This window comes from Cydia fagiglandana, chromosome 1 (assembly GCF_963556715.1).
Source record: "Cydia fagiglandana chromosome 1, ilCydFagi1.1, whole genome shotgun sequence".
Classification (NCBI taxonomy): Eukaryota; Metazoa; Arthropoda; class Insecta; order Lepidoptera; family Tortricidae; genus Cydia; species Cydia fagiglandana.
In genome coordinates this window covers 20654383-20879902 of record NC_085932.1, presented here as the reverse complement: position 1 = coordinate 20879902, position 225520 = coordinate 20654383, and the positions used below count along the sequence as shown (strand labels likewise).

Genomic DNA, 225520 nt, shown 5'->3' with positions numbered 1-225520 from the left:
TCTTAGTTAAGTATAACAAACTAATTAATTTGTTAATTTGATTTGATTGTTCTTTTATATAGGTAGTGAAAGATAAAATGTAATTATGGCAAGTTTAATAGGACTGTGAGTTTCCTGTAGTCAAGTTATCTAGGTATATCTAATCTTATAATTAAGTAGGTAGGTAGTTAAGCCTTGCATGGGTATAAAGGATATTTAAGGAAGATCATGAGATACAAAACAATCTTAATAATAAGGGGTCAGATTAAGGAAGCAGTTTGTTCACAAGATTTGTATCTAAGAAACCAGAAAACTACAGTAATAAACTAGCAATATTAGTTCTTATAGTAGGTAGATATGTAGTATAATTTCAGGCAGTTAGAAACCTATATTAAAATGGAAATGGATCACGTAAAGCTTCCTAAGTGGAGAAAATTGTTGAAAAGGACGACAGCTTAGACCAGCTTATGAGAGAGTGAGACATGGTGATGGCAGCATATGTTATTACATACCTGCCTACCTAATAATCATGGATATTATATCCATACATGTTGGTTGCTGCTACAAATGTCAGTAGATACCTAGAAGGCATGGAAATGCACCGTGATCTACCTACACCACGATATGACAGCCTATGACACGGAAAACCATTTCGGCAAACTGAATACCAGGATACAAAATAATGAATAAGCAATTTTGTTCAATCAAATGTGCCATGCCATCCAACCATGGCCTTTACCCGCCATTGTGCTTTGTTCCCACGGCTCATGCTTTGATCTGCTGATTCGTCACCGTCGGTTTCATCCGATACAGGCTGAATAACATGACGTTACCATGTCCGGTATAGGTTTTGCGGACGGTATTGAAAACTATTGAACGGTGAAGTTATATAACGTGTACCTACTTAAGTAAGTATATGTATCTATCCGTATATCAATCAACTATTTGCCAAGATCACCAACAATGCTGGTGCATTTACTGGACCTAAATGGCAACGGGCAGGGCGCATTGCTCATAATAAGGTTGTTGGGGTCGGGGTGAGTATAGTTTACCTACTTTTCTAGATTTAAACAAAATATAAATGTGATAGGTACCTAAATGTGATTTGCCGATCCATAGGTTAGACAGGTGGATAAAGTTTAAAATACCTGTAAAGAGATAATCTTTCTATTTCCCAAACTACTGAATTGATTTATAGGCAACCTGACAATAATGGGTATTCTAGTAAACTGCATAATTATAACCCGGTGCGCCGAGGCATACCTTACGGCCACTTAACCTATCAACCGCTGATCTCGTGCTTAGCCACGTGATTTCTGGGAAAAAGAAAAACCTAACGAATACTGTCGGTTTGTCGTACCTAAATGAGGGTTAACCAGAACGTTTGAATCTGGTCTTCATAAAAGAGAGGACATCTCAGAAACACAATGAAAGGTAGAAAATTTACAACAATTGCTTATAGGTACTGACGTGCTGTAGAGTTAGACCAAGAAAAGTCTGCAGCGATTTTGATAGCCCAGGCAGTGCACGTGTTATTTTAAACGTCAAACTTTATGAAATTATGACGTAGCTAGTACGTCCGCGTGGAATCTTATCTTCAACATTTTACATCTTTAGTACCTATAATTTTCATATCCAAGCAATGTTGAAATTAAGTACTTTTCTTTTTTAGCAAGTTATATGAAGTTTTAAGTCAAGTGGATTTTGATGTTGGTTGCTGAAATTACTTTTCTTGTAATCTCATAATAGGTACCTATGCCCTTATACAAAGATTCAAGTTCCGCATTCCGCACTCACAAAATATCTGATCTCCATACAAACTTTCTAGTGCCATGCCTAGCAATGCACGCACGAGAACTTTCCAAAGTTGCGAAACTTTCCACATGAGAAATTCTCGGTAACTTCTGAGAATGTTCTCGAGAACGAGAATTTATTTATTTATCGTAGTTTATACCATGAATATTCACGATAGTTTAGGTGTAGTCCTTACCCCCAGAAAATTCCGACTATTGGTCGTCCGCTTCCGGTCAGAAAAATGTATGACGGCCCGGCCAAACGGTCAGACTTAGGTGGGGGGTGCTCGACCAAATGTCATAGACGGACCCTGGCAGTTTTTGACGCCACCATTTTTTTTTCAATATGGCCGACTTTTTTTTTACTTTTTTAATTTTGTCCTAGCGCGCTGAAATTTTGGTCACGGAATCTCGGGGTCCCCTAGATACGTATGAAAAAATTTTTTTTGGAAAAATGTTACAATTGCGGGAAAACTGGCCACTTTTATTTTGTATGGCAACTTTTAAACGGTGCGTGATAGGTGGGGGGTGCTCGACCAAATGTCATAGAGGGCCCCGAGACAAAATAAACTGCATTAAAAAAAAACAAAATGGCCGTTTTCTTTTTTTTTCAAGTTGTTCCGAGCGCGCTGAGATTTGGCATGGCGGGAGACAGAGGCCTCTAGATTCTAAAGAAACAAAAAAAAATTTTGGAAAAAATTGTCGAAAGTCGAAATGTTCTCTGAAATACAGTGAGAATTTAAGCAACTTATTGGTAAACTTATCACATCAACAAAATAGCTAACTGTAATAGACAATAATATATGCATAATAACATTTAGTTTTAAGTTATGCCTATTTAAACTTTATTTCAAGTATATTCTCTTGTTTAAACAATAATTTCCATGTTGCAGGAATGTTCTGAGAACATTCTCGAGAACGTTTCCGCTTTTTGGGAATGTTCTGCAATTTGTACATTGCTAGCCATGCCTTATGGGAAACGGTCGCAGAGATAGTTCAGAGCCGGAAACCGCTACCAACTTTTAGTATGTTGTTAGGCATGGCATTGGGTCTCCAAAACTGCCGGGAGACGGCGGCGCCGGCCACCTACTTCAGCGGAATGACGTCATCAAAATGACTCCCGCTTCGTTGCGAATATTGGATACTGCACCCAAATTATGCATAGCACATACACGTGTGGGGTATTAAATGAAAGACAATTAAATAAACTATATTTTATTCATACAAAGTGTATCAAAATATGCAACAGTTTAAGAGAAATTTACAAAATAATAAAAATCACGTAAAAAAATATTCGATTATTTGGGTTTTACAACCAAACCAAAAGTCGGACGATAAAGCAATGTACTACAACATTAAAGATGACTTCTTAAGCCATACACTGATATCAATAAAATCAAAATTGGACCAAATATGTGGAAATTATGCATCAAAATTTAGATATTCGCCCATACAAATGCATAAAAGTTAAAAAAATCAAAATTGGTCATTTTCAGGATAATCCGCATAAGCTTCTAGTATGTTATTAGCAATATGACCTGGAGTCTAAAACTGCCGGGAGACCATCGCTGTTGTTCCTCAGTTACAAATAATGACGTCATATAAATAATCACTGCCGAATTTCGTAAAATGTAAATTATAGCTATACCACGAGTCTCCCATACACGTGAGTTACATGTAACGAAAGGTTATTAAATGTATTATGATTCACCTAAACATTGTTTGTAAAAAAAATGTACGGTTTCAGAGCTAGAAACAACGAAATACCACTTTTTATGGAAAAAGTAGATATGTATCAATTTTATAGCTAAACTAAAACCGTCATAAAAATTTTGCGTATAACATTTGAAAAACTTGTTATTCAACTATATATCACAATTTAAATTTTACATTTCCGACAAAAACTGTGGAAGTTGTGGAAAAAAAACTAAAGCACCCCAACAATTCTACCTTAATGCGCTCATATTATGCAAAGAATAGTTCTATTTATCGAGTATTAAATGAATGAACATTACATAAAATACATGAAAAACGACATTTTCGAATGGAACCATAGTTAAAAAAATAATAATTTACTTGATAAGTAAGCAAAATATTGTTTCTTTAAGTACCTAATCTCCTCCTTTCAAAGTCGGTTAAAATGTAGCTTTTGTGAGCTGGGCTACAAAGACAAATAAATTGACACCTCATTTATCAAAATCAGTTCAGTAGTTTCATGCAAACGGTACCTACACATGCACGCATAGATAGCAAATTCTGCCGTAGTCGGACAAAAAATAAAAATTCAATAATTAGACCTTTACTATTATGGCCTGGCGTGGCTTGGCGTCTAACGTTGAAACTCTCAGGCCGTAGATGTTAGCAGGCCTAGCGGGCGTCGCCTCGATGAGTTAGCAAGATGCCTTATGGAGGCTTCGAATGATCAGAGGGAGGATCAGAGGGAAAATTCTGCAAGCCTTCTCAGCTCAGCCTTGAAACCCTTGCACCACTCAAGATTCCACTTTTATAAGAATACCCAACTGGCGCGAAGTGGCGCAGAATAGGGCAGAGTGACGCTCTTTTGTGCCAGAGGCCAAGATCCTCTTTGCTTTGGGTCACTGAGCCAGTGATGTATGTATGTACAAGGCTAATCGAGGCTTAAATATATAATTATGTATCGCATTAAGTGAACTGATAGGGCATTTACCTCGATAAGGCATTTTGTATTAGGCATGTACCTACTTACTGGCATGTAACTTTACATTTCTCTAATAATGTAGCGTTAGGCCATGACAATAAGTAAGAGTCTATTTCATATTAATATTTACCGCAACTACAGCAGGAACTGCTATCTACGTATGTAATTATGTATTTTTTACATGAAACAACTGAACTGATTTTGATAAATGAGGTGTCAATTTATTTGTCTTTGTAGCCCAGGTCACAAAAGCCACATTTTAACCGACTTTGAAAGGAGGAGATTAGGTACTTAAAGAAACAGTATTTTGCTTACTTATCAACTAAATTATTATTTTTTTAATTAAGGTTCCATTTTAAAATGTCGTTTTCATGTATTTTATGTAATGTTCATTCATTTAATACTCGATAAATAGAACTATTCTTTGCATAATATGAGCGCATTAAGGTAGAATTGTTGGGGCGCTTTAGTTTTTTTTCCACAACTTCCACAGTTTTTGTCGAAAATGTAAAATTTAAATTGTGATATATAGTTGAATAACAAGTTTTTCAAATGTTATACGCAAAATTTTTTTGACGGTTTTAGTTTAGCTATAAAATTGATACGTATCTACTTTTTCCATAAAAAGTGGTATTTCGTTGTTTCTAGCTCTGAAACCGTACATTTTTTTTACAAACAATGTTTAGGTGAATCATAATACATTTAATAACCTTTCGTTACATGTAACTCACGTGTATGTGAGACTCGTGGTATAGCTATAATTTACATTTTACGAAATTCGGCAGTGATTATTTATATGACGTCATTATTTGTAACTGAGGAACAACAGCGATGGTCTCCCGGCAGTTTTAGACTTCAGGTCATATTGCTAATAACATACTAGAAGCTTATGCGGATTATCCTGAAAATGACCAATTTTGATTTTTTTAACTTTTATGCCTTTGTATGGGCGAATATCTACATTTTGATGCATAATTTCCACATATTTGGTCCAATTTTGATTTTATTGATATCAGTGTATGGCTTGAGACGTCATCTTTAATGTTGTAGTACATTGCTTTATCGTCCGACTTTTTGTTTGGTTGTAAAACCCAAATAATCGAATATTTTTTTACGTGATTTTTATTATTTTGTAAATTTCTCTTAAACTGTTGCATATTTTGATACACTTTGTATGAATAAAATATAGTTTATTTAATTGGCTTTCATTTAATACCCCACACGTGTATGTGCTATGCATAATTTGGGTGCAGTATGCAATATTCGCAACGAAGCGGGAGTCTATTTGATGACGTCATTCCGCTGAAGTAGATGGCCGGCGCCGCCGTCTCCCGGCAGTTTTGGAGACCCAATGCCATGCCCAACAACATACTAAAAGTTGGTAGCAGTTTCCGGCTCTGAACTATATTCTCTTAAAACAAATTTTAAATGACAGTAATATTAATTCTAAGACAACACTGCTTATTCTTATGGGGAATAGGGGTAATGTGAACAAAAATAATTTAATTAAATACTTTGAACAGTTAAACTCGCTTGCAGTGCATGAAATTATTTTTTTCACATTCCCCTATTGTGAGCAAATGTCAGAGGCAGAAAATACCACTAGACATAAGTTAAATATATCTCTATATAATCTTTGTACATATAGTAGTAAGTTTAGCATAATTGACACTAACAATTTTGTTAGTAAATACCATATGCCTATGGTGTTTTTGACTAAAGGCAAGTGTTGCCTTTCAAATTATTATAAAAGACAAATAGCTTTATCGCTATCCTATTTACTTGACATTTCTGCCAAGAATTTGGCAGACAATTCTGCTCCTATTGAGCAGCCCAGTATGAACTTGGAATTGGTTCCAGTCATAACCAATGATTTAATAGATTTAAACTAGCTGTTAAGACAAAAGATTCTGTCTCTGGCAATTTAGTTTTAAATAAATATAATGAAAAATACTGCAAACATGGAAAGTATATCCACCTGGTGCATCAAAATATTCAATGTATTAGAGGAAAAAATTTGCAGATTGAACTTTTTTTGAATGATTTTAATATTGATATTTTATGTCTTACTGAACATTGGTTACATAATAATGAATTAATGCCCCAATTTAATAATCACCAGGCGGGAAGTTCGTTCACCAGACTTAGTTCCATACATGGTGGGTCATTAATTATATTAAATAGTCAGTTAAAATTTAAGGAACGTAAGGACATTGTATCCATGTCTGTTGAACGGACTATAGAACTAAGTGCAGTTGAATTAGAGCAATTTATTGTTGTCTGTGTGTATAGGCCGCCATTAAGTAATTTTGAATTATTTGAAAACATAATGGAATCTGCCCTACGTAAAATATCATCTTCTAGTAAGAAATTGCTTATATGCGGCGACTTTAATGTAAATATTATGGAAAATTCAACAATGTCTTGTAGATTATTGAATCTTTTTAAATCTTGTAATCTCAACCACATGTTTATGGAGCCCACTAGAGTGACTGCTACTAGTGCAACCTGTATAGATAATATTTTCACAGATATTTTTCCTATTGCTAAAAAAGTTATCAGCAATTTAGAATCTGACCACTTAGGTCAATTAATGGTATTTGAGGCATTTAGGAAAAATACCATGAGAAAACAAATAACTTTTGTACCAGTAACCTCGGACCGCGTGGAAAGAATGAAGCTAAGTTTAGTTCAGGCGCTACCCTTTTTGTCTTCCGATATGAGTCCTAATAGTATGTATAATTCATTCTTTCACACTTTTATGAATCATTATAATGCGATATTCACCTCAAAATCGGTCGTAGTTAGTGGTGCATCAGTTTTTAGTGAGTGGGCTACTGCGGACTTACATCAAAGAAGACGTGAACTGTATGCCTTATATGAGGAACGGCGGTTTAATCAGAGTGATGAATTTAAAGAACAGGTGAAGGCGTATTCGAAGAAGTTTAAAGTAGATTGTCATACAGCTAAGCGAAATTATCTAAGTCAGAAAATAAAAAGTAGTTCAGACATTATTAAAACAACCTGGAAAGTAATAAATGTGGAGACTGGTCGTTCGAAACACACAATTAAAGAACTTTTTAAACTAAACATTGATAACAAAATTATAGATTCTAATTTAGAAGTAGCTACAGAATTTGAAAAATTTTTCACCGAGGTACCAGTATCTACAACTAAGGATTTAAATTCATCACCCTCATCTGCTGTTACATTATTAAAAGATAACGCTCCAGAGTGTTGTGGAGACCTTCATTTTGAACATGTTTGTACCTCAGATGTAATAAAGGCGTTTAAATCAATTAATGTCAAAAAAACTAGTGACCTCTGGGGAGTCTCTGTCCATGCTGTCAAATCCTTAGTAGAAATTGTAGCGCCTGACTTGGTAGTTATATTTAACAACAGTGTTGATTGCGGCGAGTTTCCTGATCTAATGAAACATAGTAAAGTAATTCCTTTATTTAAATCCGGTAGCAGCTCTGACCCCACTAACTTTAGACCGATATCTGTGCTACCAACATTTAGCAAGATTTTTGAAAAATTAGTTCTTTCTCAATTAGTACGACATTTTAACGTTAATAATTTGATGCATAATAAGCAGTTTGGTTTTACACGGGGTCGCTCAACAACCGATGCTGGTGTTGAGCTAATTAAGCATATTTTCGATGCCTGGGAGGAGTCACGAGATGCTTTAGGTGTCTTCTGTGATTTATCTAAGGCCTTCGACTGTGTTTGTCATGAAACATTAATCAGGAAACTTCATTATTACGGCGTTAGAGGATCGGCACTGAATTTACTTAAGTCCTACTTAAATGATAGAATACAAAGGGTCGATGTGAATGGACAGCGATCACCTGGGTCATTGGTCTCTATGGGTGTACCACAGGGGTCAATATTGGGGCCTTTCCTGTTCCTTATCTACATAAATGACTTGCCATTCCTTGTTAAGACCCACCATGATATAGTATTGTTTGCAGACGACACCTCACTTATTTTCAAAGTCAAACGACAGCAACAAGCTTACAATGATGTAAACAATGCTATTTCAAAAGTAGTAAATTGGTTCAATGTTAATAATTTAATGTTAAATGAGAAAAAAACTAAATGTATTAAGTTTGTCACTAGTAGTAACGTAAGGCATGTGCAAGCAAGTGTCATTGTGAAGGATGAGGAATTGGAATTAGTTGATAGTACAGTTTTTCTTGGTATAACTTTAGATTCTAAACTCCAGTGGGGCCCCATATTGCTACTCTTTCGAATAGACTGAGCTCTGCAGCTTTTGCAGTGAGCAAAATCCGTCAGTTAACTGATGTGAAAACAGCTCGATTAGTGTATTTTAGTTACTTCCATAGCATTATGGCATATGGTATTTTACTGTGGGGCGGTGCTTCAGAGATAAATACCATTTTTGTTCTGCAGAAGAGGGCTATTCGAGCAATATACAAAATGAATCATAGAGACTCACTTAGAGATAAATTTAAGGAAATTGACATAATGACAGTGCACTGTCAATACATTTATGAGAATATTCTGTATGTACATAAAAATATTGTAAATTTTAGGAGAAATTGTGAAATCCATAATATTAATACTAGAAATAAACATAAGTTCGCAGTGCCCTTCACTCGGCTCCATAAAATTAAAAAATCATTCATGGGTAATTGTGTAAGATTTTATAATAAACTTCCAAACCATATTACTGAATTATCTATTAATAAATTTAAGAATTATGTAAAGCGTAAACTTATTTCCAAAGCTTATTATACCACACAGGACTACATGAATGATAATACAACGTGGGATTAATTGTTATTCGAAATGATTATTTATTTATTAGGTATATTTGATTATTGATGAGGAAATTGATATTCCGATGTAATACTATCTACTTGTTTGTTACTTATGCTTTTTTTGACATTTAGATTTTATTCTAGAAATTCTAGACTAGTATTTTTTTATACAATTTTTTTTTTAATGTTTGACGATCCTTTTGTGAAATTCTTAGTGTTAAATTTTACATGTATAATAATCCAATTTTGTTATGGAATAATATTAACATCAATAAATTGCTCTGATAATTAGATTAAGATTAATTACGATTCATAAGAGCTTGTTGCTAGGCCTACATGAATAAAGTATATTTTGATTGATTGATTGATTGATCCCATAAGGCATATGACTATTCAACCCCTTTCTCACCACCTTAGGGGATGATTTTCAAAAATGCTTGAATTAGTTTTCATGTTTTTTAATTTATTACCTTTTTTCCAAAAAGTTAAAGTTCCTAGCTTAAAATTAAATTTACACCCCAAGACGAATTTTCATCTCTTTTTTAGCCCCCTTAGGGATTGAATTTCTAAAAACGTTGCAATTACTTTTTTTGTAATCGGCTATAATGACTATCTAAGAAGTTTCAAAGCATTTGTAATGGATTCAAACTTTGAACCCCATTTTAACCCTGTTAGGGGATGAATTTTACAAATCACTGAAATCACTTTTATTGTCTTCTAATAATATCCCCAAATACAAAGATTCAAATCCCGCGCTCGAAAAAATGCATGATATCCATACAAACTTTTAACCCCGTTTTCACCACCATAGGGATGAATTTTCAAAAACGCTGAAATTAGTTTTATTGTATTTTAATATAATACCTTTTTACAAAGTTTCAAGTTCCTAGCTCAAGTAAAATTTGCACCTGAAGACGAACTTTCATCCCTTTTTTAACCCCCTTAGGGGTTGAATTTCCAAGAACGTTGCAATTACTTTTTTTCTGTAATCGGCTATTATGCCTTTCTAAGAATCTTCAAAGCATTTGTAATGGATTTAAACTTTGAAACCCATTTTAACCCTGTTAGGGGATGAATTTTACAAAACGCTGAAATTACTTTTATTGTTTTCTAATAGTATCTCCAAATACAAAGATTCAAGTCCCGCGCTCGAATAAATGTTTGATATCCATACAAACTTTCAACCCCTTTTTCACCACCTTAGGGGATGAATTTTCAAAAACGCTGAAATGAGTTTTCTTGTATTTTAATTTAAAACGTTTTTACAAAGTTTCAAGTTCCTTGCTTAAAATAAAATTTGCACCCGCAGACGAACTTCCATCCCCTTTTTAACCCCTTAGGGGTTGAAATTCCAAAAACGTTGCAATCACTTTTTTTTGTAATCGGCTATTATGCCTTTCTAAGAAGTTTCAAAACCATTTGTAATGGATTCAAACTTTCAACCCCTTTTTAACCCTGTTAGGGGATGCATTTTACAAAACGCTGAAATTACTTTTCCTGTCTTCTAATAATATCCCTAAATACAAAGATTCAAGTCCACCACTCGAAAAAATGTTTGATATCCATACAAACTTTCAACCCCTTTTTCACCACTTTAGGGGTTGAATTTTCAAAAACACTGAAATGAGTTTTCTTGTATTTTAATAATATATCCTTTAACGAAGTTTCAAATTCGTAGCTCAAAAGAAAACTTTAACCCCATACAAACTTTCATCCTCTTTTTAACCCTGTTAGGGGATGGATTTTACAAAACGCTAAACTTACTTTTATTGCCTTCTAATAATATTCCCAAATACAAAGATTCAAGTCCCGCGCTCGAAATTTTTTTTGATATCCATACAAACTTTCAACCCCTTTTTCACCACCTTGGGGGATGAATTTTCTAAAAAGCTGAAATTAGTTTTCTTGTATTTGAATTTGATACTTTTTTACAAAAATTCAAGTTCCTAGCTTAAAATAAAATTTGCACCCGAAGACGAACCTTCATCCCCTTTTTAACCCCCTTAGGGGTTGAATTTCCAAAAACATGGCAATCACTTTTTTTTTGTAATCGGCTATTATGCCTTTCTACGAAGTTTCAAAGCATTTGTAAAGGATTAAAATTTTCAACCCCTTTTTAACCCTGTTAGGGGATGAATTTTACAAAACGCTGAAATTACTTTTCCTGTCTTCTAATAATATCCCTAAATACAAAGATTCAAGTCCACGACTTGAAATTTTTTTTGATATCCATACAAACTTTCAACCCCTTTTTCACCACCTTAGGGGATGAATTTTCAAAAACGCTGAAATTAGTTTTCTTGTATTTTAATAATATATCTTTTTACGAAGTTTCAAATTCCTAGCTTAAAAGAAAACTTTAACCCCATACAAACTTTCATCCCCTTTTTAACCCCCTTAAGGGTTGAATTTCTCAAAATCGCTTCTTATCTCTTGTACACTTTATAAATGCAATCTGGTGTGCAAATTTCAACTTTCTGGCTTTTGTAGTTTCGGCTCGGCGTTGATGAATCAGTCAGTCAGTCAGTCAGTCAGTCAGTCAGTCAGTCAGTCAGTCAGTCAGTCAGTCAGTCAGGACACTTGCATTTATATATATAGATAGATAAATAACGCTATTCTGGCAACGGTGTGCACTTTTTAAATTATCTTTCTTATTTTGATTTGGTAGGTCTGGCCGGTTTATTGTGAACCGATGTGTAAAAGTTAAAATTTTGAAGCTTTATTGGTCTTATTTATGGCAGCGGTTCTCAAAGTCCACTAGACCCATAGGTTCGGAAACGCTGCCCTATGGTAATCCGTAAATATTACACTGCTTTCAAGTTCAGAATCAAGTCTATTAGTATGATTTGCGGAACAAAAGCAGTAGCGCACAGCTAGTCCGTTACAGGAAGCAATAGGTATAAAGGAAATTGCTGATTAGCTGTAAGGATACCTCTATATCAGAGAGTTAAATCAAGCTTACCGTTTATTTCTGTTGTATTCCGTTATAGTTCGCAACATAAATAATGGGAATAAGTAGGTTGCAGGTATACCGTACATAAAATATTCAAACATAAAGTGCAGTCAATGTCAAGAATATGTCAACCCTTTCGCAGCTTCTTGTATTAAGCCGTAAAATGTAAACATGTTTTGAACGTCGACTGTGCAGAGCACCTGACTTGTCCATCAACGACATTTTTTGCCTCCCTAGATTAGTTGATCATGATAAACATGATGCCTTATGAATTCTAATCTTCTTGTAATGTAGGTTAGAGGTTTAGTATCATAAAATTCATAAGCCGGATCTCATTGGTAAAAAATTTGGCCTTTGTTATCGCATCCAATTAACTAGAATGTCATTGTAGTAATTGTCTTACTTTTATTATTCCATTAAAATCTAGTAGTTAGCTAGTCCTTTCCCAAAACAACTTCTCTGAATATCAGGTTTGTGTTCAGTGTATACTTCGTTTTTTTTAGCATTAGAAATTAGGTAAACAATCTTGATGTGTCTTTTAATTGAAAAATACATTTTAAAAATAAGTTACGGCAAATATGTAACAATTATGAATCTAATACGATCATTTATATTCTTCTGCTTTCATAAGTAATAGTTATTGATTTTTAAAAAGCGTTTTTCAATTAAAAGACATGCCAAGATCGCTTCTTTCAAGTTCTTCCTAATGCTAAAAAAAAAAAACTAGAGGTACCTATCCTTTGCAGAGGTACAGTCAGCATCAATAATTAATAGTACTACCGTACAGAAAGGAAACTTCCTAGAAAACCGAAGTTTGACAGCGGTTCAGGGTCGAATCATGCTGTTCTAATATATGGCACTATCCCTTTCGGCTGTTTAGGGTTGTCAAAAATCAAGTGATTATCTTATCTGTGGTCCTGCACGCAAAAGGAAGTCAAGTGGTGCCAACCCTAATAATTGCTCGGAGCAATGCTAAGCCGAGCGGAGCCGAGTTTGACCGAAGCCAGGAGTTTCGGACCCCTGAAAACACGCCAAAATTAACTGCCACCCTTAAATACATTTCCAAATAGAGATATGTATATCTCGCCAGTTCGCGTCCAAAAGTAATTACTACCTTTTTGTTAAGCTACCAGAGAATTGTTGATATTATACTTTTGACGCGTACATAGTCTGATGCGCTACTTCTGATGCTGACTGTAACCACAGAATAAATAATAGTACTACCGTACAGAAAGGAAGCTTCCTACAAAACCGAAGTTTGACAGCGGTTCAGGGTCGAATCATGCTATCCCTTTCTAATACATGGCACTATCCCTTTCGGCCAATTAGGGTTGTCAAAATTCAAGTGATTATCTTATCTGTGGTCGTGCACGCAAAAGGAAGTCAAGTGGCGCCAACCCTAATAATTGCTCGGAGCAATGCTGAGCCGAGCGGAGCCGAGTTTGGCCGAAGTCAGGAGCTTCGCACCCCTGCTGTAACTAAGTAATTGCACTTAGGATTTTCCTTTAATTTTGAGGTGTGTCGCCATTGCTAATATGTACTTACCGTGAACAAAAGACACAATGACACAAAAGGCTAATTTTATTGTTACTACTTATTTACATATTATAAAATAATTAAAGAGGTATTTAGTAAAATAAAACCACCTATTAAACCAGAAATATTTATTATTACATAGTTTGGAGTTGGAGCTTCTCACCATCATATACTTATTAAAAATATACGCATTAGAGTGGAAAAGTCTAATAACCTGAACAATATTCGAAGAGTAGGTATAGTTCAAAACAAAATCAAAATTAGACGTGAAGACTTGGAGAAGTACAAAATAATCATTATAGATTTTACTATACAAAATATTAAATCATACACATATTTGGATTAAATGTCTCTTTTACACTAAAATACTACCTATTAAAGCTAACCTGTAACATATTCTACGACATAAATTAAATCTATTTACAAAATATTACAATTTACTTTGTTGTTCTTTTTAACAATAATGCATTGTGTAAAAAGGCATATCTACATCTAGGCCTCCTTCGCAGGACAATAGTGCCATTTAAAATGAAATAACTCGATATATTATGTGCAACCCTACTCATGATCAGTGTTTATTAATAACGTAAAAGTGTTACTTTCTTGCTATAATCAAAAGAAAAATATAAAAAAAACTTGACATGGCACAAAAAGTCGGAAACGAAAAAAGTGCAAAATTACAAAGCTGCCAAGATGATCGTTTATTGCTGTGGGTATGCTATTTGCCTCTTTTTGAAGAGTGCTTTATTTCTTGCAATAATGCGAATCACCTACCTCAGGCTGTTTTCTCTCAGCATGCTTACTGTCTACGACATGACCACATGACGGAACACCTTTAACCTTTGAAATCTAAAATTATAATCCTACAATACTTTGCAGATAAAAATGAATTAGTGATTGACATCATATATGAAGACTAAACTCACGAATTCAACAATCACAAAATACATTTCTCTAAATCATATTTGCATTAAGATTTATTACAAGATCATAACAAACCAAACCTAATAGAATTGCATTGTGTAATAAAATACGGTTAAAATACAAAAGCGTGCATAGCGGACTCAGAAGCTAGCTGAGTCGCCGAGACGTTTTGGAGATGAGTACGAACAGAAAAACCGACAAACAGCGACAGGCTGCCGAAGCCGTTGTCGCTGTGCCATATGTTCCTGCTACTTACATTCCATATAAAAATAGTTACACAATTCAAGGTTGCCGCTCATGTATAGTAGCCGCAAATCAAACTGAGGACCGTATATTTCTATACAGTATAGTTGCAAACTTGAATGGTGCAGCTTTACAATAAACTTTTTCATGGCTATATTATTTCAAGCCCTTGAACTTAAATCGTACCTAAATCGTCATAATCTTTTTAATCTTCGTCAGTTTCTTTCATCCTTAGTTAGTACAGCTCTTACAAAAAACTGCAAGTTGAAGGCAATAACAACGAAGATTTTAATATGACTACAATAAGCTCAGGTACATTTTTATTTTGAAGGCGAACGTTAATTTACATATTTGGATATTTACTGTCTGTTTTTAGGCACTTAGATAATTAAAACAAACAAAATCACGTGATTCGGTCACACGACGAATATACATTTACATATTGTATCATCGGGCGAATTATCGCGCCATGGGGATTTGTCTGTTCATACCTTAAGCACTTTAAAGAGCAGTCTGTAGATGAACCAATAAATTGAGAAAGTGCAGTCAAGGTCAAAATTCAAACAAATTTGTAGAATTATTATAGTCCTCTGCACACATCGATCGCGTACACTGTAAGCTACTGTAAAGTGTCACTCTATGGAAGTTGCTATGTAAACAAACCGCCATATTGAAACTGACACTGAATGATGATTTCAACATGGCGGTTTGTTTACATAGTAAGTTTCATAGAATGACACTTTAGTGGAGCGCTACTAGACCGCGCTGTACTTGCGGCCGTCGTCGCCGCTGTAGCAGTGGTGGCAGTGCAGGCGGCGCGCGCGCACGCGCACGTCGGCGCCGGCGCGGCCGTCGCCCAGCGCCGCGCCGCACACCGCGCAAGTGAAGCACCACACGTGGTAGCACAGCGACAGCGACTCTATTATCATGGCGGCCCCGCGACCTGCACATACACCAGACCAATACAATTAAACATTTGTAACTCTGATGCAACTTGTGAAGAAATCATTTTACTTTATAAACTGAAATGGATACCTATCATATTTTAAAGGAAAAGTAACCGCTGACCAAGACAGACCTAGCGCTGGAGACCTAGGTCACTCAAAGTATTCAATTGACCTGATTCTGCACATCATGCGAGCTTCATACATGAAGTTTGGTTATAACAAAGTGAGACTTGCCTAATTCCTCTCCACAATGCGAGCACTTTCTCCTCCCGCTCACGCTCAGGAGCTTATCTTCTCTCGGGTCACTCTTCGCTTCTCTCTTCTCCAAGCTTTCTATCCTAGGCGAGATCTTGGTGTTAGGCGAGGTCTGCGTTCGGGATTGTTCTCTGATGTCTGGTCTGAGTTCCCGCAACTCCCTCGGGGAGGAGGTGGTTCTGAGCGGAGGTTCGGGCCGGATGGGAGGGGGCACGGTCGGGCGGTCCGTATCGGCGCGTATTAGACGCTTGTATTCTTGCGGCAAATGTTGTTGGCTGAAAAGTAACACAATCATAATTAAGAAATTGCAATTAGTTGAAAGTGCAAGTTTTATGCTTTTCCTAGTAAACTGAATTTGTTCTGTTAATAAAAACTTTTTACAAAAAAAAGAAAACCGACTTCAAAAAGGATGAAATAAAATATTATCCTTTTTAAGTCTATGCGTTACCAACTGATATGTTTGAAGTCGGTGCCAAGCCAGCTTTTGAAGCATACCATGATTTTGGTGCAATTCGATAAGGATGTACATTGGATTGCCTTACAATGAACGTACTTTCTGTAGGTACAGTCGACGTTAAACATATGTTTACACTTTTCGTCTTATTACAAAGGAGAAAGGTGCAAAAGTGTATAATACATATCTTTGACGTCGACTGTACCTAAGAACACACGATCAAAACTTCTTGGCACAGTCCGTACCATGTTTGTCGGCACGCAAGCGTGGGATTAGGACTGAAGTTATTTCCCGTCCCTTATTCAGAGGACTACATCTCAAAATATAAAACAATTCAAGGAATTTACGTTCTTGCCAAATTTCACCTAAAGCGGTTCAGTTGTTTAGCCACGAAAAGGCGACAAAGAGGCAGACAGAATTACTTACACATTTATAATAGTTCTAATGGTACAGTTCTAATGGGATTTATAGTCATAAAGCTGATTATTTTTGACGGGTATTCTTTACTACTTGGCTTGGCACCGACTTCAAACATATCAGTTGGTAACGCATAGACTTAAAAAGGATAATATTTTATTTCATCCTTTTTGAAGTCGGTTTTCTTTTTTTGTAAAAAGTTTTTATTTTTCCATTTTTAGTTTTAATGCATTGTTAATAGCGCGACGCGTGAATGAAAAACAACATCATGATTAACACTAAATTCGTGTATCTACTTTAATAAATATGTAATCTGGAATTTTCTCGAGTCCGTCTGGGAAATTATAATTCCTGTCACTACACTAAATCCATCCTCCGCCCCGCCACTGACCCAATCCCTCAACCCCCCCGATCACTCAACCTCATAGCGTATCAACCCCTGATCCATGTACCCCTCGGCCCTCAACCAGCACCCCTTCAACCACCATTACCCGACCCCTTAATCCCCGACCCCTTAACTCCTAACCCTAACCCCCGATCAGTAGCCTTACCAGCTTACCAAGAGTTTGACATTGATTTATTCGCTAGCGTGTGTGTAACTTACTTTCTTTGCATCTCGCTCGTACTGGCATATTAGTGCGAGCGAGATGCAAAATAAAAAGTAAGTTACAAAGACGTTAGCGTCGCTAACTTGTCTTGTAACGAATATGTCAATGTCAAACTCGTGGTAAGGCTACACTTGCACTACATCAAATTGGAGGTGTTCGGAAGCAAATGCTCGAGTTACTTTAGAAAACACCGAAATCACTTTACACGTGCCTTTAAAACAGAGGAGTTCCCTCAATTCCTCATGGATTCCATCATCAGACCAGAACCAAAAATAATACGAAAACACCTTGGAGGCAACTCCTTCCAAACAAAAAAAGAATTACTCAAATCGGATCACAGGTGCCCGAGTAATCGCTGAACATACTACATTTAATAAATCATCATCATTATCATCAAAACAATCATCATCATCAGGTCTACTTCATCAAAGTGGTGGTTTTCGGGAGAAAATGCTCGAGTTGCTTAAGAAAACACCCAAATCACCATGCATGTGCCTTTAAAAATTGTGGAGTTCCCTCAATTCCTCATGGATCCCATCATCAGAACAGAACCAAATTAAAATGGGACCAACTCGGAGGTAGCTCCTTTCAAACAAAAAAAGAATTACTCAAATCGGACTACGGATGTCGGAGTAATCGGTGAACGTACATAGAAAAAAAAATAGCCACAACCGAATACAGAACCTCCTCCTTCTATGAAATGGAAGTTGGTTAAAAATGCATAAGCAGCCCGTAAAAATGTAGGCTATACTCCCAATGTTACAATACGCCCCAATTTCACCATGGCCACAATTTTCAGTGACATATGTCAAGCGACATATAACAATTTTATAAAATATTTTCTATAGAAATACTTACAAACATGACAGGCATTTTGCTACAATTGTATGTATTACAATTATGTTGTGAAACAATAATTATTTTTTCTAGTCGACATATTTATAGAATTGTTGGTGAATCTTGACAGGAAATGAGTTATATGTCGGAATTTCGTGACGATTGTCGTGTTTCTTGTGACAATTGTCATAAACATAGCAAGAGAAATATCTGTTTCTTTTCCGATATAATAAAGTTTTTTTTTTAAATAATACAATGATAGTGGCAAACAGGAATACGGCCCGCCCGATGGCAAGCGGTAACTGTAGCCCATGGATGCCTGTGACGCCAGCAACAGTGATGTTTTACAATTGTCGCACCTGTCACCGTGGTGAAGTTGGGGCCGCACGTCTACGTTGACTTTATTCTTCAGTACAATATCATTGACACTGAAGTGACATCACACAATCTCGGCACAGTAGACTGCCAATTATATGAATTATAATAACGACATAAGGTGCTGAAAGTACCTTGTGCTAATGTGATGCATGTTGAGCAGCGCCGAGGCTGGCATGTCCTGATGGTAGGAATGCCTCTGCGCGGCGCGCAGCTTGCTTCGTTGCTCGTCTATACGCCTCTGTTCTGCCTCCTGAAAATAAGACTTACGTTTGAGGTGTGCATATACTATACGTGTATGTAACTAGATGTAGAGAGAACATGTAAGTTAGTTTAGTCAGTCTGATTATAACCATCGAGCTAGACTCACGTCTTTTATTCCAACTGTCCACCATACCTCATGGCGACCGTTGACCGTGACCTCGACGTACCTCGGCGAACGATGGTATCGGATATCATATAAACAACGACCGACCGCGGAGCGAGCGCGTACCGACCGAGCGATGAACTTTTAAATCAGTGAATTTTCGGACAGTTTATAAATTAAGTGAAAGTGAAAATGGGGCACCAGTACAGTAAACAGGAAGAAAGGGAGTTCATCATCACACAGAATGCAATTGGGAGCAACTATGCAACGAGCTCAAATGAACACACCAGAATCAATAATATACTAGTGAGCATCCTATTTGTCATAATAGCGCTGATTTTCTGCTGTGGACTATGCGTGTTGGCGAGAAAAGCACAAGCGAATTGTGTCAGAAAAGAGGTGCGACGCGAATTCTGGAGCAGGATGCAGACCAGGCTGTCTGGAAGGCGGGCAGCCCCGGCGAAAGTCACCGAAGAAGATGTCTAGGCACCAAGGATCGGAGGCGAAGGAAGTAGCAAGGAGCTTTACGTGATACGCGTGTGTGAAGTGAAAAGCGTTAAGAGTTCAGTGCGTCAAAGTGTGTTGTTAAAGGTATGGATTTAAAATTAAATAGTATATATGAAAAGTTAGAAAAACTTAGAGTTGATCTGCGGAAATTAGGCGAGTGTAGAAGGCAACAAGAAGTAGGATTAATAAAATTTTCTGAAGCGCAATTAATATATGAGGACTATAAGCAGTTAGTTGTTTCTGTTAATGTAAATGACCTGTCAAAGGAATGTTTGTTTTCGGAATTATTGTGTGAGAAAATAGAAGAAGTTTACGATAGAATTTTAAAGTATAAAATAATAGAAAGCGTGTCCGAAAAACCAGCTAAAATGGCGAAACAATTTGAAATTAGGGAAGCTAATAGCTTAATTCCAATTTTAGATGATAAGGAGGAAACTGTGGAAAGGATGATAGCGGGAATTGAAATGTTAGATGGCATGTTAACAGATAGTAGCGAAAAGAAGTTGCTGATTTCTTTTGTTTTAAAAACCCGACTTAATAAAATCGCGCAATTGAAGCTAAAATCGACATATGACACCGCTACCCAGCTAGTAGCCGATATAAAAAAATATTTGCTACCTAAGAAATCCGCAAATTCCTTGCTAATGCAATTAAACAACATTTCACAAAGAGAAATGTCAATTAGCCAATACGGCGATAAACTAGAGGAATTGTTTATCGGCCTAACAATAGCACAAGCTGACGGGAAATCGGAAGCTTGCGATGTCCTTAGACCGATAAATGAGTCCTTGGCTATCAAAAAGTTTACAGACGGTTTGCGAAACCGCCGATTAAGTACAATTCTAGCTGCCCGGGAGTACACAGAATTGAAGGAAGCCGTCAGAGCTGCTCAAGACGAGGAGCTGGCGCGACCGCAGCCCGAGCCTGTGGTCATGAACATGACCGGAAGAGGTTTCCAGCAACCCCAGCGTTATGGTTGGCGCGGACATGCCTACCAGCCTCGAGCCAGAGCCTACCGCAATCATTGGGTACCGAGCTACCCGATGAGCAGAGGTACTGTACCCACTAATAATTTTTATAGGGGACGCGGACAGCGTGCAAATTTTAGAGGACGTGGTACACAAAGGAACCGCGGCCGTCGAGGAAATGTGTATACATATACACACGAGCCGCAGACCTCACGCAACACGGTGAGTGAAGAACCTTCACAGATGCAGTTTTTTCGAGCATAAAGTTTTGACTATATGTGACGGACTAGACTATGTTAGAGTTTCAGTAGGTGGACAAAATATTATCCTTATGATTGACAATGGTGCAAGTATATCTATTTTACAACGTAGCAAGGTTCCCATAGAATCTCCGACATACGAAAAAGGTACTATAATTTCAGGCGTAGGTGGAAAAATTACAAGTAAACATGTGACAGACGTGACTTTAGAATACAGTAATACGATATCGCTTACGCATAGGTTTCATATATTACAGGATGAGGATATGCCTTGTCACGCGGATGGCATTCTCGGACTCGACTTCATGCGAAGATATAACGCAATTATAGACTTAATGACGGACGAACTCACGTTACACGATGGGAACGAGAGATACGTGTTACGAATTCAGAGAAGTAGCAATAACGGAACTTGTTTATCACTACCAGCGAGAAGTGAATCATTACATTTAATTAAAGTAAAATCTCTTGACTTGGGAAAGTATTACGTTATAAATTCTGAAAAATTAGCCGAAAATATATTTTTAGCCGGAAGTATAGTTAAAGTTAAACAAAATAGAATACCGGTACGAATTTTAAATACAAGTGACCATGACGTCCAATTACCCATGTTTCTACCTAAATTAGAAAATTTAAATAATTATAACATTTGCAACTTTCACAAAACCGACAACGGAGTAGATCGAGTTAAAAAATTATTACCGTCTTTAAAATTAGACCATTTAAACGATACAGACCGTAAACTTATCGAGTCAATATGTGCCAAATACGCCGATGTCTTTTACTTAGAAGGGGATAAATTAGGAACGTCCAATATATTGAGCCAAAGTATTACCGTGAAACCAAATACTAAACCTATATATACAAAGCCTTATAGATTACCAGCAGCAATGAAATCGGAAGTAAATAAACAAGTTGAACAAATGATTAAAGACGACATAATTGAGGAATCAAATAGCGATTGGAACACTCCCATACTTTTAGTACCGAAAAAATCAGAGGATAACACAAAAAAATGGAGATTAGTTATCGATTACCGTAAAGTAAATAACGTTATTCAAGACGATAAATTCCCTCTTCCGAATATTGTCGAAATTCTAGATTCTTTGTCAGGCGCAATATACTTTAGTCACCTTGATTTACAACAATCATATTACCAAACATCTCTGGATGAAGATAGTAGAAATATCACTTCGTTTTCAACAAGTCAAGGTCAATTTCGAATGAAAAGGCTCCCCATGGGTTTGAAAATTAGTGGTAGTGCATTTTCCCGTGTAATGTCAATAGCAATGTCAGGTCTCTCGTACGAGAAATGTTTTGTTTACATGGACGATTTAGTTATTTTTGGAAGAAATATGAATCAACATAATAAAAACTTAATTGATGTCTTAGAGAGGTTGCGTAAAGTTAACTTGAAAATAAATCCTCAAAAATGTGATTTTCTAAAAAAAGAATTACTTTATTTGGGTCATGTTGTATCGGCGGAAGGTGTGTTACCAGATCCACAAAAAACAAAAGTATTACAAAATTACCCAACACCAACAAATAGTGACGAAGTTAGGCGTTTCGTAGCTTTTTGCAATTACTATAGGAAATTTATCCCTAATTTCGCGGAGATAACTTTACCATTAAACAAATTATGTAGAAAAAACGTAATATTTCAGTGGACCGACGAGTGCGATACGGCGTTTAACATACTAAAACAAAAACTAATAACGCCACCAATCTTACAATATCCCGATTTTTCCATAGAAAACGAATTTATCTTACAAACAGATGCGTCAGCAAAGTCGATCGGTTCCGTGCTATGTAATAAAGACAAAAGGCCTATAGCGTATGCCAGTAGACCCCTAAATAAATCAGAGTTAAATTATCCCATTATTCAGAAAGAACTTTTGGCAATCACATGGAGTGTACGCTATTTCAGACCATATTTGTTTGGACGACGCTTTACAATATTAACAGACCACAGACCACTTCTCTATCTTTTCAGTATGAAAGACCCGTCCAGCAGATTAGTAAAATTTAGATTGCAGTTAGAGGAATATGACTATAAAATAATATACATAAAAGGAAAAACTAACGTAGTAGCAGACGCTTTAAGTAGGATAACAATAACATCAGACGAATTAAAAAATATGAGTGAACAGATTATGGTTATGACAAGGGCCCAGAGTAAAAAATTAATGCAAGATAACGGATCGAGTGACAGTAATATTATGGATCTTAGTATATCCGAAAATTTAAGGTCTGATCAGCCGAGAATTGCGGAAATATTAAGAAAGCCTAATAACTCTGTAGAAATGTTATTTGGGTCAGAAGATGAGTTAAGAATATTGAGAAAAAATAAGTTAATAACCAGAGAAAAAGATTGTTTTGCGTACGTAAAAGATAAATTACGTCTTTACATTAACCTTAATTATACGTCATATTTCACGCGAGCCGTATTTGTGAGTATGTTAGGTGATTTCTGTAAAGAGATACAAGTAGATGAGTTATGTATAATAAAAAATGATAAAAACGCGTTATTTATAAAATCTCTGGTAAATGAAATAAAGTTAAATAAAAGTTGGTCCGGACCGAAAGTAAATGTCCTAGGAAAAATAAACAGAATTACTGACAAAGATGAGAGACGAGTTATAATGAACGACTATCATTTGTTACCAACAAGCGGACATGCCGGCGTTCGCAGAATGATAAGTAATATTAAGTCAAAATACTACTGGCCAGGTTTAGAAAATGACGTTAGGGAATATGTGAAAAAGTGTAGTAAATGTCAAGTATCTAAGTACTCTAAGAACTTAAGACAGCCAATGACTATCACAACGACAGCGACATCCGCCTTCGAGAAAATATATCTCGACCTACTCGGACCACTCGATGCCGACGCGGAAGATAACAAATACGTTCTCACATTGCAGTGCGAACTGACCAAGTACATTGAGGCGTATCCCCTACAGCGTAAGGATACAATTAGCGTAGCAAGATCTCTAGTAAGTAATTTTATATTAAGGTATGGCATCCCAGGAGCGATATCAACAGATCGCGGTACGGAGTTTATGTCAGCTACTATGGACGAAGTATGTAAGTTATTAAAAATAAGTAAATTTAATTCAACCGCATATCACCATCAATCAATAGGCGCATTGGAGAATATGCACAAACATTTAGCCGCATTTATGAGAATACAGTGCGACGGACACCCTGACACGTGGAGTCAGTGGTTACCGTTCTGGTGTTTCGCGTATAATACAACAGTACATACAGCCACAAAGTATTCACCATTCGAGTTGGTTTTCGGAAAGAAATGTAATATCCCTAGTAATTTAACTAACACTGTAGAACCTATGTATAACTCAGAAGATTATGCTTTAGAATTAAAATACAGACTACAATTAGCACATAAAGATGCTAGAGAAAATTTGTTAAAAACAAAAGAATTACGAAAAATATATTATGATAAGTTATCGAACTCAATGACTTATAAAAAGGATGATCTTGTTTTAATTAAGTCAGAAACTGGGAAAAAATTTGATAACCTTTTTAAAGGACCTTTTAAAGTCATAGAGGACGATGGAGTAAATGTTAAGTTAGATATAGATGGTAAGATCGATCTTGTCCATAAAAATAGAACTAAACCTTTTTATAATTAGTATTATATTATGTTTTAATGTTTAGTGTGTAACAATTAATTTTAATGTTTTAAAATGTTGTAGTTAACTTTGCCATTATAATTGTCATTGTAACCTTTACTCTTAAGATTAAAATTTACATATAAAATAAAAAACACATTGTATATTTTTATTCATTTATTTTAATACAAAAAAAAATGTAATTTAACAATTAATTTTTTTTCAAAAGCACCCCCCAGGTGAGGTGTGCATATACTATACGTGTATGTAACTAGATGTAGAGAGAACATGTAAGTTAGTTTAGTCAGTCTGATTATAACCATCGAGCTAGACTCACGTCTTTTATTCCAACTGTCCACCATACCTCACGTTAACCACCCATCAACCATACCATACCCATAGCCATACCATAAGAATCACCGCGATTCTGCCTCTTAATTATCTAGAAATTTTCAGACGTCCGGTTGGAGTTTTGGCTTTTAAAAAAAACGACCAAATTATCAATGAAGAAAACGGTTTATATAATATGTGAATCATGAATATGACGTCTTTTCAGAGAGTACGTACACGTACGTCTAAACTTCCACAGGATTATTGGTTAGGTAAATCAACCCACTTTCTTCTTGTTTGATCTGGCCAATCTCGTCAGATCTATCGCGATCTCTCTCGCATTTTCCATTTCCCTTGCATAGCTATCAAAAGACGGAACAAGTTAATTCTGCACGGACTTAACAAGGGCAGAACAAAGTGTGGGTGTCATCATCACAAACGACAATTTTTGTGAAGATGTGACGTTTATAACGACACTCCACACTTTGCTCTGTCGAAGTCATAATGAGTTAGCTAAGACGTACTATCTCCTTGATTCTAGCTCGTAAACTGACCTGTATGAGCCAATGCTGGTTGTAGTTGTATCCCGCGGGTTTGCGCGCACGCTGCGCCAGCCATTCATTTCCGGAGATCAGCTTCGGCGTTGGAGCTGCGCTTAGTGCCTGAAATATACATGTTGAGGATAACTATAGCTCCAAATTGGCACCGTAATTATTAATAATTGTGTAATTTCGAGACGCGAGTATATGGGTTTCCCTTCCTTTACAGTTTTTTAAAGTTTTACTGTTATAACAATATGGAAATGAAAATTAACAATCAAACACTTGCTTGGTATTCGCCATTTTGACAACGTCCAATGTTTGATGCAATAATTCGAAAAACGGTTGTGTGTAACTTCTCATGTAGTTTTCTGGAGTCAAAGTCTAAGTTTAATTGTACGATGATATATGGCCTTTAAAGCACGATTTTGTTAAAACCTAGTCTAAAATGCTGTCGAAGTTATTCTTACCTGTAAGGTATGTCGAGTCATAGGATGGTAGTTGCCATTAGGCATCACCGGAGCAGGCGCCGGCGCAGGTTTACACCGTAGCTGCACATGCGCCGTGCGCTCCACGTTGGCATATTCCACCGCTGACGGCACTCTGCTACTCCTGCAATTATTACATTACAAATACAGTTAACTAACTTAGTAATTGATACTTCAAAGCTTGTTCGACCAAATAATTGATTGAAGGGTTTCGCTAGAATTGTACTTTTGTAAACATTTTTAGATTTACCTCATAGTAATCTCTCTTTCAATGGACTCCCGACTCCTTGGTTTCGGCGGTAGGACAGGCTGCGGCGGCCGTCTTCTTACATCTTCCTTGCTGTCTTCATACAACACCTTCCGACTCTCTTCCACACCAAAATGCCTCTGTATATGCTCTTCCGACACAAATGGCTTCCGTTTTATACTCTCATCGTATTTCACTTCTGCCTGAGGCTCCACAGGAATATAGGGCTCATTTACTAGTAAGTTGGGCATTGAGTGTCGATGATTTTCACTAGCAGCCTTCCTTAGAGGTGGTTTCTCGGATACATCCTGAACCGACTTCTGGATGATCCTTGTCTGATCCCTCATTAAATTATCTCGCTGTCTTCTTAACTCTTCTTGTTCCAATTGCAAAAGTTCTCGCTCAAAACGCAGAACCTCCTAGTTAGGAATTTGGCATTAGTTTTGTAGTCTGTTTTGTTAGTATTTTAGTGCAAGGCTTATACTAGCGTGCATTGTGTTAAAGTTTTCGAACATTTCGGTTAACATACACCTTGGTTACCACTAGCTTACGATTGACAAATGGTTTTATACCTTATCGTAATAAATGTAATAATCATAAAGTCTTCAAGAATCATCCTAACGTGCGTGCTTCAAATATCGACCTTATTCTATTAAGGCTAAGATAGACAATCACTCGTATGAAAACTGTGTGTCAATCACAAACTAAAAATAACCACCTGCATAGTTTCGGCTATAAAAAAACTTCTACCGTCTTATTTATGAATTTTTTTTTATAACGAATTTCTGTCTTTTTTTAGGGTACCTACCATAATTTTATTACATACTTTCTTAATTGTGCCTTGTAAAATCTATTCGAAACCAGTTCGAAGCATTGTTAAAACGTAATAGATCATTCCATTAGAAATTTTACAAACATAAAGAGGGATATCAGGCGATTTCCGAGCAGTTCCGTAGCTCATAAGAGACAAGCTTTAATAATGAATTATATAGTGAAGAATGAATGGATGAAACAATAACATATATGTATGTGAACCGAATGTGTGAGTGTGAGTTTTTAGTGTAAAACATGTCAGTCACCTTTGTGTGAGCATCGTCGTGCCCGTCAGGCCAATCCTCGTTAGTGCGTCCCTGCAAGGGCGGCCATCTTGTTAATGTTATTTACACAAAAAGTCAGACACTCGTTTATGGAATCATAAATGTTAGATACAATTATTATTCAGTTAACACAAAATATTAATTGATTATGATTCCATTGTAAAATGTTTCGGTAATGATTATGTAATGGGTTTGAAATGAAGTAAAACATGTCGTATAGCAGGAAAAATAGCGCAAGTAAGAAATATTACCATGCATTGTATACTACATATTCTACAAAGGTGCGTAATATTTATAAATAAAAGGCAGTAATATAGTAATATAAATATTTTTTATTTAATTGCTAAAATAACATACTTCGACTAATCAAAACTACTTTCCTACAATAAATAACGAGCAAAATCATTCTCGATACATAAATAATTGTGTTTTAAATACAATAAAAGCATTAGAAAAGCAGGTTTTGTTAGTTTGGCAGCTTTACATAGAATGTACCAATTACCATGAAATAATATAAAATAATAGTGCACATGGACACAATTTTTGCTAAGGACTTTGAGTCATAAACATTATAAAGTCGTGATCAACTTATTCTCAGGTGGCATAGTTAGGCCTGCCAACTCTACCTGCTCATCTTCGATCATACTCAAAGCACTTAGCAGAAACTTAGGTTTAAAGAAAAACACTACAGTGCTTAAAATTTACAGTGCTCATTAAGAACTATATTTTCTAGGTACTGAAAATTATATGAGAATTCAATACAATATTTACCCCAAAATAAAATCTAAACCACTACGAGATCTACTCTTGACTAACAATCCAATAATATATATTAAGAGGAAACATGTTCCAAATAGCATTATTACATTTATTACTACGAAAAATATAGAAGAAGATCTAATAAACTACATACAGAAATATTTTGTACTTCGAAATTATGGTTAGGTAGTTGGACCCAAGATAGCACCTTGTGGTATCCTACTCTAGAAAGAACATGGAGCACTTATTACAATCTTAGATGTCTGCCAATACAACAAACCACTTCTGCATAGCCTCTTTGATTCTGAAGTATCACAATGATAATGTTTATATGGCAATGTTGCACAGATTAATAATTCAAAAGTTTTCAGTCAATATCTTTACTGGAAAATTACTCTTTTTCATACAACAAAGGCAATCTTCCAAAATAGTTACATTGCGAAATTATTTAACCGCATGAAGTCACGGATTTTAAATCATCTTAATCATTTCTACTGTGGATTGTGATCAAAAAGGTTCTATAGTATTTATTTTCGATTCTAGCAAATAAATACTATGGCTATGATATTTTTTGCCATTTCTAACAATCACTGTATACTATTTACCTAAATTACCTTTACTTCCACTAGCTAGGCTTCCTATTGGTTTACCTGTTGTTCCTGTAGCTTCTTGTCGAGACTGTCGATGTCAGGTTGCGCCAGGTCCGTCAGTTTGGAGGTCAAGTTTGAAGCGAAATTGTCAGATTTCTTTGAAGTTTCTTCTTCGTCTGATGTTACCGTCACGTGAGTGTATGGCTGGAATATAGACAAATATAAAATTAGACTCATAACGTTTCATTGAGGCATGTAACATTTAACGAGACAACTCTACAACTGTAACTAAAAAAATCTGATCAAAACTAAAGGCTGAATTTAAAAACATTTAGGTACGTAGTTTAAAACTTTAGCAAGCACATTATTATATCTCGTAAGTGAAACCAAAGTTTATAGTTATCTGCTTACTAGGCATAGGTAGGTATTTTCCAATAAAAAATGTACTTACCCACTTAGCGGTAAATGTGTTAGTTATCTTGTGGTTGTACTCTCAAATAGACAATTTATGTAACTTGGTTCTCAGACTTTTGATAAAAATACATACCTCACTGTTCTGTCTGCTATGAGGATTCGACGTCTCCGGCGATGACTGCTTGTACCACGCTTCAGCCGACGGTCCTCGATCCACATCCACTCCGGAATCTCTACTGTCTCTTAACTTGGCATTGTCATGAGACAGTGTTCGCTTGTACAGAAGTTTCTCGATCTTCGTCTCCTCTTGAAGGAAGGAGGTGATGTCGGGCCGAGGTGCGGAGAGGTCAGCGTCGAGGTAGTCGTCGACTTGGCCTTCGATACCAAGGAAGCTGGTGCGTTTGTTGCGGATTTCCTTCTTTATTCTACGCGCAGAACTTGTGTGTTTGAAGTTACCCTGTAATTTGGTCATAAAAATTTGATTACTCTAACAATCTAAAGTAGAATACCTAAGTATGCCGATGGGCTTCTCGATGACATAAAACGAAAACAATTCATTGAGGCCATAGAGTCAAACTCAAATGGGCGACAACGGCTTTTCTGGATTTAAAATAATCACAAAATAGAAGTAATTTTGTAAAATCTCTACACAACAATTTTACACCAAGGTTATCATAATTAAACACGTTCTGTTTTGCCTATCTCCCTGTTTACAGAGCCATGAAAAAAAGTCTGGGCTTAACTAGTTACTAGGTCAATGTATTTTGACTTACATTGCCAAGAAGTTCGTCATCTTCTGTAGGAGGCGGAGGTGGCTTTTCTTTTGGAGGTTCCATAACATTGGTAGGCAAATCTAGTGGGAAAGCTGCTACGTCATCTACCGAGTTTTGGAAGAACATATCCATGTTCTCATACAGAGGCGTAACTGTCTTCTCCGTAAAGTCAATGACATCATCTGTCTTAGCTTCTGTATGTTTTGGTTCTTTTACTGAGTCATCCATGGTGCTGTTGTTGACACAACTGTCTTCAGAGTCCAGCTCTTGGAAGGCCAGTTCCAATGCATCGATTACCTAAAAAGTTATAAAATTACATAAACAAATGAAAACGTAGTGTCCTCAAAACTTTTCTAACATTTAAACAAAAAAATCCCAAAAAGCTGAAACTAAACCACTATGCATTCTTGTTTATTAAGAATACTATTAAAAAACGTACATTACAAATTATTTTACAAATAACAACAATATGCTCATTTGCTCAATTATTAAACGTACGCAATGACACATTAAGAAAAGTCCCATGCAAGAAGAATGAAAACAGTAGCATTACATGCAGCGCAAATGATGTTAATGAAGCGAAACTACGTACGATATAGGCTTACCTTCCCATCACCCAAGCTGATGCAATTAAAAGCTAAGTAACCTATGAGCTCTCTCCGGCCGCTCTTATCAGACTAAACGTGTACAAGTCATGATCACAAGATAACGACCTTGTTTGCCAATGATATCATTAATGATAATGCTCTAGTGCCTTGTCCTGATTTTCTTTCTAATAAATCTGAATTTTCCATTAATGAGGATAGAATACAAATAAAACCCATACATAACAGTGTAACATATATTTTTGATAATGAATTTACAAATATCACGTTTAAGAATAAATAAACTAAATTGAAACTAATGGGTCTACGCTAAAATGGTGTATTTGTATGTAAATAGGAATATATTATACATGATGATAAAATGGGTACTATAAAATATAACCCTGTATGCAGAGTAAGTCTAATCTACATTTCATTAATATGAAGTGGTCTGCTGATGCTGGTAGAAATTAATGAGATTTGAATTAAGACATGAAATGGTTATTACTTATTAGGTTACGTTACGGTGTTTTTGGACACTTTTACTTAATGGTGATAATTACGGTTCTATAGTTAAATTTGTGAAGTGGTAGCAATATATTATGATTACAACATTAATTACTGTTAATAGAATGTGGATATTTAGGTTGTGTGCGAGATCAAGAGATCATTTTGACTCAAAATTAGTCCATTTCGTAGGTCTCTCATCTGTCTTGCGTCAACAGCAATTTATGAGAAAATGAATGGACTACCATAACCTAGGCCTCGTTTAGGCGTTGTTTTTGGCACTACAATCGCATGAATTTAGTACAGTTTTCGTAACTACTTTATTATTAATGAACAAAATAGTTTTTCGTCTGTTGGGTTCGATGTTGCGTTTAGTCCGTTTCTGCCAGAAAGGGTTAAAATCTTGCGAACTACTTACCGTGGCGTCTATGTTAGCTGTAACATCACGAGTGGTTTTCATGTTATTATCATTAAATGTTTGACTACGTGAGTTATTACATGGATCATGATTGACAGAGTCTTTAACTGAGCATTCGGATGTACACGTTACATCGGTGAAATTGTTAGTAAGCGTATGATTATCAGTTAATGTTTTTAGCGTTTTAATGGAATTCTTTGGTGAAATGTTAGTAGTAGTAGTGATATTAGAGACAGTTACCATTGGCATGCTCTTGCGGTTAGTAGGTTCATTAGTAGTGCTAGTTTCCTTAAGGTTAGTATTGTATCCAACACCAGTGTTTTTGTTGTTACATAATTCGTTTAAGTTGAGGTGAATAGTCATCTTGCCCTCGAACACCACCGTATCACCCTCCGAGCCCGTGGAGGCCGGCTCATTCAAACTTACACTAGTATCCTGATTATCCAAACTCTTAAGCGTATCTTCATCTTCCTTATCCATCTGAATTTCCGTCACTTCTTCAGTAACGCTAAGTTCCTCTGGTTGTGATACCGCTTGAAGATAGTTACTTGCGCTATCAGAATCCGCTTTGCTGATATCCTGAGCTTCCTCTTGTGCAATTTCTTCAATAACAATGTCTTCTGGTATCGATTGTATGGGTGGAGACACTATTTCCATAGGTTCTTCAATTTTGATTGGCTCCAATGCTATCGCGCCATCTTCATTAGAGGACTCATATTCGGATATTTCAACCATCGGCTCTCCTATTGGAGAAGCTACTTGTGTTAAGTCTGCGATATCATCTGCCGGAGCAGAGTCTCGTGCGGTGTGAATTCCACTATCTTCAGTTTCAATATCACTCTGGGCAGTGTTGTTCTGCATGTCAGCGCAATCAAAATCTTCGAAACTTTGAACTCTTTCAAAAGAGCTGGGTGATGTTTGACCATTAATGTCTAAACTGTCAAGAGAACGACAGAAACTCTGCATTTGATTTTCTATTCCTGTCAAACTGGCTTTTAATGAGTTCTCCATGAGATTATCGTTAAAATCCTCTTCTTTGGCTACTGGTTTTTCCGTAACCATCATCTGTTCTTCTACCAATATCTTAGGTATTTCCTTGTTTTTCGCTGCATCTAAACATGAAAGGCGCTCTTTAAGACTCATAGAGACTTCTTTTACCTCAGTTTTGTTAATCTTTTCCTCTTCTGATGTTTGTGATTTGAAACTTGAGAGACGCTCTTTCAAAGACTTTGCATTACCGAGGTCTCCATTTGAAAGTCTTTTAGCCTTATCAGGTTCTGTAGATGCAGACTTGACCTTTTCGAGGTTAAAAAGCCTCTCTTTTAGTGGTTTCACTTCTGTAGGTAACTTGTTCAGGTCGCTCGTAGATTTTTGAATATGTGTTTCTTCCGTGAACCTCTCTAAACTGGAAAGTCTTTCCTTAATTGACTTTTTATTTGCAATATCAGGTAATTTTGGTTTATTTTGTGACTCTTGTGAATTTTCTCTTTCGAACTGTTCTCTTCGTTTGTGTATATCTACCTTAGGTAGGTCTTTCTTCTGGTTATTATTTCGTTCGTCAGCTCTGTCCCTTTGGAACGCGGAAACTTTTTCCTCTATTTTGTTACTGACTGACGTTCTGATTCTGTTTAGGTCACCGTTGATTTTATCTGGGGACTTTTCTTTGGAATTATTAACGACAGTTTTGACAATAGTGCTGTTGGTTTGGGAGATTATTCGTGACTTGTAGCCCTCGATAGCTCCTTCATAAGTGTACTCCTCAGGTTCAGGGGAGCTGATAGTCAAGGTCGTGCAGGTGTCGTATTCGTTGGCGCTGGAGCCCAGCTTGCGGTTATCGCAGTTCGACAAGTTGTCGACGTCTGAATGGTTCTTGTCTAAGTCCATTCCATCGCTCTGGAATTCATAAAAGATTAAATTACTTTTTATATTCTTAGAAACGATGGTTACAAAAATATGATTACTAGTGGCAATAAACTAGTATAATGGGATTTTCAAATAGAGTCTTGTCTAGACCGGGAAATTAGCACCAGTCGTAAAATTTTCGGTAAAGATGAAGATGTTACCTATTGAAGGCCGCATGTCGTACTTACGGCTAAGCTGTTGTGTCGCTGAGTTCGTGCCCGTCAGCTCCCGCGTATTGCGAGAGGGTTAACTTTGTAGTCTGTTTCTGGTTGGCTGTGTGTACAGCCAAGATGCGTGTGTCGCAGTCTTCGCTGAGGCTGCTCTTGGTGCTCGAGGTGCCGATGCCAAGGTTGATGAGATCGTGCCCATCGTACTCCGCATAGATGCAAGAGGGTCCATCGTCTGTCCGCTGTGTTTACCGTACTGTACTTACAGCTAAGCTGTGTGTGTCGCAGTCTTCGCTGAGGCTGCTCTTGGTGCTTGAGGTGCCGATGCCGAGGTCGCTGAGATCGTGCCCATCGTCCTCTGCGTACAGCGGGAGGGGCACCCGTCGTCTCCCCGCTCTGGTGACAACGAGAAACTACTATTAGCTACGCATGTTTTTTTTATTTGATGTCGTTAAAGCAACTTTTGTTAAGATGACAGTTTTCTAAGATAAATTGTACGTAAATGAACCAGTCATTCGCATTCGTTCGGTGTAAGTAGCTTAAAGATGATAAAAACTAGTACCTACCCTAATAGCTAGTTTTTGACCACGACGAAAAAATGGGTACTTTAATTTTTATTAGGATAATATTGTGACGTAATGTAACGTAAAGCACGTGTATAGCGAACTGTCACTTTTTCTGCTTAGCAATATGTCACAAAAAACTGAATGACTCGTTCTAGTGTCTAAGAAGTCAAGTTTAAATAAATATTAAAAGGTCATTTTTAATAATAGACTAGTCACGTCTGTTTGCTGTTAGTCAGCCGGAACAGGGGATACCAAGACGTTGCGTCAATTTGTACAAATAGACGAACCCAAGATTTGCGTTAATGTCATATTAAACATAATCTCATATAATTACAAACCTTATTTTGCTTAAAACTACACACGAAATTTATTAACATTTTGTCAAAGACATAAATGTGGACTAGAGTTATGTTAAATCGATATGAATGCTTATATGTAGTTCTAGTAATTTTTTGTACAAATAACAGCAAGACATGTCCTATGTTGTGTGGTACCATTGGCCACACTGTTAATTGTACATCGGTGGATCTTATGCCTTTTGTAATAAGACGTACCGATGTAGGTACAGTTAGGAGTGTTGCTGGTTGTACTGCAGAAAAGCTAAACCCACCCACCCACCTGGAGCAGGGTTTATTAAACCCTACTAATTGAGGTAAATCAAACATAACAGACATCGACATTGACTGTCAACCTTTCAAGGTGAATGTCAAATTAGAATATAACACCTGCCAGATAAACCGGCGGATCACGAAAGTGAAAACTTGACACGTCGTGCTCACTTTCGCTGTCACACTTTTGGAAATTTGCATAGAAACTGAGGAGTTTTTAACACGAGATGCCATGGGCGTAATTGAATTATGTAATGGTATGTAATGGTAAATAAACAGATAGATAGTATGTTAGCACTTGCTGATTTAATTATTATTAAATAATCGGTAAAAATGGGTGGAATGATGGTCGCTTCGTGCATTAATTATATTCGTCATTCATTTAAGATTCTTTAAATATAGAATGTACCAGGTACCGTAAAACGGGGTGAATAGGTTTCGCGGGGAGAGTTGGGTTATGAATGGGGAGAGAAGGTTTGAGAGGGGGGTGAGAAGGGATTTTAAAACTACTGCTACAAAAATTATGTATTCCAATTTAAAATGGGGCTATAGTAATACTTATAATAAAAAAAATAGATCCAACAATCTTCCAAAATCACCTTTGTATGAAATACCCTCTCACCCCAAATACGAGGCACTAAGGGGTGAGGTGGGTTTTCCTCTTTATCGTCAAAGTTATGAAATGGAACTACCCAAAATAAAATACAATCTAAAATACAAACGTCCGAACCACTTATTATATACACCATTCAGTTTTCACATGTAAAAATAAAATTTTATCGAGGTTTGAAAGTCAAATTTCACCCAACTCACCCCATTTTACGGTAGCTATTTATGAGACCAATATTTGTTATTCAACATTGCGATCATCAAGAAAGTCTTGAAGGACTAATAACAACTAGACCAAAATTAAATATTGGTGTCTGCTCAAGTATATCAATAGCATTCGTTCGTTCCCAAATCGAAATCAACCGCAAGTCGTTCGCTAACACAAAGACCAATTCCGTCATATTTGAAAGTCACGGGTTGATTGGTTTGCGTATAGGCCTCCCAAACGTTACTTTTACGGCAGGTATTCAATTTAGCTACGCCTAGTGTCAAGACGTCATAGGTCAGTCTATTACCCGACCTCTGACGCGTGCGTACCACGACAAGCGACATGCGATTTCTTTTTTGAGTTATTTGCATTGTAGGAACTTCTAATAATCTATTTTATCGTAGACATATTTTTATAAGGCGCGTATTTTTTACATGTTCAGACTCAGACAAGAGCGTCAGTTGGTGACGCTCTTACCTGCACCGCGATACAACCGGCTGATGATTTCTTTTATTTTAAATAGTATCTATGTAAACTATCATTTGATCTGCTCTGAGGTGATGACTGAAAAAAAAAATTTTTTTTACATGTTCACGTCATCAACTGACGATCATTCCACGGCGATATAACCGGCTGACTATATTTTTAATTCATGATAACACCTAAACTATCATCCAACAAAGTATCAGCCGGGAGGCGATGACTGACGATATATGCTGGCCCGCGGTCTATTCTGTTTACTGTTGCAGAAAATGTCAATATGCGTGTAAATGGAATATTACCGCAAAATGCGATTTTATAACGAGTTGTCCTAAAGAAATTCTTTCACGAAGGTTATTGTACCTTCGTGTATTGAACATCGTGTATGAAGAACATAATACTCTCGCTTAAAAACTTTAATAAATTAATACACGCAAGAAATCAGAAAGTAACTGGCTAGTTTTTAGGGTTCCGTACCCAAAGGGTAAAACGGGACCCTATTACTAAGACTTCGCTGTCCGTCCGTCCGTCCGTCCGTCCATCCGTCCGTCCGTCCGTCCGTCCGTCCGTCCGTCCGTCTGTCACCAGGCTGTATCTCACGAACCGTGATAGCTAGACAGTTGAAATTTTCACAGATGATGTATTTCTGTTGCCGCTATAACAACAAATACTAAAAACAAAATAAAATAAAGATTTAAATGGGGCTCCCATACAACAAACGTGATTTTTGACCAAAGTTAAGCAACGTCGGGAGTGGTCAGTACTTGGATGGGTGACCGTTTTTTTTTTTGCTTTTTTTTTGTTTTTTTTTTCATTATGGTACGGAACCCTTCGTGCGCGAGTCCGACTCGCACTTGCCCGGTTTTTTACCCAACTGACAAATAGGCGCGGCCAATATCGTTCATAAGTATAGCTTAAACAACTTGAGTACCTCTACCATCAGTTGGCAGAGTATTTTTCACTTACTTTCAGTGAATAAACGTGCCGTATGTCACGTTTTACGTTTCTTTTTTTTTTTTTTATAAATATTGGGGACATCTTACACAGATCAACCTAGCCCCAAACTAAGCAAAGCTTGTACTATGGGTGCTAGGCGACGATATATATACTTATATAGATAAATACATACTTATATACATAGAAAACACCCATGACTCAGGAACAAATATTAGTGTTCATCACACAAATAAATGCCCTTACTGGGATTCGAACCCAGGACCATCGGCTTAGCAGGCAGGGTCACTACCTACTAGGCCAGACCGGTCGTCAAAACGTCTTTACGGTCTTATGTGCCTGACTTCACTTCACTCCAAACGATACTGTCCCTTTCTAACTACTTATACTAAAAAAAAGAGCAAGAATTATTATTTAATTAGTACGAGTAAACGGTAAATTAAATTACCTATCCAGATTCATCTTACAGTTAATATGCCCAGTGAATATTATGAAATTTAGTTTTTACTTTACTTATTTACCCGAATGTATCTCTACTGCTACCTAAGTATCACGATTCACGAAGATCCACTTAGGCCAGCTCGTGCGCACACGCATCCGTTGCCTCGCCGGAGTAATAGTCCAATTTCTACCGGATCCTGGCGCTTATTCTGTAAGCGAGATTGTGAATGCGGTGCTCCTTGACAGCTCGAAATATTGTTATCACGCTATACTACGTGAACCCTCGTTTCATCCTATTTAGATGTCACAAGATTATAGATATACATAGGTTTTTGTAACTTATATCAATGGTTGACTGATCAAGTAGAGTGAAAACCTGAGTTGTCTTTGCTTGCTGATCATTCGCAGATAGTCAGCTTACCTTAGGGAAGGGAGTATGTATCAGATTATTTTGTTGCGCTCCGACGTTTTAGTTTATCATAATCCTTGAGAGCAATGTCAACGATGTTAATATCACCTTATTAGTTGAAGATAAACTTTCTTGTTATACACGGTGTAACATGAGAAAACCGAATAATCTTAACCACGCATTTCTGAGGTCAAAAGAAGGAAAAAGTTTAATATGAGATTAGGTCAATTGGTAATCTGATGAGTAGGTACGCCTAGTATTTTATAAAAATAAATAATAATAATGAACATATTTCACCATGTTAAATGGACGATAATAGTTCGTATTCACAAGATAAACGATAGCAAAACCGATGGAGTTAGGTCATATAGCCAACTCGCATTGAACTTCGTGCGTTCGACATCACCAATAATTTCCTTTTCATTTAATTCGGAATTGCATAAATCGCTCTCGGGTAGCTGGAAGCTGCTCTCTCGGAATTGCATGAAAGCGAAAACTATTTAATAAAGCCCAACAACCAATGTCAAAATTTAGTGTTTGATAAGAATTAACGACATAGACCGCGTATAAAAATCTAAAAAAATCACTGCAAGTTACAAAGCTATTAGGCAAAGAAACAAGTTCCTAGAAAAGAACTACTGGGAAAAGAAAATTTTTACACGTTGTTGTAACCGCAGTGCAAGCACGAATGTAATAGTAACATCGAAAAAACGTACGTGGCCGGGCAAGCACGAGCCGAAGGTAAATCGTGGATTTTTGCACGAATGCCCAATCGTGCGCATTCTTTACGTTTATTACATGGTAGTGTGAGTTACAAGCTAGAGCGAAAGACAACACAGAGGTCACTATTGTAACATGACCTACTGTGGTTGTCATAAAAGATAAGAAGACAGGTAGATAGACAGAACAGACAGAAATTGGTTATGCAGGCTTTTCTAGCTTCAATCTCAAAAGCGAACCCATCGCACTTTTTCTATTTCTTACCAAGGTAAGGTCTTGTTGTGCCAAGAAACATAAAGCTGTGGGCCTATTTTACTTGTCTCGGTGACAAGTGTACTTACTTGTGATACTGTACATAGATTGACACTAAAGCAAGCCATGTGAATGTAACACTAACATCTGACACGGACTGGCTGAATAGGCTTCCTGAAATCGGATCGTTTGACGATGGTGAGAGTGTGCCCATTTACCCTAAGCATGAAATCGCTACCGCTAATGAATTAATAGTTCCTAAACTAGTGGGAAACATGGATCGTATTGTCTCTAGCCACACCACAGTCACATAATGTCGTGATTATGTCGCAATTTGTACCACGTGGGAACGAAATGTATGAAACGTATGCAGGTAATGCTTAGGCGCAATTAGGTAGGGCAGGTAATGGACTCATAAAAGATAATATCATTTGATGTTACGTTTCCCTGGCTAAATATATTCGCAGTGTTGTTTGTTATATATAGTGAACTATGCAACACAGACATAACATTGATGCCTATAAAGCAATGATCTAACATCTAGCTGGTTAGAATCATAAGAAAACAATCCAGTAATACAATGCAAACAATCAACTAGAAATGTTCGCAAAACGAACAATTGACATACCTAACTAGCATTGATTGCTCCAAAGTCAAAGCTGCGTAGCCACTTTTTGCCACCAACAGTCTGTCAAGCGCATTCCAACTTGACAATTTATGGTGTTGATTTCTATAAAAGATAACTATTAACTATGAATCTCATTTACGACCACCTAATCAAGCAAGCAATAGGGGTTATTTTAGTATGTGCTGTTGGACAATGGTTAGGTAAAAAGTGATTGCTTTCGTGCTGCGATGATACAATGAAGAACAAAACACGGAGTATGTAATGATATCGAGATTGACTGATAAGCTAGAAACCCTAGTAATAGTTAATGCTAGTATCATCATACCTCTATCTATTTATGTGCAAATATTTAACATAACACTCTTTATAAAAATCATTATTATTGTAGGTTCCTCCAATATTATTTCTTGTGTTTTGCATTAGTTGCCCTTCAGTCGGATTACTGTGGTCTTAAATTCCCAGTGGCAGCCATTAGAGTGCCATTATTCATTTGATTGTAGAGTATTTGAGTCCGTAAACATTTTAATCAGGCCCATAAAAGAGAGATGGGCGCAGCAGCTGGCGCAGGACAATAACCTGCGCAAGCGCCGATCTGCCCTATCTAGGTATATTTGTTCACATTTCAACAAAATGATCTAGCATATGCTAGATCATATTGTTTGTAATAGTTACACATCGGTAACTCGTGGCATTTAGGTAGCAATTAAAAGATTTATTCTTAACTATTATTTGGGTTACTTAGTTAATAATATTAAACTAAGTTAAAAATTAATAAACAGCACTAATTCCTATACGAGTCGAGAAAAAGAAACCACTAAAAGAAGGAATTAATTAAACTAATCTTTTAAGTGCTACCTAAATGCCACGAGTTACCGATGTGTAGTAATAGTACAAACAATATAATTGACACATACATTCAGTTTAACCAATTTGTGAAATAAGAACTTTTTGTAAAAGTTATTTTGTTTAACACGCAAAAACAAAAATATAAAGTAAATAAATAGGTAAGAAGAACATAGTCTAAATGGGAGTAAGTACATAAAATACCAAATTTTCTTATTTTAATTTTATTATGAAACATAGTTTTATTATGATTTCCAAAACTCTTGAATATTTTAAGTAACCTAATCTAGGTAGTTTTTGAATTTATAATACTTAAGTCATTCCTGCACAAATATTAACCATATTTTCATAAAAAATCTGACTCTAGAAAACTCGTTGAACCCACTCTTCAGTCTCAATATTTTCGTACCGGTCAGCATTCACGCTTAGCGAACTCTACGAGACTGTCGTCGTTTAAAATCGTATAGTTCTTGAATGTAGGCACACAGCAACGTAGGTACGAAAAAACCCTTTAAACATGAAAGTACTGTTTGCATAGAAATGCTCCAGAAAAACTCATTGAACCCACTCGTCAGTCCTAAGATGCAACCAGTCAGCCGAGTCGGCTTTCTCGCTACCTCTAATTGGCGATGGCGAGGGACCGGCCAGGCAGGAAGCGCTGGGAAGACACCCGGGTTTTTTGCTACGCATATGAAGAGCCGAGGACAGGCGACGTGCAGCTATACGTCGTTTAATACAAATGATTTAGATTAGATTGGGTTGACCCTTGTTTGCACATGAATTGTGCCGTCCGTGCATGAGAAGTCCAGAAGAAATACGAAGACAGTCCATTTCCATCTATTGACTTTCTGGATTCAAAGGGCGTATGTACCTACTTACATTAACTTTTAATTGTTTTGAGAAACGAGTAAACGAGTGTTTACGACACACAGCTCACAGGAGAGAAGAAAGAATGACCAGTGAAAATCCTGATGGTATTAAAAATAATCCTTTTCCCCATAAAATCATGATTTAAAAAATCTGTATGCTCAGTATTACTATATTAATCTATTATCTAAATAAGTATATTCTCTTGTGTCGGTTTCATAACGAATTAGTTTTTCCGTGGTTGGTTAAAAGAGAAGATGGCAGTTGGACGATCCGAAAGAATGCCGAGATAGAACATCTGATAGCCGAGCCGAACATAATAGGTGAGACCAAAGCGCATCGTCTCCGCTGGCTTGGCCATCTCGAAAGGATGGGTGAAGATCGGGCAGCCAAAAAGGCCTACTTGGGTCGACCAAATGGACGCCGTCCTGTTGGTCGTCCTAAATACCGTTGGGCAGATAGAGTGGAGGCAGATCTCCGTGAGCTCGGAGTCGGCGAAAGCTGGCGGGATACCGCTCCTGACCGATCAAAGTGGCGTGCTCTTGTGTTGGAGGCCAAGACTCATTTTGGGTCATCGCGCCAACCAAGTAAGTAAGTAGTAAGTAAGTATCTAAATAAGTAAAAGAAGGTTATATTAAAAATACTTGCTTTCTTTCTAGATATACTTACCTATCTCATTCGAATATAATCTGAATACACCTACTTATACAAGTGTATAACGGTAAAGCTAACTACAGGTGGAAATAATTATGCCTATATTCTCTATGAATATATCCAGAGCGCATATTTATGTCTGTAAGCGTGAAATTCTTTTTATGCACGTTACTTCACCGTAATTATTACTTCATCCAGATAAGGAATACACTACGTATGGGTAAATTAGGAATATGGTATGGTCGTAAGTGATTAGTAATTAAATTAAAAACAAAACTGAAATAGGAAGTAGTAGATCATGAATCTAAATATGGATGGAACTATCTTGGCTAGTTATAATAAGTTCTCTATCAAGAATTAAGTATCTTTCGGTTATTAGTAAGTACAGTGCTCTGAAACTTTTTGGTTGTTACCATGCAATCTTCCTCAATATCTATCCCCTTTTCTAGTCTAGTTTCCTACAAGGGAATACCCATCAGTATTTTTAACCATATCTAGGAAATTTGATAACCTCAAAAGTAGCTACTGTCATTGTTATGCGAATTTTAAAATATGACAGCATACTAGCGAACCTGTCGAGAAACTTCCTCGTTCGAACTGAGGTTTACAGCTTTTATCTCTAAAACTAGTCAAAGACTTAGTCTGGCGAATGTTGTCTGATAAAAATGTAAAACGAGGTAATAGAAAGTAGAAATCTTAATTAACTTGCAGATAGTTGTATCGCAAATGTCCACAACGGACTTATCAACGATGGCGACAGGACGAAATGGCGTCTTACTTAGTCGGGGTTCTAACCCACCATCCACCTTGTTTTGTTGCCATTAAATGACTGAATTATTATAAAGATTAAATGAAATTAGAACAAAAATAATGCGTAAATTTTAAGTATTAATTCATCATTTTCGATTCGAAGATATTAATGACCCCATCGACCTTAATCATAAATGGCTATTGTGTTATGATCTGGTAACCCTGAGATATCGAAATAATGAATATGGAATTCGACGCAGCGAGTGCAGTCTTAAAGCTAAAACAGATGGTTTCGCTCTAATACGTTGTTTAGAACTGACATATGCTGTATATGTTACTAGGGCTGCGCAACATAAGAATTAAGCATTCATATTATGGTCAGAAATGTAGTGAAACCAATTATTGCCTTAAATTATAGTAATAAGAACTTATCTTACACCTAACTTTACTTGGCACCGTTCTGTGCAGCAAGAATTGGGTGTTTTGGGAATGGGGTGCCCAAACTGCCCAAAACCGGATTCAGTGGATGTCTATGATTCAAGTCCGACACAACAATAGAGGGTGGAGAGGAAAAGACGAAGAAGCAAACCTATTTTATTGCAATAACTGCGTCCATTCATGAAAAGAAAAAATACCCCTATTATATTAAGTATCAGTGATTTGATCTCTCGCTGTAGCTGCGGAAATGTGATACATCAATCAATACGGCTGCTATCTAATCTCAATACACTTAACTTTAATGTATTTAATGAATTGAATCGGCAGCCCTACCAATTAGTCTCAAGCAAGACAGGTTGTAACGCGACACTGCGCATACGGCTCCCGTTTCTGCGCAGGAGCTTGACAGCCTTTTACCTAAGACTGGAGGCGTATTTTGATTGTAATAACAGGTTATGAATTTGATCTGTATCTATATATGTTATAGATATGATTTGTCAGTATTAAGAGTGACATTTCTTCAACCACTAACGTCACTTGAAGTACTCAAAAAGGTAGAGCAACATTATGGTATGATTTGTAATAAATATTTACTCTTGATTTTCACATGCATGCCTAGTCGCTTTATTATAATATAATAACTAGAGGTAGGATTGGCGTGACTAATAACTAATAACCCATCTTAGCTTTGATCAAATTAGGTCATTTCCTAATTTCACCAATTAGGAACACAAATTGTACCATCCGGCCTATTGAATATTGACTGCTTGCGTTTATAGAGACTAAACAGTATTAAACTGAAATAAATGTCATATACTAAGAAAAAATGACCAAGGCCTCCAGTGCTCCAGGCTGGAATCGAACCAGCGTCCTCTGCTATCGCGGCAGGTGCCTGAACCACTCGGCCACCGGGCCACAGAGACATTAGTCAAATTTTCCAAGTATATGCTCTTTTTACTGAAGGCTTGTGGCGCCCCCTAGCCATCTCTAAGGTAGAACAGTATGGTTCGAACCTTTCTAGCTGGATCATTCCCATGATGATACCGAGCTAGCGAGAGAGATGGAATCTAAACAGTATTTATGTAAAAACTGACAAAACTGTTTAATCTTTCCAACATTACACCATCGGCGTAAAAGTTAAAAGTATCCCAAAGAGTTTAATGGCAAGATAAAATTTACAACCCACACGGTCATGTAAAGGCAAACAAATAAACCTAATAAGTACACTCGAAGACATAAAAACGTGACATCAATTGCCCAATAACAAGTCGTGATTTTTCATAAAACAAAAGTCAAGCGTGAGCCGTTCTTATGAAAGAGCACCCACACAGTACATGTTCACGTTAAGGTACATACAAAGAAGATCATTCGTCAGAGCCCACGCGATGAGCATATAGGATGAAAAGCTATCTTTTTTATTGAGCGGGCGATAAGAATTGTCATTAACCGGGTAAATGCCGGCTGCACCTCTGTCAAAGCAGAAAGTATAAGATGCCACGAAGTTCCTTCCTTAGTAACAAACTTTTATTTTAAAAGATAATCACTTTTGATGACATAACTCCTGCTAGACTGCTAGATTACTTCTACAGTTGGACTATTTATTTCCGGTGTTTAGCTTATCATAACACTGAAATTATATTCATTGCGTTCAATTTATTATAACACCTAAATTTAGATGTAGGTACAGAGAGCTATAAAAGTGCATACCTACTTTATGAATGGATTTCATTTATAAAGTGGGTGGGTTGGGGCACTTTTGCTTACCTCGCTATGCCGTGCGGTCGGTGTGAACTCGAATGCTCGTTTATACAAACGGTACGTTTTATGGGATTCACAACAAAATTACCTATGTGGTGAGTGGGAATATCCATATTTTGTATGTGGCAGCAATTTGTTAAACCATTCTAGAGTCAGTTGTTGGTAATCATTAACATAAATTTTAGGTATATCCTTTCTTAATTTTTCGGTTCTTACTAGGATTTTGTGTTTTGATGCCAGTCTGTATGGTAGGTAGATTAACTAACACTCGATAGGATTTAGATGTATTTTGTAATAAATTACTTACTACCAATACCTAAGGAGTACATCTTACTTGCAATGCCCAATTTATGTAGACAACCTGAGAACTTTCATGAACAATATGAACAAGCGTTGATGTTTATTACGAGCACAGGTAACTGTTTACACTGGAGCCGTAAAACAAAGTGTTATACTGACGCAAGCCGTCAGTCCATCAATCAATCAATAACGCCTACGTAATCATGTTTACGGGATGCATACTGAAGGTCGAAAAGTGCAGCTAAACTAGCTAAAGTACCTATTATATTTTGAACATAACATTATGCGAGACTTGTACATATCTACTTGTGCCTAAAACCTCTTTTGGACTCTCACAGACTAATTGCAAGTAACCGAAATAATTTAGACATACTAGCGTTCCGTTTTAAATTTAAGTTACAAATCATCATCATCATCATCTCAGCCTATATACGTCCCACTGCTGGGCACAGGCCTCCTCTCGAGCGCGAGAGGGCTTGGGCTATAGTCCCCACGCTAGCCCAATGCGGATTGGGGACTTCACATACACCTTTGAATTTCTTCGCAGATGTATGCAGGTTTCCTCACGATGTTTTCCTTCACCGAAAAGCGACTGGTAAATATCAAATGACATTTCGTACATAAGTTCCGAAAAACTCATTGGTACGAGCCGGGGTTTGAACCCGCGACCTCCGGATTGCAAGTCGCACGCTCTTACCGCTAGGCCACCAGCGCTTACAGCTAAGTTACAAATAATAAAATCGTATTGTATAACGTTGTGTATCAGGGAGATTTAATAGACCATAATTTTATCATAGCGAATTGTGCAAAGAACATAACTTCCTCTAATTGGACAAAGACACAAAGTTCTCCCAAAGGACATGATTCTTCATGCATTTAGATCCAGAAATACACAGAGATTACAAGATCTAGACGGAAAGTAACCGTCCTAAGAAAACATCTACGTGTTTACAGCAATTGTAGAAATTGCATGAAAAAGGATGCTTTACCTCAACAGAATCTCGCAATTACGTTATTAGTTTTAATGAATACAATTTAATCGGGATGGTTTTTTTAAATGTTTAGACTAAGTGAAGTGTGGCTCTACGTTTAGTCTAACTTGCAGCCTCGATTTAACTGTGATTAAGTCTGAAATCTGAAATCTCGATATGATTAAATCACATCGTTAGATGCGGTATTTGACGTTAGCATTCGTCATGATAACATATTATATAATACATACATATAATGTTTAGTTAGTAACTTGTGTGTGTTTAGTTTGTAAGTATGACTAACTGTATGTATGTTTTGATATAAATAAAAATACATACTTATATTACACGAAGAAGAAAATTTCAAACACAAGAATGCGCGTAATTATTAGGTATGTCATAACGTGCGTGCAACTCTCTATACTATCGAATACAGGAACAAATAGTAATAAAATAGAATTCCAAGCTTCATAATAACTAAATCATAAGCCAGTTAAGTTCAGCAAAACTAGAATTGTATCATATCAGCAGAACAGGATAGTTCCTCACGCCATATGGCCCGCTCTATGATTGTACCACCATGTATGGCTCTTGGGATAAATTGCACTGTGGTTCAAGAACTGAACGAATGGCGATTGTGTAGGCGTTACGTTAATAGATCGACTGTTAGATATCTGTAGATTTATTAATCTTTTACCAGAATTGTACAGAACGACAATGATAACTACATTAATAAAAACTATAGGTAAGTATATGTACCTACCTACTTTTGATACATTTGCATTATTTCTAGGGGTAATGCTTAAAAAAAGGTTGGGTACAGATCGTACGCTATTTTGAATAAAAAAAAACCTAAGATAGCTAAGAATTATACCTTCCATTATCACATATCTAATCACACTTGAATGGGTTAAGTAATATAGATAGTGGGTGTCGTTAATTTTATAAACAAAAGAAATAACGAAGTGTTTGAATGGCCAATTTTATATCGGCCATTAAAAATTAACATACAACTGCATATAGCAGATGCGCTATTAAAATGTTTGTTCTAATGAACGTGGGTGGTTTTTAGTGCTATGCATTGTTGCAAATGAACTCGAGAACCTTGATTTAAGAGGTTTGATACAAGCTGTCGTTCATTAATCAAGTGTACACCACCTTGAAATCCGTGTAGGTAGTTCATCGCAAAAGTTATTTAAGTATTGTAAACCTACTTACTTCTTGTACATTCGCCTCACATTGACATAGAGGTATGTTATCAAAAGTCCCATTTTCTAGTACTAAATAAATTTGGACAAGATTTTTACGTATATTTCTGAAACTACCATAAAAGTTTAAAGTTTAGACAAGATTTTGACTGTATATTCTCGTAAGCCAGCTTTGTCAGTAAAAAATTGAATAAGTAATGTAACTAATGTAAGCGCAAAGGATCGATTACACGTACAAATTTGGAATTTCGCATCTTTTCTACTGAAAAAGTTAGCATGCGTCATACCCAGTTTGAAATTACCAAACCATGTCTTTGACCATTCTTCCTCTTCCTGGACCACAGTGCGACAACGAATAAGGTCGGGGCTCCGAGCTTGGTCCTTAAACGGAGCATTAAGCCCGCAATAGATCAGTGCAGCTACGTAACCTGGTGAACGGTGATTTATTGTCTACAACTTTTTAATGCCGTTTGGAAATTCATAAGTTTCGCCATTCCTATTTGAAATTAATCATAAGTATTCCTAGTATGGCTTGATCAATTTCCCTTGCATCAACCTCCATAATATGTGTACGAGTAGGTATATACACGTTTTTGGTCTGCTCCAACACATACAATTTTAAATATAAGATTAGGTACTTATGACGTGATTAGGCAAGTTGTTTGTGATGTCAGGGAATTAGGTGGGCGTTCAACCTAATTTAAGACATTATCAGTTTTCTATCTGAGTAATGTTCTTTAGTTCAACAGGTTAAGACTAAAATATCTTAATCTCGCGGATGATATATGATTTTACAGCGCCGTCAAATCACACTTATTTTGGGCTTTCGTAAAAGTACAAATACTTTCAAAAAAGTGTTCTTTAGAGGACGTAATCGATCTATTATGCTATATGAAAAATATCAATTATCAGCAAAAATATTCATTTTTACAGGAACTCCCAGTACAGCACATAATTACGTCGCGCAGTGAAAGTGTTGTCCTATGTTATCAGGGATCGGCGCTCGCGCAGCCCGCAGCGCCTAATCATAGTATTTGCCGAGAAAGTGATCTATCTGTGCTGTGTGTTTGACTGTATGTCTGTGGGTGTAGTGTTAGCTCGAATCACCCTGCAGCTGAGAGCAGATAATTTGATAATTCGCGATGCAATTGTATTCAATTGTTTACAATCAATCACAGTGTAACTCAATTTAAGGTGCAACTATTCGATTCGATTATTAGGTAATAAAATATACTTAAATGGAAATGTCTCAGCCACACAGTCAGATATAGGATATAGATCATCATTCTCATTGTAGGATTGGGAACTTCATATCATATGCAAACGACTTAATAATTTCGATAGTAAATACATAACATATAGTGACATAGTAAATATTGACTCGCTTTTGATTTAACTACCTATGTTTAGTCAGACCGTGAGATACAAACAAAGAAATGTGTTTCTTATTTACTTACGATTCTAGGTAGACAAGGGCAATTAGGGGCAAAGGGAAAGGATGCCTTTAATTTTCCAGGGAGGTTTAGGCTACGACTGACACACGGACAGGCAGATGGCGAGCATTAGCCCGTCAGAGGTAATTGTGGACAATTGCAACGCTTTCTAGAATCTGATAAAGTTCGGAGAAAGTACTGAACGGGAACCTGTTTTTAAAGGTTGGTTTTATATGAAACTAGCATTTCGTAATGTGAATAGACGACGTTAGAATTAATATATAATAGTCTAAAATTAAATGAATAATTAAAATTAAAGGTTATGATCCTGCGACAGCAATTAATTAAAAGTGTTGACTATAATTAAAGACTCTGGTGTCTTTTCTCAAATACCAAACGCCTCTCCATAATCAAGCTCTCTTACAATTCACAAGCTAACATGATAGTTTACATTATAGCCAACAAATTGTAGTTTTACATGATAAATACCACGAATTAAATAGTTGTTATAAAGTAAGTACAATTTCAGCGTAGTTGACTCATTCAGCGCAACTCAATTTAATGGTTTAATGTAGCAGGTAGCTATATCTAAAAGTACGGTTAACGCAGTAATAAGGAAGAGGTTTGTAAACAAAATAGTTAGCAATAAAAAAATATAGTGTGTTACTGACGTGCTAATGATATTTTTTTTTAATTTGGGTATTTGGGCATAATGTTTAAAACTTTATACGTTTCTATGAATTTCTATCAAGAGACAAAGTCCAAGTAGTCACTAGCATGAGTATAATAATATATATTTCGTAAGCCTGCTTCCTATGTCGACTGTCGTACCGTAGCTACTAAATGAGTTTCTCGTGTAATTTGTATGTTAGTCGGAGTATTACGCTAAATTGCAACGTTTTAGTTGCACAATGTAATCGTAATGACATGCAACATAACCCTAATAAGATTAGTGGGGCTAATCCTTATTACATGCATTTACGGCTGAGTTTATATTGTAATTTAATCCTGCTTCTAAGATGTGTATCTATGGTGTCCAATTGGTTTAAATCGGGGCCGCGATTTCTTCTGACTTATCCACCTATAACGTAATCCTAGATAAGAAAATAAAACTTGAGCGAAATTACGGATAAGTAACTCTCACTAAAAACGGCAAACCATAAGTGTACCTACTATTCGAACACGACGTGCTTCATAATTTGTACATTGATAATCATCGTAATTAAAATGCGCATTATGTAATTAGGAAAGAAAAAGAGCATAACTGACAGAAAAAAACACCATTTCATTTCTCAAGTACATCGTTAGCGCGAGACTATCGCTATAAGTAGGTATATATTTACGGTAATTGCATCGTATGTTAAAAGTAATTATGCATTCATTCATCACTCCAAATTCACGCATAGTAGCTTCAACCTCAGTACCGTAAGGCGAGTACGGAGTTACGTAATAAACGAAATAAAACGATATCTCGACCCAGTTGTGGTAGGTAGGGTGGCCAGCCAAGCGGCGCGGACAGTCTCTAAGGGAGGGCTAAGTACGTTTTACGTCTTCTGACAGGGCGTGTGAAAACAAAGTGTATACCGAAAAGCGTGTTAAACAAGCTAATATTTACACGATTACGAGTATTGCTTCTATTCAAACTGATCTAGTATTTCTATAATAAGACTACTTAATGAGAAAGTAAGTTTTGATCTCTGTAATTGTTGCCCTTATCTACAAGTTTACAAATCCATGATATCAAAGCGCGTAGGCGGTCTCCAACTTTTTTTTGGTTCTATCGCCTTCGTCACGCACGGCACATTTGTCCACAAACAATAGATGTTATCAGAGACAGTGTGACGGGATATAGTTCCGTGGTTGCGGTCAGATGTGTTCAAATTTGTTCGAGCGGCAGAAAACAAAGTCTGTTTGTCATTGACACTTTGTCGTGCTATGAAAGAAAGGTTGACGAACCCGTGAGAGTCACAAGTTTCTTGTCTTTATATTTCATAGAAAACTAGATTGTCACTTTCAAACTGTAGCAGTGTGGTCACCCTATCGCTCTAAGAGGCTTGCTATAATTGTAATGTCTGCAATAAGATACGTATTTGGCTGAGCCTGATGCAACGGAGTTAATTCTAAGCCAGACTTCTTAAACTGACGTGGGTTTGGTAAATTGGTACTACATAGTTTCTAAGCCTACTGTCGAGTACTTGAATACTCAAAACACTCATGTGGATTAGCCTCTCTCATGGCTCCTCTACACGATGGGCCAACGCCGGCCACTCCAAGGGACGCATTTATGCGTTAGGGGGAGCAAGTGATATTGCTATATTTGCTATCTCATTCTACCGCATGGCTGCGTCCCTTGGGAGTAGCCGGAGTTGGCCCATCGTGTAGAGGATCCATAACATAAATACCGATGTGGCTATAGCAGCAGCATGAGTATTTCCAGATAAAGGAGGATTCACGCTAGACCGGACCGGGGCCGGGCCAGAGCTTCGTTCTTCGTATTCTATGGAAAGCACCAGGTGATCACCAATCATAGAAATAAACATGTCGGATGTTTCGGCCCGGGCACGACCCGGTCTAGCGTGTCATCCCTAAGACATACCTATGAAACAGTGATATATGTATAATCAATATGAAAATACACTGTTACACTGTGTTCCTAGTTTTAAAAAGCCGCTTAGCACTTTTTAACATCGGACGTATGATTGCGAAAGCATTTTTTTTTTTTTTTTTTCGATGTGGCGCGCGCACAGCTCTTGTGAGCAAGGACCCCGCTAAGGATACGGGCGAGCCTTGCTCATATGCATATCTGTCGCCAGTTTTCCCTTAGTCGCCTTATACGACACCCACGGGACGAGATGGGGTGGTGCTATTCTTTTCTGATGCCGGCACCACACTTGCGAAAGCATTATCTCATCAAATGAAAATGATACGCCATCATTTCTCGTGTGAAATGATACCTCCATTGTCGCGTATTGTTCTAAGAATCGGGTTAATTCATTGTTGGCTCAAACTAAGCATTATGGTAATAATAAGATCATTTAACTTGCTGCAACAAATAAGTAAAGGTTTCGAATATAGCAAGTAAAACTCGATATTATTTTCTGAATACCATCTTTATAGTTATTTCCATGGGTGCAAAAGGGACTTTGCAGGTCCATATTACTCAGAGGAAGGTACCTACTTTTCATTGTGTGTATATTTATTATAGGTATATTTTTATTTAATAAAAAAATGTGATGAAAGAAATACATGAATGATATCTTCATTTATCTCTTTACCTTTTATATATTTTTTTATGGAGAACCAGGGGAGAGGCCTTTGCCCAGCCGTGGGACACTCATATAGGCTAAGAAAAAAATACCGGGTGTGGCCATACGAGCAAAAAATTAAAACTGTAGGCTGTACTCCTCATACCGACCAACATTTGTTCAGGAACTTTTAAAAATAACTTGTGGTTTGATTTTTAATACACCTCAAAGTTTATTCTAAGACGCAATGTATTGCGAATTTTGTTATCTTTAAGGCGTGACAAGCAACGTCAATCACAATCATATGGCGTGGCGGTGGCGTCCTTTGAAGATAATATTTATTTTGTATGAAAAATAGGAAGTCTAAATACTTCATAATTTATTAAAATTGTTGAACAAACGTGTCACCGTTTGAGGAGTACAATCTATGTTTTAATTATTTGCTCATGTTACAGGCCACACCCGGTATATTTAAGAGCACAATCTTACAGTGTCATATACATATTTACGAATGAACTCGATTTCCCGCTTGCTTAAATTTCTAGTAGGTAGTTAGGGCATACTGAAAATTCCAGGACTGGCCACTTAGAAAAAATAAGTTTTCTCATATATCAGAATCCAAAAACTTTCAGTATGGTCCACGTATTGCTGTTATTTAGGAAACAAATACAGGATGTTTGAGAATACCTCTCCAAAACGCATTGCATTGTAATCGACGTTTGTATACCTCCGTATGTGTGTACGAGTATGTGTGTGTGTTTAACGAAATGAGAATTAACGGATGTGATGTAATGTGTATGGAGATGTGGCTTTTGAAATCTTTGTATGACCCGTTCACTATGACATCATGTTATTTTTAGGTACTAATTCAAGCAGACCAACCGTACGTATTGTTAGAACCCTAAGTGCCACTTGCACCATCTCTCTAACCCGGGGTTAACCGGTTAAACCGTTAACCCAGTGTCAAAGTGTACTGGTAACCATGGTAACTCCAGGTTTAACCGGTTAACCCCGGGTTAGTAAATGGTGAAAGTCGCCCTAATTGACTGTTAAATTAAAATCAGCATTTACATTTTGAAGCTACACCACTGGCAACAACAAATGCCAAAATTGAGATCAAAACGGAGGATTCTGCTATCACTTCTGCACATCTGCCACATTAACTAGAACAACAAGGTAATACACTTTTTTGGGGACAGGTTAAGCAATATCTTATTAAAATGTCAACGAATGACAGTTTATCAGATGGTGTGAGATCAGACTGTCAGATTAAATATCGGTAAGTATCGGTTGTGTCACAACGAGTATTATCGACGAACACTTGTAGTTGTTGCGGCAACGGCGCGGCGGCGGTCGGAATCGTGTCGTATTTGTATCAAAAATCTAGGCTATGGGGATATTAAGTTTGCACTTTTATCATTTATCGAATTAGCGTCACTCTCGCATTTCTATTATGTATATTTTTTAGAAAGTGACGGCTACAATGCCAGACTTTAAAAGCGCGAATATTTAAAAGCCCACTGAAATCATTTACTGATATATCTGTGTTGTTTTATTTGTTAAACCATCTCCAGTTTACTATTTAGGGGTCATCCATTAATTACATCAGTGTTGGCCGTAATGGTTAATTCTAATTAACAATTAATCAATTGCATTAACCATTAATTCCGCAATTAATCAATTGCATTACGCATCAATTTAATTAAAGTTAGTTAGAATTGAATCTTGAGACGTTTAATTACATTGACTGTCAATCTAATTGCCTATTTAATGGCATTAAAGTTTCAAAAAATTAATTAGAATTACTCTCAATTGCATTAACGTTTAATGGAATTAAATATTTTTTTCATAAACTAATAATTAATGTTAATTTTGCTTGAAACTATTAAACGGGAATACACTCATTATTGGAGTATTTTTATTTGTCCCTGTCATATGTGAGTTGGAGACAAATGGGAAACGGGGACAAATGGAATTTATTCATTTATATGAAGCGCTTATTCCATCTGTTCCTTCCTTCCTATATGTTCCCCGTGGGGACAAATGGGAATACACCCATTATTGTTAGTTATAATGGGTGCTCATAAAATAAATAAAACAAATAAAACAAATAAAATAAATAAAACAAATAAAACAAATAAAACAAATAAAACAAATAAAACAAATAAAACAAATAAAACAAATAAAACAAATAAAACAAATAAAACAAATAAAACAAATAAAATAAATAAAATAAATGGTGACGCGGGCCGTACTTTGTTAATATTTATGACTTTATGAGACATTGTCGTTTGTCACTATTACATACAAAATAGCCAAGGCGGCACTCGGGCCGCAAGGGATAGGTTCACGAGCCGCATGCGGCCCGCGGGCCGCAGGTTGCCGACCGCTGCACTAGACCTTTGATCCCTTGGACGTCTTTATAAAATTACGATATTTATTCTTGTTAATTGTTAATTATCAATCACATGTTTAATTTTCATTAAAAATTGTTTTAGTTTTTAATGGTTTGTAAAGCAATAACCATTAATTCTTTTTAATTGTTAGTGGTTCGTAATAAATTAACATTAATGCAAATTGATGTTCAATGCAATTGATAATTAATTTTCCTTCAATGGTTAATGGCTAATGGCAATTAACCTTTTCAATGGTTAATTTTTAATGGTCAATTGCATTAACGTTCGGCCAACACTGAATTACATCACACGTTTAGGGGGAGGGAGGGGGTCAAGAAAATGTGACATATTGTGACATGGGGGAGGGGGGAGACACAAACTTTGTGACGACACTTTAACTTCAACACTAACCGAAAATTTATTATATTATTTTATTCGCTGTACATTTAAATAACAAGTTTTTAAAACGATAATCGTTTTTATTCATTTAATTTTCTTTCCTTAGCAGTTTTGGGTTATAAAATTACTAATATTTATATCGTCAAAAATATTTTGATAAAATATTAATAATACTTAGGTACTTACTTAATTCGATTTGGCGATTTCGTAGAAAAATGTGACGTCACACTAGGGGGGAGGGGTTTGCCAAATGTCACCAAGTGTGACAAGAAGGGGGGAGGGGTCAAAAAACCTAGAAATTCGTGTGACGTAATTAATGGATGACCCCTTATAATCGAATATGACCCTTGTTTCAAAAGCTGATTTACAATGTTTGATTATTTATACGATATGAAATTTCTCAATTCAAAGCAGACTTAAAGTACATAGCTTTACTTTTTTTTGAAAATGTTGATATCAAGGCAAGTTAAATGACAAGTCAGATAAAACTTGATAGAGAATACCAACTCAGTACTGATGACATTTAATTTTTATATCATTGTTTGGATTAAAATGATTAATCGTAAAGCAGCACTGACAGATATCGACTAACTTCGCAACTACCGATGCCTACAGTTATAATCGGTATACCGATTAAGCAATAGAGGTAACACACAAGCAGTAAAAGTAATAAAAGTAACAAAGCTGCAATGTTCCGTAAGTATCGCAATATTTAGCTATATTTACTTTAAGATACAGTTGCAGATAAGGCGATAAGATATAAGATTAACTAAAGCCATAATAGATAAATCGTATCTTCGTTTTGTTTTTAGAACTTGTTAAGAGGCTAGTTAATTTTTTTGCTCATTTTGTTCTGTTTAACGGATATCAGGAAATGATATAACAATAATTCATTAGGTGTTATGTCGTTTCGAAAGTTAAATACGATTGTTTTAACTAAATGTATAGATTGTACAAGATTTGTTACGCGAGAAATTAGTGTAATTTTGTAATGTAGTTTCCACTGTTTTGACATACCTAGTTATGAAACTTAATATGAATCGTAACGTACTGAATTTATTTTAATATAGGATTATTGTTTAACATTTATTTAATGGTTATGACCAGATATCGTAAAAGCATATTTATTGCAGCGTATTTGATTTAAGGATTAACTAAATAATTTCTCAGTAAGATGGTCAATTATGTAGGTTTTGTAAATTAAGGTAAAATGTAAATAGTATTAAAATTAACTACACCTAGGGCCCATTTCTCGAACTAATATATTAGACTAATATTACTTATTAGTATGTTGTAATGGCAACCGATACGATTTGACAGTTCGTGGACTAATAATATTAGTCTAATATCGTTCGAGAAATGGGCCCCGGTCACTTTTCTAAGTCATAAGAGTTCGAAATTTGAATACGAATATCGTACATACAATACTATAATGCCAAATTTTTTAAATTTTACCAATAGATCGCAGTGAAACTGCTTAGGAAATCTAATGCACTATTTGGGTTTCCGAATGTATGAAGGGCCGAACCGAATACTCCAGTTATGATTATACACTGCGCGTGCACATGTAACTCGATGCACGGCGACCATGCGCAACGTGTAACTGTGTAACTCATACCGCAGCGCCCCCTAGAGGAAAGTCGGTTTCCTTTTGAAACTGACACTTTTGAGGCTGAATGAACCGCGTTGACAGCATTTTAGGCATGGTCAGCTGGTTTGGATCTAACATTACCTACATAGTATAGGTACGCACAGTCAGTAAATGTATGGTATTATGACGTAAATATAAATAAGTGGAGAATTTTAATTAAAATGCTGACAAATATTATAAAGCCCATTAAAACCGGAAAATTTGGCGTGAAAATTATAGTTTACCGTTACCAATTTAGTGGACTTATTGGCAACTTTGTAATGCGAGTAAATTAGAATAACGGCTTGGTCAACCATTTTCACTTCTTTTTCTCTAAAGTTTTCCTCTTTTTGTGTAAAGATACGGAAATATTACAAAATAAAGATAGGCAGAATGGACCACCAAGAGCAATTTTAGTTTGAGTTAAATACGAGATAGGTTACCGTTCTGTATGTTGGTTCAATTTGTCGTACACTAAATCGCAATATAGCTATGCAATAAGTACTATTACAAACCGCCTAATTTCGTATCATAAGCAAATGTCAAAACTGATTTAAGGTTTCCACCGTCACGTTTCTCAATGACGCAAAAGCCAAATCTAATTATATTAGACATTAGGTAAGTCAATTATAACCAATATGTGAGAGAAGCCTCACAGACTGGTGGCGTGGCAAATCGATTTCTTCGAAGGCTGCAAAACATTTGGATTGCGACAATTGTTACAGATTTGTTTGCGAAGACACAATACTTAAAGAACAATGATAATGTTTTTGATTATACTTATGTAAAGTGACGACATACCCGTATTTTTCAGACTTATTTCAAAACAATAGATAGTTAAATAACACTTCAGAGCGATGAGAACGGGTCACTTCGTATGACAATTTTTCATTGCTCTTGAATGTGTCAGCCTGACTCATAGAACAAATGTAAACAGAACATTGTAACACATCATTGGGTAATTAGGTCTAAGTGTATTTCGCGAAAATCCGTTTTTATTAACGCACAGCGTTGCGTTCGTTTTGCCGTTCAACTAGTTAGTTAGAATAACTCACACTAATATTTGTTATTAGAAATAAATAAATTAAGCAACAGTCAATAATCAATGGCAACCTTTCGAGGGCTGACATGACGTGATAGTTGCCATTTGTCTTACACCTCACTTCCGTACATGTTATGTATTCATTGGCACTTAACCTTAAGGTATTTGTCAATAACGTTCCACTTTAGCCACGCAAGCGTTTTTTATAAACACATATATCATATACCTACCTACACAAGCATAATTGCAGTGTCGATTTCCACAACCGATTCATCGGAATGTCAATTCGTTCCGTCATAATAAGTACGTCTAAATTGACTGATTAAATCTAACATATTTGCTATGTTTTGAAATGTAAACTTCATTTTGTTTACGATAAGGTTGCATTTGCAATTGTAAAATCGATAATATACGAGGTTGTGAGAGTAAGATACAATAAAAACCGGTGGCATAATCGAATAAATTACCAGTTTCATAAATCAAAAATGATACATTCGATTACCCAATTAGTCTAATAGGGATCCCTTCGGTCGTCTATCATCTTTACATTGCGCAATGTGATATAGCAGAATGTAGCTAGCACTTAATTGTTACGTAGCTTTATTACTTTTAATTATAAATAATAGAGTAGTGTAGTCATAAACGTTCTTGAAAATATGGATATACCATCAACCTGCTGTGGTGGGATTAGTACGAATCAAAGTAGAACATAGCTAAATGGATTAACGAATAATCTACTTACTTACTAAGTCTGCTAGTGCTAAGACTTGCACAGTGGTCTGTGCTGGCCGGTATAATAAATAAGTATAAACCGAAATGGTCCAATTTTACTACAATATAAAACCACCAAAACGAACTCTGTTCTTAGTCGAATTAAAAAAAAGAGTCGTCAGTAGTTTGTTGGACTCACATTTTTATTTTTTTTAATGTTCATGTTCCTCTACTACTCGAGGATTACGACTTGTCCGTTAATTTTTTATATTTGTATACTTCCCCAGTGCCATAATCAGCACTCAGCAATCCTGGTGAAATCGATGAAAATCTTCAGGCACACTTATAGTGATTAACTATAATATTTTTATTGTAACTCGTCTCATACATTTTCTTTTAGGAATAACTATTTGTTGAAGTGGATCTACTGGAGATAACTAGAGCGGAACTCCTTAACGACACACGTATTAAAGTGCACGTTTAGTTAAGTACTTATAAGTTATATTTCTTAAGGTTTTTAAGCAACTTACGCCCATAAGTGTTTGTGGTAAAGCGGAACTGATCATTAACATCACAAAATAATGGAACCGTGTAATGGAACTGTATTATATTCGTATTTCGGCTAATGCAATTGTCATGAGCCGCATACTCTTATGGCTTCTGATAATTTGCATTATCTGTGTGGTCAGGCAGGTTTATTTATATTTATATTAAAGATAATAATTGTCGATTATACTCATACTATTGTGTGAATAATTAATAGGTAATAGCACAATAGCAACAAGGTTTCAAATACCACAAACTGTAGGTAGATGCGCCCACGAGCGGCCTTCTCAACATTTTGATGCCGATTATTATAATCTAAACTGCATGTTTTGAGTGTTGTGAACGCATTCAGACAGCTAAATGTCGTGTAAAGGTGTGTCATGGCATTCCTGCATGTCCGCGTTGATCCGTCATCGCGAACACTCGACGGCAAGTACCTACAGTTTTCCATAATGGACTTTAATATGAAGGCAATAAGAGTGCTGATCTGTATCTATAAGAAGTGGAGTTATACTTCCTTTATCAGACAAGGGTATATGCAAGTGAGAAGTGTGCTTTAGTTAGTACCTTTTGTCCACGAAGGAAATATAGCTGAGATCATAACTTCACATTGTCAAGGTTGTCAACAATCACGGAATTCGTATGAGTTACTGAGATTATACAAGTAGGTATTAATTAATATGGCAAACGGTATATTTGTTATGGATTGAAAACTAGTTTGGATTTATTTTGACCTTTAAGCTTGATCCTTTGCTTATTTGGTAGTGTCTACTTTTATTTATACCTACATGTTATTTATATATTTAAAGCCGAGCGAGCTTTTGATGCGTAAAACCTAAGACAATTTCGTGCTTCGAATTTGACAGATAAACGAGATGGCGCTGTACAGCTCCATACATTTTGCGGTAACTCTGATTGTCAAAAGTTGACGTTTGACAATTCAGTGATAACAAATCATATGGCGCAGTACAACGCCATCTGTTTTTGATTGCAAAATAAGGGACACGTTTTAGACTTTACCTCTCTATTATACAATTCTCTTTGCTCTCGATCTATGTAACATCAATATAAAACTTACCGTTCTTCCAGCATTTCGTTGAATGTTTTGGACTTGGCCCGCGGCTGGCTGGGCTCGTTCTCCATCCGTCTCACTTCCACGCACCGCTCTATGATATGTTCCACTCGCTTCCGCCGCGAAGATTTCCAGTTGTCCAGATTCTGCGGGTAAAGTAAAGAAAACATATAAAGTTATAATATAAGATTTGTATTTATTAAACCACTGTATTAGCCTTTGTAGTAATTTTGAGAAGACATCTTGGATCTGGGATTAGGCTAGACGTCACCGATACTGTTGAAAGTAGTTTGATAGCACAGAACATTTGAAGGCTCGAGTACTTTCAAATTACGGTTAAAGTACTCAATAAAGGACTCGACTCGGAAGTTCTTTAAGCGTAGAGTCACAGAATAAATAATAGTATAGGTACAGAAGACTCACTCTCTAACATAACGCGTCTGTTACGATCAGGACAGATATAGCCGCCAGGTGGAGACAGCGCCACGCGCGGCTTATGGCTAGCCACCAAAATTGGTGTGGAACGGATGTACTTTTAGCTACCTGTAGCAAAGCGACGAAATCGCTGAGTGAGCCACGCCTAGAGTTGCGTAAAAACGAGTAGTGTTCTTTAATTTTAGACTCAAAAGACTAGAGTGCTACCAATACTACTTTGTAGTCGTTTTCCACCATCACGTATGCAATATGGGGCTGTCCATAAATTACGTCATCGATTTTTGAGGATTTTTGACCCCCCCCCCCCTATAATCATCCAAAAATCATGCTTCAAATGACCCCATTTCCTCCTACTTCATGCTACCGTCATCCGATGTTCAGACCCCCCCCCCTAATTTGAAATGACGTAATTTATGAATAGCCCCTACGTCGCCCGTAGCTGTGGTGTGGTGAGCGTGAGGGTAGGAAAGGAATGTGGCATTTAGGACTGATTGGCTTCCAGCTGCGCAAGGACGTTTCTGCACGCGTTGCATTCGGCTCACGGTGGCCAAAGCATGGGAGGTAGCGATTTCCTGGTTTACAATCCCATACAACTCTGCAAGTACCTACAGTGGCTACAGTCAGCACCAAATGGATAGTGACAGCCAAAGTGACCAAATAAATATATCGCAACACACGTTTGTTATCATAGGATTGGTTCAAATCTTGAAAGTATACTTATGATCCACTTTCGGCGCGTAATCAAACTACACAGATACTTAATATAGTGACTGTTTTGTACAAAGTGAAACTAGTTGAAGTGTGTAATAGAAAAATGTTATTTTAAGTTTATAAACTTTAGAATCTAAAGTTTGATATTTAGAATGAACTTTAGAATCTATAGTTATTTGATACCTAAAGTATATAAAAAAATCGCTGTGTGTTGCACTTGCAGCAAACGTCATTCCGTGCACTTTTAAGATGCAGTTCTAGCAGGATAGTGCCGTCGTGATACAGTTTGCTGCACAATTTATCTGCAGAATCGATCGCAATCGCATTTCTACGAGTACACGAGTAAATGATACAACGGTATCGCCGTGTTTAGAAAAACGCATCGCTGTTGCTTCTAGCCAGGGACCCAATAAATAAAATAAAATCATTTTATTTCAAGCTTTCGCACATATCACACTTACATAATATGTATTTACATTATAAAATTCGGACTAAAGACACACATAAGTTAACAATAACATATTAACATTATAATCTATCTATATATATAAATGCAAGTGTCCTGACTGACTGACTGACTGACTGACTGATTCATCAACGCAGAGCCGAAACTACAAAAGCCAGAAAGTTGAAATATGCACACCAGATTGCATTTATAAAGTGTACAAGAGATAAGAAGCGATTTTGAGAAATTCAACCCCTAAGGGGGTTAAAAAGGGGATGAAAGTTTGTATGGGGTTAAAGTTTTCTTCTAAGCTAGGAATTTGAAACTTCGTAAAAAGATATATTATTAAAATACAAGAAAACTAATTTCAGCGTTTTTGAAAATTCATCCCCTAAGGTGGTGAAAAAGGGGTTGAAAGTTTGTATGGATATCAAAAAAATTTTGAAGTGGTGGACTTGAATCTTTGTATTTAGGGATATTATTAGAAGACAGGAAAAGTAATTTCAGCGTTTTGTAAAATTCATCCCCTAACAGGGTTAAAAAGGGGTTGAAAATTTTAATCCATTACAAATGCTTTGAAACTTCGTAGAAAGGCATAATAGCCGATTACAAAAAAAGTGATTGCAACGTTTTTGGAAATTCAACCCCTAAGGGGGTTAAAAAGGGGATGAAAGTTCGTCTTCGGGTGCAAATTTTATTTTAAGCTAGGAACTTGAAACTTTGTAAAAAAGTATCAAATTTAAATACAAGAAAACTAATTTCAGCGTTTTAGAAAATTCAACCCCTAAGGTGGTGAAAAAGGGGTTGAAAGTTTGTATGGATATCAAACATTTTTTCGAGTGTGGGACTTGAATCTTTGTATTTAGGGATATTATCAGAAGACAGGAAAAGCAATTTCAGCGTTTTGTAAAATTCATCCCCTAACAGGGTTAAAAAGGGGTTGAAAGTTTGAATCCATTACAAATGGTTTTGAAACTACGTAGAAAGGCATAATAACCGATTACAAAAAAAAAGTAATTGCAACGTTCTTGGAAATTCAACCCCTAAGGGGGTTAAAAAGGGGATGAAAGTTCGTCTGCAGATGCAAATTTTATTTGAAGCTAGGAACTTGAAACATTGTAAAAAGGTATTATATTTAAATACAAGAAAACTAATTTCAGCGTTTTTGAAAATTCATCCCTATGGTGGTGAAAACGGGGTTGAAAGTTTGTATGGATATCATGCATTTTTTCGAGCTCGGGATTTGAATCTTTGTATTTGGGGATATTATTAGAAAACAATAAAAGTGATTTCAGCGATTTGTAAAATTCATCCCCTAACAGGGTTAAAATGGGGTTCAAAGTTTGAATCCATTACAAATGCTTTGAAACTTCTTAGAAAGACATAATAGCCGATTACAAAAAAAAGTAATTGCAACGTTTATGGAAATTCAGTCCCTAAGGGGGCTAAAAAGGGGATGAAAATTCGTCTTGGGGTGTAAATTTAATTTTAAGCTAGGAACTTTAACTTTTTGCAAAAAAAGGTAATAAATTAAAAAACATGAAAACTAATTCAAGCATTTTTGAAAATCATCCCCCAAGGTGGTGAGAAAGGGGTTGAAAGTTTGTATGGAGATCAGATATTTTGTGAGTGCGGAATGCGGAACTTGAATCTTTGTATAAGGGCATAGGTAGGTACCTATTATGAGAATACAAGAAAAGTAATTTTAGCAACCAACATCAAAATCCACTTGACTTAAAACTTCATACAACTTGCTAAAAAAGAAAAGTACTTAATTTCCTTAATTTTAACATTGCTTGGATATGAAAATTATAGGTAGGTACTACAGATGTAAAATGTTGAAAATTCCACGCGGACGAAGTCGCGGGAAACAGCTAAGTAGTAAAATAGAAACTAATAAATTAATAAACTGAGTGATATAATGGAATTAATACCGGTATATTTTTCATGCAAATTTACCGGTATTCAATTTCGGTATCGCGGTTGTTTATGTATATTTATGCACTTAATTTAGCTAATGTGATCAATCATTATGCTTACCTAAATACTATTCTATATCAAAGAAATATTGTGAAAGGTATGAGATATTTTGATTTTTAGTTATACCGGTAACGGTCCCTGCTTCTAGCCATGAAACAATTTTAGAAATTCTTGTCAACAATGTAGGATTAGGGTAGGGGAGGGGTAAAAAAGTTAGAAATAGTAGTGTCTTGAGATTTGTGTGAAAAGAATTTCCGACTATCGACGAATTTAAATTTCCATCAGTGTATATTATTCCGGCAGATAAGGATAATTAAAACGGATTAGACTTTGGAGGCGCATCATATTTATCTACTAAGTATATAGAACATAATTGAGCTTAACGGTTAGCGATATGATTGTTTGACCCCTGCAGCCCCATGTAGCTACTACTTCAAATTTATTCAAATTCAAGGACCGACTTAGATGGTGCATGTATTTTAAAGCAAAATGGAATCGACATTTTCATACATACATTCTTCCCAAACGACTGACTAGTGAAGTAGTGTTACTATTAGAAGCATTGGACGGGGCGCCATAAGCCTTCAGTAAGAAGTGCATATACTTGGAAAAATTCGACCTATGCCGCTGTGGCCCGGTGGCCGAATGGCACAGGCACCTGCCGCGATAGCAGAGGACGCTGATTCGACTCCAGCCTGGGGCACTGGAGGCCTTGGTCACTTTTTTTTCTTAGTATGACATTTATTTCAGTTTATGACTAGTCTGTTATAGGAAATATGCCAATGGCCTTGTTTTCGTCATGTCAAAGAAAACCATAGTAGTGCTGACTGTACGAGAAGTGAGCGTGCCAGGAATCGCGTGCGACGGTCTATTTTTTATTTCAACCTGTTATTTTCTGGTCAAACTGCAATCTTAGACCGACTGCTTGAAGAGATAAACGTAAGCAGTTTTAATAAGTAGCCATAAGATAAGTATCTTAGACGGTTAAAAACGGAATGCGTTTCTGGAAAAATGTAGGTACATAGGTATTTGTAAAAGTACAAGAAACGATTTCTGCGATTACAATTATCATAAATGTAATAGTACTTACATTCGTAAATTATAAATCAGTTCGCTTTCATTGCCAATTCAATATATTGAACCGATATGAGATAGTAGTATTTAATCTATTCAACTGTAGTAGGTATCTACAAAAAAGGATTTTTTTAAAGTACTTCAAACTAAATGCAATATTTAATAAATTGAATGCTTGTAATATTTTTAAGTAATTTAACATACAGCATTCTTTACTCGGACCAAACGAGTCGGCAAAACGACTAGTGCAAATAAATACCTAGGGTTAATTTACACAATGTCTTGTTAAGCTAGATTATGTAACTTAAAGTCAACCTTATTTCGTCACACACATGTTTGAAAATTGAATCAACTAAGTCAACCTATTAAATCTGCTCATAGTAATCTTCAGTACATTTTTAAAGCCAATTGCAGGCTGTACGGCGGCTAACACATGGCATAAGTCTCTTGAATTAGGGCCATTTTTTGTTGATTGCTGTTCTGCTGTTTAACGATAGTAATCTTAGTAATGATTGCCAATCGCTGATAACATTTAACGACAGGTTGAAAAACGTTGTAATTTCAATCTGGCAATTTTTTGTGCGTACTAACAGCATTCTGGGAGAATAATGACCAATGCGAATGAAATAATAAAATACTTAAAACATTGTTTGTTCTAATGAGGTCATTAGATAAATAATACCGGGTGGAGCCTGTAACACGAGCAAATAATTAAAACATAGATTGTATTCTTCAAACGGTGACACTTTTGTTCAGCAACTTTTAAAAATTATGAAGTATTTAGTCTCTATTTTTCATACAAAATAAATATTATCTTCAATGGACGCCACCGCCACGCCATATCATTGTGATTGACGTTGCTTGTCACGCCTTAAACATAACAAAATTCGCAATACATTGCGTCTTAGAATAAACTTTAAAGTGTATTAAAAATCAAAGCACAAGTTATTTTTAAAAGTCGCTGAACAAATGTTGGTCAGTATGCGGAGTACAGCCTACAGTTTAATTTTTTGCTCATATTACAGGCCACACCCGGTATAATTAGAAAATTATTTAGACTACATTATGTAGTCTTATTACTTTTGATTACTTCATGCTGTCTTCCTTCACCGAGCATAATAAAATACCTATATAACATTTTATTCTAATACACAGATTACGTTTCATTACTTACGACAGTTACCACGTATCCAGTTTCTCTAGCCAGTCGATAATACTTAATTGCGATACTTAAATGTGTTCTCGTGCTTTCGCGACGAGGCATGTTAATGTGCAATGTGCATGCTCAGATTAAGATACCAAATATAATTTAAAACGAGATAACCTTCACGCATTTCATTTAGTGGCCGGTCGTTCGATTTTGATTTATTTTAAACGGTCAATGTTGACTTCGAGTTTGATATTATCGATTTTAATTATCGAATTACATTTATCTATTAAGGTGGTGGTAATAATAATAATCTTGCTTATGTGTTGTAAAGTTTTCGGTGAAATACTCGGGCGCATCGATTTAGGCAATTTGTGGTTAATAAGTTAATATCAGGCCAAGAATAGTCTGCAGCGGATTTGATAGCCCACACAATGCAACTGGGCTATCAAATTCGCTGCAGACTTTTTTTCCTGTCCGACTCTAGCACATATGACATACCGACAATAATAATTTATTGTAAGACCCTGATATACGTGCCTACAGGTCAAGAAAAAAATTATTCAAATAAGTAGGCAATAAACTCATAGCGCCATTGTTATAAATAGCAGGTAACACGACTAAATTACATTGTTATTTTCCTTTTTAAAATCTTAAACGCCGAAGGAACACATGAACGCCAACATTAAAGCGAGAACGCGAATCCCTACCGGAAGTGTTCGGGCGCCATTGTATCGGCCGAAGCCTTGGGAATGCACCGGCTTCCGGAGCTTACTCCAAAGATTTCAACTCGGTAATTGGGAAACAAACTAAAGGTGAAATGTTGTTTCCGTTTTTGAATATTGGAGATTAAAATTTTGCACAAGGTAAATTCTAAGCGGTGTTTATTTGACTACAGTAATTTTGGTTTTTATTCGATTGCAAAAAAAAAAAAGATGTTACCGGCATAAAAGAACTCTTATGTACGTACTGTAACGGTTCGGGGAGCCCTATAGTGGTATAAAATAAAAGTAATAAAGAAATTTGTATTAACAAGTATATTTACCATTCCGACAAGACATTTAAGGTAATATTATAATAATATAGCTAGCTCAGTCGTAATTTAAATAAATAGGTATTAATTTTAGAGCACAGGGGGTGAGTCTGTGTTTCAATAGGCTGGAAGACCTTGGTAACTAGGGGTAAAAATATTTAAATATTGGGCGCCTTTATAAAATAATAAAAACCGTCTGACCTCCAGTTAGATAAGGAATGAGAAACGAGCCTTGCAGATTCGTGGTGGTGAGCTCAACCACCCCGGTGCCGCAGCCGCCGCCTCCGAACGTCCATGCTAGTTAAGCCGCCAAGGAAGCACCAGCTCAGCGCGGTCTGGAGCACATCCTCGCCCATGCCGACGCCCTTGACTAACTAGGGGACTGAAGGGGTAAACGAAAACCTCTCTTAAATAAACTCTTTCTGAAATACCCTTTCTTGAAAGCCCTGCCTGAAGGCCTGCCTGAAGGCCCTGGAAATAATTTAAAAAACAATAAGTATGTGGCTTTGCCGATTCTCGACGAGAGTTAAAATTCACCAGAACGGTTGAGCAACTTACCCAATGCAGAAAAGAAGCCGGTTTGTAAGTCCGTGCTTTCATGTCGATGCATGGGGCCTTCAGAGGTTATGGTACGGGGAACATAATATTCTCCCTGAAAATAAGTAATAAAACAATAAACACTGAACACGTCTCGAACAATTTGATACGTAGATCAAGAAAAATACTTACGATTAAGCGGTTTAAGCCGCGATTTAAACAATATGGCTCACTGGCCTTTGAAGAAAACGGATCGACATCCTACTCCATCACATCCGAAATAAAAATGACAGCTGACAGATCAAACCACAGAGGCTTCCACTGCTGCGTTTCGTTGAGCGCACGATGTAGATGCAGCTTCCAAACTCATTTCAACCAAAAAAACAAGGTAATAATAATTTCCAAAAAGGAAAGAAGAAAGTTGTAAAATATTTTATAAGATTTTAATTTCTGTAAATTAATAAGAGTAAACATTTTATTGAAGAAAAATCCGATAGCGAGCTACTCACGCCCTCTGTTGATCAATGCAAGTATTAAAACCAGTATTACCAACGCTCACCGCTAGATGGCCTTTATATTAGAAACGAAATATATTAATGCCTATGAGGCTTTAAAAAAATGTTGTTACAGTACATCCCTCCCCGAATAAAATTTTGACGTAGGCAAAATTTTGAGCTGGTCTCCAGCTCCAAACATCCATCCGCAGAATGTAAACAACAGTTACCCACCACAAAATAATAAATTTAATAAAAAAAAAACAACCACCCAAATCGAACCCACGCACTAAACTATACTTACTTTATAAGGACTTGACATTCGCAAGTAAATCTCTAAGCTACATTACTACGAAACGTCGCATCGCATATATTTCTTGGTGACATAACGAACGGCCCAGGCCGCGGGTTGTGCGTCCAAGTGATATAGCGGAAAACGCATATAGCCAAGTGAAATTAAACTAACTAATATCGGTGACTGTACTACAACTAATTTAAATATATACAACGCGCATATCAGGCCGTGACTGTCAGACGTCACAGGTCTGAACTCGGTAATCAGACAATAACACAACAACAACAACGATACATTGACCAGCTGTGTCTGAACGACAGGCAGACGGTAACGTTCGAAACAACACGAGACACAATGAACTCGACTGTACAGGCTCCATTTCAGGCAATGCAAGTCTGTCAGTCTGACACACAAAAATCCGATGTTTGCGGACAACGCTTTAAGGCGTGTACCACAGAACAACCCCCTAACAACAACATTAACGTTCACGCATATGATTTAAGTCATACCGCAAAGCGTTAACAAAGAAGATGGCACTGCTATTAAGAGCTTGACGGTTTAAAATCCGCCAAAACCCGACCAGCCAGTGCCGTTTGGAATGCTGGTTTAAAGCGCCAGCACCCCGGTAAAACACGCGAAGAGACTTTAAATCGTCCTCTTCGCCCACCAAAAACAACCAAACCACGTGCCTGAGTTACGTTTGCTCAGACACGATCGAAAGGTAATAAGTACGCGTGTTCGAAAGGTAACTTTCCCTTCCGGACACTATGTAGATAAACACCTGCACGAAACACATAAAAAAAACTCCTACCGAAACAACAACAAAAAAAACACGCAATCACCGATAAGCAACTATTAACTAAGTCTTTACTCCATAAACGTAACGGTAATAAGGAAAAAACTCGATTTAAGTCGAGATAATAGATAAGGAATAGTAGGTAAATAAAATAACTCCCGGACAAAACCCTACAATAAGATTCAACAATAAAGACAAACCTCAAAGAAATGAACCCGGATATTGTTAAATGCGCACTTTGGACTAAGTTAAACGATTAAAGAACTAAGAGGTCAACCAGTTATTCAAAACTTAAATGGATGTTAAAATTTTTTTTTAGAATCACCCTGTATGCTCTTCACATGTTTAACTTACTGTGTTAAGGTTCCAAAAGTACTACATATTTAATAAGAATATCTTGTGCTACCATTTACAAAACCGCAATTCACTATCATTAAGCTAGTAATAATATATTTAAGGTAAAAACAGCACCAAATATGTAACTGACTGTACTTAATTATTCTCCTACACATCTATAGTAAGTACATAATATCATTTAATTTTAAATTAACCACCTTCCGGAACAAACAGTAATAAATTTAGAACATATAAAAACAGCTGACTGTACATCATTCACGTCAAAAAGAGAAATTCATCTTCAACTATTAAGAATAAAAAGTAGGTATAAATAAGTTTGCGGTACTATTTGAAAGAAAATTTAGGTATAACTTGATTACACTTCACTTCGGTAAAGGAATAAAATAGGTAGGTATGGTCAGCATTTTAATAAATAAACTGAATAATTATATTTGGTAATAAACTCACTAAACAAGGGTAAACAATTCCAACTGACTGTAGTTTTAATACACAAGAAACCTCCTACAACAAAACTTTCTAAATTAATTAATTATTTTTAAACTAATATTTTATCAATTATTTTGCCAACCATACCAATGAGGATAAATGTACACTAAAATAGGTACAGAAATACTTATAACACCTGTTCATAACATTCTACTTGAAATTATTTAACTTACTACCTTCATAACTACAAGATAACACTCTCAAAAGTACAAATAAAATATTTAGCTTTAATTACACAGTACCGCAACACTCTAAAATAAATTGATAAGTAATTGTAAGAATACAAGGATGGCTATTACTTTATAACCTCCATTATACACAACACATGGTACTTAACCACGTTAACTAACAAAGGAAATAATAAAAAGAATAATGGTCTTCCAGCTTGAACACACTAGAGCCACACGTAGGGCTGCCACTGTAACGGTTCGGGGAGCCCTATAGTGGTATAAAATAAAAGTAATAAAGAAATTTGTATTAACAAGTATATTTACCATTCCGACAAGACATTTAAGGTAATATTATAATAATATAGCTAGCTCAGTCGTAATTTAAATAAATAGGTATTAATTTTAGAGCACAGGGGGTGAGTCTGTGTTTCAATAGGCTGGAAGACCTTGGTAACTAGGGGTAAAAATATTTAAATATTGGGCGCCTTTATAAAATAATTATCTTGTCTTCGCCTCCGAGATTTATCATTTACAAGGTATTGTCTAGCTATGCAGCAACCAAACGCACAAGTATTCAGAGTAGAAAGAGAAAACAAAATTGTTTTCTCTTTCTCCCCTCGAATGCTCTCTCCAGGTGCCACACCCGGAAGCAGGTCCATTCTTGTCTGTGCGTGCGCACCGACTGCACAAGTGAAATATAACCTATATTTCTTTTGATAGTGTTTTTTCTTCTTTGTGGAATAAATAAAAATGTCTCGACGTCGTCGTCATGAAGAAACTGGTGAAGAACAATGGGCCCGGCTAATGGAGGATTACGAACGGATGTTTCAAGAGGGTCGAAGACCGAAGCGTCGGCGTATTTTATACTCCAGTTCCAGTAGTGAAGATGAAAATGTGCCACCCGAAGGTTAATATTATGGCCCGTCAGTTCGTCGTTTATTGCTTTTACCGTTGAATTCTTCGGTAAAAGAATAGTACATTTCGATGCTAGTGCGGAAGGTATGTCATTACTTCACGAGTACCGAGATATCTTGCCACGAGCCGCAGGCGAGTGGCAAGACTCGGGACGAGTGAAGAATGACATTTCCGCACGTGTATCGAACGACGTTTTTTAATACAGTTGCGAAAAAATAAGAAAAACATTGTTAATCGTACACTCAACAAAAGTGGTAACAGTGACAGCTCGGTTAGACGTCGTCTTTAAGTATATTATATCTATGGGCGTTTGACAGCTATTCCGTTCCATTCAGTCAACTTATTAAGAACGGAATTTTCAATATTGAATATTAAAAAATAAACGTGTTATAATAATGAAGAGGTAAGTAATTAAATATGAAATATGTAATATTTTCGTATTCTTACATTAACGGTAGGTTTTTATGCTGATTACGACGTTTAAAGGAAACTAATATTAACACTCATCAATAAGTAGTCGTGAATTGGAACAAGTATAAATTTAAAAAAATTGGAAAAGTAAAAAGCACTAGTTCGAGATAACCAACTTTCCGCACGCTAAACAGCTACGTAAAGTAGCACTTTTTGAGCAACTGTATTAAAAATGATATTTTTTCATATTTACAAATCCCGTTGTATTCTTCGGGGTAAAAATTGCCTATACTATAGGTACACACCTATGCGAATGATTATTCAGTTGCGTTTTACGGGCCACTATTTGGAATATTCGACTTATTACCGTTGAATTCTTCGGTATATAGAAAAGTGTTGGCACTATACATATTTTAACCCCGTTGTATTCTTCGGGTTATGACTTTCGAAAGATATTGGAACAGGCTTTATGCCTTTATTTTGTAGTATGCTCTTAGTGTGTTTTGCGTTATTACGCTTGGTATTTGCCGAGAGCCATAAAGGTACAGTTTTATAATTGTATCAATTTTTTACGTTCGTAAATTGTTACAGAACATCTAAGCCCTACAAAAGTGGATCCTGAGGTTTTAGAAGAAACTAATCCTGTAGTTCTTCCCGACACTGAAGAAGTCACGGATAATTATGACCCAGATTTATTGAAAGCTCTCGGCGAAACGGAAACCGAGCAAGGTGAATTTGGAGTGGACCTGCAACCCGACATTGCCAGTCGTTTCCAACAGATTTTGGCAAACGGCTTAAAAAAGGAAGCGCGAGAGGAGTTAGTGAAAAAATATTTGTTTCCGAGCAATGTTCCTCTGGCCAAAGCTCCTACACTGAACCCGGAGGTAGCAGCTATGCTTGTGGAGATTTGCCGCCTTCGTGACAAGCGATTATATGGTAAACAGGATCAGCTTGGGAGAGCTCTTTCGGCTGTCGGGAAGGCACTCACATGTTTATTAAAGAAGAACCCCGACATTGCTGAGGTGATATCTACTTTGAATGATGCCGGCAAATTAATTGCTGATTCTCATTATGCGGAAACCGACACCCGTAGATCAGTGATTATCCCTCTTGTTGATAAATCTCTTATTGAATCCTTCAAGGACAGGAAAAGAGATAGTTTCTTGTTCGGTGACAAATTGGGCGACTTAGTAAACACTTCAAAGGGCATAAAGAAGACAAGTCAATTTATACAAGCATCAACATCTGCAAACGCAGGGTTAAACTCGACAGGCCCACCGCCGTATCGACCGCGGCAACAGCGAGCCAAGCAATACTACCCGCGTCGTGTCGGTGGGCCGCCGACAACCTACCTTCCGCACCAGCTCGCGAATCGCCGGCGCGAACCACCCATGCGAGCGCCCGGTCGACGTTATCCCCCGCCGCCTCCGCCACCTCCGCCACCGCGCACTCGACGTCACCCGCCGCAGACGCATCGTTCAACCTATCGGGATCATCGGGAGTATCGGGACCGCAATTATTAGACTTACAGTCTCAGGTACACGCAGGTCGTTTGCGACATTATTTACCGGAATGGCGTTTGCTTACAAATGATAATTTTATTTTACGCGCTGTTTCGGGATATAAGATCCCATTTATCACCGAACCAAAACAAGCTTTAAAGGATTATCCAAAAAGAGTTTTTTCCAAAAATGAGTTAATTGCAATTAAACAGGAGTTGACACATTTGATTGAAATTGGGGCAATTAAAAAATGCCTTCCTTCTACTGGACAGTTTATTTCGGATGTCTTCCTGGTACCGAAAAGTGATGGCAGTATGCGCTTTATACTAAATCTCAAAAAGTTAAACAAATTTGTAAATACAGATCACTTTAAGATGGAAGACATTCGAACTGCAACAAGATTAATTTCAAAGGGATGTTTTATGGCTACAATTGATCTTAAGGAAGCTTATTTATTAGTACCAATTCATGAGTCTCACCAAAAATATCTACGTTTTTTTGTCGAGGGTTCACTATTTGAGTTTAATGCTTTACCTTTCGGTTTGTCTGCGGCTCCATATATTTTTACCAAAATATTGCAGCCAGTAATGGGTCACTTAAGGGCTCTAGGTTATAAGTCTGTACGATACCTAGACGATCTGTGTTTATTTGGAGATACTGAAGAGATGTGTATAAAAAACGTCAATCATACAATTGAGTACTTAACTCGTCTTGGATTTGTAATTAATTATAAAAAAAGTAAGCTTATACCTTCCACTTCATGTAGGTTTCTTGGTTTTGTCCTTAATTCAAAAACAATGACCTTGGAATTACCTGATTGTAAACGTCAGAGTCTGTTGAAACGCATAAATAATATGCTGCTTACAAAAAGTATACGAATTCGGGATTTTGCGCGTTTTCTTGGTTCGCTTACTGCCGCGTGTCCCGCTATTGCTTACGGCTGGTTATACACCAAGTCTCTTGAACGGGTTAAGTATTTGGCACTATTAAAGAGTAATGACAATTACGATTCATTTATGCCTGTCCCAGATACTTTGATAGATGATTTAAATTGGTGGAAGAGAAATATATTATCGTCGGTAAATCCTATAAAGCACTACAAGTACAGATTGGAAATTTTCACGGACGCCTCAACCACTGGCTGGGGTTCTGCATGTAATGGTGAAAAGACAGGAGGTCTTTGGACCCCGTCAGAGAGTTATAAGCACATTAATTACTTAGAACTCTTAGCAGTATATTTTGGATTAAAATCTTTTGCTGGAGACTTAAGTTATTGCGAAATTCTTTTACGCGTGGATAACACCACCGCTATATCGTATGTCAATCGCATGGGGGGTATCCAATATCCTCATTTAAATTCGGTAGCTAGCATGATTTGGAAATGGTGTGAAAAAAGAAATATACATATATTCGCATCATATATAAAGTCATCATTAAATGTGGAGGCTGATAGTGAATCCCGAAAAATTAACGTCGATACGGAGTGGGAATTAGGAGCGTATGCTTTTGCAAAGGTTGTAGAAACCTTTGGTCAGCCGGAGATTGATCTTTTTGCGTCAAGGATAAATGCGAAGTGTCATTTATATGTGTCTTGGAAAAGAGATCCTTTTGCTTACAATATTGATGCTTTTACGATAGAGTGGAGTTCATATTTCTTTTATGCCTTTCCGCCATTTTCCTTAATATTGAAGGTTCTAAATAAAATTGTAACTGATCAAGCGACGGGCATCGTGATTGTACCGCAATGGCCGTCCCAACCTTGGTATCCCTTATTTAAGGCCTTATCTGTAGGTGATATATTGATATTGACTCCTAATAAAAGTCTTCTTTCTTCATCTTTCAGACAAACACACCCGCTTCATCGCCAGCTTTCCCTGGCTGTGAGTGTGTTATCCGGGAAGCCTTCACCAGGCAGGGAATATCATTAGAATCTGCAAATATTATGCTCGCTTCCTTGGCGCAAAATACAAAGTCTCAGTATTCTTCTAGTTTACGGCAATGGTGGTCGTACTGCGAAACTCATAATCATCTTCCCTATGATATAAATGTGTCCTTTCTATTAAATTTTTTAACAGAATGTTTTAAGTCTGGAGCCTCTTATGGAACGCTCAATAATCATAGGTCAGCTATTTCTTTGATTTCTCCTCATAGTGTTGGTCAAGATGAAAAGGTTAAGAGGTTCTTTAAAGGAATATTTAAATTGAAACCTGTGTTCCCGCGTTATAATGTTACTTGGAACCCATGTGTGGTGTTAGATTACTTACAAACCATTGATAATGATACTAACGATTTAGAACAATTAACTAAAAAGTTAGTTATGTTACTAGCTCTAGCGTCTGGACAAAGGACCCAAACACTTTCATTAATTCGAATAACAAATATTAAATCGTACAATGATCGAATAATAATCACAGTTTCAGATTTGATTAAAACTTCTGGTATTGGCCGTGCTCAACCTGTTTTTAATCTGCCTTTTTTCAATCAAAATTTAAACATCTGTCCACCGACGGTGTTAAAGAAATACTTGTTATTTACGTCGTCTCTTAGACTTGATAATGAAGATCGTTTATTCTTAACTCATAAAAAACCACACAGAGCTGCTTCATCCGAGACTATAGGTCGATGGATCAAGCAGACTCTTCATGCTAGTGGCGTCGACACTTCCATATTCGGAGCTCATAGCACGCGGCATGCTTCAACTTCTGCCGCTGCGCGTAATGGTGTAAGTGTCGACGTCATAAGAAGATCTGCTGGTTGGTCTGGCCAATCAGCCGTGTTTGCAAATTTTTATGACAGACCAATTGTTGATTCAAACACAAATTTGTTACCAGAATAATCATTATGTGATATTTAGTTTAAATAAAACATGATTACATTATTGTTTATACGTTATATTACTGATGAATGTGTCCTATTTTATTGATTATACCTATAGTACTCCTCACAACATTGAAAATCTGAACATCTACCTTGTAAATGATAAATCTCGGAGGCGAAGACAAGATAATTAGATGATCAAACGAACTTACCTGAAGTGAAGTTCGATCTTAATTATCTTGTCTTCGCCGAGGAGATTTAAGGGCCCTCCCGCCGCTTATTTACATTTGGTTTGAATGTTTATTTTTTCCCCCTGAAGTTCAATGTTGCTGGTCCTAAATAGTTTCGTCTCTGAAAACAATGAACCTGCTTCCGGGTGTGGCACCTGGAGAGAGCATTCGAGGGGAGAAAGAGAAAACAATTTTGTTTTCTCTTTCTACTCTGAATACTTGTGCGTTTGGTTGCTGCATAGCTAGACAACTACCTTGTAAATGATAAATCTCCTCGGCGAAGACAAGATAATTAAGATCGAACTTCACTTCAGGTAAGTTCGTTTGATCATCTAATAAAAACCGTCTGACCTCCAGTTAGATAAGGAATGAGAAACGAGCCTTGCAGATTCGTGGTGGTGAGCTCAACCACCCCGGTGCCGCAGCCGCCGCCTCCGAACGTCCATGCTAGTTAAGCCGCCAAGGAAGCACCAGCTCAGCGCGGTCTGGAGCACATCCTCGCCCATGCCGACGCCCTTGACTAACTAGGGGACTGAAGGGGTAAACGAAAACCTCTCTTAAATAAACTCTTTCTGAAATACCCTTTCTTGAAAGCCCTGCCTGAAGGCCTGCCTGAAGGCCCTGGAAATAATTTAAAAAACAATAAGTATGTGGCTTTGCCGATTCTCGACGAGAGTTAAAATTCACCAGAACGGTTGAGCAACTTACCCAATGCAGAAAAGAAGCCGGTTTGTAAGTCCGTGCTTTCATGTCGATGCATGGGGCCTTCAGAGGTTATGGTACGGGGAACATAATATTCTCCCTGAAAATAAGTAATAAAACAATAAACACTGAACACGTCTCGAACAATTTGATACGTAGATCAAGAAAAATACTTACGATTAAGCGGTTTAAGCCGCGATTTAAACAATATGGCTCACTGGCCTTTGAAGAAAACGGATCGACATCCTACTCCATCACATCCGAAATAAAAATGACAGCTGACAGATCAAACCACAGAGGCTTCCACTGCTGCGTTTCGTTGAGCGCACGATGTAGATGCAGCTTCCAAACTCATTTCAACCAAAAAAACAAGGTAATAATAATTTCCAAAAAGGAAAGAAGAAAGTTGTAAAATATTTTATAAGATTTTAATTTCTGTAAATTAATAAGAGTAAACATTTTATTGAAGAAAAATCCGATAGCGAGCTACTCACGCCCTCTGTTGATCAATGCAAGTATTAAAACCAGTATTACCAACGCTCACCGCTAGATGGCCTTTATATTAGAAACGAAATATATTAATGCCTATGAGGCTTTAAAAAAATGTTGTTACAGTACATATAAATACTTCAAGCTACTATGTGGTAAGAAAGCTTTCTTAACTGGTCTCGATTCGCCAAAATCTAACGTAAACTACTATCCCACAAGTTTTTCCATAACCGTCTCGTTTATGAACAACACAAAATATCTCTTATCTTCAATTAGCCTCGTTCTGCACTTTCTTTCACAGAACGTTCAATTAAGGTCAGTGAAAAAATTAACCGGAAGTTAGAAGGGCTAATGATGCGCGGTTGGCATTACTGGAGATATATTGGAGTTACACAGGTTAGACATGGTCGGAAAGGGTAATGACCATTACTGTCTTAGAGATTAATTGATACGACTAAATGTCATAAAGGTCGCAGGTACGATATCTTGATGTCTCTTGCCAGTTAGTTGCCTTTTGATGGGGAATAGTTTTAAAGAAATAAACAATAGTGGAACTGATTACTACAAACAATAGCAAGAGAAGAGAGTTAGGTAGCAGTCCCACATTGTCCTTCCTTAATTGGGACATTCAAAACGTTAGGTAGTGGAGGAACACCTTACGATTGCCCAAAAGAAGGATTCCTTAAGGCAACACAAAGGTCATCTTTGATACACGCCAATAAACATCTTCAGGACATTTATATTTATTTGTTTAATCTTTATAGCACAAAATAAAAACTTATCGTATCAAAGGCGGCGGGCGCGACCCGCACGAACTGCAGCGGGTTCGTGGCAGGCTTCTACACTTGTATCGTACTTACTGACTGCCACTCCTCCTGGCGCTCCACCCGCGCGGGCTGTGTCCACTTGGCGAGCTCGGCCCGCCGCAGCTGCTCGCAAGCGCGGCTGCCCAGGTCGGCAGGCGCGACCCGCACGAACTGCAGCGGGTTCGTGGCAGGCTTCTACACTTGTATCGTACTTACTGACTGCCACTCCTCCTGGCGCTCCACCCGCGCGGACTCTGTCCGCTTGGCTAGCTCGGCCCGCCGCAGCTGCTCGCGGGCGCGGCTGCCCAGGTCAGCGGGCGCGACCCGCACGAACTGCAGCGGGTTCGTGGCAGGTTTCTACACTTGTATCGTACTTACTGACTGCCACTCCTCCTGGCGCTCCACCCGCGCGGGCTCTGTCCGCTTGGCTAGCTCGGCCCGCCGCAGCTGCTCGCGGGCGCGGCTGCCCAGGTCGGCGGGCGCGACCCGCACGAACTGCAGCGGGTTCGTCGCCGGCTTCCCCGGCAACACCGCTGCTGTGTGCGGCCGTGTTGTGAGGAAGTCAGCGCTGTCTGTTGTCTGGAACAATACAACACATATCAGTTAGTTTTAGGTTTTAAACGTCACTACATACTTAAAATAGATACGTCGTAAATGAGACTAGGTGACGAGTTTCCTTTCATAAATTGAAATAGATGTCATAGACGAAAGAAAATGTGACCAAGACGCTGGTTTAATTCCACCAGCCCTAGGAATTGGAGTCCTTTCGTTGGTCACTTTTTCTTTCGTATATGACATCAATTTTAGATTATCATTCTTATAAATAGTAGTTGTTCTACTTATAATAAATATAATAATACAAATCAAAAATATAATGATTGAAAGTTTAGTAAATAATGGTATTATTTATAATTATGCAGTTAATTAAATCAAGCACTAAGTTCGTACGTAAAATTTTGACACGGTCTTAAATCCAGGTAAAGATTTAATTGCAGCATCAGGCTGTGAATCACAGTCTGTGATTTCTAGCTGATTAACTAATGATCGAGACAATAATTACTGCCTCTTCCAAATGAAATGCTTCACGGTAGATTTTATTTAAAACTTTGTTGGCCCTTAGTTATTGTGGCCTAGTGCTGCATCTTTTATCACATCTATGCCTCATTTTCGTCTCACTACGCCTGCAGCAACAAATAATTTTATGTTTTAATTGGGAATAACAACACTTTGTTGTAACATGTAGGTAGATTATATATATCTACCTAAGTACATGTCGAGTTCTTTTCCGGCCAAGATATAAAATTTGCTTATGGGCGAAACTGATTACGATTTCATGCAACGAGTATGTCTCATGTATCTTCGATCAACTTTCTATGGAATTGCTCTAATCATACAGGAAAGACGATATTGTAGTAATGTATTTTCCGTGTTTCATAAATACTTATTATATACCTAATGACAGTAATGACATAAGTAAAGTACTTGCCTATTTCCTTCTTCAAGATCGACAAACAGTAGATAAAGGACAGTAAATAGCAAACAGATCAATTTAACAGTAAGTAGACGATTAGTGTTATATTTTAAAGTAGGTAAGTACCTATTTTAAGTTTAGAGTAGAAAGTATCTAACTAAAGGAAACTTTTGATAGTTACAATAATAAACATTTCAATAACAGTGTGATTTTGTTATATATGAGAGGTGAATATGTAGGTTATACTGAACAATTATTACAATTTAGATTTAGCCACGTTATACAATGATAAAGTATCTCGGTGTATCCCTTACATTTAAAGTGTCAATAGGAACTCTACGTGCTTGGCTACGGCTCCGCGCACGCCTCCCAGATGTTCGGAACACCATTGTTCCGTGATGGAAAAGACACACAGATAGGTTACCTTATGAACATGTTATGGAGTTTAAGCGTATGGCAATAATATATGCCAAGGTAGCCGTACTTCGCTTTTAGGATAAAGTGTGACTCACGTTAGACCGACCCGTGTCCGGGCCGGAGCTACCGGCGCATCGTTTTCTATGGAGAGTATCACGTGATCACCTGTCATGTCATAGAAAAGTAAGCCCCGGAAGCTCACGGACACGGCCCGGTCTAACATGACTAACGTGAGTGATCCTTTAACTCTTTATTACACTTACGCATCAGTATGACTACCAACAAAAAATTTGAAATGCCTGTGCAATACATACATTTAAAATAACTACAGATGCCATTTGTTATATTCGCGATCATAATATTGTGTTACGTCGCACATACCTACTTGTCATTAGATCACTGTCATCGGGCTGAGTAATAAAGATGATGCCATATTGCGTAAACCTAGTGAGACTACTAAGTGAGTACATCTTTTGATCGATATGGATGTTTCAATATACTTAAGTAAGTGAATGGTTTACAATATGGATTAAAGTTTTCTAGGTCACTTTGTGTCATGATGTGGTGTATTAATAACCTCGTAAGTCCCCGTGTACTTGTACAAGTACAAATTAAATTCGCGATTTGAACCCTCATAGAAATAAAAGAAAGTTCTAAATTCAAAAGCACCAAAATTGCCCTGGGTCTTACGAGGTTGGAGTGTTGCCACTTTTTAATTTCTACTCTTTTTTGCCAAGCTGTAAATATGGATCAAGCACGAACCTCGCATCTTTAGGTTAGAGGCTTTTATTAGGGAACTATAGGTAGGCAACTTTCAATATTTATGTACAGTAGTATACATAAGATTTAGGTACAGTATCTACGTAAAACACAAAAACTCTGTTAAAAAGTGCAGTGTAGGTCATCATCATCATCATCATCATCATCATCATCATCATCATCATCATCATCAGTCGTTCCCTCAATGTTGAGGATCGTGACATCGTCCTAATGTACAGTGTAGGTCTATAATAACAAATATAGGTCTCAGTAAAAGTACAATTATGCCACGGTCAATAAATGCTGTAACTGTCCAAACTAAACTAGGCATTTTAATTACTGACCACTGTACCATACAGCCTTACCACTAATTAATTACCTACTGCGAAGGCACATATCAATAATTTATACAATTTGAACTTGAATACTCAACCAGCAAGGTCGAATTTGCAATTTCACGGGCAAGTTACATATGAGGTTGCGATAATTAACACTCGGTTACCATTATACAATACCGTTGGTAACGGTACAAAACTACCAGAATTATACAAAAGTCACACTCAAATACATACTCGTGCGTACGGAACCAAGCAATGGGGTCCATTGCTTATTAGAAGGGTTTCTAACAGATAGACTCATTCAGCGTTTCTAGAGCCTACAACATTGATTCTCTGTCGAAACATGCCTCTAAAAAGCTAGATACTGTTAAAAACAAGAACTGTTTCTGTTTATTCTTTCTTCCGGTCAGAAAAGCACATAATATTTAAGTAGTTCCTCTTTTGATTACAAATATGCATACAGGGTGATTCATGAGACGTGAGCAGGACGACTCCTGCACACTCAGTAACTGATAATTGATCGATCACCGTCGTATTTAGGTGAAACAACGACACTTTTTCCTATTTTCAACTTTTTGGTGGGGGCAAATTTAACTCTCTACAATCATGGTTACCCTATAACCTAATTAATAAACATAAAACCTCTTTAACCGTAATGACAGCATTTTGATTACGAAGAAAATAAACTGACAAACTTGAGTGACATACGAGTTTTCAAAAGTAACCAGACCGTGATGACAGTGATGACATTCAATTTGACACAGAATATCGGTAGTTTAGTATTGTATATTTAGGGTGACCATGCATGTCGTAAATAAATTTATGAATTTTTTTTTCAACACGAGTAGAAAATTAACGTTAATCTCACTAAGGCTTAGCACGCACTGCGGTTTTTTTCTTGCGGTTGCGGTCTGGCCGAAAACGCCGAACCGCGGAGGAACTCGCACTGCGGTTGCGTTTCCGCGGTTTTCACGTTCAGTATGACAATGGATTTCCTCAGAACAGTATGTGTTGTGGCCTTAGTTTTAAGAAATAAAAAAAATAGAAAACGTCTTCGCCAACATAAGTACTGGGTGCATCCTCTAACAGATCAAAGATATTTGAAGGGATATTTTTGTAAAATATACAGTGATGTACGAAACAACAAAGACAATTTTTTTAACTACTACAGGATGTCAATTAGTAGTTTTGATAAATTATTGCGAATGGTTGGCCCACATCTACAATTTAAACGACATAATGCAGCGCACAACACACACCTCGCTGCTCCGCTCTCTGAGCCGAACTGACGAAAAAACCGCTTTTTACGAACCGCAATGGGGGCGCTGCCATACATGAAGTATGGGATACATAAAAACGCGCGGTTGCAAACCGCGAATCAAAATGTAGCAAGTTGCGTTTTTAAAATCAGTCACTGAAATAAATCGCAAGTGCGTGCGCTTATAAAGAATGCCGTACGTTACATTTTTTGCGGTAGCGGAACCGCTTTTTAAAAACCGCAGTGCGTGCTAAGCCTAATACTGATACGAAACAGTTGCTTATAATTTACAAAATGCGCAGTCTTAGTCCTGCTCACGTCTCCTGAATCACCCTGTATACTTGTATAACATAAAAAACTAATCCTAATCTCCCGAAGAAAAACATGTACACAAACAAACTTTTTTTACTGATTAAAGAAAGGAATCCATCCAAAGTTCACACTGGCAGCTGCAGTCTATTTAAATTTAGAACGAATGCAATCCGTGGACCGTTCTAAATTTCCGTTGGGTTCGGTTAAATATAGAACCCTCGACTTAGTTCAGTGTTCGACACTGCCGTTTGTCACTCGCTAGTTCTAATTTTGATTTTTTGATTAAGAGGCCGGTTGCAGTAAAAAGCCACTTTGTCTGTAGAGCCTGTGCGGAAAGAAAAGAGTCGTGAAACATATGGGGCCCAATATATTCCAGACTCTTCTCTTTCCGAACAGACTACATGGATAGATTTTGAACGAAATTACAAAAAGCCAGCTTTATTGTATATTCTACAATATGGAGATGTATGTGGTAAGACTTAGGAAAAGTTACAAGGTGCAGCAATCGACGCCTAATGCTCATTATGATCAAATCAAAGTGTTAATCTTTTTTTTTTTTTATTATGAATGGGCTTACTCATGGCCACAGACTAGCCGAGGCGTAGACGTGGCGTGGTGTGGCGTGGCGTAATCTTAGATAAGTGAAAATAACATGCAGCGTAGCGGCTGTACTAATAAGTTAATAACCACGGCGGACAATCTTTCATAATCCGTCAAGGATCAAGCATAAACTGCGATATTTGTAACGGTGCGTGTAACGAAGCGTTACACTATCGACCTTCATACTATTTCTGGCACCATACAAATTCTAAATTCCTTTTTGAAATTCAAATCCTATTCCAAATCCCATTCAATGATTTTTATTTTCAGTTCGATCACATACTTTGATCGATAAACATCATTTTATCTAACGGACTGTACTTCCCAAGTTTCTAAACACGACCGTTTAAGTGTGATTTTTATTAGTAAACGTAATAATTCATAAGTGCGTGCAGTTCAGTATAGTGCTCGTTTTGTGGCCCTGCACACCACCAAGATATATATCTACATCATCACCAAGGCACATATTGTAAGTTATTTGATTTCTAACCTTCTGAATTACGAAAGTATTTTTATACATACCTATCTGTTAACACGTAACCTGTATTGTTACAGGTGCCTTTTTATTTAAATAATAAATACCCCTCATCGCTCTGGATCCTGCCTTTTCATTCCCATCATCCCTGTGAGGCTCCTCTACCTGCCCCCTCACACTGGCGCCATCAACGTGCTCAAACCCGGACCTGACAAGACACCCACCCGCCCTACGACGCTGAGCAGCCCGTTCCAGTACCTCCGTGCCAGCACCTGCTCCTACCCAACAACCGCAACCAGCTGTTCCAGTCCTACATTTTTCCTTTTTCTAACAATTTTTTTTTTATATTGTTTGTAATTGCTAGCTTTAAGATCTTTTCAAAATTCTAAAAGGTAATAGTCGACCCAACTCAAATTTTCGCAATATCTCTCGGCCTAACATCATTTTATTTAATTTTCTATTTTACAACCAACCTTTTATCTAATCCTCAACCGTTTAATCAAAATTCCCCCCTTAAATAACCAATTACATATACATCTATCATCATTCATCATCTTATACCAATTTATCTATATCTATTTTCTAATCCCTATTATGCCAGCGTCCTACGCTTTTTGTCGCGCCACGTAACAAAACTCTTAACATAGTGATTACACAAAACATCTATCACATACAATTACACAATCCAAGATTTCCACTGAAATCTCACAAATTGGTTTCAATCCTAAGTGTTTTTAAAACTCCTTGGAGTCACTGAAGTGCGAACCAATCCTGACTTACGGCAGTACTGTTGGAGATAATCCGATAGCTTATCCTTCACCCGATTAAATAAATATACACAACTAAGCCTAATATCACAATAAACTTCTCCTTTCGATTCAATAAAAAATAAAATTTAATAACTACATATTTTATTTATATTGATAACATCAATTATTCTCTTCGTAATAGGTATCCACTTTAATAAACAATGAATCCAACACTATTAAATAAACCTGAACTCATCTATGAGCTCAAACTCAGGAACATTCAGTTCCCAGCCACCGCGCAGGCTGATGATTTAAGACAGCTCCTCACTCCAAATTTATTCGCGGACCCGTGTTCGAATCTCTCCAGCCCATATGATCTTGAACAGGATATCACCGAAATTAGCAGATGCCTCACAATAGTTTCTTCTCAGCTACAGCTTGCGACCACCAACCAAGCGAAGCACGATAGAATAGCGGTTTTCTTATTTCATTTATATAACAGAATAGAACGTCTCCATATTACCACTGAATTATCTCCAGAAATTATTGACAACCATTCGAAAATATGCGAATTATTGTCAAAATGTCAAACAAAATTTAACATGTCACAACCGTCAACAACAACGTCAACTTACGCGTCAGCAACCTCTTTGATAGATGATTCCACAAATTTAGACCTACTTGCTCGAAAATTAACCAACCTCTCTGAAGCAAAACCAAGCGATTTTAAAAAATTCAACTATAAAGGCGATAGTTGCCCTTATGATTTTATTCGAAACATCGAAGAGTTTGCAATTGCGCGTAACATTGACGACAAACGCTTACACAAATATATATACGATTTTTTATCAGGCACTCCTTTAGATTGGTATAGGTCAAAGAAAACAACCCTTACAGATTGGAAATCATTTAAAACCCACTTCTTAAAAGATTTCGAATTGCATGACCATGACCACAACTTACTACAAAATATACATTCCCGTAAACAAAAACAACATGAACGAATAATAATGTATTTTTCAGCCATGGAAGCCCTCTTTTCCAAATTACATGAACCCCTTTCTGAAAAACAAAAAATAGATATCCTCCGTAGAAACATGAGCCCTTATTACAGTTCCAGATTAGTTCCTACAGATGTTACGTCTATAGACACATTATTCCAATCGTGCAAATGGTACGAAAGCTGTAATACTACCTCTACTTATAGCTCTAGCAACTATACCAACATTCAACAAGATTCTAACCATACCCCCCCTTCCCAACCGTACATACCACCATTCCCATTTAATAAACCGGTAACGATAAATACCCCTCATCGCTCTGGATCCTGCCTTTTCATTCCCATCATCCCTGTGAGGCTCCTCTACCTGCCCCCTCACAATATTGTCAGTGCTTTTCCACCTCATAGTCACATCTCTAAGATAAGTATATACAATATCCAACTAAAAATAAGTTAAAAATGCTTCAGTCAAAATGATTCAGTCCAAATACTTTACCACTCAGTCAGTTAAGTATCCATCGGAAGCTCAATTCATATTCACTCGTGAAATAATACTAAAAACAACTGACACACTAAGTTAATGACTTTTTTCTAAAAAGCCCTATAAGTTTTTAAATTACTTTTGCGTTCCGTTTGACGCAACGAGCGTGTGCGATGTGCAGCCGAGAACTAGCTAACTTTCGCGGGTTTTCCAAGCATCCAGCGGGGAAAGTACTCAAGTAATTGCTAAAACGGCATTACTTTTAACGCAGCTGACCAATACCAGGTTGCTATTAATTGTTAGTGTGATAAGAATAAACAAAAATAAATCTTATCGCGTACGTGATATGATAGGTTTTAATTAAAGCAATTTTCACTTTTTATAGGTTGCGTGTCTCGAGTAATTATTCGGATAATTTGAGCAGCCGGCTATTCTTCTTAAATTACGGTTGATTGGTTTTGCCATTGTGGTTACTAAGAGGACATCGGTCGGCCATGGGCCTTTGACATCTGTCAAATGTTTTTTGATTAATTGGCTGATAAAAATCGAAGATGCTTTGTTTGATTTTACGATTATGACAGAGTATATTTTCGAACTAGCAAATGATTAAAATGTTAAGACATTACGCCGATGTAATTAGGTTTGTAATCCTACCCTGTTTTAATAACATCGTTCGTTTTTAGTTTTAATAAGTAACTCTAACGCTAGTGAATATGGATGTATTTAGATTTGTATTTGTACATTTTGTACGAAAATTATCTACCAAACAAAATGTAATATTTTGACTATAGATATTTAGTTTAGATAACAAAAGCGCTGGTGGCCTAGCGGTGAGAGCGTGCGACTATTAATCTGGAGGTCGCGGGTTCAAACTCCGGCTCGTCTAAAAATGATGATGAAATGGTAATAAAGTAGGTATTAGTACTTCCTAACTGTTATAAGGTGGCCTTAATTATTGTATGTATGTACTTTATTAATTTACTAATTATTAGAATAAATGCAACCTGTATCGGAAGGACCGAAGATAACGTATCTGTACCACGTTTATTCAATAACAATAAATTAAATATATCATGTAATAAATTATGTTGAAGCATATTGCTCAAGTAACATAATTCCGAACTTGCTTAACTTAATGGACTCTGTAATTCCACTGTGCCCTTCGTTTATTGGTTTCTATATTTACGACTGACATTAATGTTGAGATTGACATTTGAAGCTTAGATTAATTGTCCGTTTATGTACATTTGTCTTATGAAATATGTTACTTCTTCATGAGACTTTAAGGGGTACCTATAAAGTAATATTAATTAGATGATTTACGGTACTAGGTTTATGTTAAAATAGCTTCAAACTATATACTTAAAGTACAACTGAAAAACCGATAGAAGATCATAACACAGAATTTATTTACAGCTCACAACATTTAACATTGTGTGTTAAGCACAGATCTGTACATAGAACAATAGTACATTATTGTCGAGGCTCGGAAGTAGCTACTTGCAGGCTGAGGATTCGTTTTAAACGGACGACCTTGGGAGTCCGTTTAATTGAATCCGAAGCCAGCAAGTAGCCTTCCAGCCGAGTCATATATAGTGCTTTTCTCAAAAATGGCGCAAGAAACATAAATATCATAGAAACATTTTACAAAAGCAACGTTCTTACGTATATATTTTCACAGAGAAAAGCCCTTGCCGCCTTTTTATTTTTTTAATAAAAAAATAGAAGTGTATTTTTCTGCCGAAAATACGCCAACCTATTTGAGACAACTAAATAGTCGCGGTACTAATCATCTGTTTGGCTGTTTAATGGGCCTGTGCCTTCATTTGATATGGCCATTTGAACTTTTAAAAAGTTTGGAACTCGACAAATAATGGAATTTGTATGCAACATTGCAGTCCCAAAATCGAGACTGCAATGTTTTTAACTTTTTAATTTTTGACTGACCATAAACTCCGCGCTTCGCGACCTATTTTTTAGACGGCAAAGTCGACTTTGCCGTCCATTTTTGAGAAAAAGCATTTAACACTGCTACAAAAACATTTAACATTACCTGGTGGTACCTGGTGGTGGTGGCTGATGCTTGTATCAGTTTCTTTCCCGATATACATAAATTATCGCATACCTACAAATAATAATATTCTTCTTACTTTATCTTTAGCAAATAACTTGTCTAAGGTACTCTATATTTAGCTTGGCCTTGTATTTAGCAAATATAATTGAATGTCTAGTCAGACAACGCTAAGTTTGGCATATTTGATTTGAGTTGAATATCTTCTTAATAAAGCAATCAACAGAACGCATAACATATTTTCAACATAATTCGACATAAACTTCACATTCACCACCTGGATGAATGTGAAGATGTCATACCTAAGTAAATTTTTATGACTGTTAATTAATTCCTGTTCGACGAAATCCTTAGCCTACGCGCTACGCTTGTGCCATTTAAGTAAAATACTAAATACTCGTAGCAATAGCAAAGGTTCTAATTTACAACTTACTCAAAATAATCACCTACATTAACCTTTACATGTATAATAATAAATAGCAATAATGCGAAGTCGCATCTCTTATTAGAACGTTGCCACATGGACGCATGGCATTTTCGATATGGGAACTTTTGACCTTTGTATGACGCCCAATAAAGATGCCAAGTATAAAGAACATTATGGTGAAAAACATGTTATAAATTACAAACATGAACTATTAATTTATTTTTAAACATGCGTACTATATCTTATTTTACAACTGGTTTTAAATGTTCAAATACATATTTATGGCTGTTACGCTTGCTAAAAATCACATTATTAGCATAACTATAAATAATAATTAAAGTACAGCAAACAGACGATACTGTGAATTTAGCTTCGAAACCCTAAAACTCCTTATATACTTACCAAGTAAGTAATAATATAAAATACCAAACCAATTTAAAATATTGTAAAGAAAGTTGCGCAATAGAATAGAACTAAGAATTATATTTTATCCTTATTATAATAGGAGGTTAATGTCGAGATTACAAGTTGTATGCGCTTGCTTAGTGTAATAATAATCAAAAAGTTAATTAGAAAAGAAGATCGTATGATGATTAAACTGGAATTGATAAATTACTACGAATTTAAATCAAATGACAGCTGGTGTTAAACACTTGCAAGAGAATCTCTTATTTGTGAAACAATTACTTAGTTAATAGCGTTTATTAAAAAAACTTACACGAGAAAATCGGCTCTATCGGTGCGGTATCGGTGCTATTACTAGCGGTGTATAAAGGACATTGATAAAAATGTTAGAAATAAACTATATCACGCAGACTCACCAGAGGCAGTGCAAACTTAAGCGAAAGAAGGCTCGATGAACACTACGCGATTTCCGCGCGCTTCGCTCCTCCAATTGCGCACTTTCTCCCAAAACGTGACGGCCTTACTAAAGCTACCTTATTGCCATTTCGAATCTTAATCGACAAAACTAACCTAAACAATTGAAATCAGACTTTATACCTAAACACTAAAGTCCTTATTGCCTTGTACAGCACCTGGCGGTTACGTGATGTTGCCAAGTGTTTTCAGTTCCATTTACAGGTGCGAATATAACAATAAAATCAAACATTGAATGCTAATTTGCTTTTTGTGAATGTCATATCAGTGTATTCATGTTTTCTAACAAGGAATGTTGTTATTATAATGTGGCACTGAATTCAATGATATGAAATGATTTGTGACATTTCTCCGGTTACAGGGTTGTTATCTATTCAAATTGATAACCTTCTTATTGTTTGTTGTCTTGCCGTCGTATATGTATAATGGTCTGGCTAAATATGCAAATATCCGCCTAATTGCATACATACAATACATTGTCTGTAGTAATTTGCCTTATATATAACCTAGTAGTGATATAAGAATTTAATTGGCAACGTAGAAAGATTTTAAAATAGTTCTGGGTATTAGTAAGAATGGGTAAAAATAATACCTATACGACTTTGAAGACATGCTAAATTAAAAAAAAACAAGTCATGTAAGTTACGATACACAATGTTTTTTAAGATGACCACTTAATGGTAAATAGGTATCTACATTAATTAAAAGTTGGTATGAAACATCAAAATTAATCCCACTAATAAATTTAGTTCGACGACAATACGTAGGTCGTAGTTATTTGCTGTTAAAGAAAATTAATAGTCATGTTACAATGTTCTCGCCATACAACGAATTTAATTTCTCAAGATAATTCTACCATTTTAATAGGAAGCTTAGGATGCTACCAAGTCGCTGTTAACTATTACCATAAAATTTAATAGTTTGACACGTTAAAACTGCTATAACATTGTTGCATTATGCGACAAAATAATTGAGGTTTCTAATAAATACGTTGTACCTACAGACAAATACCTACAGCTACACGCAGAAGTGTCCATAAGAAGAACCTTATCACGTTGTAATAAAGTTACGGATGACCAACTGTATGGTCGGTAGTAAAACCTAGTGTTCCAGACGAGCATTATAATGGCTTGTCACTTTCAACCTTATTTCAATGACAAGTAGGTTCAATATTGATAAACCTTAGCAATCTGTAATTGTTTATCAAAAAGCGCACCGATTTAATGCCCCTTAGTGCGCGCATCTCATCGGGAAGATAATGGTCACATGTGAATTCGTTAGAAAGTATGTCGTGCACGTAACACCGCCTCGTAACGTTTGTTTGGGATTTCTTTACGTGTAGTATACATACAATGAATTTTAATGATTATCGGTTACATACAGTTAACATAATATTCAAATTATCGTGTTTTACAGCAAAACTCCTTATAAGGGATAACATAGGCGCTGTTGTACTGTTACCGACGTTCGTATGTTTAGAAATAAACTTGCAAATAATGTTCCGTTTAGGTAATAATTAAAGTGGTACGTATAACTTTAGATATACGTATAACATGACAGGTATAAATACATTATTATGTGTTAACATGTATTTTTTTGTGTCACAGATCGCGCTGTGTCATGCATATTGCATACTAGTTGTGTATGGTGAATCAGTGAATATATAAAGACGTCGATTGAATAAGCGTTTACAATACGCGTCGAGTGTAATCCGTTATACCGCTATTCCGTGATTAGAATTAGGATCATGATTATAAAGGCGTTAAGGCATGTTGCTTTTCTTAGAACCCCTAACAACAAAGGACAAAAAACAATTGCTTAAGGCCCTATTTTGTTTTGCAGCAATGGAAAATAATATGTGTACCTAATATTATTAACTCACAAACCAACGTAGATTGACTTAAATTTCTCAATAGACGATAAACCAAAGGATGCTCAACTTCGTTTGTTCCACCAATTTCATACAATTATCTTATATTATTGGGGTTAATTCAATGGGGTAGTTGCAAATAACTACGTTGCTTCCAATCACCTTCTCTCGATAATATATTATCGCTTTTTTGATATTGTGATGTGGGCAAATATAACCCATATAGTCATTGTGCCAGTTTCCGTCCATGCTCTAGTTTTCGCCCACTGGAGAACTAGAAAACTAGAGCTGGACGAAAACTAGGACAGCGCAATGACCCTAAATGTCCATGAAATAAACGTCACTAGAACTGAACGCCTTCGCGTACAGTCAGCAGCAGAAGTTGCTTAGCGGGCGAGGTGTTCAAAATTATCTTGACGCGACTTTATTGTTAAGAGAATTAGAGCATGTCAAGGTAATTTTGAACACGTCGCCCGCTTAGCAACTTCTGCCTGCTGACTGTACACAGGACAGCCGGCATCTTCAGCCAAACGGTAGTCGGACCGCAGCGCCGCCCACTCGTGGTCAGATGACATCACGGTTACGCAAACTTACGGACGGTAGGTTATTAGCCAACGGTCGTAAACAATGCTAAAGTATTGAGATATCATTGGAATATGTTTAGAATGCGTTTAGAAGCCGTAGTAGGCCGTTATGTGTTTATTTATGGTATATCTTATGCCTTTTTAGTCAGTATTTTGCCATGAGTTATGGTTGCCCGAGTTACCTATTAACTGTTCTGCTGTAAACTTCAAACCAATTCTCATTATTGTAACTTTGGACAAATCGTTTTGGGGCGCTACTTAAGTAGGTCTATAGGTCTATTTCTTTCATTGCATCGTCAACACCTACTGACATAATTTATTTTAATTTACGCTGTCTGGAAGATTCGGTTTTTAGTGACTTGACCGCCTCACCTCTACATGAGTTGTTGTACTCTCTGTATTATAAATATGCTTCTATTGAAGTGTGCGTTACACCGAGCTGCAAAAGTGCATGGACACATAAATGAATTCATAAAGTGGCCATGCATTTCTGCAGCTGAATGTAAGTACAGTGAGCTGCAAAATTGTATGGAGAAATTATGAATGAATTCATTTATAAACTCGTCATTCATTTTTGCGGCTGATAGTACATTTGGAATAAGCACATTTGCATATTACTTGGTAGACTTCGCTCATTTGCAAGTGAAAACAGGCTTCCCTCATAGAAAAGCGTCTATTTACAATCATATCAAAACAGCGTCTTCATCTGATACGTTATCACGGCTGGGGTCCACTGGCCGATAGCGGGGTCGACGACCTCGCCCACTCGCGACGTAACAGTAGCCCGACCTTACTAGGAAATGACCGGGTGTGACCGCGATCCCGATGCAAGCCTGCACAGATCACCTATTAGATGGAGCATATACGATTCCTGCTCGCCATGCATCTGTGCCCTCTGTATACAGTATGTGTCTGACCATGGGGCTTTAATTCCAGGGCTTGATTTTACGCGCTAAACTGAGCTACTTTTACTATGGGACCAACTCTAAAATCGGGGAACATTTTTTGGCTTTTCCATAGAAAATGCCGACATCTGATCAGCCAAAATGTATGAAAAAGTAAAAAAAAATAAGGGATTTCGGGGTTGGTGCCATAATAAAAGTAGCTCAGTTTAGCGAGTAGAATCGAGCCCTGGATTTAAAGCCCCATGGTCAGTAACACCCTGTATACAAATGACGTTTGAGAGCGCGCCCGTTTATCATGTTACGTCCACTTACGACATGTGACCATATTTAAAATCGTCCATAATTGGGTTCCGAATGAATACCGGTCGTGACAGCGGAGCAATTTACATTAATTACTTACCTATATAGATACAGAACATATATTTCTCAGGATCAAAATATTCGTGATATACACTCAGAAAGCGCTTTACCACGATTCGTTTCGTACCCAAGGGGTCTAGCCAAGATGACAATCGTTTGCGCCGTAGCGGTAATTTATCTCTATCTCTCTTCCATATTAGTGCATTAGAGATAGAGAGAGAGAGGAGTTTCCGTCGCTACGGCGCAAACGATTGTCATCTTGGCCAGGCCACCAGGAACTCCCGCTTCGTAAGCACAGTCACTAATATACCAAATAGACTAGGAGGCCGTAATTACACTACTAACTTCATAATGGGACTATGGGAGGGAGGAGAATCTATGCGAAGTTATAAGCGAGTATCGCTATCGACATTGCTGTCGATATCGATATTAGTTACGAACATTTGTTTCGCGCAGGACAAAATGCCGATATTTGTTCTTGAATATCGATACCAGTTATCGACAATCATTTATTCGTAGAACAGAACATCGACATCGTATTGGCAAATAGAATCTATGCAACCGGTACCGCCTTTTCAAGCACACAGTGAATAACTTAGCCTGATGTAGATTTTATTTTGCCTTGTAGTGTTAAATTTTTCCAGCTCACATTTTAGGTAATTTAATAGATCGTACACTTTTCGTAGATACAAGGTTCAACTCGCCAAACTAAGAGAATTGGGGTTTACCAAAACTCAATCGGGATTCTCTAAAATGTACACTGAGAGAAAAATCATCACCAGGAATTAAAAAACAGTTCTGTACTGGGGGAAAAAATGAAGTTTTAGTAATAATTATGGACGTTTCAATATTTCTGTAAAGTTTATTTATTTCTACAAACAGCTCAGTAATCCCAAATATAATTTCAACAAACAGATAATAGAATTTGCAAGAACTAATAGAAATTGCAAAAATCAATTTGTTCCTATTAGTTAACTCTCCTTGTCCCCGGATTAAGTTTTTTTTTTTGTAATTCTAAGTGTATTTTTGTTGTACTTTTCTCTCAGTATATGGTCACGATATTGTAAGTCTAATTAGTCACGAAGATAGTGATTAGTGGACTCAAAGCTTATTTGAATATTAACCTGATTGTACCATACCATAACCATAACCCGGACCCGGTGGACCCGGGTACGTCCTTAAACTACGTCCAAGACCACCGGTGGACGGGCAGCAGCGCCCCTCAAATTCGGTGTACTCGACTGCGATCGCCAACCCGCCTGCCAAGCGTGGCGATTATTGCATTCACCCCCCATAACAGGGGGAGGCCTATGTTCAGCAGTGGACGTCTTATGGCTGAGATGATGATGATAACCATAACAATACTAACTTCATAAGTCGATGAAGAATAAGTCATGCGAACTAAACCAAAACAAACCAAAGTGGGATAGATGCACTCCGGAAAATAGGAAAGAGTTTTAATTTATTTCAAAAACAAATCAAACTCTTGCTTCTTTCAGACAAAAGACAATCTCTCATATAGACATCAAATAATAAGGCGTCAGTGCTATGAATAAAACCATCTGTTTATTTTGAATCTTTCCAACTGTAGTCTCATTCATTCATCATATTCAATGAGACAACATCCCGCGTTTATCAAGGGGTTTATGAGTGAGCTACGCAGTAAAATGGGTTATGAGTTTGGACAAGTGCATGAACGAGTAAATAGTGTAAGGGATATGAAGGTAATAAAATAAACCTGCCGGAGCTGTGAAGCTTCATGTCTTGCGTGAGCGTGAGCAATGTAACAACTAATAGAAATAGTTTATTCGTGGCCAAGGAAATCACAGATAAAAAAAGAGGAACAAAAAATAATAACACTTACACATAACATTACAAGACATCATTACATAACAATAACAAGTAATATTAGCCACGAAATGGTCTCGCTCAGCATGGTGTTAGCCTGGATGGGCCAACGCTGGTCTTCCGTCGGGCCATGGACGAACTACAACTTGGTCTTGGTTGTTGTTGGTACTAATAAGGTACCAACTACAATACGTACTCTAGAGTCTAGACAATTTGCAGAGTAAACGAGGGTGGTAAACGAATTATTTTGTTTTCCAGTAAGACCATAACATACACAATTAATTCCTGCTCGCCAGAAGCAGACGCCATCCCAAAGGAGATTTAGCCGTTATACTAGATAACTTTACGCTGTAAATTTTTCGTGTAGCAAAAATTTGAAAGTCAAAATATGTATAAAGCAATGAACAGGGTCTAGGTATAACGGAACGCGCTTAGCATAATACCGTCCAGACGCACACGTAACGCATCCAATTACTGCACTTGTAAGGATTTGCGAGCAGACAGTGACGCAATAGTTCAAGGCAGTTTACCTAGCTATTCATAAGATTGTTTGGATTTGACCCCATGTTGATCGGTGTTTGAGTTGTGTGTAATAATTCGATGTATTTTTATTCTAAAATTAATGTTGAACAAAAACGTTCATTAGATAAATTCATTAATTTCTCCTAAGCTTACAACATCACTTCTGATTGTATGTCAGGTAATTTAACTTAGTAGAAGCTTTATAATCAATATGCCTTATTGCCTGGACTAGGAAATTTACTTAAAGGTTCTAGAGTGTACGTACAGCTTTAGCCTACTCATATAAATTCGCCATGACTTTGTTTGCTCATGTGGTAGGTAATCGTTTGACTATCGATTTAAACTGTAGGTATGTCACGAAGTTGTTTGGTACCAAAACATGACAAATTTGACAGCCAACCCATGCACAAATTACAAGATTACAAACAAACATGGTAACTTTCTCCCCCCAAGGTCGCGCGAGTGTGTCACCATTGTATATTGTGTATTGTTCGCGATGGGAATAGACTAGCACTAGCGGAGCTAACTAGCGTTGGTACCGTGGGAAGCGATGACAATATGTTACTACCGATTACAATATTGTAATTTGGGAGTTTGTTTAGCGGTGTTACTACTAAATCGATTGAGTGCAATTATTCCCAAAAGTTAGCTACTTTTTCTTAGGTAAAATAGGAGTTAGCAATTGTTCCTAGAGGAATAATTTACGTGTGTATTGACCGGTGCAGCAAACAACTTAATGGTTACCGCGAAACTGCAAGGAATATGTATTCGTGTCGGGGCAATGAGTTCATTTTCCATGAAGCGCAGGCGTTTTGGTGGTAAAACATCTTGAAATAGTCGAGCCGGTGCAGTGCACTTGAGCTTGATTTAGTGTTTAGGTGCAGCGAGGTGTTTATTATGGTTGTTACGTACAATGTAGGTATTGTTAGCTGTTTGTTTTCCTCTATATCACATAAAATATTGTAAGATTATTTGCAGTTGATATTATAAAAATGACTTTCATTTGAGGATCATTATGACAAATAAGTAAAGCGGATTTTTGTACACCAAAGTTCTGAAATGTCCTAAAATTTATTGAGCCAAAATAACAATATTGTAATTAAATATATATCCTTGACCCCTTGCTCTCATTTATGAATGAGAACTACTATCGCCACCTGCTTCAGTTTAAACAGGTGTTACGAGATTTGAAAGGAAGTCCGAATAATCAATTTAAACTAATTAAATGAGTAAGCCAAGAGGGAAACTAGTAATTACATTTACAAAGGCAAGTTTATTTACTTTAATCGTAATTGACAATTATTGCCAAAAGTGCAAAATTTACCAAAAAAATTACTACAATAGTGTAATGCCACAGACCGCGCAGTGTTTTAAGTAGATGTCCGATATGTATGCGAATCTAACTTAAACGCAAAAGGAAATCGCTTAAACGGATATTACCTTATTATAATATTCACCTAAACTATTCTATCATTTAAGTAACTATAAGGTTAAAATAATTCGCAAGACCGAAGTGATCCCATAAAAGGTGTTCCGTGAACAAAGTTTTGTACGGAACACTAAAAACATAATTCATTGTTGTAAAACTTTGAACAGCATCTCCACTTCAAAAGGTATCTCATCCGCGAAGTGTACCACACTGTACATATGTACACTGTACAACAGGTACACAATGAACAGGTTCACGTAAGACGGAAGCGATTAAAAGTGAAATGTGACCTAGGGCATGCAGAACTGGATACGACTATGGTACTTTCTTTTGAATCGCCGAAACCAGTCGGCGAAGGTGAAATTGGTCATGTCTGCTCCTGATTTGGAAAGGGACTCGAATTAAACATGTACTTGTTAAGGTTGCTATAATTAACTGACTGCGGAACTGGTACGCATTTTAATTATGTATGTATGACTTAATTAGAACATGTCTGTTCATTATTTATTTTAAATATTTTAATAAAGAATGGCTAAAATTTGATTAACGACTAATAATAGGTATGCTTACTTTCATTGCTATTATAAATAACATGTGTGTAATAAATTTGTACATGTTCCCATACAGTGTTGGCCGAACGTTAATGCAATTGACCATTAAAAATTAACCATTAAAAAGGTTAATTGCCATTAGCCATTAACCATTGAAGGAAAATTAATTATCAATTGCATTGAACATCAATTTGCATTAATGTTAATTTATTACGAACCACTAACAATTAAAAAGAATTAATGGTTATTGCTTTACAAACCATTAAAAACTAAAACAATTTTTAATGAAAATTAAACATGTGATTGATAATTAACAATTAACAAGAATAAATATCGTAATTTTATAAAGACGTCCAAGGGATCAAAGGTCTAGTGCAGCGGTCGGAAACCCGCGGCCCGCGGGCCGCATGCGGCTCGTGAACCTATCACTTGCGGCCCGAGTGCCGCCTTGGCTATTTTGTATGTAATAGTGACAAACGACAATGTCTCGTAAAGTCATAAATATTAACAAAGTACGGCCCGCATCACCATTTATTTAGTTTATTTTATTTATTTTATTTATTTTATTTATTTTATTTATTTTATTTATTTTATTTATTTTATTTATTTTATTTATTTTATTTATTTTATTTATTTTATTTATTTTATTTATTTTATTTATTTTATTTATTTTATTTATTTTATTTATTTTATTTATTTTATTTATTTTATTTATTTTATTTATTTTATTTATTTTATTTATTTTATTTATTTTATTTATTTTATTTATTTTATTTATTTTATTTAATTTATTTATTTTATTTATTTTATTTATTTTATTTATTTTATTTATTTTATTTATTTTATTTATTTTATTTATTTTATTTATTTTATTTATTTTATTTATTTTATTTATTTTATTTATTTTATTTATTTTATTTATTTTATTTATTTTATTTATTTTATTTATTTTATTTATTTTATTTATTTTATTTATTTTATTTATTTTATTTATTTTATTTATTTTATTTATTTTATTTATTTTATTTATTTTATTTATTTTATTTATTTTATTTATTTTATTTATTTTATTTATTTTATTTATTTTATTTATTTTATTTATTTTATTTATTTTATTTATTTTATTTATTTTATTTATTTTATTTATTTTATTTATTTTATTTATTTTATTTATTTTATTTATTTTATTTATTTTATTTATTTTATTTATTTTATTTATTTTATTTATTTTATTTATTTTATTTATTTCATTTATTTCATTTATTTCATTTATTTCATTTATTTCATTTATTTCATTTATTTCATTTATTTTATTTATTTTATTTATTTTATTTATTTTATTTATTTTATTTATTTTATTTATTTTATTTATTTTATTTATTTTATTTATTTTATTTATTTTATTTATTTTATTTATTTTATTTATGGCGTGGGGACAAATGGGAATACATTATCCGATATTTTCCCATTTGTTCCCGCCTGGAGCAGATGGAATAAGCGCTTCATATAAATGAATAAATTCCATTTGTCCCCGTTTCCCATTTGTCTCCAACTCACATATGACAGGGACAAATAAAAATACACCAATAATGAGTGTATTCCCATTTAATAGTTTCAAGCAAAATTAACATTAATTATTAGTTTATAAAAAAAAATTTTATTCCATTAAACGTTAATGCAATTGAGAGTAATTCTAATTAATTTTTTGAAACTTTAATGCCATTAAATAGGCAATTAGATTGACAATCAATGTAATTAAACGTCTCAAGATTCAATTCTAACTAACTTTAATTAAATTGATGCGTAATGCAATTGATTAATTGCGGAATTAATGGTTAATGCAATTGATTAATTGTTAATTAGAATTAACCATTACGGCCAACACTGTTCCCATACTACTTATGTACCGTTATTTGTGTCAACTTGATAATGTTAACAGGAATCGAATTCCGACGCAGTGTCTGCAATGCGGTTTAAGTTTTAAAGCAAATCCACATTTTTAACTTTATTATGTTTTTCATTTAATTGTACCTAATCGTAAATATCACTAGACTTCGCGTAATCTCAGTTAAAATTATCTCAAGCATGAGGTGCTCATGCGATGACAGTTAATGGTAATGTCATCGGCCTGACATTTCCTCTGAGGAGCCGACAAATGTCAATTGAATGAATAAACGCTTCCGCCCGTGCATCTGTCTTGTCTTTTGCTTGTTAAACAAAAAACTTAGAGTAATTAGCACTGGCCGGAATACCTCTTTTTTCAACGTGGGAATAGCATGAGCACTTTTTTAGGAGAGATTTTGATTTTACCATAGTCGTAGTTAAATTAGTCAAAAGTGTTTTTATTTGTGAGTATATGTTAAACTGTTCACGGTGGCGGTAAATAAATTTTGTAGCACTATACTTTCCCTGCCTGATGGCGTACAAAAACTTGAATTATTTCCTTACATACTAACATGCGAAATAAATTTACAAATCTTTCAGTTATTATTTGTCAGCCGTCTGCAGCTTGTAGTCGTCGGGGTAGAATAGTACATTACTACAGAGGCCGGGACGAAAGGGGTTGCCGGCCGAAGACATATAGACTGACTGAGGATAGGTCTGAGCGCGGGCAACCCCATTTCGCGCCGAGGTATGTATAGTGCTTTTCTCAAACATGCAATGAAATAAATAAAATAAAAAATCCACGAAACCCAAGTTTTATTTATAGAAAAAACTAAAAGTAAACTACACCCAAAATATAACCAACACGTACCTATATCATTATCACGCGTATGTTTTACACGAGTCTTTCTTCTTCTTTTCTTCTTGATTGATCTTTGATTTTTTCGCCTTGTATCCGTCTAACTGTCGTTTTCGTCACATAAGTTTACATAGTCTTTCATGTTGATATCATGTTTCACATACATCGTTGCTTTATGCATGGAGTAAATAAGTAGTGTCCGACCGAAACATGTTTTTTTGCCGAAACCGAATGTTCGGCTTTGGCTCTAGTTTCGGCCGAAACCGAAACCGAAACTTTTGTAGACTTGATAAAATCGTTGAAAAATGTCATAAAACCGCTTTTATACACATATTATGAGGCTGTCAACACCGAATGTCCTTGAAATTGATGTTACTTAAGCAGTTTTTTTAAGAAAATTACTAAGACCAAGATGATTCTGCAACGATTTTGATAACACACGTAGTGCAAGTGTTATTTTAAACGTCAAAACTTCTATGAAATTATGACGTATCAATAACATTTGCACTAGTTGCACTGCGTATCAAAATCATTGCAGAATTTTCTTGGTCTAACTCTATTCAGTCACCAGTCAAGCTAACATGTAGATACAGGGTCAACCAAAACACCAACCAAAAACGCGAGCGCAGCGAGCGCGAAATATTTTGTTAACAATATCGCAAGGCCAGGTACCAATCTTCACCTGGGCCTAAAAGTCCGAAGTGCCCCAGTGAGGCGAACTTTCATGCGAAGTCAAAGCCGTGCTTCAGGCTTCAGGATAAGTAGTTGAGCACAGACTCCAACTAATGTCCATTGTATTAAAAAGCGAGACCGCAGTTTCGTCGACGTTCGACGTTCGACGAAGCAAAAGTTTTTCGGAACTTATTTACCTACGAAATATCATTTGATATTTACTATTTGCTTTTCGGTGAAGGAAAAACATCGTGAGGAAGCCGGACTAGTTCCGATAAGGCCTAGTTAACACTCTGGGTTTGAAGGTCTGTCTGATGGCAGTCGCTTTCGTAAAAACTAGTGCCTACACCAATTTTTGGGATTAGTTGTCTATTGGACCCCAGGCTCCCATTCCCATTGCACGGCAAAAATTCCGGGATTACGCGAGGAAGATGATGAGTTTTCTTATTATTCTCTTGCCCAGGGCCCAGTAACATGCGACAGTGCTATCTCATTCACTCCGATACAATTAGACAGTGTGCGCGTTATAAGTATTGACAGCCTCTTAAGACTGCGTCGGCCGTCCAGTGGCGCTCTCATTAGTGGAATTGTGTTTTATAATAAACCAATTAATTTCTGTACCTGTACATGAATCAGTATTTGTAGATATTAATATTGTTGTCCTACTTATTCCCCAACTTTTGGTCATTGTCCGAAGTACCATTTCGTAAGTTTCGGCCCGGCCGAAAGGTTCGGCCGTTTTTTGGCCGAAACCGAAACTACAGCCGAAACATGATTTTTTGGCCGAAACTGGCCGAAACCGAAACCGAAACCGAACCTTCGGTCGGACACTATAAATAAGTATAATTTCCACAGTGTTGACGAATTTGTAGTTACATTCATTTAAAATATGCCACAAAACTGTTTCTAATAAACTGTAAGCCTTTTTCTTCAGTTTTTCTTAGTTTCTCAAATAATAAAATTGCCACAAGCAACCATATACATACTTCGTCTTTGACTTGGCGGCAGAGGCAGCAAGTTATTTAAAGTCAATTCTGCTTACGCTGCCAATTCCAACGCCTACGATTACAATTAATATTAATTTCATTATTTCGTCGGAACTAATATTAAAGTCAAAAAATCAACAACGCACCATAAATCCAATAAAACAGAATGAATATTTTTCAACTTTACCTCCATAACAATTTAAAAAATATAACTACGCGTGTTTGAGTAGACCTTTTTACCGCTAACGTTTAGATGAAATATTTTAAATGTTTTTATTTGTGTAGTTAAATTAATAATTTAAAATAATACAATTATAGAATGTATTATTTATTAAGTTCACGTTGATTTTATACAAATAAAACTGCAAATTATAGCAAACATTGTTTTTTGTTTTTTTTTATAGGCGTAGTGGCAGAGTGTCATTACGAACCATAAAGCAAATACTGCCTCTAGTTTTTTTTAATGGATGAATGCCACGATGCTGTGTCACAAATATTTGTGAAATGAAAATTAAAAAAGAGGACTTTGCCGGCCTAGGCCTGCAAGATGTGTATGAAATTCCATTAACGACCTTTTGTCCTAGCCGCACCTGAAACGTCATACTTCGCAGCCTATTATAAGGAACATAACATCAATATTTCATTGCATGTTTGAGAAAAGTTACTTTTGACTTAGTTCAATACTATCTGTGACCTAGTAATACTACTAATCATACTCATATGTTTACAATTACTTAGTATTTTAAACACCGCCGACAGAGCTCGCATTGATGCGTTTGAGATGAGGTGCTGGAGGCGAATGCTTCGAGTGCCATGGACAGCCCACCGCACAAATGTGTCCATCTTACAAGAAGTGGGAGTTACTGTCAGGCTGTCAACCATCTGTCTTCGTAGAATTTTTGAATTCTTTGGACACATAGCCAGAAAGAAAAATGACAACCTGGAAATGCTTCTGGTAACGGGGAAAGTCCAAGGAAGGCGACCACGTGGAAGAAGCCCAATGCGATGGACAGATCAGATCCGCGAAGGCACTAAATCTAAAATCCATGATGCACTGCACACTGCTGAAGATCGCAACAAGTGGAAGGAGTTAGTCCACAAAATAAATCGTGGAGGCCACGACCCTCAGCAATGAGGAATACGACACAAGGAGGAGGAGTATTTTAAAAACCCAATAACTCAGTATCAAATGGTTTTAAATTGTTAAGTACAATGAACTACAAGAATGTATCTATCAGATTTCTAAATAAAACACGCCATTGATAAACCGTGAGTACAGAACAAACAATCATGGAAAAAATAACAGCCTAGCGTCTGAGATCAGAGATAATGTTGCGAGGAATGTATGACTACTATTATATTATTTAATCCGTAGATATGATCGTTGTGAAATGACATTGTACATTGTTTCCGAAGGTCAATTGTAATTGTTAACTTGTTCTCAACGACTGCTTGTTTACGAGAGTAAAAGATTAAGTGCGTAGTTTCGTGTTTATTCTTGCTGAGAGTTATGTTCCGTGAAAGATCAATTAAATAATAAAACTTCGACCTCTTGCATTTGCTCTTGTTAATGAGGTTGATAGTGTCGATATTTTACTATCGCGTGCTAAACGGTTTGCATAGTTTTATGCCTACTGGAAGGAGAAAACCTGAAACCGGACACCTGCGCAGCTCGGTTAAGGTAACATGCTTTAACAACAGCAGCTTCTTGAATATCAGCCACGTGTTAATAGCTCAATAGTGGGACCGGATTTTTGCACTAAAAGTTTTGATAATTCTAAAGTTGAAAAAGTGATACTTATCTGATATAGGACATATTTTTAAGCATATATGCTATATATGATGAAAAGTTAGAATGAGCGTTAGATATAAATTAGGTATTTATATATTTTTAGTAATGATTTTTTAATATTGAATTAAAGTGCAATGTTTAAGTTCCATTGTTTATAATATGTATGACGCTTTATAATGTAAAATTATTAGAAATTTTTTTAACGTGCTTCTTTGTCAAACTACAATTAGCTTATTATTTTGTCGATATTGAATTAAAGTTTAATAAATCCACAACAACATATCTAAATTTATAAGTTAATAGGCAAGCTAAAAAGCTAGAAGAATAAGATATATGCTTTAGAATGAATATGCGTTTTTTGTCCTATAAGATCTAATATTGAATTAGAGTCTGTAAAAATAAGTCTATTACTATAAAATAATATACGCAGCCATATTATGGAAAGTAAGAAATTTCTGTGAGTAGCTTGCATTGTAATAGTGAAATCCAGTTAAAAAGGCGCGAAATTCATACATACGCCGCGCTGGTCCGTCAGTCGCCGGCGCGGCGCTCGAGAGCCTATCATAGCCTACCTATACCTCGCCCCTCGCCCCACCTCCCGCTCAGTAACACTGTCTGTCTTTTCTTATCATTCATTTGTTTGTTTACCGTGCACATATATAAATTAGATGCGGACATTACGTGAAATTAAAATATCTTATTAAGTAAAAATACCTACAGATGGTCAATAAGATCTTGTCAGTAGAAAGAGGCGGCAAATTTGAAAAATGTAGGTGCGAAGGGATATCGTTCCATAGAAAATTTGAATTTCGCGCCTTTTTTTAGAGACAAGATTTGCTTGACCAGCTATATTTCATTATCTTGACTAATATTGTAATAAAAATGTACAAGATATTCACAACTATTTTTTACTATACATAGTTTGTCAAAGGACTGTCTCATTTCAAACATATACAGGGAGAATCATCATACTATCTTTGACTTACACTAGTACTAGCACCCAAAAGAAAAGGATGAATATAGTTTTTTGTTTTTATTTACTGACAAATTGGTATTGGTATTGGTGGTGGTTGGTTGGTATACCTATTTCTGGTTCCTATTGTCATGACCTGTCCTATTCAACGTCAATATCATAATATGTATATTATAAACCAACTGCTCAATATTATACGGTATACATCCTGAATATACAATAAGGTAAGTGGCCTCACTTACCTTATTGTATATTCCGTGTGGGCCGTATATGCCTATATACAGCCCACCTTAAATTAAAATGGTTTTTTTTTAATAAACAGGATATGAAGTATGAAAAACTCACTCAAATAGGTTTCTCATTTATTTAAGTTTCTTCATTATACCAAAATAGTTATAAAAATATTACGATACTCTTGGAAAATATACCTTTTATGAAAGTCCTATTATGGGCCTTATTGAACACTACCAGTGTATTACTTATTCCCGCAAAAAATAATAATTTTGACAGTAGGTAATAACAGATTTTATTGTTTTTAACTTAAGAGTTATACATATACAAATAACAATATATGATACTTCATAACAGGAGGATTTATTTATAATAAGTGAAAATAATTATTTTGGGTCTTAATAACTAAAGATATAAAAATTGTCTAGTTTACGCGAAAATAGTAGGTAACTAAACATAAATCTTTATTAGTTACAGTTGTCTCATCTTTTAACATCTGGGGGCACGACAGTGCCCCCGCCAAGACGAGAAAAGCGCAAGGGCACTATCTACCTTTTCTCGAAGCGCTTCGTCGTTTTTTGGAACCCTCATAACTTGGGGTTGGATTATACCAGATAAACAAAGTTCTCGGACTTATTAAGCATATCAATTGCATAGCTCTTATACTTTAGATTTTATTCATATCTAAAAACTTCGATTTCGTCACTGACTCACACACTTGATGATCATCAATACCGGGTACTTCCTGAAGTCCTCTAAGAAGCTGAAATTTGGTATGTAAGATAGTTTTAGTACACAAACAACAAATTCAAAAATGGATGAAGGGGGATGAAGATGGGGATTAATTTTGTATGGGAAATCAATAATCGCTGAACCGATTTAGTTGAAATTTGGTATGTAGATAGGTATTGTTATGGGGAAGGATATAGAATAGATTTCAACCTCAAAGTTTACCCTTACGGGGTGAAGGCAGATTTTAACCCCAAAGTTTACCCTTACGGGGTGAAGGGCTTATATGGGGAATCAGTAAGAAGTACATTGTGTAACAGATGCCCCCAGATACTTATTTTAGGATTTTTAATAGTAAATCACCCCCAACCCTTTAAATTAGGGGATGGAAGATTGTCATAAACAACTTACAAAAAGAAGTGAAATCCCATCAAAAACATTTTGATGTAAAATGTTGCCCAAACGAAACCATAAGGCTCGCACTGTCAAAAAGTTATCAGATCTCTTGCGAAGCTTCTAAGTTCTAACTCTACAAGCCCTCTATCTTTACTAGCTCTACACCAAAAGTGTGTGGCTTGGCCGTTTCGTTTCTACAAGAACTATTGTATGTAAGTATAATACAAAAACCGCCCAAATGCGAGTCGCACTCGCGTTCCAAGAGTTCTGTACATTACACAATTTTTAACAATATATTTTTTTTAGAGAAAAGTGAGTAAAATGTCTTTAAAAAACCCGTAGGGATCGGAAAACTAGGTACTTAAGTCCGACTCACGCTTGACTGCACATTTCTAATAGGTTTTCCTGTCATCTATAGGAAAAGAGCTAATATGTGTATTTTTTTCATAATTTTAGACCCAGTAGTTTCGGAGACGACCAGTAGACTCGCTGGACGGATCCACTCCTGGAGGCAATAAATAGTGGCACACAGTCCGCACTTCTTCAGGCTCAGAACAGAGCAGCCTGGAGGCTTCTTATAGACAGAGCTACTTATGGTGGTCACGACCCTCAGCTGTGAGGATAACGACGAAGAAGAAGAAGTTTCGGAGATAAGGATGGGGGGGAATGGTCATTTTTTGCGTATTTTCTTAAATAACTTCTAAACTATTTATTTTAAAATTATGAAAAAATATATCTGAGATTCTTACAATGAGCCCCTTCATTTGATATATATATATATATTTTTTAATTTATTGAACAATAAGCTAAATAAAGTACATTATTATTACAAGACCCATCGTGGGCAAAACCTTGAGGAGGTTTGTATGCCGATGGGGAGTTCGAGAAAATAACATGACAATATACATATCTATCTTATACTAATTAAAATTCTAACAAAATTCTCTTATATTAATTCTTATTCTAATTCTCTTATATTAATTATAACAAGATATAGTTTTTTTTTCTTCTATTTATCATCCATCTCAAAAGTGACCCCTTTATTTGAATTTCTATTATTTACTTTACATGTATGTCCTTGGGCTATAGACTTACATGTGTATACCAAATTTCAACTTATTGGTGCAGTAGTTGCGGAGCAAATAGGCTGTGACAGACGGACAGCCAGAGACACGAGTGATCCTATAAGGGTTCAGTATTTTTCCTTTTGAGGTACGGAACCCTAAAAATAATGAATTTAATAAATTTTTCACCTTATGCCCATGTGGCGGTAGCGAAACAGCCAATCCACATATTTTGACTAAGGTGTAGAGTTAGTGAAGTTAGGGCTTGTAGAGTTTGAAGCTTGGCTCGACAAGAGATCTGACAACTTTTTGACAGTGCGAGTCTTATGGTTTCGTCTTAGCAACAAAATTTACATGAAAATGTGTTTGGTGGGATATTTTTTTACAGTATAAATATTTATTCGTAACAGTAAGTATTATCTTTTTCATAATTTTTACAGTACATCTGGTGCTACATTACGACACCGGTGCTATAATAAGCACGTTAAAACACTCCCTTTGACCGTGTTTTAAAATTCGTCACTTAAAATTCGTCACTCGTTGCAAAATATCTATTTTTCGTAATTCTATCGTAAAAGAAAAGAAAACTAACGAAGAGGTTTTACGCATACGAGGGCCACACTGAAAGTTTTGCGTAACTTTTGAATGAAACCATTTATAACCATAATAATACATTTATTGCTTCTCAAAATGTTTCCCTTTACATTCTATGCACATATTCACTCGCTCGGACCATTTTTGGAAGCATGAGGCCCAATCACTTGACTGCATGTTTTCGACGTGGTGATGAAACGTAGTAACTGCCTTATCCGGGGTCTTAAATGTCAAACCCCAAATTAAATCCTTAATTTTGGGAAATAGATAGAAGTCACAGGGTGCAATGTCTTGATTATAATCTGTATAAGAGACATTTTCCACGTTTTCGTAATTAAAAAATGTTTTTGCCTTTATTGCGGTATCGGTGGACGCAATGACGCAGGAGGATGCGGCTTCTCGGTCGTCTCTCGCGGTGGTTTTCAATGACTGTGGGCACACAAATGGTAGTGTACTACTCAGTATTTAACGTTCTTTTATTATTTAAAAGTACGGTACAAAAATGTCGCGTTTCAAAAAAACAGACGATCAAAATGTTTGGCAACGCTTTTGGCTTGTTGTACTTCTATGGGCCTCCTGTCACCTTTGAAAGACCCATTGACTGGACTAATGCCTTTTTTTCCGGATCGTAGCAGTAAATCCAGGTTTCATCTCCTCTAACGATGTTATATACAGCATTTGAACTTCCTTGCTTATACTTACGCAGCATTTCTTGGCACCAGTCAAAAAGTACCTGTTTTTGGACTGAAGTTAATTCGTGAGGAATCCAAAGACAACAAGGCTTCCCGACTTTTAAATATTCTTGTAATAGTACATTATTGTCGAGGCTCGGAAGTAGCTACTTGCAGGCTGAGGATTCGTTTTAAACGGACGACCTTGGGAGTCCGTTTAATTGAATCCGAAGCCAGCAAGTAGCCTTCCAGCCGAGTCATATATAGTGCTTTTCTCAAAAATGGTGCAAGAAATATAAATATCATAGAAATATTTTACAAAAGCAAAGTTGTTACGTATATATTTTCACAAAAGAAAGCCCTTGCCGCCTTTTTTTTTTTATTAAAAAATAGAAGTGTATTTTTCTGCCGAAAATACGCCAATCTATTTGAGACAACTAAATAGTCGCGGTACTAATCATCTGTTAGGCTGTTTAATGGGCCTGTGCCTTCAATTGATATGGCCATTTCAACTTTTAAAAAGTTTGGAACTCGACAAATAATGGAATTTGTATGCAACATTGCAGTCCCAAAATCGAGACTGCAATGTTATTAACTTTTTAATTTTTGACTGACCATAAACTACGCGCTTCGCGACCTATTTTTTAGACGGCAAAGCCGACTTTGCCGTCCATTTTTGAGAAAAATCTTTTGTATTTGTCTCATACCTATCCCTAATTGTCCTCAAATTTCGTCATAGGTGATTCGTGGGTTTTCTTCAATGAGTCGTCTCACAGTAGCCACGTTTCCTTGAATGATCGCCGTGGACGGTCGACCATCACGAAAATCATTACCTAGAATAATACTGTCTCTACTAAATTTACCATACCAACGCCTCACGATGCTCAGATGTGGTGCTTCAATCCCAAAAGCATTTTGAAGGCAAGCACTACACTCTTGCGGAGTAAGCGAACTTTTAAAATCATAACAAAATCATAGCTCTAAAAATATTTTCGCGTTAAAGCCACGTTCAACGCACTGACTTACTTTGACAAGCCATTAAAAACAAAAGACGATCGATTTGTCGCCAACATTTGTCACATTCCATAATCAAAAGCCTGTATTTTTTTTAAATATACAATTCATAATTTAAATGTTTACCAGTGGCCAGTAGTGCAAAACATTCAGTGTGGCCTATGTAGTAGGAGAGAGGAGGAGTTTGTTAAGAACTATAGACAATAGAAGAGGAAGGATGCTTGGGCACCTGATACGACACGAAGAATTTATCAAAATTATCATAGAAGGGAAAGTTGAAGCAAACAGGAAGAGGGGAAGACCAAGGAGTGCGTACATGGATCAAATAAAGGAAAAGATCAACGTCGTGTCGTATCGGGCTGTCAAAGAGAAGGCGGAGGACTGCCAAACATGGAAATTGCTCCACCGACAAGAGTCATACTCTTAAATATATGATGATGATCGTAAATACCTACCTATGTATTAACAAAAAAAAGTCACTTGTAATTAGTTACTGCCTTTAAAAAGTATAAGTGCCTCAATGTTATTAGACTTTTTGATTCTTTGAAACGTCTTTAGGTCAATAAAGCAAGTGAAAAAATATTAGAGTTAGACCAAGAAAAGTCTGCAGCAATTTTGACAGCCCACGCAGTGCAAGTGTTATTTATAAGTCATAATTTCATAGAAGTTTCTTCAAATCGACCTTATTAATAAGAGATTAAAAATATTGAAAATTATCTTAAAATATTTTAATCTAATATTTCATCTCATACGTTCAATAAGGCCCGGGACTAGACCTTTTTACCTGCACTGACAGTGGGCCTTCTTAGCAACAAGTACAAATTCAGAATAATTGGGAATAATAGGGAGCAACTGCTATTTTTGAATGCTGGGCCTTGTTACCCGCCGGGCCTCATATGCCTGCACCTCACCTACCTTATTTATTTATTTTACAAGGGGAAAAGTTGTTGATTAACCGCTCGTGCTAATATTGATACCCAAACAAGCGAAACATTTTTTTTATTAAATAGGAGGCAAACGAGCAGACGGATCACCTGGTGGTTAGCGATTACCGCCGCCTATGGACACCCGCAATACCAGAAGCAAGCGCGTTGCCGATCTTTAAGATGGGGGTCTTTGAAGGTTTGAAGGTCGTATCGGACAGTTCGTTCCACAGTTTGGCTGTGCGAGGCAGGAAGCACATTCACAAATTCAAACACTCTAAAGCGTAGCGTAGCGAGTGGTTCGTAAAGTTGAACCTTGAGCGTAGTGAAGGTTTCAAGGGACGAAGGTTAAATAAAATTTTCACCACATCAGCTCGTAAAGGCCCTCTTGATTGTTCGAAACGGATAAGAAAAGTGGCATTTAATTTGATGAAAATTTTGAGTTGTTACCGTAGGTAAATTGGATCAGTTGGTTGGTAATATTGACTTAAAAATGATAAATATTGAATAACGTTAGTTTGAAATTGATTTTATGATAAAGTAAATATTATCGGAGATGATCGCTCTTAAAAAATATATGTCGCTAGTCATTTATAACCTAAAAGCGCCAAATTACGCAAAATTATATTGAAATGACACCTGTGTATTGAATTTGAAGAATACTTTAACAAGGGTAGTTATCTGTATGACAATGCACCTAAAATAATTTTCAAATGTATCTATTATTTCTATACTTAACACGATAACGAATTCTACGTAAACGAAACCGCGGGCAATCCCTAGTACATATAGAAATAAATAAGGGAAGGTAAGTTTCCATTAGTGTACTGTGTAAAATAACTATTTACCATTGATAATAATTTTATAAACGCTTTGCGTATTTTTAAGGGCACCGCTAACCGCTAACCGCTAGCCCGCGACCGTCGATCGCTGCCTCCTGCCACGGCGCACAGCGCGGCGCGCGCAAACGCCGCGCGTTTGAAATGTAACTTAATATAAGCTCGGAATGCATACTTACGTATCAGTATTTAGTGTCGCCGTGATTTTATATTTCTAATCTTTTGTGTGAGAAGTAAGATCTTTATTATGACCGTGTAATATTAACTCTACAAACTTTAATTCAATATTGGCTATACTGCTTAACGAGAAATCAATATCTAGACAAGCACATTGTCTACATTTCTAACTTTTTACATGTATACTAAGTTGATAGATAATATCGTAATTTTGCAATATCAGCTACTCTAATTCTGTATTTACATAATAATTCCTGTTTTTACGTTCACCAGAAAGCAGCTGTTCCAGATTTCTAAAAACCGAATATTGTGAATAAATTAAAGTGTTATTGAATATGTTAAAGTTTTTTGTAACTTTAATTTTATATTTACATAGTTATTTAGCAAAAATTGAAAATTTAAATATGGCCGAACGCTCCACCTAAAATTTTCTAACTTTCTACATGAATGCTATTTAACATGCTTACAATAACATATCAAAAAAGAAAAAACTTTAATGTTATCAAAACCCATTTTTGTTCCACCGCTGGTCTATAATATAGGTTTCTAGTTTCCTGTGACCAATATTAGACAGATAGCTTGGATTGCTGTTTTTAACCATACATCTATCCTAACCATGTGACAAATATGTATTTGTAAAGTCTCATTCTATAGAACTTGCTATGTAAACAGTCAGTAGTAAATTTTCAAGTCAAGAGACAATTTTCAATATGGCGGTTTGTTTAAATAGTTAGCAAGTTCCATAGAATGACACTTTAAATTAAAGTATCGGATTCTTCTTTTACCTCATTAAGAATATTGGATGTTTACTTTTAAGCAAGTTTTTTTAGCAAGTGAAAGAAAGAGCGAGGGTCGTGTCGTATTAAAAAGTCAAAGCGCAAGATAGGGAAAGCTGGAAGATACTCCACCGACACGAGAATAACTCTTCAGTTAATGATGATGATGACTTTTAAGAATGAAATTGCAGTCGTTCTTATCAATTGTATCGAACTGCAATCAATGTAAACAATCGAAACATGTAACAATTACGCCTCCATCATATTTGCCGCAAGACATCGACGTCAGGACAAACGCAAATTATGTGCTTAATTATAGTTTACATATTAATGCAATCGACCTTGGTCTCAAAATTGAACTCAAATCTTGGCACATCTTTGCTTTGGGCGACAACCCTTTAAAAAAATACAAAGAATTCCTCTCGGCTTAGTTTAATCGCTCATCATCAATAGCCGATTAATTTTCTTTGCCAACGTGATATGATCATCGATTACGAAATTACTCATCAATCATTTCAACTTATAAAAGTTATAAATAACCGTAGGCAGCAACACTATGGCAAATTACTACGTCAATATCTTAGTTCCCAATTTGACTTTTACAAACTTGACACTGACTTTAAGGCTTGACAGACGCGAAGGCCGAGCCTTTTAATTATCGGCTTGACCGGTGACAGGTGTCAAGTGAGACTTAGTCATAATTGGTCATTAGAGTGAGATGAGATTAAGGGTCACGTGGCGACCTGTGATGACATTGGCCGCACGATTTACAAATAGGATTTTAATAGGGTTATGAGGTGTGAAGGTGTTATTTCACAATATATAAAGGGGATATGTCTAATTAAACACATCCCATAAATAATGTTCCGATAAAGCATTAAGCAAATGATGTCTAATTATCCACTTTGTTTTGTGATATCTCGTTGCTAAATATTATTTTTGTCTATGAATGAGACTTTGTAATGTTTTCAAGTTAACCTTTTCTCATTTTCAATACTTCCAATAATTAAGTTTGAAAACTTATATATTATTAGTGCATTGTTTTCGTCAGTAACGCCTTGAAGTAAAAAAAATACTTAATTAAAAATACAGCTTTTAAATTCGTTCGAATTTATTCATCCTAAGGCTCCTTTGGCTTGAAGTCACAAGAAATCTTTATACAGCTAGTGTAGTATGAATAATCTCAGGTGAATTTTTCGGGCTCGGACAAACAAAAGATATTGTTTCCTTTATGCAGTGGTTACAATGCTTACTGCTAATAGCCCCGACGTAAGTAACGGGAACAAGCCCGTTTAAAAAGCAAATTTACCATTCTAATTATATGGTTCAAATTCTAGAATCAGCCCATTCGGAGATAACATTTTTTTCCTTTCCTTTCTTTCCTTTCTTTACGCTCTCAAATGTTTAGTTTTGGGTAACTTTAAAAAAAAAACAGACTGTGATTTTATGTAAGTAACAAATGAAACTCTAGGTCTAAACTTTAGCAATATTGTATAAGTACTGTTTGTAAACGACTGTATGTTTCTAAAATGTAATAAATAAATAAATAACATGTTTTTGTTATCTCATAAAACAAGACCACCCTAATTGTTCTCTGAACAAGCTGTCATATGAATTTGAACCTTAATACTATCACGTAAGTTGCTTTTTAAACGACATGGTCGCTTTGGCACGAGCTGTAGACCGCTCTTAAAAGAAACAAAGGCTTTTGTTTAACGGATTAGCACCCGAACTCGAAAAAATCCTCTGAGATAATTCATACTATAGTACTATGAATATCTACGCCCAGAAGCTCAAAACTAATTGACGTAATGTCGTAAACCAAAAATACCTATTCCAATTGAGTTTCAAGGCAAGACAAATGCATAAATAAGTAACTGACTGAATACAGTCTTACCTCTAGAGAGCAAGACTGCCGGCCAAGGAAACTAATAAGCAGTTGATTAATTCGTAATATTGCCAGTGTCTTGACGGCGGACTGTCGCAAGAGTGTGACAATGGCTCGTTAGCGTAGCTACAGGCCATTTGTCATGAAGGTTCCGTGGGTCATGGTTCACAATAGGTACACACCTCCTTTTTTTAACTATACCTACTTAATAATCTCTATACACATCTGGGGGCGTAGCCATCATGACATTGCCTAATCGTTAACTTCAATAGGTGTGGGACAGATGCGAAGGAAAAGTCTATAAGGTTTACTCGGGTAATTCCGAATGTCAAAAACTGTCGGATAATTCCGAAAAGAGACTTTTATTATGATGGAATTTAGGGTGATTTTCATCTGAATTTCGGAATTATCCGACATTCAGTATTACCCGAATACGCCTTACTTACCTACTTACATGAAACATTTTTTTATTTTATATCATAGTCAGCAAAAATCTAATATTATTTTCAACGTGCACATTACATGCCTTTATCGACCCGTGAATATCTACTCATATGTAGTCTCAACTGTAATTTCCGATGCCAGTATAAACACGTAACCCATTGTGTTAAAAGCAGCTCGTGCTTGGCAGTTGTTATTGTTATTTAATTGCATTTATGTACGATTACTTATAAGATTGCAATTATCGTAATCACACTGCGTTACTATAAGTAAGTATGTTTGTTCAAAGCTTATTAACTATCTATTAACTGTCTATTGTTGCAGAGGTGACATAATTTTACATCTTATTAGTTAATCAATTAGTTTTTTTGAGTTGAATCGATTTGAAATGTGACATCATTAATTCTGCAATATTTATATTGTATACTTTAATATGAAAACCACTGCTGCAGTAAAACAATAACGCGACTCATAAGAGAAAGAGCAATATTACATTCATTTTGTTATTAGATTGGCGTATCGCAGCTTTTGAAATTGTTATCTATTCCAGTTAGCGATAATACCATTGAATATCGTACCAAACTTTATCTTTACATGACATATTGGTTTCCACACACAATGCTTCATTCAAAAAGCGATGTGCTAAAAGGCCATTCAAGAACCAACTTGCGGAACAAACTTGTCAAACATCAAAACTTCCTATCTCATAGAAATAAAGTCTATTCTTCATGATGCAAGCTGCAAATTAGTGAGAAACTACCCACGGTATTGCAATGCTCTTATTGCCTTGACATAAAGTAGATTTTTGGTCAAAACAATTTAAAGTTAGTAGGCTGAAGTAATTGGACTTGCCTTTTCGGGCGCCGCAATTGAGGCAGCGGCCGCAGCAGGCAAAGTAAGCTAATTAAACACACAAAGAGATGGTCAAGTGTTGCAATGAACGTGGGTTGCGAGAACTTAGTGCAGACAACATGATACCTACTTGTGTAGAGCTGAAAACATCGTGTCATGGATACTAGGTACCTACGTGGTATCTAAGTAGGCATTTCAATAAATTGCAGTGTCTATTTGTCTAATATGTAATTCATATTCATACATAGGTAATGAGTTAAACTCGTGTTTCTTTGCACGCATACGAGCCTATATTTATTTTACGGGTGTTTCTATTTGGGTTGACATCAAACAAATGAGACTAGAAAAAAATTTAGGCATTTAGTGTTTTCTAGTGAAGTTCGTAACTTCATACCTACATCTTTTTCGCTCTTCTCTTACTCTCCTGCTCCAGTTGCTCCATCGCCTAATAATTATGAGTTTTAGTGAAATGTCCTGACAGAAATATCAAGAACAAAATTGCTAAAACCTACACATACCTATGCCCTGTATAACTGACTTACAACATTAATTCTATTCAAGTATTCACCATGCATTTACCTTTTGAAGTGTGAACACGAGCCGCCTACAAATGTTCTTAGAAAACAAAATAATGATTCGCATTGAGTGTACCTTTGACATGTCAAAGCCAACGGCATGTTTGCTAACTCCTGAGTGCTCTGAATATCCTCATGTAGGACGTCATCGCGCATGCGCTAACCAAACAACGGAAACTGGGCTAGCCCCTCTATTAGGGTTGCCAGCTAGACAGTTTTATTTTCTAAGTAGGCTGTTGTTTGATCAAGGAGTTCATAATAATGATATGCAAATCGCGAATAAACGAACAGACCGACTACGGTCAGTTGATGTGCCATATTTAATAAGTCTGTGGCTTTATATGAAAGTGTCATCTAAGGGGATTACAATCGTGACAACTCGAATCGAGCTACTGAAGTAAGTACACCTGTGTAATCCTTTTACACATCGCATCGCATCGTAGTACTCGTATTGGCGGTCGTTGTTGAAACATTTGATTCCGTTTCTTATCGTCGAACGAGATAATCAGGGGAAGCTATCGCGGTTAGAGTAAAAACAGTCCACAAAAGAAGTGGCAACCCTAGCCGCGTCCTAGTTGGGCGTGTGCGCAGTATTACGAGCGAGTCGCAAGTTGTAAGGCTTCGGGTCAGCAAAGTGGGCCGAATTTAGGCTTCCTTCCTATTCCTGTAAACAGCCTAGTCGCGTAGGTGTGTACTCGGCCTCGAAAACGACTGGCCGCTTTGAAATTTACCTGTTTTAAGCGCTACTTTAGTAACAAGGAACCATTACAAATCTTACAATTGTTAATTAATTGTTTAAACTTATTTCTTGTTTAAATACCTATGTAATTCGACTCAATAGAATTAATTTATAAGTAAACTGTCTACTTTTCACATTTCATATAACTAAATCAGAAGGCATACCTTTAGATCCATTTAGTACTATAGTAGTAGTAGTAGCATAGTAATTCAATAGAACTCTACCCTGTTTGGTCGATAATTATGAAGAAATGCCCGTCACAAATTAACACTTGATGATCAGTTGTTTTCCATAAAACATTATCGTTAAATAATGTAAATATGCTTATTTGCACACAAAGCATACACGTACAATACCTGTACCAAAATATTTACTTGCCAATTTGCTACAGAGTGAAAATTTCCGCAGGTCAGCGGAACGGTTAGCTCGCGAAAGTAGAACAACAAACTCTTATGCATAAAAGGACACAGTCTCCTTTTAATCAGGTATTATGATTCACACACATACCTAAACCAGTCTGGGCATGCCCAAAACCGTGTGTCATTCACCTTCGCTTGTATATTTACTTAAACTGGGTGGATTTTACCGGCTCAGACTAAATAAATATGTATAGTTAACGAATGGATTAAAAAGAGATTACCTAGGTGTAATATTTAGTTATAAATATTGTTATTAGATTGTATTCTACAACTTTATGACACGTACAAAGCTAAGAAAGTATTTCACGAATGTAAGATGATATAGATTTATTAGATTTCCAAAATCGACTGAAATTACAAAAATATCTTAAAGTGTTTATAAAACCACTTAGGTGTGTCACAAAGTGGAGGAAAGCAAGTAGGAATAAAGCGGACCCTGGCAAAGGCCGGGATAACGCTATAGAAGATTTATTTGCCTGGGTAACCTGAAAACAAATATCTTATGCTACATAAAATGGAGCTAGAATATGCTAGAACGTTTGACTCATGCATTATCTTCAACAAGCATACTATCACGTCACATCGATAACACAGCAAACGCACAGATAATCTAGTCTACATAACATATGTAGTGTCCTGATAACAGTTATTGATACGTGACAAAACAAGACTGGGTCCTCTTGAAGTGGAATAATACTGTACAAACGAAGGCGTCAACACAACGACATTTGTGCTAGCATCCTAATTTTGTCTCGGTTTTGAACTTTTGATAGATCACTTCCTACATACTGCGACATGGTGGTGTGTCATTACCAACATAACTTAAAGATAACAGTTTCAACTTAGCGACCAAATTTGGGTAGGCTATTGACCGGTGATTTCTCAGATTTTTGATATTGTACGTTGATTCTGCATGTCTACTTAATCTTCACAGTGGCATATAGTGTAGTTTTTAGACAGAGACATATATCTTGAATGAATGGCTGCTTAGGCACATATCATCAACACTATTGGAATTAACACAAATATCTTTCACTCGTGTCACATATCAATAAAAACTGTCAGTCAGCCCTATCTGCGTCACGCCAATTTAAAATCGAAAGCCTACTTATAATTTAAATCAAGCCATTGTTGTCAACCGGTTCTGGTTTTAAGGTCAAGTGCGACAATGTCACTTCCTGATTGGTTTCTTGTATCGATATCGTTTTAGAGAGCTAGAATTGAACCCGATGGTACGGATAGATTCGACCGTATGTCAATGTCTGTGATATGAGTGAACATGACAAATATGAAGTGATAAATGATAAGTGGTAAAAGTCAAGCATTTATCCTGTAATTATAAGATGCTAGGGCCTTCATCCTAAGGGCCGATTAAATCACTGTAGCGTATTAGTACTCAATTAATCGCACATGGCAGCAAAGTCTTCTTGTTGTATCTGTTACTAGATGATACATAAGCTATAGTCCGTTTTTTTTAGCATTAGAAAGAACTTCGCAGAAGTAAGCGTGTGGTTCCAAACCCAGCACTTTTAGCGGCAATAATTTGAAGTAAATTATATGTATTGACCATGTTACATTAGATAATTCAATAATTATTAACAATTAAAGAACTTGATAAAAACTGCACGCTTGCTTCTGTGGAGTTCTTTCTAATGCTAAAAAAAACGAACTATAATAATAGTCGGTGTTGGATTAAAAAAAGGCCACTATAAGACTCCGTTATTGTTCTACAAGAAAAGGGTTCTATGGGCTACATACATACCAATACATACCAATGGTTGAGACTGGTATTGGACTTATTTACAGACATTAAGGTAGGTACATACTTAAATTTTCGACCACGTATCAGATCCTTGTCACATCACGCAAGAAAAACCGAATTCTCCTCACGAACAAAATCACGTATTTCGTCACATAACGGGCATTGCGTGACGCTTTCCTTCCGTCAAAGAAAAAGAAAATCGCGTTTAAAGTGCTCATTGCATTTTGATCGGCGCTCACGAAACCGCGGTTCGGCACTTGCGACGCTTCATTGTTGCTGGAATTACTGTCACTTTTGGTAGGTACCATTTTTTTATTGGCCGAGGAAACTTGTTGCGTTGCTATTTTAAATTAGATGCGCTTTGTGGGAACTGTACAAATATTTGGAGCATTAGCGAAAGTAGTACATATTTGGCGATCTGAATTACGTTTATGTTGCTAATATTCGGTTCATGTAACGTTTTTAGAAGAATGTGTCAGCATGCAACATGCTAAAAAGTGCAGAAAACTCGACATTGGTAAATAAAATCACAGAAATTAAAATTGTGTGAACAATGAGTATTTAAAACGAAATCCGTATAACCTTTCTGTGCAAGAGCACAAAAGGTGGGACTGGGAGATAAAATCCAATCGCATACCGTCGAAGGCCGGCGCGGACGCAAATGTCAGAGGGGCTCGGCAGGTGCGTCGTTTAGGACCGCCACGCACGAACGACTCGCATTAGCAGCGCACAGATATAAATTCGATTTCGGGTTAATCAGCTATGTCATTAATAAAAATAAGCCTTAAAACTACGAAGAAGAATTGTATAAGAATTTTGTGTTGCTTTGCTTTCGGACTTTACCAATCTATTTTTTTGGCTGCGGATATTTGTTCATATATAACTGGCAGATAAATAAGGATATTGGCGATATTTAAGGCGTCTTCTCTCTTTCATCACTCTACAAATGCGTAGCCATCAGAACGTTCGGCTTACGCTAAATAATACAACAAAATTAAACCGTATTTGGGCATTTTCACTTAACTGTGTACAATTAACGGCCGGTTAGCAATCGTCACAAAACTGACGGTCAATGTCAAACCCCATACATTTAGTCAGGAATGTGACGGTTAGACGTTACTGAAACACGACATACCTACGTCGCGCTTTAAAGTACAAGTTAAAATGAAAATGCCCTTTTAAAGGTAGTGGACCTTAACTTCCATCTATAACTTTTTTTCTATTATATAGGTACAGTAGTGATTTAAACGTCAGCTACGGCATCAGTCAGCTTACCCGAATGTCTAAAGTTGAAACATACGAGTACTACTACAGACTACAGTTAGCTCCAGTTGCACGCGTTCGGCGAGCCTAAGAGCATGGGTGTTTTGAGGATTAGGGTCTGGGTGCGCCCCGTCATATAGTATTGTTATTGCCCGGGCGTATTCAATACGGTCACGGTAAAAATACGTGCAGCGAAACTATACTATTGCATTGTATTTGCATTCACCAAACCAGTCCTCGTCTCATTTGATTTTTGTGTAAACACGACAGCGTTGGACACTTTTGCGTTTAGAAATTTAGAACCAAATAATGAAACTGTAATTTATTTTTCTCAAACATGCAATGAAATATTGATGTTATGTTCCTTATAATAGGCTGCGAAGTATGACGTTTCAGGTGCGGCTAGGACAAAAGGTCGTTAATGGAATTTCATACACATCTTGCAGGCCTAGGCCGGCAAAGTCCTCTTTTTTAATTTTCTTTTCACAGATATTTGTGACACAGCATCGTGGCATTCATCCATTAAAAAAAACTAGAGCCAGTATTTGCTTTATGGTTCGTAATGACACTCTGCCACTACGCCTATAAAAAAAAATAAAAAACAATGTTTGCTATAATTTGCAGTTTTATTTGTATAAAATCAACATAAACTTAATAAATAATACATTCTATAATTTTTTAATTTTATATTATAAATTTAACTACACAAATAAAAACATTTAAAATATTTCATCTAACGTTAGCGGTAAAACGGTCTACTCAAACACGCGTAGTTATATTTTTTAAATTGTTATGGAGGTAAAGTTGAAAAATATTCATTCTGTTTTATTGGATTTATGGTGCGTTGTTGATTTTTTGACTTTAATATGAGTTCCGACGAAATAATGAAATGAATATTAATTGTAATCGTAGGTGTTGGAATTGGCAGCGTAAGCAGAATTGATTTGAAATAACTTGCTGCCTCTGCCGCAAAGTCAAAGACGAAGTATGTATATGGTTGCTTATGGCAATTTTATTATTTGAGACACTAAGAAAAATGGCTTACAGTTTATTAGAAACAGTTTTGTGGCATATTTTAAATGAATGTAACTACAAATTCGTCAACACTGTGGAAATTATACTTATTTACTCCATGCATAAAGCAACGATGTATGTGAAACATGATATCAATATGAAAGACTATGTAAACTTATGTGACGAAAACGACAGTCAGACGGATACAAGGCGAAAAAATCAAAGATACATGAAAATATACGGGTAGTAAAAATACACGACTCGTGTAAAACATACGCGTGATAATGATATAGGTACGTGTTGGTTATATTTTGGTTGTAGTTTACTTTTAGTTTTTTCTATAAATAAAACTTGGGTTTCGTGGATTTTTTATTTTATTTATTTCATTGCATGTTTGAGAAAAGCACTATACATACCTCGGCGGGAAATGGGGTTGCCCGCGCTCAGACCTATCCGGCCTCGCTTCGCTCGGCCGTCTATATGTCTTCGGCCGGCAACCCCTTTCGTCCCGGCCTCTGTAGTAATGTACTATTTTTATTTAGTCAAGTTTCTATCAACGTTTTATGTTCAAATCATACCTGATCTAGGTTAAGACATCTGTAGCACCTAACTGTGATGTTATGGCGACACTAAAGATTAGGTATAATGTGATTAGCAGTGGCGGAGCGCCCATAGAACTCTATTCCCATCGGCTTCTCTGATATTCAGGCTCTTAGGCCATTTTCTTTAAACTTATGAAGAAAAGGAAGGGCAACTTAGCTACGGCTTGCCTACGAACAACCTAGACGCGGCTCCACTGGTGATTAGTGTGTTTTTTTATACATATACATACATCAAACATCAAACATCAACATTTATTCAGCAAATAGGCCACAAGGGCACTTTTACACGTCAACATTGAATTTACATAAAAGCAAAAATAATAACATCAACAATTTTATAAAATAAAACTAACAATTCAATCTAACGTATTACAATTACTAAGAGATGTATATGGTCTCTTAATGTCGAATTACATACAAAATACAGATAAAAAAACACACAAAAAAAAATCTATAATATTTAGAGGTGTAAATGTCTCTAGGTGTCAGAACTATAAGATTATATAGTTTATCAAGTTATCCTTAGAGATGTATAAGGTCTCCAAGAGTCAATATCCTGTATAATTAATACATTCATTAAAAGAAAAGAAACATACGAGAACAGAATGAGGCGTCTCACTGTAATTAATTAATAAAAGTTACTAAGTATAATAGCTCGTGTTAGCTTAACAGACCAGTCTCCACAAACAGCACCCGTTCACGAGTATGACGCGTATCTCAGCCATCGCCTCCCTCAACCTTCATTCGGGAAAGTGGCGACCCGATCAACAACGCCACCGTAAGCAAAGACTTTTAAGCGAGCATGACATGTTCAAGCCACCGGCCTATATTAATATTAAAATAGTAATAACATGTAGCTGTAAGACACGGCATAAATAGTACCCATATAATAAGTATTCGTACCAGTTTTAAAAGGGGAAAAACAAACACGAAATTATATGTACCATCACGCTCCGCGATTGTTGCGCCATTTAGGTAGCTAAATTGGTTGTTCAATACTTATGCTATAAAATTTACCATTTAGTAAGAATCCCGTGTGGTGACTGTACCTATAGGTAAACATGCAAAATGACTGTAGTGTAAACATTTTTTCTCAATATCCACGTCCTACCCTTCATGCTAAATCTTCATGGAAACCTAATAGTATTGCTTAGACATGTCTGGCATTCAATATTTTAAATACCTAAATCCTTACATCTGCGTACCAACGCAAACCTACGTCACGTTTTGATTTAGATACGGAAATGAATGATTTATTGAACACTTCGCAAATGGGAAAAGGTCAGCGTTCAATATGTCTATAACCTAGTATTGTTTAACTGTATATTTATATTAAAATTGACCTGAAATTCATCAATAGTCAATGCATGATGAAATCATTTAATGTTAGGTTTATTTAGTTTTTCGGGTTAAACTTTTTAGCTATCCATCTCTTTTTAATCGATTAAATCATGCAGGATCCCATATCCCATATCCATCTGTTGCTATTTATTTTGGGTTACTAATTATGAGTTAAAATAATCGCCATAAAAACATCTAAAAAAAAAATTTAAACTGTTTATTATACAGTATATAAAATTTACAATTTTTTTATGGACTAACTTAACCTAATCTACATTATAATAGATTATTAGCTAAGTGAGAGGTTTTCTCATAGTTACATCATTGACATTATTATTACTATATTTTAATCTAATTTATATAATGTGTATATTTTAAATTAGCTTTTGACTAAATGAATCAGTTCAAGTAGTACTTTTTTAACATTAGTACATTTAAAAACAAGCGCGATTAGACAGTTTTGGCCCATTTAAACAATTTCAATTGGTTTACCTAATCAATCGGTTGATAAGAGCAAAAGATCTTTTAATAGATAACAAGATAAAACTCGGTAGTTACTATAAACATTCTGATTGGTTCAATGGTGGACTAATTGCTTCTTGTAATAACGTTTTTATGGGTACATATTTAACAACTCGCTATAATACTCATACCTACTTTAAATGGAATGTACAAGGCTACAAGGTAGAATTTTATGATCATAAATATTGTGCAATCACGATAGACTAGCTTGTTTTAGGCTTTTAAGTTACATAGAACAGGTACTACTGCTTTTATAATGTGAGTAAATAATTGCATTTTTTCTCCACTTTTTAATATTTTGTTTATACCCAAGCCGTCATAGTGCCATTAGTGCCTTTTAACATAGTGGTTAGAGCCTATTTGAATGAAAAAATAAAACACAAATACCTGATAGAATATACATACATGGTGGCCCATGGATTCATCTCTTGACAAATGAAATATAATATGTATTTAATTGGCTCTGTAACTGTGTTTCTCGTGTTTTTATTTTTATGTACAATAAAGTAAATACATACATACATACATAATAAGTATTAATATTGAATTCTTTGACTATAAAAAGTTGAACCTAATGAAGTTACACGCAAGCTATTATAAGCAAGTTGAGTTAAACATTTAGTGCGAATTAGGTAAAGTGAAAAATGTTACTGTATTGTATAACCTTTTTGGACTGTGTTGTCGTGTCGAGGCGATGCTTGGAATCGTGACGCAGTAATGAGATAACGGATTTTAGATTTTCATTTGTGAAATGTAAGGTGACCTGAATTTGAGTTAAAAATGGGACTGGCATTTTTTGCAATAATTATTTTTATTATGAACCCTTATCTACCCTCCTTTTATAAACGTAAAAATAGTCAATAATTTATTGTAGGTAACTATCAATTAGTTACTAAGGCAGTATAGATAACCCATTTATGTATAAGTAATTCGGTAGACATAGCAAATAAGACAGTATCCACCTATCAATATTCATAACGCATACCTACTGCTTTCAATGACTCATTGCCGTGAGAATCTAAAATCTAGGAAATTTTACGTCGTAGCATGCCCTTAAAAAATATTTATTTCTCAAGTTCTTTTGGCTCATCCGTTACAAGTTCTAATAGAGATTAATCGACAGCATCCTCTATTAGAATCGACTAGGTATCAATGAATTAGACGCTCACACATGCAAAACTATTATAGGTATCCTGATCCTGCAAAAGGTGTATCATACTTAGATATTTTAAGTGACAGTGACATTCATTAGGTGGTACCTATGTGCTACTTTTATACGTGGTAAGTAATCAAATAAGTTTCACAGTAAACATTAGATCACAAAACCTTGACGAAATAATTGGTTTTGCTGCCTTTACCTATACATTTTTTTTCATACATGCATAATTATTATTTAACCAGGACATTTCATAATCCCTACTAATATTATAAATCAGAGGCGTAGCTAGAGGATATGGCGCCCGGGGCAGACACCAAATTTGCGCCCCCCCCCCCAAACGAAATTAACTAACGAAACGAAAGGGTAATTTTTTTGCTTATTAAAGTTTACTTTTAATTTAGACAAATACAGTGTACCTATGTTTTTTTAGTACATCGGTTGCTAACAAGCTTACGATCCACCTGATACCCAGCAAGGTGGCTACGAAATTATTGGACGTCACTGATGGAGATGTCAACACCGATCGAGGCTCCCAATACTCCCTGACATGGGAAGGGAGTGCCTTGAAAAATGAGGTTTTCTTAGCGGTAAACGCGTAAAATTGAGTCTTGGTGGGGTTGAATTGGACTAGGTAAATTGTCCCGATCCCACAACGAAACTCTGGATAGAATGCTCTCGATACCTGACACAGGTTTTTCACGACATTCTAGTATCACAGACCGAGTGATGTTGGCACGGCATGTGTTATACAGGGTGGTCCAAACTCCAAACCTTGACGTCCAAAAATTTTTTTTACATTGCTCACGCTGTGGGCTATTAGAATAGGTATATATGTTAGCCGACTTTTCGTAGTTTTCGAGTTATGATTTTTATTACTTTACGGGCACAGTACACCTGCCAGTTTTGCGGTCGTGGTTGCCGCTCCCGTATTGGCTTATACAGCCATGAAAAACGTTGTCGCCCTGCCTGACACTGTTTGTATAGTCTGCAATAGACTGAAAGGCCTATGAATGAATAACTTTTGTTAAGAAATTCCGGGGTGAAGCAATTAATTTATTAAAAAAAACTATTGAACATTTTTTAATGTTTTTTTTTGTAACATAATCTTTGACAAACGGCGCAGTTGCTAAAAAAAATCCGCATCCTCACTTGGCTGACTTGTTTTTTTGTTTTACGTTCAAGCATGTCAAGCTTAGATGTTTCCCTTACCTAAATAAATAAAAAATACAAGCGATTTCAAGGACTTTTGGTTATTTTAGAAACTGCTAGACCCTAAGTTTTTTAAAAGGTCACAATTTGTCAGAGTCTCTGGTCAAAGGAACTGAGGTGGAAAGCTTCGAAATTAGTAATTCATTAAAAAAATCCTCTTTTGTTATTTCTACTATTATTTTATGGGGTCACTTCCCCATCGCTATTTCATGTTATCAGTGCAAATACCACAGATGCGAAAAATACTTTATAAAAAGTATTTAAATACAAAATACAAATACTTCCTTGGTAATACTATTTCAAATGCAAAATACAAAATAGTTTTTGAATTTGTATTTAAATACAAAATACGAAATAGGTATTTTCAAAATACTTTTTTAAAATACAAATACTTTTCAATAAAAGGTACCCTGAGTAGTGAATACCTAGTCTGAATTAAAAAGTATTACTCGGAATTTCCGAGTTGAAAAGACTCTCTTTATTCTTTGAAATCAATCCTCTATCTAAAGTGCAAATTTCTAGTTGTTTGCTCATATTATCCGGTAGGATGTAGGTAGGAATGATGGTTTTTATCGGCCAACTTTTAAAAGCATTACTTTGTAATGTTTCACAGCTAGTATAATGCCTCTCGTTAGTGTGATGAAAACGTTTCGTTTGTGTTTCACCAGGGCAGAAAAGTTTGTTCTCCTCTCGTGCCTTGAAACCCTCCCAACACTCAAGATTCCACTTTTTTAACCACTCGCTACCCTTGTGGTCATGTGCGACGTTACTATAATATTATAAACATATTATAAACAGATTCAACAGTTCCATGTTAAAAGAATGAGAGAGTTGCCAGGATTGTAACATCAGAAGAGATTGTAACTCCTACCTACATTACCTACCTACTGTAAAGTATTTTGTATTTTGAAAATAAAAATAGGTCCCAAAAACTATTTCAAATAAAATACAAAATAGTTTTCTTCAAAAGGTATTTAAATACAAAATACAAAATACGTATTTTGCATTTTGTATTTGCATTTTAAATACAAGTATTTCAAATAAGTCACATCTCTGGCAAATACCACGAACAATTATTAGAAGGCATAAAACCAAAGCAAAGCTTCACCCCGAAATTTCTTAACAAAAGTTAAAAGTCTCGAAAACTACGAAAAATTGGCTAACATACTCGTACATGGAGTATATTCTGATAACCCACGGCGACTAGTCGGCGAGGATTCTTAAAAAAATTTTTGGGCGTCAAGGTTTGGACCAGCCTGTGTACAGGGTGGCTAAAAAATAACTGCATTTCCGTTGCCAGGGAGGTTTTGGGATTATACTGAGCAACTTTTACTATAAGAGTCCAACCCCTAAGTCGCGAAAAAAAATTTGTCAGTTTTCTACATTTTGGCTGGTCCATTTTCTATGGGAGGGTAAACTTTTTTTCGCGATTTCGGGGTTGGTCCCGTAGTAAAAGTTGCTCAGTATAATCCCAAAACCTCCCTGGCAACGGGAATGTAGTTTTTTTTTAGCCATCCCTGTATATATAGTACTGTCGTCCGCATATCGATGAATGTCGTCGATAGACAACATGTCACAGATATGCAGCAGCAACAGCTATTCAAGCAGCCGGTATAGCCAAGGTTGCAATCGCTATCGCTTCGACAACGAAAAGCATTATGATGTCTCTCTATCACTCTTCCTTATTAGTGTGACAGTGACAGTTGCTTTTCGATCGCTACAGAGCGTAAGCGATTGGCATCTTGGCTACGCAGCCGGGTTCAGTCTACTACGGCTCATATGCGCCTGCCGGACAAAGGGCTAGCGATCCATTTGCATAGGTAGTCTCTTGGACAGTCCATAAGATGGTAACTTCGATAGGAGACCCCTAACGGAAAAGACGCGCTAACACGGGACACAACTCTGAAACACTCGGCTCGCTCGCCTTATAAAACGAAAGCATAGCAACTCCCGCCGAATATCCCTCTGCTTGATAAGCCCCCTCCAGACTATGTGCGTGAATCGCGGCGCGACGTCGCGGAGCGAACATATCGCGAAGTTGACGTAAGACTCCACACTCGCACAATTCACGGCGATTTCGCAGTTTGGTTTGCGGCAATATGGCGGAAAAGCATCAGCTGATCGAGTTTAACTGTTAGTTATCTATGACATCATACGTGATTTAGCTGTTTTTCCATTTTGTTTTATTGTAAAACCGTAAAATATAGCTGCTTAATATAATATAATCATAATATAATTCATATTTATCTTGGCACTGAGGAGCCAAAATATTGTGTAATGTGGAGTCTTGCACGTTCGCGCTTCGCGTCTCCTTTGACGCGGGCCGAAATACCGACAAAAAACGGAGAACAAGGCGCGAAGGCGTGAACAATCTGCGAAATCGACGCCACACTAGCGTTCGCGGCTTCGCCCGCGATTCACGCGCATAGTCTGGAGGGGGCTATAGAAGTTTATGGCATAGAGTATTCGAACTGCGGGATGGTGGGCAGTAGGGCGCTACCGTCGTCTTTCAAGGTCGAGCTCGAGACAAAAAGAGTACCTAAAAGATCGGCTTTCTCTTTTACGCTGTGGGCCACAGTGGTGGTAAATTTGACTGACAAGTTTCCCTGCTGCCTTTTGGCAAGGCGAAGAGGTAGTCTTTTGCCCATTTTGGCGCCCCCCCCTTGGACGGCGCCCGGGGCACGTGCCCCCTCCAACCCCCCCCTAGTTACGCCCCTGTTATAAATGCGAAATTAACTCTGTCTGGCACCTCTTCACGCCTAAACCTCGGAACCGATTTAGATGTACTTAGGTAATATGCTAATCTTTATCACGACGACGACCGGTCTGGCCTAGTGCGTAGTGACCCTGCCTATGAAGCCGATGGTCCCGGGTTCGAATCCTGGTAAGGGCATTTATTTGTATGTGATACAGATATTTGTTCCTGAGTCATGGTTGTTTTCTATGTATTTAAGTATTTATATATTACATATATCGTTGTCTGGGTACCCACAACACAAGCCTTCTTGAGCCTTCCGTGGGGCTTAGTCAATTTGTGTAAAAATGTCCTATAATATTTATTTATTTTATCACGGAAAACATCATATCACGCAGGTAAAGTCGGGGGCAGAAGCTAGTAAAATAAAAGCAACAGGAAAACCTAGCCATAATCTGGAATCATCTAATACATATAAAGCAGCAGGACTGGCAGGTAGCAGAAATATCTACCTGCCTGCACCCGTGTGTTCCATGTTATTAAAATTCAAAAGGGAGGGCTATCGAACTAGATCAGAGGGCCTATCGCGAACTGCGGTCAACGTGTTGCCTCTCTGTCGCACTTGTGAATTCGTTCGTAAGTGTGACAGGAAGGCAATACGTCGAACGTGGTTCGCGGATGGCCCTCTGTAGTTCGGTATAGATCATCACCAACAGGTGATACAATAACATGTACATATTTACCTATTTTAATTCCTTTATTTATACTTTTTTGAAATGCGTTTATATCCTGTTAGAAGTGGCGGCTGTATTTGGTTATATTAGGGATATAATGAAGTTTTATAACAAAACAAAACAAACAATGCCTGTACGTGTTCAAGCATTGATCCCATGATAGCTCTATAAGGGATCGTTACCTACTTTGCGGAGGAAGATGAAACAATACATGCTTTTAAGTTCACAAATTTGTCAGAGTACATCTTGAATAACTTTACGCTTTAGACTCTTTAGACGCTTTAGACTTGTTTTAAGTCTCTCGCGCGACATTTTTCCGAGAGCCTAGGTCTCCTTTCTCAAGCACTACCAGTGCGAGCAGTGTTTACGACGGCCGTGTATCGCGTAAAATTATTCTATGTTATGGCTCCTCTTCACGTTGGGCCAACGCCAACGCCAACGAGGGACGCATTTATGCGTTAGAGGGAGCAAGTGATATTGCTATCTCATTCTACCGCATGGCTGCGTCCCTCGTTGGCGTTGGCCCAACGTGAAGAGGAGCCTTTAGTCATATCTGGTTTGTTGTAAGACATATCTCACAACAGTTTAAATTCGTTGGGAGTACATCTTATTAAATATTGAATTATGTAGTTTTTTAAAAAGGCACCTAATAAAATACTTACAGCCTTAGAATATCCACTGCCGGCGCTGCCATCTGAAGAGTTACTCAATCTCCTCTCGCTGTTGGAGGCCGGCGGCGACCAAGTGGAGCCACTGTCAGACGGCATAGTCACTCACTGACAACTGTTCACATCATAAACTAGAACTTCAACACGTCACAGCACTAGCACATATCAATCACTACTGGTTCTGTACCTGGAACAAAGATATTTTTATTAATATATATTTACATATGTGATAAAATAGAAAAGATACCTACAGATAAACAAATAAACTTTATTTGCAATTAAATTTGTTTAGTTGATAGAAGTCTTGCTATTTTACAAAAATACGTTTTTTCTGTATAAAATGAATGTATTGTAAAACGGGTTTAATTGCAGAAAAAACGCCTGCTGTAGCGTGTTATTTTTAATTAAAAAAAAACATTCTATTGAATGCCAAAAATTGGGACACCCTACCTGTACTATGTGCACTTCATGTTTAGAGAACGCATGATGTATGAATTCCCAAAACATGTTTAAGGCCAATCAGGATATCATGAATGATCTCAACAAATGTATTATAAATTCAAACTTTAAATATAAAAATAATTCATTCTGAAAATGTTTTACAAATCCTACCGCTCAAAACATACAATACGTATGAAGGAAAAAGGTAGGTAGATACCTGCTCGGTAATTCTTTTTTTACTGCCATGCAATAAACTTAATGCGTCCGATTTGTGAATGTTCAGGTAAAAATCGCGGGCGTAAAGAATAACAAGGTATTCTTGTTTGTAAAAGGGAAAGAGGCATTGAAACTTATACAGTGGAAAATACACAACTAAAAATAAAACCAGCTTGCAAGTAACAATGCCACAACTAAATTCAGTAAAACACGAGAAGATATGAACACATACAATCACCAAGATTACGTGGAACTTAGAGCGTTCTCGACAAGTCAAGCACTTATTTAACCACTGTGAATCTGAGATTTGTTGTAACTATGCTTCAAAGATACTCGTCGAATCCTCTAACAGATTATTGGCGCTTATATAATGTTTCTATAAAAGAAAGGTGTTATTACCGGAATATTTCACTTGGTCACTGCGGCGTTCACAATAGTTCGGGTATGTCACGACGATATAGCCGGTATTGTGGGACGCGACCGATCGGCGGCGCGGCGCGCTGGATACTGAACGCGAGATAACAATTGTTCTTAATCGATCGCGTTATGTATAATTGTTTTGCAGTTTATTTTATTTTGGCAATTAGGTGTTTAAAACAATATACAACATAGTTCTGGATGTTTTTTTAATAATCGAGTAAAAATGCTAATTCTAAAAGTATTTTTTTACATTATTTCAAGTTTTACAGCTACATTCTACAAAGCAAACACGTGTTACATAAAAAAAAATATAGTTTTGAAAAATTATAGGTTAGCCTGTCATATTCTAATAATTAAAAAAACAAAAAAACCGAATAGGTACGGTGATTTCCATTTATAGGTACTTCAAGTATAAATATCGTACCAAAAACGGAGACATAATTTTAATATACAAAAATAACTACTTATATAAATTATAATAAATTTTAATATATTAAAAAACTTGTTCTTTGTGTTATATGCATCCCGTGATCACGTAGGGAGGTGTTTGCAGTAGTCCATTTATATAATTCAATAAAAAATTGCGCATGCAGACTTAACCATAGTTATAGAAAAATATAAAATTCATTGGTTGCGGTGCTATTATTACCTAGACACATATGTAAATACTTATTTGTATTTAGTTTAGATCATTATTTTTTCGATAAAAATAATTATTTCTGAAGCGTGTAATGTCATGAATGAACAAAAAAGACCTCACACTAAGAGTAAAACCACACAAAACGGAGACTGTCCCAATAAAAACCCAAACCACATCCACCCTACAATTGGGACACTTTCTACGCTTACGACACTAGAGATAACTATGAAATGGCTTACACTCGCAACCGTGTCACTAAGCATTTAGAGTTTAGAATTGATACGAAGTTTTCTGGGTCATTGCTAGACAAAGGGTTGAGGAGAAAACGATGCCCTTATTCGTGAATTTATGTAATTGACAGCAGAGGAAATCCTAAAGGTTACTGGCCACGTGTAGGCAGGTAACGATACCATAAACTACTGCATGTCTTTACCGTGATCGTTTTGGCGCTAGTAGACCGGGAGATAGTGACACATTTTACTGGATCATTTGTACCAGTATGGCGGTTCGTCAGGGGTCTAAGCACGTAATGAAGGAAAGAAAAATGATGGTCATAGCGCTGGTACCGGCGGCCCAATCGCGTGGGCGTTAGTCGAACGTGTCGGATAAAATACGAGTGTCGAACGATTTGTACCACAAAAATCCTCGTATTTTCCGATAGTCCATAAAAAAGAAGTAGGCGGTAGCGTAATGCCATACTTCTCCGGTGTGACTTACAGCCCGCCATACTGAGGCGAACACATTAATTAAAAAAAAACAATTAAATCATTTGTGCCAAGCTAATTTTTGCACAGGTGATCATCGTCGAGCAGCTATTCATGGACATCACCAATATCACCATGCCATACTTTTCGGATGGTTCCAAATGGCCGCCATACCGCCGCAAAGGAGTTAATTTTTTTTTTATTGCTAAACGATTTGTACCATCTTGTAATTTTTTTTCAAGACTTTCTGTGTGATCATAAATGGAAATCTCATAATGCCATACCTGTAGGCGGTGGCAAATGTGTACAATATTTTTTTTTTTATTTCAAGTATGGTGCCCCTTTTTCCCCCTATTAGAAGTATGGCAAATATAATAATGGTCACATTGCATCATATAACTTCCAAAAATCCAAATGCCATACTGGTACAAATCGTCAAAAAATTGTTTTTTGTTTTAAGTCTTGGCTTAAGTCTCACAGTCGTCCGCCCCGTAGTTATAATCTGAAATATTTTTTTTAGGTATAATTGTATCCAAACAAACAGAATATGATGATGCCATGCTGTAAAAAAATATTTAACGTATACATAGTCGTATTTTTGAAACGTGTCGATTAAATAAGTTTTTAAAGTATGGCAGCACTTTTTCCCCCTACTATAAGTATGGCAATTATAATAACGGTCACATTTTATCAAATACTTTCCAAAAATTTAAATGCAATACTGGTACAAATCGTTTAGCAAAAAATAGTACATTATTGCAGAGGCCGGGAAAGGGCAATTCGTGGATGAGTTTCGATTTTGTCGGACGACGCGAAGCGGAGTCCGACAAAGAAGACGAATCCACGAATTGCTATTCCTGCCGAGGCATATATAGTGCTTTTCTCCAAACATGCGAGGAAATAAGCTAAAATAATTATTATTTAAGCATCAAGCATCACTCAAATCAAACCTTCACATCCAAAATGTCAAAAACAATTTCCCTCTTTAGTTAATTTTTAAAAGTTAAAGGCACAAACTTATTCTGCCATTCAGTACCATTCAATATTCGTTCATTCAATATAATTGCGCAATATAGTTTGTCAAACCAACTTTTCAGTCAGTAAGAACCAGGAAAACTACACCCATCCTTTTCTTTTGGGTGCTAGTACTAGTGTAAGACAAAGATAGTATGATTCTCTTTGTCTATGTTTGAAATGAGAAAGTCCTTTGACAAACTATGTAAGCTTTATGAACACGGATGAGATTTAAAAAAAATATAAAAATAATCTTTGATTTTATTAAGCAGTATTCGCACGATCATACACGTGAAATGATAGCTGATCGCGTCGTGTAGAAGCGGCTCACGGCAATAATAATTGGCTGTTTGCGTTTTTTATTATTAAAAAGTAAAAAACACTACAGTAATAAGTTATTACTGTAGTGTTTTTTTACTTCCCGTCCGCTAGAACAGGACAGCGATAGTTTGATGTTTTTTAGTTAGAGTTTGACATTAACGAAGAACTTCCCGTACTATTTTTGCTACAGTAAGGTGAACATTTCCGAGCATATTGGAGAAAAAAAAATTAACTCCCTTGCGGCGGTATGGCGGCCATTTGGAACCGTCCGAAGAGTATGGCATGGTGATGTCCATGAATGGCTGCTCAACGATGATCACCTGTGCAAAAATTAGCTTGGTACAAATGGTTGAATTGTTTTTTTTTAATTAATGTGTTCGCCTCAGTATGGCGGGCTGTAAGTCACACCGGAGAAGTATGGCATTACGCTACCGCCTACTTCTTTTTTATGGACTATCGGAAAATACGAGGATTTTTGTGGTACAAATCGTTCGACACTCGTATTTTATCCGACACGTTCGACTAACGCCCACGCGATTGGGCCGCCGGTACCAGCGCTATGACCATCATTTTTCTTTCCTTCATTACGTGCTTAGACCCCTGACGAACCGCCATACTGGTACAAATGATCCAGTAAAATGTGTCACTATCTCCCGGTCTATAGTGACAATACAGCTTATTGAAAAGTTTGATCCATGCGGGCGGACCAAATTATATGAAAAAAATCTAAATAGGCTTAAATTTTTATTTTTATTTAGGACCATTTTACTAAGCTTCTTTTAGTTTTACCTTTCTTGGAGTCTGTATCTTTTTGTCCATAGTTAAATCTCATCGTTATCACACCTATCAGAAAAAAAGTTTCCGGGTAAGCTAACCTTCCGCGTGTACTCTTTAAATTTGCTGACCAAGCCAAACCATTATGACATGTAACGTAAACGTACTAGTGCTCGACATACTAATGCCCAATAGATGACACCTTGCTGTCACCTTTATTGACAAATGACTTAAGTTTCAAGATGACTGTACTGGGACCGCGTCGAGCACCAGTACGTTTACCTTAAATTGTTTTGTTTATTTTGACATGTAAATTGGCTTTATGAATAAATGAGTATGAACAAAGGAAGTATGTTTCCGTTCCTGTAGGCACCTTTGACCTTGTCCATTTTCTAACCCTAATGTGTATTCTCAAGCACAAGCGGGACAGCACACGCAAAAAGCGTGTAACGGTACGCGCACGCTCCAAGATGGCGGCAGTTGACGGGTTTTTTCTATAATCTACTCTTTTAGACGCACCTCGTACGTGGCCATACTAAACTGGGCTATAGTACCTTGAAATAGGGTTCCGCAAAGATTCCAGATTTAATGAACGAGGTATAAAAGTTTTAGTCTGCTTAGAATGGGTTCCTTGAAACCGTTGCTCGCGATCACAATAACTGCTTAGTTGCTTGACGAGTTCAGATTCGAGTCGCCTATCTTCTTGGTATCTTAGTGGTATAAAGGCGCGGGTGAAGCTATCTGTAGGTATAAGTATGTATATTTATTTAGCTGACTGTAGGTACAGTGAGACCAGATGTGTGTAATTGTTTAGACCTAAATAATTGTTTTGTTGTATGCTACAATGTATACACACCAACAGCCCTGTTTAGATATGACATAACATACAGTGATAATGTTGTCGCACCTTTGCCACCTTTGTTGTCTCAACTTCGTGGCACATCGATTAAAAGACCAATTTATTACAGGCTTTTATTTACCTTCACCTGTCCCGTTGTCTGTCTGTCGGTCTGTAATCAAACCTTGCAAGTTAAATTTAACCCACTTCCCGGTTTCCGATGGTGTTATGAAACAACGCAGGATTTAGATAGTACCTAGCTGCTTATGCTGGCCGTAATGGGGATAAAAATGAAAATTTGAATGTGTGATAAACTTCTAGTCTTCGACACTCTCTACATGAAACACTTGGAAACTTTAGTGGCTTTTAATAATAATAGTACCTAACAGTGTTCATGGGAATAATTTAAATTAGTATGTCAAACGTTGGGGCGTTTTCCTTAGGCCCTGGTCTCCTATTTTATGCTGTACGCGGCGTCTGGCGTCAGCGTCAACGTTTTTGAACAAAAAAGACGCTGACGTCGACGTCTAAAACAGACCACAACAGTACATCTCTATAGTAAGCATCGTGACGCAGACGCTGTAAGCGGCCGATGGCGTTTATAGGAGACCAGGGCCTTATAGTTCAGGTAGGTGCAGAGATAGTTGACCAGCCTGCCAATACAATTTCTATGCAGAAGGGGGCAATTATCTCGGCAGCTGACTGGACACTGGCGTTCAAAAGTGCATGGAGATGTTTCAACCATAATATTAAGGCATTACGGTTGACATCTGTCCATGCACTTTTAAACGCCACTGTACATGATAAAATGTCCTTTTCTAAACGTAGGTAAAGAAAGTGTTTGCCACGAAGGTTCCCGCGCTTCCATATGTTTAATTAGCTAAGTAAAGATTTGCGTAACTTTAGAAGGTAGTCACTTTCAATGGAATTTCTAGGAATGTTTATTTGCACTTATATTGAATAAAGTTACCTGAGAATTATGAGTAAGCAAACAAAATGTATGTTTTAATGTCTCGTATATCTGTTGTTAAAAAAAAAATTGTAAGTACATAATTCTTCATCATTTCATTGGAAATAATTGAATATATTAGCCATCTTAATAACTACCTATAATGTACTATAGGTGAGTCACAAAAGGCGCCCTAACTCTATTCTGAATAAAAGTTTGCAAACACAGGAAATTAACTAAAAACTTGTTCATACATACTTTATACGTAAAATAATTACAGAAGTGTACAACAATTCCTGTCTGAGATTTAAGTATTCACCATTTTAGTGTGCAATTTTAGCACACCGTCATGCAATACTTAAATTGCGCTTCAACGTAAGTGAGCAATAAAGGCAACAAATACTGAACAATTGCGTGCTATTGCTATATGTAGTTATAATTATACGGGAAATATAGTCCATTTCCATTCAGTCTATCCAACGATCCAGTGCAGCATGCGACGAATACTTATATGCATAAGTAATTATTATGTAGGTAGGTATTGTAAATTGGTTGATTGTTCTAAGGTAAGTAATATTTGCTGTTGTCGTTCGCTGTCGCAATCATTGCGCAATTTTATATCAACTCGTAAACTATGGCATCTGGTTTACGTTTACGCATAAAAATATCGCAAAGTAACATTTTCTGTGATCAAAATTATTCCCACATCTGTTGGTGTTGAATATGGATCTGCGAATCTGTGTCTTATAAAATATAGCCACGGGGTCTCAGTCAGATCAGGGGAATTTTCAACAGGAACAAACAAGTCTTCTTGTTTTTTTTTTCAAATAAAATACCTACCTACTCAACTTTAGCCGTCGTAACTTTAGACACCAGGTAGAAATTAGAGTAAGATATTGACTCCTATACTTGATAAGTCTATTAGACAAGAAATCGACCTCGAGCTCGTTTTCCATTAGTGTAATAAATTGAAAAATAAAAGAAACGAAAACGGTTAGACTCACGGTCTGAGCACCCGGCTTCAAGCCACGCCAAATAAAGAAGTATCCTACATTCCGAATAGCTTGCGAAACTTCCACATAATTATGAAGTTTGCGGGAACGCACAAATGTACAAACATTGGGCCCTAGCGCCTACAAACATTTGGCCAAAGATTGCAATTTAAACGCATTGCAATGTAACCTTCTTTGCATATAAATACTTATATATTTACGTAAAGCTTTTTAAGCTACAATATTTGCATAAATAAGTTACAAAATTTACATTTAAAGATAACTTGCGTATAAACATAACCACTATCTTTTCCATAATAGTTATTTTCCTTTCTCAATAACACCTACTACTTACCTACCTGGTGTATGTTAGAACTTAAAGGTTGGAACTGTTGGAAGGAATTGTATTATTTAAATATATTTTAAAATAACCTTTACTGTAGATACATACGTAAATCGCATTGTTTTTTCTACAAATATATACACTGTCTATGGGTGGAATCTCTACATAAGTATGTCTACCAAGCAAAATCCAGATAAATATTGGGTTCAACATTCCCTCAGCCTAGGTGTGGTAAATGCCTAACATGGAACCACATGTCGTCTCCGGCGGTATTTGGTATCTGGTATCCAATACCAATGACGAAACCAGAGCCTTGCGACAGCTGGTTGGCCAGGATATTGTATAACGAAAGGGTGCTCTTAACTTAAACGACTACTCAAAGCGGGAATTCCTTAGGATTAAAAAATATTCTTACGAAGATAAAATTTGAGAGTACTTTATACGAGTAACAACGTGCATTTTGTACTACATTGGTCGTATAACACAGAATGCCTTAGACATTAAGTACCTACATATATATGTAATTTGTACTTTTACATATGGGTATAAGTATGTATGCTGAAATGGTTTAACTTAATTTATGTATTAAGATTCCAAATCATGCAAAAGACCAATATGTCACTAAATAAATGCGCAATACTTTGACACTGTTCCTAGAAATGTGTGGTTACGGAAATCTACAGAAACATCCGCGGTATTCTTTTGATCTACTAACCTTGATAGTCTGATAACCCTTTGATCGGATACCTTCAACATTTGATTTGTGCAACTCTTTAACAAATATGAAGGTACCATAAACTGATCACACTAGGTAATTATTAGAGATGCAACGGATAGTTGTTTGGCCGGATATCGGATACCGGATATTCGGCCTGACCATCAGCCGAATATCCGGTATCCGGCCGCCGGATATTCGGCCAACGGAACTATACCTACATTTCGGTTTTTCAGGTGCGCATTCTGTAGGTTTGACCTGTTTCCTAGGGAACGTACGCGCGGACTCATTTCTAGGTTCGAAATGAGTGCGCGTGCATGCCAATGGAATTATTAAATTGTTTAAAATAATAATCGTGTACGATTATGACCGTGTCTGTTTCTTAAATCCAATTTGTTTACTCCGAAATCAAGCAATGTTACTATCCGGTATCCGGCCGGATAGTAGGTCACTATCCGGTATTCGGTCGGATAGTAAAATAATGGCCGGATAGGCCGGATACCGGATAGTAACCGGATATCCGGTGCATCTCTAGTAATTATGCCAAAATCAATAACTAAATGTATCTATGTCATGGCCACATCTTAGAATTGATCATATCATGACGTGCCAATAATTTCATGAAATGATCGGATGGCCACACCATGAAAAAGTCAAACCTAAACTAACTTATCGTGATATTGAGATATGACCAAATTCTTTACAACATCTACAAAAACAACCAACACGGTAATTCGACATAAATTGTATCTCATAAGTACAATTAGAATAAATAGAATCAAAGCCGTAATTGAGAAAACAAATAGTGTATTGAAATTGAATTCGAGGATAGAGATACAGACAACGCGAAAGCAAAAAATTGCGAGTCGAGATTGAACCTATCATTTCGGACCATCATGAAGAAAAAAACATCTGGAAAAAAAGAGCATAACACATGCCCCGACCTTTGGAATTTTACGATAGGTCCATTAAAAATAAAACCCAAATAGGATACAGATAAGGTTAAATACAACGGGGTCAATGCAGGTTGCTAAAGACGTTTTGGAAGTAGCAACGAAGAAAGGTGGTACAAAAAAGAATAAGAATATTGTAAAGCGGTACACCGACGACCTTGGGTGTAGGCCGCATGCCGGCTGTTGCTCCGAGGAGCCGGTTCCGTTTTTGTCAGGCCACATCGTGTTTTGATGGATCGATTTTTGGGGCCCTTCTATGGCGGGAATTCTTCAGTGCCAAAAGAAATTCGTTCATGAAGTCGAAGGATAAATATTAAATATTTTGCTTGATAAGATAGCCTACTTAGGAAATGCATACGCCAACGAGATTGCATACATATTTTGCCGATATATACTAATAAATTTCACCTTGTTGAAATTTAAAGTCCTTATCATGTTTGTGTTAAAAGTTCGGAAATATTTTCGTACAAAATTAGTTATAAAAAAGTTTTTACACTTATAATTTTATCAAATCATTGTATGTATTTAATGTAAGTACCTACATATAAAAATGTTGACATTATTACTTTACAGTTATAAATGTTCAATGTATCCAGACCATCTTATTCGGTGTTCAACACATTGAATTTTTTTACGTACTTTGTCTTATAAGCTGTTCGAACATACAAATTCCACATTCTAATTGTAATAAAGAGCCGAAGCCTTGTTTAAAATACTCTCACGCGCATTACCGCATGCGGATAAATTATAGTTCTACAAGTTCCTATTGAAAGTTGTCTATACCTTCAATAGTTTCGAATTCGGGCCCTTCGACACGCCCTCTATCGTCTGCAACACGACTATCCAGTTTGGGTCGTATGCAATTATTAACTTTTACTTTTATTTGTTGAATAATTTTTCGTAGAAAGTTCCGGGACCGAGGGCCCCGCCTGCGGTGAAATTTTTCACGATCGCTATCTTTTCTTAGCCGTGCTGTATGTTCGAGGTTGCCATAATAAAGAGAATATAATTTAAGTTTTATTGTCTTACATAGCGACTTCATTTTTGAAATGTCTACTGGTAACGCTTACAGCTACACAGCGTAGAGCAGTAGTCGTACAAAGTTTTTAGATTGGGTTTAATATATAAATAAATACATATTCTCCTTCCACGTTTTTAAATGAACAAACTCTTGAAATCAATCTGCATTGTCATTTATATATGTACAAGGTAACATACAAAAATGTAATTAGAAGAAAAAAAAATCGTAAAGAACTACATATTTATGCTGATTTTTTTTCACAGGAAGTAAGTTTGTCACTTAAATGCAAGAGCGTTTTCACATTGTTAATAAATTGTGGTTGCTTCAATTTCTAATTATTTAAAAGAATGTAAACAATAAACATTGGAACCAAAATAAATCGACACACTTTATTATCGCAATAAAATTAATATTAATACCGCATGCAATAAAGAAAAAGACACTAACAACAAGAATTTTGACACTGTCATGTGCTGATAAGATACGAATTGGACATTAATTTGGTCTGTTATACGAAATACTTTGCAAAATAATAAACTGATATTACCACGGTTAAAAGAAGATAAAATGGAAATAACATATTTTGGAGGTAACTTATTTAGTTAAAAAACATAAATATGAATACTTCTGAATACCAACATACCAAAAGTAGTTAAGGTTTGAAATGGAATACCAAATATGGATTCAAACAACGTTATGTTTTCGACATAACAGACATTGCATTTTTGTTAGTTGGGAAATGCTAAATAAGGATACTTAAATCTGAAAAGAAAATATTTCGAATTCAAAACAAATAAGTTTAACGTTCAATTTAAAAGATAATGACGATTGCTCTTTCGCTCTTAGGGCTTTACTTCTAAAACTTAATATGGCTCCTAAGGCTTAATTGTTCTTAAGGCTTTTTCGGTGTACTTTTTATTTTCATTTTAAGGGCACTGGAACGGCACATGTTTTGCTAAGTATTCAAAGATTTGATACTGTCGAGCGTAGTCAAATGTAATTTATGTATTTAAACCACCAAATGTTGGTTTTGCGATAAAAAACAGGTCACATTTAAGTCAATTGCCTCTTTCTTTAATAAGTACTTGTCTGGTTTGGCTTCTAACTATTGGATTTTTCAAATAAGATAGATTGTGTGATCTAACATGGTCGGTTTTGCAATAAACCGTCCGTCGATGACATCGTGGTTCTACAGGGGATGAGGATAACAGCTGTCTCCACCGTAATACGAGTATTTCACGTTTATCAGTTGGTTAATCGCATGGTGCAACCTTTTTCAAAATTATATTTTGTCCACAGGTAAGTATAAGGGTCTCCCCTGATATATCGACGCGCATTCGGCAAAAGCCGATAGGAAAAAGCTTTATGTCCACGCAATAAGAGAGAAAAAGCCGTCGACGCGTCGGCAGGCGCCGGCCGATGCGAGCCGAGCCGAACGACGACTTTTTCGCTCTTATTGCGTGGACATAAAGCTTTTTCCTATCGGCTTTTGCCGAATGCGCGTCGATATATCAGGGGAGACCCTTACACTAATTCTACTATACATAGCTATTATACTGAAACTTTACCTAGGTACTTCTGATTTATACTAAATTTTGAACGAAACTTAGCAAGTAATGTCACACGTATATTTATATAAAGATTAATATTAAGGGTCAATTTATAGTATCTCGAATAGATGGAGAACTTCCACTATGTATAGTATGACGCATTTTAAAATACATTCATACAAAGTTGCCCTTAATACACAGCACACTTGCACAGCAACTTTGGCTTATTTAATGCCCCCGTTCGCCAAACTAGGAAGTATCAATTGAAAATCAAGCTTGCGACATAATACAATACGTATAGTCCAATAAATAGCCGTAGACAATGGTCTTAACGAAGTGAAACAACCAGAGCTCGGTTTAAAGTCGTTGAACATGCCATATAAGATGGTGTTGGAACTAGCAATTAAACAGAACAGAATAGATGATGACAGAAGTTAAAAAAAACAGAAACTCGATTATTTATTACCAATAACCAAACCATATAATAATTGGATTAATATTTAGCCACACTAAACCACTATTATAAGGGATGATTACTTACACAACAATCGCACACTCTATAGAAATGATGTAACTGCTAATCTATTATAGTAGTAGCGGTTGACCAAAATCAGCTGCAAATGGTGTTAAAGGTATGAAAATCGGCACGATTAATCTTTAGGCCATTTGAATCAATTTGACCCGTAGCACCAAAAAAAAACAACAAACGGAAAGGAGTTATGACGTCATCTTTTTTTTGTATGAAAAAATAAAAAAAAATGTTCAGAAACCTATCGTGTGTGGTATTAAATGAAAGGGCATTTTGAGCCGGTTCTAAAAATATATCACAGCCCGTATACAAATATATACAAGCCCTGGTAAGGGCATTTATTTGTGTGATGATGATGATGAGCACACAAATAAATGCCCTTACCAGGATTCGGACCTGGGACTGCCTGCTTCATAGGCAGGGTCACTATCGACTAGGCTAGGAGGCCGTTTCATTGATAGATTGATAGATCACAATTTGTAATAATAAAAAAAATTAAAATAATACTAAAACTAAATATTTTCGAAATTAATTTCTTGGGGTTAGATATGAGAATATTGGGTATTACTTGAGGTATATTTTGCAAAAAATAATTCAACGGTTTCGTATCTGGAGGAGCTCAAACTTGGTATGTTTTGAAAGTTATTTTTATTTTAATTGAATGCAAGTGAAGGAAATATAATAATGTGATATATTTTTAGAACCGGCTCAAAATGCCCTTTCATTTAATACCACACACGATAGGTTTCTGAACATTTTTTTTTATTTTTCCATACAAAAAAAAGATGACGTCATAACTCCTTTCCGTTTGTTGTTTTTTTTTGGTGCTACGGGTCAAATTGATTCAAATGGCCTAAAGATTAATCGTGCCGATTTTCATACCTTTAACACCATTTGCAGCTGATTCCCGAATTTCAGGCTGTACCGCTATTACTATTATCATTTCGTGGACGAGTCAACCTTCACCTGAAAATCGTGTCTCTTATCTAATATAAATCAACATTTGAGTGTCACGTTAATATGACAAAGAATCAGATAAGTTTAAATATAAGAATGTGCCATAACCACAATGCGTTTTCTCGGTCTATTAATTTGACTAGTATAGACTAATATAAATTAGTACGAACACCATATCAAATATCACACATGATATGACAAAATACACGAGTGAGATAGCAATCGAAAGGGTTGTGAGGCAACCCAGGCTCCGGGCGTTTTGCCACCGTCTTGCGTCATGGCAAAACGGACAACGCATACGAACGATTGTTTAAAATCTTTTCTTGAATATTTCATTATGGCTGCAACGTTGCGCAACTCTGGCAGATGACGAATTAATTGAGATCAATGGCTATCAGTAACCGTCATTAAACGGATCAATTGCCCAAACGATTTGCATGAATGATGGCTATTACGAGATTCTTACCTATACAATATACATGTTGTTTCAATCAAATGCAAATTTAGTAATGCGAATAAATTCAATTAAAGATGCAAATTTCGTGATGTTTGCATATCAAAAATGGGATTGGCAAGATTAAAGTTGATTAAATTGCCCTTTGGCTTTCTTCACCTATGAGAAACAAGCAAAAAGGCTAATGATTTGACTTTACAAAACGAGATAATCAAAAACTGAAAGCAATAAGATGCAAGTAGCACAGTTATTTTGTTTGCTTTTATCATTACGGTAGCCGCGTTGTAACGGGCTGGTCAGCTTTTTGTCAGACTGAATTCGTACATTACAATGCATTATGATTACACGCTGTCAGCCGTTTTAAATTACACCAGCCGTCTTTGCTTTTCAAAAACTTTGACTATTCAACAATAGGCCTACTTCCGTTGAGTTAAAAGCTATCAATTTGGACAAAAAAATACGCAAGTACTCCAATTGTGTTTGTAAAGTATCTGGGATATAAAAGATTAATCTTACCGAATCTGATATGGTTGATTTAGGTAATTGGATGCTACTGTAAGAGTATTGGTAATGTCAACGACTGGAGATATGCATCGAAATGTCGGTCAAGCAACCTAAGAAATACTCGTAATTGTACCGGTTGTGTACTTTTCATTAATTTAGCAGTTACGACGCCAATTGTGTCAGATTTTTTTATAGTCTCAAATAACAATAGTATGTATACGAAATCTATAAGTAGTAACCTACATTAAAATCTTGCTTTGCAATAGGTACATATATAACTCGGAGCTCGTATGTTACTTACTTATGGCCAACCCTAATCGAAGTTCTCTTCATAAACATGGTATTTATAGACAAGCGAGCATATTATTCAATATTTATGGACATCCTCATAAAATGGTACCAGTAACGGCAGGCACTTACGCCTTAACAGGTAGTGTTCGTAAAGAAAATGTTAAACCATCGCCAAACACTTAAGCAACTTTTGGTGTGAATGTCGCTATAGAAGACTGCATTGAGAGGTAGTTTATTGAGAGGTGGTTGTTTTACGATTAATCCCATACGCTACTTTTACAACATGCTTAGAACGAATATCTTGTGGTATCGAGAACAAAATTTATACTAAAGGGTCGTATAATCGTGAATACTCATAAACAGTACTTTACTATTTTACTAAGACAGCGGACACTGTTTAAATAGTATTAGTTTAGTTATGATGAGGCGCAGACAGCCAATTTATTTGTGACAGGACATTATGTGGAACGAGTTTTACTTATTAGGAAGAATGTTATAAATTAACCTCTTGGGGTTAAATGTCCTAATACTAGTACAAATTACCTCCAATGAAATTTAAATCTTAATGAAATGGAATAGAGTTTCTTTTATTTCGTTTCGTTCGATTTTAGAACAAAACAAATTCAACTCTATTTTCTAATACCGTTGATTCAAATTCGATTGCCAATTTTACTTGTATGGTGGGCCCTCTAGAGGTTGGTTCCCTATGCATGGTTAAAAGAGGAGTTCAACCGTTTCAAGATCAGTTTAGAATGACTCATACTACACCGGGCCGGGGCCGGGCTGGGGCTTCCGGCGCTTCGTTTTCTATGGAAAGCACCATATGGTCACCGATCAGCCGCGTCATAGAAAATGACATGCCGGACGCCTCGGCCCGGGCGCGGCCGGGTCTAGCGTGAGTCACCCTTAAAAACCACGAAATCGTACTCAAATTCGTTGCAGAACTCACGTAAACTCACTCAGAATATAAACCTACTTATAATCAATTACCTACTGATTTATGAAATATGATAACATCTGTGTCTGGCTTTATATCTGCCCATTTTCCTAAAAAAATATAGAATAAACAATAAAAGTTTGTATTTAAGCGTACCAGACAAATTATCACAGAATATCTCACAGTTCACACTTAATGTATTTGTTTACAATACTGTAAATATCAATTAAAGTGGATTCCGGCTAGTATCAATGAAGGTTATCTACGGTTCAGTATAAACTGAAATAATGTTATATATTATTTTAATTGCACCAATAAGTAATAAAACTGTTTACCACCAATACCTAATTACTTTATGACACTGAAGGTCAAGTTTTCATTTCTCTGTTGCAAATGTAAGTTCTTATACCTATTATGTTCACACTAGTAATAGTAAAGAAAGCTAACAGTCAGTGTTGCGTCACTTGCGTCATCTAAATAGCCAATTCCCAAGGAATTATAAGAAACACGAAATTCTCTCTCTCTCTCTCTTTCTTCCGCGCTATATATCCCACATGGTGATGAAAAAAAAAATCAGCTTTCAGTGTCTTTCGCTTCCAGTTCGCCCTATCCCTCGACGTCGTTTTCGGATACTTTGCACTCAATCATATCATTTAGCACTGCGTCCTTCTATCTTGTTTTCGGTTTACCTCTGCCTCTTTTCCTCATGCACGAAATTCCAAAACCTAAAATATTTACAAATGCAGAAAAAGCAATTAAAATTTAGAAGTACGAACTAGTACATATCTTCATACGTATACTACTAAAAGTAATAAGTGAGAAGATGCATTGCTTGTGATAAACCGAGAGAGAATTAAAATTCTTGCTTGTAGAACCTTTAACCTTTTATAAACATGTTGGAAAGGCCTCCTTGACGTGGAAACATACATATGATAATACATATGTACATATTTATAATTTTATTTTATAAGCAATAGGACACTAAGTTTAATGAGTCCTACTAGGTGACAATCCTACTAGGTAACTAATCAAAACTTTTTTTATAACAGCACCATTTTATATGGAATAGTAACAATTATTGTGCAACAACGGTATCTTGTTCAAAGTAGTTTCAAAACAAAATATCAAGGTTGGGGCATATCGTTAAGATCTGATTGATACACATCGCATCGCGAATTCTTTAACTTTTAGAGGGCATATAACCGGTCTGAGTTGACTTTTGGTCCATCTATACCGGCCGTTTCTCGTGTAGTCTCGTGGTGTTTTTATACAAACCTGACAGCTGTTTTAGTTATTTGAAAAACACCTTTTTCAGATTTTAAAGGTTACAAATTACAATAATGTTTGTAATGCATTCTTGAACCGGTACACTCAAACTACCATTATATCCTTTTTCGATTGCAAAACAGACAAAATTCATCGAAGCGTCAAAAACATCACAAGCCTTGATGATTTATGGTCTCGCTCTGTTAACTTGTACTCTATGGTCAAACAAAGGGCATCGACCTGCAGCAAAAATTAACATTCACTACAGTTGCTCTAGGTATTGCTCCATAGTCATTTATGATAGGGCTCCATAGTCATTTATGATAATATACTTAAATGGTATTATCAGCATTTCATTAAACGTACATTTAATGAAAAGTGGTCATGTCACTGGAAACTTTTCAAGAAAATAAACAAGCAAAGTTGAGTCACGTGGCAAATGTAAAATTTCCTGAAATGGCAGTCATGTAAGATGATTTTTAAATATCATAGGGAAATTCGCCCAGTTTAATAATTTATGGCATCATTAATGTGATCAAATCTAATGGGTGGATTATGATGACCTTATTGGCATGTACTGACAGTTTGGAAGGCTGTAGAATGTTGCGCTCCGCCTCCACCATATTAAGTAATTGCTTTAGACCTGATGGAAAGTCTACAGAAATCTATTCGATAAAATCAAACTATTTTATTTAAAATGCTTAATAACACTTTTACACTATTGTAAGACACATAACAAGACAAGATGAACGCAGCGAACATTAAAAACAATTTGGCAAACGGCTCAAACCAAACACAAGGGAGTTTTACACGTTGGAGTCTATCAGCAGAGCTTAAGGCCAGAGAAAATATCACTAATGTATAGGTAATCACAAATTATAAGGCAACAAAATAAGAGGCAACATAAAGGCCAGAGCAAATATCACCAATGTACATGTATAATCAAAAATTATAATGCAACAAAATCAGATGCAACATACAAAGATTCAAATATGTATTTAAACTTTTTTTTTTAAACTTAATAAGGCCATTTCATAATGTACCTTAACATTACTATAAATTCGCAAGTAAGCCCCATTCATTCCAACAGTTATCTAAGAAAGTATTTAAGATACTCGGAACTGGTGACTGTAAACCAGCATACTAATGCATGGTGATATGATCTCCATAACGATTCAACAACACGTTACTGCTGATAATATTAACTGAATCTCTGCTATTAATCTCTGGGTTATTATCCACTTGAGTCCTTATAAGCTGGTCGTCCACAGCAAAGGTAAAGTGATCATCAAACATTGGAAGTTATTAATGTATGGGTTCTTTGGAAAAGTTACTCACAAAAAATGTTTATCCCAACCAATGATGTTTGACGTCTTTGCTTTGACATAAATATTGTGACCACTAATAATTTTCTGGTCCTTAATAAAGTATAAGAATAGTTATTTTTGAAAGAATTAATTTTAATTTAACTACAGTCTCCATGCCAATTAACGCGATTACAATGAAAAATTTAGCAGCTGTATCGCTCAGGTATCTCTATGGATCCCTGCCTTATTACGGCATACCGGTTATCTCGGACAAATATTGTAAATTAGAGATAAGAGCAATCTACACGTATCGCCTGGAATGTGGTAGCACTGGCAACACCAGGGCCATACGAGTATCTTATTTTAAAATATATTAATCTGCGTACCCTAGGTACTTGTGATTATTACTATCTAAGGCTATACATTGCGTTTTAAATTGACCATAAAGGTCAATAGTTATAGGCGAATGCGGTTGATTTGATGTATGCGATTATTATTAGTAATGATAATGATCTCTTTTAAAATATTAATTTATAGGACCATTTAAGCTACGTCTCATATTACATTTCACAGTGTCAAAACGCCGCCAACACAGACATACTGCATGCTAGCTGTTACGCGTACTATGCCTCAACTTTGGAAACGCTATCCATATTTCCTAAAACTCTAGTACACACCTACATTGCTGTAACCCACACAGACCCGTCCATCCTGTTTTCTACATTATAAATTCATTCACTTAGCGCTTGCCAAGTTTTTGCGGCAACGTTATCGATAACTTACGTAAAGCTAGGGCTATACAGCCGGTGGCAGTACCGGTGGTAATACTGGTAGGCTAGTTTGAGGATGACCTTGATTCTGTATTGTCTGCCAACTTTTTGCAGCAACAGTATCTGCCATTATGGACCTGAAAGTGATGCCATGTCAGATATTACAGCTGAACATAGGCCCTTCGTCCAAGAGAAGTTGCATTAAAGATGTCCATGCTCAGCAGTCTATATAGGCTGATAAAGAAATGCATGGGTGCATCGCATCGCGTCAAATTCGTCAGTTGATTAAGATACCAATCATGAAGCTATGCGAACCATCCCCTGTGTGGCTCGGGCTTAAGTTTTTGCTAACAGCGCATTCCCGGTGCGGTTGTCGAAACAGTTTTACGCAAGATGGCTGACCTGCGACATTTCAAAGCGTGTTCTGTGTCAGCTTCTGGCTGCCGACAAATGTTTCCAGTTGTTTTCAATTATAATTTAAGCACGTTTATGGTACGTTCTTAATTGTATTACAAGCTCTGTGCTCAATTAAATTTTATTGTACGCCTATTTCAAAATATTGTAAGTTGAAATAATTTAGGATGGAGATAATTTAAAATACCTAAAAGTAATTAAAAATATGGAATTTCAAAGAGTATCTTTTAAGTTAGATAGTAGATCGACCTTTGAAGTGAAATATTTGTTTAAAATAAAAATATATGCCAAACGGATCTCTAGTTAGGCTGCTCCAAGAATTAAACTCATGACGATGATGTGGGACTTTTTTATGTATTTTTTTTTGTAAATATACGCACAATCTCAAGTTTCTACTCTAACTTGACTAGGTATTAAAATACGTTAGGTAGGTACTTATTGCTCTCAGAATTTATACAAATACTAATAGCCTTTTTACGATACTAGGAATTCAATTTACTCGGACCTAACTAAAGCCAGGGGTTATCAAGCAACGCCGCGAGCCGGTGAATGTATTGCACTTGTGCAACGCCAATTTGTAGCACGAATAGTTTGATAACAGCTTGCTATAAGCTGTAAGGGAGTGTTACATGGCATTACAGTGTCGATTATAAAATCATATACTCACGACTGTTTGTTAAAGAATTGACGATACTGGATGCCGCACTTATGGGTCGTTTCTGACCTTATGGTTAACATCTGCAGGCACTTGAGACAGTCATCAGGTATCTGTGGGATACGGCCAAGAGTACAGTTGTAAAAAGTAATAATTTGGGACTGTTGAAATCGAGTCGAGAAGGGACAACTTACCATTATACGAGTATGTCGAAAGTGTCAGTATTTTTTTTGGAAAACCAAATTCCAGAAGACATGAGTCTGTTTACCACAAAAATCAGAAGTAGAGGTTATAAATAAAATCGGTACAAAATAATCTGCAGACGATATTCTCTTAGCAAAATGTTGAGTTCAGATAATTATGAACAACTATCTCCTTAATATTTTTCTGCTGACTGAACATCATAGCGTCAAACTAAGGTATGTGGAGCACTGGCCACAAGTGCCATGGGGACTATAGAAACTGTGGCCCCAGACAACACCTAGGGCGACATGACAAGAGTTGGGAAACCCTGATCTACCTGCACATAAGCTAACTTAGGTGTGTGAAATAGGGTGCTAATAAAGTCATTAATGGAAAAACATATGTTATTTACGTTATTAACCTATTTACTTCACATAGGTACACACTAAAAATAATCGGCCCCGCACGTCGGTATGCAATGCGTTGAGAAATGTCGAATAAAATCGAGATTTACGATCGCCATTGTTGGGCACGCGCAAGTATCAGGAAATTGAAGGGTTCAGCGCACGTATGGAATTACATGCTTTCTCTGCCTGTAATTCCATACGTATTGTTACACAACATTACAAGTTTACTATTTGTCATATAATCATAATCACGCCCTTTGACATACAACAATTTGACTGAGCGTTAATCGACCTGATCATACACTGTCAAGACTTATCTAACGACCTCTGCAAGCAATACTATATTGCTTATGCATATTTATTTATTACCAATTGAAGCACTAGTATCCTAGAAGAAAATTCAAGAGTAACTTGACTTCGATACATGAGGCTAGAAGCCGAATTCCTCATTAAACTGTTAGGTATGTTAATAATTGGTACATTTTGTAAAAGGTTGACGGTAACACATTGGTAGATTTTACTAAGTTTCTGATTGGACACTATAACAGTAGAACTAAAGTATTTACAAGCACACAGAGGTGTGCAACCATTGTGAGTGGTCACGGCTCCTGCCTCAACCAGCCGCTGTGACGAGAATTTGATATGCTATTGTCACTGGAGGTCAACTTTTTGTTGTTTTTATGTACATAGTTATGTTTATCCGGTTGCGTATAAAAATATTGAAAATTTCAGGCGTGAAATATCGCTTTTTCCTTCACTAGATTAGATAACTGTGGAGAAATCGTAGTACCACCTTTGGATTGTGGTTCCGCTCGCTTGCTTAATGCAAATTCCATTCACTATGTAACATCATAAAATAATACCTTCCTGCTACTGAATGTAGATTTTTGTAGCTATCTTGAGCTTGGCGCCAAGATATAAATATTATTTACATAATGAAGAAAGCTTTAACGTTTAATAGCTAACAGTCCCTGTTTATTATTTAAATGAATTATGCGTCTTACAGGTAGGTAGGTGGAATATACATTTGTTTCTTACTCCTCGAACGGTAAGCCTGAAACTGCATAAGTAATTATTAAATCCATACAATTAGTAAGAATTCATATTCAATCCAAATTCCAAAGTACCTACGTACTTAATAAACTCACGCTTCTACTTACAGGCTACAAAGTTACAAGCTAATGTGCGGTAAGCAGCGCATTACTAATATTGGACACTTAGATGATCGCTAATAAAACGGGCGCCATTGACCCTAGGGTCAGAAGGTTTATGGTCAATATCGACTTTCGCTTTTATTGGCTTGTGTCATGGAACCTATGGCATTGCTTCGTTCTCAAATAAACGTTTTTCTTGCATATTACCTGGGTGGCCGACGTCGTCCTTGGTCGTAGAAATGGCGGGTAAATTAATTATAATCACATAGGAGTTAGTCTCATTGTAGGTAATGATAAAAATATTAAGCGTATTTTGCTCTGGGCGAGTGAATGAGAATTCAGGAAAACGAATGATCCCAAGAAACCTAGGTTTTATTCTTATTTTTATTTTGTGAACCCCGTTAAGTACTTATGTGGCCTTTTTCGGTCTTGAACAAATAATAAGTGTTCCGTGAACAAAGTTTTGTACGGAACACTAAAAACCTAAAAATGTTGACATTATTTAATTACCATACAAGTAATATACCATCGTCAAGAACGAAAATAAAAATCGTTCACTTATTTCATAAAAATATTCACTTGAATACAGATGTACCTATTTCCATCCGTTCCATCCATTTTCCATCGTATTTTCACGGAAACTTACGAACGTGTCTTGCTATTTCAGTCAGTTTCGGTACAAAAAGTACTGACATTGACTGAAGTAGCATGACAAATACGAAAATTTTCCGAGAAAATACGTTGGAAAACAATTATACACTACATCTGACCTCTTCACTAGGCAAAATGCCTTTCCCGTGGAGAAAGGGGTCATCCATTAATTACGTCACAACGAATTTCTAGGTTTTTGGACCCCTCCCCCCCTCCTTGTCCCACTTGATCACATTTTGCAAATCCCTCCCCACCTGGTGTGACGTCACATTTTAGGCAATTTTGTTTTCAACGAAATCGGCAATACTAACTCGGCATTATTTTTTTAATAAAAAAATATTTTTGGTAACACAAAACCAATTAGGAACGAAAATTGCCTACTTCCAAAACCTCATTAATATTTCAATGTTAAAAAAATATAAATTAATTTTCGGTTACTGATGAACAGTGATGAAGTTAAAATGACGTCACAATGTTTGTGACTCCCCCTCCCCCATGTCACAACATGTCACATTTTCTTGACCCCCTCCCACCCCCTAAGCGTGTGACGTAATTAATGGATGACCCCAAAGATATTAGTTAATAATCTTAAATATTTAGTAATACAATAATGCTAATAACCAGTAACAAGTTTAAATGAAATTATGGAAAACTTATTACAACGCTTGGATAAAAGGCATACTTAGCTAACATTTCTCATTTCCTTCGCAAGGTCAACAGAGTCAAGTTTGCAAACTATGAATATGTAATATATTTTTAACGATCTGAATACGTAATTAAGGAAGTCGAACTCGTTAAAAGTTACGGTATTCGGCGGGTCTAGGTCATTAGAATTCCTACATTCTATTAGAAGCTATTCGGTGAGCTATCAAAAGGTTGTGTTTTTCACTTAATTGGCTACTCCGGATAAACTACGTTATAAAACTATAAAACTGGTCAGTCATTCTGATTTCAATACAATAGTCATAGTCATAGTCATAGTCATTTATTTTATAATATTTTAAATATTACATGTCAAGTTATTAATCAGGATAGGTACAATGTCAATTATTCAATTAAATTATTAAAGTAAATTTAGCTTACGTTATTATCAATAAATTACATTCATAAATTGTTCGGTAGATCGAAGAAATCTTTGATATCGTAAAAAGAGTAGTTTATCAGCCATTTTCTTAATTTTTTTAAAAATATTTGGGTACTACCCGCATTCTTTATCTCTGTTGGGAGCTTGTTGTATACTTTAGGTCCTACGTGTGACATGATTTTGGATGACTTGGTCAGTTTAATAGGGTGAGTGCGGAGTTGGTTTTTCGAGCCTTGTCTAGTGCGAGTGATCTTTTTGCACGGGAATGTATGTAGGTTTTCATTAACGTGTTTTGCTACGTCGTAAATAAACTGAGAAGGCAGTGTAAGAATATTGTTCACTTTGAATAAGTCGTGTGCTGGAGTACGAGGTGGAACAAAAGAGATAATGCGTACAGCTCGCTTTTGTAGAATAAAGGCACGTTGCCATTCAGCTGCCATTGCCCACAATTGTAAACCATAACACATCACCGAGTGAAAAAGTGCGTAGTAACTCGACCGGAGCTCTTTCAGTGGTAGTACGCGAGCTAACCTACTCAATGCGAAGCATGCGCCTGAAAGTTTACCACACAAGTTATCTATGTGTGCATCCCATTTTAGACTCGAGTCCAGTGTGATTCCTAGAAATTTAGAATTTTGGACTTGTGGTAGTGGAGTGTTATTAATAACAATGTTAAGCGGGTCAGGAGGTCGTCCACCGAGGTTAATGTGGAGAATTTGAGTTTTTGATAGGTTTAGTACTAAGCCGTTGATGCGAAACCAGCTGAGCAATCTATCGATGTCGGACCTTAGGAATTCTTCCAGCTGCCGCGCTGTGTTAGCTGTGATGATGTTGCATGCATCATCTGCAAAAATATACATGTCGCCGTCGACGGCTTTAGGAAGGTCATTAACCTGAATAAGGAAACACAAATTTGCGAGTGAGGATCCTTGCGGCACGCCGATGTCGACGCCACCATAATTGGACTTAACCTGGCCATTGCTCAGTACTACAGCTTGTTGGCGATTTGATAAGAAGTCTAACATTAATTTGAGAGCGGGGCCGCGTATACCAGAGTGCTCGATTTTATGAGCCAGTACCTCGTGATTGCAAAGATCGAAGGCACGTGTCATGTCGCACAATAATATGGCAACTTGACTGGCACCCTCTTTGGCCGCCATGATTTTATGTACAATTTCACGTACAACTGTTATGCACGATCTGCGGTTCCGGTACGCGTATTGCTTATCACTCAATATGGAAAAGTTTTCTAAGAACGTAGATATGCGCTTTGATATACCGTTTTCGAAAACCTTGGCAATCGCGGGAATGATGCTGATAGGTCTGTAACTAGTAAGTGTGTCTTTAGGTCCTTTGCCTTTATAAATGGGTACAACTTTGATATTTTTGAGGATAGACGGGTATAATCCAAATTTAAGTAGATAATTGAAGATTGTTACAAGCTGGGATAATATCATGGGTAAGGCCACTCGGAGTAGTTTAGTGGAGATATTATATATATCGCATGTATTTTTACATGCAATATCATGTGAGATGATTTTATGTAGTTCCGTTTCCGTAAACTTTTTTAAGTAAATAGTTACATTGGTAGGGGCGGTCGAACGGCACAACGACTGTTTGGATAAGATTGCATCCGCAGTAGGTGCCTGTGTTGTCGCGCCGGCGGCCAGAAAAAAGTTGTTTACATCATTCGCCAACCGGTTTTGCGAATTATAATGCAGTCCGCTGTTATCCCTTAGGCTAGATAGGCTGCACTGATTAATTGCAGGTTTCCGGCCAGTGTAATTATTGACTATTTGCCACATTGCCTTATGACGGTTATTGTTTTGATGAAGGACTTTACAGTAATAAGCTCTTTCTGCATTTGTTAATGATTCTTCTAATTTTAATGATAAGGAAAGTGTTAACATAACCAGATGTTTATTTGTTGGTAATCGCATGGACAGGTCAACAAGTGAGGTTAGAAATTGTTTTTGCATAATAATCTCGTTAGTAATCCACGGGCAGGGCTTATTATTTTTATGTGGTGTTACTTTCAACGGGAAACAAATGTCACTTGCGTTATTTAAGATGTTAATTATAGATGTCAAATGTGTTATTGGATTATAATTAATTTTAACGTATAAGGAAGGCCAATCGATAGAAGTCATGAAGTGTTTAAAATTATCTAATTTTTGTTGTGAAAATGTCCGTGTATAAGAATGTGATGGTTTACTTAAATGCAGTGCGAAGGATATTTTTTGTGCGTAGTGGTCCGACAGATTACAGTTTAATGGATGTGCCGTGATACCGCCGTGCGAGTTTAAAATACTATTGATATATACGTGATCTAAACAAGTGGTCGATGGACCTACTTGACGAGTTGGGAAAGTGACAATTTGTGTGAAGCTGTATGATCTGACCAAGTCATCCAAAATACGCCTTTGGGAGGATTCCTGTAAGTAGTCAACATTGTAATCTCCAACAAGTAGGATTTTCTTGTTTTCATTCGATAATTTTGAAAGTAAACATTCAAATGCGTTAATAAATAGCTGAAAATTGCTGAGATTGGAATGATAAATACAGATAATTATTGTGTTGCTTTTAGGTAGTTCTATACATGAGGCTTCTAAAATGTGTTCAACGGATAACTTACATATATCGTTACGTTCGGTAAATAAAATATTATTTTTAATGTAAATAGCTGACCCACCGTGTTCCATATTAAGTCTACAATAGGCGGATGCAAGTTGATATGATTGGAATACAATATTGCCGTTTGTAAACATAATACAGTTAAAACAAATAAGTCTTAACCTTGTCATTTTGAGAAAGCGATTTATTTCGTAGATGCCAAATTTGATGTGATAGACGATTAAATTTGTTATTATTTTCAGTAAAAGTACGTAAATATTAGGAAATTAGTTAACAAAGGGATACCTACCTACATACTACAAACGTGATTGATTCGAAATCTATATATATAAATGCAAGTGTCCTGACTGACTGACTGACTGATTCATCAACGCAGAGCCGAAACTACAAAAGCCAGAGAGTTGAAATTTACACACCAGATTGCATTTATAAAGTGTACAAGAGATAAGAATCGATTTTGAGAAATTCAACCCCTAAGGGGGTTAAAAAGGGGATGAAAGTTTGTATGGGGTTAAAGTTTTCTTTTAAGCTAGGAATTTGAAACTTCGTAAAAAGATATATTATTAAAATACAAGAAAACAAATTTCAGCGTTTTTGAAAATTCATCCCCTTAGGTGGTGAAAAAGGGGTTGAAAGTTTGTATGGATATCAAAAAAAATTTCAAGTGGTGGACTTGAATCTTTGTATTTAGGGATATTATTAGAAGGCAGGAAAAGTAAATTCAGCGTTTTGTAAAATTCATCCCCTAACAGGGTTAAAAAGGGGTTGAAAATTTTAATCCATTCCAAATGCTTTGAAACTTCGTAGAAAGGCATAATAGCCGATTACAAAAAAAGTGATTGCAACATTTTTGGAAATTCAACCCCTAAGGGGGTTAAAAAGGGGATGAAAATTCGTGTTCGGGTGAAAATTTTATTTTAAGCTAGGAACTTGAAACTTTGTAAAATAGTATCAAATTCAAATACAAGAAAACTAATTTCAGCGTTTTAGAAAATTCATCCCCCAAGGTGGTGAAAAAGGGGTTGAAAGGTTGTATGGATATCAAAAAATTTTTCGAGCGCGGGACTTGAAGCTTTGTATTTGGGGATATTATTAGAAGACAATAAAAGTAATTTCAGCGTTTTGTAAAATTCATCCCCTAACAGGGTTCAAAAGGGGATGAAAGTTTGTATGGGGTTAAAGTTTTCTTTTGAGATACGAATTTGAAACTTCGTTAAAAGATATATTAATAAAATACAAGAAAACTAATTTCAGCGTTTTTGAAAATTCAATCCCTAAGGTGGTGAAAAAGGGGTTGAAAGTTTGTATGGATATCAAACATTTTTTCGAGTGTGGGACTTGAATCTTTGTATTTAGGGATATTATTAGAAGACAGGAAAAGTAATTTCAGCGTTTTGTAAAATTCATCCCCTAACAGGGTTAAAAAGGGATTGAAAGTTTGAATCCATTACAAATGGTTTTGAAACTTTTTAGAAAGGCATAATAGCCGATTACAAAGAAAAGTGATTGCAACGTTTTTGGAATTTCAACCCCTAAGGGGGTTAAAAAGGGGATGGAAGTTCGTCTGCGGGTGCAAATTTTATTTTAAGCAAGGAACTTGAAACTTTGTAAAAACGTTTTAAATAAAAATACAAGAAAACTAATTTCAGCGTTTTTGAAAATTCATCCCCTAAGGTGGTGAAAAAAGGGTTGAAAGTTTGTATGGATACCAAACATTTTTTCGAGCGCGGGACTTGAATCTTTGCATTTGGGGATACTATTAGAAGACAGTAAAAGTAATTTCAGCGTTTTGTAAAATTCATCCCCTAACAGGGTTAATGGGTTTCTAAGTTTAAATACATTACAAATGCTTTGAAAATTCTTAGAAAGGCATTCTAGCCGATTACAAAAAAAAGTAATTGCAACGTTCTTGGAAATTCAACCCCTAAGGGGGTTAAAAAGGGGATGAAAGTTCGTCTTCAGGTGCAAATTTTATTTGAAGCTAGGAACTTGAAACTTTGTAAAAAGGTATTATATTAAAATACAAGAAAACTAATTTCAGCGTTTTTGAAAATTCATCCCTATGGTGGTGAAAACGGGGTTGAAAGTTTGTATGGATATCATGCATTTTTTCGAGCGCGGGATTTGAATCTTTGTATTTGGGGATATTATTAGATATTAGATATTATTAGATTATTAGAAGACAATAAAAGTGATTTCAGCGATTTGTAAAATTCATCCCCTAACAGGGTTAAAATGGGGTTCAAAGTTTGAATCCATTACAAATGCTTTGAAACTTCTTAGAAAAACATAATAGCCGATTACAAAAAAAAGTAATTGCAACGTTTTTGGAAATTCAATCCCTAAGGGGGCTAAAAAGGGGATGAAAATTCGTCTTGGGGTGTAAATTTAATTTTAAGCTAGGAACTTTAAACTTTTTGGAAAAAAGGTAATAAATTAAAAAACATGAAAACTAATTCAAGCATTTTTGAAAATCATCCCCCAAGGTGGTGAGAAAGGGGTTGAAAGTTTGTATCAGGTATTTTGTGAGTGCGGAATGCGGAACTTGAATCTTTGTATAAAGGCATAGACCTATTATGAGAATACAAGAAAAGTAATTTCAGCAACCAACATCAAAATCCACTTGACTTAAAACTTCATACAACTTGCTAAAAAAGAAAAGTAGGTACTTAATTTCAACATTGCTTGGATATGAAAATTATAGGTAGGTACTAAAGATGTAAAATGTTGAAGATAAGATTCCACGCGGACGAAGTCGCGGGCAACAGCTAGTAATATATGCATAGAACTCGATAGCCAAATTAAATATGCGAGGCTTATGTCTGAAGATCTCTAACCTAATGCTCAGTTTCACGGGGTTTCCACATAAGACTTTGCAGTTGTAGTAATATTGAGTATAGAATCAATACATACTTTTGGAAAGTACCTATATGTACTTACTAGTAGGTAAAAATAAATATATGAGACGATTAGTATCTTACCGAGGCAATGAGTGATGATGAAGTCCACAGCTTATCACGCATTCTACCGAGTTCAACATGATTTCCAACGAAAACAATACAATGCACCGTAGGCACAGCCCCGTGTTTTGTATCTAATCATCTGATCAATATGTCAACTGTTCATAGCTCATGGCGAGATAAGTAAAAATATAAATTAGAGACTCAATAATAACATCTATCGTACTGGAAATAAGGTCCATTAAAAGTTGTCGAAAACAGTAGTCGACGAAGCGAAGTTTTCCACCTGATTACTCATGACGTTTCATACCTACAATACCAATGTAGTAAACTCGAGTGACGTACCTGGAAAAAAAGAAGATTTATTAGAAGTACAGCCAATGAACACGACAAGAAAAGCTTTTGCCAAAACTGTTCCCTTAAATTAAAGGGTAAGTAAGTATATTCGTTCTTTGAGAAACTCTTAGGTACAATACAATAATACACATAATAGCCAAAAGAGACATCTGCGATCACATCGTCCCATTTCTCGCACTTGACTGATACTCGACAGGGCAAAATTGGTCGGTTTCAGTTGGGCTCATAATATTAGGTGAGCTTTTTTCACTCCAACATCCCAAGCCGAAAAATTCACCGTATATTCGTTCTACGAGAGCTACAACATAAACCTAAAATTATTATGCATCAAGTCACACCACTGTCTGTCTAAGTGGTAACATCCGATGATCCGACAGACGACGTAATTAATAAACATGTGAATTGAACAGACGTTGGCAAAACCGAAACAATTGACAGATTAGTATTGTTATAGTTATGATTTAACAAATAAACACACTACTCCATAAATATACATAAACTTTTTGAATGCCGACAACTATGTATAATAGAAACAACTCCAACAACCTTATTTTAATAATAAAAGTAACGATGTTGTATACTTGATGTTTACAAAACTCTTACAAATCATAGAGCACAGATGAGTGCAATGCCTCAGAATCCCACAATAAAAACTACTAAGACATTACCACACTTAATGGAGAAGCCGAGTTAACGACTACCTTTTAATGAATATTAGGGGTATTACACAACGCCAACGTTTATTTCTTGTAACACGTTTTAATACTAGTGTAACGGCCTCTTTATTTTAAGAGGCCAATGGCGGTGCTCGCATCTTTGTTTTGGTAAAGTTGCCTAAAGCGTTTTGCAATTAGTGTGTACAAGTTGTGTTGTGGTAACGTAAATAAAGCAATCAAGCAAGGCACAATGGATCTTTATATTAAGTAAACCTGTTTCTAAAATGCAATAATTAGAAGACGCAATAAGTTAGGGTTAAGTATGATAGATTAATGTCTACTTAGTTTGACTACAGTAGTATTTTACGCGTGTTATTTACTGATGAGATGAAATTAAAAAGCCTGTATGCGATTCAAACATAAATCGCTACTAAAAACGAGCATTTGATTGATTTGAAAACACGATGAGACCAGGATGGGAAGAAAAATGTATGCATGCATGTAATAATGAGAAAATATATGCAAAAGTCTTTGTATAGTAATGAACCTGGAAACCCCCTTTAATAAATTGGCTATTAGGTAATAAATATAGCCTAGGTTGTAATGTAATTAGTACCCATAGTAGGGACTAGATAATATTGCACCAAAATGTTGAAGTGTATTTGTTTATTTTAATGTACTATACTAATAATAGCCGTTAATTACGCTTAAAACAAATCCTAGGAAATCACGAAACAAACATTTTACCCAAGCTCAAATATTCCTGCCGAATGTAACTACAAATTTTAATTATTAAAGACATTTTATTCCTAATTTGCATATTAATCATGACAGCATCATATTGAACGCTTCGCTCTCAATCTAATAACATACATCGCGTTATCACCTCGTGACATTATCACGTTGCTTTCTATGTCAACACACATCAGACCAAACGATCTTATAAGAGTTTAGCAGGCCAACGTCTATAAGCCCTTTTTATGTGACGCGTTATATAGAGCTATTATCTAGAACTTTCTGATCTGTTGTGCAATGAATTGGATAATGTTAGACGTGGGAATATCGTTGAAATGATGAAACTTGGTTAAATGCAAAGGTAAGTAATTTATTTAGAGCCCACAATTAATGGATTTAATTGGAGTAATAGAAAGTCTATGATATTCTATATTGGTTCGATTTACAAGCGACAGCGATCAACAGATGCATCTGAATTGTACTAAGAGTCTGGAATGTGGATACAAAATGTCACGTTTGTCCCGATGTTGTTATGAGATGCACTATGGTATGATTGCACTATATTGTATGGTATGGTAAATGATTGTAATGGCATTTCAAACTGTTGTGAATTTTGAAGACCTTTTTTTTCTATTAAAGATTATTTATTTTCACACAACATAAAAAGATACTCGGTAAAGCGTTAAGTAGGTACTTTACTATTGAAATTGTGGCGGAAAAATTACTTATTATGTACAAAGAGCCTTAAATCTATACAACAATACCTCATACGTAACACTATACTATTTTTTTCTTTTTGAAATATAATAATTCTAGGAATGCCTTAGGTAAGTATAAGAGAAACGAAAATGGAGCTAAGAAATGTTGTTTAAGAATGTTCATATTTAATATACGATGCCTGTAGTCGTACAACGAGCTAAGACGTTCGATGTAATCTTTGCTCTCACTTTATTACACGTACGACTTTGTCAACCAATTGCGAACATGCATTGACACTAATTTATTCCATTGAATAAAAATGGCATATTATTTTAGGAAGAGGTAAGTCGGTAGAGTCACAGAATAAATAATAGTACTAGGTACAGAAGACTCACTCTCTAACACAACGCGTCTGTCACGATCAGCACAGATATGGCCGCTAGGTGGCGATAGCGCCACGCGCGGCTTATGGCAAACCCCAAAATTGGGGCCGAACGGATGGACTTTTAGCTACCTGTAGCATAGCGACGAAATCGCGGAGTGAGCCACGCCTGGTAGAGCCTGTGCGGATAGAGTCGTAGAATGTATGGGGCTCAATACATTCCACAACTCTTCTGTTTCCGATCAGACTCTACCTACTTACAATTATTTATAGTAAAGAAATGATAAGATTTTTCCCACAAATAAATTTTACTTTTAAACGCTTTTATACTTAGATATATAGCTACTAAACAACACTTTAACCTAACTGATCATCGTTCGCCTTTTTCTTTACAAGAAGGTTTACGAATCACATGATGTGAAAGATGGTACCGTTATCGTTTCGACACAAATAAAAAATACAAGTAAATGTAGCATACTTTAAGCGCCAATGTATGACAAAATAACAAGATACATTCCTTAATAAGACTACTGACCGACTTCCAAAACATTCAAGTGCACGAGCACAGTTGGCAGCAAGACATCGCAATAACATCGCGGTTTTATAGTGCACGTATAAAGGCTCCTCTTCACGTTGGGCCAACGCCAACGCCAACGAGGGACGCATTTATGCGTTAGAGGGAGCAAGTGATATTGCTATCTCATTCTACCGCATGGCTGCGTCCCTCGTTGGCGTTGGCCCAACGTGAAGAGGAGCCTTAAAGGTAAGTGCCGTACCGCATTTAGCAGAGGAAACAAACTCAAGGGCAATGCACCGGCACAGCTTTAGAAACAGCGAGCCCAGTTCGACGTGATCATTCGTACATTCCTATTATAGGAATATTCCATCAGGAGCCCATCACTGTAAGTACATGGCCTTGCAGGCCTATTCGGATTTCGAGATAATCACAAGATCTTGAGACGATATAGAGATCAACTAGATCTACATTAGATATCGACTAGATGTGACTTGGATATCTAAGTCATAACTTGTCGAAATCGTTTAAGAGGACCTCCAGAATCGCGGAAACGTCAAATTTGACATATATATCTTACAAATATCTTTAAATTATCCATATCATAACTTGTTGAAGTCTAGTAGAAATCTAATTCATTTTCCGAATCGAGCCGTTGGTCGGTTTATTTGTTTGTACATCATTGTATATAGTATAAAAACCAACATAAAATGGCCAAACAGAGGTTTACAGTCCTGTAAATACTCCTGAATATTACAAGGCAAAAATTAAACAGGAAATCTAATTGAAACTTTTATTGTGTCACTGTCATAAGACTCATAAGAATCGAAACTCAAAAATTAAACAAGTACCTACATAAGTGCAGTTAAAATTGTAAGCTATAGCTACTAGCACATGTTGCATCGTCAGGACAAAATCCGATATTTTAGTCACAGTAAAATCGATTTAATAGCTAAGCCTGCTCTATATTTAGCAGCACATTTATCGCTATAGCGTGGAGCAACCCACATTACTGCACTTAAATTGTCGCGATTGCAGAGTGAGGCATCTGAGCTTGCCTGCGGTCTCGGCTGAAGTGTGGCTAAATTTAATTAACTGAAATAGCTGCTTAATAACACTTCACCACAACAGTTACACGAGTCAGATGCCTCATGCTGTACGGTGATGTTGACCTCGAGAGGCTTAAATTCCTATGGTCTGGGCTTCAACTTGAATGCCATAGAGATTCATCAGTTAGGAATGTTTCAAACCCCGAACAAGCAAGACTAGCCTTCGATATACCCATGTGACGTAATAGGAAAACGGATTTGATTTGGAACTTTATAAAAAAAGCCGACCAAATAAAAACAAACAGAATTTCTTCTCTGGTGATATATATGGCATGATTTAATTCTAATAGCTCTAAAACCGAAAACCTTAAGTTAAATTGTAATCCTGTTTGGTATATTTACCTCCCATCCGCAGCCAATTACTTACAATGATTCTATTAGACATAAATAATATTGATTATACCAACTCGTAACTGACTTCAGTCAAGTTTCTTATTTGTCACAGCATAATTTTGGATTTCTTTTACTCTTACATGGATTACCAATGCAATGATTTGATGCAGGTACTTGAGCATATCATATTCACTAACTCCAGGGATTCACAAGGTAGGTATAAATATGTAAGCTTGTAGAACAAATGTTTATAGGAAGAAAAGGTGTGTAAACACACTTAATTAAAAATGTATGCTTAGACAGTAGGTATCCGTTAAATTTATTAAAACGCCGATTATAAAAACGGTGGAGTGTGAAATTTTAAGTTAAGAACTTACTTCTACCAATAATTATAGTAATTTATTTTATGAGGTGGAGGGAGGAGGATTGGTGGTTCGGTACTGTGGACACACTTTTCTACGTAAAAACAGTCAGGAGCATTAGCAAAAGATTATGGAAAACCCATACTAAAAACGGCACCTTCTTAACCTTAAGGAAGCCTTTAAGTAACGTCTTATGATGAATCTAATTATGAATATCGATCTCCCTAATTTTGTTACTGTTTGGCCATCATATAAAACGGCAGCTAAGGGAAGCCAGCTCCGAGTAGTCTCCCCATCCTCCTCGGGTTTGGTCATCTAAGAAGACTGGAGTAGTTCGTGCAGCGATTTTCTTCAGTATTTTAATGATAACCATCATTTAAGGACTATCTTTCATCTGGAACTACTCAGGTAAGTCTTTATAATATAAATGTATCCTAAACATAATAAAAAAAAATGCTGAACCCGTTCAAATTAACTTAATAAAAGATGCATCAAAATAGACCGAATATTAAATAGATTTTTCTTTAAATTTATACAATAAGTGCTCAATCCAGTTTCAATCAGCAATATCAGCACTAAATACGTTTATCCTTGCTCTAGACTTTCTCTTCAGTTATTTGAAGGTTGGTTCAATAAAATGATTTTTAACATCAACTATGTAGGTCCGAACGAATAAAAACTAGCTGTACTCCAATTACCAATATAAAACGACCTTCTACCAAAATACTTTAATAATCTTAACGAGGTTTTTTTTTATAAAATAATGTAACATGTTTATCTTTTAAAAGATGACGATAATCATGAATTATTTTCGAAATTAAACTTTCGTGAGACATATTTTAAAATGTTTAGACGACAACAGTTTTACTTGAGCCTGAGGAATGACCCTCGAAGGGCCCGAAACATGTCGCCAATAGCGACTAAAAATTCAAGTGAGTGAAACCTGTCGTCTAAACCTGAATTATTATGTACAAGAATGCTTTGAATTTCCAGGTTTAACTCAGAGATGTCACTCTCGCTGGACATGGGCCCGGGAGTGGCCGCGCTCCAATCATGGGGGGCGCATGGCGGGGGTTTCGGCAACACCACGGTGGTCGACAAGGTCACACCCGACATGCTGCACATGGTCGACTCTCACTGGTATGGTTGATATATCTTCTTTATATTTAAGAACTGTGCTCTTGTCGGTGGAGCAATCTCCAACTGGTCCGGTCCTCTGCCAACTCTGGTATGACACGACCTGAACATTTTCTTTTATTTGGTTGAAATAATTTATTCTCGGTCTTCCTCTTCCCTCTTCTCCTTTTTCCCTTTATTGATATATAGTGATGGTAATTGATTCTGATGCTTAATTCAAAGACCTACGATTTAGTGCCAGAATTGAACGATTGGCTACCAGATTATTTAATGAATAGTTCAACTTTTTAAAGACAACATGGACGTCACTAAAACATATTTGAACTAACAATCATAAACTATGAATACTTATGTTAAATTTTACGTTTCAATATTTTATGTAAAGCATAGTTTTTCCTTGGTTTCATATCAACTCTGTACTTATAAGGTTTTCACTCACTTCACACGATATATTTTAACGTTCTTATGCAATGTTTTCAGGTACCAGTTTCCGCCAATGAACCCACTCTGGCACGGGCTACTTGGTTTTGTTATAGGACTTCTCGGATTCATCTCAATTGCTGGCAACGGAATGGTCATCTACATTTTCACAACCACAAAGGTACTTTTTTTTACCCATGACTATTCGTTATTTTATTCTGATTTTGGTAATTAAAATATGATGAATAAATTACAGAACCTCAAAACTCCGTCAAACTTGCTAGTGGTAAACCTGGCTTTCTCAGACTTCTTCATGATGGTTTCTATGGCACCGGCTATGGTTATCAATTGCTACTACGAGACATGGGTATTAGGTGAGTTAAACAATTATTTCATATCAGCTATATATATTATATCAATAAAGCGGGCAGAGCGGCGGAAAGCGCCGAAATTTTAAAACTTAATATGTAAATATAAGAGCCTCGGTAGAGAGTATCATTTTGTACCATTTGGAGTGAGAAACTCTAGGTCCATGGGGTCGCAGCGCGCACAAGTTGTTCGCAGTAATCGCGAAGAGTCTGGTTGATGTAACTGGTGACCGAAGAGCTGGCGGCTACCTCGCACAACATGTCAGCATTGCGTTACAGCGAGGAAATGCCGCCAGCATCCTTGGTACAATGTCTTAAGGGGCTATTTTAGATTTAAGCTAGTTATTAATTTCGTTTAGTAGTACCACTGTATCTTGTACGTAATTAAATTATTTCTTTTTTATATCGTTAAAGTTTTTCAATTTTAATTTTTAACATAAACGTTTGATTTTCTTCTGTTTAACAATTAAATTAGAGAAAATGGAAAGATAACAAGTTAAATGGTACGTCACGTCTGTTTATTTGAAATATTTTCAGGTCCTCTGGCCTGCGAGATTTACGGTTGCTGTGGCTCCCTCTTCGGCTGCGCGTCCATCTGGTCGATGACGATGATCGCTTTTGACCGCTACAACGTCATCGTTCGTGGTATCGCGGCTAAGCCCATGAGTAACAACGGTGCCCTCATGAGGATCGCCTTTGTCTGGCTGCTCTCTCTCGCTTGGACTGTTGCGCCTTTCTTCGGATGGAACAGGTGAACTATTAAGTTTAAATTCAATCATTGTGCCTAGCTTACAAAATTTATCATAGATTTATTTTCTCTAGTTTGAGAGTGATCTATTGATGGTTCTTTATATACGGCACCAATTTGAAGTCTTTGTATTTTAACCATTTAACTTTTTTTTGATATCAGGTACGTGCCAGAAGGCAACATGACCGCCTGTGGTACCGATTACCTGAACAAAGATTGGCTTAGCCGTAGCTACATCCTGGTCTATTCCGTGTTCGTCTACTTCACGCCTCTGATTCTCATCGTGTACTCATACTTCTTCATTGTGCAGGTGACACTGAATTTGTATAAACTTACGATCATAAATCTCGTTCTTTGTGTTTGTATTCATATCAATGAAATATGTTTTTTTTTTTATCTATACAGGCTGTGGCTGCACACGAGAAAGCCATGAGGGAACAAGCCAAGAAGATGAATGTTGCCTCCCTCAGGTCCTCTGAGGCCGCCAACACCAGCGCCGAATGCAAGCTAGCTAAGGTACAACATCGTTTCCTTCCTTGCACGACAGTTAGTCGCGTGGGTATTGTATTGTTGTTCATTTCGTTTCGTCAAATTGAAATAAAGCGCCATCTAGGAACTGGTTAGGTATATACCGAGGAGGAGGCTGGTATCTAGGACCGAACAAAGTGACCGAACGGATTCTTGTGCCCGAAGCACAGAGTCATTTTGTATGAATACAATAGTTTAGCCCAGTCATTAATTTAATAATTTTAATATGTAGGGTTATAAATCTTCAAAATTATCAAAGTCAACTTTTGTCTTCAGGTGGCTCTTATGACCATCTCGCTCTGGTTCATGGCGTGGACGCCCTACCTAGTGATCAACTACGCGGGCATCTTCGAAAACGCCACCATCAGCCCGCTCGCCACAATCTGGGGTTCTCTGTTCGCCAAGGCTAATGCCGTCTACAACCCGATTGTATATGGTATCAGGTAAGCAATTTTATGTATATACATAGTAAGTAGTAACTACAACCGCAAAGTATTCATTTCTGAAATAATTCATGAGATGCAGGAATAGATGGGCTTAAGCACTCTATAGTCTATCTATACCTACATTTATATCTAGTAAACTACTATAGAACTTTATTAGATTGCCATTTTAGTAGAATTACAGATTTTGTTGAAAAACAGGAGTTCCATTTTTCTCTGCTTACAGCCATCCCAGATACCGAGCAGCGCTCTACAAGAGGTTCCCAGCCCTCTCATGCCAGGCTGCTTCCGACGAGACCATCTCTGTGGCCTCGGAATGTACAACCGTCTCTGAGAAACCTGCTGCCTAAACCCGAGTGACTTCAACTATTACACATGACACACGCATTCACTCTGGATTCAAAATTCAGAGCGAATGTTGTATGTGTTTTAACAGCTAATGAATGGCGTTCAAGAAAAACACAAAAACAATGAAGCAAAATGAATGCTATGAAGCTGCCCTATTCCTGAGACTGCTCCTATTTAGATTGTAACGATGGACTGACGATGACTTGGCATTGTATTATGGACTGATCATGCAATATAGACGCAAAGTGGTTGGACCACGTTAAACTTTGTTTTTACTTTTTCTCCTTTTTCCTGATAACTATTTAAGATTAAATAAATATGTAAGTAAATAAAATTTGCCTTTGCATTATTCTATGTACCCATGAATAGATAATTTTGATGATTTAATTCGACACTAATATGGAGAAGGTAACTAATTTGCTTCAGAAACTTTAGTAGCTAATTCGGCTGAGTAAATGTTCAAGCATAAGTCTAAACGAAGACTTCTGTGTGGACGTTTGTTACTATTTCTTTATAATGTAATACTAAACTATGTAGACGTTCATTGTATCGGCAGACATTGATAAAAACGTTATCACGAAACAAAAATGTAGCTTGCACCAACAGCACCAGAACTCACATGTAACGTTATTCTCCTGACCAGATCACTTGAATATTCATCGGCCAATCGAAAGCATTATGAATAAATTATCGATGAAAATAGTTAATTAGTAATCTACTTATTATCTACGAATGACATGCCATCCATACTGATGCAAGAAAATTTACGTTTTTGTACGATTTCACCTTCAATAGAGTCTAGTGTGTAAGAACTATACCTTAATTTTAATAAAGGTACACAATGTAATGACTACCTACAGGTAAATAACCTATTTAAGCTGAGAACGTTGTATCAAAACTGTATGCCTTTCTATGCAGTAAACTACGAATACTATGCCTTTATAACGTAATTCTAGAACATATAAACAACGTATCTAAAATCTAAATAGTACAACTATAAAGTCTAGTAACAGCAGGCTAACAAACATTAACATTACGCCTACAACGAATACTCTGTACGTCATATCAGTTAGATGCTGCTTACTAAATGTAACTGTACTTGGATTTAACTTCGCAAAACATTGTTGAAGTTTTGAATATCAAATAACTATGATTTAACTAGTAAACTTCGGTGCTATTATAAAATATAAAAGAAACCCAAGACTATGGTAGTCCCGAGTTCCAATAGTAGTGCCAAGAGGGCCAAAGCATCAATGATTATGTTGTTTCCAAATGAAACAAGTTTTCAGATAAAGTCTATTCCATTCTGTCTCACATCATGTTTTTAATACTGTGCGTCGGTAAATAGACTCGTAACGTAATTCACTTTGTTAGTTCTTCATGTACATCTACATTCATACTCGCATAAAGCTAATTGACTCCCATCATGGGAAACTACTAAACTAGATTATGTAGTTTATGTTTTGTATCTTTAGGTATTTAAATAAAAGTAAACAAATAACTTTTACATTTTCGGGTAGTTATAACATTTATTGGTTAACTAACCAAATACAAAACCGCCTGCATCTGTCACTGAACGACCTGACTTTACCGTACATTATTTGATCGTGTAATGTTTTCATCTACCCTCAACTGCCTTAATTTTGTTTACTTTTATTATTTAAATAGGTATTTAACCTAAAGATACAGACAATAATAATAAGTGTGTTGATTTAAGCTGTAACTTGTTTGATTTATTTTTATTTTTCTCTAAAGCCCGCGACGCAAATGCACAATCTTAATAATAATGATAAGCAACTGGGTAAACAGCGGGTTATCCGAGCTAATGGAACGAGCTGATTCACTCAGATCAGAGAGTAAAGGTGTCTGGAAAACTACGTCTGATATAAATACTGTTTACATTAGACAGTATACACTTTGTACCATAAGGCTTTTGAATAACTCCGACGAGTTCTTTAATATTCTAATATTTATAAACAAATTTGGCGAAGGCTGAGGGTACGCCGCAATATGTAACATTTACTCGAATTTTAATATGTCATAACTTTTTGCCCTGTAGATACTTAACTCATCGGGCCTATGCTGAGCGTTGAAAGAAAACAATACTAGGAAATGTCAATTCCACCACTTTAATACAGACCTGCAGGCACAAAGGACGTAATCAACAAAGCTGCGCAGACGTCCTCATAAATCGCAGAATATCGTCCGGTAGCTTACTCCAGTTTACGGCGAAGTTACAATCGCGCGGGCCGTTATAAATATCTCGCGCGCGTAAGCGCAGAGGCTGGTAACCATGATTTACCGCGCCAATAAAACCCTCGGGTCCCAGTGTGGAGATTTGCATAATAAATGAGCCTATTGAAGACTCCATTTTGCTCGATGATGGTGATTGTCTTAAAGGTCTGTATTTTATTAATTTTTGATTCAGTATCGTTATGTCAGCCAAAAGACGTCCGGCATCCATTGACTTTTGGACACTTTGGGACAAAGGGTTCCTCCAAGGATCCAAGACGAACGTAGTCAATATTATTCAAATTGTCGGTGGTTCCACCTGCCGTTTTCCCGCGTCGTATTTTTCCGGCGAGTAAACTCGAGAAGCTTATTTGTTTTCAGTTCCCAGCCATAGGTCCCCGGTAAGAACAGTAACAATCTATAAACTACGTTGAAAATTTTTGATAGTTATGTAAATGTCTATTACTATAAATGCCTTACGTATAAACTGAAATCCTATAGTTATGCGTTCATAACTGAATGTCACAGTTTTGTTCGGCTAAACGCCAATAGCGTTGCAGAACTCCTTCTTTCCCTTTATCAGCTCATAGCCCATATTTCCTCAATGCCCTTGCAAAAGCAATAAACTTACTATTGTATTCCTACATCAAGCGCTCCGGATCTTGCCAGTTCGCAAATGACTCTGGAATCAAGATAGGACCGATCTTGTCAGCTCACAAATAGCCTTAGAATCAAGATGGGTTACTGGGCCTGACCGCAAGGGAACCCATTGTCCCTGCAAATCACAGACCACTACTCACGCCTCAATTAAGGCCACGGTGGCAGTTATTGAGGAAGCGAGATAATATAGTGCTGCGGCTCGTATCTCACTCAATTGTGAAGATAGAAACACGACCCTATTTCAGGGAATTATATGTTAATTTTGAAGCGAATTTAATACGGTAATACGAGCATGAATGTATAGCAATTGTCGTGCGTAAAATACGACGTTCGAAACATTTATTGCTGGCCGATGGTAGTCATTTCTATTGGAATATTGTATTCAGGCATTTGTTAAAGCTACTTTTCATACTATTAATAACCTATATTATACCTAATCTGCATTGTGATAGTCGAATCTGTCAGACGATCCGTATGATGATAGTAAGAGCTATGTGTGCTTCGGCAAATAGGCTTTCTATAGCGCTAAATAATAGAAAATTGAGTACTAACTGGCATAGTATATATATTTAGTATCAAAGAGATTTCAAATTGATTTCCAAGGCACATAATACCTACGTAACATATTCGATTCATTTTTCTTCCACGTCAGAAATAGTACATTGATAGAGAATATCATAGGTATCTGATATCTGCCGAGTGCACGGTCACCGAAGTCCTAGATCTGTCAGGTTAGCGGTGCGCTCTATTTATACCGGCGGCGCCGGCGCAGGGCTAATCCAATCACTTGCCGAGGGCTAGTGAGCCCAAGACTCACCCAAACCAGTATAAGGGTACTCCTTGTCTACGTATACGTACTTATAGTTACAGCACAGAATAAATAATAGTACTAGGTACAGAAGACTCAGCCTGACTCACTCTCTAACAAAACGCGTCTGTTACGATCAGGACAGATATGGTCGCTAGGTGGCGACAGTGCCACGCGCGGCTTAATGGCTAGCCAGTAGCCACCAAAATTGGTGTGGAACGGATGTACTTTTAGCTACCTGTAGCAAAGCGACGAAATCGCGGAGTGAATCCACGTTATACTGTTCAGTAGGTGGAGTAGGCTAAACTGCGCGCGCGCAAGCTAAAAGAACACACGGCCAGGATGCGGTTTATCTCGACGCCATGCGACGTGTTACGACACTGTTCACCGTTTACAGCAAAGTTGGCTTCCGTGGAAAAAGCAGGAAATAAAACCGTTCAATGATAATTTTATATCAATACATCTTATCGTATGTTAGGATTAAAAGAGACTAACGGCCCGATTCCAACTTTAAGATACGTCAGTTAATAGATCTAGAAAAGCTATGGATTAGATATGTCAGTGTCAGTGTCAAAATTGACGTTTCTTCAAACAAATACGTCACTTTTGACGGTGTACCCTTGTTTTGCCGACAAACTTTTCATCGAATATTATTTCATCGACAACGATTCATCGAAACGTTAGTACTAGTAATATTGTTTGGCGTTATTATGTTTCATATACTATTTATTTCAATTTTTCTTACTGCGTAGAAATACTATTCTACGAATATTAATTGATCGCTGATTCGTTTCAAATAATTTCAATTGGCATAACTACTAAACAATGTAATTCATTTGTTCGACGTATTACTTTAATACATTTTTATATGTCGTACTACACTTTTATATACATATTTTTCTGTTGTAATAATTTTAGATTTACGTTAGGTTAGAACTGCGACCCCACACAGAATTGAACGGCTATCAAAGTCGGTTTAGGTTAGGTTAGAACTGCGGCCCCACACAGAAACGAACGGCTTTCAAAGTGGGTTTAGGTTAGGTTAGAACTGTGACCCCAAACAGAAACGAACGGCTTTCAAAGTCGGTTTAGGTTAGGTTAGAACTGTGACCCAACACAGAAACGAACGGTTTTCAAAGTAGGTTTAGGTTAGGTTAGAACTGCGACCCACGCAGAAACGAACGGCTATCAAAGTCGATTTAGGTTAGGTTAGAACTGCGACCTCACACAGAAACAAACGGCTTTCAAAGTAGGTTTAGGTTAGGTTAGAACTGCGACCCCACACAGAAACAAACGGCTTTCAAAGTAGGTTTAGGTTAGGTTAGAACTGTGACCCCACACAGAAACGAACGGCTATCAAAGTAGGTTTAGGTTAGGTTAGAACTGCGACCCCACACAGACACGAACGGGTTTCAAAGTAGGTTTAGATTATGTTAAAACCCTACCCGCGACCTGCGACCCTATACAGTAATAAACGGCTATAATCGCACAGAGTGAGTCGACTGACGTGACTGCTTTTAGTTTAGTTCCGATAACGAAATATTACAAATTGAAATAATTTTACGCGTGATAAATTTTATTAAATATAAACCAAAATGAAATAAGAAAACCCGTAAAGAAATACCACGATATAAACTATATTTAAAATAACTCAAGTACCAATTAAAAGTCCCCGATTTAAATTTACTAGTATCGATTCTTCGACGCAATAACTTGTCGATGAAATGAAAATACTTGAAGCGTTGTCTTCGAAATAAAATTCGATGAAATGTCTGTCGGCAATTCAAGGGTAAACCCACTTTTGACACTTGTTTGACACTGACATATCAAATCCATATCGTTTCAATATCTAGTATTTGACGTATCTCATTGTTCGAATACGGCTGTAAAATGCATATAGGTTTTAATGCAGAATATCATAATAAAAGAAAGTAGGCACTAGAGGTAAATAGTAGGGCATTTATAACGAATATTTGTCCCTGAGTTATGGATGTTTTTCACGTGTTTTCTATTTATATGCATGTATATCGTCCTCTTCTCCCACAGTACAAGCCTAGTTAGGGGCTTGCCTTGCTTTAAACAAAAAAATTAATATGTACTTTAGCCTAATAAATACGTCCCACTGCTGGGCACAGCAGCAGTGGTTCTGGGTATCCAAATATTCTTTTTATTTAGGGCCACTTGCACCTCCAGGGTTAGCCACTATTATGCTTTTTAACCGCGAATATTTAGCACGCCCAACCATAGGGATTAGGGATAGCCTACGAATGTCGGTCCTCTACAATTATTGGCCCCTTCATTCTCTTATTCAACTCACTAATGTTATTAACACTACATACCATACCATATAAGAGTATATGATTTTTTATAATCTTTTATTAATATTACGACTGAATAGTTCCCAGCAGTTGCTCTAGATGTTGTCATCTATGCACTGAGTCACAGATAAACGATTCCACAATTATGTATTTACATTTACCACTTATGGCGGTACTTCGCAGTTCATAATTCTTGGCTATTTATTGCCCACGACTTGAATCACGAGTTTGTATCAAGGGAACAAATTGAAAGCGCAAGCGGGGAAACCTGAATCATGATAAAAAAACAAAGACGGTTGAAGACTAATCTCTAAAATCTGATGAGAGTTTTCTACAAAATAAATACTGCTGCTCCCACTCGTAATACATATCTATCTACATGTTATTTCATATGGCTGTGGTTATTGACGGTGAAGATTTACTTGCTATTTTGTCATAGGTATGTATTTTGTATCAAGTACAGTCGACGCCAAAGACATGTTTTCAAAAGAGTAAACATAATACCTTTAACGTCGACTGTACCATAATAATTAAATATATTTTGGTACAGATTTAGCTATCTAACCTAAATATATAAAACAGATCAATTGAATAGACTGACACAGAACGCACAGTTTAGGTAGGATTTTGAAATTTTAAACAAACATTCTTCAAATGTGGTTTACATCCATCCGCTAAGAAAGTGCAAGAGTCGTATGTAACAGCCAGATTGCGAGTGGCGTAGGAGTTTTAAGCCAGAACAGATAAAATAGCTGAATCCGCTATCACTTCCGAAACCGCTCATCGCTTCCACTCCTGCCTCGTGCCGATACATAAAGTAAGGAACGCATGACGACCTTGCTCGCGTGAAATATGACGCGTGCGCAGGTCACCGTTACGGTTAACGGAATTAAAAGTGCTCTAATTATCTAGCCAACTTCGTATAGAAAGTTGTGAAGTCTCACTGGCCTGAAATAATACGTTTTGACGTACCTTTTGGTGCCAAACCGTCAACAACTAACCGGCACCATATTCCAATCCGAGATAGGAATCTTGAATTATTTTCGAAGCTCTTCTAAACTGCTTGGTGGACTTTGACGGGCTTTCTGTATTTCATTTTCATAGATACAGACAAAATTATAAACTAATTAACATATACCTTGCCAACAAACGGCATTGAAAACCACGACAATCATAACTCGGCTATCATAATAGTACCATTAGTTCCATTTAGCCTGATTATTAATAATAGATCAATAATAATCAACTGCTTCATTTGCCTTTATAATTCTCTATTCGTATTCAGGCCAAGCTTATTAGTATCTCGGATCGGGTATCCTATCGGTCTGCGTTGGTAAGATTATATCTTATGCCGTTTTAAAATATTACCCGTGTTGTGGATAATATTGGAACTTTGTTGTTTTTCTTAACCAGTCAAGAGGTATTTGGAGTATTTATTCGGTGTCAATAAAAGACAATAAGTATGTATTTATGGATGTACTTACTTATCTATTTGCTACTACACTTTACAAGCGGTGCAGTAAAGCTAATCCCACCAAAAACATAAATGTAAAAAAGGAGAGCCAAGTTCAATACAAAAATTATGCTTGGCTGTGGGGCTCGCCGCAAAAAGAATGGAAATCTAAATGAGTGCCACTGCCAAGTTCTATGCAAAATCCAAATATGTATTTATAGGAACAAAATAACATTATAAACAAGTATTAAACTCTATTTCTTTGCTTTATTGGATACCTATAACAATTGTTGTTATTTAAAAAAATGTGAGATCTTAAAGTAGGTTAGATTTGACTTGGCCAGTTTTCATTATATCAATCATTTTATATATATTGTAATTCTGATAAAACCTGGCCAAGCCAAATCTAACCTACTTTAAGATCTCACATTTTTTTAAATAACAGCAATTGTTATAGGTATCCAATAAAGCAAAGAAATAGAGTTTAATACTTGTTTATAATGTTATTTTGTTCCTATAAATACATATTTGGATTTTGCATAGAACTTGGCAGTGGCACTCATTTAGATTTCCATTCTTTTTGCGGCGAGCCCCACAGCCAAGCATAATTTTTGTATTGAACTTGGCTCTCCTTTTTTACATTTATGTTTTTGGTGGGATATCAATACTTTTTGTAAAGAAAACTAGGCAGGTATTGAGATTTAATGTTTTTTCTTGTGTTTCCGCTGTATGGTTTTTACTTCTGTTCTTTGTATAATTATGTGGTACCGCGCGCCGCCGACGACACACCGTTGGCCGGTTTTTTAGAGCGTATTACAAGTTTTTTGTATGGGGACACCACTTATTTTTTGACTAAACTTTATTTTAATATAGCAAATATAATAATACATATATTGGGGTAGTTTCAAATATCTGCTTGTAACGGTTCCAACGCTACAATAAAAAAATATTTTTTTGTATGGGGACTCCCCCTATTTTTTAACTTTTTTTTATTTTTAGATTTTTTCCTACGCTTACACACAATAACCGAGCTGGATTCCAAATTTCATCCTTCTAGGTCATCTGGAAGTAGGTTAGGTTTAGGTACTTATATGTCAGTCCCAATAAAAAATGGTTTTTTTGTATGGGGACCCCCCCTATTTTTAAACTTTATTTTATTTTTAGATTTTTTCCTACGGTTACACACAATAACCGAGCTGGATTCCAAATTTCATCCTTCTAGGTCATCTGGAAGTAGGTTAGGTTTAGGTACTTATATGTCAGTCCCAATAAAAAGTGTTTTTTTTGTATGGGGACCCCCCCTATTTTTTAACTTTATTTTATTTTTAGATTTTTTCCTACGGTTACACACAATAACCAAGCTGGATTCCAAATTTCATCCTTCTAGGTCATCTGGAAGTAGGTTAGGTTTAGGTACTATAAGTCATAAGTCAGTCTTAAAATTTACGACTTTTTGACCTTCATACCTTTATAACCGTTTGAGCTAGCTTCATGAAATTTGGGCTTCTAGATATCCTTATGGATATAATTAAACACACGTAGTTTTATGTGTTTACGTCAAAGATGTTTTGAGTTATAGAAGGGTCAAAAGTGGCACCAAGTGGTTCGTGTAATATTACACTCGGCGCTGGCTAGCCAGTTCCTTTGCTTGAACTTGGCTTGACACGCTGCCGCGTGTCTAGATAAAATAAGCCTATAAAACCGCCAGCTGAGGCAATGTAATGGAGTCAATGGATGCTGTTATGTTGCCAAATTTAATATTTTATTAATAATATCATGTGTATCTATTTTGGAAGGTACAGTCAGTATTTAGTGCCTTATGTCTTGGCTTATTATTAGCTGATAAAACACTTGGTGTGCAAACTTAGTGTAGACTTATGTATAATTAATAAATAACATGGGTGTATTTCAGAACTCAAGGCACGCCCGAGTCCAAAAGACATTAAATTACCTAAATAAATGCAGACAGTTAAACCCAACCCATCAATAACCATCGATTACGTAAAAACCGGTAGTTTTAACCACAGCGTAATGGTACTTAAAGGTAACCGCTATCGGTAATTTATATATAGCCAACATAAGCTCCGTATAGTATTGAGGACAGTATACTCGTACTGGCAAATAATAGGAATCTAAGGCGAAGTGTCTAATGTTATCAAGTAACTATTATATATCAAAGTGAGGTAAGGTTATACTAATAAGTAAGATAGTTTAATGTATCTATAGAGTTCCTAAATAGTTCAGTTAAGAAATTATTTATACCATTTATGGTTTTCAGAGGCAAAACGATCATAGAACTTGATGCTCATCGGCTTGCCTATTTTGAAGACAAGGAAAGTAAAAAGTAGCAGCCACCATTGGCCTTTACGCCATTGGCACAACATTTTTCTTCTTTAACAGTATACAATACAAGGGTTACTAAACAACACAATTGATCAGTAATCTGGAGTTTTTTCTTGTCAGGAAATTGCTCCATAGACAAAAGTAATAATGACATGAAGTTACACAATTAAATTGCAGCAATTAATCACTAATCAATGACTATTGACCGAGTCTCAGTTACGTCAAAATCGGCACAACCAAGGAGGCGTACTCAGAAATTAGATATATAATACCAATATAATTTTAATATTAGTAAATTAAGATACCAATTGGTATCCAGGTTTCGCGGATTTTTGTATGATTTTAAACTACTAGCATGTTTCGTTATCATGAGTGGCATTTAACTATGTACTAGGTTTTTAGCGACATAATCGCCGTATATAAACCTGTCTAATTCCAAACCCCAAAACGGCTTTGGATTGTAAGTTCAAATATAAGTCGGTACACTAAAAACTTTGAGGCTCTACCGCCAATTCTTTAAAATAGGTAGTCAAAGGGGTCCTGTTAATTGTACATAATTTCTTAGGATATATCCATGAAAATACATAAGGAGATATCCATATCATTGCGCCACGCGTTTAGCATGTGTATACAGACTGATTTTATTATGTCTAACTATACTCTGAGGGGTGAATATGTACCTAGATCATATTGAATAATTCTTACTAGGTATTGGGCCATCAACGAAATCACAAAAACAAATCCGCTATTCCATAGAAAACGGACACATGATTCGCCGAAATGTACGAGACAGCAGTTTTTTTCTGCGATTTCGGGTTGGCTTTATAGTAAAAGTTTTTCAATATTATGGTGATAATGTATATTGAGCATAATATTGAGCATAAAGCATAAAAGTAATATAAGACTGTTATGATATTTAAAGAGAGGAAGAGGAAGACCGAGGATAAGCTGCATAACACAAATAAAAGAAAAGGTAGCTGTAATGTCGTATAAGGAAATCAAGGAGGCGGCCCTGGATACAGTCAAATGGAGAGAGCTACAACGACAAGAGTCTTACTCTTAAATTTACGACGACGATGATATTTAACATTTCTGAATGTGCCGCTGAGGGTCCATACTCCATAGCCGCAATTACGATAACCGCAGTAACGGTAAGTAACTAAGGTTTGTTGGTTCATTGTCACAGTTACCTTGTTTTAGGAGAATTGCTAATTAGATAAATGAGCGGTGGGCTCTGTGAAATGAGCTTTATATCCGTTGTTGGGACAAAAATATTGACTTTATGGTAATAATAAAAGCAATTTTTAGATAATTTAAATAAAAATACTGTAACATTTATAACTACATACATCCATATGAAATACGGCGTAAGTTTACTGCAAGTAGTTAATTACAAATGTTACCATTGTTACCATTACTTGAACTGACTTGAAGAAAAGGTAGTTATCACACTGAACAGAGTTCAATATAGAAAACAATGAGAGGTATAAAACTGTGGTGGTAGGAGTGTTGGGGTGACAATTACACACCCAGCTATATGTATAAGTAATGATTTTTTTTTTAATGTGAAAGAACGAATGATTTATTTATTAGGTGAACGTTGTTTAAGTCTGCATATACTCGTATGTAATACCTTCAAAAAACTTATTGATCAATTTTACACATGTCTGTTGGACTTCCTAACAGTACGAACAAAGAATACTAATTTCAGAATCCCATCGTCATTATATGATTTGTTGTTATGTTTGACCTTAACTCCAGTATCGATACCTTCATACCATCATTTGAAGACCATATTGTCTTCAAATGATTTCTAAATGCTTATGGACTTTTAATTCTGTGAAATAGCTAATTAAGTTGGTGGAGCTACGCTAATGAATCTAATGAGTGGGTGTTTTGCCGTTGTATTTTAGTACTGGTGGAATATAAACCTGCTGTCCATAGGCAACAGTGGATTGACCCGGACAACCCACGCGATGCAAATATTTTAAATAAATATGATCAGAGAAATATGTTTGTTCAATGACTATGAAAAGTCCCCCAGGTCTGTCCCCTGCGCAAAGGTGCCCATAAGGATGGCTACAGCCTAACGTCTCACTGCTGGGCACAGGCCCTATCTAAAAAAAACTCAGGCAATTTCTTTTCCAATTCTTCTAAAAAAAAAACGAAAAAACGAACGAAACGAAACGATAAAAAAAAAGATTTATAAGATCGGCCTAAATACGGTTGGTACAAAACGTTCAAAATTTCACTACCCGAGTCATGCATTAAGTATGTAGGTATGTGAAGTAAAATGACTAAGTTAGTACGATCCAGACAGGTGGCTTTGCTTTATTTTACGTTTAAACCCGTACAGACAATTTGAGTAGCATGGGGGTTGTCCGTATGACATGACAGTCATACTTTTTATTAATTTGGGCCAAATCGCGTATAGAGTCTAAAGACGATTTTCATAGACCACATTGTTAAAGTTAAATACCGCTCAATAATGTTTGTTAGTGTCGGTAGTAGATACATGTAGGTAGATTTGGGTTTAACTTGTATAGTTAGATACATAGTATAATTTGTAGAGGAGACTGGGGCCATTTGAACCAAGCTTGATAATGATAACACTAAAAAAAACCGGCCAAGTGCGAGTCGGACTCGCGTTCCAAGGGTTCCGTATATTACACAATTTTTAAAAATGTATTTTATATGTGAAACGTGAGTGAAATCTCTAAAAAATCCGTAGGGGTCGGATCAAAAACTAAGTAATTAAGTCCGACTCACGCTTGACTGTACACTTCTAATAGGTTTTCCTGTCATCTATAGGTATAGACCTATTTGATGTATTATTTTCAAAATTTTAGACCCTGTAGTTTCGGAGATAAAGGCCCCGGAATGGTCATTTTTTGCCTATTCTCTTGAATTACTTCTAAACTGTTTATTCGAAAATTATAAAAAAAAAATATTTGAGATCCTTACAATAAGCTCTTTCATTTGATATGTAGCATGGTATAGTTTGAAAACTTTATCTATAATTTTCTCATTTACCCCCCATTAGTGGCCCCCATGTTTAAAATTCATTTGTTTACGTTACATGTCCGTATTTGGGTCACAAACTTACATATGTGTACCAAATTTCAACTTAATTGGTCTAGTAGTTCCGGAGAAAATCGGCTGTGACAGACGGACAGACAGACAGACAGACGCACGAGGCACGACTGATCCTATAAGGGTTCCGTTTTTTCCTTTTGAGGTACGGAACCCTAAAAACGGAAGGTGACATGACAACAGTGTAGCCCTAAAGGGGAACAGTTCAGTTTTTATTTCACACCAGTTATTGTCGGCAATGTCAGCACCACGTGTCACATGATCAAGGACATATTGACATCATGATTAGGTTAAAGACCGGTACCAGTAGGTACCTAGGGCGCCTTTTGACTTTGACAGAGCTATCCTTACCTCTGTAGATCCGCGCTAAAGGTCGGCGGCGCACCGTTAGAGGCGGGTATTTGGGTCGACGCACGCGCGCCGGTACAGTATGCCACACGGCGCGAGGCAACAGCGCGAGCGGGTGCGGTAGCGGAAGCGGTTTCTTTTTAATTTATAGTCTAACTCAGCGGTCGGCAACCTTTTAGCAGCCAAGGACCACATAGTAGTTAACGAAGTTGACGCGGGCCGCACTTTGTTAATATTTATGACTTTATCAAACATTGACGTTTGTCAATATTACATACGAAATAGCCAGGAAGGCTTGCGGGCCGCAAGTGAGAGGTTCGCGGGCCGCATGCGGCCCACGGGTCGCCTGTTGCCGACCGCTGGTCTAACTCATTATTTGCCAATGCATTACAGCATGTTGGGCAATTGTAGTAGTAGTCTGTGTATCACAGCACAATTGTAAGAAATGTTAGATCAAAGGCGAACTTATTATAGTTACCTATACTTCCAACTAACCTAACCTTAGTGTTTTTAGTTTTCAAGTATATTGATGGATCATCATCATCTCAGCCATAAGACGTCCACTGCTGAACATAAGCCTCCCCCTTTTTTGGGGGGTGAATGCCATAATCGCCACGCTTGGCAGGCGGGTTGGCGATCGCAGTCGAGTACACCGAATTTGAGGGCCGCTGCTGCCCGTCCACCGGTGGTCTTGGACGTGGTTTAAGGACATACCCGGGTCCATTCCGGGTCCGGGTATTAATGGTTAGTCATATGAAACCTTTTAACAGATTCACTGCGTGAGGGATTTCACGCTTAATTCCCTCTGCTCGCCTATCTCTTGCACCACACGGCACAAACAGTAATCTAGGATGTTATGCGTTATGTGTGCGCCAGCGATTGCGACGGTATGTGAATTATTCCATAATATAACGTACGGAATGGGCGTTTATTTATTTTTAAACATCTACGTGACATAGTGATTTATAAGTATCCGTGTGTTATAAGTAACAAATCGATGTGTTTGAACGGCAGGCATGTTCAACAATAGAAACGGAATTAAGTACGGAAACGAATTGTTTTGGCAGTTTGCCGTGACATTTACCATATGACATTCAATAACGATCTTGATACATTCCGTACTATGACTGCAAACAATATAGTTTTCTGTTACCTTTCACGTTAGTAACGTAGGTTACATCCCTAGTGCCTGCGTGTACTATAAGATCAACTGAGTTACCTGTTGCAAATTAGCTATTGATTTTAATGGTTGTTTTAGTTTTGGGAACGTTATGCTATTTCTACTCATAATTTTTAGGTCCTTCTATTTAGTAACCGTCATACAAACTCTATGAAAAATGTTAACGAAATGAAAATAAAAATCTTAGGACACTTTTTTCCTCCTATATCGTAATTTTGAGAAGAAAAATCGACAAAAATCCTAAGTGTGAAAAAAACTGAAGTGAAATACTCTATGAACCAAAATGACCCATTAGCTATCAGAAACTTGAAACTTCATTAACTTAGTGCGAAAGTACTTTTGCCACATATTGTACTGCTTCATGGGCATAAAACACTACAATGTCTTGCGTGTCTCTCGGCAATTGTAAGGTAAACGTACTAGCGCTCAACTGCTAATGCCCAATAGATGACACCTAGCTGTCACCTCTATTGACAATGACTTAAGTTTCCAGATGACATGTACTGGGACCGCGTCGAGCACCAGTACGTTTACCTTATCAGTGTGCATCGAAACTTGAAAACCTATTCTATAGTTGGCGTTAAATATTCTATTAATAATTGGTTATTTATCAATAATTATGAGAGCTATACTAAACGCACTGTGCTTAACGCTTTAATGAGTGGTTGGTTTATAACTTTGTAGATTTACAAGCGTGCAATGCCGGGCTCCATGAAGCGATAAGTGCTTTATTGAACATCATATTATTAGCGCCGTATTTGCACGAATTATGCATTTATGTTTACAAAGTCGGAGATCTCAAAAATACTGTGCAATATTAACTCACATTTATAGACGAGACTATCGCGAATTTATTTTATTACTTTTATTTGCCGACGTTTTGACACAGGTTTCACTGGGCGTGGTGGGCCGTCTATAAATGTGAGTTAATATTGGTTCTTCTTCTTCTTCTTTATTTGCCATGCCCTAACGGACGTCGGCGACCACCTTTGCCATCTCTCTCCTGCTCTTAGCCATTCTTGCCAGCGTGGCTGCGTTATCCATGTTCGTCCATTTTTTTATGTTGTCAAGCCAGTTGACCCTCCTTCTTCCCCTTCCCCTCTTGCCATCAATTTTTCCCTCCAATATTAACTGTAGTATATTATATTTGTCATTTCTGTATATGTGTCCAAAATAAGATATAATATTGGTTCAAAACACGAAAGTTTTAAATATTATATTACAAAGTATGGACATATTACGGTATCCCAAATATCTCGGATATCACAATTATCACAAACGAAGCATCACTATTAATCTATGTGTATGCAATGCCGCTTACTCTTCTATGTGAGGTACTTATTTTTTAATTTCATATACATCGCTTAATATGATTATACATTTAAAACAACGTTAGTCTATGTAATATAATCGAGTGCGGTATTTTCACTGTTCGTTTTGTGCAGTAGTGCAGCCGCTGTAGTTGACATTCGAATGTAACTTAAAGCAAAAACTGTCGCTCTAGTAACGTTTTGAAATCAGTTTGTCACTATGTTTTTTACGTATTTATCACAGGCACTTAGGCAGCCAGTCGAGCGGCGCTGTGTTGGTCGGGTGGTCGTGTCGCTAAAAAATTATGCTGTATATGCATAACTAGATACTGTGCCCCCTGTATGCGAAAATATTACATAGAAGATATCGCCAAGTATTTTTTTAGCTAAATTGATTTTCGGTTTCTATCGACCTCAGCCTCCCATATTTAGGGTCGGTTGCACGTTGCACAAAACCGTCTGTTGTTCATTACCAAGTGACGTGGATCAGTCCGCTAATTGTGGTTTGTGCAACTGGCCCTTAGTCTAAAATAAGAAGCAGTCGAACTTACCGATTATTGACAAATCACCATCCAACGTCTGACATCTGTAAAAGAAAACGCGCATTTAACGACAAAATTCACTTTCTAAATTCAAAATCACCGTTAAAATTACACTAACGAACAATGGAATGCTCGAATATACAAAAGGAAACGGGAGCGGGTCAGGTCATTCTAGCATTCGTTTCGTTCGGTCATCGTTTGGAATGAATGACATTGAGCTATTGAGAGGGCAAGGCCGTAACCTCTGATCAAATTTGAAATCTTACATTAATCGGTGAGCTGCTGTACTGAACATTTCTAAAGTATCTATCTAGGTATATCGGTCGACTCGGTTACTTAAATGGATCAAATACGGACCTATTAGACAAATATACAGAACACTAATTTAGAACTCGAGACGCCGAGACGCCAGACATAATATAGGTAGGTAAGTTATTGAGTTTCCATATTTCATGTCATACGCATATCGCTCCATCGAATAGAAACCGGTTATTATATGCATGTGTGCCAGCATTGATTGATAACGATATTTACAGGCATAGTCGTCTAAGAAGTTCCCCACAGTTATAGATATGGCTTTAAAATGTACCGAGCAGTATACATTACTTTAAAGAAACAGCTATGATTTAGGTAGGCAACATATTATAATAGTAGGTACCTAAGCGTCAAATGTTTTTACTTAAGAGTACGTATATGCAATAAATTAGGGTTTCTATAAGTAATCGTTCAAAATAACTCCCTAACGAAGTACGAGGCCGGGTCCACGGATTCCATTATCTTTTATTTATATAGTCTACATTGCCTAACCCAAAAAAGGTGGACAACATAACATTTAGCCCTTATTGGGTAAAAAATTCTAATTCAAGCTCAAAAAGTTCGATGTCCCAGAATAAAACAAAACCCCTTTTATTACGTGACACCCCGTCCAAATGCAGGACGCTACCTCTACGAAAACCGCCTATATGTAGAAGCGTAATATTGGTCTTTTTGTTCGCGGCGCAAGTTCTGTGCGCTATATCGTACTGAGTCCTTTTCGAGTCCAACTGGACGTAGTTTAGCGTAAAAGATCCATCCTCTAAAATTTGTCATTTAAATGAATGACTTTTCCCTTTGACAGAAAGTTCAAATTTTACTAACAGATTTTTGTGGATTGGATCTTTTACCCTAAACTACGTCCAACTATCACTCACAGATATTGTTATCACATCAAGTTTGCTACGCAATTGGGGATGATACCACCAATTGCTGACGCTGCACTGTCAAATTTATACCGAATTAGGTGAAGGAGCGCCGGCTGACACTCGTGTCGTGTCGTGTCGTGTATCGTGAGTCATCTAGTCGAGTTTTTGCCGTCTGTCGCTCATCTAATTAGTTTAATAGCGTCGCATTGGGGACGCCTGTTTGTGGGACACCAGGACTTTATTGCTTGTCTGTCAGATAGAAAAAAGGTAACCAGCGCGACGTTGTAGACTATCAGCGATGTCAAGTTCGAGTGAATTATGCCATTTTATGGCATACATTTTGCTAATGTGTAATTTTAGCTTGCTTTTTTGCTGATACCCTAGTTACCTTATTCTAACATACTTAATCAGTGATTGATGGCTTTACTATAAAGCTAAGTATATTTTAGGCATTGTTTCCTTTGCTTTATTTGATTTTTTGACCGGTGTTTTGCTCTGTTTAGCATTAAGTACAGCGGGTATTTCATGTCTTTCCAGAAGTAAATTACTAAAACTAAGGTAACTATTCCTAGTGCTATGTTGCAATTATCATGCACTATAAAACTAAGAACTCTGAATCAACACAACATATCTATTTTACCTGTCACCAAAATGTCATCTGAAATGAGTCTCTTAATCGTGCCCTATTTGGCCCAGATCAAACATGACCGTTATTAGAAAGAGTACTACAATAAGAGTGTTTAGCACGCGCACTCGCTCTGGGTCAATCGGTGTGACAAATCGCGCGACACGAGGCCTGTTTTCGGGGCCCAGCTCTGTGTGAGCGAGTACAACGAGTACTTTATTATGAATATAAAAAATACTGCACGATTAGAAAACAAGCGTAAGGCGCCTGTCCGGATGCGGTTGACTTTTACGAGCATTTTACTGAAATAATTTAGCCGCTTGCCGATCTCATCTACATTAAATACACCTAATTTGAGTCCTTTAGGTAAACCTCAAACAAATGGACAGGATCAGGAGAAGCACATTGTAGGCGATCTCCCAAAATATGATTTATGTTAAGTATAAGGGACTTTGTACTGAAGGGACTAAGTATTGAAGCGGACTTCCGCGATCTCTATTCCGATAACTGGCGGGAGATGGCACAGGATCGAGACAACTGGCGTGTACTCGTGTCGGAGGCCAAGACCCATTTTGGGTCGCTGCGCCATTAAGTAAGTATTAAAACACAGATATTTCAATCATCTGTCGGACAAGAAATATTTAAAAACTTCTAAATGGCTTGATAGCCGTATAATACCGTCTAAATCGCTGCTCCGGCGTTGCGAATACTTAACATTAGCACACAGGAAACGTCACCCGTTATTTGTGCGTGTGTTTAGTCAATAATCGGCCGGATGAAACCAATATCAAATAATCCGCTAATCGCCGTCACTGCGCCCACTGCCGCCTGCTGTGAAATAAATTAAATTCAGTTAACTTTAACTGCTTGTACGCGTTACTGTTAGAACCAGGTTGGTCACGAGACCATTACGCAGACCTGACCGTGAGGAGACGCGTTTCGGTCAAAGAAGACTAATAGCGGCTCCAGGCTTAAGATAACGGGATGCTGACGGCTTTTCTTTACGGCATCTGGATTTATTGAGCCTAGGATAACACTTACATTAGGTAGATACAAGTCCTACAACATATTAGGACGTTTTAAAAAGTTAACGAAATAAGAACCTAAGCTACGACTTTCAGTACCCGTCGCCCATTTTAATTAAACCATAGGAAATTCATCAAAACAAAAGACAATTGACCTAAGACGAAGTGATCATATTGTTTCTCGTACAAAATCCACTCGAAGCACCCATGCTTAAAGTCCACGGTTCTTAATAAACCATCTGACATCCTCCGTCACATCAGAAGAGTAGGAAACTACAACGTACAAAAACCAAATTGCCCACAAACGTTTTTTCACATCAAGATCTTAAAACAGTCACGATTCCGCTCATATTTGGTCATTTTAACCAACGTCGTGTCACACGTGACTTGGGGCTCGGGGCTTTATAGTATCATACCCCAATTAACAAATATGTGTAAAATATCATCCGTTTTACATATGCATTTTGTTCGAAAAGGTTATCACTGCAACTACTGATCTTTGCTAATGTGTCTGACATTTAATATTCTACATATCGCCGATTACTTTCGCAAACTTGTGTACCTTTAATCTTATGGCAAATGAATTTTCGACTTTAAGCGTATGTGGATACCAATTTGAATTACAGTTGGGCATGTTCTCTACTAGGCGTATAATCGTACATAAACCTTCTAAATGGACAGTAACCGAAATGTCAGTCAGTAAGAACCTGATCTAAATACCAGATCTGGAATTTACGACTACGAGTCAATGTCCTTTTAAGCAAAAACCAAGCATTTCGATACTTCGTGGTGTACATAGTTGAAACATAATTGGGTTTCAGTAGCAATACAAAAACATGCTTTAGATGTAATTGACAGAGATGAATTTCTGAATTTTTGTAATCCAAATTACTTGCAAGTACCTATAGGCGCGAAATACGTAAGTACTGATTGTATACCACTTTATTTATATTAGCTTTACGACTTCCTTCCACCGATACTCATGTTAAATTCAAGCCCATCTTTTTATAGGTACCCTGAACTGATCACTTCAATTTGTCCACTTTCATCGATTTATCTCGAATACAGATGTGATTATGTTTTTACACTCAACCAAAAACTCTGATGGATGCACCGATGGTTATTTGCTTCACTAATTAGAACAGCGCTATACATCAAGTCAAATTAATTACTTCGAAGACAGATGGCAAAAAGTGTTAGAAAACCTGTTCAAAACGAAGAGGACGAGACGAGACTTACGATGCGATGGAGATACTGGACACGACAATTACGGTTCTGCAGCCTATTTAAAATATTATTATAAGTTATCTATCGATATGACGCAGGATGTATATAAACTTTAATTCTAATTAATTTACTCGGAAAAACTGTGTTTTGACTGATTATGAAAGCTCGGTACAATATACTTACTTTCTTTATTCGGTACAAAATAAAATCGAATAAAATGTCAAAGTCCTGTACTAAAGATGAAAGATTTATTTACATTTTCCCATGGCTACTTTATTTCGTGAACTAACCTTATTCCTAATCCGATTTAGATTAGCGTGGGGGTAGTCCAAACCCACTCGTACAATATGTTCGCGTGTGCCAAGCAATGGAACGTATGAACATACAATAATCATGATATGTGGTACAAAAATTATATTGTATGACTTATATTCATTGCGTGGTATGCTCAGGCAGAGATCTGTTATCTCCTACTTGTTTTTATCGAGCAATATGTGTACTGTACTCCTAGTTCTTCTCTCATTGATTTGAAAGCACATTTTTTTTAGACTCTGTACTTAGTAAACAAAGACACATGCGTGTAAATCAACTCCAGGGTCGACGAAGTGAGCATGGGTTCCGACGCCCCTGAAGGCCATGACCAGGGCGTCGCGACACACAGCACACAGTTTGGAAACCCCTATTAGTATAGCATAGTTATGACAGTTAACAATCTGTAATGAAACTCTTCACCCCACATGTAAGTTCGGACACCTTGACAGCGAGCCATTTGTTCATATGGCTTGTTAGAGGTGCCACCCGTCAACAAATATGAACAGCATGTTATTTATCTATCAACGCCGGTCGATAGAGAAAGTGCTACGTAAAAGTTGCTTAACATAATTGAAAACGGTGGATGCAGATTGAACTGACGTATCTGAAGCCATGTTTTTGCTATATTTCATTAAAAAGACAAAAAACTAGAGAAACCAAAGAGAAATTAACTGAAAGCCCGATTAGTATGCTTATAGGGGCGTGTAATAATATCTGCACAAAAGGTGACAGGCTGACAGCTTCTTTTTTTTTTAAAGAAAATTGTTGTGGTGCGTATTATAAATAATAACATTTTTATAATGGTATATAATTCTAACACAAAATACTTTTAGAGGCAGTGAGCAACTCACAAAATATAACTATACGTATATGAGGTTTTATATACTCTCCCGGCCGATTTCGACCACGGCGACTGTTTTAACTCCGCTGCTGAAGACGTTCGTGTGCCCGCGTGTGGCTTGCGTAGCCGGTCTTATTAAAGAACCGTGCACACAACGGGCAGGTAAGGACACCATTGTTGTAGTTATATTATTAGCTATATCTAATAAGCTGCTGGTGGTCGGGCTTTCAGCTCATCCCGTCTGATATCTAGTTCCATAAGTCAGTTTGTTTAATGACAAAAGATCTCCATAGGTACTGGGCGGTCGGCCGCCTGCTTCTCCCACAGAAGCGGGTCAATGTTGGAGTCCTTCATGTGGCGCTTAAGCACATCTTTATATCTGAGAAGTTGCCCGCCATGCTTTCGCTTGCCCTCCTCCAGCTCAAGTATTCGTCAGTACGAATATGTACTAGGGAAAATGGGACTGTGTGTAAGTGAAAAACCAAGTGAAAGGAATGTCTAATTTTGTTACTTTTGAATGTTCAAAAGTAAATAAGATAGGTATTGTTATGAATTAGGAGCTTGTCTTTTAACCGTGGTTGTATATTTGTACACAATGCTGCTAACTAAGCAGGCAACGAGTCCATTTGAGTCCGTAATTAACAGCTCAGTTTTATTGTTTCTTTACATTAAACCCGGATTAAACTTGTAAATCTAGCTGGCAGGTTCACGGGCGCAATTGATACCGGTTGACTTTCACACTCCGCGGCACATCCGAGAGAAATTCTCGACCCCAGAACCGATTGGTCGGAAATACCACATAATTAGCTAATACATATGTCTCCCAGACTCTGGCAGTTATAACACTAGTGAAGCGTGCGCCTTTGCCCGCATAGCGAAAAGAGCAGCCTTGACACCTATCACATGGGATAGAACATGCCTCAGGAAAAGTGAGATCCCGTTCTGAGAGCAGACAGAAAATATTTTAAGACTCCGTCACACACGCTGCTTTTACACATAAAACGCTCACGCCCCGCCCGGAAAACGCGTCTGTGTGACGGAAGGTTGTTATATGACTTATTTTTAAATATGAGGTATCTTTCCCCTTAATCATTATAGACAGTTTAAATAGCCGGAGGACAACATGAGTTGTTTTGCATGCCTGCTTTCCTTACTTCGTAAGTCCCATTTTAATCAGGTAATAATGTTTTAAATTTTGGATTTTTTCAAATAATATTAAAGCTCGTCACAGACGGAACGATAATATGTAGCACGGCCCGGTACGGCAGATACCGTAAGATACGGCATCTTTCGATATATATTACGTACTATTTAACAGAGTCCACACACGAAGCTGTAATATAAATTTTGGTATCTTACGATATCTTATCGCAAGGCATCTTAAGATTCCTCTTAAGATCGGTATATAACGATATTTTTTGGTATATTTTGTCACTCTCACGATATATATTTAGTCATAGAGCGATAAATATTTTGGTATCGTTGGCGTGTGTGGTGCTTGGCGATACTCTAAGATATGTATTGGTATCTTACGGTATCTGCCGATATATTATCGCTCCGTTGTGACGGGCTTAACCAAAGAGCAGTATTAGCGTTGGATTGGGATGTTACAAATAGGTCATTCGACCACTTAGCAGAAAAAAACATTTTCTATCACACGTTTTCATTTTGAATCGTTCAAATAGTGCAACTGTTTTATACATTTTATACATTTAAGAAAGTGGATTAAATTAACTAGCTTGTCGAAAGCATAATGTCTAGTTGACAAAAACAACTTGTCACTTATAATGGCAGGGATTTGTAATTTATATATTTAACAGTCAACGAAGAATGGATACGTGAAATTAAGCCATCAGTCACAGTAATGCTTTAGATTAAGTACAAGCTTAATTAAAACCCACAATAGCAAACCGCTAAACCGGAACGGTACACCAGCTAAATGTTCTATCAGGTGACAGGTTTTTAAGAGTCCGTACAACAGTTAAAACGTATAGAAAAAAGTTAAATACATTATTTGCTTACGAAGTCCCCGCTTTATAACTATACTATAAGTGCCTAGATACAAAATTCAAGCATAAAAAATGCTGACCGTGGAAACACCGGAACTTAGCGTCGGATCGGAACCGGTTTTTTTCTTCATACAAAAAATACCGGTATTATTACGTTCTTTGGTTTATTATTTAATTTTTAATCGGACAATCTAATAATACGAAGTTGTCAACTAAATACATGATTCAGTCCTACATAAAGAGCATAAAATAATTTAAAATATTGGGCTATTTCGGGTTTTACAAAAAACCGGTTCCGAGCCCTGTAGCGTCCTATTCTGCATGTTCTGATTTAGTAAAAGGCTGGGTAGAAGATAGTTAGACTACTTATTACATAATGAATGATGAGACAAGACACTATACCTTTTTAACCTCCTAAAACTTAAATCTATAAAAAAACATACTAACATTTCGAGTACGGAACCATCTAGCATAGACAAAACAAAATTAGTGTTTTTGCGACCACTAAGTCTGCAAATCACCGAGGTAGACCAGTTTTTTGGTAACAACTTAACGCTAAATTTCCGTTTGGATTGATTTATGAACAATACAGTATAAATAATACCGTGTTATGACACAGATTCGTTCGACAAAATCTTGATCGCGTTTAATATCAAAATTACAATAAAAATGTTTATTGTTTCTAAATAAACTTATGTTATATTTGAATAAAATAACTGGAAAACGCAAACTCCAGAACGAATATGTTTATCAGGGACACTGAACTAATTTGTCTTAAATTTTGTGACAGATATTGTTGGGCTTAATTATTTGAATTTAGTCCTTGAAAGAATTGTGATTTTTCTGACAGACTGATTTTGTGGTTTGAGTTTGGCTATCAAGGTGTTAATGATTTGAGTATCAGGTTTCTGGCGAATAGATTATTGTGCTGGGTTAAATAAATACGGACAAGAGAGCAAAAATTTAATATGTAGTCATTTTGGTCTAGTTGTTTAGCAGAAGTTGAATACCTTAAGAGTGAATCAACTTAGGTAATAATAATAACCAAATGTGCTAAAATTATAAAGTCCTACATACACAAAACAATCATTCTTTTTATTCATTACTTTTATATTTACCTAAGTCAAGTTCAAACGTGAAAATCGATAACAGCAATAATCTGAATTATAAAAAACACATTAGTAACCCAAAACTATATAAAGTAAATTTAAATCAACATTACCAAGAAATATTACGTTTTGGCCGGGACATTTGCCAATTTGCCTACCTAGTGTTTTCCGACCTTGAGCTTGAAATGTGTTAAAGTGACTCACATGGAGAATTGATAACATTTGTGTTTGTTTATCAATCTGATTCATACTTGTGTTTTTTTGTTCAACTGCGGTATACGTGGTGGATGGACTTGTTACTCGTAACTACAGAGTCGGGGGTTACATCACGACTGTATCGCGGCTGTATCGATGCTATATCGCGACAGTAGCGATGCATCGTGTTAGGTGTGCGAGGTGTGAGGGTATATATGACCAGCGGCAGCATTGCCACTGAATCGCGACCTTTTTGCGAGTGCATCGCTACTGAATCAATGCAAAAAATCGCCGTGTGCAACTCCCTAACATACAAAAACTGTCATTTCATAGCAATATTATCATTATACCGGGTGTGGCCTGTAACACGAGCAAATAATTAACACATAGATTGTACTCCTCAAATGGTGACACTTTTGTTCAACAACTTTTAAAAATTATGAAGTATTTACACTCCCTCCCTATTTTTTGTTACAAAATAAATATTATCTTCAATGGACGCCATCGCCACGCCATATCATTGCGATTGACGTTGCTTGTCACGCCTTAAACATAACAAATTTCGCAATACATTGCGTCTTAGAATAAAGTTTAAAGTGTATTAAAAAATCAAACCACAAGTTATTTTTAAAAGTCGCTGAACAAATGTTGGTCAGTATGAGGAGTACAGCCTACAGTTTAATTTTTTGCTCATATTACAGGCCACACCCGGTATAGCAAAAAGGGCCCTGAAATTAGAGGCTTATTATCCAAAATATATTTCCATTTTAGATAACAATAACAATATGATAGTCTACTTAATAAACGGACCACGCTAAAATGAACGATGCTATATTCTTTCTGCCAAAATCTACAAAATACTGATCTCTGTGTATCCTTCATATAACCTTTAACCTATTCGCTTGAACATGGCGTCTTGCGCAGAAATCAGCTTTAGGCAAAAAATAGCACACTATATTTCAACGAGTTCATAAATAAGATTCTAATTATATTATTTTATTGAGTTATTTCTTGGCTGCCATAAGCTGATGAATATAATTTTGCGTCGCGGCCAGATGGGTCAAGATTTTGTTCACGTCGCGCCGCACAATGGGCATTGACAATTTGCTTCGTGTCACGCCTAACTGTTTGTAGGAATGCAGGTTACTGATACACCTTTCATAATTTCCGATGAACACAATAGTTAGCCTACCTATATGGAGAATCCGCATTCAGGTTAAATGAGGGTTGTCCATATACGCTTTTCTTAAAAATATATAGTCATACTTAAAACATTCTTTGTGTTAATCATGGCGAGCGAGCAAGTTCAAAAATCATTTTCAGATAACACGGTATTTTACTAGATGACTAGATGGACTGTGCAAACTTTTATGTCCTTCGCATAGAAGTTAAATCGACCTAAATGTACCTACATATTTAGTGCACTAAAGGCGACTACACACACCCACCGCAGGTCCACATCCCGTGTTTCTCTGCATCTAGAAAAGTCCTACTGAAAGACATCTTGAGCATGGCTACTAATAAAGCGACTTCAGAGGATTTACAAAATAAAAATTACTCACAACTAGCATTCGTGATAAATCTCGCTTCAACATAAGTATTGGCTCCTATACTACATTAGCCATCCTTGGTTAGCTGCGATTACATCAGCCTGGCCTGCACAACATGAATGATAATCGACCGATATCCCATCTAGATTTTATTCAGGCACAAACAGGTAAACCCAAAGGAAAGAATGCGCATATGCTTGTCAGCTTGCCAACTGTGGAGTGAATGGAAACCAGTGATCGAATGCGAAGGCTAAGAAAAACTAGACGAATGAGTAATGTTTCGAAATAGCTAGCAATGAGCGATTTGCATTCAATGTCGTTAGAAAACAGGCTAAAGTCACAGTTGTGACAGAAAATTCTTTGTCTGTAAGTTAATTGAATTTAACTCGGTTAGTGTAAAAAGTGAGGTACAGATCATAGAAGCAGGTTATAGCATTTAAGTCACGAAAAGAGAAAACCTTCACTAAACATACTCCTAGTCTCCTACTCGTAATACTTCAGAAAATACCTAAAAGCCGATTTTTAGACTGATATTTAGACTGGTTAAAACACATGTCAGGTTCGGGCTAAAAAACGGGAAAACAAGTAACGTTCTAGCTAAGTGATACTTCGGTAGATTATTCCTGTAAAACTCCATGCAAAATTTGTAATAAAAAAACATCATGTATGTACCTATTATCTAAGCATTTTAACGTTTGACGATGTTAAGAATTAAAATGTACGTAGATAAGAGCGTGGCGTAACGAAGCAACCTATTTTTAACCCTTTGACCGCCGTTGTCCGGTATACAAGACAACGAGAAAACGATACGCTGGCGCCGTCGTCTTGTATACAAGACACAAATTCAACCACTCCGTTAATGTGAAAATAATATCAATTGCAAATTCTTTTACACTCTTGTTCATATTTTAGGTCTTTGTTTTTTCATTTATTTGCATTTTAAACAAATATGTAAATCCATTCTTTTATAATAAGGCATTTAAAAAACTTGCTCCAAATTTCAACGTTTTTTATGTCCCTCGACGCCGCTGTCTTGTATACAAGACAGCTAGGGATGGGAATGTTAACTCGATATGGGAATTTTCAAAGTAAAATAAAGTCAGAAATATGTTTTTATTTAAGTATTTGAAACCTTGTTAATCGCCAATTGTTGGTAAAGAGTAGGTAATTACTTACTAGAATACGTAAAACGAGAGACAGATAGGCATAATAACTATATGTAAAGTTCAGGCAGCTTCTTTAGCTGTAAAAACTAGGGTCAGACAAGTAAATTTCCCCTTGTGGATTGTTGACTAATTGCAGAAAAGATAAATAAATAAATAAAATAAATAATTGATTTTATTTTGAGCTGATAGCGTCGTAGTGGGAAGGGATAAACCGCAGCGACCGCTTCGTATAAGACTAGTACAGATGGACATACCTATTTATCAGACTTTAGTTTTTTGTTAAAAGTAAGTACCTATCTAACATTGACATCAATGTGTTATTTTTTTATAACAATTCGTCGTTAATTTGGTAAGATTTTAGTAGATTAATGTATACCAAACTGAAATTATAATGAATGATTCTAATTCCGGAATAATTTCTTCACTCATTGAAAATTCAACCCACGTGTAATTTTCACCAAAACAGTTCCGGTATATTTACGTTATCGACACATGATGCGCGGCTTTAACGTTACGCTAATAAAGTTTACGTACCGACAAGCGCTTACGCCGTTGACCTAGAGGCTATTATTACTTAATCCGCGCGGAAACAGTCCTTGTCGGTCTGCACTGCGGGCAGTCCATGCGCGCCGTTGTCTTGTATAAAAGACTTCTCGTACAGCCTAGTGCGGCGATATTACGTCTTGAATCGACATTGTTTAGTGGTTGTTTTTGATTATAAATCCCTATGTTTGAAACATTTTCGGGTGTAAAACATATGTTTAATTTTGGCAATTTGGAAATAAATTAAAGCTGGATAAGAACAAAGCTAAATTGAAAAGATTTTTACCATAAATTGTAAATATCGATAACACTATTTGCAATCCCTAAACTTTTTATTAGTTGTTTACTTAAAATTTGCTCTGGCGTGTGAGTGAGCGTCTTTGCGGACTAGGTCCGGCGGCCAAAAGGTTAAATGCATTGTAATTTTAAGGCGAAATAATACTTCATGCCATTGTTTTTTTGCAAATACCAGTGATATGATAATCATACTGATACAGAGCCAATCATGCACGCTGTTTTTATATCGTATCGTTTGGTGGTAAGATTTACATAAAATAATCATACTATCATTCAAATTTACAATATCTTCTGTGTCCTTTTATTGCAATTTTCCATTGTTGCTAAACGAAATATTAAAGCCCATACCATAAAGCACAGCCACATTAGCAATGCAACGCGCAATCCATCATTATGCATGCTCAATGCATGCTTTGAAAATGTCCTTGTAAAAGACCATCCCATCTCGATCCTTTGTCACGGGAATTTAAATCTTATTTCCATGTCCTTAATAGCCGTAGGACAAGACTCAGAGTTGTATAGTCTTGCGCATGACAAGACACTCATAATAACGGGTAAGCGATTCTGTCAAGAAAATGTTAAATAGCCGTTTGCGGTATACTTTATACGTACTTAGTGGTCCATTGTTAGAACTTGTGCAATATTAATTTATAATGTAAGCCTTTGAGCCTTGCGATCTTCAATTTTCAAAGCTGATCCTTAACGAACCATACTCGCATGCACGGACCGTCTGTATGCTAATAAACATAAATTAAAACGCATTATTAGCGGGAACCGGGGAACAAAGTAGCAGAATCAGACCCAGACGAATAACTAATTGAGCGTTAATGTCCGGACATCGAACCCGCACTCGGGTAAACAATTGCAACGTGAAATTGATAAACATGTTTTATGTGAGAAAAGAGTTACGTAAATTCTTTGTCGGATTCAAAAACATGTGCTAGAAAAATGTTGACTAGCACCTAATAAGTATGGAAATGTATGTTGCCAACATGTTTGGGAAAATAATGTACAAGCTGTGTCTGTAACAATCTTATTTTCAGCCAGAAATTACGCTCTAGAAAGGTTATCTAACTTTCAGAACCATCAGTATTAGGGACAGTTGTTTTTAGTTCACCGCAGAATAAAATAGAATTTGATTATTACCTGTGAACAAGCTTGGTGATCATAGGCGTTCCTGAGCTATTTATATTTGTCATTCGGGTTAACACAAAATCTTTACTTCGTTAAGAAACCTGTTACGAAATGATTGTGAATTTGTATATTGGATAGATCACAGAAATGTGTTACGCAAAAACCACAAACGGAAAAATGTTCTAAAATATCACGAACTCGGCCATTACGCAGTTACATACAACAATGTTAACTATATCGCGTTACAGCGAGCAGAAAGGTAACAAGGCAAGGTCGGTCACTATGTACTTACCGCTGAGCAGCAGTGTACACACTGTACTGTATACTCTGCCGTATTCGAACTTCAAGATATTCACAAGAGACGACACGTACTAGATCCATTCTAGATACGTTATAGTTTAGATATCAACTAGTTCTCCTTTGCAGCGCAATTCGGGCAACCAATGTCACTTTTACGTTAGATAGAGTAAGATATCTATTGAATCTCTAAGTCATATCCTGTGGAAATCGTTCAAGAGTATCTCCAGAATCGCGCAAATGTCAAATTTGACAGGTTAGATCTTAAACATATCGTTATCGTATCTTGGTGATGTCTAAAAGACATCTAACAGATGTCTATTTCAAAATCCAAATCGGGCCCACTGTCGGTGTGTCAGGACTTCATGAGTTTTGACTTGTAACTCGTCTCTAGGCTAGGACTATAGTACAGACATAAAATAGTAGAAATTAAATAAAATGGAACTAAAAAAATCCATACAAAATTGTTGCCACGTCTATAGCATTTTACGTCAAAAATGTGACAGTAACGTGGAAAGTGGAACCCTCGATAAATTTCTACAATTTCTTATCGGATTATACATAATGTGTAAGAATACTCTAATAAAATCTGAGGGTAGTTTTTTTGAGGGAAAATGTTTGCGAAGCAAAATAAAGAATCTTGTTAAGAAGCTTCTGCTACATTTAAAATTATAATTTGCAATACAGACAAAAAAATATTTAGCGCACCTTTTTTATCTGTATTTCAGTAACCGATCAGTTGTTAAGATAGCGTGCTTAAGTTCTTGTAGGTACTGCAATTTTTAATATTTTTAGTACGTAGTTGGGTTGGTTATTCACTTGAAATTTGTAGAATATAAGGATCTATTTTACATAAGATTTGTAAAAATTTTACAGCATATTTACGTAAAATTAAATTATATTCACCGCAGTCTTTCAATACCACCACGCACCACTGAATATTGGGCGCTGCGCTGGCAAATACTAAATCAGTTCCACTTTCCAATATTAAACCAAGTTTAAGAAACTACGTCCGTCCATTTTCATTGTTTCAACAACTTCACAGTCGAAAGCTCAGAGTATCGCTTTTCACTTAGGGCCACTTGCACCATCCGACTAATCCGGATTTAACCGGTTAAACCGTTAACTCAGGGTCAAATTGTACTGGTAACCATGGTAACCCCAGGTTTAACCCCGAGTTAGTGGCATGGTGCAAGTGGCCCTTAGTAAAATAAAGGGGCATTTCAAATAATAGTCAGTTGTTAAAAAGCGAAACTTAATTCATTTGTTAAAAAGTATTAATGTGCATTCGCCTTTACCGTCTGGAATATAATTGATACCTGGAGAATAGAACAAATCTAACCACGATCTAACTAATCGTTAAATGGCAAGTTGTGTCAGTTACGTCATTAACAAATCATTCCACTTGACCCGCCCATACTTGACACAGTAATAGGAATGGGTATTGCTACTTCAACTACATTTATCTGTTTACCGGCGAAGTCAAAACGTGAGCTAAAAACATTCCACTAAACCACACCTTTTTGATGCCTATTAAAATCTCACTCACATCAAAACTACCTTTCATAGCAATTATTATAAGACCATTTCTTACTTTTCAAATTACACCAAATCCAAGAGTTCCCACAGGCAATCAGTGAGAAAATGGCCGACTTGCGTGGCTTGCTGTCCAAAATGTTAAGATCTTCTCTTCCCCCCTTTGTTCTAAGAAACTTCATGCGCGTTAATCGTGGCGGTGAAGAGTGAAGAGGTCTGGATAAACTGGTGGTTGATAGTTGTAGTCGTTAGACCGATGAGCCGTGCCTTCCGGATTTTCTGTAGGTATTGTTGGAGGTTTCTCACATTACGTTTGTCTAGTAAGATCGGACAACATATTATGCAAACCAAAAAAAGATGCCATGTGCAAGCCTAGTTGTATTTCCGGTTGCAATTGAGAGGTATCATTTGTGATTACGTTTCTCTATATTAATTTTCTCTATTAGTATTTAATTTTTTAGAAATTTTTACCTAACTATCAATAAGAGTGTTACTTTTAAACTACTTATTTAGTTGTTTCAAATTCCCAACTTCCGGCCTAATGTTATCGACGATGGTGAAAATGTCCTGAGGACAATAATCATCACACATAAAGGCGATTTCACTAGCGTCTGTACATAAAGTGACGTCACATTGTTTTACAAACAAGCCCACTTTCAATGGTCGCTGAAGCAGAAAACTCCGAGAAAACCCGACACGTTCTCGTCTCGTTGTAATGAACCGCACTACAGTCGCACTAGAAATAGACGCTGTTATTTTTAACTAGACGGCACGGCCAGACAAAGAGCCCTTTGTATACCTCCAAATTGAAACAAAGACTCAAGCACAAGCTAGCACGTTCGTATTATAACAACACAAAGAAGTGTGAACCCTAACAGGTAACATTTTAAGCCTCATTTTCATCAGGCCAGAAGTATTTATCACCTAACTTTTTAAATCTCGCAATTCGAATACACAAAATCGCGGATACAACTTTAACACCAGGGCATAAGGTCGCAACTATGTTGAAAAAAGAGTGCGTATACAGCTTGGAAGAGTAATACATATATGTACAAAGTGCAAACCGAAGTTGAACCCCAATTTTCATTCGTAAAACTGAAGTATTCAAAGCGTGTTTTTAAATCCATCTCGGCGTAGTAAGGAAATAAGTCTGCAGGTTTTTGAGTGCTTTCATCTTCACTGCCTATCTGTCGACATACTCGAATAAGGGTTTCCCCTTTCCCCTAGCACTAAAGGTTACATTGAAAGGGTTGTTACAATAGTTGGGGGTAAGGCAGCACTCCACTCAGAATGATTCGTGTCTGTCCGGGAAGGGTGATGCCAAGATATCAGTTACATGTACACCTTTGGGTACCTTTTCTTTTATTTAGGTATAGAAAAAAGTGTAATGTGGTTCGTCACATTCATTTTACTTGTTTACCTGGTAGTATTAAGGAACACATTTGTATATATCGTCATTAAATAACATCAGTTAGAATAGAGTGAAAAACTAACTAAAAGATTACTAACCGAGATCGCTCGATATGATCTTTGAATTGGAAAAAAATATCCCAAAAGAAAGCGGCAGGAATTCCGTACTACTGGCAAATGATCTCGACTGTAAAAACGATATCGAACCTAATTAAATTGAATATAAAAGTAACACAACAAACGCTATAAAATAGTTGAAACATCAGGATGTCCGTGTTTACCGAGCCGGCGTCTGCGATCTATATTTAACTCCACCTGGTGCTGGAAGCGTAAACAAACCAGATGAATGGAACGTTGTAGTTTCAATGTAATTACTTTTTCAAAAACATTTCATAACAAAATCACAGCAATAGCTATAATACAAAGACCTTGTGGTCCGTGTGGTATCTCTTAGGTAGTTCTGACTGAATACTGAATACTCTGTATGCAAGTTGCGGAAAGTTTTCAAAAATTAGGAAAAGTTCTCGGAAATTCCAAGAAAATTTTACTGACAAAAGGAAACCTTCATATTGGAAATGGATAATATCGGGTCCTTTGCGAAAAAATGAGTAGTTTCCGAATATTTTCCAAGTGGAAAAGTAGTCTTGCAATTTCGAAAGCTTTCCGACGGCACCAGCACCTCAGTTCATCAGTAGTTCTGCCGGTCTAGCCAAGGTTACAATCGCTATCGCTTCGACATCGAAAAGCATTATATCTCTCTATCACTCTTCCATATTAGCGTGACAGTGACAGTTGCGTTTCGATCGCTACGGAGCGTAAGCGATCGGCATCTTGGCTACGCGGCCTGATGACCATGGCATAATTTCTATGAAGGCACCATACCACAGGTAGGGTTACCAGATGTCAGGAATTTTGACCGTTTGTCAGGAATGCGGCCGGAATACGAAAATGTCAGGAATCAGGAAGGTTTAGGTGTATAATTTGTTATCCCGCGCGAAGCCGGGGCGGGTCGCTAGTGATTTGATATAACAAACCCACACTACCCACAGTGCAAAGAACCTACCGTGGTCAACAGTCGATTATAAAAATAACAAGTGTCAAAAGTCGTATGTTGAAGTCCCACCTACGTGTATTGACAGGAACAAACACACAACACGCCCACCCCTTCCGGTAGTCGGGAATGTATGGGAATAACTTGTATTTATCGTATGATCCGTTTGAACATGTCGCTTGCCCAAACAACACCTTTACGACATAGTCCTTGCAACAATATGGGCACAGCAGACATAAAAAAGTTATACAGAAAAGAAGGAGTTATTCAACCTTTTAAACTGCTTAATGGTGCCTTAAGCTAGGAACATACTTAGCCCACGTACGCAACGTATGCGATGCATTATGACAATCTGAACCCAGAAATGTGTATGCTTAGAAACATACTTGTCATACGCAATGCAACGCATGACAAGTATGTTTCTAAGCAAACAAATTTCAGGGTTCAGATTGTCATAATGCAATGGCTGTCGCTTTCGTAGGCGTTTCCCAGGAGCCGTGGCAAAAAGCCGTGATGACGCGAGGAAGAAGAAGATTGTCATATCTAATACATTGTATACGTTGCGTTAGGTACATGGGCACAGAATAAATAATAGTACCTACTAGGTACAGAAGACTCACTCTCTAACAAAACGCGTCTGTCACGATCAGCACAGATATGGCCGCTAGGTGGCGACAGCGCCACGCGCGGCTTATGGCAAACCCCAAAATTGGGGTCGAACGGATGTACTTTTAGCTACCTGTAGCAAAGCGACGAAATCGCGGAGTGAGCCACGCCTGACATGGGTAGGTAAGTGTGTCCCCCCTGCCTTAACTGTGGTTAAACAGACATCGACTACCTGTTGCGAAATTCTATTAACATATTTAATTAGATAAAATTATACTGCATTAAAGATATTTGCTGTTTAAAAGGCTATATGTACATGTATGTATAGTCATTTTATTAAACTTGATGCTTTTAAGAAATTCAGATTCATTTTATAGGCAATATAAAAGATAAAAAAAAGATCACCGTATTCGAGGACGTTAAAATGTTGTAAAAAGTATGTTGACGATATAAAATAATAAAAAGCAGTTAAAAATGTCAACATTATGACCAGTTTGTTTTAAAGCTTCAATAAATAAAAAGGTCGCAACAACTTATAAAATGTAAATAGTTACTTTAAAGTTGCAAGTGATACCTAATATACGGATTTTATTTAGTTAGATATTTGATATTTCCATTTAGCCTGCTTTGAAGAAAAACATCTCTAGAAATGTAGTTAAGAGCGCTCTTACAAGAAAAGTCGAAATAATGCAAAATTGATGATACTAGTCGACGAAATTCAGGACTTGGTGCTCATTATTAGAAACAATGAGTACTTGTTCCAGTAAAAGCGTCTTCTTATCTTTTTAAATATCGTTGTAAATATTAGAAAAAGGACTTATTAAATTAGTAATGAATTTTTTTCTGATGGTCGTTTCCGAAAAACCCCGTGAAGCACTGAACGGCAAGCTCTTATTTGGAAATGTTGAGAAGTTTACTCTGCTAAACCTGGCTATTTTGTATTACTAATACCCTGTACTTTAGGCATATCAAACGATATTTTTCCTACATACCTTTGAGAAAGAGAAAATCAAAGTAAAACGAACTCAATTTTCTCTCCGAAACAAGTGTCAATTTCTACGAAAATCTACTTAATATCGAAGTCATTTTCATACTCAAGCAATCTGCAACGTTTGCTTATACTGTTGGTATACATTAGTGTTTATGAAATTCTACTATAATTTTTTGGCAATTTTTTGAAAACTACTCTATATTACCGATGACGCGCGCTCGCCAGCTCAGTGCCGCGGCAGAGCTTGTACAGGCAGGACGTGTGTCGGTCGGCTCCGCACATTTTCAACGGCGACGACGAGGTTTTTTATCATTGTGTGCGGCGGGCGCCGTGTAAAACGCTATAACTGTGTGCGTGTAAACCGCAACGAGAGACTTTGATCCTAGCACTGTTTTTATAGTATTATAATTTATAATGGTACAGTTTAATAAACTACCGGACAGGATTAAAAATATTTGAAACGACCTGACATTCTATATGTATTTATTTGACTCAAGATAGTACTCAGGGTCTGATGATGGAGCCGGAAGTTGGTCACCAGTACCAGTCAACCATGCAACTAAACCACTTCGTGTTTAGGCTCGTTTTATTCGTCTCAACAAGATCTTTGACACAAGATAGTACTCAGGGTCTGATGATGGAGCCGGAAGGTGGTCACCGGTTCCAATCAACCATGCAACTAAACCACTTCGTGTTTGGGCTCGTTTGATTCGTCTCAACAAGATCTTTGACACAAGATAGTACTCAGGGTCTGATGATGGAGCCGGAAGGTGGTCACCGGTACCAATCAACCATGCAACTAAACCACTTCGTGTTTAGGCTCGTTTTATTCGTCTTAACAAGATCTTTGACACAAAATAGTACTCAGGGTCTGATGATGGAGCCGGAAGGTGGTCACCGGTACCAATAAACCATGCAACTAAACCACTTCGTGTTTGGGCTTGTTTGATTCGGCTCAACAAGATCTTTGACTTAAGATAGTACTCAGGGTCTGATGATGGAGCCGGAAGGTGGTCACCAGTACCAATCAACCATGCAACTAAACCACTTCGTGTTTAGGCTCGTTTTATTCGTCTCAACAAGATCTTTGACACAAGATAGTACTCAGGGTCTGATGATGGAGCCGGAAGGTGGTCACCGGTACCAATCAACCATGCAACTAAACCACTTCGTGTTTGGGCTCGTTTGATTAGTCTCAACAAGATCTTTGACACTGAAGATACACAAGGTTTGATTATGGAGCTGAAAAGTGGCCACGGGTACCAGTCTATCATGTAACTGAACCACTTCGTGTTTAGGCACGTTTTATTCATCTCGACAAGATCTTTGACACAAGATAGTACTCAGGATCTGATGATGGAGCTCGAAGGTGGCGACGGGTACCTGTCTATCATGCAGTGTTGGCATCAATCTGAACTAAATCAATCCGGATTGATCAATCGAATTGACGCGTCAATCCGAATTGATTTAATTCTGATTGACGCGTCAATCCGATTGAATCAATTGGAATTAACGCATCAATCCTCAATTCGGATTAAATCAATTCTCAATCTAGATTAACCTAGGGTCCCTTTCCCTTCCCTAAGATTAGTTTTCAAAGGTGTCCTTTTTAAGCACTTACTTACTGGACTTAAAGTCGATATCTGAGGTTCCCAGAGGTTCGAAAACATGTTCCTGATGTCAGTATTGACTGATGTCCCTTTTAGGGACATTTTTCGAAATTGGCCAATTACGTTCATATTCGTAATCGATGTCGACCATAGGTCCCGAAAAATGTTTCGCGCGTCAGTATTGAAGGATGTCCCTTCCATTTCGGGACATTTTTTTAAATTGATCGTTGGCACTTTAAAACGATATCTGAGATTTCCAAAGGTTCCGTAACATGTTTCCGACGGCAATACAGACGGAGTTTCCTTTTTTTTCTGGACATTTATGGGACATTTCTTCCAATTAACCGATTGCGTTCAAAATCGATATCTGAGGTGCCCAAAGGTTTCGAGACATGTTTCTGACGGCAATACCGAGAAATGACCTTTTTTCAGCAGGGTGGTGTAATGCAGGTAGTAAAGTAAGTACGCGGCTAAAGTGTAGAATCTAAATATTGCCGTTGAAACCATATTTTGCACCTCAGATATCGATTTTGAATGCAATCAGTCACTTTCAAAGAATGTCACTAAAATGTCCCAAAACAGGACATCTTTCAATATTGCAGTTGAAAAAATGTTTAGAAACGTCTGTTTACCTCAGATATCGATTTTAAACGCAATCGGGTAATTTCTAGAAATGTCTCAAAAAAGGACATCTCTCAATATTTCCCTCGGAAACAAGTTTCGAAACCTTTGGGCACCTCAGATATCGATTTTGAACGCTATCGGTTAATTTTAAGGAAAGTCCCGAAAATGTTCCAAAAAGGACATCCTTCATATAGCCGTCGGAAACATGTTTCGGAACCTTTGGTAAACTCAGACACCGCTTTTGAACGCATTTGGTCAGTTTCACAAAAATGGCCTAAATAAAAAGGACATTAGGTAGGTACATACAAAGTAATCGTCAATCCGAATTGACGATTGAGGATTGACCGATCAATTTGAATTAACGATTAGTAATCGTCAATCTTCAATCAGTAGATTTAGAATTAGTTTCGTCAATCGTCAATTCGAATTGATCGGTCAATTCTCAATCGTCAATTCGAATTGATTTTTTGCCAACACTGCTATCATGTAACTGAACCACTTCATGTTTGGGCTCGTTTGATTCGTCTCAACAAGACCTTGGACACAAGTTAGTACTCAGGGTCTGATGATGGAGCTGGACTGTGGCCACGGGTACCAGTCTACCATGTAACTGAACCACTTCGTGTTTGGGCTCGTTTGATTCGTCGCAACAAGATCTTTGACACAAGATACTACTCAGGGTCTGATGATGGAGCTCGAAGGTGGCGACGGGTATCAGTCTATCACATAACTGAACCACTTCGTGTTTGGGCTTCGTGTTTGGTTTATCACCTAGTGTCAAACATCTTGTTGAGACGAATCAAACGAGCCTAAACACGAAGTGGTTTAGTTGCATGGTTGATTGGTACCGGTGACCACCTTCCAGCTCCATCATCAGACTCTGAGTATCACCTAGTGTCAAAGAACATGTTGAGACTAATCAAACGAGCCTAAACATGAAGTGGTTTAGTTACATGGTTGATTGGTACCGGTGACCACCTTCCGGCTCCATCATCAGACTCTGCTGAGTATCACCTAGTGTCAAAGATCTTGTTGAGACTAGTCAAACGAGCTTAAACATGAAGTGGTTTAGTTGCATGGTTGATTGGTACCGGTAACCAACTTCCAGCTCCATCATCAGACTCTGAGTATCACCTAGTGTCAAAGATCTTGTTGAGATAAATAAAACGAGCCTAAACACGATGTGGTTTAGTTGTATGGTTGATTGGTAATGGTGACCACCTTCCAGCTCCATCATCAGACCCTGAGTACTGTCTTGTGTCAAAGATCTTGTTGAGACGAATTAAACGAGCCCAAACACGAAATTGTTTAGTTACATGATAGACTGGTACCCGTGGCCACCTTCCAGCTCCATCATCAGACCCTGTGTATCTTCAGTGTCAAAGATCTTGTTGAGACGAATCAAACGAGCCCAAACACGAAGTGGTTTAGTTACATGATAGACTGGTACCCGTGGCCACCTTCCAGCTCCATCATCAGACCCTGTGTATCTTCAGTTTCTTGTAACTTGTTTCTTGTAAATAAGCGAGTACCTATAATTTCTTTCGAGTAATATACGTTCATAAGTACGAGTATGGGGCTATTCATAAATTACGTCGTTTCAAATGGGAGGAGGGGGGGGGGGGGTCTGGACATCGGATGATGGTAGCATGACGTAGGAGGAAACAGAGTCATCCGAAGCATGATTTTTAGATGATTTGAGGGATGGGGGGGGGGGTCAAAAATAGATGACGTAATTTATGAATAGCCCCTATGTACATTTGCACTGCATTTAGTATTTTCGTACTTACCAAATAACAGTTTTAGGACTTTATAAGTTAAGTACAGTTAGTGTTGTTATGGTTGATTTCAATATGCTTCGCGATGGATCAAGAATGTTTAATCCATAATTGTAGTGCGAGTGTGGTAGAAGGGATCGGAATACTGAGCTCGCACGGCCTGCCGCAGCGCGTAAAATACCTAAACTCGCTCAACCCCGAAATGTAATAGCACTCTTAAGAGGATAAAAACCCATGCTTTTATTTTGACCTACTTAATCTACGCAAAAAAGGGTATCGAAATGTTAATGGCAATAATTGCCAAGAAGTTACATTACCTGGTAGCTGTTGCAGATTCCCTAAACGTTACAAAACCCGCGGTCGTCAATGGAGACATAAACTTCTCAATACCTCATGGTTGAACTCATTTTATTAGGGGTCTGTAGGAAATTAAACTAAACACATTATTTACATTTATGAATCAAACAATAAGTTTCAGCAACAAGAGCGATCGAGGTTAAGAACTTTGTAGAAAGTTACTTGAAAGTTGCAAGTGAAGCCTATTATGTATAAGGATTTTATTTAGCAATTTGCCTTTTCCATTTGTCCTGCTTTGACGAATAACATTTCTAGAAACAAGATCCAAAATATATTTTTTAATACAGTTGCTCAAAAAGTGCTACTTTACGTAGCTGTTGAGCGTGCGGAAAGTTGGTTATCTCGAACTAGTGCTTTTTACTTTTCCAATTTTTTTAAATTTATACTTGTTCCAATTCACGACTACTTATTGATGAGTGTTAATATTAGTTTCCTTTAAACGTCGTAATCAGCATAAAAACCTACCGTTAATGTAAGAATACGAAAAATATTACATATATCATATTTAATTACTTACCTCTTCATCATTATAACACGTTTATTTTTTAATATTCAATATTGAAAATTCCGTTCTTAATAAGTTGACTGAATGGAACGGAATAGCTGTCAAACGCCCATAGATATAATATACTTAAAGACGACGTCTAACCGAGCTGTCACTGTTGCCACTTTTGTTTAGTGTACGATTAACAATGTTTTTCTTATTTTTTCGCAACTGTATTAAAAAACGTCGTTCGATACACGTGCGGAAATGTCATTCTTCACTCGTCCCGAGTCTTGCCACTCGCCTGCGGCTCGTGGCAAGATATCTCGGTACTCGTGAAGTAATGACATACCTTCCGCACTAGCATCGAAATGTACTATTTAGTCATTTGCTAAATATAGGTACTACTCTTTGCTATATCTTTATTATTATAACAAAAAATATTACATGTGCGAGTAACCATTTCAACCGAACTCTGGATAGCCTCTGCGCTGCGCATAATGATTTATCTTACCTTCCTTTAAAAATCTATCTACTGCGGAACCCCTTGATTCATCTTCATCCCACACCTGACCATGTCTTAGTTTAAACAAGAATCCACCGTTCCCACAGCGTAACGAATTGTGATACTAACAAAAGAACCATTTGCGCCATCGTTGCGTCGGCACCAATTAACTTAGTCCATGGCACTTTGTTAAAATTAAGATGCCATTAGTTTTTATATTATTGCAAGTTAGCACGGTTGCTCATTTGAATTGATTTTCCTGACCTTGCAGGTGTTTATGCATTGTGGAATGTCAGTGATCTTTCTACTTAACTCATGTATTTCAAAATATATGGTATTGTAATGTACCTAACAGACACTTTAACTTGATGATTATTTCAGCATTTAAGTTGTTTCTACACGACGAGAAATACTCCACAAAAAAGACAATACGGTTTCGGGCCGCTCGGCTGAAGATCTTCTGGTTTTCCCCTCGGGTTTACCAGACACATCGTTGGGCACAGGCGATCGAGGCAACAGATCGGCAATCGACATCGTATTTAAAGCATTGGCAGTAAGTTTCAACATAGCGAAGGCTTGCTATCGCATTTGGTACAAAGCACTTCTTTCGAAGCTTCCATTCCATGGGCTTCCAAAAAACTGTGATTTTGTTTTAATTTTTTGGTGAATCATGTAAATCGAGATTGCCGAAAGCTGACAAATTATACTCGAATATTGGTTAATGTTTATATTTTTGGTATGACAGTAAAATACATTTTACAGCATATCTTAAATCTAAGAGCAAACCGCTAGTAAACGTAAAGAGCTATTATCGCAGATGCAAAAGAGGTCAGCTCTAAAAGTGGTAGAGTGCCGACTGCTTCCCCCGGTCCAATAAAGTGTGCAGTTTACCAGCAGCCGACTCACATTTATTTCAGTACCGCTTATCGGATCAACGGGAAACAATTTCATTTGTAAATATTACTAGCCCTTGCGTGCGGCTTCAGTCAATTGAGTAGTTCGAAAACAATTACAATCTAATGCTAACTTGTCCAATTTTAATGAATCCACTATATTTACCTACTTGGCTCATTTATGTATTTAGTCAGCAAATCCGATCCGACAGTGATATGTAAGACATCAGACCCGATTAACACACATCACTAATCCCTACTTCCCTTCCCTAATACTAACATGTATTATAATTCGTAGTAACTCTATTTGTCTGTTACCTATCTCTTCACGCTTACACCGCTGAACCAATTTTGATGTTTATGGAGATAGTTTGAAGCCCTAGAAAAGGCATAGGATTAATATCAATCATTATCATCATTCCACGCAGACGAAGTCGCGAGCTGAAGCTAGTATAGGTAATAAATATGATAAAACTTGCAATTAAAATCAGTAACTCCTGTTTATTAGGTATCGACAATGCATGGCAGCAGAAAGATGACCTCAATACATACATATTATACCAGAAATCTGAGAAATCTCTTTAACTCACGTTCAACCATCTGACCGTCGATTATTTTACTCACTTCATTTTTAATGGTCTTGCTTCAAAATGGCATTAAGATTTACCGCTTATCCTCCCGAATCAATTACAGAATTGTAAACCCATGAACCGTTAAGGCATTAAAACATGCGTTATCTTCCGAGAAAGCGCTGCCCCGATTGGCCCAATTGGCCCATTTGGCCCACCCTGGCACATCACGAATAATCTTGAATCAGTTCAGTGGGCGGAACCTTGACACGATCCGAAGACAATCGGATTAAAAAGTTCCGTTCGAGAAAACATTGTAAATTCACGTGGACAAATCGAGGACTTGCCCGTTGCTGGCTCGTTGAGCGTTGAGCGGACTTGTAAATAAACGTAACAGGGTGAGCATTTATTAGAGAACAAGAGCACAGGGAATATTCGAAAGTTTTTTTTGTATTAATTTGCGTGACGATTATGAATTTGGCACATAAGTGTAACCGTAACATACTTATACAGCAACATTCAAACTAAGTACCTGATAGCAAAGACATATGTAACTTCGTATAAGATGAATAAAGTCTAAGGAAAAAACGTGCCTCGGAAATCAAGAAATAGTCATTCTCGTATAAATGGCGACAACACCTTTGGCCTATGCTCGGCTAGATGGCGTGACGACACCGTTTCATATTTCACAATTTTAACACATAGATATCAGTGAATGAGCATGGGTCAAAACAATATACAAATAATAAAATAATTTATCCATATATAAATACATTTTTTTGATAATTTTATACGTTTTCATTTTGAGTTTTAGTCGTGTGTCGATAGATGGCAGTAAATTTACTGTGACTACTAAATTTACTATGACTGGACCCCTCTATACTATCTATTCTTTTTGCTGATAGTTAGGTATTGCATATTACTCAAAGGATTAAAAAATTCTAGATGTTAACGAGGAGTTATTTTCAAATTAAGGTGTTTTAGTGAATTTGTGTTATTTGACGTAAAATATAACTGCAGGTAATTTTCAATTAGAAATAAATGCCTATCTATCAAGAAATGGCTTTCAAATCTTCCTTAAGCTGCTACAAACCGGTTAAAACAATTCAAACCTGAAGTTCTAGATAATGAACTAGAATTAATTCAATCGAATACTAAGCAGCAGATAAATGTCACTTTCGCTCAAAGCGTTAAGCAGATAAGAGATAACCGGAAAAATATTGGCACAGATTTAACTTGATTAATAAAGACAATGCTACCGAATCAGATAACAGCAATCCTAAGAGGCATACTTGAAGAATTGAGACAAACGACTGGAGAAAGTTCGTATTGTATGCAAAAACATTGATACAAATTTCGAATTAATATTATGTAGATTAAATTGTCGATTTCTTCGAACGAAGGCCGATTTCTATTTAACGAAGAGTGTGATTTATAGAATAATAAAATAAATATAATCAGTAATTTTAGCCAGTAATAGTGATGAAAATAAATGTTTAGTAAAACTGTTGAAAACAATAGCAGAATTAGTTACTTCTGAATAAACAATGTGTGATTCTTTTAGAGTAGTAATTATCTGAAGCGTGATTATCTAAACAGCCTCGCTTATTGAAATTAGGGTATCGGGTACTAAAGCAGCATTTCGATACTTTTGTATATGCGTATCTTCGCAATGAAACAGGAAATAATTAAATATCTCTTCTTAAAATAATAACAGTGCTCAACTGACCCACTATTCGGAATCGGTCCATTAAGAAATAAATCAATAAGCCATCAATATCGCCAACCTGCAATTATTTAAAGGAAAAGGCATCTATATCAGTTCTGATGAAGGAAAAATTGTTACTGACACACCCTCATGCCTCCGTGTAAAATACATCTCGTGGGTTGCTATTGAGATTTTAACTTTACGCAAAAGATTTGGAAGATCGCATGTCTTTTGTTTCCCGATACGTTAATATTTTGCATTGATTGCAGTATATCAAAAGCAAAAGACTTAATCTCCAAGGCCTGAAATTAGCATTTAATTGTATGTGGATGTGAAATATTATATTATCGTGGAGAAAGTGACATTTGGTGTTTATTGAAACTCTGACCCACATCGGGAAGACGTGAAGACGCAATAATGATAATATATCAGACGACGGCCACACAATGTTATTAATGACCTTCCCACAGATCTGATATAGGATGAGGAGATGAAAACCAGATGCTATATCTTAAACAAATTTTCTAAAAATAACCAATCATTCACCAGCGTCTTTGTTGTCTTAAAGAGTAAATATGTAGAAAGCATCAAATACTTTATACTATAGGTACATTAAATAATTTAAAAAGTTTATTATGATATTAACAAACTTTGATTTTTTCTACATTTCTATACACATGGAATTCCATAGGTATTTTTTTACGTTTAACAATGTTAATGTTACGTTTTAGAACTCATTAGCTTCTGCCCATTCAACTACATACCAAATGTTAATTCAACATGTGTATAGTGTTGTTGCAGTTATGTTCTCGCTGTCAAATGTAATGATTGCGAGTAAGAAATGTAGCGAGTGAAAATTTACAGCAGCTGGTTAAACGTGAATCTACAAGTAGAAGTCGCCACACTACTCTTATCACTTTACCATCTTTAAACTTGACATGAAATGTATATCTAAATGGAGATAAAACGCAAATAACTTTGGACTTAGCTGTACAATATGACCACTTAGATAAAAGCGACATAACAGATCGACAGTTACCTTCATGGTTTCCATTACGTTTTTGCTTGACTTTGAATTTTAAATCTCATTTGTATGGAGGCACTGTCTACTTTGTGTCTTGGGGATATTGCTTGTGATGTTCTGATAGTGTCAGATTGAATCAAGTGTAATTATAAAGGTGTGCTCGACTGCTCAGAGTCTCGTGTGGCATGATAAGAAATCACAGGCGACTTTCTGGTCGAGCGAGCAAGGTCGTGAGCTGGACGCAAAAACTTGTTTCCATGATTGTGGTTTCGATCCCATTTCACAAATGTGTCAATCGATTCATGTTAATAAAAGCTGTATGTCAACATGATGGTAAATATTGCAATACCAACTTGGCTGACCAAAGCAATATTTATCGATGTAAAGATGTTCACGTTTCCAATTCCTTTGAATTTCAATTAGGTAAGTACAGTGTCAGAAATCACAGCTTACTAGATGCATAGCTTATTTATGGGACTTATGGGCATTTATAGAGAACACTGTAATAATTATAATTTGCAGGTTTCTTCACAAAATATCCTTCATGTTGTTTTTTTAGCACGCCTGTTTGTGTTTTTAAAATTGACAAATATGTCACGTAATGATAATATTTCCCCGAATCCATACTGAAGAAAAGAAAGTACAAAAAAAATATCCCACTTGAAAGGAAGTATTTCAATTACTTAAATCAAGGATCAAAGTCAGCATAAATCTTAGCAATATCTTCTCACTTCCCGCCTTGAACATTTCGAATGAGTAACACCGCAAATAAATTCTTTACACGTAATTTTTTCTTATTTTTTAAATTTATATCTTTAAATCTGTCAATCTGTCAGCCTTCGATGTTTATTCGCGGGAGTCCGTTCACTTCAGGCTACTTGGTTCCACCGTGGACAATAAATGCCTTAATTGACAGTACAAATAACTGTATTCACCTTGGTTAAATCACTTCTCTCGTTTACTTTGCACCACTATTTATATCATGTCACGATGTTGTTCGAGATTTTTCGCTTTCAAGTTGGTCGTGTTTATATCGCGCCGCATGTAGTCTGTATTGTTTCTTTTGTTACATGCGCATTTTATGGAAATTTTAAATATTTTTCCATGATGATACGATGATAGACGAATAAACATGTAGTGGACAACGATGCGGCGACATGTAAACAACACACAGCCTTGCCGTTTTATGCCATAAAATCAAAAAAATATGTACGTACACTTATGTAGGAACTTTTATGAAACATTTTACTGCCTCCGAAGTCGACCTCCAGAATTTCAAACATACATAAGTACTTACTTACCTATTTATATAATGCCAGATTTTAATATTGAGTTAGACATCCAATATACTTACATTGATGTAGGGATTTTCAGCGATATACAGGGTGTGGCTTGTAATAAGAGCAAAAAATTAAAATATACACCCTTTAAGTAATGAGGAATTAAGTCCAAATAGTTTCAATTAATTAAAATGAAAAAATAATTTTCTGTTATTTTCTAACAAAATTAATCGAGCCAGCAATGTACTGCAGACGTTATGTGTCCAGTCGGAATACTTGACATTGACATTTACGATCGTTTTCAATAATATTGAAAATCCTATTAAATGTATAATATTGCTTTTTAAACGTATGCAATTTTCAATTAATGTTCAGTACTTAATGTGGAAATCAACATTATTTAACAGTTTTCTTATGAAATAGGCCTAACGGACAAAAGGACGAAATGAGTAAAACGCTATAAAGTAACTTGAACTGTTTATTAAGCAGTTCCAACAAAAATTGTGCAATAAAATCACTGATAAATGATAACAATTATGCCAATCTAAATGGATAACCACTTCACGAGATAACTTGCACTTTTAAAATTTTGTAAGGATGATTCTTTTTCACGACAACGACTACGAACGATGGTACAACCTGTTCTCCGTTTGAGTTCGCTCCGACACGACACCAACATGTGCAATACTGGATGGAGGGCCTTCTTAAAAATAACGTAGAAATTCACTGCTAATTCATCTGGCTGTACAACTGCGATCACAACCAGAATCACATTTGGTGCAACCACAACGTACATTCGTAACTCTGATTTGACAACAAAGCTCGGTTTTCATTTACTGTTATTTCGTTAAACCATATGTTTCATATTTCACGTGCATAACTGATTAGTTTACTAAATTAATATTATTACTTGTAAAGTTTGCTTTATTTTGATAAATTAGCAACTTGACGTACATTGTCATTTATGTTGTAAGAGAGAATAGATTAAACAATCTAATGCATAGTTTAGGTCCCTGTGGAGGTTTATTACAATATTTATGATATTTTGAAAGGCGACGTACCCCGGCAGAAAACAGTTGTAGAGTTGGACCAAAAAAAGCCTGCAGCGGATTTGAAAGCCCACGCAGTGCAAGTGTCATTTGTACGTCATAATTTCATAGAAGTTTGACGTTTAAAATAACACTTGCCCTGCGGGGGCTATTACATCCGCTGCAGACTATTCTTGGTCTGACTTTAAACAAACTGTTTTTACGTATGCTGTCTTTATTATGAATACTTTTTATTTAAACCATAAACATAATTAATATCAAACTTACAATAAAATGTAACCTAAAATTAAAACAACCTACAAAACTAAAGCCTTAAAATAGAAAATACAAATTGAAATTAAAAACTAAACTAGATAGATAGGTGCCGGCTGTATACTCTCGGCGAGACACCCCGAGACAGGCCGAGAGCGAGTGTGTACAGATTGCTCTCGCCTTGTCTCGGTCTTCCTTGTCTCGTCTTGCCGTTCTCCGATTGTCTTGTGGTCGGCTTTTTCCGGCCGAGTCAAATGGTCTCGCTGCTGCTCTCGCCAGGGCAGCGAGGCAGGGCATGTACACACTCATTGTTAAAACCTCGGAGTAATTAACAATGGAGACGCCATGTCTAAAATTTTCGGTACAAAATAGTCTGCCGTTTTTTGCGGGGGAGGGGCACATCAAATGTATAGGTACGTCATGTCAGATAAACGTCAGTCCATACATATGGTTGACATGTGGTTGACCATTGGCCGCCTATTTTCGACAGAGGGGAACGCCTGTTAATGGCGGCTCCATTGTTAATTACTCCGAGTTGCGTGGTATAAAGGTGTATGGAAAGGTAACGTACTTGTTTTTGTATGCAGTATTTGCAAAAGTGCTAAATATGTACAGGGTGCCTAGTCAGGATGCCAATTGTTTGCGCCGAAGTGAACGATACGCTAATGTCTCTCTCTCGCACTTATATCGATGAGTGATAAAGAGATTACCGTTATTTCGTTCGCTACGGCGCAAACGGTTGGCATCTTAATTCGGCCCCCTGTTCTTTTCCGTGATAAAGTAACTTCGAAATTATGCTACATAACCATTTCGACACAAAACTATTCAATAAAAAATTTTTGAAAGTTTGAAAACTTTCTGAGGGCTAATAAGTAGAACTATCTAACACGTAGTCAAATGACGCAACGTACTTGTAAATGGAATGGTAAGATCATTTTGGCCACGTGTAAGGGTGGTATTCGACCTGTCCAATGTGTATTTTGTCTCACATTTTGCTTAATGGCAGAGTGAGACAAAATGACAAAAAATTGGACGGATGGAATACCACCCTTAGCTACGCCTATTGCTTCATGTAAATAATTACATCACATGGAAAAAATAATAAACAAAAACGTATAGTTACTGAGTTTATTAATCTTGAACAACTACATAACACAAGTACTTACATTTCACAGCTAACAAATTAATAACAAACACTTTTCAGTTTCCATCCATTATCTTGGCCGATAAATTGCTTTTTCGATAATACGATGTATCATTAGGTATCCTTATTTTTTCAAATGACTCTGTTATGAATCAGGTAGGTACTTTTTCTCCTCTAATACGACTTCTGTGACAGATCCATAGAATACACATAGTTCTGTTTTTTTTGGTACTGGTGTTTGTCGAAATTGCGGACTATTCTTTAGTATAACGCCACGCTGACTCGCATATCACCGCCTGCACGCTGGCTGAGGCTGCACCGACCGCCGTCCCGGGCCCCGGACAGGCTCGATGTCCCGCAAACGTGGCACTACGTTCAACGTTGACGATGACACTGTCAGTCTGCCTCCGATCGGGAAATCGTTTGCGGTGCAACAGCTTGGTTTGAACTTCTTCTGGCTCCACCGTTCAATAATGTAATTCCATCATAAACAAGATTGGATTACATAAATAATTGTTGTACATTCGCTTGACAGTTGTCAATATTGACAAAGTTCAAAGCATTTTTCAAATAGGTAGGTAATGAAGTTAAGTGTTTTATGGAGGTTTTTATTACGAAAATAAATTATTTTAAAAACTATTTCCATTACATAGCAAAAAAAAGTATTTCAAGTTTGTCAACAAAACATAACGTGTCATTGCATATTGAATGAGTTCTGACTTCCTAATAATAAGAGCTACTTTTCTCTGTATTCATTTTTAAAATAACTTGTACTAAAAGGCGCGTACCAAGACGTCCCGGTACCATGACATCTTACGACAATTAAGCGACCGTAACGCAATGTTAAAATCCATTGCTTGCTAAACTTGACTTTAAATTAAAATTTCTCCTAAATTAAGAATTTTTAACCATCGGGACCACTTGGTGGTAACTTTGGGTATTCCAAGGAATCTCTAGTTTGATTTTTTGCTCTTATTACAGGCCACACCCTGTATAGGTACTTACTTAAGCGCATACCAAAATCAACAAAACGGTACCTATACACATGTATGTATAATTAATTTGCAACCACAATGACATCAACGTTTGTGACGAAATCTATATCGCTAAAACGGTCTTATGTTTCGTAAATTCCGATTCGCGTAAGACATTTCTCGGAATTAGTCATATTGCGAATCCGCAATTATGGAATAACCGAAGGAACGAAACATTTATATACCTATGCTTTTCATTGTACAACTAAAAATTGAAGCATTAGCGACTTATCCAAAAAATTACTTGTCACGGGGCAAAATAAGGACTTAACATTTTACATACAACAAACTGTCATGCAGTTTGGCGAAAAAATATGTGTAGAGTCAGACCGTAAAAAGTCTGCAGCGATTTTGATAGCCCACGCAGTGCAAATGTCATTTTAAACGTCAAACTTCTATGAAATTATGACGTATAAATAACACTTACGCTGCGTGGGCTATCAAATCCGCTGCAGACTTTTATTGGTGCGACTATAATGGATATTGCTGTGTATTTTTTATTGAGTAAATAAATTAATTTAAAATAAACATACTTCTACGAAGACAGAAAGAAATACCTGACAGAAACTAGTAAAGTCAGCAGCAAAACAAGCTGAGCAGGTCTTAACACTCGCTCGTAATTAAGTCCTAGTCCTATTGAGACCTCTTCCGATTCTCCTCCAACCTATCCAGACCAGACTTCTGCTTGTCTGTGCCTACGTCATTTCACAGAGAAAAACACACAGACTCCATACATACTGATAATTCCGCTACTCGATGCTAGGAGTCGACTACGAAAATAATAGTAGTTTTGGTACCAAATATATGGAGTAGCACTGTATTCTTACTATATTTCTCTGTGGTCATTTTCGGATTTCATCTTGTCCTGACACAGTCCACAGACAACCTCCAGTAGGGCCAGCTACAAGCTTTTATTCTATTTGGGAACTCCAACTACAGGAACTACTTGTTCTGACTCCTTGATGGAAAGGTCAACGTCCTGTAAAAGCCGAGTCATCACCTTGAACTCAGTCAAGATGAATCCGATACGATCAACATGCCCAGGTGTCCAACTACTTAGTGATTATAAAAAAATAATTATAGCATTGAACCGAAATAGGCCATTATATGGATGTAACTAGGTAGGATCTACGATCTACCTACACCTAACATCCGAAAGTACCATCGGGACCTAGGTATAAAGCATTTATGAGATTCAATTTAAGTATTTTTTTATATTTTGTGTAGACGGTAGGCACCTACACAAGGTAGATGTCTCTTCAACACAAGAATCTTAGGTAGGTAATCGGGTAGCTAGCTTGTAACCAAACCAAAGCAGATCTAAGCAAGTTCTAAGTTATCAATTAATTAAATAAGTAAGTAACTAAATAAGCATATCTCCAATACATACCAGGCCAGGTACAATTTCTCCCAGCCAGTATCAGCTTGCGGATAACTATATCCAATGTAATTAGATATTTATGTAACAGTGAAATTATAAGCCATTGCATGCCAATGACTGTTTCATTCAACCAGACCATGTAGGTATTCCCATCGTCACAACGCGAATTATTGAAAGGGTCAAACCAGCGTATCTGACTTTTATTTTCATTGTCGAATTTTATTTCGTCCGAATAGATAGTTCCCTTTTTGTAGAATATAAGCGCAATTTCACCGTACGTCGGTAAAAAATCTTCTCCCGAGTTACGAAACTTCAAACTTCAACATTTATTCAGCAAATAGGCCACAAGGGCACTTTTACACATCAACATTGAATTTACATATAAGAAAAAAAAATACATCAAAATTATGAAAACATGTTATAGTTAACAGCGGAAAATTAGGTAGGTACGTAAAAGATATCGGCAGATGCCGTATCCTACGGTGTCTGCCGATAAAGCTCCGTCTGGGATGGGCTTAAGGGTTCCTAGTTGACTACGGAACCCTAAAAAAACCGGGCAAGTGCGAGTCTGACTCGCGCACGAAGGGTTCCGTACCATAAAGCAAAAAAACAAAAAACAAAAAAAAGCAAAAATAAAACGGTCACCCATCCAAGTACTGACCCCTCCCGACGTTGCTTAACTTTGGTCAAAAATCACGTTTGTTGTATGGGAGCCCCATTTAAATCTTTATTTTATTCTGTTTTTAGTATTTGTTGTTATAGCGGCAACAGAAATACATCATCTGTGAAAATTTCAACTGTCTAGCTATCACGGTTCGTGAGATACAGCCTGGTGACAGACAGACGGACGGACGGACGGACGGACGGACAGCGAAGTCTTAGTAATAGGGTCCCGTTTTACCCTTTGGGTACGGAACCCTGAAAACGAGTATGATTCTTTCTGCCTATGCTAGTGACACGACTCATGCGAACCTGGTTGTATTAGTCGTTTGCTCGCCTACGCTAGGAAAATTATGAGAATAACATCACTGATTACCAATCTGGTTTATTGGTAGGTATCTACTTGTAGAAAATGGTCCTCCCATCTTCTTTAAAGCCAAGGCCTTGCAATTAAGTAACACCTATCGGAAGCCACTTAACACTTATTGCATTGTTCGATGCATTTGCAAACAATCAAACAAAACAATGCTTTTAGGTGAATGCCTTTGAAATGCAATAAACACCTGCTAGTGATTGGTTAGATGATGTAGGTAGGGGTACCTACTGGCCAGGGTCGCTGAACTACCAGGTAGGCTAGGCTAGCAGGTAGTAAGAAATCGGACACTTCTGAGAATAGGTAGGTCTTATTCGCGTTATAATAATTTTCTATTGTTTAGAAATGGGTTGCGAAGTGTTATTCTATTATAACCTTTGGGTTGCTGAGTAAGCAAGCATACAATTCACTTTTTAACACTGCAACCCTGGTTAGTAAGTAATTTTCTATTTTATTCAGATGTCACTTCTGGAGTATACAGGCTCTAAATCGAGATAAATTACTTAACTGTTTATCAATCCATACTTAGAAGCCATATCTAGCAAGACCAGGACACACATGAGATACTAGGTATCTGCCTGGTCGCGTGCGTAACATTTACATAGTACCTGGCCTACAGGAAGGACTCGTCTAGAATGGCTAGTAACTCTAGTAAGTAGGGGTAAGCGAACTGTTGCATCAAAGAATCCAAGAGCATTGGCCGCCTGTTGTTATGGTGAGCGGTCTGAGACATGTTCAGAGTGGCTATGCAGAAGACTGACATCTAAGAATGTCTTGTGTAAGTATACCCCGATTACCTATATATCTTGATGTGGCCTAGCTATGGTGCATGTATTTGTATAATACTTACCTGCCACAAATTACGTTCTAGGTAGGTATACCTATATCACCTATGGCATCATACTTCTATTCGGTGCGTTTCGGGTAAGACGGACGACTTTTGCCCTTGTCTACTATTTTCAAAAGTACATCTTTACAAGGCAATACCGCATTTTAACCTGACAGCTTAAGCTGAGAAAAACAAATGTATTTATCCAATGGAATGGCAATGGGGCTAACCATTAGTACTGTTAGTTAAAACTTGGCCTTCTCTTGCCTTACGATGCTTATTGTATTAACCAAGCCACCGTTAGAGACGCGTTCTCGTCAACCATCTGACCATGTCGGACACTATTGATAGGAGAAAGTATTTGCATACTCAGCTCAACGCAATCAAAACTCAATTTAGACGCAGCAATCGTTTTCAAAACCGACTACCGGTTTTGTAGCGTAATAAAGTCTTAGACGGTTCTAACCTAAAATTGCACGCATTTGGTCGTTAGCCGCACAGTATTCTTAATTTAAATAAAGTTTTAGTTTACTTACGTGTTAGTTTTCCGTATTTTAACACACACAAGCACTGTTTGGTCACAGGTCACGTTCACACAGAGTTCGAGCGACGCCCGGCGACCGGCGTGGCGAGCCGCGGCTAACTGAGTGAGCCTACGTTACGGCCGGCAATCTCCCACTCACTCGGCGTTCGGATTCCTGTAGCGAAGATTTTGTTTTAGATTTTAATTATTTTAATTGCAATGAAATCTGCTTGCAATTTCTATGTAGTTAATACATTTATTTTACACATTTTTTTTAAATTAACAGAGTTTCTAGTTTAGATGTTATGTACGTAGTACGTTTATTTCGTGTAATTTATTGGTGCAACAAATCTTGTGCGATTATCTGATACCTACAATTTGTTGTTTGCTCTATCGACAATTTTCTCCACTTAAAAAGCATGTGACTTGTAGCAGTTGTAGTCGATGTACATATATAGACCCTTAAAAGCTGGAATCTATGGTATTTTTAAACGAAAACGTGAAATAATTTATAAAACTGAACGACCAATGCAGTAAATTAATTAATTATAACAAAAATAGACTAAAATAGTCCAACTCGCCCGTGCTTGTATTTTGCGCTACTTCTTGATAGCAAATTTGTTTATAAATGACTTCTATAAGTAGTTTATTTAAATGTTCTTGAGAGTATACAGATCCCTTTATTCCTTTTTACGCTAATGTAATAATCAAATTTTTGTTATTAACGTTATCGGTTGCATATGTCCAGGAGTACATTTACTTGGGCCAACTAGTTTCCTTCCAGGCGCGACAAGAGAAGGAAGTCGAAAGACGGACTGAAAACGCCTGGAGGAGCTATTGGTCCATGAAACATCTAATGAAGGGCGATCTCCCCTTGTCACTTAAGCGGAGACTCATGGACATGTGCATACTTCCAATTCTCACCTACGGTGCACAAACTTGGTCTTTGACGGCGTGTCAGAGGTCCAAACTAGGGGTTTGCCAGCGAGCTATGGAGCGCAGCATATTAGGTGTTAAATTAATGGATCGTATCCGCAACACCACGCTGCGCTCCAGAACACAAATAGTCGACGTAGCTCGGAAAGCGGCCAAGCTAAAGTGGGACTGGGCTGGTCATGTCTGCCGAATGCCGAGTGAGCTGTGGGCCAAGATCGCCACAGAGTGGCAGCCCAGATCAAAACGAGGATTTGGCAGACCACGTCGGCGATGGCGAGACGAGTTAGACTCCTTTTTAAAGGAATGGCCAGAGACTGCACAGGATCGGGAAGACTGGAAAAAGTGGGAGGAGGCCTTTGCCCAGCAGTGGGACATTATAGGCTCCCAATAATAATAATAATAACGTTATCGATTATTTAAAATTTATTTGTGCTATGAGTTAAATTAGCACATTATTTGCATACGCATTGTTTCCTACAGCTTATCATAACCACAACGCTTATAATTCCAACTAGTTTCCATTTATTCATTTAATTCGCAATAAATCAAGTACTAACACCTAGGCCTAGGTATTAGTAAAAAAATAATGCACCATGCACACCCACTTGCATTACTCGTGTATAGAGAGTATCCGAACGCCTACGACTTCTCGCTTGCACCGCACGACTGCACTCCATCTCGCGCTATCTTTCTATACAAATTAACTACATTCTCTTTAAAATTACTAATATCTTGAAAAATATGTGCTGTTTACCTGAATTATTTGATTTTATGAAGCTGTTTTGAAATTATGTAGGTGTAGGTAGGTACCTAAATACGAAAAATAAAACTGGGAATCCCCGAAGTTTTTTACTTGTGATTACAACGCCATCTATGACTGCGTCGAATTACTAGGAATTCAATTATAGGTAGTAGGTAGGTATGGATTTTTATTCATCATCTTCCTCGCGTTGTCCCGGTATTTTGCCACGGCTCATGGGAGCCTGGGGTCCGCTTGGCAACTAATCCCAAGAATTGGCGTAGGCACTAGTTTTTACGAAAGCGACTGCCATTTGATCTTCCAACCCAGAGGGTAAACTAGGCTTTATTAGGATTAGTCCGGTTTCCTCACGATGTTTTCGTGACTCGTTGACTCGAAAACTTATGACACCCGTTGGATTTTTGTAGCAATTATTTCGGAGCACCGTTACCTTTCCTGAACTAGGTAAGTAATAATAATTAGGTATGTATTCAGTATTTTTAGGGTTCCGTACCAAAAAGGTACAAAAGGAACCCTCATGGTGCGTCCGTCCGTCTGTCACATCACTTAAATATCTCGAGAACTACTGAAGCTATCAAATTGTTTTTTTTTAAATTGAAGCCACAAAGCTACGGGATCCTGTTATGGGGTCGATGTTTATCAATAATGATATTTTAATATACTTAATATTAATACCAAATGTGTATAATTTGGACCGAGATTTATGTAAACAGGTTTAACGCGACTTTATGGTAATCGCGGATCACCTTGCGAAGAGAACGGATCTAATTTGCCGATTTAGTATAATTTGCTGCTATACTATAATGAATGATTGATATATTTTAATATAATAAACTGGTGCTTTTCCGTACATTTTCTTACAGCATTATACCACAGAATAAATAATAGTACCTAATACTACCGTACAGAAAGGACACTTCCTACAAAACCGAAGTTTGACAGCGATTCAGGGACGAATCATGCTATACCTTTTTTATGTATGGCAATAGCCGAAACGGATATTTAGGGTTGTCAAAATTCAAGTCATTATCTTATATTGCGGTCGTGCAGATAAGATAAGGACTTGCAAAAGGACGTCAAGTGGTGCCAACCCTAATAATTGCTCGGAGCAATGCTGAGCCGAACGGAGTCGAGTTTGCCCGAAGTCAGGAGTGTCTCCCCACTGATTGTGGCTCTACACGATGGGCCAACGCCGGCCACTCCAAGGGACGCGTTTATGCGATAGAGGGAGCAAGTGATATTGCTATCTCATTCTACCGCATGGCTGCTTCCCTTACACCTTGGCTGCTCCGATATGTCTGATGGAGACTTTACATAGAGACAAGGGATATGTTTGTGCCGTTGCACGTAACGTTAAAACTTAACATATTTCTCAGACACAACATAAACCAATCTCAGATAATAAATTACCTACATATGGACGTGACAGATACTCGTTCACAATTTGAACCTTAAATCTTCGCAACAAGGCCTAGAATAGGTTACCAAGTAGATTATAATGCCTTCCTTAGCGATCTGCATACGGTAAGGTAAGTGATTGCACTGATTGCATACGCTCGCTTGACCTTGCCAGACTTATTTAAGTATGTTTTTGTATTGAAGTACAATCTACTCAGAAAAAATCTTTAATAAGTAATAATGTGACTGAGTTTGATGCAATCTTTTTACCATTTTTACGAACATATAATAAATAATTCGACTTTAACATTATAGCGTAGGGCCACTAATTGTAAACATTAACTAAACCTGTTTAAAGCGTAAATGTTTTTATTGTAGTTTGACTGCTCTGCTTTTACCCGATAGACCAGAAAAACTCGTATAATTACGTAATTCCCGTGGCAAGTGGCAAAGGATCTTTTAGAAACTTCACTTATGGGAATGTTAGAAATACCTAACTAATGCGTGTTCGGCTAATTATGTCGTGGGAGAAAAATCTAACATTATTGCTTCGACTAAATAGGTAAAATACCTACGTGACTCAGTGTAGGATCGCTTACATATCAATAAGATAACAATATAAGTAAGTCTTCAATCAATACCTAGTAGAGTTTATAGGTATTAAACAGTATCTAAGCAAAAAGGGTATATTCTCGTATAGTTTAGTCATGTAAGCCTGACCTGTAATTTATATTATCAATAAAATATGAGTATCAGTATGAGTATATTATGGAATATGTTTATCATCCTAATTAAATGTTCTTCAGAGTTCTGACAAAATTCTCGATTTAAGCATAAGTTCATAAGATTGCTTTGAACAATCGCGATCTCTTGGTTGTTCCCATAGGAAAAATTGTCATTTGACCATCTTTATCATTTCTCGTCATTCGTAATTTGACAATTCCGGTGGCATGGAGGATTAATAATTATAAGTACGGAATACCTTAACCATAATTATAATTATTGCTAAAACAATTCCTTTATTTCTTTAGGATTTAATTCGGGGTATTTCGGAAATTGGGTACCTACTTAATGCCGAAAATCTTTTAATAATCACTCATATTCCGTTGTAGAGTAATACGAGTCAATTTTTGGCATTATCCGCCACTTTTTTACTGTTTTTCCTTTCAGAATCACCTTACTACACCTTACATGTTAAATTTAAAATAAATAAATACCTATCGAAAACCATCTTTACTCCTTCCTCAAATTAAAGGCGTGGGTTATTTTCCAATGCATCATGTTGATCTTTGCTCTTTCGAGAAATATCAGCAGGAAACCTTGGCGTCTGCGGAGAGGAATGCAGTCCAGCTGGTCGACCTATCGTTTACTGAATTATGTAACGATTTAATAGCAAATCAGCAGGTTATTTTGACCTGAATTGGTATATTGAAATTATGTAAATCATTTGTTTTGCTTACTAACTGTTTAAGTGGATATTGTAACGGGAATGTGAATTATTTGGGAATGAAGGGATGGAAACGACTTATTCCTAAAATACACAGTCTTATCAGCTTGTTTATTTTTGTATATTGGATAAAGAAAAGCATTTGACCACAGTCTCACCTAATGCATGCTTTTTACCTAAGAGATGTCTAGATATTCACTCTCGATGTGATAAGATCCAAGTAGGTAATATTTATTTGTGTATTGTAATA

General features: G+C 36.7%; 2 protein-coding genes across 5 annotated transcripts; one reads left to right on the top strand and one right to left on the bottom strand.

Annotated features, from left to right (window-relative positions):
- Positions 1-13838: 13838 nt before the first annotated feature.
- LOC134666949 (LIM domain only protein 7) lies at positions 13839-220862 on the bottom strand. Of its 4 annotated transcripts, none has more exons than XM_063524261.1 (17): positions 220743-220862; positions 183557-183591; positions 129068-129260; positions 77683-77883; positions 59479-59618; positions 33601-33730; positions 31506-33158; positions 29757-30053; positions 29117-29440; positions 28630-28773; positions 27203-27253; positions 26127-26542; positions 25859-26000; positions 25404-25511; positions 18920-19038; positions 16074-16369; positions 13839-15835 (listed from the first exon to the last, which is right to left on the bottom strand). In XM_063524261.1, the coding sequence occupies exons 3-17, from the start codon at positions 129170-129172 to the stop codon at positions 15648-15650; spliced, it is 4314 nt and encodes a 1437-aa protein (XP_063380331.1). In that variant the 5' UTR covers positions 129173-129260; positions 183557-183591; positions 220743-220862; the 3' UTR covers positions 13839-15647. The 4 variants fall into 4 exon arrangements, with proteins under 4 accessions (XP_063380331.1, XP_063380348.1, XP_063380342.1 ...); XM_063524278.1 differs by having other exon boundaries at positions 31692-33158; positions 220743-220861; XM_063524272.1 differs by lacking the exon at positions 27203-27253 and having other exon boundaries at positions 220743-220861.
- On the top strand, positions 164271-167524 carry LOC134666326 (ceropsin-like). Its single transcript, XM_063523476.1, has 8 exons — positions 164271-164408; positions 164886-165006; positions 165082-165199; positions 165731-165944; positions 166104-166251; positions 166347-166457; positions 166746-166912; positions 167139-167524. The coding sequence occupies exons 1-8, from the start codon at positions 164275-164277 to the stop codon at positions 167260-167262; spliced, it is 1137 nt and encodes a 378-aa protein (XP_063379546.1). The 5' UTR covers positions 164271-164274; the 3' UTR covers positions 167263-167524.
- Positions 220863-225520: the final 4658 nt, after the last annotated feature.

What these genes read in the sequence shown, in the direction of transcription:
- LOC134666949 (XM_063524261.1), bottom strand. Translation starts at nt 129,172, where the DNA reads ATGCCGTCTGACAGTGGCTCCACTTGGTCGCCGCCGGCCTCCAACAGC. An exon ending in ATAGCAGACAGAACAGTGAG is followed by an intron (nt 28,774 to 29,116) that starts GTATGTATTTTT and finishes TCTATATTCCAG; the next exon opens with CCATACACTCACGTGACGGT. An exon ending in TGACTCGACATACCTTACAG is followed by an intron (nt 25,512 to 25,858) that starts GTAAGAATAACT and finishes TGTATATTTCAG; the next exon opens with GCACTAAGCGCAGCTCCAAC.
- LOC134666326 (XM_063523476.1), top strand. Translation starts at nt 164,275, where the DNA reads ATGTCACTCTCGCTGGACATGGGCCCGGGAGTGGCCGCGCTCCAATCA. An exon ending in CACATGGTCGACTCTCACTG is followed by an intron (nt 164,409 to 164,885) that starts GTATGGTTGATA and finishes CAATGTTTTCAG; the next exon opens with GTACCAGTTTCCGCCAATGA. An exon ending in CCGAATGCAAGCTAGCTAAG is followed by an intron (nt 166,458 to 166,745) that starts GTACAACATCGT and finishes TTTTGTCTTCAG; the next exon opens with GTGGCTCTTATGACCATCTC.